This window comes from Camponotus floridanus, unplaced genomic scaffold (genome assembly GCF_003227725.1).
Source record: "Camponotus floridanus strain SB8 unplaced genomic scaffold, Cflo_v7.5 scaffold111, whole genome shotgun sequence".
NCBI lineage: Eukaryota > Metazoa > Arthropoda > Insecta > Hymenoptera > Formicidae > Camponotus > Camponotus floridanus.
Window position 1 is genome coordinate 105,640 of NW_020229228.1, and position 247,476 is coordinate 353,115.

At 31.4% G+C, this 247,476-nt stretch overlaps 13 protein-coding genes across 28 annotated transcripts; 6 read left to right on the forward strand and 7 right to left on the reverse strand.

Moving 5' to 3' along the window:
• Nucleotides 1-27,449: 27,449 nt before the first annotated feature.
• LOC105248626 (protein Gawky) lies at nt 27,450-57,693 on the reverse strand. Of its 8 annotated transcripts, none has more exons than XM_011253520.3 (16): nt 57,546-57,693; nt 42,877-42,926; nt 42,417-42,529; nt 41,594-41,774; nt 38,398-40,767; nt 37,721-38,079; nt 37,217-37,532; nt 35,207-35,734; nt 34,706-35,070; nt 34,103-34,300; nt 33,312-33,470; nt 31,947-32,396; nt 31,532-31,852; nt 31,121-31,338; nt 30,659-31,037; nt 27,450-30,537 (listed from the first exon to the last, which is right to left on the reverse strand). In XM_011253520.3, exons 3-16 carry the CDS (start codon nt 42,483-42,485, stop codon nt 30,196-30,198), a joined length of 6,255 nt encoding a protein of 2,084 aa, XP_011251822.1. In that variant the 5' UTR covers nt 42,486-42,529; nt 42,877-42,926; nt 57,546-57,693; the 3' UTR covers nt 27,450-30,195. The 8 variants fall into 8 exon arrangements, with proteins under 8 accessions (XP_011251822.1, XP_025270030.1, XP_011251823.1 ...); XM_025414245.1 differs by having other exon boundaries at nt 31,121-31,347; XM_011253517.3 differs by lacking the exon at nt 57,546-57,693 and adding an exon at nt 45,114-45,225 and having other exon boundaries at nt 30,196-30,537; nt 31,121-31,347.
• On the forward strand, nt 56,251-61,847 carry LOC105248625 (stomatin-like protein 2, mitochondrial). Its single transcript, XM_011253514.3, has 8 exons — nt 56,251-56,372; nt 59,443-59,639; nt 59,721-59,834; nt 60,231-60,378; nt 60,480-60,728; nt 60,847-61,002; nt 61,188-61,432; nt 61,520-61,847. Exons 2-8 carry the CDS (start codon nt 59,577-59,579, stop codon nt 61,691-61,693), a joined length of 1,149 nt encoding a protein of 382 aa, XP_011251816.2. The 5' UTR covers nt 56,251-56,372; nt 59,443-59,576; the 3' UTR covers nt 61,694-61,847.
• A 171-nt stretch (nt 61,848-62,018) lies between these two features.
• LOC105248629 (protein KRTCAP2 homolog) lies at nt 62,019-63,730 on the reverse strand. Of its 2 annotated transcripts, none has more exons than XM_011253523.3 (3): nt 63,271-63,730; nt 62,389-62,607; nt 62,019-62,252 (listed from the first exon to the last, which is right to left on the reverse strand). In XM_011253523.3, exons 1-3 carry the CDS (start codon nt 63,401-63,403, stop codon nt 62,080-62,082), a joined length of 525 nt encoding a protein of 174 aa, XP_011251825.1. In that variant the 5' UTR covers nt 63,404-63,730; the 3' UTR covers nt 62,019-62,079. The 2 variants fall into 2 exon arrangements, with proteins under 2 accessions (XP_011251825.1, XP_011251826.1); XM_011253524.3 differs by lacking the exon at nt 63,271-63,730 and adding an exon at nt 62,801-62,964.
• Nucleotides 63,219-69,713, forward strand: LOC105248627 (protein argonaute-2-like). The gene is made up of 15 exons (XM_020026687.2): nt 63,219-63,389; nt 63,914-64,611; nt 64,738-65,109; nt 65,295-65,516; nt 65,929-66,073; nt 66,205-66,530; nt 66,611-66,721; nt 66,786-67,068; nt 67,283-67,474; nt 67,546-67,717; nt 67,798-67,885; nt 67,960-68,123; nt 68,552-68,828; nt 69,089-69,273; nt 69,386-69,713. The coding sequence occupies exons 1-15, from the start codon at nt 63,377-63,379 to the stop codon at nt 69,468-69,470; spliced, it is 3,333 nt and encodes a 1,110-aa protein (XP_019882246.1). The 5' UTR covers nt 63,219-63,376; the 3' UTR covers nt 69,471-69,713.
• Nucleotides 69,714-70,407: 694 nt separating this feature from the next.
• LOC105248630 (ribonuclease H2 subunit B) lies at nt 70,408-72,769 on the forward strand. The gene is made up of 5 exons (XM_011253525.3): nt 70,408-70,917; nt 71,108-71,346; nt 71,460-71,745; nt 71,972-72,195; nt 72,503-72,769. Exons 1-5 carry the CDS (start codon nt 70,815-70,817, stop codon nt 72,593-72,595), a joined length of 945 nt encoding a protein of 314 aa, XP_011251827.1. The 5' UTR covers nt 70,408-70,814; the 3' UTR covers nt 72,596-72,769.
• A 1,350-nt stretch (nt 72,770-74,119) lies between these two features.
• On the forward strand, nt 74,120-77,883 carry LOC105248631 (regulator of MON1-CCZ1 complex). Of its 2 annotated transcripts, XM_025414483.1 has the most exons (12): nt 74,120-74,234; nt 74,799-74,983; nt 75,060-75,365; nt 75,443-75,617; nt 75,693-75,852; nt 75,921-76,026; nt 76,108-76,261; nt 76,393-76,456; nt 76,540-76,759; nt 76,841-77,010; nt 77,144-77,419; nt 77,486-77,747. In XM_025414483.1, exons 2-12 carry the CDS (start codon nt 74,855-74,857, stop codon nt 77,745-77,747), a joined length of 2,022 nt encoding a protein of 673 aa, XP_025270268.1. In that variant the 5' UTR covers nt 74,120-74,234; nt 74,799-74,854. The 2 variants fall into 2 exon arrangements, with proteins under 2 accessions (XP_025270268.1, XP_011251829.1); XM_011253527.3 differs by lacking the exon at nt 74,120-74,234 and having other exon boundaries at nt 74,855-74,983; nt 77,486-77,883.
• A 9,269-nt stretch (nt 77,884-87,152) lies between these two features.
• On the reverse strand, nt 87,153-157,812 carry LOC105248632 (GTP-binding protein Di-Ras2). 2 transcript variants are annotated; one of them, XM_011253529.3, is made up of 5 exons: nt 157,525-157,812; nt 91,902-92,522; nt 90,464-90,609; nt 90,007-90,272; nt 87,153-87,817 (listed from the first exon to the last, which is right to left on the reverse strand). In XM_011253529.3, the coding sequence occupies exons 2-5, from the start codon at nt 92,086-92,088 to the stop codon at nt 87,613-87,615; spliced, it is 804 nt and encodes a 267-aa protein (XP_011251831.1). In that variant the 5' UTR covers nt 92,089-92,522; nt 157,525-157,812; the 3' UTR covers nt 87,153-87,612. The 2 variants fall into 2 exon arrangements, with proteins under 2 accessions (XP_011251831.1, XP_011251830.1); XM_011253528.3 differs by having other exon boundaries at nt 91,902-92,525.
• A 1,473-nt stretch (nt 157,813-159,285) lies between these two features.
• LOC105248633 (protein N-terminal asparagine amidohydrolase) lies at nt 159,286-208,635 on the reverse strand. Of its 2 annotated transcripts, XM_011253530.3 has the most exons (8): nt 208,007-208,635; nt 183,853-183,982; nt 167,522-167,712; nt 165,933-165,998; nt 163,352-163,534; nt 162,679-162,887; nt 162,310-162,471; nt 159,286-162,180 (listed from the first exon to the last, which is right to left on the reverse strand). In XM_011253530.3, exons 3-8 carry the CDS (start codon nt 167,709-167,711, stop codon nt 162,055-162,057), a joined length of 936 nt encoding a protein of 311 aa, XP_011251832.1. In that variant the 5' UTR covers nt 167,712; nt 183,853-183,982; nt 208,007-208,635; the 3' UTR covers nt 159,286-162,054. The 2 variants fall into 2 exon arrangements, with proteins under 2 accessions (XP_011251832.1, XP_011251833.1); XM_011253531.3 differs by lacking the exons at nt 183,853-183,982; nt 208,007-208,635 and adding an exon at nt 171,565-172,256.
• A 2,729-nt stretch (nt 208,636-211,364) lies between these two features.
• LOC105248634 (zinc finger protein 184-like) lies at nt 211,365-219,181 on the forward strand. 2 transcript variants are annotated; one of them, XM_020026689.2, is made up of 2 exons: nt 211,365-211,715; nt 213,947-219,181. In XM_020026689.2, the coding sequence occupies exon 2, from the start codon at nt 216,606-216,608 to the stop codon at nt 218,937-218,939; it is 2,334 nt and encodes a 777-aa protein (XP_019882248.1). In that variant the 5' UTR covers nt 211,365-211,715; nt 213,947-216,605; the 3' UTR covers nt 218,940-219,181. The 2 variants fall into 2 exon arrangements, with proteins under 2 accessions (XP_019882248.1, XP_025270272.1); XM_025414487.1 differs by lacking the exon at nt 211,365-211,715 and adding an exon at nt 211,851-211,876.
• Nucleotides 219,182-222,146: 2,965 nt separating this feature from the next.
• LOC105248635 (lysosomal alpha-glucosidase) lies at nt 222,147-227,964 on the reverse strand. The gene is made up of 18 exons (XM_011253534.3): nt 227,744-227,964; nt 226,870-227,439; nt 226,397-226,711; nt 226,134-226,291; nt 225,800-225,974; nt 225,627-225,717; nt 225,353-225,521; nt 225,211-225,280; nt 224,998-225,102; nt 224,653-224,910; nt 224,365-224,567; nt 224,166-224,273; nt 223,907-224,084; nt 223,673-223,821; nt 223,527-223,611; nt 223,159-223,429; nt 222,878-223,077; nt 222,147-222,782 (listed from the first exon to the last, which is right to left on the reverse strand). The coding sequence occupies exons 2-18, from the start codon at nt 227,386-227,388 to the stop codon at nt 222,687-222,689; spliced, it is 3,150 nt and encodes a 1,049-aa protein (XP_011251836.1). The 5' UTR covers nt 227,389-227,439; nt 227,744-227,964; the 3' UTR covers nt 222,147-222,686.
• Nucleotides 227,965-228,133: 169 nt separating this feature from the next.
• Nucleotides 228,134-230,635, reverse strand: LOC105248639 (cytosolic Fe-S cluster assembly factor NUBP1 homolog). The gene is made up of 7 exons (XM_011253541.3): nt 230,446-230,635; nt 229,827-230,068; nt 229,164-229,265; nt 228,996-229,086; nt 228,647-228,912; nt 228,385-228,571; nt 228,134-228,307 (listed from the first exon to the last, which is right to left on the reverse strand). The coding sequence occupies exons 1-7, from the start codon at nt 230,474-230,476 to the stop codon at nt 228,243-228,245; spliced, it is 984 nt and encodes a 327-aa protein (XP_011251843.1). The 5' UTR covers nt 230,477-230,635; the 3' UTR covers nt 228,134-228,242.
• Nucleotides 229,408-233,392, forward strand: LOC105248638 (tektin-3). Of its 2 annotated transcripts, none has more exons than XM_011253538.3 (9): nt 229,408-229,583; nt 231,144-231,289; nt 231,551-231,793; nt 231,882-232,114; nt 232,204-232,313; nt 232,417-232,565; nt 232,642-232,864; nt 232,928-233,082; nt 233,159-233,392. In XM_011253538.3, the coding sequence occupies exons 1-9, from the start codon at nt 229,539-229,541 to the stop codon at nt 233,367-233,369; spliced, it is 1,515 nt and encodes a 504-aa protein (XP_011251840.1). In that variant the 5' UTR covers nt 229,408-229,538; the 3' UTR covers nt 233,370-233,392. The 2 variants fall into 2 exon arrangements, with proteins under 2 accessions (XP_011251840.1, XP_025269938.1); XM_025414153.1 differs by lacking the exon at nt 229,408-229,583 and adding an exon at nt 230,634-230,732.
• LOC105248637 (cytochrome c oxidase assembly protein COX11, mitochondrial) lies at nt 232,660-234,831 on the reverse strand. 3 transcript variants are annotated; one of them, XM_025414168.1, is made up of 5 exons: nt 234,715-234,831; nt 234,404-234,642; nt 233,904-234,224; nt 233,558-233,719; nt 232,660-232,843 (listed from the first exon to the last, which is right to left on the reverse strand). In XM_025414168.1, the coding sequence occupies exons 2-4, from the start codon at nt 234,605-234,607 to the stop codon at nt 233,561-233,563; spliced, it is 684 nt and encodes a 227-aa protein (XP_025269953.1). In that variant the 5' UTR covers nt 234,608-234,642; nt 234,715-234,831; the 3' UTR covers nt 232,660-232,843; nt 233,558-233,560. The 3 variants fall into 3 exon arrangements, with proteins under 3 accessions (XP_025269953.1, XP_011251839.1, XP_011251837.1); XM_011253537.2 differs by lacking the exon at nt 232,660-232,843 and having other exon boundaries at nt 233,514-233,719; nt 234,404-234,634; XM_011253535.2 differs by lacking the exon at nt 232,660-232,843 and having other exon boundaries at nt 233,514-233,719.
• Nucleotides 234,832-247,476: the final 12,645 nt, after the last annotated feature.

The window sequence follows — 247,476 nt, forward strand, 5'->3', positions numbered from 1 at the left end:
GCGAGTTCCAGAACAGCCTGTATCGATTAATATCAGTCCGACTTGTCCGTCGGTACGCATCGAATCTAACGGGGGAGGTCCATGGAAAATGATCGGCCCTCAATCTCTTCTCACTTTCGACCCTCAAATTAATAATTTTCCCACTTTTTCCCTCCTTTTTTACGACGGGCGTCCTCTCTCCCCGCAAGTGTCGTCATCCGTCCCGACACACGGATTAATATCTCGCTTATTTAGAATACCGTTATAAATCTACTTACGTTTAATATGTTACCCAATAGTGTAGCTGCTTAACGATAATAGTGTTCGCGCGTATTTTAACGGATTTTAAATCGCTTAATACGGTAAGCACATGACTATCACCGAACTTTTTCCGTAACGATTTCACATACGTGTCTATCACGCACGTGAAAACGCGTCGCGAACGATTAATCCTTAATTAATTACTTCGTCCCTCTCGCGACGATACTTTATTTCTTCTTCTTCTTTGTTTTTTTTTCCAGATTGGACACGCTGAGTCGAAGGAACACTTATTCGTATATATACCTATATACCCTAAGATTCTCACGTACGCGTATATTTTTCTTTGTGTCATTTCTTATTATTGGCACGTGCCGCGCGCGGTATTTCCATTTTTCCGCGTCACCCCCCCGCCGCGCACATCTTCTCTTCCTTTCCTTTTTTCTTCCCTCTTTTTAACCCTTAACCCGCGGCCGCTCCACCGAAAAACACAGTGACCGATATCTTTGTAAAAACTGGCCTTATTTATCTTCAAGTAAGGTAATGGATTGCCCGGTATCTGCGACTTTTTCGAGCGTGCCACCTTCCTCATGGCACTTCATCTTCCGAAAGCTCTCATTTATTTCCCGGCGTACGAGTATCTTCAAATGTGTGTGCCGCCATGTTGTGGTATCACACTGAAAATAGGGTCGGCGCGAAATAACACCCATCATCATTTTAATACGCAATTGAGTATGCATTCTTTCGTACGCAAATTTCCGAATGTTAAGAAAGATATATATGTAATATATGTGTATACTTATATATTTATACCTGCGTGTATTCTTTATGAAATTATTTTGTAAGTCTTTAATATTTTTTTTTTTTTGCGTTAGGTCACATCGGCCATTGAAAAAGTACTTTTAGAAGTGTACATTTCAGCCAATACATAATAGTCCTTTATAATTTATGTGTATCTTCATTACATATATTTCCCTATAGTTACATCGGGCATCGGATAAGATATAAGGAGAGGAAGGTATTTTTAAAAAATATAAAATGCGACGCAATACATATTTACATCAGAGAAGGAGACTAAATAAATCTCGAGTGTTTATGCCATATATTAAAAATGGGGAGTTCATGTGTTTTCCTATAGAGCAACCAAACTGGTATGTCGCAGTCTGCAATTTTTGATTACAAAATTTTTACCGTGCCATTGATAAACGGAAACGAGCTCTTTCGCATCTCTTCACGTTTCCGTGTGGACAAAGCACAGAGAGATCTTTAAAAAATACACATCTAGTATTTTCTTCGCTTCTTTTTTTTTTTAAATACAGCGGCGACGCACCATACCGGATCCATGTGATTTTATTTTTATTTTCTCGCTATACCAGTTAAATCCTCGTTTCTTCTCACTAGCTTTATTCTACGCGCGCGAAGAGCGTACACTTAAAATTAGATATTACATTACGTCCGAATCTTCCCTTATGCGCGTAATAAGCTCGCGCGAGAACATCATTGTTTCTTTGCGAAATGCATGTTTCATAATTGCTGCATGATAATGATTGATCACAAATCGTCGAGAAAACGATCCGACGCACCTCCTCCAAAAATTGTTCCCTAATACGAATAATCTCCCGAAGTGTCCGACAAAATGTCTCGGGGATATAATTCACTCTCTCGAAAACGCAAAAGTGTCGGCGCGACACGCGGAATCGGTTCATCACACATTCCAGATATAAATCCGCATTAATCCGCGACGATTTTACGCGCCGCACATTATCCGTCGAGCAACACTAACATTCTCACTGTCCCGTGAACACAAATCACCGACTCTCATCGATTTGTACGTAAATTGGCGCGTCTCGAACGTAAATTGGCGAAAGATTGTGTGCTTTCAGCTTCCTTACCATCATATAAATTTCACCCATATAAATATATGTAGCTAAGGATTAAATGGACAAAATCGATGCCGAAGACAAATCAGCGCTATTTTTTAACTAAGTTCAATTGGCAACTCGATGATTCTTATCTTAGTATCACGCTGTTGCAAATAAAAAAAGAGAAGAAAAAAAAATCGCGCAGCTTCCTCCGGTCCTATTGTGCAATTTCAAGAGACGAATTCGACGAACGACCGTAAAGCAAACGCAGGTGAAATTCAGTTTCGTACACGCGCGAGTCGACGCGAGCTCCTTTTGGTGATTTCGACCAAAGTGCTAGTAGCGAATAGCGAATGGCGAGTGACGCTATCGTCGTCTAGATCGGCAAGATCGTATGCAGCATCCGACACTCTTGTTTCTTGCGACATCACTTTCGCTACTTTCGATTCCAGAGGAGATAAACGGTCAACGTCGTTGCGTAACGTCGTTGCCTCATTACGTTACATTATCTTGCAAAAATTTTGCGCGCCCCTTCCTTTTTTGCTTCTTACGACGACAGCTGGCGTTATTGATTTATTGTAGATATTGTCGTTTTAGAAAATCGGAGACTTCACACACGAAATTACTCGTAACGGCTCGCCTTTTTATTCGTTCCTGACAACTCGACGGATTTATTCCATTTATGCTGATTCTTTTCTCTCTTTATAACTTAGGATTATTATTTTTTTGCAGAAAAAATTTCTATTTTCCCACCGTATCTCTACAACGCAAAAGCCTCCAATCTTATACTTAATATTTTAAGATTATTTAAAATTTTTCGTTACAATAATGTTGTATCATCAATTTCATCGATTGATAAATTTTCGAGCGATAAAATTTTCACTGAGATAACAATTGGATTGATTTGATGCTTATTAATCGACGAACTTTCTAAGACTGTTAAAAGTACAAGGCTGTGAGAAGAGATTTACCTAAATCCTAATTAAAATAAAGTCACTGAGCAGGGTTACGATTACATACAAGAACAAAAAAATATTAACAAATAATATTGAGTATTACTTATCGAACGAGTAGTAATTAATGTAATTCTCTCTTCCTTATGTACGTTAATTGATAAGGATTATGTCAATGCACGAAGGCTGCCAATAACTCCTGTCAGTGTATGCCGGAATACTTTAAAAAGCAAACTCTTTAATTCAAAAGACACTCGATTATTTTTCACAGGAGTTTCTTTTGCACCCTGACTATTCTCAACCATATCGTTTCTTTTTCTTTCTTTTTTGTTATTTTTTTTTTAATTCCGCTCTTTCGGCGTTTCTAATCTAATTTTGGAATTTTCACAAACGTCATTGCGACATCGGTATCTCGATAAAGGTCTCCCTTTACGGTACGAGTGGCACAAGTTAATCACATACATGCTACGAAGAACACGATTCATCCCCATACGCTTTCATCCTTTCCTCTCGATTTGCTTCACCAGAAGGCTGTACTCTTTTTTTAACTAAGGGTAAAAGGAACGATGCAACGATTTCTCTCAACGATAGAGTCGCCAGTTATTCCCTGGTGACGGTCAATTTATCCGATAGCCAGTGCATAATTATTTAATTATTACTTCTCGTGCTAACCTTATGATTACCATTGATCTTATCACTAGAAAATCGTTGCATCGTCCCATTTAATCAATTAGCCCTTTTTTTACAGGCTTTTATTTAACCGTTATGACGCATATTGGACGCGAAATAATGCGTTATCTCGCGTGCAACGCCCTTTCAGCATCTCGTACCACCTTTCAATATGTTATACGAGGTAGGAGATTACTGCTGTTTAATTTTATCGATTACTCTTAACTTTCTAAGGATTACACAGCGAAGACATTTAATATAGACACACTTAACACCATGCAATGCGTACATTTGTACATGTGTCGGTATATGTGCGTACGATATATGCACTTATTAGATAAGTCTCGAATCGCATACCGTCTCATCTTCCCGCTTCGGAATTTCGCTACGTACGTTGCACTTTCATATTTTCATTTTTATAGCTCCGTTATCGGGGATACTGTGACAACGCGTCAGCACGCCATGTGCTGCGTACGCAATGTTACGCATCCGTCATTCATTGACCGCGTATCAAAGAGTCACAGACGGAAGGGAGGAGAGGATCCGCTTGTGAAGCCACGTAATCGATTCCGGATCGTGCGACGCGAATCTCAGTATCCCAAGTCGAAGATGGAGCATTATATAGAGGTGTCGCGGAGAAAACAATCTGTCTCCCGAATTATAAATTTATTCAAAGTAAATATTAGACGAGAGATGTTGCTTGGCATCGACAATCGAGTTTGTCGAATTAAGCTTCAAGAGAGATCAGGTAAGATCTTTGTAAAAGTGTTTACAAACTCAACAACTGTCTCGAACTATTTCATATTGAAAAAAATTAAATGCTATAAATACTCAAGATATTTCATATTAAAGAAATATTAGAAATTTAAATATTGGAAACGTTCGCGAGAATTCGGATGTATCATTACGCGAGCAGATGTATGCATCGTACATGTGTTCCCGGCCTACATATAAAATCGTTCCTAAGATATCTTATTTTAATTGTTCCTAATCTTACCTTATCTAATATCCATATGTATTTGGGGATATAAATTTGACAACAATCGCATATAGACTCTTCTGATTCTTTGGTCGAAAATAAGTAATAAATACCACAAGAAACTTTCTTCTCTAATCCGACACAATAAAAATCTAATCAGATTTTTTATTATACTATTCTTGAATAAAATTGATTGCACTTATTTTGGACCAAGAAATCCGTATCGTCAAAGTCATAATCTAATCTCGGATGTGCATGTCATTTTACTTTTGATCTCGTAGTAGGCTCATTCTTTCAGAGATATTTTCCTTTGATGTATGAAATTTAAGCAGATTTTTATGTTTTCGCTTTATATCGATATCTTTAAATTACTGACCAATGTGTTGTTTGTTGTGTATGGTAATATGTTAGCCAAAAAAAAATATTTATTTTTCTCTCGAAATTTAAAACAGATAATACAAATTCATAAAATAAATTAATATAATTTAACACACAATATATAACAAATATAATGGTAATATAATATGTATGTGTATAAAAACAATATAAGTTACGAAAATACTTAAAGGTTTTTTTGAGAAACTTCTATAAAAACATAAATTTATATCAAAATTGTGCTTTATAAACAATACTTTATATAAACAATATTTATCATGTATTAAAATTCATATATATTTTGAAATTATGATTTTCTTTATCTCTTTATTTAATCGATAATAATCACGCTCCATCTTAAATAGTAAATTGCACATTCTAAAAAAAGCACACAATATCTTTAATAATTTAATATGTAAATCTCTAATATATACTTTTATATATTTCTCGATGGAAGAGAGAGATATATTGAATCGCGTATCCTAAACCTCGAAAGTTAATTAAACATAAAATTAATCATTATTTTAAGAAAGAATATTTACAATGTTAAAATCTTACCTGATGTTCTTATTCTGTATTTCATGAAAGGACGCCTGAGAAATTTTTTTCTTATTTAAATCCTATTTCAAAAAGTTTAATTTTTCACGATCAAAAAATACAAGATCTTATAATCGTTGTCTCATCGTTAATCGGAAGTTCATCAAATCTCTCAAAATAAATTAACTTTCTTTTAAGTAAACAAATATACACACAATACAAAAAAATATAAGACAAAATAAATATTCTATTCTCTTTTAATTCATTGCTATTTAGTTACTCCAAATCGTAAAATGTACAGTATTATATATGTTTTTGCATATGGATAAATCTATCGTGTTTATTTCAGAAGCATAATCCATTTTATTGCCGTTGATGCATAATTTCTTTGACTGGTCAAGGAAAATTAAATATTCACTATATTTTTTTCCTTGTTGTAATCGTTTTTTTTTATTTCCAATAATAATAATAATAATAATAATAATAATAATAATAATAATAATAATAATAATAATAATAATAGCAATAATAACAAAATAATTAATAATAATAATAAGACCAATGATAATGGTGAATAGCCGTATGGATAAAAGTATGGGTAGCCATTATATATTAGTATACGTTACGCTAGGTACGCTAATTATATTTAGGTACAGAGGCTTCGTGCCTTTTTTCTCTCAAACGAACAAAGAAAGAGAAACAGAAAAGGATAAACGTGGAATAGGCGATTACAGCGGAGACATTTTACGAAATTGAACGGATCGATTGATCGTCTCGATGCCGATCGTTTTGTCAAAAATTCCGTCCTCGAGCTTTTCGTAAATTACTCGCCGATTATATTGACCGATGTAATAATTTTCACACATCGCGTACATATATTGGCACACTGTCCATTAAACTCTGCACATTAACGTGCTTCTATGGCAATCTAAAAGGACGAAATGGAATAATAATCAACAGCGAAAAAATGTCGAAGAATGCCCTGTCATCGCGCAGACACATTACGTATATATATATAAATAAAATATTTAAATTAATTTGTTACAAAAAGTTTAATACACACCACATATATAAATTAGACAAGCCACAAAATCTCTCAAATGTTTACAGCCTATATATGTAATAAAAAGAAAACATATTGGTCATATACATAAAAAACTTGGTTAAAAACATATCGATAACATAAAATTATACAAAGAGGTTTTTCTTTTATATGTAGAGTCAATATATATGTCGATTAATAATAATTTATATAATGTATATATAATATATGATAAAATATATATATATATTAAAAGAAATTTATATAAATTATGATGCCGAAGAGACGAATAATACATTTACTTGCCGATAATGACTAATATGCTCGCGACCTCTCGTCAAATGTCATATATATATATATATCAATTTTCTTCCCGTAATCTCGTTACATGAATTAATTGTTGAATGATTAATTAAATGGCAATCAAAATATATTATTATTTTGATTAATTCAATAATTACTCAGTCCACTGACGTAAAAGCTTTTTTGGTGTAACTGACGTAAAACAAGCCTCTCTAAATTTTTAAAAGCGACGATGATCGCATCCGTTCTTTCGAAACATTTTGTTTTCCTTTTCCGTTTTCAATCAATTATCTTACACATGTCTATGACTTGTCACAACTCTGTCTCTCATTTCATTTTTTCATTCTCTCTCTCTCTCTCTTTCTCTCTCTCTCTCTTGCTTTCCTTCTCACACATATAGCACGCTACAAAAAACACGTTACAGAACACTTTTTTCTATTATTTTCTCATCTGTTTTTTTTTTCTGCACGAGTACCTGCATCGAACTAATTTAAAAACCATACAAAACTTAAAAATCTAATTAACTACAAACGGAGAAGTAATCTAATGCTCACAACACAGTATTACATATGCGTGTATCCATGTGTATGTTTCGTTACTTGTATGTATAGACCATCATTAATGCGTGTGTGTTATGTCTTAGAGTGCTTTTTTACTAGCTTTACTTAATACTCGCGTTCATATATAATTGGCATAATATACTCACAATAATGCTTCTTAATAGTAATAATAATAGTGATGACGATAATAATGATAAAGATGATGATGATGATGAAGATGATGTTAATAATAGTAATAATAATAATAATGATAATATAATAATATTAATATTAATATTAATATTAATAATAATAATAACGAAAATAATAAAGAAAAAGATGATAATGACACCCATAATGACGACGACGGTAACGACGACGACGATAATGACGACAATGATAATATATATCTATATATTCATATCTTTATTAATGTGTGTGTATATATATATATATATTTATATCATATAGTATATCGTCGATTAAATATACTTTTATATTATTGATATATCTGCGTGTATATATATATATAGATATATAATATATATAAACTTTTATTTAAATTCATTTACTTACATCTAATAAAACTATATATATTTATCATACGGTTACATTGTCACATTTGAAAAGTACTTGTCTAGAGCATAGGGATGTTGGCGTTTCACAGATTCGTTTCAGAGCGGAAAGAACACTAGTGCGCCTACGTCACTTCCTACTGACTCAGTTCGTCCATAAACGCCGACGCTCCTTTCATAGAGACTTCCATTCTTTTTCTCCTCTTGTTTTTTTTATTTCTTTTTCTTTTCTTTAACCTGGATATATATAGAGACTTTTTTTTTTCCTATTCTCGCGTCGCGCGCGCGACGAAAGGCGCTAATGCAAAGACGATGCATCGCCGCGCAAGCGTGCGATTAACGTTAATCACTTTATACCCCTACATCGATTACACGACAGCGAGAAACGTAATGCGAGAAACAAAGACCTGTCCCCTATTATACTTAGTCCCCTTAGTCTCTAAACGAGAAAGCTAGCCGTCAACGCGTATGTATACGTGACGTATACACCTCTCAAACTTACCGTCGTTTCGCAGTTATTTACGAGCCTATTTGCGCGAACCCGAACTATACGATTTTACTTGGGAAAGTAAAATTTCAGTCATAAGAGAGAGAAGATGATACACTGCCGAGCTATAGCATCCGAGGGTTCACTCGTCGAGATCGACTCGTTATTTCTCGTATAGCTGGCCAGTAATCATTACCATTCCGTCGATCACACCTTGCGTGTGACGAGAGAATATATTCGTTTATAGAGAGTGTCGGAATTAGTCGAAAAAAAGCGTATATCCCTTGAGCATTGATAATCTTTGTCCGTCATTTTGTATTTCGCATCTTGGCGGAAAAGCGCTCCATCACATTACATAATCTTCACGATTGTTACATAAGCCATGTAAGGAGTTTCAACGTCCGACTGACGTCTCTCGAGTGCAAAGGGTTGAAATAATAATACTTATTCGTAAAACGCAATCGTCGATCGTATATCAACATACCTCTACATCTATTACGAAAAATAATAAGTTAGTCTCTTATACACAATTTATGCGAGAGAGTTTACTTGACGAAAAGCGTTCGTAAAAGTACGTAAATTAGTGCGAAGCTCGACGACGATGCACAGCACATTGCACTTTTCGGGCGAAGTATGTGTAAGTAATAGTAATAAAAAAAAAAAGAAATAAGCGGGAGGCACGCTACTTCTAGAAAACGACGAAGAGGATCGGCATCTCTGAGATACTTTACGATATGCTCGACGATAGAGAGAACACTAAAAAAAAAAAACGGAATTTGTTTTCACGAAGAAGAAGAAGAATCGCACGTATTCGGGGCGTGTTCGGGGTCTTAAGGCCACTTCGTCGATCTAATATCCTATTTGAAAGATCGCGCGAGGGACGAGTTTGCCGCGCGAAATCTCACAATTGCATTATATGCGTGCATGCGTATGCGTGCATGCGTTCATCTCTTCCAATTGGAGACGGGAAAAAGTATACGAAACGAAAAACTTGGAAAAGAGGTACAATCAACGTTTACTATCTCCTAGGAATTTGTTTCCGTGAATGTGCAATCACGTGGTCAGCAAATGCAAATGTGGACTTTCTTTTCACAATATTTCGACTTTTTTTTATTTTTCTTTCTCTCCCTCTCTCACTCACTCTTTCTCTCACATTCTCTCTGTATTCTTCTCACACGGATAAAAATATTAAGGCAAAATATTCATAACTTACACATAAAGGACGTTTGATTATGTTCGTTAGATGTCTCTCTCGTTTTAAGAGTTACAGTTGTTATTAAAAATACTCGCCACTTTAGTTTACCATTATGAGATTAATAACTTAGCGCCTAAGTGTTAGCCTTATCGTTACTTAAATAACGTTTACGCCTTAAAAAAGTCATTGGATTGAATGCGTCAGCTTGTCAGCTTCTCAAGCTTCGCAAATTTCTTTTTGTTCCTTTCTTGGTTTTTTTTTTCCTCTTTTTCCTTTTTCCTCCTTGCTCTCGCACCTTCCTACGTACTATGTGCCCTCGTGCTCTTCGTCTATCATCGTTCACCGCGTAAAGCCCCCTCGAAACTCAATTAAACGCGATTAAATTAAAATCCGGATTAATTAAACCGCGTTACTCAATTGATATTCAATTCCGCGCCGTATGCCCTGGCATTTTCGTACTAGCGTAATATGAAACAAAAAATGCAAGTCTCCTCTTCATTATTTATGCAGCGAGCGAAATTCGACTTTTGTCTCTCTGAAAATTGCAAATCGGAACTCTGTTTGATCGTGCTGCTTTTGTGGCTCGTTTGACTGCGTCGCGTTATTTTCCGACTGTTCTACGGTTAGCCTTTGTTGACCCTGTACACTCGAGGTGGCTCAGTCGACCGGGGAAATTCAGGGCGAACGTGGTCGTCGAGAGCGAGAGAGCTTTCACCATCATCCACGCGAAGCACGCCGTGGACTCGAGTCAAAAGCAGCTCGAAAAATTCCTTCGAGCGAGAGAAATAATTTTTTGCTGTAATAACCCGTCCGTTCACGGTGTCACGTACAGACCCACGGAATCTACGCAAGGATGGGGTATCCATATTTTCGTTATGTACGTGTGTGCGAAGATCCATGCAAATTTCCGGTCGGCAAATAACATCGGGAAGAATTTTCGGCAATATAATTTGTACATGCATCCTGATGCAAAAATGTGCAGACGCGCTGCATTACATTTTAGAAAATGAGATGTCATCCGGCATATTTTCTTGCCCTTAAGCTTTAACGTGTCTTTTTATCCCGAGGAAAAATATTTGTGTTAATTGTAACGCTGCATATTTGTAAGTCTGCAATTTGTCCGTTTTTTTTTCACACTTGTTATTGGTATTTACGATTTTTATAAATTTTAGTTCGTACACTTTATATTTAAATAATGTTTTTATTAATGTAGAGACTAAAATTTTGCATATACAAAATAAAAAAGTACAAACAAATTATTGACCATTTTATTATTTGGATTCTGTACGAGTATTTAATAATTTAAAAAACTGACTAGTATATCATGATTTTTTAAAAACATTCTAGTTTTTAATCCTTCAATTCAATCGTCCTATCGATAATCGACGACCTAGGTACAACGATCGCCAAAAGAAGAGCAAAGTCTGGAGAAGAAAGATCCGTGAGATCTAACCATATTTCAAAATTATTATATCATTATTATACCATTTTTTAAATATATAATACCATTGTAATACCGTTATAATAATGTCAAATACGATTTTCGCCCGAGAATCCGCGAAGTGTCAATTTCGCACACGAGAGAAATGTTCATGGCAATCGTTTCCTAGATATCAGAGAATGGATCGTCAATATCGGGCGTCTTTTAAATTGTAACTTTGATAATTTGTGATCATTCACGTTGTAAAATGTCAATCTCGTTCCGAGGCAACGAGAACACTTGAAATTCACGATAATTCTTACATTTAATGAATCGAGTTTAAGTCAATCGCGTCGATAATGTTTATGAAAAAACGAATGAGATTATTACGAAAACTTAATCGGTAAGTAAAGTCAAGATCGACTGTTATATAACGTTATCACAAAGCACTTTCCAGTTTCTCAACGCTTTTCGCGATGTTCTAGGTACGCGAACACATCGCGTCTCTTATCTTTTAGAAGAATGTTTTTTTTTTCTCTTTTTCTTTTTTATTTTCCTTAGAAGAAGCACCGACTAGGTAGAGCGATATACGTTCTCGAACTTCACCGTCTAGAGATTAGAATACGATCGAAAAATATGTGCGAATTGATATCGAGATTTTTTTTTTTTTTACATTATTGATCCCTCGTAAGTGCGCTCGCGATCGATCTTACGAAGTCGTCGGCCATTTATAATTCGGTCGTCGCGATTTTTCTGTCTTGAAAAGAGGACGCTCGGTTTAATCCTTCGAAGTGCATAACGATTAATATCGAGCGATTTGGAGAGAGCCGACAAACTCTTTCAGGTCACAGTCGAAAAGAACGCGATACGGTTTTACAGTCCCTATCGATTGGCTATCGATTGGTATCGGACAGTGCTTAATATCGCGTACGTGTGATAAATACAGTGGTACATCCACATCTGCCAAGATAATACTTTAATATGAGATACAAAAATTTTCAATCAGATATTCCCATCCACTCGTTAATTAGATTCTTTCGTCTACTTCTGCCAGATTTCGTTTCTATTACTGCGCGAATTAATGTAGCAAAGCTTAAACCTAATCGCAGATAAATCCTAGGAGAGTACAGAATACAGAAATACACCGCTATATCTCCGTGCTTGTCACGTGTATATTGCACATTTATATCGTCGTTATATCGTTATAGATAATGCTGCTTATAATGGGTTTCATTACATTATCGTACGAATCACAAGGAAATGAGGACTAAAGGCCTAAAATAGTTTCGTGTAATCACTAGAAATCAAGACTGTCACGGATTCAACTTATCGTCACGCTCAATTAATCCTTAATCGGCATGAACTTATAAAACGCTCCACTTAGCTCGATTAGTTAAAAAAATTTATCACGCTGGTAAAATGTGGGAAAAATGCATTTTCCATTTTATTCTCCTTCGTGAGATCTCGAAAATTTCATGTCCAATACTCTTTACGTTATCATACTGGAGAAAAGTGCTTTCGCGCAGCGGATCGGATAAAGATTAATTAACAGCGAGGAACAACGAGAGAAGAGACGACTGGAAACAAGAGAGACCCCTGTCCCTCTCTCTACATAAAGGCGACAATATCGGAGCGATATCGGGGCGATATCGGGACGGCTCTCCTTCGCGATCGGACGCGCATAGAGATGCCCGATATCCCTCTCGAGGTCGCAAGAACACAGAGAGAATCGCCGAGCGAAATTTGTACAGATCAGCGACGAGAGAGTGGCTATTACTAGATGAAAGCCCTGCAAAAAGCTGCGAACGGTACTCGAAAATCGATGACTAGGTGCGTGGTATCCGCGACTTTGCTCGCGAACACGGTCAGTCTCGATTTCGAAGACACGTTCACGCGAATCCTCCTCCTTTTCATCCTCGTGATCCTCCTCCTTCCCTTCAGTCTTGCTAGATCGTTCGCTAATTTTTGGGAAAACGCGATGTCTCTTAGACAGATTGTGTGGCACTTTATCGAGACAGTCTACGACCTTTCTTTCTAAACGATAAACAGAGCTAACGCACGAGGAGAGAGGGTGGTTTTAAGATGGAGTGATCCAGAAGAGCCCGAGCGAAACCAAGCAAAACCTTTCAAAATATAGTCATTTCGCTGCGGATGTTGCCTTCCGAGAGATTCTCGATTGCAAAAGCGAAATTAACCGTCTATAACCCGGACAATTTCTAGAAGAGAGATAAACTCCTCCTACATCTTCATTGGCTATGGAAAATTCTACATACATGTATATCATAAGTTTAGAAATGTTATTAAGTTTCATTACGTCTTCTAGTTTAATTACAGCAATACACTATCGCATCGCTAATTCTCTTCCGTCACAAGCATCGTTTTCACCGATATTAGGGTTATAGAAGGTTAATCGTTGAACGTGCCTGCTGAATCCTGGCGGTTGCATTACCCTAAAAATAGTCTGTTCACTTTCTATAAAATTATTACAACGTCATATACGCGATTTGTGCTCTATCGATGAACTCACGATCGCTATCTCTTTTGAATCGAAAATACAAACTTCGATTGACATCGACAAAATAAGGATTGTAGTAACCATCGCGTGCATCTCGCATGCAAAAAAAAAACGCGTCGTTTTGAAAGGACCGATCCCGTTTCGTAAGAAAATAAGCAAAGTTGTGGCCTTTTGTGCAGCGCTTCGGAGGTAGGCAAAGCGTTGTTCCGACCTCGTGAGAAAGGATAATGAAGAAACTCTCGTTAATCTACAATTTATCCTAAACTAGAGCTGATTTTTTTGTACTTAACGATTACGAGAGCTTAAATAGCGCCATTTCGATTAAGCAGCAGAGTGAAAATAGTGCTTGCGTATACCGGAAACGCGCGAATCACGGCGACGTAAGTATAGCGACAACAATTAGTAACAGTAATAATGGCGTAGAAGAGCAGCAGAATAATTTAGTAATATCCGTAATAATAATAATAACATTAACGCGGTAGTAATAGAGTAATAGTACAGATAATGGTGATATATAATTTAGTAACACAGCAGCGACAGTGCAATAGTATCATAGCAATGATAGTAATATTATAACGCGCGTCGCATGTTAATAACAAATAATAACCGTAATAGCAACGTTTCAATTCCATGATGAATGCCGTTAACGGTAGATTTTCGAAATTGCGGGACATGAACACAGAAATTCACGGAAATATACAAAATAAATATTTATTCTGATATTTCATCCGATATGCTCGAAATTATTTCATAGAAATCTCGCTACATGTGCAAAATATATTTCTGCGCGTTTTTCTTGTTTCGAAAATGCATTATTTTACAAATGTATTGTGGCACAATTTAAAAAAAAAAATGGAAAACATGTATACTTTTAAACTATTATTAATTAAATTTGAAATAATCTCGATAATAAACGACTAAAACATCTATACGTGTAAAATATCACGGATATAACTCGAAAGAAAAAAATGAAAATGCATCGCAATTTTGACGATCAATTATTTCGCCGAGGAAAAAACAGGAAGAAATAAGTAAAATTGTGAATACCGAGCGTAGAAGGACTATTATAAATGGTGTTGACTTCGATCAGTGGTAATTCGTTAACGATCGTGGCGCATATCGATTTATGGGGCAGACAAAATTATTGCGCGATATTACGGACCGTCGTAATGAAAGTTACTACCTCGTCCAAGTGTATCTCGTAAGATGTAAATTGTGCGCGTGTGCAGCACGCGCGGACGTCACTTCCGGACCATTATTGTCGGTAACGGTATTAGATCGTAATTCACCTTCTTTTCTCGAGATCCAGGACGCGCAAATTGGCAAGACTTCGGTTTAATTAATTGGCGTCGATCGGCGTGTTTCGCGTTTAAATTCGATCAGTCGCGCGCGATATTGCCTCCGAAACGGATTGTGTTAATTTTCGGAAAGTAATCACCGTTAGAGGTTTTTACGTTAAATTACATATAGACAGCCATTAGATTACATAAAGTGCTAAATTAGACAGCCATTATTGCTAACATTATTTTTATTACTATAATAATTATTATTAGTATTAATATTAGTATTATTATTATTATTATATTTATTACTGAGGATCAATAGACGTTTTCGATCGACGAACTCTCGAGATTATCTCTTATCGATTTAATAGATACACAACGAGACCGCCTTGATAACGTTTACGGGCACTTACAGATTGCATCGAGATTGTTATTACGGAACACAAAATAGAATTATCAAATATTGTAAATAATTGTATTACTAAGCGATAAACTAACTAGAATTTATGCGATTAGTATTGTTATTGATATCGTAAAATATAGAATCGCGCGTATATTCGATCTTATCAACGCGATCGCGTAGTCGAATAAATAAGTAAATAGCAGAAATATATATATCAATAAATGTACTTCAATATGCACAGGAAATTCTCGTTTTTTAATACGAAGCGTGTCGTCGCTTTTATAAGCGTTCAATCTTATCGTTTCACATTTTATCCGACGTCATATTAGAACGTTATCAATTTTCCCTCCGCTACAAACTTAAAAATCTTATCTAAAAAATAAGGAAATCAATAGTAATAAAGTGAAATGTTATAACGCACGTTGTAGCAGTAGAATGATAATACATTGAATCCGTTCCACTATCGTTAAACATCTTATTGCATTGAAGATAAAGCTTCGCTTATACACGTGTACTGAGTTTGAAATAAAAATAAATTGGAATTTAATCATTTTTAGATCGGCAATAATTGAAGAATGTACAATTAAAATATGAAAGTCCATCAGGATTATAACACAGAAATTTTAAAAAGAAATATTCTTGAGGATCTTTAAACGTTATTTTTAGGTAGATGTTGTTTCTTAGGTCGATAGAGATATGAATGTTTTTTTTATCATATGATTATTTTAAAATGTACAATTTCTTTACATAATTTATAAAAACAAGACATCAAGCATTTTCTACATTATTTATAAAAATAAAAATTGAGTGAAAATCGTTAATAAAAACCTGGAATAAGATCACACATGAATTTACAACTTAATATCAAGAGATAGGAATCTTTTATCGTAATTTCAATCAATCCACTCGAAGGGTTCGCATTTTCGTATGAAAATTTTAAAAATAATATAAAGTCGTTGAGAATCATCGTACAAAAATAAAATTTTGTCTTTTTTGTATCTTAATATCGAAACAAGTATTTCAGGAGATTATTCACACTTTCAAGGAGAAATCTTAAAAATAATTAAAGAGATAAAGTAACGCGAGATACAAAAGTAACATTTTGTTGAAAAGAGTATTCTTACGACAAAAAAAAATAAGATGCCCCCAAATAAATACATAAGTATTTTCCGATTATTATCGTTAAAATTTATTAATCGCTATGTAGAACTTACCACGATCTTAATATATTTTCAGTTGATAGTTTTAATTTAATATCACGTCACATTTTAATACGTATCGCTTGAATTTTGGTTTCATTTTTTCGGTCCTATATTTCGTTCGAAACGAATATCGTTCGACAAGTTCTTCGATAAAGCGCGAAATGTCACGCGAAAAGAAAGATCAATCGGAGCCACGCTCTGCGCATTCTGTCGTCGCGTTTCCAATTTCGATTTTTTCGAAGGAACAGGAGTGAGAGATTAACTAGCACGCAACAAATATCACTCCTCTCGTCCCGAGAGGACACACCGACGGCATGTTTCCCGGTGCAAAGAACAAATTGCGAGAGGAAATCCTAGACGATCTAGGTCTATCAACGAGGAGATTAAAGTGCGGAGAAACGGAGATAATTATCGATAATCAAGGCAGACTCGGCAGACGCGCGATGGCGAAAAACTATGACGACTAACAAAGCACTATGAACTACGATAGAGCGATATTATACGATATTACACACAGTAGAAAAATAAGTATGAACGCTTACGGACTAAGATGGCATGTGATACACTTGTAATTTTGCAGACTATTCTCGTTTCCGGGAGCGACAGCCTCCTTTTTCAATTCTCTCCTCTTTTCCCTTCTTTTTTGGGGGGAATTAGGCTGAAGACACCACCCTCGGTTAATACGAACGAAACGAGATAAAGGCAGGAGAGTAAAGGGGACGGGCAAAGAGTACTTGTCTCAATCTACAGCGGAAAAATCGTCCCTCCCCCCCCGCCCCCCCGATGATCGATGACTATGACGTGTTTGGCGCGCATAATATTTCCAAGGGATGAGCGTCGATGCGCGAAACCCCGAATGGAGCGGGGTAAAATCCCCGTTGATTAAACTGGATGCTGGATATACACAGATTGCTGGAAATATGCGTTTGTGTTGTACGCAAAAATGACCGAGATATTTGATAAAACCCTTACCACCGGTTTCAGGTACGTCGAAACACAGCAGAATGCAAACTAACTCTAGTAAAAACAACGTAATAAAAACTGGATAGCGTAGAGTGTAAAAAGTGAAAATAAGAGCAGGGCCGCATCCGTAGAAGCGTGCAGCTGCAATTAAGAGTAAGGTCTAAAATTAACGTACTTATTCGCGAGGGAAAAGGGGGCGGGGAAGAGAAAGGGGGAAGTGTATGTGCGAATAGTACTATTTCACGTGAACGCGCACGTACCCAGGATTAATGCAGAAATACGCAACGGAACGACTTACATATTTCATCGGTCATCCCGAAGCGTTTAATCAAATCAAGTCTCGGGAACAGAAGGTGAATGAAAAATTGCAAGTAATCCTGACTTGCGGTCTCTCCACGTGTGTCCCAATAACCGTACTTTATCTTCGCATCGCGATCGTTGACAGGACGCGATTAGATTATCTCTCGAGGTATCGAGAGATGGTACTTGATTCAGCGGTATATTAAACATGAACACTATAGCATACGCACACGGACGAGCGAATCACGGATATGTATAACTAGAATAAGATTTGTATATAACTAAAGTGCGTTATCATTAATTATTATCTTACATCCTTACAGATTTGAGATTGAGTGGAACAGAAGCTCGCGAGCTCCCCTTTGCAACCTTCCACGCGAGAAGTAGTACTTTTGCCCGGTGAATGAAAAGAAGATGAGAATGGGGGAGGAGGAGAGAGGGGCAGGGCGAGGGGGAAGAACGAACGGAGATAGAGTCTATAGAAGACGCATCCCTTTGGATTTTTACGATGATTAGTTTCCCCGAAGAGTCTACTCTAAAACGCGAAATCTTATTGTACGCGCATCTTCGATTTCGCACATTTTTGGTCGTTTTCCCTATAATTCGCTTTTTTTTTTTTTCTTTTGCATTTTTCTCTTTTGTTGATTTATCCGCAAGACCCCCAAACACACGTACGCATTCCCGAATTATCCCTTACGTATGTAGAATTTCTCCTTAAATATCTCTATGTATTATAGATACCTTAAGAGCTACGCGAAAAAAAGGACAAACGCCAACTATACTCGTTAGAATGAACGTCTGTCTTATCGGACAAGACACGAGAATATCACATTGCAGATGTATATGTATATGTATGTGTATGTGTGTGGGTTATATATATATGTTAATTCTTCCTTTTTAAACCTTAATAACTTCGTGGCTTAAGAGCTAATGAGTCCTTACATCGAGTTTTACACGTTTTACGACGATAATGGGCGTGCGCGTGTGATGTGTGCGTATATACGTACATACATACGGAATACGAATTTTTTTTCTTTTTCCTCTTTTCAGTTTTTCAATTAAGATCGATCTCTTGGGATTTTGATTATTCGCCTCGATAATCGCAACGAGAATAAAACGCAGCACGGAGATTATGCAAGTCGACGAGGTGTACGAGGACGAGGAATGCAACGTCGGATTTTTCATCAATTTAAATCTCATGTATCTCGCGTTTTAGATATTATTATTATTATGCTGTGTGTGTGTGTGTGTGTGAGTCGTGACTGTTGAAGGAAAAATAAAATTGTTAGAAGGTTGTGGAGTTATATCGTGAACATTTCATTCGCATGCAAAGCACTTTTAAGCGTTCGCCTCTCGATGCAGAAAAATGAAAACTCGGAATAATTATCGGTCATAAGAGCAATGAAAGCGATTAAATTATATTTCTTACAAGGAGTTTTTAAAATCTATTTTTTGCCTTTTTATTGCCATTTTATTTTCCACTAGCATCTTATTAGAACACGTATTTTCCGAATATTCATTTTCGCATACGAAGCATCTGGAATAATATTTCACGCGCGTATTCTTCTTGCGAGAGTAATGATCGCAGTAACTCTCTCTCTCTCTCTTTTTCTATATCTACTTTTCTTTTCCATTACTTACAAATAATATATCGAAGCTAAAAGTCAATCCATCGGTAAACCGCAATTTATAATCCTGTAAATTTAGAATGGACGTTTTTGTGACTTTCTTCGTGACAGATTTATGTATTTATACATCAAACGATTTCTCGTAATATTTTCATCGAGGAAACAGGTTCCATGTTTTATGTCTTTTTCTTAATAGCCCTCGTTAAAGATAAGAATTATAAGCCAAATTATGCTCGTTTTGTGTACATGCATGAGAAGATAAAATAAAATTTAAAAAAAACAATAGACTTAGTCTAAAACGTTTATTTTTTTTTATAAACCAGAAAAATATGTAAAATAGTTTTCAAACTTGTAATGTCAATATCTAAATATTGATACAAAAGAACTGCTTATCATTTTTCATGAACGCTCACGCCATCCGCTATACAAAAAATTTTGTATCATTTTTTACTCTTTTAATATATCCGCAGGATATTCAGTCCATAAGAAGTAACTTCAATTACAATAATGTATACACGCTGCGCAATGAAAATTTGTTTTGTGCGAGAATTGTGATTCTTACATTCTTTTCTTTCGTATACGCCAATATATGTGTTGTTAAATATCGCATTACGTAAAATTGAATCATTTTAATAAATCGCAAATTAATTAGCTATCATTGATACTTGAAGGGTATAAGAGCTAATAATATTTTATACAGATGGTTTAATAAATATTTTACTATTAATTATTTCGATCATGTGTATAAACATAAAAGCCGATAAATATGTAATATTTGAAAAATATATAATATAGATAAAACTTATGAGCGTTTTTGAAGTAACTATAACAAACAAACATATTCTAAGTGAGAGCAAATTAATTTTTTTATACGACTAATTAAAGTTCATTGTTTTAAAATGCTTAATATCAAAGTCTTTGCAGTGATGATATACTTTATCCGATTGTTAAATATAATCATTTTATGTGGCCCCGTAATACAATCAATTTTTCCTTTCCAAACTATTCTAAATTTCCTCTATTCCATAAATCAACCTGTTTTTCTCTAAAATAAAATTCTCTTTCTATATTTTATTATTCACAATCAGATGATGACCATGTTAGTGGTAATAATCGCGTTAATGAACAAGAAACACGCAACATTTTTATTCTCATATATTCACACATAATAATAATTATATTGACGGACAATTTTCAATTGCAGAGGAAATAATTGATAAGTTTGGAACAGAAAAAATTGATTGTAAATTAAAATTGGTGTGTTACAACTATTAAAAATATGTAATATAATAAATATATAATTTTTACAAGTTTGCACTTGAAATCGCCATAAAACTCGATGCTATTATTTTTATATGCAATATATATTTCTGTTTATAATAATTGTTTAATAGATTCTCTTTAATAGACACTCTTGCTAAAGATTCTCTCACTAAATTGCTTCGAATGAGTACTGTAATCCCGATCTCGAATGCTCGATTCGAAAAATACTATTTCCATATATTCGCATACACAAAATAAATATCCAGATAATTTACCTGTTTAAAATAATATTTAAAAGAATGAATTCATTAATGCAACTTCTTTTCTTCGTACGTTTGTCCGAACGTCCTATTTAGTTTCTTTTTTTTTATACATTTTTTGAATAATAGTTTTTCTCTTTTTTTTCTAAAAAGCATCACATGTCTTTTATTCGCATAGAAAATAACATCGCAAAATTTATAACATCACGTATCGAGTCACACATAAGAATTGATATAATTGACAATATAATACTTAAAAATAAGAGTTGTGTAGTCAGAGATAGTATAAACCAATAAGACTAGATTTGATAAGGCAGATTTGTTTTTACATTGTATTGTAATACAATTATAAGTAAATTTGGATTTAATATCCCGAGTAGCTCTTACAATCCAATACGAGATCGTCGATACGAGATTAATATCATGCGTGGACCGTGTGTATTAGTGTGCGCGTATATTCCAGACATAATTCTATGGTCCAATAATCGAAGCGATCCGCAAAACGAGAATTTGAATAATATTAAATAATAAAGTACACAAAGTACTTTTTACTAAAGTACGTGTCTAAATTCGATGATTGATCTATCTTTTAAATTAACTATTTATCACATATTTATCCAATGACGTCCAATTTTTCCGGTCAACTAAATTTTCTTTTTTCTGTGTATTATGTTTTATGTTATGGATAGAACGAGAATGTACGAGAAAATAGCAAATTTACGTTAACGCGGATTTAACTAGCCAATTAATTAGCTATCGATACAATTCTACATAACACGTGAAACCGTTTGATATTTCTCTTCAGAAGGCAATGTTTTGATATCTCCTTTTCATTTTCGAGAGCATTTCTTTTCATCCTCAGATAAAACGGATTTCAATGTACAAATAGATAAAATGCATCGATATATATATTTATACATGTATATTGGAAATTAAATTAATAATTCGATTATAGAAAATACGCAACAATAATAATGTGACGCAACAACAATACATTCACTATATTTGAGTAGATTGACTGAAAGTAATAATCGATATCATTCTCTCTGTAAACATTTACGCGATGACATATGCAATTATGTAGAAGCACGAGTCGGTATGCATAAAATTAGTAGATAATCCCCGGAGGATAATTTTCCTGTGACCTGGAATCCAGCTTCGTGACTAATTGTAAGCATGGTTTCCTAAATAACGCATGATTATTGATATCATCGATGTGAATCTTTTTTATCGGATTCCTGTCCTTAATCCTCTTCCTCTATCTCTCGATCTTTTCTCGAAAAAAATAAAAATCGGTCTTGTTTTCATTACAATGATTGCAAAGCATCTTTCTGATCGTCTCCTCGAATTTGCACGTATAAAGATCCGATTAAAATCAATCAATTTCAAGCGACATTAGATAAAGAGAGAAAGCAAGAGAAAACAAAGAAAGAGAGAAAGAATAGATACAAATATATTGACAAATTTTATAAATACTAATTGAATAATTTAATTTCCAATGCGCTTCAAAATTTATGACCTCAGCTATTTGCTGTATAAGAAATATCAATGTAATTTTGACGTACGCAGAAGACAGTCGGTCACGATTGACCAACATAAGATTATCATCGGCTTGAATCGCAATTATGGCTCACAAGCAATGATATATAGATTTGCCTTACGTAAGCTAACGATATTTCAGAGCTATCGTACAATGACTAATATTGTACGAGAGTTAGAGTTCCTATTGCGCTATAATACTACGTACGTTAATAAGTGGATGATACCAGCTTGTAGATTGTAAATGGATTCTTTTTCTGTGCTGTACTTTAGGAATCACGTAGAGAATCGCGACTGTCAAACATCGCTCTGTCAAGAAGCGAATCGTCCTATAAATCGTCCCACGGAAAGAAATACTGACTCGTCTATAAGCGATTTCGTTACGATATTGCAGTTCCTTGTAGTAGCAATCCACTTAAAAAAATCACACGAGCAATAATGTTCATGGTTGTGGTAAATGTTCATGTGAGTAAAATTCTATAACAAAAAATAAAAAAAAGACAAATGGGAGCACACAGTGATCATTCTTACATAACGTTCGAGGGAAGAAGGTATGCACAAGCAAAAAATGTTATTCGCGTAAAAGTACATATGAATGATGCGGAATATGACGGTGTAAGGGCAGTGCTATTCGTTTAGAGTGTTTTGTATAAGCATCTTGACAAATTATTGCACATATACATAGCACGCACACACGCGCATACGCACACACACGCACACACATACACACGTTATACACGGATGCATAATTCGCGTGCAATGTGTATAATGAGGGAGTTAAATACTGTCGTGTAAGATTATTTGTACTATTGTGTCGTGAATTGATATGGAACTTATGTTAACTTATATAAGCGCAAACTTTTTTTTGTCTTCTGTGTTCGAAACGATTGAAATTATTATGGGGTAAAATATTATCAAGAGGATAAACTTCCGAGACATTTTTTTCTTTCGAAATAACGCGATCTTTGAAAAGTTTTCCTTCTGTCAACGATATCTTTGTATAATAAGCATCGACTAATGGTGTTTTAATTTTTAACATATTTTATCTTTCAGATATTTATCTTTCAGACTCGTATATTGATAGAATTCTTATATTAATAGAATATTAATATGGTGAGCAATATATATTTTTAATTAATTAAAAAGCATTACCATTCCACCATCATTGTCGCTATATTATAGTGAAGTGTCTCCGGCCAAGATCAAACATCCTATTCTAATACATCTATTTATTATTTACTTTATCGTTCTTCTTACAAAAAAGATTTAAAGATTTGTTGTTATTATACTTATTACAGTTTTTATGTGCACTTATTCATGAAATCGAAGTACAATTTTTAATTTATAATGTATTGAAGACTTTCATAATTACTACTGCTGTGATTTTAAAGCGTCTTATTGTTAATTTTCTAGAACATTTGGCAGGTACAGAGACACATCCTATATCCAACCAACCCTGTGTATTACCATAAATACTACCCGAAGAAGGTAAGCTTTTCTCTTTAAATATCTTTATACGTGAAATATCTAATCAGTTTAAAACTTAGCCTAAATATTGACTGCATAAATACTTTGTTTAATGTATTATTAATAAAATAAAATAATTGCATAAAATCGGTAGAATATGTTTATAAAAACTGTTTTTTTTTTAATTATTGATTTTTCGATTTAAATTCCGACAAAATTAATCAATATTGATCAATATTATAACAGTTAATTGATTATATCAATATTAAATAAATTTATAATTAACATAAACTTAATAATTATTAAATTATAAAGTAATTGTATTATTAATAATTATATCAATATTATAATATTCTCAATATAAGTAATAATTAATATCATCCTTAATATTGTTATAATTATAATTTAATAATCAATATTATAATAAAAGAAAGCAATTTCATGTGTGTATTGTAATGTAGAAAAGTGTCGGAATCTCTAAATATTTCGAAAAATGATAATTTTTCAAAAAAACATTATGTATATTCTAAAAAAATATTAAATATTAAAATACTATTAAAATTTAGAGTTTTAAATGCGGTCAAATGATAATATAAGTAAATAAGCGTAATTTTGGATAATGTTATGCAAAAATTATAAAAATTGAGTTTTTCAAGATGAGAACCTTTACTTTTTATTTTATTTTATATATTTTTCTGATTTCGTAAATCTTTTGAAACGGATTAATATCTTAAATTTTTATATGTGTCAGAATTTGGTCTAATCATCTTTCTTTTAATTATTAAGGCTCTTCAAAATTCTTCTACATTTTATATATGTACAAATTAAAAGATAGATTATAAAAATAAAAGTTGTATGCGAGTCTATATTATAAGAATCAAAATTTAAAAGCGCTTTTTCTCCGTCCCCGTCAACCTAGTTTTCTTTTCCTGCGTTTTTTTATTTTCTTTCTATTTTAAAACAATTGTCTTATATCAGACGTATAAGACGCGTGCGTGCGTGTGCGTGTGTGTATTGTGTATGTTTACATGTCAATGAATTTAGTTATTATCTTACATCCGCTAATCAGTCCATTTTCATCGAATTTATTTATTTATCATCTCGTGATTATGCATGTGTATATATGACTATGCACATGTATAATTATGTATGTATAGTTATCGTGTGAAATGTATCGAATAATGAAAGGCAACGAGTCGGAAGGACTAAAGTTAACTTGCACTAGATTACATTTAAGCGATAGGCTGCACGTCGGTTGTTAAAATGTTATCGTTTAAAAATTTTAAAGCTCCTTCTCTCACATTATCCCCTTATTATTTTATTACCTCATTAAAAGTGTACGTGAGTGTATAAGAATGTGCTCTTTGCACGCAATGTAACGCGTAATTACCGCGTGCGTTTTACAACTATCGCGATGATCGATCAATAGTATTTTAGTTTGACTGTTATATACCGTATATATGCACAAGTTTTACGTACGCACATTTATAAATACGCATTTTAAGCCTTTTTCGCGAGAACTTTTATATATTTCTACATATATCAAAGAGTCGATAGTATATTTCATTTAAATCCCACTGATTCTTGATCAACTATCCTAATCTGCCGATCTTTTACTAACCGTTATTATACTTGTTATTATTTTTATTATTATTATTATTACCATTATTATTATTACTATTATTATTATTTACCTGTTATATACGCGTTTATTAATTAAAATATATTCATTAAGCAATGGTATTAATATTGAAATCAAATGTACTCCATGCATTGGATTATTCACACCATATAGTGTGTGTATGCGTGTAACTTATAAAGATCCGTAAATATCTAAATACCATCTATATGTCGATCTATTATCACAACAAATTCTAAATGTTTTTTTCTGATCTTATCTGGGCTAATTCGGAGAAAAGTTCCCCTTTGATTCTCTCAAAAGCAACGATCTTTCGTACAGTAAATATTATTCAATATCTTTTCTTCTCTTTCCACCTTTCGCTATTAAATTAGCGCTGCATCAATTTATCTTGGACTTAAAGACGAGGCAAACAAGTAAATCGTTAGTAATCAACAGGCGTGCCTACATGGACCGTGCTTGAGAAATGCAAACGCGAATTCTTCGCGCATTCCACTTTCATACCTCGCTCGCATTTTGCGAAAGCGAGCAATTATACTCTGGTCGCATTCATACTATATTCGTTCATTCGTTCATTCCCTTGTTTTCTCTTATTTTGTATCCTCCTTTCCTGTCTTTCTCTCCCTCTGCTCCCTCATTGATATTATTTCTCACGTGTATTCTCTCATTTATTCTCATCCTTCCCTGTCTCTGCCTTTCTTTCTTCCAGTCTCTCCGTCTGACGCTCATGAATACATTTAAGTCTTGAGACATTTATATTCTATCTTAAGATCTATATTTCAGAAATATTAGAACGCCATTGTAGTTTTGTCAACTCTTTTAAATAGCTTATTTTTTAATCTATCCTTTAATCTATCTTTTAAAGTAATTATTTATCGAATTTAGTTCTAGCATATTACTTAGCAAATTTCGTCAGAGATTACCACCGACAAATTATTATATTGTTGTCTCATTATTAATATGATAATTCACATTCACATATATGTATGTATATATAAATCCATAGTATTTATAGTTATCATAAGTGCATCGTATATATAAGTTTATATTATAATTGTCCTTATATTTCTAGCACAGTTCTTTGTCGTACTCTCACTCTCTCTTTTACACTTTGCTACACTTTGTTAAGTAAAATGTCAGGATACCATACATATACATATTACATACATATATGTATGTACAGGTATGCTGTTTGTGTATGTGTACAATATAATAATGTATGAGATAATATTTATGCATACATATATATATATACTATCGTACTTCTGGAAACAGATCGCCGTGCAACTCAAGAAATGCAATTCACAGTTTGTGTTCTTTTTTTTCTTTTCTTAATTGCTTTTTTCTTTTCTTAATTGCTGTTTATATAAATTCTTGGCTTCAATTTCTCGTAATTCTGATCTTAAAGATAGAAATTTATTTTGAATTAAAAATATGTCATTTTAATTAAAAAGTTTATTTTCGTCAATTTAAATACACTAATTAAAAAAAGACATAAGGAGTAAAATTTGTCAAATACAATCGATAAATAGATATAAAAGATACAATATATATATACTGGTAAATTTAAACAACCACATCATATATAAGTTACTTTCATCACATATTCTTAAATGTTATCATTTTATTAAATATTGCCGTTTCTATTTTTTTCTATATTTATTTTGGTTTATTGTTGTTTAAAACATTAAGGAATTTATTTCCTCGATTTGCGTGGCAATCCTTTCTTTAGGAGTACGATATAATCATGTACAGAACGATTCTCATAATCAGCGCTTTCACTACTTCATCTTTTTTTTTTTTCTTTTCTTTTCTTTTTTTTCTTTCGCTTTGCAACTGAGGAGCTCGTATAGTCGTCATAATCGTACCGTCGCGTTCTTTTCCGCTTCCTCTTGAATTCTATCTACGTTAGATAGTAATTATGAATACTCCTTAAATTATGCATTCTTACGAAAATATTAAAATTAAGCATTACGTAACAACACTGGCCGACAGAGTCGAGGCGACATGAACGGCGGAACCGCGCGGATTCTCATCGCGGACACATCGCGGACCGATGCACCGGTATTTTCGTCATAGCACATGAGAAACGTGCCTCTTTTTGATGATGTCTCCTACAAAACAATCTCTCTCTTTCTCTCTCTCTCTCTCTCTCTCTCTCTCTTTCTCACACTCTCGCAATCTCTCTTTCTCTCTCTCTCTTGGAAGGCAACAGATATAAAAATGTTTTCTTTTTGATTTAACGGTATGCCAAAGTATAATAGTCCGATATCCGCGAGGATCGACCGATCGCATGGAAGCGGCGATAATCATTGTCGACCAATGCTACTGTGTACATTTCCTTAGCTTGGCGTGTTGATATTTGCAAGCATGCAAGTTCAGTCATGCGTGGCAAACGATGTGTAATCAGCATGTGTATATATGTAGTTGTTCACATTTGTATCGCGCGCGGCTCGCGTCTTGTGATTGTGTTTCTTTTCTTCCTTCAATTTTCATATATATATATATATATATATATATATATATATATATATATATATAGCATATATACATACACACACATATATATGTATATATGTATATAATTTGTTCTTATTCTTTGTCTTAATTGACGAAGGAAAAAAAGCCATCTCTTTTTCACATCTTTCACGATTTTACGCGCCTAATGATTGATCGCGAAACATTTCCAAATGCTCCGACACGCGGAGAAACGGAAAGAAAAAAGTAAGGAAACTTGTGCATGAGTAATTAACGGTTCGCTTGTTCGTCGTTTGGTTATCAGTCCATTCAGGTACCTTTGACGTTGAAGAGAAAAACTAATTTAAATTCATCCTAGAGACTGCGAGCTCCGCTCGACAGTATATGCGCCCATAATAAATGCCATCCATTCGTAACATCGCCATTTCTCACATTGCGATCTTACGCGGATTATTGTAATTACTGTGAGTTCGAAATATCATCACTAACAAGAGAAGCGTAATATACTACATACACGGTAATCGGTATGTAGCGTTCATTACTCGTCTTCATGTTTATTTTTCATGTATACCCGATATTTTCAGCCGCTTTATTAGCCATTTATATCAGCATTTTCCTCGATTTTTTTCAACGCTTCGTGCTCTAATCGCTTCATCTCGCTTTTTTCCATTTCTCCTTATCTTCCGTTTATCTTCTTTTTTTTTTCATTTAAACTCTACGTTAATAAATGGTAAAGAGACACACTGGACATTGGCACGACAGGTGGCATCTAGATTTAATATAGAATAAAATTTACGTTATTGCGATAACATTTGGTATCGTTGCGTCGTTGCCCAGTTGATCTGATATCCCTGCATTCCTCTTGTTTCTTCCATATTCGTGGGGGGTCCAGAGCGCGGTGGGGATTGGAAGTCGGGGCAGAACACCAGGCAGCGACGTCAATGCTTGTTTTTTAAGGTTTTTCTTTTCTTTTGATTAGATTGATACAGTCTACATTTGATACTCGCTGCAGTCTTCGGAACTGTCCAGCAAAAAATGGAACACTCTTTCACCTGATCAGAGACCCTCGACGATAAATCCTCATTGAGAAAAGCGCCCTTTCTTCCCAGTAAAACAGCACAAAGAGCGCCGAGTTTCTTTTTCTTTCTCTCTTTCTTCTCTTCTCTTGTTTATGTCTTATTTTCAGATTAGAAATACGTACTTACAAGATTAGAACGACGAAAACGCCATTTCGTCGTTACATATCGTGGCAGATCGCACGCAGTACACGCACCAAGAAATTGATGAAAAGACCGTTGCGATTGGTATGACTTGACTTAACTTGATCTTCCGCAATTTATAAATCTTTTAGAGATATTTATATCTCCTTCGAGAGTAATGACGCGACCGCATTCGTACTTGAAAGTACTTTTCTTTTTTTCTATTAAGTGTTCTTATGAATGTATATGTGTATATGTGTGTGGATGTGATTTGTCATGTAAAATTAGATATCTATCGCACAATTTGGTTGTATACCATTGCGATTATTTCGCTTACGCGTGTTTTCTACTCAAGGCGGATACGAGGGTAGTAATTTCTTTGTTAAGTAACTCGTTATAGTAATTGCATTTCCTAGCAATATAATTGACGTTTCGTGAAGACCTCGTCCGTCTCATTTCCTTTCGTTCTCTTTTGCGCACACGCACACACACACGCACACGTGTACGCGCGCGCATACGCACGTACATACATATTCTCTTCTTTTCTCTTTCTCTCTCTCTCTCTCTCTTTCTTTCTATCACTCTCTCACAATTCTCCCTTCCTTTCCCTCTTCCTCTCATATGTTCGCTCTTTCTTATCATCGACAGAGTATATATAAGCAGATACTGCTTGTATCTGCTCTAACCAAAAACACCGACCAGTAACGTGATAATACTTAGATATACAAAATGTGATTTAGAGGAATAAGGGATCGGAAGAGGAAGTAATACGCATTCGATCACGAAATTTGCGTCAGCCGAGCTGCATCTTTGGACTTGCGTCATAAGCAAGTGAATTTGTTTACTTATTTGACAAAATTTCGGGCGGATGGCCTCTCGTTCTCTACATCGACTCACCTCCCAGAAGATCTCCGGGTAAGTACGAGTTGAGAGAACTGGGAGTTGCTCGTTGCTGGTCACTGTTGTCTATCCCGGCATTGCTCCACAGGGAATTGCTAGTAGGCGGGGCGCCCCAGAGCTGACTAGAGCTGCCTCCCCAGGTGTCGGGTGGCGGGCCAGCTTTGTTAGTTGGTCTAAGGCCCCAACCGGCCCCGCCGGAACTACCGGCTTGCTGCTGTCCGCCGTGGCCGAGTTGCTGCAGAATCGTGTGCACCTCGCTCTCTCCGGGCGACTCGGCAAATATCGTTGTGTTACCCAGGACGCAATTGTTTAGGGCTCCTTGTGCCTGAAAAAAAAATTAATAATTCCGTAACATTTAAGCCATTAAAAAACAAAATAAGATTTATTGACACAAATACTACATATCGCAAGGATCTGAAAAAGAAAACAATTTTTTAAATATTCACCTTGATTGCCTCGTCGCGAGAAGAATATTTCGTCAAAGCAATTCCATGATTCTGATAGAGACGGAAATCTTGAACCGGTCCATGTTGCATGCATAATGTTTTCAAAGTGGAACCGTCGATTTGAGGAGTAAGATTCCTCAATAAAAGCCAAGTAGACATCCAACCTGTATTGCTAACCGATGACGACTGAAGGCCCCACGAACTAGATGATCTACTGACAGTTCCTAAGCCGGCTCCCCAGCCATTGCTTGCGTTTGTAGCTCCTTTACTACCCAAACCGGGAGGTGGGCCGCGCGCTTTGCTCATTGGCGCACCCCACAGCTCCGAAGTCACAGCAGTGGGCGGAGGAGCAGACTCACCCCATGTATTTTTGGAAGTGCTACAACAAATTGTATCTTTAAAATTATATTCAGAAATAGAAAAATTGTTATAATATATTATACATTTAGATAGAACAATTACCTAGTAAAAGCACTAGGTGTGGTGGCTGGTGGATTAAATGACCACGTGGAATTACTTAGACTCGGGATCGATGTGTCAGGATTGGCTGTTTGCGGTGGCGGTGATGTCTTGCTGCTCGACGAAAAAATCGTATCGGGATCCTTGATAGTTGCTAAGGATAATGGAGAGCGCACGACAGAACCGGGAGTGATACTAGGATCATCCTCGATGCTTTTTATCTGGGTACCCTAAAATGAAATGAAATATAGGTGGACCCGGATAAGCTTTAAGGACTAACACACTGTCTTTTTACGCTTCAATGTTTATACGCATCCTTAAGTATAATTTTATGTCATGAACAGTATATTCTTCGAAAACATTTAATAACGTTTAAAAAGCAAATAACAATTGACGGTATTGGAAATGGATTACCTTCCATGGTTTCCCTGGTTCGAATTCCGGTACAAGATCTGTATATGCGGCACCACCTGGTTGCCAGTCCTTTCCATCGGTCGAATCGCTGTTACCTGGATCAGGCCAGCCGCTATCGCCGAGTCTAGAAGACCACGTGCCGTCGCTTTGACCTAATAATGGATTCATGTTCGGACTGCTATGCGATTGAGTCAAAGCTCCAGGTGTTGTAGGCGGTTTACTTGTAGTTCCAGGAGCACGGGAAAATTCGTTTGATACTAAATCACCGTCCTTGTCGATCGATGGTAGTTTCCATTGATTTAATCTTGACTGTTGCTGACTCTATAAAAAAAGAAGAAAAAAAACATTTAAATGATTAGATTACATAATTGCACATCAAGATTTCGCACATTTATGTAAATCAAACACAACGTACCACTGGAGGTTCTTTGTTCATTGTTAAATCACTAAAACTGTTCTGCAAAGCTGACATAGGATCGTGCACAGAGGATTTATAGTACTCTGATGCTTGTGACGGAGGAGCTGGATGTTGTTGTTGTTGTTTCATATACGTTGCTTGCTGTACTGCGATCTGATTCTGCAGATTCGTTATTTGCTGCTTGGTTTTTGTAATTTGAACACTAATCTGCAGAGAAGACTGATTGCCTCCTTTCATTGAAGTATTCTGAAGAGAGTGTTGTTGATGCAATTGCTGCAAAACCTTGATTTGCTGCAGCAACTGATTTAATAACATCAAAGTTTGAGGCGCTAATGGTTGATTCAAAATCTGATGATTTAGATATCCTTCATGGACAGCTAATTGAATTTGTTGCACGAGCATACGCAGTTGCTGTGTACTTGGCTGATTCTGTGTTGTGCGAGATGCCTGAAAATTAATATTATATAAATGTATAAAAATATCATATATATTAAAGATAATTTGATTATTTTGATTATTTTGAAGTATTTAAATAAAAACAACATATATATATATATATAATATACAACATATATATATATAATATACAACATATATATATATATATATATATATATAACATATATATATATATATATAATAATAATTTGATTGTAGAGCTATAACCTGATTTATTTTTTATTAATATTAATATATTTATAATATCATGTATTAATGTGTATTTGCAAATTATTATTATTATTTTATAACAAATGTATATTATTGCTATTTTTTTATATAATATTAAAAGAAAATACATATCTAATAATAATCTAATTATCAAGATAAAGGTTTTTTAATTTAGAACAATAATTCTAAATGTCAATAGTTAGTAATGCATCAATATCATTAATAACATCATTAATAACAAATAACAATCCATATGCATAGCTAATATTAAACAAATACAAATTCATGCATTTAAAAATCAGATTAAATTATATGCATCTATTAATAAACATATCTAATATATATATAAAATCCTTTCACAAAATAAATTTTTTACAAACATTGGCTAATTTAAGAAATATTACTTAGTGATTGATTATATATATATATATATATATATATATATATATATATATATATATTCCTCCTATATAAATAAGTCATTATCATTCAACCGCTTTGAAAAATGAATCTATACAATCTTCTCAGCCATTATCATAAATTTGTCAAAACGTGTGACATGATTGAATCACATTTTGTCATTGGACATAAAATTGGCATTAATATATGCCATTGCTTTTATTGTAAAAAAATTAAGGAACTTAAATATGATTTGATAAATAATTTATCATTTTCAAGAGTGCATTTGTTCACCTGATTGAAAGGAGGTTGTGGTGCATTGGTACTTGGCTGCTGTTGCTGTAGCGGAACAGCTGTCTGTTGCTGTTGTTGTTGTTGAAGTTTGAGAAGACTAGCACTGGTTACAGAACCACCTACGCCTCCACTGGTTGCTCCACTGGGCACTCCTCCGCCCTGTGTTAAATATAAATTGTATCCTATGCCTACCTTCTTTTTTTCTTCCTTTTCTTCTTCTCCCGCACTTATTAATATTTTTATTATATACTATTGAAATCTTTTTCAAACATCAACAATAACAAAAAATCTATTATGATTTCTTTACGAAAGACTTTCATGTTTAAATGTTTTATACCTTTTATAAAAACATTTACTCATATATAAATATATACAAATAACACATGTATTTCAGTAATATAAAAGAAATATTTATGTGTGCACACATACAAAAAACAATTAGTAATTATTCATACCGCATCAGTACTACATAGCGGTTTCTATTTTTCAATTCATCATATTTAATTATAAACATTGTTAATTTATAATAAAACAAGTGTAAACTCACTCAATCTCATTACTTGTTAAGCAAATTTCACCGAAAACCAAAACCAACGTATTTGTTTGCTATCAAATATCTTTACTTTATCACGCTTTCAAAATCAATATTGTTAATAAAGGATTAAGACATGTTCGAAAATCCTATATACTCCTTAGAATATTGTTCAAGATCAAAAACTTGTTTTTCACAAAACAAAAGAATATATTTATATGCATATTGTTTATCTTATTGTTCAACTGATTATACTTACTGGAGGAAATGACATCTGCTGTCCCACATGATTGAATCGGGGATATGCAGGTGCGGTAGTCGCTTGATGCGCTGGATCATAACCAGAATGCGTGTCGTGACGTCTCCATTGATCGACAGGACGTATTTGATTGAGAAGTTCCAGTGCTTCATCTCGGTTCATCTCTCGATTTCTTAATGCTGCTTCAACGTCTTCTTTCTATATAAGACAATAAAATATTCATGTATGTATTGCATAATCTTATAATATCTGATAATTACATTATTTTTAATAATAGACTATGTTAAAAATTTGAAGATTTTATTATGTTTCAAAAATTCAATAAATATACCTAATTTACAAAAAGAATCATCAGCATATTTTACAAATTTATATTATCAAATGCAATCAATAGCATATAAAACAATTAATTTTCTTCAAGATATAATATAATATAAGAAAAAAGTTCACTTCTCATTTATAATTCCTTATAGTTGTAGTAAGAAATTAGAAGCTTCGAGTTCTATATTTACTATTATTTTAGCAATTTAATAAATTACAAATAAACGATGGAGAAATTAAGATTAAATAGAAAGAAATAAATAAAAATTAAAGATTTCATACCTTAAATCCTAATTCGCACAGATATCGAAATTCGCGACTATTCCATATAACTTCCTTCGTTAAAGTGGGCTTCGTAGGATGCGCCCAACTGGGAGTCGGATCCATATCAGAATCGCCCCAACCACCAGCAGGTACCATAGGCTTTGGCTTGTGTGCACTCCAAGCTGGATTCAATTGAGGCTCATTCCATGTAGCAGGTGTCTTAGGATCATCCCAGGATGCGGTATCATGCGGTCCATCTGTCCAAGTTCCGTTGCGTCCGCTGGGAGCGCCGGGGTGACCCCACATAGGATTACCAACGTCCGGTTTCATTCCAGGTTGTCCTGGCATTCTGTTCTGCGGCATTCCTGGTGGACATTGCATGCCTGTAAAATAAAAAATAAGATTAATATTGAGTAATCGCCACAAAGCTTTGAAATAAAAAACCAATATGTATTAATAATTTTTGTTTGAACAATACATAACGACAAATATATTTCAAAATCCTTCGCGAATATGTACCTCCACGAGCCAAGTTCGGTGCAGGCATATCTTTCCAGTGTGATACTTTACTACCCGGTATAGCGCGCTGATTAGCACCCGGATTTCCCCAGAGACTAGTACCATCGTCATAATTGGGCACGTTGCGGCGTTGTGTCGGCGGCGAGGGTTCTTCCCATCCAGTCGGTTTACCGGGCATGATATCCTTTGGCGGTGGCGCGGCCCACTGATTCATGTTCGATGGATTAAGCATTTTGGCCGGCGGTCCAGATGGGTGTTGATGACCCATTTGATGATGCCCAGGAGGCCCAGGCGGCTGGCTCCACATCGCATCCGCGTTTGCGCCATGCAAACGTCCTGATATTCCACGTGGATCACCGCGCATATCGGCCATTCGCGGATCACGAGCCATCGGTTCCATTACGCGCATGTGATCTCGTGGATCCAAGGACATACGATGATCTCGTGGGTCACGCATCTCTCTCGGATCTACAGATCGCAAGTCTCTTGGATCTCTGTGGTCTATTCTGGGATCGCTCCAATTGGATCCTATTGCAATAATTAACATTTTTTTGTAATTCTAATTATTTTCATCATTACCGTACGCGATAATCACATTGATTATAAATAATCTATATTTCATCAAAATTATTAAGCATGATATGATTTTGACAAATCTGCAGTTGCTTTCTCATATACAAAGAACGTACAATTTTATATATGAAAATAATCATAAATATACATAACAATTATACTTATAAATTGCTTTAATTTGATTTTTCATTGCAACTAGAAAGTATATAAAATTATTTAGATACATTAAAGTCATTTATCGATATAATTCAATACATAATGTAATAAATTATATATACAAGTCTATTATATAAGTAACAAATTAAAAATTAAATGTATTATATAGTAATTAAATATAATTAAATATATATGCTAAATGTACAAATTATAATTTAAATTACAAATTATAATTAATTTGTCATATTAATGTTCTATATCCAAATATTTATATAATAAAAAATATATAAAAAAATGACATTTATAATTTTAATCAATAGAACTATTAGAACAAACAGATGCAGAATTAATGAATTAATGTAAACAAAAAAATATATTGCAATTATATTGTATACTATTCTTTCTATATATATATATATATATATATATATATATATATATATATATATTTGAGCATGTTTCTTAATTTAAGAAAAAGCATCTAAACAGTGTAACGTTTTCACATAAAAAAGTGTAACGTTTTCACATAAAAAAATGTACATTTATATAAATTAGAACATTTTACAAAAACAAAATCCAAAATCAGATAAAAAGCACTTAAATTATATTCCTACTTATTAGATTTTATTTTAAAGCTCCATGAATGCTAGAGTTAATATTCCATTCTAATAGGCAAATATATAACATATATTGAGACGACTTTACAAACATAAACATAAGCTAAATATTTCAAAAGAATAATAATATAGTAAGTCTATATTATTATACATTTTAATTTATTATATGATAATATATCAATTTTTATTTAACTGTGCAAATATAAAGGTTTATATTGCACACATATACTAAATGTAATTTGATTAATTTTGGGGTATTCTGAACATAATTCTATATAGAATGATTCATTTGACTACAAATGTTTTATAAAAGTTTTGTATTTTACATTTTGTAGTCAATTAATCATTCTATATAGAACTATGTTCAGAATAGCCCAAAATTAGTCAAATTACATTTAGCATATGTGTGCAATATAAATTTCCTTTGTTACATTGTTCTCAAACAATATTAAACAATGTCTTTTTTAATACTGGATTAAAAATATTATTTCCAACGAATTTTTCTTTTATATAACTTTAATTACTTTATTTCCATTAAAAATATCTAATATATAATATTAAAATCAAGAATATTTTTTAATTAAAATTAAAAAATTAAAAAAAAAATACTTTGCCTATATAGATCTGGCATCTCTAGCCTTCACTAGCTCAACTCCCCACATACCAGCTTGATTGCCGGCAGTACCGGTCCACTGAGCAGCGCTCGGTTGTGACTGCGTCGGCGCACCGGTCCACATGTTAGACGAATCAGCTGTTTCATCATCTTCGCCCCAAGTACCGCCAATATTGGTAGCCGGAGTGTGGCCCCACGGTGTTTTCGTCTGTTGCTGAGGCGGCGGCTGTCCGCCGTTACGCAGATTCGCCTCCCATAAATCGGTACCGTTATTCACTGGTGGTTTCCAGATCGGTACACCGTCTTTGGTCATGCTTGGTTCGGGAGACGTTGGCACGTCCCAATTTGTATCTTGATTCACGTTTTGCTGTATAATTATTCATATACATGAATGTCACATATTAAATATTGGACACAATTGCTATATAATTAGAAAATTTGTCGCTGCATATACTTTTACTTTTTTGACATAACAAAAAAATTAAGATTTTTAACAAGAATCTTTTCAAAATTGCATTCTTCTAAAAATGTACCATATACTTGTATTTTACTTACGCAGCCCCAACCATCATGACTAAAGAGCGCTTCTCTCATCGTATTAAGTTGTTCGAGTTGTTGTTTCGTAGACGGATTATTAGTCGCCGAAGTAGTGCCGATACTGACAGCTCCTTGGGTAGGATTATTCGATTGATTGTTATTCGCATTCGAACCTGAAGATTGTTGTTGTTGAACACCACTACTGTTATTATTTTGCACTGATGGATTTTGTCCAAGACCACCTGGGTTGTTAGACTTTCCCTGAGGCCATTGGTTATTATTCTGATTCGCTTGAGTAGGATTATTTGATTGAGATGTTGGCGGACCAGATTGTTGATTCGATTGTTGATTAGGATTCGTAACTTTACTCACATTACCTAATCAAAAGAAAAAAAATACCGTTATTTTTATAAATTGTAGAAAAAGAAGTCTATTCAAATAAGTAGTATTTAATATTTTGTAAACATTGTTATAATAATTTTTCTATGAATGTTCAAAATATTTATGCATTTTATTATATATTTCAATATCATCAATATATTATCACATAGCATATTAATGTTTAAAAAAATTTTAAATATAAATTAGAATAGATAAAACAAGTTAAATATATATAAAATGTTTATATATTAAATAATTTTGGTAATATATACAGCAAAAATTTGTAAAAATTATTTAGCTATTGATGTTCTTACCCGAATTATTTTGACTTCCAGGCGGTCCTTGATTTTGATTTTGATTTGGATTTCCAGTAACAGATCGGTTGACGGTGTTTCCGCCCCAATTATTAGGTGCATTAGCACTACCGGGTGGATTTCCGGGTGTACCGCCCCATCCACTCTGATTCGTATTGTTGTTATTCGGCGTAGTGGCTTGCGTCGTTCCCCAATTGGTAGCTCCACCGCTATTCAAGGAACTCTCTCCACCCCCTGCTAATCGCAGAACCATTGGTATGCCCCAACGTTGTTTGTAACTTGTAATAGGCTCGTTGTATTTGTCATATAACTTCGAAACAGGATTACGAAACAGGATGTCCAAGATGGATTTTAGTTGACGCTGTTGAACTCCATATTCGCTCCCGTACTTCTCGTATGTTCTTCGACAAGCAGGAATTAACGCACGCACACACTTTATAAGGTATGACCATTGCAACGTAGACGATACAATGGAATCTTCGTTGCCGTTGCATATGATGGCATCATTATTATCATTATCATCATCATAATCATTGTCATCGTTCTTACGACTTTGGTCGCGTCTAAGATTATCTCGGTCATATTTGCAGATCAACTGAGCGTCATCTTTCGATGTTGTTGTAGTAGCCTTGAGCTTGTCAATAGCATAAATTTGCACGAGTTTAAATTTAGTTGCGTCATAATGACACAAATAGTCATTCTTATTAAGATCATCTGTATGACTTAGCAACATATATTGGATACATATTTGGTCATTTTGGAGTACATTGAAATATTCCAATCGCATTTCATTGTCGTTCGTGCGAATCTCCGCCCGAGACACAGGTACAGCAATTGTTTGGGATGCGACGGTGGCTGATTGGCATGTAAGCGTCATCGTAGGCTTGCAGGTAGTCATTATAGGAATGTTGACAGTCAACTTAACTTGCTTTCTGTTGTCAGATTCGTCAAGTCGAGCGGCATGAGATGTTTCAAACTTAACGTTACTATTACATTTATCGCTTAGCGTAGACCTACATACAGACTTAATGGTAGAGTTAGATTCACGATCGGTAGCGACCAATCCCCTATTATATCTACTAATCTTAAAACAAGTGTTTAGAGGCTTATTGTTATCCTGAAATAAAAGAGCACCAACAGTAAATATTGTTGCTTCGGTACAACTAATACCATCATTTTGAGACCCTAAGATCCTAACATTAGTAGTCATTACACTAGTCTTGTAGCACACAGCGATGTCAACAATGTTTCCGATAACATCTGGATTATTATTATTATTAATATTAATTTCCTCTTCAATACTACTAACGTTACTGTACTCGTTATTATAATATTCATTATAATTATTACCAACGTTGTAATCATTACTTTTACATATTACTAATAATGGAACACATATGTGTTGCATCAGCTCGGTCACAGTGACATTACATAATGGAGAAATAGAAGATTGTACATATAATTGTGTGAGATTTTTCAGGAAAGATCGCAAAGTGTGGTCAATTACTTCGTTTCTGAAAACGATAAGCGTAATGGAAGAACTGGCGGCGTACATCGCAAACTTCTGAGCGTAATAAATAGACACCGGTACTAGAGTGTTGCCGTTGAAATGCAATTTCAAGAGGTGTCGTACTATTCGGCGGCTCAGCGAGATTCGGATGTTAGAATCGTCCAGAATTCTATTGTTTGCAAGCAGTCTGGAGGTCTGAGCAAAACTGGTAACTAGGGCGTACTTATCACCTAGTAGTTTCATTCTATTCGATGTGGTGGTAGAATCGTCCCTCTTAATACAAAGTACCGGGATAACAGCAGCTATCTTGTCAAAGCCACCACTAAAGAGGAGGTAATGATTACTGTAACTGGTTGAGCTGAGCAATATCACAGACTTGGAGTTGTTATTACTTACATAACTAAAATTAGCCTTAAATTTATTGTTGTCGCCTAGGTCAAGGCAGGACCCTAGTAAGGAGTAATTGTCGTCAGAGTTAGGGAGGCGTAACAACCGTTGGGGACTATCAGACTTGGGTATCCTAACTAGGCTAGGTACCCCAACGGCGCGATACGCTTCGTCCCTTTCAAAATTTACACGTACCCTTATACATACTCTAATATATAGATTACTAAAGCTAGTCTTATTATCACTTAATGTCTTACAAATAGACTTAGAGTTATTGGCGGAGCTGCCCAGCTGCAAACCAAGCAAGCCCGGTGTGTTTTGCTTTCTGTACTTGTGATGATTATGTTCTGCATTGTTGTGATTATTTATTTTATTATTATTATCGCAGATTAGAAGGTGATTTGTTGGGTATTTTGTGGTTGCTGGCGCCACTGACTGGCAGGCCTTACCTATGCCGGTTGAGTTGAACTCACCTGTAATTAAAATGCTCGTGCTGTATGTTTTCATAGGAATTTCTAATGTGTATGTATATTCTCAATGTATATTCATTTATTTTATCAATAATCATATTTAAATGTACTTTGCATTTAATGTCACTAAATTTTTCTTGCTTTTTGTCGGAAATATTTTATGTATATGTTCTATGGAATCCAAAAGATATCGAAATTATTGATAATAAAATACCTGAATTAATGTAACAATAATAATATTTCTATTTGTATGTGACATTTTATAATTTAAATATTTATTATACTTGTATAAAAAAGGCCTATTAAAGGCCTATTAAATTGCCTACATTCCATATGCACATTCAATACAAATTTTTTTTATAAATGTTTATCAAAGCTGAGCTTATAATTTTATTCAGCTTTCAATTTTCAACAACTTTTAATTTTCAAACAATAAATATTAAAATAAATAAAATAGTAATAGTAAAATAATAGTATATAAAATAGTATATATAATAGTATAAGTATAATAGTATATAAAGTATAATATAATAGTATATAAGTATAATAGTATAAGTATAATAGTATATAAAATTAATAAAAAAAATAAACATTTTGTACAAAACATATTCATTTGTTATTAATATATAATATTCAGCAAACATAAGACAGACAAATCAAATAAGAATATATGTATGCATATATATGCATATACATGCATATATAAGGTAATTTTAATATTAACGCGATATTCTTTTAATGACAAATTGTATAATCAATTTAAAATCGGTTTGTTCTTAGTAAAAATTAAATATATTAGTAATAAATATCCCAATATCTATTTACTTACCAGCTTGGTTCAGCAGGACGGTTGAAAAGTCATTGGCGGCGGTAGCTTCGGGATGGCTAATAGGTGCTGCCATCATGCTGCTGTTTGCTATCGATTCGATATCACAGTACCTAGTGTGCTCTGATCCTTCCCCTTCCCCCACCCCATCCAGACTGCTTTCCCCTAATACTACTACATCCCCCTACGACATAAAAAAGGGACAATGAGTTGTAAATGTTTGTTTTAGGAAATATTAGTGCATAAACTATTAATTTAAAATGTAAATGAATAAATATTACAATAATGTGAAATGACGTGAAATTAAAATATTAGATATAAAATAAGATTTGACTTTTATAATTGACATAATATATATATATATATATATATATATATATATATAATTTTTTTTTTTTTCAAGAATGAAAAAATTTATACAGATATAGCTGCAGATATTGCAAGGAAAAAAATAATTTTAATATTTATAAATGTTAAAATATAAATTGGATGTTCATTACAAATGCAATTTATCATAAATTGCGGTATGTAATCTTTACAAATATTCAACATACATGTATTTACAAGAATATAAAATTATTTCATTAACAGTATCAATGCCATACTCATTAAATTTATCGAGACAATTTAATAATACATATATACGATAAATTTATAATACATATGGATCTTAAAAATCTGGCTAAATTTCAATAACATGGATAATTTATTTCGAATTTATGCAAGTTCTTAAAACTGATGTAGAATTTCAGCGCGACAAGTGATAAAATATATAATAAATAAAGCGACGATCCTAAATGCCTATAATTTACATGTAAATGCTTACCATGGAATTTTGTACGAAGGCATTTGTTTCTGTAGAAATCTCATGTGAACTAGAATTGTGTGGAAACATTGGGCTCAGTTCTTCTTTGGCAGGCAATGCATAGAAACCAAGATCTGCACGCGAAACATACGAGACATATATAAATATAATTAACAATAACATTTTTTAACAACTTAAATAATTAGATTCAATATCATTGAATAAAAAATTAATTAACAATACATTCATAAATATCAATATCAAACAAGTAAATTTTTACGTTTCATAATAATACATAAAAAATCAAATATATAATTAAAATCTGTATTAATATACAGTGAAACATAATAACGATTTATCATTTAATTAATATTTGTAATTACTTTAGATTACAAAGTTGAAAAATGAAAGCTGTTAAGTAAAATAAGTAAATTTAGGAAAAAATCTTTTCGCAAAACCAATTAAAATAATAAATTAATACCTCGTAAACTAACGCTATCAGTGCGCTCCTAGCTCCATGCCAGTGGAGATCTGAAAAATACAAAATATATAGATAAGATAATCGCGGAATATGCGGTAGAAAAATATTTTCTTCGTAAATGGTATCAAATTTTAATAATGTATTGCTAATGTGAATCATAAGATAAAATTGTTCCAATAAAAAGAGTTTATCATGTTTTTTATCAACTATCGTAATTCAAATATCTTGATAACAGAAGCAAATATAATTTAAAATGTAAAATAAATAAAATCTATCCAAAATTAATCAAAAGAATATATATCAAATTTTTTCATTTAATTACAATTTTACATTCACTAAAACATTTTATATTCTTTCAAAAATTTAAGAATCTATTTTAAATTTGTCAAAGATCTATCATTAAAATTTCATTAAATAGAGCACTTGTATAGCACTTGTGTAGGATTTATTTAAAATTTACACATCTTGAATAACTTACAAATTATATGTTTATGAAAAATTGTTACAAGTAAATGTTGCATAATTTTAGGATAACCATTATATAGTACATATTTTTACAAGTGAAAATATTTTGTAGATTTAAAGATTGATCTAATTTTTTTAACGAAATCATTAATTGTTTTATTTAAATCCTTGTAATTAATATATATTTGACATAAAAAGGCAGGACAGCCAAAAATTAAATTAAAAATTAAATAGTTTACAAGACATTTTATACTTTAATTTAATATAATTTTACATAAACTATAAGAAATATCTTTTAAAAACCTAAACTATTAAATTTTTGATCAATTATTCAACTTGAATAGACTTTCCGAAAAATTTCCGAAACATTTCCATTTATAAAAAAAATATATGTATATATCATGTAATGATTTACTTGGAATTACGCAACTTTTATATAAATAACTTTTCACGCAACAATTTGTTAGTTATTCAAAGTATGCGAGTTACGTGCTTTACCCTATTTATTGACAGTTGTAAAAGAGAATGACAGTTAATGTTTGAACAAGTCATCATGTATATATACACAATTAAAGTAATAATTTATTATAAAATAAGCAAAAAAAAGGAATAAAACACAGCAATATCCACTAAATAAAAATACTAATTTGCGAAAAAACCTCTTTAACCACGTTTTATCCGGTAATTTTAAAAACATCACAATTTACATTCACTTCACTCTCGTCTTTCTTCAACTGCGACTCACAGTTACTATCGATCGGAGCACCTTAAACGCAAAAGCAAAACGAAAAAGAAGAACGTAAAAGATCTCCGTTCAAGGTTAAATCCAAGTTCTCGACAACCGCTCCAAGATTGTCGCTGGATATCGCAACAGGATCCTAACCTAAACGACGTAATTACCGAACGATTCTGCTTATCCGACGCCCAACTCGAGATACCGCTCGCTCGACATTCCGTTCTCCCGTGGGGCACTCGCACGGAGATATATATCCGTTTAATACGATCCGACGACAGCGGGCGTGACGGAAAGGAACACTACACGACGACGACGTACGGACGTTTGATAAGACGACATTATTTACGTACGCGAGCCGTCCTCACGCTCTGAGGCGCTCCGAGCTTTGGCCGAACAATACGGAGCAGCCAAACGTCACACTATGCGAGCAGCGCGCGACGCACTTCTCGAAGAAGGAACGGAGCTCGCAAGGTACGCTGCGCGAGCGACAGACAGAGCGAAAGATATCGAGAGCGAGAGAGAGAGAGAGAGAGAGAGAGAGAGAGAGAGAGAGAGAGAAAGAGAGAAAGAGAGAGAGAGAAGGAGAAATGCCAGCGGAAAAGACGTCGAGAGAGAGAGAGAGAGAGAGAGAGAGAGAGAGAGAGAGAGAGAGAGAGAGAGAGAGAAATAGAGAGACTATATCCGCCGAAAAAAACGTACCTCGAACCGAGCGTCACACATCGGGTCACTCGGGACGATTAAGAAGAGACAGCCGATGTTGGATCCTGCGTACTCCCCCCTGCCCTCCCCCACTCCGCGAGACACATTCGCGAGCAAACGTCGGCAGCATCGGCGTAGCCGCTTATTTTTCACGAGAGAGGATTACACGGCAATGGTAGCGGCGACGACAGCAGCTGCGACGACGGCGACGGCAGCCGCGCAGGCAGAACGAACGACACGAACGGCGAAAAGGAAGAAAAGGGTCCGCGGGCGACGGGGAGTGCCGCGCGGGCGACCTAACGTCGTACCCGGGGCGCGCGGATTCGGTCGGACTTACACTCGTCTCCCGGGCAAACGAAGAACGGATCAGTCTGCACGAAGCTATTTCGCTAGAACGCACGGAATAGCGAAGCGTATTCCGCTCGCTCGGCTGGCGAACGGCCGTTCCCGCGAGCGATCATTCTCCCCCCGCAACGGCACGAAGGCCGCGCGCGCGATCGGTGGCGATCAGCGGCGACGCGGCGTGGCGCGGGCGGGGTGGGGAGGAGCGAGGGGAGGGGAGGCGCGTTTGCATCCCTCCCCTCCGCTGCCTCCCGCCGAGAGCGCGCTAAGCCTCCGCACGGAGCGGATGAATCCAACTTTTCGCAAAATCTTTTCTCTCATCGCGATTCCGGTTCTCTCCGATTTTCTCGCGTCCTGGATTTTGTCTCTGTCGCGCAAAGGGAGACGCGCGTCTCTGTCGGATAATTATCTCGAAATAAATACGCGTATATTTCTTGCAAAATACTCCGATAGTACTATCAAAAATATTATTATCGTTCGCTATATATCTGATGTCTGATACGAGGCGAATTATAAATGTCAATGATGAAAAAATAACACGAGTACTTTCCGACAATGCTATCGAGAAAATGTCGAGATGTTGTCTAATCAAAATTACGTGAATTACTATTTTTGCAGCCTCGGAATATTATCTTTCAAATGATTAAGTCCGCACAGTCTCCGCTTTATCTTTCGCAATACCGATCTTAATCTCTCTCCCCCCCTTCTCTTCTTCCTTTCTTCCTCTCCTACCACCTCTTCTCCCTCCTCGCGTGTACATTTTCCCCATCCTTTCTCTCTTATATTTTTTTCTCTCTCTTTCTCCTGTCGATAGAATTCTCACCGTATATCGCGCGCAACGAATAATCCGTTATGAAGACGAATGCCGCAAGAAATCTCGCGCGAGGTCGCGCGTTTCATTCAAATTTAGCATTAACTGTCAACTGTCACCTGTCACCTGTTATTCCGCGCGCGAACCGTATTATTTTCGTATACGAGTTGTTGATTTAAACGGGAAGCTATCCGAGAATAATTTCCGGAGCGCGTTACCGCTTACTACAATGTGCAACTAATCCGAACGGATCTTTCTAACATGAGCGAAACTAGAAAACGCGAGATAAAACAAGCGAGCTCGTATGTTGGAAGCGGAAACGTTCATCGCACAGAGCGAAATATCTACGTGATCCCTTAACGTAAAAGCGAGTCGTCGAGAGAATATTAAATTTCTTCCTTTCCCGGCATTTTATATAATAAATCCTTTCTTGGAAAAATTATTTTCAAGATGTCACGTGTAATATCTATACAGAGACGTCTAATATATTTTTCAAGCATATTTAATTAGAGACAAATTTTCTATCTAAAAATAATAAATATGCTTGAGTATTTCCGGATTATGTTAGGCATTTGATAATAATCATTATCCAAATACAGCACAGAAAATTACAGTTACTGTTACAACAATATTAATAATAAAGTTCGCTAAAGATTTCTTAATCACAGGCATTTGTATTTATACTGGAAAATTTGTTACTCGGAATCAAAATATTTGACTCTCAAAATTTCAGAGATAATAATCATTTGTAAAATTAGCGTTTTAATATCTTATAGAAAAAGAAATTATAACAGGAGATTCCATCGAAATCTTAAAGCGTGAAAAATAATAATAAAACGCAAGAAGTATATTTTCCACGTTACATTATATCATTTATGCATAACCAGTCCGTTAGTCTACTATCTAATCTAATCGTTTACCAAAAATGACACATGCTGTCATATATAATTTTATCAAAAGCATACATGAGCGGGGACGCATTTTTACACAAGCGTACGAGATCGTATCGTACGAATAATAAGCCGCATATATATTCTCGATTCTCTATTAGCTGCACTTGACTGCGAGGCTAGCTTATATATCGATTTAAAATGGCGGATCGTCCGCTTACGACTCTCGAGCGTGTCTCTAGCGCATCGGAACGCGAAACGCCGCTATTCGACGCGACTTGGCCGCGCGCGCGCGCGCGCGCTCGCGCTCGCGAGCGCATCATCTCGTTTCGCGCGTTTGACACCCGCGAGGTGAAACCTGCGTTTTCCACGCGCTTTTCCGCGCATTTCTCTCTCCCTCCGTCCGTCGCTCTGTCACCGCGACGTACTACGTTGCATGCGCCGTGAGCGCGTATTTTGAATGTCCCGTACGCGAGTATCAAAAATTATTGATCCACTCGATGCCACTGCGCGTGTGTGCTGCGTGTACGCGCGCGCAGGTGGTCATTGTGTGTGCTCGCAAGTCAGGGATTCTCAATCCCGTCCCTATAGATCTCTCCGCGGATCAGGTCTTTTTTTCGTCCTCGATAACGGCGGTTTTACCATCTCTCAACTTTGAAATTTTTATCGTCCCGTGCTTATTTCGAAAGCCCTCTTCCAACTAAATTTCTAATCTAATAGTAAGTCTAAGAGATTATATCGTAATTAGATACTTCGACTGTCGCTCCGAGGGTGACATCTGATATCTCAACTTGAATTTCATATGGTACTTAGGAGAATGTTTGCTAAGCAGTTTTTATTACAAAGTAATTTCATTGATATCGAAAGAAATTTGATAATTAGATTTCTCACGAAAAAAAAAATGGTACTTTTATTCCGAAATATCTCTCTTCAAAGAAAATTGAAATTTTCGCAGGAGAAGTGCTCCAGATGAAAATCAAGTAGCCAAGTTTGAAAACGAGCTTAAAATAATTTAGCTCCAAATATGATTCTTTACCCTCCCCTTTTCTCCTCGCGAATTTAATAGATGAAAAAAGTGTGTGCAACATTACAGTTGAGATTTTCGAGGCTAAAGAATCCCTCTCGAGATAAGCAAGTCGCGATTATTGCGTCGTAGTCGGCAGGAAAATCGTGAAACTGCAACTGAGAACCCCCGACGTATGCGCGAGTGCACATAACGTGCATGTATATGTAAATACATGTGACGACGAGTACGCGCGCTGTTCTCTCGGGCGCACGTCTGCCCTTCTACTACGAGTCTCGTCGCTATTTTGAATACATCCTAAAGATAGTGTTAATAATCAAGTAATGCATTTTACAACTGTCGCTGTTCTTTCGACTCGAGTTAATCGGCGAGACAAATTCGCGCGAACGTTCCATATTCCTGCGATAAAAATAAACGGTCGGAAAATACGGAGAGTATCCTTATCCCATTTGATATTAAACGATATTTTATAATTCTCGGGAATTATTTCCCCAACATATTTCACTGACCCGAGAAGATGCGCGATATAAATATTACCGCTCGAATTAATGCTAACGTAACGTAAAGTATACGTGATGCATTTTTCTACAGATACAATATCAGTAGGCGAGCATTTTTGCACGATATTGCATAAATGCGATTTCCACGAGAGGTCTCGAGTTCGCGAAGAAATTTGTTCGATCGCGAGAGGAATCTTCCAGCTAGTATGTGAAAAAGAACGATTATAAAATAATATCACTTTGCCGAATAAGGTCGCCGTAATAAAAGTTTGCACCCTCCGTGAACGAAGGACGTGTCGATAAAAGAGGAAGACGCGATCGAGGAAAATTGATACTGTCCTTCCTCGTGGAAAAAAAATGCTTCTAGTAGGGTAAACAGTATAGTAGGTTATCGAAGTATTTTTTTATTACACAAAGAAATATTATCGGCCTGGAAGAACTCATTAACCTTTGTTGTAAAACTTCTTTCATAATATATTCTTAGAAAAATATCTATGTCATCGTGAAATCGTGTATCATTTAATTTTTAGGAAAATGCATCTCTTTAGATCCTCTGGAGATTCATCTTTTTATTTAATAAATATCTTTTCATCTCTTTATTTAATAAATATTCTATTTCAGTCCCTAGTACATTGTTTTTTCTGTACAATTCTTTTATAAACGTTTAAACTTGAATCACTGATAAAATATTGTCAAATCTCGAGCCTTGAATTCGAAGAGCGTGCTAATATATATGACATAATTTATATTGTACATTTCGGGGGATTATCTGTCGAGAGTTATAAAATCGATGATTTGCATGGAAAGTGCGTACGATCCGCGATAAATTTTCGCGCAATAAAACACAATTCGCACATTGTAGTTAATTCGCACAATGATGCTAATTGTGACCGTACTGATTCGATTATATTAGCGTGTGGAAGGTCACCGGTGAGTGCGTTCGCGACAGATGCAATAATTTCATCGGATCAGTGAACAACATGATGCCTGTATCGAATCATCGCAAGCAAATAATGACACCTGATCGCGAACGAGATATCACACACTTGTCGAAAATAAAATTGCCGACTAACGGAATAAAAATACATCAACGCTTTTATATCGCAATTAGGATGTCGTGCGGAAATTAATAGCTTAAAACGAATCAATCAGTAATCATATTATTTGAACTGATTCATTGAAAGAAAATATAAAACGTGCGCTCTCTTTTTTCCTATATATTTATTTATCTCTTGATAGAATGTGATAAAAATGATTTAATTAAAGAAAAGTAATCTATATCTGTATTCTATATTTAGTATTAAATAATAATCATTTAATGCTGAATGTTATTTGTTTTTCACAGTAGAGATCGCGTGTGCAACTTTATCTCGAGTTTGGGATCAAATGACAACATTTCACGTTAAATGTGGAATGAAACATGAATGCGAGTATAGAAATTTTGAGTGTAGACCTTTATATAGGCATGATAGGTTTCCAGCATTTTTTCCGCTCAGGTCGCAATTGTAAAAAGTTTCACGTTGCACTTTTCATTCTCGTTTTAAAATGGAATGACAAAGTAACGCATAATTCATTTTTATTTTCAAATAAAAAGGCAATAAATTTTAATTAACGAGAAAAAATGCGAAAGAAATTTGTACATTTCTATCGAAATGTACAAGTTTATATTATACTGTATCTATTATGCTAAAATTTAATGATGCGCAACTACATTATTCTGCTACGCATTATTATCAAAACATAATCCAACACATCATAATATTGATGATCTTGTACAAATCAACGTTAATTGAGAGTAATCAAATTACTCGTAACATATTCTGTTTGTTATATCCGCAGCAACAATAATAATGACAGAGAACCATAATACTTGAATCGCGGGAATAATGGCTAGGACTAAAATTAATTAAAAGATTAAAAGCTGTAATAGATTAAAAGCTTTAATACACGATTTTAATCTAATTTAAACAATTCTGTCTCTAATCTAATCTGCACAACCGAAATAATCGCGAATAGAAAAATGTCACAATCGTGTTGTCGTCGCATCTGAAATGGATTTCGTTTGCGAAACAAAGTTTTCGAGCCAACTTCCGTGAGCACTGTGCACGATCAATAAGAGACGCTCGGTGTCGACGAGAGCCTCACCGTGTGTTTCTCAACCGATAACGAAAGGTAAAACTGACGCCCCGATATTTTTTCTCCATCAAAAACAATATTTCAAACATAGATTCATAACGATAGAATATCAGCTGTTATCGCTCAAAATTAATACAACAATATCCGATGAATACAATTAACTGCAAATTGTAATTTAACAGAAATTTAATTTAACATAAATACTGTGTTAAATGCAAAGAAAAGTGTAAAAATCTTATAACAAATAATAACAAATTGATTATTTTTAATTGTTAAAAAAAATGTAGTAGCTCTGAAATATCCTGTATATTAAAAGAAAAAAGAAAATATACGACATTGTGTTGACATAATACTTATTGTTAGTAAACTATCTATTAATATCTTGTATTTGAGATATTTAAAAAATGTATCTGTTATTTTCTATTTAATTCATTTTTATTTAAGAAAAATATAATGTATATTAAATAGAAAATATATATATATATAATATTGATGTATCGAATATTGATATTGTATATCAATATAAAAATATATTAAAGTAAAAAAGACGTCAAAAAGTCAACTCTTATGTCTTATTGTAACTGGTTATATATTGCTAATATTTTCCCTAAACGATTATTCTTAACATATTATAGCTAACGATTATTCTTAATGCACGTCTCTTACCAGTGACAGCACATAACAAACGATGAGTTTAACGGGTGTCTCTACGAGAATACGCGCGCGTTACGTAATAGATTTATTTTTATTTTCGAGCGCTCTCTAAAATAACACACCGAAACGTACCGTTGATATGCATGTATGTATATATGTATGTACCTAAATATGTACATTCAAATATATTAGGAAGTGTGCTTGATAATACCGTGACATACCATTTTATACGTAACAATACGCAGCAATATCAATGCTTGCAAATATGCAGTAATTTAAATATGATTCATTTAGGTACATATCGATACATCGAAATGAAGTAATATCTAAATCCAAAAAATTATGCTGCTCAGAAAAAATGCAACAAATGATGTTATTGTTTAGATTCTTAGGTTCTTCTTTTTGCAAGTTAATTAATAAAAAATTAGTTTCTAACAATTTTATAATTTTTATAATATTAATAATGCTATGTACATTTAAAATAGAAATTAACATTTTCAAACCAGTAAAAATATCGCGCTATCAATATCAATTAGTGCCTTCAACTCTGCAATTTTAAGAGTAATTAAGAGTGATTAAGAGGTAATTATTAAAATATCAAGGATATTTAAAAAGATAACAACTTAAATCCATCATCGACATTTTCAAAAGCGCAATAATATATCAATATTATATATATTTTGAAATATTTAAACAAAATTATTGAATATCTTTCATACATCTAACATTCAGCGGTGCTCGAATTTAACAAGATACATTTTGCAGAATCGACAGTTTCAGTACTTAAGAAAAAATAAAATTTCTGTCCTAATTAATTGAACAAAAAAAATGATACACGTGTACCTAATATATGCATATCACATCTGTCGAACAGTGTCATCTTTATTCAAGATTTCAACTATATTTTCCCAATTACTGAATACTATATTCCGAGTGTCAACGTCTAATTAATAAAGAAAGATCAAAGGTGTCGAGACAAAAAAAGAATACGGAAGAACGTATCCCTAGATGCGCAACACATACACGACTATCATCCATCGCATCCCTCGATATCACGCGCGCGCATCATATACATACACACACACGCAACGCACGCACACACACAGCACCGTACGCGTCCCGCACACACACACAGTCTTAGCTTGGCAACAAGCGGGCAGCCGGTTACGGGGCAAGGTCGGCCCTCCTTCCCAACTATTTTATCCCAGGCATATATTTATTACGAAACTCATATATACGTATATGTACATACGTGTGTGTGTGTGTGTGTGTGTGTGTGTGTGTGTGTGTGTGTGTGTGTGTGTGTGTGTGTATGCGTATATGTCACGGTGTACATACACAACGCGCGCGCGTGCGAAACCTGCTCGTGTAGAAAATTACGTTTCCGACACATTCGCAAGAACTCGTACCCCGTTGAAATCATGTACGATAAATTCCGACAAAAATATATACGAAGCAAATTCGTGACGTACTCATAAGCGAAATGTTAATCGAAAAAAAAAAACACTAAAGGAAAAAAGCTATGCGAGCAAATCGCAAGAATTTCACGATACTTTTTCTCTCTCGATGAATTTTTTAATATGTTTTAAAAATCAAAATTCTTCTTAATTGTAAAATAAATATGAAACTGCAATGCAATCCTTTACTCTTCTTTATATATGTATTTTATTTTTTTTTTATTTAAAAAATTCACACATCAAAATTAAGCTTGATTAATCACTTCAATCGAAAATGCATAATCATGGAAAAGGAATACATCGTCAATTTAATTAACCACACTTGCCGATGAATCATTAATACATCGGCAAGTAAACAAAGAAAAATAAATAAATATACGTAACGGGAAGTTTTAGTTTGCAGTTATTACATCCATATCGTAATATTTATCTTGATTTATATAATGTAATTCTATTTCTATGTCTTTTCGGTTTTACTAATAACGAAATTATTAATTGAAATCTTTATTAATTGTAAACTTATTGCGCGCCACTTGTTATTTATGTCTCACACTTGTAGACATCAATAATATCGTCTGATTTCCGTTGAGCATAAGAATAGCACATTGTAATAAAAAAAATTATCAACTTGTTGCACAAAACTTGTTGCACAAAAGAATTAATAAAAAAGTCAATCTAAGGCTATGTCTCATCGCGTATAAAAATAACAAGTTTTAATATTAATAGATCCGCCGGCAAATTAAAAATTGCAGAAGATATGCGTGTATTATTAAAAATAATCCGCATTGCGTTTTGCAAATTATAAAATGTCATTGACACAACGAGAAAATAAATAAAATAATATATATAACATATTATATATTCATAAGAGAAATTAATAATATGCTCAAAATAATATATTCATAAGAGAAATTAATAACATGCTCGATAGATTTATAATATTTATTCTCATCTTTCTAAATCTTTAAATTCTGGAAATATATAGAGCGTTGTATCTATGTCTTTTATGTATTAGCGTAAAAACACGAGAAATGCTGTCCTCTTTATCATCCCCATGACATTCTTTTTGCCTCGTGATTCCCAGGTTGAACATATAAGCCCTTAGAATCACCTGTCAGTGGCCTGTTAAGAGCTCAATAGCAACCCTGAATCTCAATCTGTTCATTGCCATAAGCTTATCTGCTCTACATGGCAAGGGATGTTTCATTAGCAATTTCTATAGCCCTTAGATCAGGTGCTCTCGCCTCAGATAGCTTTTGATAATTTTCTCGCCTACAGTAAAGAGGACACCGATGGAGTAACATAAGAATAGATAAATGTACGCTATATTTTTTTTGCATAAAGCAAGAATGTGTGCACAAGTTTTATAATCCGCGAAAGCGTGATTTGAGTGAAAGCATCGGGATACCGTAGTTTCTCTGCCCTATTCTTCCTCTTTTAAATCTATTTCTACTAGCACATGTGTGATTATCCACATACATAAATATTAAAAAATTTAATATGATAATTACTTTTATATTTTATAAATACTTCTACTTATTAAAAATTTTATTTATTTAAACGAGATTGAAGAATGAATATTTAAATGAGATGAATTTCTTGAATATAAAAGCGTTGAATTATATAGAAGGATCATCCGATTTATAATAATAACCAAAATTAATAATAATTAAAATAAAATATTATCATTATAAGATATATTTTGATGTATAAATTGAATGTATTTAAAAATTTATTTAACCTAAATATCTTTAACCTAAATAAATATATTGAATTTAAAAATAATAACGTTAAAGAAATTTATTTTAAAATATAGAGAAATTTTTACCTTATGTATGTGTATATCGGTATAAAAAATTTTTTATCAGATTTTTGAAATAAATAAGAATATAGTAAGAAGAAATAAAGCAATTTTCGAGGTATACGTTCTCTAAAATGCAATTCATAAAATAAATTAGTTAATTTATTAAAATAATTAAAAATATTTTAATAAATTTTATAGAATATTTATTTATTTATTTTTGTAGAATAAATACTTTAAGATAATAAAACAATAATATTTTTTTAAAACAAAATCTGCATTTATTAGAATATTATATTATACAACATATACGTCAAATGTTGCTTCATTGGAAAAAAGTAATAAAAAAGAGACTAACATCTGATTGCACGAATGTTATTTTGGCATTAAGCGAGACTTAAATATGTGACTGTCTTTATTTATTTAGAGGGAAAGATAAAGATAGATATGTATTTAAATCTCGCTTAAATTCAAAATAATGTTGGTGCAATCAAGTCTTGGCTTTAACGATTTACAAACCGCGCACACACACATCTTTCACGTTTTTCTATAAACAATTTGAAATATAATTTGTGCATGTCATGAATAACAAGTGTTTCTATATCTGTTCAACTATGGTTTAAAAAGAAAAGATAGAGATAAAAACAAATAAACATAATTTTGTCAAACAAAATTTTCTTGATGACATCATTAACAAAATATTAAAATGAAGATAATTAATATTTTAAGTAAATTAAATGGTAACATTATCAATTTTTCCCCTATACATTTCTATTTTCCCAATCTCAATTTTACGAATTTAATTAAAATCAATCAGAAGAGAATCTACACACACACACACACACACACACACACACACACACACACACACACACACACATCTAAAAAGAATATATACAAAAAAATTTTTATTAAATCTATTAAACTAGTCTATCTCCCTTGAGGTGTTTTAACTTAATATTTTTGTTTAATTTAATATTTAAATACACGGAGAGTATTTTGACGAATGAAAAAATTCTGAAATACTCGTATAGATCATAGAATTATGCGTATCTGTAGCTGCAAACATACATATGTATCCATGTATCTACGTGCACATCGAGATAAATTTAATATTTTTAGAGACATTTATCGCTCGGGCAATCAGCGATTCGCCCTTTACTATAGTACTCGGTCGCGTCACCCAGCCTGCCTCACGTGAACAACCTAACCTTTTCTATTCGTCGCACGAGCCGTACAGAAAGAGAGAGAGAAAGAAAAAGAGAGAGAAAAAGAGAGAGGCGAGAAAGTGGAGAGGCGAGGGGAAAAAAGACCGGATTATATTTTCGCGGCGCTGCTTTTGTCGCGCGTCACCAAGAGGCATTCGTATCGAATATTTTTTTCTTTTTTTTTTTTTTCACGATACTCGACTCGCGCGCCCAAAATTCTCGTCCGAGCTTATCCCGCGAACGTTTCCATCATTCGCGAACGAGAAAAAAATGCTCGCAATTCTCTTTCGGTTAACATCGATTAGCTTTGTCGCGCGCTCCCTAGTCATGCCACGTAGTGCATAAACATATAACTCGCGCACACATACACCCTAGATACCATCTCGCTGGATCCGTTAGGTACTCGAATACTAATGGAATGTATGTGTTAATCGAAAAGAATGGTGAAGAAAAAAGTTCTCGGGAGCGGAAAATCGAAGAACTACCAGCAAATTTAATTTTCGCCGCTGTAAATAAATGGAAGAATGACACTTGACGAAGGCCTGCGACGTTTCTTCATCGTCGCGAATTAATACGCGAGAATCTAAACTCTCTCTCTACTTATCGAATTATATCGATTTCAAGAATCGTAAGATAAAACGAAGAGACTTGAGACAACTGATGCAATTTCGTCAGTTCGAGTTTAGATTTCATCGGGAGAATGACTTTTTATATTCGTCGCTATGTGATAAGAGAAACGGAGCAAATGGCGTAGGATCCATTTTCGCCTACACGTAAGACGAAAAATTTATATTTATCGCTCTCATGCTCGCCGGGTCAAACGTAAACATGGGGTCGCATTTTCCCTCCCTTATTCCGCGCAAATCGAAATACGCGATTGTCTATTGTAAAAGGGACAGAAAAGTAATATCCCTGATAAAGTATACTATCAAAAAATATACGACACGTCACGGATATATATTTTCCATCCATGTATCTCTCGGTGTCTATTATTCTTATTCTCAGCCTCCTCGTCGCTATTAAAAGTTGTTATTTATTCGACGCTACGAGTTAGAGAACGTAAATCTCGAACAACATGGAATGCACCAAGAATGCAAGAGTGCACGCCTCTGGGACTTTCTCCTCGTTTGCGCACCCACAATGACTATACATCTGCAATGGAGAACGCCGTTCGTGTTGGCGCACAAGTGCAGTTTTACCTTGATTTGACAAACGTTAAATATTATTAAAATACTCATTCGTGATATCTACCACTATCTCTTCTCTCTCTCTCTCTCTCTCTCTCTCTCTGTTTCTATCTAATATATACATTTTTACGCGGTTAAAATCTGACAAAAAAACAAGCAAGTTACGCTCGATAATAGTCTTTCCGCGACAACAGGTAGTGCAGATTCTCAAGAGATATCTTTATTATTTATTATATTATTTATCTTTTATTATTTATCTTTTATTCCAATTATTTTCGAAATCGCTCTCCATCTCTCTTTCTTTCTCGTATTAATTAAATCAATTTAAAATGGAGAAATACATATTTTTCAAGCGAACCTGGCATCACCTCTCTGACAGAAATATTATTAATTGAACGTTTTGAGAGGGGAAACCAAGCAGAGATATAAAACCGTTACCGTGCAATATGGTAGGTTGCGCATCGTAACAGGAAATGCGACACGACAAAGCACACCAAGTCGTCTTACATAAGCTCGACTTCCTTTAAGGTCGTACATATCCGTTTCGCGCGACATAACGACTCTGCGATCGACGCTCGATACATATATGTATACATATGTATATATATGTATATACATAATACACACACAACACACACACACACACATACACATACATTTGTTAAACGCCGCGTATATAAACGATCACGACGCGTTCGGTTTTGGATGTGCGCTGGACGGACGACGGATAATTTGACGTAAATATCGGCCTGGACTCACCTGCGAGACGATCCGTTGTCGGCTTTCGTGTTCAACGACGGTCTCACTTTTCCCACGGAAAAATCACACGTTCTTCACACACGCAAGACCACATATCTCGTATAATCACAGCGTTCTTATTGAAAATGCGCCTCGGATTGAAGGACAGAGGCGGCTAAATCAGGCTAAATAGGGCATCCGGTGACAACAGCGGCCGCTTCCCGGATGGCTCCAAAGATGGCGCGCATCGACGTGACAGATGCCTTCAATGTATACACATACACTATATTTAACCACCGTCGACGTACAATATATCGCGCGCCTATATTTGTATGTTCTTTACCTTGCTAACGACACTATCCTTAACGTTGCATAGTCCGAACGACAGTGCAACGTCAATGTGATACTCCAACTCGGCGATTAGCGATAAGATATCGATAAAAAATTCGGTTCCGATACATCGTCGTAACGTATATATTCGGATCGATATAACTCCGCTCCTTTTCCTCCCGGCCAATCAGATCGCTTCTTTGAAAGTAGCTTCTCAGTGACTTTACGAACGCAAAGTTTGAATATGAAAAACCTGGAAAAAAGAAATAGAAACGAGAAAGGAATTATAAATATATAAAAAATATTGTATAATTTATAAGTCATAATTAAATATTACGATTACAATTTTAAATATAAAGATCTTGTTTGTGCTAATTATTTTATAAGAATTACGTATATATATTTATATAATTCCAAACGAAGAGAACCAAATCACGTAATTTCTAAATTTAAAAAAAGTTAGTAGATAAAGATCTATTATACGATGTAAGTTAATATATATTCACTTTAATATATACAAAAATATTGTGATTTATACTTTTTTTACAATATTTTTTACATAATTGATATAATAAAGACAAGCAAAAATGAGTGACGCATGGTTTTAATAGAATGGACAGAAACAAAAAGCGCCAAATTTAACTGTCAAAAATAATTATTATATAATTAATTAATAATTTAAATAATTAATTATTTAATTATTATAACATAAATAATTGATTAAATGAAAAAATATATGAATTTTTAATTAATATTTAAAATTTATTTATAAACATCTTGTTTGGAGATAATTGCAAAACTATTTGATTTGTTTTTAAATATAACATAGATTGTATATATTTTATTATATATATATATATATATATTTAATGAAATCTTTTGTATATGAATACACATTCAATGAACAAACATGTTCGTATACAAAAATAAATTCCGAGGAAATTTTCAAAAAAGTAATACTTCATATAATTTATCAGGTATGTTTATACACAAAATTATTCAAAAATTGCTGTTTCACTAGCATTTTCCTTCTCTCTGTCATTATAGATTATTAAAAAATTTTTTAAAAGTCAATATATCACAATTATTAATTCATTTTCATATATCAAATTCATATATATTCGATACTTTACCAACCTTTTTCCATTAATGGCACGACACAAGCTTTGACACATCAATTTAATTGGCTATCCGATAGAGATTCTCAAAATCTTGATGAAGTAAGCAACAGAAGTTCCCCATTCGATATCTAATCGGTATATCTTAAAAATTTTTATTATTATTTATATTTTTTAATTCATGTATATTTATAATCCTATGTATATTTATGTTTCACATATATTTTACACTTACAAAAATTAAATTGTAGCCCAGTTTGAGTCACGAATGTACGAATATCTAGATGTGATTCGCGATAGTCTCTTGGAAATAACGCGTAGATGAGTTATGTTCCAAAATTTGCCCCTTGGAATCTACTAATGATTAACCAATCAGAACAGAGGAAACAAAAAATTCTTTGTCCTGATTGGTCAATTATATTATTATGGGCATACATATATTTTAGAGTTATTTTTCTCTGTCATGTTAGATTTTCTATGGCGGCCAATGGCAGATTATCTTCCAAAGGCATTGTGCTACATGTTCTTATCATAACCGTCATAACCTATAAATATTCTGATATTTTAAAAATATACAAGACATAGTTTAATATAATTTTAAAAAATGTATAAGCGCGCAGCGACTGGTAGTGCAGTAGTATTGGCAAGAAATCTCGGATTTGTCAAGGTAAAGAGATTTTTTCATAGCTAGTTGTCATAGATGCAAAATTTGAAATTCTCGAAAATTTACAAAAAGTGCATTTTGTAGGACTCAACGTTTGTAAATGTAAGAAATAAAAAGTTTAGTTCGGTGACACAAAATTCCCGATATAAACCATTAACTCCAATAAACACTATCATAATGTTTGTTCCTCAACAACAGGTACGTAATTGTTTAATACAATATGTTTGTATAATTATCACGAATTATTTATATTTGCTTTAATGTAATTTTGAACTATTAGAATTTTTAAAAAATCATTTTTAGCCAAATTTATTTAATTTGTAAATATTTGTAATAAAACTATACGTGAAATTATAACAAATAGTATTTAAAACTAATTTGACTATACTCCAGTTAATTCAGTTGACAAATAATTCATTAAGTAATACTTGTATTTTATTAATATTATTTTATTAGTAATAAAATTATTAATTTGTTATATATGTATATAATAATCTAGATTAAATTGGATATGCCAATTAAATTGATTGTCAATCAAATTAATTAAAGTTTGAGTGAAATAACTTTTAATTGAAAATGGAATATTTTATTTAGGCATGGATTGTAGAAAGAATGGGAAAATTCCATAAAATTTTAGAACCAGGTTTAAATATTTTATTTCCCGTTGTCGATAAAGTTAAATATGTACAAATTTTGAAGGAAATGGCGATAGATGTACCACAACAAAGTGCAGTTACATCAGGTGAGAATATAATTTATCAATTATCAAATATATTGATTCTAAATATGATACTTGTATTAATTGTGTAATGACTTGTAATTTTACTTTTTTTTATTTTTTAGATAATGTGACTCTAAGTATTGATGCTGTATTATACTTAAAAGTAACTGATCCTTATTTAACATCTTATGGTGTTGAAGATGCTGAATTTGCTATAATTCAAGTAGCGCAAACCACCATGAGATCTGAATTAGGAAAAATACCTTTAGATAAAGTATTTAGGGAGAGAGAAGAATTAAATGTTTCTATTGTTGAAAGTATTAACAAGGCCAGTAATGCTTGGGGAATAACATGTTTACGATATGAGATACGTAAGTTAAAAAAATTTATATAATTACATCAAAATAATTTCACTTAATTAGAAAATATTAGAATAAATTTTTAAAATATTTTAAAAATTTTTAATTAACATTTCTAATTATATGTCAGGCGATATAAGATTACCACCACGGGTGCAGGAAGCAATGCAAATGCAAGTAGAAGCCGAACGGAAGAAACGTGCTGCTATATTAGAATCTGAAGGTGTTAGAGATGCTGAAGTAAATGTAGCAGAGGGCAAACGACTTGCACGAATTTTAGCTTCAGGTACTGTATTATTTAAGTTCTCAGTATGATTTTTAATTAATATGAGCGAATCTTATATTGTTTTTTTTGTAATCTATAATCTGAAAAATATATATTTATATTTCTGCACAAATATATATATATATATATATATATATATATATATATATATAATTTTTAAAACAGGGATTTGATTATCATTATAGAAGCAGCAAGGCAAGAACAGATAAATAGAGCTACTGGAGAAGCTGCTGCAGTAGTAGCGGTAGCAGAGGCACGAGCAAAGGGATTACAAGTAGTTGCAAATGCTCTTGGTGCGACGGACGCAAAAAATGCGGCAGCTCTAAGCATAGCAGAACAATATGTCAATGCATTCAACAAATTAGCAAAAGTTAATAACACATTGATATTACCGAGCAACGTAGGAGATGTTTCGACATTTGTAGCACAGGTTTGCCACTTGATAAACCATTATTTTGCCATCACTTATTATAGATTTAATAATAGCATAATTAAAATCTTGTATCATATATTGTAGGCAATGGCAATTTATAAACGAGTAATGCCCGAACATAATACTAACAATGAGCAAATAAAACAAGTAACGGATAACCATAAATCACATGCAGTTCAGATGGAAGATTCAGATGAAACTTTTGAGTATTTCAGTGATAAAGAAGAAGCTGAGAAGCATAGAAAAACAGGAAAATAAAATCTGCAATAAAAATGTATTTTCATTATTTCTGTTTTTCATATTATTTAAGATTCGCCATGTAAATATTATAATATATAATCATACATTATTCCTAACATGAACATTTCATCAATCAATATTTTTTTTTAAGGGCTACAAATTAATAAATTCTTATACGCATAGTTAATAGTGTATTAAAATTTATTTTTAGTAAAAATTGCACAAAAACCACATCATTGTATTATACCTTGACAAATATCAAGTAACTTTTATATATATATATATATATATATATATATATATATATATGTTTGATATTAAATTTATATTATAAATTGGAAGTTTTTATGTGAGATGCATTATATAATATATAAAAAAAAAAGAGTATATATACACAAATATATTCATTTGCGTTTCTTAGAATGTACTACTGGATTTTGTATAGATACACCATATGTTTCTTGAGAAATACGATTCATGTAATAGAGTGCAATCATAGAAAATATTAAACATGTTGTAGTAGATACACGATGAATCAGAGCAGAAGCAATCAGACTTAAAGTCAGTGAGAAAACCACTGCAACAAAATAATGAGTTATTCATATTATACATATAACATCTATATTAAAAAAGAGAAACTTATCTTTATATATACATGTATATTAATATAAATTAATTTTATATTGAAGAAATAATGTTGCTTTCATACATACCTTCTGGAAGTAATTTCTGTTGAAAGGACTTTCCAAATAAAGTGCTTTCAAGATTTCCAACAGCAGTTAATGTACACATGAACAATAATGATCCGACCCATCCTCCTAATACAGTTCCCAACTGTGATGAACCAAGCCAAACTTTGTACATTTGCATTCCAGAAAACAATAGTACTGTCAATATCGAAGATAATACAAATGACACTCCACTGCTAACAGCTGTAACATAATAGTATTAGTATTAATAATAAAATATGGAAAAATTAAGAAAAATTGTTGAATTGTAATATAGTTAAAATGTCCCTTAATAAATAATAATGTTATATTTTTCTCCTGATTTAAAATATGTTTTATCTCTAAATGATTTCATGTGACATTCAAGTAATTTTGCAAATTTAATGCCAGTACGTACCCATATTTGCTAAATAATTAGGAAATAAACACCTTTTTCTTTTCTTTCTACAGCGGAAATTACGCAGATTATATATAACTCCTTATTTAAATTGAAATTAATTATAATTTATGTAAATTTAGTCTAGAAAAAAATGTAAAAAAATAAATCTGGAAGAATTTAAAATTATAGAACACTATAAAAACAACTGATTCTGTGACTGTGATATCTGTGGTTAGTGGTTATGCCACTGACCACTGAATCCAACGGAAACTTCTGAAATGCCCTCTACAGCATTATTGGAAATTGGAATTACACTTCGCGCATGCGAAAATCATTTGAAATTCTATAATAATATCGATGAACAATTTTGAATTTCGTGCTCTCGTATCATGAGTCACGGTGACATTATAACTGTGTAAAGTAAGCATTCGAGGATAAGCTCTTATGTGAAATAGAGGTTGTCAAGGACGATAGAGAAATATACCTACTTACGACTACACAATTACAAAATCGCTGATAAATTAGCGTCACCGGCAATACATTTGAGGCAATTTTCCAGAAATATTGACGAATTAAACTAACAATAAGATTAAAATGCATAGACAAGGTATGTAAAGTCATTATATTATATGCGTTGCAGAGATCAGTTTATTTATAGATCATTCGCTTAAATTGCATCATCCAATATATTTGGTCAGTTTCTGAATAATTCATGTATTATACTATTGTACTCATGTATTATACTATTTGTTAGAATTAAAAAAGAACGTTAGTATATAAATTATGTGAAGTAAATAACGCGAATTTACTTAAAAGTTCCATATTTCAAAGTTACAATGACAATTTTTCAAGGTGATAACAACAAGTTAAAATCAATATAGAAGTTTTGATCTTATTTTTTTAAAGTGTAATGTATTCACGATATCCTTATCCTGTATACATACCTGAAATAAAATTTAAGAGATTCTTATTTGAAAAGAAAAATATATTTAAGCTTTTTGTGATTAATAGTTGAATTAAAGAAATATGTCACTGACATTAGTATAAATTTAAAAACTTGTTTAGTATAGGCTATTCAAGATGTGTACACAAAGAGTATATATAAAGGTGTATACAAATATATATTGCCAGGTTTACCTCTACAAGAGGAACAATCACCAGATTCATCTTTACAAGAGCAACAATTTTCACAACATCAACAAAGAAGATCAGAAAATCTACCTCAGCCATGGCAAGATGAAGCACGAAGTCTACAGGAACAATTTCCACAACAACAACAGACAAGATCACAAAATCAAATATCACAACAGCAAGAACAATTGAGATCTTTTCAACAGCATCAAGGAAAGAAGGATCAACAACAAAGAAGTTGGGATCAATCAGCAAGCAAGTACAAGTACAACCAATGGTCACATGTGAACCGACAACGCCGCCAGAACAAATCACAGCAAAGTGCAACACAGAGTCATCCACAACATCAAATATCACAAAGAAGATCAGAAAATCTACCTCAGCCATGGCAAGATAAAGCACGAAGCCTCAGTCTACATAAACAATCTTCACAACAACAATTGAAATCTTTTCAACAACATCAAGTAAAGAAGGACCAACAACAAAGAAGTTGGAATCAATCAGTACAAGCAAGCAACCAACAGCCATATATGAAACAACAACACCGCCAGGACAAATCACAGCAACAACAATTTAGTTCTTCTCAACCGCAAAGAAGGAAGGACCAACAACAAAGAATATGGAATCAACAACAACAACATATTAGAGACAATAATATGCAACAACAGCAGCAAATAACACCAGATACTTTAGCCGCTGTAAAATAACTAAACATTAATTACTTATATAGTTATAAAAAATATTTATTATAAATGGAGTTTGAAATCTAATACATTATTTCTGTTAATTCATTAAACATTTTGTAAATTATCATTTTTTTTCAGCTATCTCAACTTACATTAAAGGGAACTCGAGAATTAGATATGGCATCTTCCACAATAAAAGACTGTCAAGCTCGTATACCGAAGAGGCAAAAGAAACAATCATCCTCTGAAACAGCCTTTATAACAGTTAACACAAATATGTTTAAAATTATTTTTAAGAATAATTTTCTAAAAAAAGCTATTCATTATGATGTAGATATTACCTTACGAAAGAATGATCAAACAATATTAAACAGGTTTCCTAAAAAATTATGTAGAAACATTTTTGAAAAATGTAGACTTCAACATTTTGAAATGAGATATCCAGCATTTGATGGAAGGAAAAATGCATACAGTGCATATGATCTACCTTTTAAATCCAATCCCAATATTGTAAGTAGTAGGCAATACATGTATATATTTTTTCAATAGTCATGAAATTTATCTATAAAAATTTCTCATTAAAAAAAAATTTCTCATTATTTAATCAATATTTAATTATAGAATAAGTGCAAAGTATGAAACAAATTTTGCATTATTTCTCTTAAGTATAGTATTTTTTTTATTATTTTGCATAGTTTGAAACTATTGTTGAGATTTCGACATGTAATGAACGATGCCCTGCCGAGTGTAATAGACATTTAAGAAAATTTAAAGTTATCTTAAAAAAAGTAGCTGAAATCGATCTTAGTTGGACAAGAAATTTACCATCCAGTCTTGATGAAGTTGATGGATATCAAACTGGTATACAAGTTCTAGATATCATCATGCGTCATAAACCAGAGTCAGAACATATAAATGTAAGCAGTTAATAGTAATTTAATAATTATAAATATAATTCAAATATTAATTTTTATATGAATATAATAAGTAAACTCATGATTCATGACAGATTAATTATACATTTACGTTTTAAGGAATGGTGTAGGTACATATAATATTGAATATACTTTTTCTCATTCAAAAATTTATATTTTATATTGCATTATATATATATATATATATATATATATATATATAATGCAATATAAAATATAAATTTTTGAATGAGAAAAAAGTACATTCAATATTATATATACAATATATATGTATGTGTATGTATGTATATATACGTGTGTGTGTGTGTGTGTGTGTAAAAACACATTAAAAATATATATAATATAAAATACATTATAGTGATAGAATATAAAATGTTATGTATTATTATTATAGGTTGGAAGATCATTTTTCTGGCCAGATAAGCTAGATGATAAGTTATATAATAAGGAGGAGTTTCCTCAAACTGATGGATTAAAGGTGGAGCGCGGCGGATTTTTATCCGTTATACTTGGGCAGCAAATATATTTAAATGTAGACGGTAAAATATCGTTAATTGGCGAACTTAAATAATGTTAAAATTTTACAAGAATTTTAAGCTGCAAATTAGATATATTAAATATCTTTGTCAATTTGTGTTATATGTGTATATTTTTTATATTTCTCTTTTAGTTGTTCATAAAGCATTTATCCTACCTCAAAAAGTTGACACACTATTCTATTCACTACGCTATGATAATTATGCAATTAATAAATTATTGAAGGACTTAAAAGTGACTTATAAAATACCTAGATCTAATAAGGAACTGTCATATCGCTTAGATGGAATAGGTCAAAAACTTAACGAACAAACATTTATATATAAACAGCCAAAGGAACAATATGGAACGAAATTGACAGTAGCTAATTATTTTTTGAAACATTATAAGCACCCTTTAAAAAACCCCAATTGGCCATGTCTAGTTGTGAAAGGACAACAAACTTATTTGCCTCCCGAAGTGCGTAAGCTGCTTTTATATTTACTAGAAATGTAAAACTAATAAAATTAAATATAATATTCGCTCGAATTTTTATACAGTTATGTACTATTGTGAGTGGTCAATCTGTTAAAAAGTTGAACGACGAACAAACTAGTAAAATGATTAAGGAAACTGCACTTGACCGTAAAGAGGAGATAGAAAAGACAGTGGTAAAGATTTCATATTATTATATTAAAAATGTTGTATCATAATTTATTTTATGTATATTTGTAGTTTGACAAACTTGTGAATAATAATAATGAGATTATGGAACATGAATTTCAATTGTCTGTCGAAAAAAAAATGGAAACAGTGAAAGCTAGGATCTTAAACGCTCCAAACATAATATATGCCAATAGAAAAGTAAATGTAAGCAAAGGAACATGGCAAATGCAAGGATTTAAACAACCGATAAATTTAGAAAAAAATCAATGGGCTATTCTCTGTATAAGTGATAAGAATGAGCATAACATATTTAATAAAATGACACAATTTATGGAAAAATTAATATTTCATGGTAAAATACACGAAAATTAATAAAAATTAATACAGTATATGAAAAATCAAGTTAAAATGTCTTAAAGTTTGTATTAATGAAAAAAAACATTAATTCGAAAAAATTGATATTAATTTGTACAACTGTAAATTTAAATATTCGAAAAATCGGTTATATGTATATTACATTATATAAATTATTTTTACATTGTTATATTAAAATCAGATTTTTTTAGCGGAAAATGTTGGTATCCGTGTAGGTAATACTAATACTGATACTGATACTGGAAATACTAATACTAATACTGATATTGGAAAATTCAAATGTTTTGTGAAGAAATCAATAGATATTAAAAAATATTTTCAGGAAAATAAAAAATTTAAACTGATAATAGTAATCATACCAAATTCTCCAGGCACAATATACAGTAAGCATATAGTATTTTTTCTATTGTATTTTAATTTTAAATAAATCAATTTAAAATTATATTTATTTTAGACGAGATAAAACAAATTGCTGAGTTGGAACTAGGTATCTTGACACAGTGTATAAAATTCAGTAATTTCAATAACGTAGTAGTCGCTGGGAAATCCGAAAGATCAATAATAAGAAACATTCTTCTAAAAATAAATACAAAACTAAATGGCATTAATCATACACTAGATCCAAGGTAAGTAATATTGGTATTTTACTATTTTACAGGGATAATACTTTTTATAATAATCTCGAAAAATATATTTTTTCTTTCAGACCAAAATGTTTTGAAAAAATTTGCATGTTTGTTGGTGCTGATGTAACTCATCCATCTTATGATGAGGATAAACCCTCTATAGCTGCAGTAAGCATAATTATAACAGCATAATTTAAACAGCACTTCATATGAATATATCAATGAAAATATTATTAATTTAGGTTACTGCAAGTAATGATATTGATGGCCTCCAATATAATGTTATACATAAAGTTCTACCATCCAAACAAGAAATAATCATGGATCTTAAAAATATAATAGATGTTCAACTGTCAATTTATAAAGATAAAACATCGCGTTTACCAGAGAGAATCATTTATTATCGGTGTGTAATTTGGTTCAATCTTGTATGTAATATTTGTGTCAAGATTCAAAATATCTTATACCATAATATTATATTTATATCTAAACCGCTAATATCAAAGGACAACCGTTTACAATTTAACATAATATAAATTGGATTAATGTACACTTTATCTCACATTTCAATTTACGGGAATTATTAAGATATAAAATATATTTTTCACGTATAGACAAATTAATTAATCATCATAGATAAGTATTAAGTGATATTTTGGATTTATTCTACTCATTAATGTAGTAATTATATTTTATTTGTAAATATTTACCCTAGTTTTGTCTTTAGCAAGATCACTGTTTGCAGTCTAATATAATATATAAAAGTCTATTAGAATTAAAATATCGCGTTTTTTATCATACATTTATAATGCTTATTTATATTTTAATATATAGAGATGGAGTTAGCGAAGGACAATTGCCACAAGTTATGCATTACGAAATAGAAGCTATTAGAGATGCATATAAAAACAAATGTAAATGTGATATTGAAATTACCTGTTTAATTGTTCAAAAAAGACATCATGTGCGTCTTTTCCCAACTTGTGACAGTCGAGGTCAGATAATTTCGGATGACAAAAACATGAATGTGAAAGCAGGCACGATTGTTGATAGTGAAATTACTCATCCAAGTCATTTCGATTTTTATCTCGTCTCACATGCGAGTATTCAGGTAAAGTTATTGGTCACAAAGATTTGTTTATATAACTATAAATATAAATTTCAATATTAGAAAGATATTAAATATACTGATAGAGGAAATAATAATAATTAATAATTAGTTCTTAATGTGAATAGAGTTGTAATCTACTTTAATTATAGTAATCTTCTTTAAGAAATATGTCTTGAGTAATTAATTTTATGCAGTAAAGATATTTATTTATTCATTAAATAAAGTTTTATAATATTATCAATACTGTATCATAAATACAGGGTACTGCTAGGCCTACCAAATACAAGTGCATATGTAACGATTCTAATTTTACCGAAAATGAGATAGAAGAATTGACATATTATCTTTGCCACATGTATGCACGCTGTACGAGAACGGTAAGCTATCCAGTGCCAACTTATTACGCTCATTTGGCAGCATATCGTGGAAAAGTTTTATTACATGGGTAAGCAATTGATCACAATAATATAAATTGATTACTATTCAGTAATTATATTATATCAGTAATTTTTGGCAACATTTTTAGTTAGGTTACAGTAATAATTTACTTTTTTTAGTTACAGTGATAATGACGATAGATTAAGGGAGATACAGGAAAGATTTAATACAAAAATGGCAAATTTACCAATGTATTTTGTGTAACAGTTAATTGATTTTACAAAGGATTATTTTATATTCAAAACTCTTTCTCTTGATATATCTACTGTAATCAGTCTTCCCTTCAACAATATCTGTATTTTTATCTATATATTTTCAACTGTTTTACTTAAGAATCTGATGTAACAAAAGGAAAAAGAGAAGATTAACATGTAACATTGTGTATATGTAATTTTGTTTGTTATACTAAAAGATACGGTAAAAAAACCATATATATTATAATATTTTTTAAATTCTTTTTGGGCATGTGATTTTATATTTCTAAGATAACAATATGCAGTATTTTACATATACTTGCAATATTTTTATATATACTTTAAATACTACATGACAAAATTATATATATTATATAATGTATATTTGTCTATTATAAATTTGTAACAAAATATAAAAAAATAATTTTAATACATGCAATTGCATTTGTCAATAAATAAATTAGATAATAACATTTATATTGTTTGCATCATATTTATATGTCAAATGAAATGTGAATTTTCACAAGTAAAGTCTAGATTTTCTAAATTTAATTCTAAAATTCTTAATCACAGTTTAAAAATTTTTCTAAAAATTGTAATTACTTAGTTTTGTATGCAGTAATAGCAAAATCATTCTTGAGAATCCATGTGTAGTGTTACATACGTTTTATATAGGATCATGCAATTAAAAAGAAATTATTCTTAAAATGTGTTTAAAAAAAGTAAATTAAAAAGAAATATGAAAAAGATTTTATATATGTGTGTATATATATATATATGTATGTATGTATACGTGTATTTATGGGATATGTTTGTGATATAGTGTGCGTGTATGTATGTATGTGTGTGTGTGTCAATGAGTCTGTTCTTTTTAACTGCACTACTACACTAGTGCAATAAAGTTAGAAAGAGACAAACATACTTTCTTTCACTCTACTAATTGCACTAGTGCAGCTAAAAATGAACAGGCCCGATGTCAACCGATATAATTAGGGTTAGGTTAGGATTAGGGACTCTGGCATTTCGACTCACCGGTTAATCTAGGCAGCTAGTAAATTGATAGTCCCATTTTATGTTATCACAGTGCCAATAATTCTTCAAAATTCTTACGAATGAAGAATGCCATGATTTGTATAAATGATGGAATAGACAATAAACTCTAGGAATAGAAACATTTCTCAGCTTGGAATTTGTAATCGTCTAACCTATAACGACGATTTTATTTGCTCGATACACGTAATCGGATTCCGTCTTCAAGAATGTTCCTGATTTAATACGCATAAATTCTGTGATTTATACTCTTGACTCTTGTCACAAGCTCTGTTTTCTATGAGGACGTAAATCATAGAAAACAATGCAACGTACGCGCGGGAAAACTTCGCGTGCCAAAGGATCGCCGCAAAAGTGCCCCAAGATAAGTTGCTCGTCGACAAACACATGGGTGTTTCTTATGAAAGGTAAATCACAAAATTATGAATGCTTTATTTTCGGCTATTAATATTTATTATTCTTCATTAGAAACCAGCAGTTTTTATGCAATTAATTAATACTCTGTTTGACAAGTCATATTTGTCAATTAGTTTCTAATATATTTATTAAAATATGCTTATTATATATATTTGTTGAAATATGCTTATATTTTTTTAGGGGATAGCCTAGACAGTTCAAATGTAGCTCAATCAGAAGCAGTAAAACTTAGACATCCCGCTTCTAATAAACCAACCGTATTTGTATTCAGTCCTGGCAATACCACAGTGCAGGAAGTTTTAATCTTTGACGAAAATAAAAGATCTTGGTTTATTGATGATAATGTCAAATCTGATGGCAAATTGCATTTGTCAACACCAATCGATCCAATCTTTTTAGTTTTACCGTATCTAAGGAAGGTAATTATTAGGATTATTAGGATTTTAATTATTAAAATTATTTAAAATTAATATCTTTATGTAGACATTGTTAAAATCTAACAATTAAGTGTTAAATAATGGATATTTTATAGTCACAATTAGCGCAACCTTTAGAGCAATGTCTCTGGGATGAAGATTTTCCAGAAACATCTCGCCTTGCACAATGTGAAAATTTGAAACTGCTGTTAGTTGCTGATTGTAAAGGAGATCAATCATTACAAGCTTACAAGTATAATGAAGAAAAATCATTAAAGTGGCTGCAGAAAAAGGTAGAAAAAGTGGCAGATTTATTAAGACACAAAGGAGTTCATGTGTCCCAAGGTGCTATGAGTGCTACTTATGTCAAGAGTACTAAATATGAAATTGGTACAGAGACAGGTAAAAAAGGAAAAAAATTATAAATTATGATTACTATATTTATGTAATTATAATAAAAAATAGAATAAACTGAATAATATTAAATATTTGAGTATGTTTTAATATTTGCTTTTATTATAATTAAAATAACTAGATCTTTTTAAATCTCAATTTTTGCAATTATTTTCTTAACATTATTTATAAGTATAATTAAGTTAATTTATTGATAACATATGTTTTTTTATAGAATATCTGAAATATGCACATGGAATTATATCCGAATATCTTGCTGAAGATCTTTCACAAAAATTAGCACAACATTTGAATATATCTGATGAAATGGAAAGTAAAAAACGCAAACTAGATAGTCCTAAAAATATAACTAATGAAAAAAAACTTAAAAGAGATTCCTTTGAAGAAAGCCCAATACCAAAAGCAAAGACGAAGAACTTATTAATTAAACCTGATAAGGTCAGTTATTTTATAATTATAATAATTTTAATAAAATATTAAATTTTATTAAAATATTAAATAAAATAATAAAATATTAAATATCAATTTGTAAGTAAAAAATTTATCAATAATTTTTCTTTACTTTAAGATTATTTATATAAGCACATGTTATTAGCACATATTATTATATATAAGCACATATTATAAGCACATATTATTTATATAAGCACATTTGTTTTTATTAACATTTGTATAACATTGCAAAGTTTAGAGGCGATTTTTTATCTGTATATGTATTTAAGTACCTGCACATTTTCTCTTATAGATACAGAAAAACATCCTTGGTAAAAAGGAATTAGCCAAACAGAGAGCAGCTGCAGGATCTAAAAGCATTTCTAGCTTTTTTCAGAAAAAATAAATCTCACAATATAAGATATATAAATTGCAACAATTTGAAAATTATAATGCATTTTTGTCGGTATATTGATAAATTTTATTGTTTTGTATAAAAATGTGTTTAACATAACATCCAAATTGAAAATTGCATTATTATTTCATTGACTGAATTATATATAGAAGAGAATAGTTTTTTCCCACAGTTTGAACAAATTTTTAAATATTAAAATTTAAATGCAATTTAAGTAAACGTTTATTTATTAACGTTTACTTAAATTGCATTTAAATTTACGTAACGTAATTTTTAATTGTGTAAAATATATGAAATATTCTGTATATAAAACTCAATAAAGAATTCTTTATTTTCTCTCTTTTTCCTACTATCTCTACGTCTATTTCATTTTTTGCGGCTTTGTGTAGATATAGGAATGTAGAAAATCGGAGAGAAATAGAAAACGAAGAATTTGAGTGTAAAGCGGCCTTTTCATTGACGCTACTTTTTAGCGTCAATGAAATTGCACCTTAACAGTTGGCAGCCCTACGAGATAGGCTGTGCAGCACTGCGCGTATATAAAATAAATTTGAAATCGCTTCTAGCCTAACCATCTTCACGCGATCGACTTTATTTGAACTGCACGACATCGCATCGAATTATGATGCGGCGCCGATTTGTTCGAACGTAATTCGGGACATCGCGATGCTGTATAAGCGTCGAATGAGCACGAATTGTCACGCAAATATGATAAATCACATCTACTCACCGTTCACCGGCTGTTCCACAGGCCGCTCCACTCGCTCACCTCGGGACGTCCCATTCCGATCTTGATGCACACGATATCATCAACGCGAACGCGCGACACTTTATTCGGCACTCCCGATATTCGCTCGCATCCGATAATCATCATCAAGGGCGCAAATAACGCGACGCGACTTCGCTCCATCTTCGCGATCGCGCTATCACTGAACTGTGAAAAATAGCTGTCGCGCACTTTCACCGACATATTATGAAAGTCGCGCGATCATCCTTGGACACTTTCGACGCTCTTTCACTCGCGATATTCGTTTAAAAACGGTTAAAAGACGCGAAAAATGCGGACGTACGACGATCCGTGTAACTGCGTATGACTCCGATTCACGTATGACGCGTATGACGTAGCAGTGACGCGTATGACGTAGCGATCACGCGCCAACATGGCGGCCGAACCAGTGCGCACTGGTTCGGCCGCCATGTTGGCGCGTGACTGCTACGTCACTGCTACGTCATACGCGTCATACGTGACTCGGAGTCATACGCAGTTACACGGATCGTCGTACGTCCGCATTTTTCGTGTCTTTTAACGTTTTTAAACGAATATCGCGAGTGAACGAGCGTCGAAAGTGTCGAAGGATGATCGCGCGACTTTTATAGTGTGTCGATGGAAAGGCGCGACAGCGATTTTTGACGATATTCAGTGATGGCGTCATCGCGAAGATGGAGCGAAGTCGCGTCGCGTTATTTGCGCCCTTGATGATGATTATCGGATGCGAGTGAATATCGAGAGTGCCGAATAAAGTGTCGCGCGTTCGCGTTGATGATATCGTGTGAGTTTGTGCGCATAAAGATCGGAATTGGACGTCCCGAGGCGAGCGAGTGGAGCGGCCTGTGGAACAGCCGGTGAACGGTGAGTAGATGTGATTTATCATATTTGCGTGACAATTCGTGCTCATTCGATGCTTATACAGCATCGTGATGTCCCGAATTACGTTCGAACAAATCGGCGCCGCATCATAATTCGATGCAATGCCGTGTAATTCAAATAAAGTCGATCGCGTGAAGATGGTTAGGCTAGAAGCGATTTCAAATTTATTTTATATACGCGCAGTGCTGCACAGCCTATCTCATCGTAGGGCTGCCAACTGTTAAGGTGCAATTTGATTGACGCTAAAAAGTAGCGTCAATGAAAAGGCCGCTTTAAGGTGGAATTTCATTGACGCTAAAAAGTAGCGTCAATGAAATTGCACCTTTACACACTGAAAAAGTTGAAACTGTTTGAACTTTATTTTATTGACGCCATATCTAGAGAAAGTCTAGTGATTTTAATTTGCCGCTGGTTTCTAGCGTCTAGCGTCAATGAAATTGCACCTTAAAAAGTGCAAGCAATAAGAACAGATCTGAATTGAAGCGATTTTATAATTCTTATATTGGTAGAATTGTTAGAATTTTATTTCTATCCCTAAATCCCTAGTGTATCGCAGTTCACAGTCTCGAGAACTGTCAAGCGTTTGAATCAGATGATCAGACATGCCAGACATGGAAGCTGACGATCGGGGGCAGAACGACGATTATTATCTGGAGCTGTCTGCTGATCCTATCAGGTTCGAATCAGTCAGCTGCCTCACGAATGTGTTTTTCGATGATTCGAAACAACAAGTTAGTTGTTTTCAGTTGATCAAAAATTTTTTTATCATTATTTCTGATAAAATGATAAAAATTTATTTGTATACAGGTATTTGCTGTTCGCTCAGGCGGTGTTACAGGAGTGCTCGTTAAGGGCCCGGACCAGAACTTAAATTTTCGAATGGAGGACAGAGGCCCGGTAATATCTATCAAGTTCTCTCCTGATATGAATGTACTCGCGATCCAACGCACTAATTCATCAGTAGAATTTGTTAATTATTCCCCTGCATCCGGCTTGGATCATGTCGAATACTCTCAACCATGCAAAGGAAAAAATGCCACAATATTGGGTTTTGTTTGGACTCATGGCACTGAGATACTTGTAGTCACAGATCATGGTGTAGAATTGTTTCATGTAAGAAATTTTTGTATTTTTTTTTTTTTATTAATTAGAGAATTATATTAGTCAAAAGATAAATGCTGCTGTTTCAGGTTAATCCAGAGAAACGGACTATTAGAGCACTAAAGTGCTTAAGTTTAGGGGTAAATTGGTTTGTATTCTGTCCCAAGAGTTATCTGGTATTATTATCATCTGGCACAGTTGGTAATCAAATACAAGCATTGCACATTACTCCTGGGAATCTTCATAAATTAACTAAGTTTGAAAGTAAGTAAGAAGCAACAAATATGTTTAAGTATCAAGCTAGACAAATATTATTTTTGTATGTGTAATGTATTTCAGTTGAACATAGTATAACAAAACCAGGAAAATTAGCTGTTTCTGAAAGAGATGTAGCATTGGCTGTATTATATGGAACACCTTGTATAATTTTGTTAAGACATCAACCAGGAGCCAACCGCTCAATGGGAACAGCATTTGTATATATTTATACTGTACATAAGTAAGACTTTCTATTATACATTGAATGTAATTATATATTTAAACATTATAATTGGTCTTCTTGTACAGGATGATGACCATTAAAAAGAGTCATATGTTAAAACTAGATGTTAGTGGCAGATTTGCTATAAATGTTGTTGATAATCTTATCATTGTTCATCATCAAGCATCAAAGGTATTATTATTATTATATTATATTACCATTAAATATAAACAAGTTTAGAATAGTAGCATTTAACTGTGTATTTTTACGTAGACATCAATGATATTTGATATTATGTTATCCGGAGTGAGTGATGGGACAGTAATGCATCATACCAGCATAGCTATGGCAAAACCAATTAAACCATTTAATCTTAAAGTACCAGGTACAACCTTATCCGATCAGATGTATCAACCATGTCAGTTATGTATCCTTTTATTTAAAAATTAATCTTATATGTAAATATAAATCTTATGAATTTAAATATAATATTTAAAATATATAGAAAATTATTATAATTTTATTGATCTAAATGTATTGAGTCTTAACACTACATAGATTCCCCTAATTGGGTTGTTTTCCAACCAAATATAATAATTGATGTAAAGCTGGGTTGTTTATGGTATGTTTGTATTTAATTACAATGCTTTTTATTTTGAATCATTTATACATATTTGATCTACTTTTTTATTAATATCAATATAGGTACATTGAACTAAGATTGGAAGCTTTGGTGAAATTAATTACAGATAAAGTACTCCTTGTAGAATTTTTAATGCAGCGGTCAAATGCTAAGCAAATATTAATACAAGTCTTGCAGGACTTTATGACACAATTACCTGTAAGCTTAATGGAAATGCCAATCATATTTGATAAACTTAATTTTGTATACAGAAATTATTTAGAAAGCGAAATACAAAATCAGGTAATGTTATGTTGAATTCTTTTTGCATATGATATGCGATTAGAACACAATATACCATCTATATTATTTTATCAATTGCAGATGGGAACACCCTTACAAAATAATGTAAAAAATACAACAGCAGTGGCTGAAAATTTTAAACATAAATTATTACTTGATCAAAGTGATATGTACAGTCACATATTATCTAAATTTTCTGAAAACACAATAGAGCCAAAGATGATAATATGGGTTTTACTTGAATATATCAGGTATGTCAGGTTTATAAAAATTATATAATACCTGATATCATAACATAAAATAAATTCAATTTATTTATTAGAATAATATATAACTTACAATTAGAATAATTTCAGTTTAATTTTTTATAATTGTATCACATAGATCATTAGCTGAACATGGAATACCGGTGCAACATTACTTGCATGAATTGATCATCACAACGCTGGTGCATCGAAAGGCTTATTATCAGCTCCATCAGTTGTTACAATACCACGTCGTCGCTGATTCAAAGCCTTTAGCTTGCTTATTACTTTCTCTGGAAAACTTATATCCGGCAGCGCATCAGTTGGCATTGGATATGTTGAAGCGATTGGGTAACGCGCATGAAGAGATAATTGAAGTGCTCTTATCTAAAGGACATATTTTGGCTGCTTTGCGGTAATTTGGAAGGCTATATTTTGAATGTGCAATGACGTTTGGACATTATTTACATGTTTCTTTCAGATATGTTCGGTCAGTTGGGATGGTGGATCAGGTATCTGCGAGAAAATTCTTAGAGGCGGCGAAAGCTACTGATGACGCAACACTTTTTCATTCAGTCTTCAAGTTTTTTGAACAACGCAATTTGAGGCTACATAATACTACGGCTTTCACAAGGGGAGAGCATTGTCAGCCATATGTTCAATATTTCAAATACTTATTCCAAGGAACGGACAATGAATGCAATTCGGACACGAATTCGAATGTTACCACTATTTCTTCATAGGATTGCAATATTAGTATTTGTATAACACACAAAAGTGATAGATAGAAATTTATCTCTTTATTTTTATCTAACGAAGTTAATGAAGTAGCTGCTTCATTATTTGTAAATTCCTATGATATTATATAATTATATATATACATATATACATATATATATATATATATATATATATACATATATATATATATATATATATATATATATATACATACACACACACATAGACACACATGGATTATTTATTGAAGAGAAAAGAATGAAAGAGAAAGAAAGATAAAATCAAGGTTTGTGAGCGACATGTGTAGTATTTATCTGTCGAAGTATTGTTTCATTTTCTTTTTTTATCCTTATAAAATCTATGTTGTAAAGTTCTTTTTATTGTAAGAATTTTACATTTCAAGATTTACAAAGCATATAAAATTTCTTTCATAATCTTTAATAAACAAAATTTTTTTAATGTAACTTAAATACATTAAATATACTTAAATACATAAATACATAAAAAAATTAATTTATTTTTTATAAAGTAATTAACTTCGTAATAAAATTCGCTTTTTTTTTTTTTTTTTTTGATATTTTGGGACAATATTATACACACACACACACAGGGGTTTCTTTAATTAATAAAAAATCATAATCATATTTTTGCGACATTAAAATGTAAACGAATTGATCGCCAATCAATGTTAAAGTACAATATTCAGTAGAATTGTGACAACAGAAGAATATGTTAATTTGTGTATATATCAAATAAGAAATACAATAAAATTTGTGTATGCTAAATATGATTTATTATGATAAGTCAAAGATTATACGGTAACAGGCGCTGGCATTTTTAATTTTAATTAAATCTAGAGAGCGATAACAGAGTAGATAAGTGAAAGTAGAAGATAGTTATTTCAATTAAGTCATAAATGCAAGTGCTTTTTATTATGATGATTAAGCCACAACTGCAATAATATTAAATAATATGAAAACGCACAGCTCTATTAAATAATTAGATTTGCGCGATTACAAAAATGTTCAAGTTGTCAAAGTAACGCGAAAGAATTGCAAATGTAGTATTTTCACATGAAAAATACTACGATATATTTGGAGATTAGTCACAGAGAATTACTTTGTTTCATCTACAATATATCTATTAATTATTTCATCTATATATCTATTAATTACGATAAGTTAAATGATTTCGAAATTATTTGTAATTATTTGATTCAGAAAATAAATAGGAATCCAATAGAACCGTTTGCGATTTTCTTTAGATCAAATAGTTTTGAAACATTAAATTTGTTTTATTTAATATTCGGAAAATCTTCTATCGTAAAAGGACTGTATTTTTCGGTTTAATAATTTCTCATTTTTCATGTCAAAAAAATTTTAATTTATGGAATTATTGAATCAATGATCAAATATGAATATATGAGAATATTATCTTCGAAGATATCTTATTTCTTGCAACAATATATGTAATAATTTTTTTAAGAAAATTTTATTTTTATTGTTAAAAAATTTTAGAAATTTAGGAATTTTAATTTTGCTTTGAGTCTTAAAGTATGCGTATTTATAACTCTGTTAATAAATATCAATTGTCTTAAGATTAATATTATGGATATTCCGGTTTGCTTGATATCGTGCGATTCTTTATAAATATAATATTATAAATATAATGGAAATTATAAACGTCTTATCTAGCTTACATGACAAAATAAAAAATTAAAATATTAATGTAACATATATTAAATATATATAAAATATTAATATAATATATGATTAAAAGCAAAGCATTTATATAATACATGATATATTGCACTTCTTATTACTGCTTACGAAAACAATGAAGATATATCGATGAATAAAGTTATAAATAAATAAATAAATAAATATATATATATATATATATATATATATATATATATATATAATGAAACGTATCTAATATATGCTCTACTTTCAATTATATATTTTTTATTATCATATTTTTTCATCTTTTCAAAAAATGAATATACTTGTTTCATTTTAATTATATATAGCATTATAAAAAATCTTTCTTTGAAATGACAGTTTCAATAATATAGAACGTAGAAAGTATGCAGCAATTGCATTAATTGCATCATAATCCATTTTATATTGCACACGTGGACACAATATTATGTTTTAATTAATATTCTCGAATGTGAAATACTTATCAATAATTGATAAATGTAAATTTCTTTGTAATGATCATTTCATTAAAAAATATTTTAATCACATAAAGTAAATTAATATACTGGATATTCTATTTTGAAAGAAAAATAATTTTTAAAAATAAAATAACTTAAAATCTTCTATGATTTTAATGACAGTTTTAAAAAAAGCATACTTTAGCGCGTAAAATTAAAATACAAATTTATCAAATTTTAATTGGCCTTACTCATTGTGCCCAGCTTCATATTATATGATCGATGCTCTGCAACTTCATTCCCTCGCCGAATATTTGTCGTGTCGCGTCACGTCAGAGATTAGTTTGTAATTGTATAACATTAAAACAATTAACATAATTGTGTTAACAGTAAAAAGCAAGAAAATTAGTGCGAGCATAAGTATGTAAATTAAATATGTACATTAAATATATGTAAATTAAATTCGTTTGCGAGATAATCAATTGAAGAAAATTATGAATCGTTCTGTGCGTTCAAGAAGACCGTAATTGCGTCTGATTCGATCACATCGTTCCGTATATAGTAAAGTTCGCAGAATTATATAATTCTCAATGTTGTAGCCCATAATAAGCTCGACGACAGTGTATGATAAAAGGTAAATTAAATTAATTTTACAAGATACTATTTTTTTCGACAACAAGAGAGAGAGAGAGAGAGAGAGAGAGAGAGAGAGAGAGAGTAAAGATGTACAGATGTAGACATATCTATAGTTTGAATTCGGATTTTATTGGTTCTCTTCTTAACGTCTTTATTACCGATCAGCTTACAGATAATCGAAATTAATGCAATATTAAAACTGTTCCAAATGTTAATGTAGCGAACGATGTAGTTTATCTTGTTACTATCATTTTTATTATATAATTGTATATTATTTGGATAATGGTAAAAGTATTTTTGATTATTTCAATTTTTATTGGGAAAAATTCTTACATATTAAAAAAAAATATGAATTTAGAATGTTAACTTAATATTTGTTTTACTTTATTTTATTACATTTCTATATTTTTAATAAAATTTATTTCTGTTTTACTGAGTGTGTAATTTTATCGCAAATTATGGCGACATGTATGATATATATCTATGAAACTTTATAAGTGTAAATTTTGCGACTTGAATATAAATTAACTGATAAGCCGATAAGCAAGACGTTAAGATATAGCCTTAAATTTTAAGCATATACTTACACACAGATATTAGAGAGAGATTCTCGAAAGTTGATTTTTCGATTTTGATTCATTAGCTTAGCCTCTTTTTTCATTTCTCTTACATGCTATATATACAGTCTGTCAAAAATGTACGCGTCTTTTTTTAATATTTATAATATATTTTATGTAAGAACAGAAACAGATTAAGATTGAGTTCGAAATAAGTAGTATTGAAAATATCTACTTAATGCATTCCAAAGGAATATTGTTTAATCGCATTAACATTGTAATTTTAATAAATTAATTTTTTATACACTTTTTTGCAGCAATTGTCACATTCCGTTATTATGAATGAAAAATCATTTTGCTAAACATCCATATATTAGACTGAATTTCTAAAATTCTTATTTATTATTTTATTCTATTATTATTAACATCATCACTTAAAATTTGTATTAATGTGTTTCTGTTGGTCATTACATATTGTGCAGAGTGTTAATATTAAATATAAATAAATAGCGCATTAATATTTAATATAATATAAAATATAATGCATGTAAAATATATGAATTATTCTCGGATAAAAGTATTAGACAAACTTTTAAACTGTGCGTACAATTTTTAAAGGTTAATTATTTCAGAAGTAGTATAGAGAGAATTCTAATATAATCTATAATATATAGATATCGCGCCGATTACCGATAACGTATACAATATTATCTAAGAATACATATCTAACTACATTGAGGGGTTACGGCATTAATTATTTACAGGGAGATCATTACCCGGCCATTCCGCTTGTTTGCGCGCAAGATTAAGCTTAAAGAAATTAGGAAGAAGACGCTTATATATATGTATATACAACATCTCTCTCGGAGACTTTGAGAAGAGTGGACTTCTATGCGACGATATGCAGATTAAAAGTGAGTACTCGTATACATAAGAGATATATCGTTGCAAAAATCCCGATTATTAACAAATTGAACATAATAATTATAAATGTATATGCCTTTTTTTTTAATATGTATATTTTATCTATTCTAATTAGAAGATATTCGGGACAAATTCCAGAAAATAATTCATTATTATTTATATTAATTGCTAAACATCATTGTCTTATTTTCTTGCAAAAAATTATTTTGTTACGATTTTCTAAAATCAAATTTTGTTGATCAATCTCTTATGTAATCTCTTATGCAGAGTTCTAAAGACGATTTTTGGTCCATTATATATATTTTAGACACAGATTGAATTAATTTGATCGTCACTTAGAATATGTGTTTTGCATGTAAAGTTATGGAAAGGAGCTTAAATAAGAGATATAAGAATAAAAAGTTCAATGGGTCTACTTCAAGAAATCCGTTGAGATCGCGCAAAGTTTTATAGACATAGAAGAGAATTTGTTGCAATCGTAACAAAACCCGCGTTTGTATATCGTCGGCGATCGTGCAAAATCTCCTAGATGTAACTTTGTAACCAAAGCTGTCTTTAAACTCTAGAAATCTATTTAAATCTTATATTTAATTTCAATGTAGAAATATATTTATCTCTCCTGTATTTTTCCTGTTATATGTTATTTTATTTTATTTTATTTCTAAGAGAGAGAAAGAATAAATAGTTTCTTATATTTTTTTTCTAAATATAATAATATATATATATTTTTAAATTTACTGAATTTCCACGTGTATATATATATATATATATATATATATATATATAAATGTTTTTAATATTTAAGAACGTTAAGAATGTGTTATGTATATTCATAATGAAATTTTTAATAATATTTTGGGTATAATATTTAATAATATTTTGAGAAATTAATTATTAGTGGACTTTTCTTATTTAGATGTTGCACGTTTATCGACGATAAACATTACACGAATATTTATACAAAGAGGACAAAACTGATAGAAGTAGTATAATGCTTTCTTGCATTAAAATGTCAAAATACAAAATTTCACATATACATTCGCGCGGAACATTCGCAAGATACTCGCTAAGCATATTTTCATGACCTTTTTTCAACAATGAACTTACCGCAGAACATCTCGCGATTTCAGTTCACTTCGCTGAACGTACCTTTCACCTTTATAATTTCCTCTTGGTCGCGCGAAAAATATCTTAATAGGACGGTTATTAATATTCGTAATCTAGTCGCGTTACTTAACAGAGCGGCGATTGATCCTTATTTTAGCTTGTATCTTTATTAATCATTGTCTTAATTAATAATCTCTATTAAAATCCAAAAAATTTGCTTTTTGCTCATATCTTTTAAATAGTTAAACTTTCAAGCGTGAATTATTCCAATAATATTAAAAGTATTGTCGACAAAATTAAAATAATAAACAGCTGGATAATTGATACATGTAAAAATGAAAGACAATGAAAGACTATTACATATAAATTACTATTATAATCATTTTGCAAAAATCTTATTATAATAGCAATATTCATTGTTTTTATATTTATGCTAACAATGAGCAAAATTATACAAAATTATTGCTCATTCTTTTAATTATTTGACTTACAATTTTGTAAAAATTATGTTTATTCTTGATGGACTGTGAAATATTGCCTCAAGTATTTCATACTTGAAAGTTTAATCTCTGCAATTATTATTACAAAAGACAGTATAATATGATATTCGCATACATAAATTCTCTTTGCCAATATTAGCTTCTCTTTAATTTATTTTACAACATATATTAATTCATAAATCAATTCATATTTTATCGCAAAAAGCTTGATATTTTCATTCGAAATATTAGTTTTGCTTAAATACTGAGCTTTTTATCGAAATATTATAATCTTTATCTAAATACAATAATCTTTATATATTACATTCTCGCAACTTAATTCACGAAAAACTCAAGCATCTCTCTACTTTTATGATGCAAAAAATCAAATGCATTGAAACAATTTTGTAATTGTTAGATTATATTCCGAAAAATACATTTCTTGCGTACAATCGCGAATTAATGAAATTATAATGGCTATACATCATAATTCTCAAATATATGCAAATATTTCGTGCGAAATGTTAAATATCACGCAAAATATTTTCATATCTTACTATCTAAATTTTATGACTATTTGCTTAATTATGTAATATACATTTTTTTAAATGTCTATATGTCAATTATGACATATATTTAAGATATTTCGTGTACATTTGAGTACTTCGTAACTCTCTGTTTCAGATTGTAATATTTCTTTCAATCCCTTTTGTGCATCGGTTCAGTTACGATGGCATATGAGGCTCTTCCTTGTTCTATGTTATATAATTTAGATAGATCTTTTCTTATTTCATATAATTACATATACAAAATATTTTCTATAATATTTATTGCACTATCTATTTTGATTTATTTTGAGGTAAAATGGGTTCTTAATTTTACAAAAGATAAAATCTCGTATATTGCAAATAATTTTATGTTGATATACAATATCTTTTGGATTTTATCAATTAAGTAATTAGTTTGGGAATATTATTATAACAATATTTTTTATTTTACAAGCAAAATTTTGGATAATTAGTATATTGTTAATTTAATATTTTTCATAGTTATTGTCTTTTTTAGTAAATATGTCAAAATTACAGTTTTAATAGAAATCATAATATTAATGATAAAAATATATATATAGGTTATTGTAATATTATTTTAATTCTAAATAATAAGAGAAAATTTGATAAAAAATTAGAACGTATAAAATGTCTAATAATAAATAAAATAGTTTAATAATTTAGAGCGTAATAATACATAATGTTATAATAAAACAACAATATAACAGCAATTGTAATAAAATTAAATGTTATAAAATAATTCGAAGAAATCGAAGTATGAATGAGATTCGTTAAGAGAGAAAAAAAAAAAAGAAATATATATATATATATATATATATATATATATGTATGTATGTATAGAACAAGGAAGAGAATCGTTTCTATCGATTCTTCTCTAACTACATTATAGTCAGCACCCTATCTAGATCCGGATATCTAAAATAATGTGCTTCGATATATTTCCCGTAGGTACGTGTCATTGGAATTTCTAATGGTTCCTCTAAATATTTATGAATATAATTCTTTTATATATATATATATATATATATATATATATATGTATATATATGCACATATATATTCATATCGTGTATAGTATACTTTCGGGATATTAACACGATATTTCCAACAATTGCCATTTACGTTATTATGCACGCGATATAGAGAATAAAAATTAATCAGGATCTTTGAAATCGTTAGAACAATGTTTTCAATCTGTTTTAAAATAAAAATTCGATAAAAAAATTTACAGTATTAAATGTATTACATAGAGGGAGAATGTCTCAGAATTGTCACTTTTTATTTTTTGTCTAAATATAAAAATTTATTTAGATAAATTAATCATTTTTTAATTCTATCATACACATAAATGTTATTTTAATAAAACCTTAAAATTGAATATTTGTTATTAAGATATGTAATATTACAATTTATTGAAAAATTTAACAAAATATTTATCAAACATGATTAAAAAACTCTAACGAAGTTTTTGTTAAACAGACTTGATTATAACATTGTTACATATATGATAATTGAGAAATTAGATCGTTAAACTTCAAGAAATTCTTCTTATGACAAAAATATGTAATATAAATCATAAAGATTGCAGTAATTGGTTATTATCATAAATATTAGAAGAAAAAAAATCACATAATTGATAACTTATAAAATATAATTAAAGAGGTAGCAGAAAAAAAGATATTTTATGCTTTGACGATTATGTAATGATTTTGTAATTTATAATCGATTTTCTTTTTACACATCGGCGTTATTCATATATTTGAAATTTTATGATGATACAAAATTGATATTTAGACAACAATTACGAATGTGCATTGCGATGAGATAAAAGAGTTTAAAAGTGCATTTCTGAATTTTTTAAATGATCATATATGTTTAAACGTAGCGCGTGTTATAAAATTTTTGTATGCCTAATTGACATTTAAATTGATTTTAATTTTTTTTCAGATATTACTAAATATTTATGTTGATAATTATTTTAGATAACAATCAACATTTTGCAAATTATTTATTGTAACTTCAAACAAAATATCGAAAATATTAAAAATATTTCATTTTCTTATTCTGAACAATGGCTATATTTCCAAAAAGTTATATTTTTTAAATTATCTCTTTACTTTTGTCTCATTAGTATAAACTCGTCATATACTCAAAATTTTCAACAAATTTTTTTTATCTTTTCGTGTGATTTTGTGACTTTGCTACTTTCATAATATTTTTTAATATTATAATACTTTTGTTATATGTTTTTATTTCGTTTTTTTTATTTTTTTCTCTTATAATTTTACATCACTCTGGGTGTATGAGTCCTTTGAACGAATCTCGCATTTGAGCGCAATCTTGCATTTTCCAAAGATTACACAATGCTTTTAAATTTTTATGTAAATAATTAGTGCACATTCAGTAAAATCTTTTAAAATTTTTAGGAAATATTTAAATTGGAAAAAGAAAATGATATGTCTGTTTTTTACATGTTGTGTATATGTGAATATGAACATTAAACATGTATCTTATATTAAACAAATTTTCTCATGTGCAATAATTTTATATATATATTGGCCTTTTTTATATCATATATTTTGGAATGCTCTGAGAACACTGTAAAAATAATCGTGAGAAAATGTTGCTTAATTGTTAAAATTGCTCCTTTTATCACACAAAAATATGAATGTTTCAAATATATTATTTAATCTTTTATAATTTGAATAATCAAGAGTATTTACATATCAAGAAATATAAGAGTTTATTCGTTGAAAAAAATTATATATTCCATTAAACGTTAATTTCACGTTCATATTATTAATATATATACAAGATGTTCCAAAAAAAGTGTATATCGATTACAGATTTTTTTTTTTACATAATTACATTTTTCTTCAACGAGATTTAATGCTTTATATAATTATAATACATTTAAAATTAAAATTTATAATATTATCTAAGTAAAAAATTTATATTGTATATTTAATATTTGAGCATTTAATATTTTTTACTAAAGAATAAAGCCAATCTGAAGCTCAGGATTTAATAATAATACTTCCGTCATCGATATACACATTTTCTGATACATACTCTACGAAGTTGACGGTTATATCTTCTCGAGCTTCTCAAGCTACATTTTCTATAGCTATAATCACTTTATCAGCTTATCGCATTTACTTCTCTTTTGCTTTCGAAGTCTCGTGAATCAACGTGGAATAAGCAAGTGTAAGTAAATGTTGATCCGCGTCGTCTAGCAGCCGTGAAAAGATTTTGCTTGCCGTAAGTCGCTCTCTTATAAATATCGCAAGCGCAATCTCGAGTCTTACTTTAATGCACTTACGTTTACTTGACCAGCCGTGAAAACGCCGTGTTTCCCATCGTAATAATCGAGATCCGATCCGATTTTCTAGTCCACGAGACTCACTTCCTCATCGATTAGAAATGATCGGATTTTAAGAGATATTACAATCGTCAGCGTGAGCATCCCTGATTTGTTGTTTCGTTTTTCTCGAGGCACGCCTAATCAGGCTGCGACTACGCGGCTTGCTCTTCACTTCCTCGGTGACAGCGACGACGCTGGAACCCTGAGCTGCGACTACTTGCTGAGGATTTCCACCGGGACCCGCGCTGCCAGTCCTGCCGCCAGGACTGCCGGACCTACCATCGCGATAAAATAATAACAAGTATAAATTAGATACGAAATTACTGCTGTTGCTTTGATTAACGTTAAAGCAACTCTCCCGGCACTTTCTCCTAACTTCCAGTTATATCTTTGCCGCATTTAGGCTCTTAATTTATGGATGAAGGATCGATGAGACTCTGATAATAAGAATTTATATTATCCGGGAGAAGAGAGAAAATTGCCTCAAGAAGTAAACTTTTCTAAAAAGAAATTCTTAACATTTAGAATAAAATGAAAAAATAATAGATATTATTTAAAACTTATAAAAAACTAGGTTTTTAACATCCTTCATATTATATTGATATGATATAATTTACAAAATTTATATGTAAATTTTGTAAATTAAATTACAATATGGAACAAAAAGTAAAAATTTTAGCTCTCTATTAAAGTACTGAGAAATATAATATAAAATTTAAATCAAGGCACATTCTCTTTTCTAGGCACAAAAGAAAATATTGGACATTTAATAAAATTAATATTTTGTAGCAATTTTTTTGTTTTTCCATGAGAATCTTTTACGGAAATATAGATATTTCGCGCATGTATATGAACAGCTGTATAAGAAAGTAGCACAATATACAGCGATAAATATAAAAAGACTTAAACGATATACAAGTGCAAGCTATCGAATATCAATAATAATATATGAGAAATAACAAGAGATTGCGAATGTTTTCCAATCGTGCAACGTAATCTGTTGACAATCCGGAATAAATATCTAAATCACAAGCGATATTGAACGAATTATATCATTATGTTTACATTCGATACACTGCAATAATGACGATGTGCAACAGAGAAATGTGCATATTGAAAATCTTTTAGATTATTAATATCAGTTTTATTAATATGAATTCGTTCTTATCGATAAAATGATCGTAAATCCATGTAACGAATCGTGATTAAAATGGCAAGTTTGCGAATGAGACACATTAAAGATCGCGTTGATTGAAATTTCCAATCTCCTTATATATGCCATCATTTGAAAAGAAACTGCAATATTATTTAGTATTCATGTGCATAGTTTAATGAATTCTTTTCTGGATCTTAACGATATATCGGGCATCAAGTGTGTGACTTCTCGAAACTATTCACGAAACATATTTTACTTGTGTATCAATTGCACGTATGTATATTCATCTTATTAGTTTTAGCGATTAAACGTATTATGCAAATTACGCTATAAAATTATTTATATTATTTATGATTCTTTATGTATCATAGTTTCTTTTGACAGTAACTATAATTATCAAGAAAATAGCTGATAATTAAAATTAATAGCTCTGTTTTATACATAAAACACACACCTGATAATAGTTATCATAATAATTGTACTTTTTGTTCTTTATCACTTTTCTTATGTTATCATCTTCAATAATTTGAGAAAGAAAAAAATTTAATAATCCATATTTATTATGAAACGATATTGACAGGTTGCTAAATTTCTATCGTACTTATCGTATATTTAATTCAAAACGTGTTCCTTGCAATTCTCAATTCTCATTGAATTTTACGTTGGATGTAATTTTCATCTTAAGCCTGCTTGCATCAACAATCTGGGTTAAGTAAGCTCGACTTATTGTTAGAGATTCGCTGTCTTTCAAGATTACAGTTCTATCTGTGATGGGTACGACGCGGAAAATTTACTTAATCATCACAATTAATGCTAAGTGATGCGTAATCGACTTTTAAACGTTAGGAAACAAATATTCAATTTTATTTTAGTTTTTTTAAAATACATACACACAAAATATCGTGATAGACATGTAAGATTCATTTGAAGAATAAATTTAAACTATTTTAGTTTTTTTCTTAAGAGAAACAAAGTGGATTTCAAGAAATTTTCTTTTCTTAATCTTCAATATTAAGTATCTCGAGATAAGAACTAAGCCTTAAATTAGAAATTTGCTGGAATTAAGTCTAAGAGATTAAAGGCAGAATGAAAGATTTTGTTATCTATTCTTAAAATCTAATTTGCTAGTAATTATTTTTGTACAGTTGCTTTATATAACTGCTTTCTTTTTTTCGTTAGAAATAAAATTAGTTCTGAATTGTTCAACAAGTTTTTTTCTTGAAACAGAGCTCATGTATTCAACACATATTAATTATGTATATAAAAATAAAAATTAAACATTAAGAGACAATAATGTTAGTGCGATACCTGCGAGATCCATATGCTGAACATCTCCTCCTGAGTCCCGACTCGTCGGCCTCGCCGGTAGGATTTTTCGGTACAATTCTGGAAAGCGTGACGAAACACCTGAATATATCCTTAATGTTGTAATCATCCTTCGCCGAGCATTCCATCACTTTAGCGCGTAACTTAGGCAATTCGCAAAACAGCCACTCGCTTACATCCTCGATGGGTACTTCCCTTCGTGCCGGCGCCAAGTCGAGCTTATTTCCGGCGACGACTATCGGTACTTCCTGTCAAAAGACAGCTACGTCTTATAGTCTTATTTACGAGGAAGGTAATCTTTTTTCTCGTCGAGTGTAATTTAAAGAAAATTTGTAAAAGAGCAAAATGCAAAATCTTGCCTGGATCGCAAATATACCGTTGAATATGTGGTACGAGATTATGAATCGCGTGCAAATGAATTCGCTTAGTAATACCACACCTGGAAATCGGGTCGTTGTTCTCTCACTTCCTCAAAGCAACGTTTCACGCATTCGAAGCTCGGTAATGACGTTGTCGCGTACACCAGCAAGAATGCGTGGGCGGTGGCTATGCTCAATCGCCTCATCGCAGGAAACTGCAAGTCACCTGTAGTTATAAAAATAAGAGATTAAACGATCTATTGATGAGATCAAAAGATTTTTCCCATTTAACATACAGAATATAGGTTTCTAAAAAAATTGCCATATAAAATATCCCTTATTCATAACTTGATTTCTGATTTTTTGTCGAATGAACGTATTGAAATTGATAGTTATTTATGTCACATTTTCCCACGTCATCGGAAATCTGTCGTCATGTTGAATTTTCGCTATGTAATAACTCAGTCTATATTCGATGCATATGCATGACGCATTTATCTCTCAGCTTTTTCCGATACTCGTTGCTCTCTCGCTAAAAAGTCACCAGAGAAATACAACCCTGATTGGATCAGAAATATTTTCATATACATATACAAATATATATATACGTATGCTACGCGCTACTGACAATGAATTACACTTATTTTATACGTGATTCTAACGAGATTAAAGTCTTCGTTTTCAATCAAAACATGTGTGTTTATCATTGAGAATATGTTACATGTATCATATAGCCCGCAATCTTTTTTATCATATAATATCATACAATCAATTATAAGAAAAATATTTCAGGAAATTATAGCCTTTAGAAAAATATAGAAATAATTCATCTTCCTCTCTCTTTTCCTGTCTTTTGTAAACTTATTATATTTTTCTGTTGAAGCTTTCAAGTAAGTCCGCAAAAACTGGTTTAAGTAAAATCAATAATAAATTAATTAAAGTAATTAAAATTAATAAATCATATAAAAATATAACCATTTAAGTAAAAATCATATATATTTTAAAAATTATATTTTAATTATAATTTCTATATATAATATTTGAAATATAATAAAATATTATTTAAATATATTGAATCATTGCATGCGTAAAATATGTAAAAAGATAATATGTTTTGAAAATCTCAATTTTATTTTACTTTCATATAAGTAAATATCTTTTAATAATCAATTATATTATCATATATCAAATTAAAAGAGAGTACGTTCAAAACATCACATTAAAATGAGAAATATGTTTAACTTCTGCGAAATATCTCTATGAATTATAACTGAAAATATCTTTTTTAATTTAATTATTTTTGTTATTTTAAATTTTTTATAAGTTAAAAAAATTGCTTTTTTTCATTTTGAAATGTCGAAAAGTTAATATTTTTTTTAACAATATACTGTACAATATTTTTTTTCTCGGAAATTATTTGAAAATCGTTAAAACTAACATTTCAAGTGCAATAATTCATGTGTAACAATTCATTGAAATAAGGACAGATGAATAACGGCGGAAGATGACTTGTCTTACCCGCGGTATCCAAGAGATCGACTTTGAGGGTCAGGGTGCCGAGCACGCATTCCCGTGAATACAGATCCTCCACAGTGGCTCGGTATCGTTCGCTGAAACCCTGGCCGAGCAATCGACGTATAATGGCGCTCTTGCCGACCCCGGCGCCGCCGAGCACCACTAGCCTGATTCTCTCGAGATCGGCCATGTTCTCCGTTTGATCGAACCAGTGGTGATCTCGAGCACGATCGCGAGAATGCTGCAGCTTCAGGAAGGCATCACACTCAAAGGAAGATCGATCAAAGTATTCTCCTCCTTGCAATCCAATATAGTTATCTCACCCGTCCCGCCACCCGATATTCTTCCTTCGTCCGAAGGATATTAATTTGATTCCCCGCAGTAGGAGTTTCTGATCTAGACCCCGCGGTCAGGAACGAGTCGATGGCGATAGGGGCTCCTGATCGGGATCGATCAATCGCGATCAATCGCTCCGAAACAATCGCGTTTTTTTGCTCGACGACGTCGCCCGTCGTCGACTTCTCCATTCACTTACCCCGTTTACGCTGCGATCTCGAGGGATTTTGCATTCTTCCTCGGGGAAATTGTGACTGTCCGCCCAGTCCGCGACTCGAATTAAAATTTCTGCTGAAAAATAAAAAGAATCGTCCAGTTATTATTTATTTGTATGCGCCAAGATTTTATTGGCAAAATTGAATCACGAGGAAGGAAAACTCGGTATAACGCCATTTGGGACTACCAAACGGATCGGAAATTGGAGTAAACATTGTTACTATCGGGACACCTCGGGCTAATTGAAATATTCCGTCCGCAATAACAAGTTTTATTAAAGTTATAACTTTCATGTGTTTGAGACATGAGACATGAGATATATCAGTCATATATATATATATATATATATATATATATATATATATATATAATTACATATATTCAAAAATTGAAAATTTTCAAATATTCAAATATTCAATTGTTAATAAAATTGTAATCGATTTCTCTATAGAAATAGATATGAATAAAATGATATTTCGCATATTTTCGTGCAACATAAAACTTCCCACGGAAATTAACGTGGTTCAGGAATATCACGAAATTCTATTCATTTAGACGGAAATGTATAAACGTGTACAGCCATGGTACGCTATTTTTTACATTTCTTTTATGGCAAATGCACATGAAAAATGAATACGTGACGTTCTATGAAATACATTGTGGTAATGAAAAGAATCTCGCCTCCGGCATGTGTCATATATATATAAAATTCAATCTCAAGAATATTTTTCTACGCAGTTATCGATCAATTTTTGTCGCTTAATTTTAATCTTTTATTATCGCACTATCTTTGCTTATTATTTTAATAAGTCTTCTTTTATAAGCCCTCTTCTTAACTTTTTAATATAGGACATAATTGTTAATTGTTAATTATAATTAATTTTAATTATAATTGATCACAGCGACATGATATACATTTACTAAGAAAGATATTTCTCTATAGCATTCATGATTATTGATGAAATTCCTTTCTGTTAATGAAACCACTGTACCGTTAAATATTTGAACATATAACTGTGGAGATGAAAAGTATTGATAAATGATGTTGATTCTCATTTATGCGAAACACACATATTTATATAAATAAATAATATATACATTTTTTGCACATATATAATGATATTGTCTCAGTACTTATCATTATCAGTGAGCTTTCTAGAACTAAATACTTATTTAAAAGTTTTAGTTAATTAAATTATTTAAATATATAATTTTTATACTTGAATGTATTGGTGGACAAAATTAAATTGCCCCAATTATTATCAAAGATTTCCGTGACTAATGCAAATCATATATGCTTAATTCTCAAAAGAAAATTCCCCGAATACAGATTAATTATATTTGAAAATTCATTTCCATAACTAAATAAATAACGACATTGTTTTAACGATTATATTGTTATCGTGCAAATCCTTTCAATTAATTCGATCTACACGTACATCTTCTTTCAATGAAAATTTATGTGGATATGGGTTAATAGAGCTTTAATCCTATCATGCGCGATCCGGGGCGGATATTAGTGACGCGTAATGTAATGAAATTTGCCAGCCGATGCGATATATTTACAATCACGCGAGAAAAGAAAACGGCGCAATGCGATGTGACATAATTCATTTTGCATTCTGCATCGCGGAAGGATTAAAGGAAGAGAAAGGAAAAGGCAACACACATATCTCGCTCTTTTTTCTGCGTGATTTATCTTGGTTGATTATCCGTTTCTTTTCGCTATCTTTTTTCTCTCTCTGTCTTTCTCTTTCTCTCTTGCATAATTTTCCAGCAAAAGTCACAGGTGGCTGTGCGACCTTCTTTTTCTCCTCTTCGATCGTTCTCGCGGAAATCTCCATGGGATTAAAACGTCGCTAAACACGCCGGTGCCGACGACAGCTCCGGCTCTGTTTTATGAAATAAGGCCTTAATCATCAAGCTCGTTAAGCGCCGCGGAAATTCAGCGCGCAAATTGCGGCCTGAAAGCTTTTTACGCGAAAAAATTCGTAAAGAGCGTGTCAGACTTGTAAACGCGCGAATGACGCACGTCTAACTCTTCATCCCCATTTAAATGAATTTAATAGCTGTACGTATCTTTACATTATAGTTTCTCTCGCATTTCTCCCTTCTATCTATTCATTATAGTTTCTTCTCGCATTTCTCCCTTTCATCAAAACGTTTTCGGTTGTTCTGTTAGCGTCGTATATTGATGTTTCTGACGATTTCAACAAGTTAAAAGTAAAAAAAGAATCAAAATAATACACTGAGTTGTGTTCGCAAATATTCGAGCTAATTATGAAAAGATGATTGTAAAAAATGTGTAGAAGATTAAAAAGAACTTAGATTCTTTTAGATACAAAAAAGATGTTTAGTCGAGTTTATAATATAACTGAAACACAGCAAAGAATGGTGCACTTTAAAAATTAAAGAAAGACTCAGGTAAACGATACCATTATGTTGTAATATGCTTTGCGTAATCAGCAAATTTTGCGTCTTTCTCTCATGAATATTTTCCGTCTTGGTCGATCGTTTGAATTTTAATACTGTACAGAGAAGTAAAGAACAAGACTGAAATTAAAGCAATCGGAATTTTTATGTATTGCATAATTATATTACACGAATAAAATAACTTTGTTCCTTCTTTTTCAAATTGATTAAAATCAAGCAACAAGATGGATTAATATATATTGCGCGGAAATCTATCTTAATCGCTGAAATGAGAATCTACAACACTCCCCGAGCTATTAAGATAATTATTCCCATCATTAGTGTTTCTCGGTATTCTGCTGCATTCGTATATGCATTATTATCTATTAAATTCCATTTGCATGGCGCGTATTTCATGTATATTAATGACTTAACATGAATAACTTTTCCATAAATTTTTATAATTATCTCGACATTATGATCGACATAAAGTTATAGCATTGAATAATTGCGAATAAACATAAGTTTTGGAATTTTTCCCAAATTTATAATAAATACTCAAATTTAAAATTTAATTTAATTAAATAAAAAAATTATTTTGTATTATTTATCCATTTAGCTAAAAAATTGATCCTTGAGTTATTACTTTGTACGTTATAAGAAAGTTTTGTTTGTATTTTGGACGATTGCTGTGGAAATAGTGACATCTTTTATGTGATACTCAAGAAATGAATACTAGAGATAGAAATGGAAGAAAAGTCGACTAGAGGATTTCTCGATCACTCGTAACGCGGATTTGTTCAAATATTGAACTGAACACGAAAATGAAACGAGAGCAAATTCTTTCACAATTCGTTTCCGCAGATTTTTTAAAAATCTCGATTTTGTTTCACAGGACCGTTATAGAAAAGCTTTATTTTTGCAATTTCCTTCTAGATAGATAAAATTATGTATGTCATGTACTGATCCTTTTACTTGTGAATAGTCGTGTATTTATTCAAAAGAAAACACAATAATAAATTTCACTAATGATCTTATAATATTATACAACAACCTATATATGTTGAAAATCTCATTATTAGATCCTTTCCGACCTTTAACCGATTTCTGTTAGCATCAGCACAACGATTTACATAATAATGCCCGAAAATTCCTGCACGGCTTTCCCGGACACGATCGACAAAATTGAAGTCGTTAATTTGCCTCTTGCGCACAAACAGACAACGAACGATCCATTGCCTAATCGCGTCACGTTCTTCGATACTACTAATGCCTTTCCTCCTCTTCTCATGACAAATGATATTCCTTTAGTGCTAAAGTGTAATGTATTGCAATATCTGAAAATATGAAGAAAATTTGAGGGAACATAGGGACGTAAGTTAACATGAATAAACAATATAGAGAGCTTATGAGTTTCCTTATGTCTTGCTTACATTTTTTCTGATGTAGGACAAAAATAAAAAATAAAATGAAAATGTATCTTATATAAAAAATGTTATATTTAGATCTTCAAAGAACTTCAATATTAATTTAATGGTTACCAATCGCAAAAAATCAATAAAAATCAATAAATTAAAAATCCCCTCTCTCTCTCCTTTAAAAATATTATTTTAAAAATATTAATAAAGTTATAATTTTGTTAGTCTAATTATTTCTTGAATATTACGACAAATATAAACGTACAATTATTTTATGATATAAGTATATTTTTTTTAGATAGAAGCGTAAACTTTTTATATGTATACAGCTATTTGATTGTCTCTAAAAATAATATGTTTATTATTTATGTGTACAATTATTATTATTATTATTAGTGTTATTATAAATAGATATAATGCTATTATAATCATATATAATAACAATTATAATTAATAATAAATATTTATAATTAAAAAAATTTTAATATTAATAAAAATAGAAGAAGAAATTTATCAATGGACTTGATATAAAAATTCTAGCGACGTCACTACTCCAAATTTTGGATCAAATAAATCCCATTGTATTTCTTGTATTTCTCGAAGATATTAATCTCGTTATGAACTTTCTATAATTCTATCCGACTTTAGTAAGATGTACTTGGATCAGATTCAAGTATATCTAATAATTCAAATATTTGATTAGCTTTAATCTTTTTATTAGACACAGAAAAATATAATGTTCTTAATTTTATTTCCAAACAAAATTTAATAAATCAGGAAGAATCAAATTATTCGAAATATATGTATTATCTTTATATTAAATGTGTGTTTTTTTATTTAAAGTAAACTTTATTTTTAAAAATTAAATTTAATAAAAACTTTACTTTAATTTTATTTATTAGCTCTTCTGTTTTAATTAATTCGATATACATTTCATTTTCATTTGTCATTTCACAATATTTCAATTTTATATTTATTTATGATGATCCATTATGTGATATTTTGATGGATCTGAAACGAATGAAATGATAAATGATGTAGCAAATGTCGCTTTGAAGTGAAATTAATTAATCTTAATAGGTTCTCACCTTTCTCTCTCGAGAGGTCACATTACAGCGTCATTGTTAAACAGTAATTTGATTTATTTTAAAATAAAGTCGATTATAAGATACATTTGTTTCGACACAATAAAGCGCGTTATATGATAAAATATTATCAGCTCTCAATTTTATAAGTGTTCAATGCGTCTTTTGCGCACCTAACGATCCAAAAAATCAAAGTGAATTTTTTGCCGTTATCAAATGTACCGTGCTCTATCGACTGATGCGAGCAAAATATAATAAAGTTTATTCCATTTTTCTCTTCTTTCCTTACTTGAACTTCCTTGTGAGAAAAACAAGAAATTGATGCTGAGAAAGAAATAACAATGAAAATTGAGCGCACTTTGGAGTATTAAGAATGTTAAAAAAAATCACCACGACATTTCATGTACAAAAACATAATCTGTTTCATTTCAATGCATTTTCTGCTAGTAACAATATTCCGTTATTTTTATAGAAAGATAAATGTTATTTTGTTAAATCTGTAATATGAATCGAATCTTTTTCGCGAGACTTCCTTTAAAGCATATATGAAATTCTACACAAGTAAACAGCAATCGTACTACAAAAATCATCTTTCGAAAATGTTTTTAAAAGTACTTTAAAAAATAACTTTTAAAAATGTTTTTCTAAAAGTATTTTAAAAAAATATTTTTAAAAGGTGTCCTTTGCAGTACGATTGCTAAAGAGTTAAAAATTGCAATAAGTATCACACAAATTTTATGTACTCTCAATTATTTATTTCAAATAATTTATGTTTTTTTAGGAGAAATATTGTGATATGTTTTTATTGAGATAGAATGAATACATATTTTACTTTTCATATAAAATTTATTAAGAAAATATCAATTCATCAAAAACAGGAATTTGAATCACCTAAGTCAGAATTAATATTGCGAAAATTTTTCTCTATATCACTCATTATATCCTAATCGGCATCATCCCTTTATAATATCCCTTTATAATATTGGCAATTATATTAGACTTATTTTAGATAAAAAATTATTATTAAAATTATTATATTATCAGATGCCGTTAACTTATTTTATTCGTTTAAGCGAACACTTTGAATTCTCATTTTGTACGATGCCATTATATTTGCAATGAAATGCAAATATCTGCATATCGCGGATTTATTTTTGCTAACTCTTTCAAAAGTTTTCTTCCGGATGCAGGAGAGTTTGTTCGGCGTGTATTCATGTACTATTATTCTTTTAAAAACTTTATTCACGTACGCGGTTGTCAATGTTGTTCTTGAAATGTGGAACTTTATAAAAAGGAAAAGACTCAAGGAAAAAGACTGTCGTGTAATTACGAAGGCGGAATGAGAAAAGAGACGGAAAATACATAAATTGCTAGCGTTATAAATGGTTGCAAGTTTTCTAATATTTCTTACTCTGTATTTATTCTGGACAAACTTCCATAGCTAATAGTAATCTCTGGAATACTTTCGAGTAAATAAAGTAACTATAATGTTAAGAAGTATGTAGCTCTTGAAATTATTGAAAGTTATTTTATTTCCACCTTGATCTTGCTCTAATTATCTATGCACTGAAATAAAAATTTAAATTTAAATGAGTAATTTTTGTACGCACATGTGCTTCTTTTAATCTTTTAATATGAGAGGAAAATATATTAATATATTACATTTAGAGGATTTAGAGACGATGTAATTATACGCAGCAACATAATATAAAAATAGATATTTCAAAGTTTTTTAAATATTTTGAATCATAATTTTTTGAATTGTAAGATTATCAATCTCCATAATGCGCTGAGAAGTAAATTAAAATTCACTTAAATCTTTGAGAAGCATTTATCGTTTTTCTCTTTCTTCATAAACAATAAACAACTTATTTTACAGGTAATAGAATTTATATATACTTGAAAATATATACAATATATACATTTCCAAATATATATATATATATATATATATATATATATATATTCTCGATAGATCAATTAACTTCATCTCATACCGCAAGCGCGGTGTAAATTATTACGCCAAATAGGCAGATGCAAATCGAGGTAGTTAGGCGATGGCGGTTAACTAGAGACTGTGATCCCTTCGAGCGCGTTGACGGATGTCGGTCTATTAAATAATGTCGGCTTGGTATCTCTCGAGTTATCCATCGAGTTTGGGAAATTATGTTGAGCCGTAGGACGTAGGCAGGACGTAAGCTCATTATCGGCACTGACATATTTTCGCGGTTTGCGGCTTCTCTCTGCGGCTTATGCCATTTGGCGCGTTTCGTGTCCCGGAATTACGTACATATGTATGCAGGTGTGGTATGCAGCTCCGCGCCCCGATTACCCCCCTCCGACATGGGGCGTGCAATTACCGCGGTCTTCGGGATATACGAATACGTTACAAACGCATTGCCGGCAGGCCGTATACGCATAAAGCACGAACGAACTCTCAAAGCAGTTTCTTCCGCCTTTGAGTTGACTTTCGTCGATTTTCGTTCGAAGTATTTTATGAAAGAGATGCGATATTTTTCGAATATACATTCCTATACGATTGGAATAAAAAATTATGTGAAAAGAGAAAGAGAGAAAGAAAAATATCAGGGCAGAAAATTATACCTTCTTCGCATGCATATTTTATTTAATAACTAGTTATACTCAAATGTAGCCAACTCGAGAATAAATATAACCGTTCATTAAAATCGACCGTGTGCTGCTTAATTTGTATAAATTCTTGCTTGATAAGTATAATATGGTAAATGTAATTATATGTATATGTAAACTAATTAGCATTATATTTTGACATATATAATATCCGTATGGACTTCGCAAATTATCTTCCTCCCGTTGGAAAAAGATAAACTAATCTCTGTATGAGAGAGATCGTAAATATATTGAGTGTAAATATATTTGTTGGCTCTCTCTGGACTAGACTTGTGAGGTTTACGATGTCTGAAAGCGCAAACTAACTATTCGAGCTGAAAAACGACGATTTTAAGATCAATATGTAATATATTTCCAAGTCAAATGGACTTTGGTCGCAAGATTTTTGCATATTGCACAAGAGAGGAGAAGGTAACGTTCGCAGTCACGTTAAATAGTTATATCTTATGGCTTAGAGCGGGATTATCGAGCTGGCATTACATCGCGATTGTACGACGGGAATTTCATTAAATCGATGTTGGAAAGGAGTAGTTATAAATATGTAAGTGGTAAATCGTGAAGTATATATAGACTATATCATTAGCGGCGATCATGTAGTCTTAGATTAGCTCGAGATAGAAATATCCTTATTTATTTATTTCACGACAGACTTTAATTTATTTGAGAGATTTTGTTCTTACATACTTGCAATTTTTTTATCAATAAAGATACAATTCGATTTTTCGAATTATATTTATAATTTTATTTGATACAATATTTTTAAAAATTTACAAATAATGAATAATATCAATTATTAATTTTTTTATCATATCTCTACTGTAGCGTTTTTATTGATTAAAATAAATTCCGTTTTTTTCCAAAAATTTTTTAATATTTTCATTCCGAGTTTTTTCAATTCCATCGCTGTTTATCGCAGGCAATTTTACCGCATTTCCATTCGACATTTAGTCGATATTTTATCAGTTGGTGGAATAACATGTAACTATTCATAGCAAATCTAAATGTTACGCCTCTAAATTTGATGAAACGCATATGCAGACAGATTTTACCTTTTGTGTGTATACTTCTTGCACGCGCGATCAATAAAATGAATTTATTGGTCGATCAACTGAAGTACCGATTATACTTCTTTTCGTGAATTTTATTTTTGCAGCTTTTTCACTTTTCTCATTTGACTTCAATCTTTTTACTAAAATTTTGTAAAACTGTTATTTATATATCATTCGCGTTTCTGATAATAATAATTATTCACAATTTTTTCTTTAATATTTATTTTTCACATTTTTTGTTTATTTCTTTTATAAAAAAATTATATTAAAAAATTATATTAATATATTTTCTATGCGAAGATTTTTTGAAACCATTTAAGAGAATTGAAGTAAATAATATTTGAATGTAATCTTATGGAAAAATATCTTTTTCCTTTTATGTTTTGTGCAATTGATGAAAAAATTTTTTTTGTTTATTCAAACGTTGTAACTGCAGACGAACGTGCTGTGAGATTGTTCGTTTTTTCAAAGAGAAAATACAATTTCATATTCACACTAAACCGCACGGTGATCTATTTATCTCAAAGTACTCGCTCATATATATGTCCGATATGCATTATGCATCGTTTTCGCTGCAGTATTAGCCACGATTAGAACAACATAGAAAACACGGCCCTCTGTCATTTGTGTCCCTCACACGCCAATTTTCCAACGCGAAATCCTATGAATATTTTATAGAGACTCGCGAGCCTGTCATTCTTTCGCGCCCTTCATGAATTCTCGCTTCTCTCATATCGATGTTCCCCTACATTATATCGCAGTTAGCATACGCTATCAGCAGTCACTTAATGTTCAGAGCCATTATTTTGTTTTGTTAGGGTCTGTTCGTATATGGATGAATCCACTTTGCTTGTACTCAGGCATTATGATTGTCTGATTAATAACCACAGAAGTTGAACTACTTATATAAAAATAAAGATTTAAAATATAAATAAATAAATATATATAATTAAAACATTTAAAAATGTATAATAAAAATATATTAGTATTTTATTCCAATATATATACAATATGTGCATATATAATATAATTAAATAATCCATTCAAGATGCATTTATCGTTATATATATATCGTTATATATATTATGATAAATGCTCATTTTGAATGGATTTTAACTCACCACGAAAACGTTTGCTAATCTATACTTATTTTTTGTTTATTAATAGACAAAATTCATTTTTTGTCTACTTTTTCGTCTATAATCTATTATTTATACGTATTTTTTTTAGCGTACGTTCTTTAGAAAAGTTTGGCTAAACGCTTTAGGAACATTCTGTAGATAGATTTTTTGCGCTTGAATGAACTCGATCGAAACTCGAAACTGAGGCTTCGGAGTTCCCGTAAAAGTAATTGGTGGCTCGTTTAAAAGATACGTGACTCCATTGTTATTTCGTTCCCCGGATTTTCCACGTTCTACTTGTTTCATTGTACCACTCTTTAGTTTTCCGAGAATTTAACGATGAAATGCGTACGTACATCTACAGGTTACATCTACTACTTTTGACAATACATTATTAGTTAGTAGATATATTATCATCATCAATTTGATGAGGGAAATTAATATTTTATTAATTATCAAATTGTGTCACATTGTTCGTATATTGTAGTTAGAGTGTATCGATCAATATTAATTCCAGCCAAATTATATTGCAATTAACTAGGATGTGTGATAGGTGGAATAGTGTGAAATTAAATTAGGAAGAAATGGAGCATTTCGATATAACCGAAAATATAAATTAAACATATATACATATATATTTCTTAATTTATCTCTGCTTATATACAGATATTAATCAAAAGATACGAATTTTGTAACATTTATAATTTATAAATATATTATTCGAAAACAAAATCTTTCAATTTTATTAAATTCTTGTATGTCAAAAAGATTCAGCTTTTCTGTGATTTTTTAGGATAATAGGAATCGAGTTCTTACACTTGTAAGATTATGTAGAGTGATATGAATTATGCAAATCGCGAAGAGAGAGTTACCATTGTGTATACTTCGTGTCGCAATCGGAAAAATGTCGAACTCGACGCGCGGCGTTCGCCAATCGTGTTATCGATTATCGTGAGAGGCAATTGTGTACGCGAGAGTTTCGATAGGTCTCCGAAATTTGATTCCTACAACGTACGATTTCCTGCCATCATACCGGCGACCTAATGGAGCCATAAGCAAGAGTAGTGATAGAAACGTTTCGGAAATTCGATCAGTCTAGAAGGGGGATCACGCTTATCGTAGATACTGCTCGACGTTACGCGAACGAAATGATTTGGTATTTTATCCAGATGAAATGTATGTTTGACTCACCAATGCATGAATCTCTATGGGAAAGGAAAAAAGAAAAAAAAACCGAGAGGAAAATGCTGAATAAGTCGAGTTTACAACAGTAGCGTTTTACGTAAAACAAAGGAGAATTATTTTTTTGATATGGATCCGTATTAGAACTAAAAGAAAAAAAAGCTTTTTTATTACATAAAATATTTCTAAATTTATCGTGTATATTGTATATATAAATCGTGTATATAAATATATAGGTGTGTGACGGCTTTCATATTTTTTTTAGAAGGAAATAAGTTATGTTTTCTTAATCAATTCATTGAAACACAAATTATTTCTGAGTAACAAGTTACATATATTATTCAGGATATTCGTAATTAAGTCAATAAATGGATAATTACTTTTTAATCGCACTTGAATAAAGATGACAAATCGATCGACAAATAAAACCATGCAAATAATTACTTTGCAAATGAAGCACGCATGCCGATTTCAATTGAGAACTGCTATTAATCGTTTTTTTGTCAACAAAGCGATTACTAGACAGGTCTTAATTAGAAGTGATTGGCTACGTCAGAATTTCTACCGTTGCATTTTGGCGACTGTCAATATTTAATTTAGTCTATCAATCATGGAAGCGTGGAACAGAATACGACCATTTGCAGCAAAAAGAGAATTTTTCGGATCGCTCTATTCTGTGTATCGGTGTATCACAAACCCGCATTTTATTACATTTCTGTGACAATTGCATGATCGCACTAAATAACGTCAAATCGAGTATTATTGAAAATTTTATATATTTCTCTTATTTTACTTTTCTATTTGTAGTAAGTTGTACATATTTTTCGGAGCATTCTCAATTGCTTCAAATGAATAATTACTTTTTATTTATGAACATAAATTAAACGCTCTAATTATTTAAATTATTTGTAATAATCTAAATATATGAAAGTTTACACAATAATCTAAATATATGAAATTTTATACTTTATATATATATATATATATATATATATATATATATATATATAAGAAAATATTTTTCTTCTATTTTTTTCTGAGAGATAAATGAGTTCTAATTCTCGAAAAAAAATTTTATTATAATAATGATGCAAAAATTAAACGATAACAACGTTAAAGTCTTTTTTCGTGTTCACATACACAGATTGCGCAGTGCAATTTTGACGTTTTGTGCAACAAAACTCGTTGCTGAAAAACTCAATACGTGAAAAATCTCGCGCACGTGTCGCGAATTTCCGCCAACCGGAATTTCGACTGATGAGTGCTAATTAGAATCGACACGTTACATATCTGAAGAACAAAAGGCGTTATGGGAGTTGCCGGCTTTCGACGCAGCATTTAATTTGTGTGTGCATGTATGTATGTGTCGGCTTGATAAACGAGAGCATATGGTTAGTCTCTCTCTCTCTCTTTCTTTCTAGTATGTGAAATTATATATATATATATATTATATATATATATATATATATCAATACAACAACGAGGAATACGGAGAACCGCGGAGAAAAGGGATAGGTTACGGTCTCGTGGCTTTAGCAGACGAGGTACTAATTAGTTTTGGATGCAATTGTAGAACAGATATATGTCAATAGCAGCCTGTTAGCGCGAGTTTGATTTGCCCTGGATATCTAACAAAAGTAACGAAGACCACTCTCTCCACGAAAAACTCAGTGTTTAAAGATTAAAAGAAAAAGTATGTTAAAAATGAAAAAAAAAATTTTTTTTTACTGCGTATATTTCAGATATTGAATTTGTGCACTATAATATTCATGCTTTTTCATTTTAATATGTGTAACTTTTTTTAAGTTTATATTTTAAAAATGTTTCTGTAACCATATCTGACTTTAAAAACAATGTTATATGAATTTTTCAATTTTATAAATTTACTGTAGTTTCATAAAAAAATATTTCACATAAAATTTATTTTTTAGATATATGTAACATAATTTTTCAGAACGATTATATATATTTAGTAAATGCCAATAGTCAATAGAAATAAAAGGAAAGTTAAATTATATCATTTAAAAAAATATATTTTTAAAAATTTTTGTTCTACAAAGATTTGTAAAAAAGTAAACTTTGTTTGTTATTCTCAGAAATTTGGTGTTTTTTTGTAAGTTTTTCTTATTTTGTAATCAACACATGATTTACAAATGTGATTTGTGTCATTATTATGCCACTGCAAGTTATTAGATAATACTATCCTGCTTTTCGGACAATACTCGGTTCTCTCTCAAGCATCTTTTGAGAGGATTAAAGAATTAACTACGATAATAGAGAGAAAGAGAGAGTATGTTTTAAGTATGAAGAGCAGAGCTTTGTAGAGTTTCTATAAGATAGAAGAGATTCGTAATCCGTTAAGAAAGCAAAAGAGCTAGCAGTGAAAAGAAAAGGAGAAAATAAAATTAGCTTTGCTTATAGATATATTTTATTAAATTATGTTATTGAGATTACCACTGTAATTTTATTGGGGGATTATAGTTATTTTTATCATATCTAATATCGATAAACATATACGAGTATATGTGATAAAGGACAGAGCACATTTTATGCTCCTCACGTCTCGATAAAACCGTACATACCGAATTTTTTATACATATTTATAGTATTTTAAATTTGTCGGACAATCGTATACGAGATTTCTTATGGATAAGAAATTGAATCAAAATGATAAATGTTTCAATATATGAAATGCCAATAATTGTTTCTCAATTTTAATAATAAAATTTGCTAAATTAAATATTAAAATTTTAAATAATGAAACAAGAAAAGAAATAAATATGCTCTTCTAGATGTGTGTGTGTGTAAATCTCATTAATTTCATATTACTGAAATAAAGATATGTTAATAAGCTTGAATTGGTAATCATTGATGTGAAAAATCCACAGATGCCACGAACGATGGCATCGCATAAAGTTTCGTGAAATCGATAACAAATTCGTCAAAGCAACTATGGTTGAATGGACACTCGATATATACGGAGACACCCTATGTACACGTATGCCAAGCGACCCTACTCAATTTTCTCGTTTCGCATGGAAAATGTCGGCGATCCATTGAGCCGACGCGCGCGTTAAACGAAGCGGTGTTTATTCACGAATAAATTTTGACGATAGAAAAAAGCAATAAACAAATGACCGAGGAAGTGGCGATTTGGTCAGGCGTACGAATATTGGAAATGTTCTCACCCAAACAAACTGTTCGCTCGACCATAATTCATTTATTCCATACGAACAACCAGCTACTTCAATCATGATAGATAACTAGAAAACATATAACGATGAAAAATAAATAAGTAATAACGTGTACTCTTGCATGTTTCATATATATTATATGTCATATATAATAATAAAATGTTTTGCTAATTAAGTAAAAGTATTCCTTTGAGAGTGCTTAACCGAGAGACCGTTTCTCCCTGGTGCTTCCCTCGACTTAATTAAAAGTATTTGAGTTTAATTAAGCTTTAAAAAATATCAAGAAGAAATGAGTAGCATAGAGCAATATTGGAAATATAGAATTGCGAAATATCATGCTAATTAAAGGAAAAATATTCTTTGAAGAGACTTGATTGACAGTATATTTTTTCTGAGTTTTTTCTATTTTATTTTTGCCCGATTTTTAATTAAATTTAATTTAATTAACAATAAGCGGCTCTTCCTCGGGGGTAGCACGTTCAACTTTGACAACACTACAGACGAGTTAATAAATAATACATGCAAACTGACGACATACGATATTCCGACGGACATCAAACGAAGGGGTTGAATGATGGTAACGCACTTAGTTGCAGATAGTTACACGAGTTTCGAGCTCGTCGTTTGAGCGGCAGATAATAGCGCTGCCTTCCGGCAAATACTCGGTCATTGCCAAGCGTGAAATTATTTCTTGTCGCGAGAAATGCATGAAACGACTCGCCGTTAATTATTCACTCGATAAAGCTCATTGTGGATAAGCGCATTAGCACGACATACATCATCGAAGATTGCCTAATTTGTCTTGTATCATGAATACTCTGTGAGAAATAGCGATATGAGAGACGTATCACCATACATCCATTGCGTGAACGTTGTATTATATTTCTACTATGATCATATGGATAGCATTTCATTATTTATCCATCTCATCTCATCGATATAATGGAAACAACAACGAAAAATAATGCTGAGAAGAGATTACATAATACTGAAAAAAAACAACAATCCATCATTCAATTCCTTCTTTGCAAAACATTAAATGAGATTAATATAATTAATATAAATTATTAAATTTTATGTTTAATCCGCAAATTAAAGATAGAAAATTATAATAATAACGAAAATAATGTTTTTTTTTTCATTTTAAAATGTAATAAATTTTTAATTAGTTTCAAAAACATTTAGTTCATATAATTAAATATAATTGTAATTTAATTATATTTAATTATAATTGTAATATAATTAAATATAAAGTTAATATAATTGATTATTGAGAAAACAAAATCAATAATAGCACATTTTAAAGATGCAAACTATTGAACAATTATTTAAAAAAAATAATTTTATTTTAATGAACTATTATTATTTCGAAACTTATTTTTTGCTAGAATGATAAATACAATTACATAGAAAATAATTATTTATAAAATGCAATAATTAAAAATATTAATAATATATCAAGTACATGCATATATGTAACAATTACGTTATAATGTTATTAAAACACTGGATATAAAAAAAAATTAATAAAATAGGAATTCTAATTTTTACAAAGTTATATCTTTGAGAATAAAATCTATTATGTGTACACAGTTTTCATTTATAGTTTCTGTATCTATGTGTATCATTAGAAGATTCGAAGCATCATGTATCATTAGGAACAACTACGTTCTTTAGCGCGTCGTGTAACGCGTCTCAAGCTTCAGAGCATTTTCCATATATTAAACAGACACGTGGAGAGCTTCCGTATACAAAGCGACTACACAAAGGAATTCCGCGCGTCATCAGATCTCTAGCAGATCTTGCCAGCGTCAAACGAATATCCTTTACATCCTTATTATACGGGTACACTCTGTATCCGTCTTTTCTGTGAATAGAGAGACGCTCTTTCATTACATCGGCGAATTTATGAAGATCCTTTTGCGTACGAAAGAGAATATGCTCAGTCTCATCGAGGGGGTTGGACGGGAACGGGGATCGGCGGTTTGAGATGACGCGACGCGAAAGATTGCGTCCTTCTGCAAATCTGGAGAACAATACGAGGCAATCTTAGTTTCCGCTCCAGCTCCTGTCCGACGTAGCCGCGCGTCGCGTCGTCATAAAAATCCTCGAAAGCACGGATATTTTTCAGCAGCCCTCGCGTGAATCGCGCGAGGGTGGCGCAATATCCTCGTGTCATTCCGCTCTCTATTTCGCAGGTAATTTCATTTCTCTCGCAGACGTAAGTAAGTTGATACAGCGGAACGCCGTGTGCGCATAAAATTTCTCCCACGCGCAGAAATGCCCGACTTTTTCTCTTTTACATTGGACCTTGCACAGCTATCACATGGACTTTAAAGCCTCGGGAAATACATGTTCCGACTTTGTATAACAAAAGTATGATACACAAAATATAATTCATACCGTACAAAAACTGCGCGTGTTAATTACGGATTATTCGCGACGAATGCTGCGCTGATTCCTTTTAAAAATTTGAAAAATGGTCTATTTAGTAAGAGAGAAAGAGAAATGTTTAATAAAATATACCTGAGATTTAATAACTTCTCGAAAGTATAAAAGAATTTGATAGATTAAATATCTAGAGCGCAAATAAAGACAATATCTTAATTAATTAACGTCAAATAAATTTAACAGAATTAATCTAAAGAAATGAAATAAAATAGGAAAAAAATTGTTGTGACATGAATATATACTTTGCAATTAGTCTATCGCTTGTGACTAAATTACGACTACAAATAATTAAAAATTATACTTTTTTTACATTATATTAATCTGACATTAATCGTGATATTAGTGATACAAATCGATATGATTTATCTCTAATGGTTGCAAAAATTCACAAAAAGATTGAAATAAAAATGACGCAGAAGTTGCGATGAATAGATTTGTAACTTTTAATGATTTATCACATAATCGATCATTTCCATTCGTACATGAGAAGCTATGCTTGTCTAATTATCTCATCATATTATCTCATTGTATTTGCTATATAGTCTCTCTTTCTCGTGTGAATCGCTTCAAGGGTTTGATAATTCTGCGGTTGACAGCCGTTTTCCTGGACCATTTATTCATAAACGCGCTTTGTTCCCACAAATGCTTCTGCGAGTTACCATGCAAGCTACATGCGTGCATGCTCGTGAAAACGCCGCACGAGCACGCGTCTATTTCCGGGGGTTAACAGGAAACGTTGACGCTTGCACTTGCCTCTGCGAGACACGTAGGGTGTGAAAGTAGAATGCGGATGAAAAAGTACGATTTCAAATATGTCGACAATACAATCGCTTAAATGTACTCGTTATTGCTTATCCAATATTGAAACTGTCGAACGGAAAATTGTTCACCGTGTTCCATATCAATAGGCAATGTCCGAGGATAACAGATGCACGTGTGCTTTTGTTATCCTTCTAGAATATATTTTTAGACATTTAACATAATGAAATGGAAGTGCAGAGTAAACGTTAATTTACGGAAAGAGCAAAATATGAATGAATGTTTAAATAATAATATCGATGTTATCTCTATAAATCAAAAAGCCTTTTGATTTAATTGTAAGAGATAAAAACGGATAAATAAATGAATCCAATCAAGAAATAATTTTGTACTATTCAATTTTTTCTCACCGTAAATCTTGCAAATATGAAATATATTTATTTTAGTATTATTAAAAATTTTAACAATGTCTTATATCATCTTTTATTTTTTTCTCTTCTTGTCGCCAATTTATTACAATGTATTAACTTTTATGATATGCAAATTACTCTTCATCTCTCAGATATCATCTTGAGTGAAGTTAGATTTACGATGGATATATGTGCTCGAAGCACATAGAAACTTTGCTATTGACATTTGACTTGGAGATCGGATGTGTTACATGAAATTTCTCTCAATAATATAATTTCAATGTAGCGCAACCTAACGAGGGCGTGGGAATGTCCTTATTCAAGATCTAAGGATGAATCTAAAGATGAAATTTTGCCGTTGCATTCGCATCACTTTGACATCATTGTAGCGAGAAATTGCGATATAGAGCATCGTGTGATAAAGTTTCACATTCTAACTTCTCACATTCTATGAAGATCAACATACATATACACACACACGCGAGTGTGAATATGTGAATTCAAGGAAAGTCTACTTACATTAGAAAGCGCAGCAATGTACATATATTGACACTCTTAACTGCAATTGAAGATAATAGCACCCGCGTGTATATTGTTGGAAACTATCATCTCTTGAAAATGTGCAATTGTATATTTCTTTGTTTTACGTTTCTTGTTACATAGAAATTCTAATCAATAAAGTAAAAATTTCAAATCAATCAAGAACCATATAATAATTTATTACTTAATGTCTTTTCTTTCTTTTGAATAATTTTCTTTTCTCATTTTTGTTGAATCGTTATCGAAAAAATTTTTTATATAGCATCTATCAAGTGAGTTCTTTGAAAAATAGCTCGACTTTAATGGGTTAAGGGGTCCTATTCATGTCCAGGTGCCAAATCTCCTGGTCCTTTCTTCCTTTGTTTTCAAACGATTTCACTCCGAAGCCACGAGATAACCGTAGAAATACCGCAGGAATAGAATTGGAACTACCGTTGCTATCATTTTTTCTTCCCGTTACACGATTTATCACGAAGGGATCCTTTCATTAACATGGACGCTTCTGTGTTAACCGCGAAATTCCCCTCAGTCACGCAAACGTAGGGGGAATATTATCATTCTCAACGAAGAACTTGCTTTAAATAGAGCGCGCGTGCGAAAAGATGGAAGTGAAATTGCAACGAGAATAAGTTTAGTTAAGCAGCAAAACTTTCATAGTTTTTCTTTGCGTGTTCATAGCAAAATTTGTAATTATTCACCCTTGCTTTATTTCCAATATTAATAGAGTTAATAATAGAAATAATTCCAAAAAATATTTTTTGTAACAATTATTTCCGCTGTAATTACCCCTTTTCTAAATTTATTGAAATCTATTGAGCGCTTTAATATGAATATATTATGAAAGAAAAGAGAAGACACAATTATTAAATTGAGAAACTGCTTTTGAAATTGAGAAATAGCTTTATTTATATGCATTATTTATATATACGAATATATTGCGAGTTTTGTATGTTTTTTCTCTTTTATTTTTAGTATTACAATTTAGACCAATTTTTTTTCTCTTTATATCGATACATTTATTATCTACATCAGTTTCTGAAAGTGGTCTTATTGAGAAATACGCACGCATTCGCGCGTTTTCTTCATGAATAGTAACTCCGCTGAGTCTGTAATTTTTTTGTATTTCAATTTTATATTCTATCCGCTCGTCTGTTACACTCGTGTCGTAAGTAGAAAGCGAACGAGCGCTTCTTCGGTGGCGATGTCATCGCTTTTATGATTTGTTACGCGCAAATGTTACGAGCTTTTCTTTATCAAGCTTGGTAAAAGAAGCTCTTCCATTTCTTGCGTATTAATTGGTGGAAAGGGAAGTTTAATAAAGTGAAACATGGGGGCGGCAATCGTTTGCTGACATCGTTGCTAAAACATCACCTGTCCTCATTCTCTCATTATCTCTCCCTCGTTTTCTTGACTTTTAAAGATAAGTCTAATGAGAATCGAATGTACTTTATAATGTACTTTACAATGGATTATATATATATCAAATATATATAAATTCAAATGTATATATTATTGAAAATAATCATTTAGAAAATTTATGATTAAATAAAATACTATTCTATTATATTTTTATTTTAAATACATAAAATATTGTTACATATTTAAGTAAAGTTTATTTCGCGAGATTGATAAATACAAACGTACAGAAAAAAAACTTATATAAGATATAATAACTAAAATTATTAGTTGAAATATATATATATATATATCTAATTTTTTTTAAAAATAGAATTAAATTTTTGTTTAAAATTTATTTAAATATTAAATTCTTATTTAAATATTTGGTGAATTTTAAACGAGAGTCAATTTATAACCTTGTATAGCTCAATTAAATTCGTTGCGCCGTCTTTAGCTTGATTGCTCGATTTACAGTCACCACTTTAACATCCCTGAGGAGAAAGTGCTTCGGGGACTCTTGCAGCTATTCGCCTATCCTTCTATTCTTGTCGCGAAGCATCGAGCATTTTTCTTGAGTGTATCGTGATTCTCGAGAAGCGGGTTCTTTTTCCACGAGAAGTATCGTCTACGTTCAAAGCTATTTCAACTGATTCTATTTATTCCGCGTCGTTGACAATAGAAGTATTGAACAAACGAAACATCGTGAAAAACATTTGTCTGGATTCATCGTGATGATAATTAATGAGAAGTATCTCAAAAAAGAAGATATATTCTTTCATATTGTTACGAAAAGCTACACGAATAATGAGATATTTTGTTACAACGAGGTTCTTTTCTTCCTTTTATTTAAATATTGATTTCGTTCAAAAGAACAATTTCTTTCTTTCTAATTTCTTTAATTCGTTGGAAAAAGTAAATAACATATATCGATTAGATAGTTTCTCTTAACGGAAAGCCGATTGTTAATTGTCGAATATAAAATTGTCTATGCACATTCAAGGGATGACATTTGACATAGACGACATTACATTGCAGTGGGAAATAGAGGAAATTGGTTACAACTAGCGAAGGTGAGGTAGAGGAAGCGCGGCTCGACATGCAAGATTGTTATGCATAATAATCATTTTCGACTATAATTTTTAATGTTGTTTGAGACAAAAAATTAGTTGCTGAATTCAACTATAAATAAATTAGATGTTTTATTTTCATAAAAATTTAATGATTAAAAGTACATATATTGCTCCGAGTCTTATTTAGCCTCTTCTTAGTTTTAAACAATTTTTATTATATTGAAAGTGTCAATATCTTTAATGGCATTAGAAATGAACACGATATACATTTGTAAATAAACTTTGCTAAATCATAACCTTTTTTTATTTAAATTTTATGCGATATATATTCAATAAACTCTCTTTTTATTCATAATATTATCTATTTTTAGTTAACTTATTTAACTATGTTTATTTTATTACGAAGACGTCAGGTACGACATGTAAATGCATATACCAACGTAACTTAAGCCGTATTAAAGGTGTAAGCTGTGAATAGTGGAACAAGAGATTTGTTCACGAATCTTGCTTGTATCAGATAGACTCCTCGTTTCGCCAGTAGTGTAATCTCGTTTTGGGCAGACATAGTGGTTAGGAGAGCGTGACTAACGGCCAGTAGTCGAAACACAATTTAGGATGCCATCGAGATATATCACATCGCAGCTACACTCACGAATCTTTTCCGAAAATAATGAAAATTTTTAACAAATAGATATAGGTTCATGACGTCTATATTTAACTTCGTTCTATATTTAACTCAGAAATAACTATCCCATTAAAAGAATTTCATTTTATATGACATGTACAATATTTTTATTTAAAAGTTAAAAATCTCTTTACGAATTTATAGAGAAGAGAGAAAGAAGACATTAATTATCATTAAGTACTAAATACTAGCAAATAAAACTTTATGTTAATAATATTCAAATCTTGCATATAAATATTTTGTAAAATTTTTATCTTGGAATTATATTTTCTTATTTGCACACAATAACAAAAAATATATAAAAATGCAAATAATATATTAAAAGTACCAGCTAGATAAAGATCTATTAATTAATTCTTTATTGATATAGAATATGTTTTTCACATTGTTACAATCTTCTGCAGATCGTTAAGTTCATTAAAACACTTAATTTCTTTAACAAGATACAAAAAGCTTTACATTATGCGCTTCATTGCAGCATATGCTGCAATATTGATTCTCTTAAAATAATCAATTCAATTACAATAAAGTCATTATTCTACAAGGACTTGTTTTTATACGCGCAATAGTTTACGCTCGACCATCCTTTATCAAGATACTGTTTTTCTTCCTTTCTCCATCATATATGTTTTCCGTATCGGATTTTTTTGTGTCTCACAAAAATGATTTACTCTCTTATATTACCTAAGATACTTCAACTAAAAGAGCTCTCAGGAGAGAGGGCATAAGTTAGTTCGATATAACACGACTTGCGAGAGTCGAGTAAACTGATTTCGACTAACTGCGACCGATTACGATAACGAGTTCGCTAATTAACGCGCCGGTTGTTTAATTTTTCCGACTACGATTTTCCATAATGAAGATATTCCCGTAGAGAGACTCCCTCATATCTTGATGTTCATATTGCGTGCACAGTTGCAATATTCTTTAAAAAAAATTTTCGTTGCGTTATATATCTCTTGAGAATGTCTCGGAATGATTTTTCAACGATGTATTTTTCCAACGCAATATATTTTAAAGTTCATTTTGCTAAGATACTATATGAATTTTTAATATTATATATACTAATATTATATAGCTTATTGCAAACATTAAGCGAAAGCAGTGAATTGTGAAAAATAAAATTTTATGTTCTTACATATTTAACAAAAGTTGTTTTCTTCTTTATTTTATATATTTTTTATATTTTGTTGCATGGTTTGTCTTGTTTTTTGCTGCTGTAAACTTTTCTGAAAAGTCTACTCAATCGCATCTTTAAGACAACCGAATCAATCTTGTAACCGTAAAAAGTTTTGAGGCCGTCTCAATCAATCACTATACTCAATATCTTGATTTTCTTTGAGTTGTCGATCCGCTTTCTTATTCGCCATCTGTTTGAAGTTAATTAAATTTATCTTGAAGTTTGTCAGGAATTTACGTTCAACGAAGGGCGAAGTCACTCGGGGTAGAATTCGCAATCTTATTTGGGTGGATTAAATATAAAGGAATAAACCTTTTTCCAATCTGCACGATTAGATTGTATTCGTGAAGTTCTGAACTATAATGTGCCATTTGTAGAAATTAAAGAATGTCGTGTTTTAGCTCAGAATTACAATTTTATGGGACATACAGATGGTTAAACGTTTCATTTATCTTTTATTTAGATTATAAACAAATTTATCAAATTTATAAACTCAAATTACGCATTTAGAGATATTAACATATTTGGATAATTGATATGATAACTAATTTAAGATAGAAATTTACATGTCACATTCAATAATATAAAATATATAAATAACATTGCAATATATAAAACTAAATATAAGTATATATATGGTGTAGCACCATTTGTGTGCATGCCTATTTCTTGTCTATTGACAATTTTTATTTTATCCGTTTTGTAAATATATTGAACAGAATGATAATATTTTACACAATTTTATATTTGTAATATTAGACAATAAAATTAAAAATTGCATTATATTTTATTATAATATAATAGACCTGAAATTAATTTAACATCTAAAATTAAGTTAATACAAAAAAGCAATTCATTCTATACGTTGATCAAATTTTTAGAATTCTTTAGGAGGTAAAAAACAGCTTGTTTAGGATGTATGAAAAATTTACATACATAAGAAATCTGCACAATTTGAACTCCACAAAATGTCGTCCTATAGAAATTCTGCGAAATGAAATCAATTACGTTTATTATGTTAATACATAAAAAATGACGTAAATAGCGCAGTAATGATTTACATTTATTACTGACTATTTAATTTTTATTTATCATGTCTCAGTAAATTATATAAATATTCTCGGAAATGACATACATTAAAGATTGATGTCATTATATATTTTAAAGTGAAATTTAATATATAAACCAATATTAATATTGCAAGTGATATTTAAATTTTTATAATTATTCTAGCTGCGTGTGATAAGCAAGAGTTCTGTGTACATTTGCACGTTCGTCGCAAAATATGGAAGAAACGATAATTGCGCTATTGTGGAATATTGCAGGCATTCCGTCCTGTTCGTTTCACATCAACACGCGCGCCTGCTTTTTTCAGATCTCTTTTCAAGCAACACGAGATATGCATATAGCGCGTAGAATTTATATAAAAAGAGTAATTCCATTATTTCCTCGTTTAATGAGAATCTCCGAGATGCAGTTCTATTATGGCCGGTGAGTTTGCATTTTGCTCTATCCTGAAAGTCCTCATCACTCTGTCAAAGCACTTTGCATTCCTATTTCAAAAGTGTGACGTTATGTTAACGTAATTGGCCATCGTGTCAACATATCTTACATCAACAATTTAAGTCAATTTATCGATTAATAATTCTGTTTTATTCGTATTAGTAAATTTATAAAAAATGTTTTCTGATATAGTATAATAATGTGCTAATTCTGATAGAGAATGCAAAATGATAATTTGATAAAATGAAGCATATAAATCTTTATTTGTGTTAAAATTAATTTGTGTAAAAATTATACAAATTACGATAAATTAAAATACTCAGAAAGCCTCCCATAAATGGAAGGCCATTATGTATTTTTGTATTTTAATAAATACTGAACATGTAATTATTAATTATGATGCATACATCAAAAACTTATTCAATTTTAAAATACGACCTACAATTTATTCAAAAATAAGGTCTATTTGACAATATTATAAAAAATATTATAAAAACAATATTAATTATTACTATAATATTAAAAATACAAAATAATATTTTAAGTTTTGATTATATTATTTAATTTTTTTTGAATGAATAAAATATAAGATTAATGGCTGTACACATTAGTAAAAATAATATACTAGAAAACATGGAAAACAACTGTTACAGCCGTGAAAAATAATTGTTTATCGCATATAAAATTTATAAAGATGTGAATTATTCAAATGGCATAATGCAGTATATACATTTTTTACATTAACCTAAGAAAAATATTATTTAAAATATTTTTACATAGATTTTTATCGAAAGTTTAATAAAATTCCTTGATTAGTCATATGAATAATTATTTGTTAAATATTCATTTAATTTAACCGATATATTTGACAATAAAAATTGATAAAATACAAATACATGAAATGTTCTTTGCATTATTGGGCTCTTTCCAATGGAAATAATAGAATCACTTGGCAAGTCTCATGGAAGCACATTTTCGAGAAACATGCGATTTTATAAAAACGAAACTTATTTATCATGATGTTTCTCATCCATCCTGCCTATCATGTATTTCTTGTATTTCATGTGTCACGGAAATACACGAACATAGTCACTATTTTTGTTAGGAAAATTAGAATATGACAAATGAAATTGCGAATTTTACCTCAGATATACATATAATTAAATATAACATTTTAATCACATTTATTAAAATATTAATTTAAGAATAAATCACAAAAATATTACAACCTCATGTATCAAAAAATTTTTGTCAATTATATAAAACTTCTAACTATATAAAATTTCATAAAATTATATATCTGAAAAAAATATCATTTTTCTTATTTAATATATATATATATATATATTATTTAATATATATTATTTTAATATATATTATTTAATATATTTCATGCTGTATAATGTTAAAAATTTGATATAAAATTTTTTTATCAATTAAATTGATATATTGCGTCATATAAATAATTAACAAAAATTTGTCACAATAGAAGAAAATTAAATTTTGAGTTCGTTCCTTCAATATAACATATTTTTATATTGCCAAAGATGACTAAAGGAATGTCTTAAAAGTCATGAAGGGATGAAGTTAAGCTTTCATATATACGGTCTCATGTCGGAGGTGGCAAAGAGAAGCGATTACATGCCATCACTTTGATAATTCATCGAGCGAGCCAAAGGGCCGAGATACAGCAACTTTTCCAATAAATGAGCTTTGGGATCTTTCGGATACGACGACATAGAACATGGGATGACCGGTAAAAAGAGAGCTGCGCAACAGAAGGATATAGCACGATGACGAGCTCTGCTTACGAACGCTTGGCGAACTCACCGTTCGACGTAGAAATAGATCGGCGCGGCACCTCGGTTCGGTTGTCTCGACACGTGTTGTCGCGCCTTTGATCGTTTCACGCAAGATCGGTCCCTGATACCGACACACGTATCAAACATATTGGCTGCTTACATACGTGACGGACTGGCCGTAGAACCCGATCAGATACTACAAACGTGACATCATAAGCAGCTGCACTCTGTTCTCCAAAAATTCGTTAACAAAGAATTCTAGGAAAAAATATGTATGTTACAAATTTTTTTGATTTATTTATATCTAAGAGAAGATCTTGAAATTGATTTAAAACAAATATTATCGGTCTTGACATATAACATTAAGAAAAAGACAGATGCTACGATATAAAATGAGTCAGTTTCATCACATTCTTAAAAAATTTGATATCATCACTTTTTACATCTAAATATTATTGATAAAGTTACGAGTATTCATTAATTATTTTACACAAATTAAAATCTCAGTCAATTCTAATTAGCAATTATCTGTTTATTAATTACTAAAATTACTGTTAACAACCATTGCTATTTTTAGACAAGACTTCATTAAAAATTGAAGTGCACAAAAAATTCGTTATGTGTTTGCTGCATATGACATCATAGTTAAAATCGTAAATTTATACGCACAAATAAATACAGATTAATAATAATCAAAAATAATATTATAAAGCATTAAAACGTGATACTCAATTTTGTAAAATTTTTTTATTTTTCGCAATCTTTAGGTTGCTCGTGTTAATCTTCTCGAAAAATATATCTCTATACGGTGTTTATTATTTTCTCGAGTTTTCCCAACGATCGTTTAATTAGAAGCAGTTAATTATCAACAGCAGCAAATATTGTTCGCGATAAAGGAGACAATATTCCAAGCGCGCTACGCATAAATGACTGCTTCAAATTAATTGCGCCATAATTATTAAATAATATGTCACTTTGTAATCAAGCAATTTATATCACATATTACAAAGAATTTTATTATTATTATATCTCCTTTCTTTCTCGTCTTCTCTTTCTCTATTGTGCTTTTTTTTAAATATATGTATACTAAAATATAGTAAACTAATACTGACTTAAAGTTAAATTCCAAAATTTAATTTGTAAAAAAATAATATTGACAAAGTAATTTCTAATAATATTGCGATGAATTATATATTTCTCAATTATATTAATTTATTAATCAATTAACTAATGTATTTATCAATTGAGTCCTTGTCATTATATCCAATATGTTTAATTAAAGGGCATAATTAACATAATTTCCTCATTATGAAACAAATCGTGTAATGCGCGATACTCTCCAAAACTGAAGATATACAATTAATTTTTATTAATTATATTTGAAAAATTGAACATTGAACAATGAAATATTAATCATATATTATTTTCAGAATGTTGTAAAAATAAAATCTTTTTAGCTGCTTTAAATATACATAACTGCGTTACTAAATTTAAATGGCATTTCTCTTAAACAATTTAACAATGGAGCTCAAATACATCGAGCAGAAAGCAGCGGGCGACGTTACGATTGAACAAGATGAAAAATTAAAGATACTAAAGTAACGTTAATGTTACATCATTCGGAAAATTTGAAACTACGCCCAAGGGAGTTCGCAAAAACATTAAATCCCATTGCGACATTTTGTCGTAGAGAAAAAGTTATTGTCCCTCGTCGGGCCAAAAGATAGTTGCCAATTTTTTTTCTCGCCTGGGTAAAGAAGCGGGTAGAGTTACAAGGGAAAGGGTTGGACTTTCCCTGACAGTTTAGAAATTTACGAGTTTTACGGTATATTTCCTCAGTTCGCGTGCTCGTCCTTCGGGGGTGGTCCAGAAAGAATGCCATAGGTATTCTCTTGGAGCTTTTTTTGGATGATTTTTGCGACGATTTTTGCTCTCTCTCTCTCTATTTTTCTATCTATCTAGCTATCAATCTATCTATCTTTTGTTTGAGACTGTCCCTCGTCCGAAAAATCGTATAAAATCTGGATTTTTCAGCAATACAATTTTTATGGCCTATTTTCACTCCGCCCTTCGAATAGCGCTCATGCTTCGCTAAATTTTCTGTTACGAAGTTTGGAGGAAACATGTGGAACAATCTCTCTCTCTCTCTTTCTCTCTTTCTCTTTTTCTGTTTCTCTCTCTCCATCATAATACACTCTAGTTTAGCATGTTAGCTATCTATTAATAGCTGACAGTTATCGATCTTTAGTTTTGCTTGATATACATGTATACAGTTTTGTGATGTATTCGATTTGCTTACGAATTTTTGCAATTTAAAATCAACTTTAGTATCGTTTTGAAAGTAAAAAATCCGCTAATTAACAAATTGATTTAGATTTAATTAACAAGCTTTGATTATTTTTTTACACATGTTGTTAGCAATATTGGAAGAAAATTTCTTTTATTCGCAATTAATCCACTTCCTTAGACAATTACTCGAGAGATATCCTTCTTCTAATATGCCCGTTTTCTTGCCATCGACAAACGCATCTATTGTCTGACAGAGATGAGATATTAGGAACGCATCGGAGGGGGATTTCTTATTGTATCATGAAACAGATGTTGACTGATGATGTGATGAAAAGGGCGGCCACGTGTGCAGAATATGTTTCACATGGAAGCTTGTGTCAATCTTTCGTGAAAATGTGACATCCGAAAAACACAACGAGCGGGAATAAAAGCTGCACCGTCTCGCATCATCTTCCGCTTGACATAATGCGAAAAAATATTGATGCGAGACTGAGAGATATTGATCGCGACATTACTTTCGAGAGTTATTATCGACTAACATCCTGTCACTTCTGCTAATGATTTATCGAAACAAGGCAGCGAGTAATTGTTACGGGACTCTTTTTTTAACGCTATTAATGATATTCGCGTAATAAGAGAATCTTATTGCATTTTAATGTTTCTCCTCGCAGTATTTAATAAGGAATAATATCGAGAACATGATTAAAATGTATGTAACAAATTTTTGCACATGCTATAAAAATTACAATACAGGCATTATCAAGACGCTTACACTGAGAAAAAAGTTGTTAACTTGACTAAACCATTCAACTAAATTATTATTTTTTTAATTAAAATATTTAAATTAAATAATACTTATTAAATCTAACATGACATCTATTTAACTTAAATATTTAAATATTTTAATTAAAAAATAATAATTTAGTTAAACGGTTTAGTCAAGTTAACAACTTTTTTTCTCAGTGTATAAATTCTTATATTGCTCATTAAGTTCATTTGCATTCTTCTACACGAATAAAATATGATATTTTATTAATATGAAATTTATTTGTATTAAAGAGCCTTACACTTAAAAGTAAAAATCGACATAAATGTTAAAAGATTATTCTTCATTCAAGAGAAAACGAATAAATAACGATTAAATAGGAATAGTTTATATTTTCAGATTTATTTATGCTTGATTATTACAATTCGATCATTATTTGATTCTCATCTCCGTTAAATTCATTTATTAGTCAAATAAATTTAATTTATTGTGACGAGTGCAACGAAATCTCTGAAGGGAATAACAAATGCACCTGTAGCAGCGCTTTAATTCATCGTATCCAGTCAATCCGTAACTTTATGCATATTCATTGAGCAGATATCACGACTTGTCTGACATTAATGACATTACTAAATCAATGAAATATTAATAATTATCGATGACAGAGAGAAAGAGAGAGAGAGAAAGAGAGAGACATATATCAGTGATTAAAAAAGTAAACTGTATTAATTTTTCATCTCATTTCAAGATTGCTCCAAAACGTATTTACACGACTCTGTCCTGACATACTAGTATTTGGCGATTATCTCCAAGGCAGGAATGCGACAAGAGAGTAAAATCCGAACGATTTTGGCGTTTTAGCGGATTTTCGGCTAAACACGCGCACCTCGTTCGAGCACACGACTGGCTGACGCGATGCAATTCCGGATGCAATTTCGTTTCCTCCTTTGTTTAATGCGTCGCGTATACACACGGCGACGCTTTGTCGCGTCGTTAAGGGTAACCCGGATCGAGCGAGATTACACTATCGCCCTGCTTGCAGCGCGCCAAGCACATGCCATTTCGGCTTTTCGTCACGTGCGCGAATAGAAGCTTTCGGTACACTCTATAGTATATCTTGCCCTTCTCTCTCGCCCCTGATAATGAATATTGCGAGTACTGAAGAATAGAGCGCGACATAAAAAATTCGCAAGTATGTAGAAATGCAAGCGAAATGTATCCTTTACCATTTTTTTACAGAACAGTAAATAATCGACATTCTTTTTTTCTTCTTTCTCTCTTTCTTCTTTTGGATAATTTTCCCTTTTTGGATAATTTTCCCTTTGCTTCTTCGTCGCTGCGACGGAAATTACGACCGATAGCAAGTACCCACGAATGCTACACAGCCATTGTCACTGCTTTTTTTCTCCAGCTGCGCTTTCCGGAGCTTGCATCAGCCCGAGGCGCATTGATGCATGTTTCGCGACGAGTTAGAAGACTACGACTAGATAAAAGAAACTACCTGACGAGCGTTTTCACAAGAAATACTGCTGAGCGCATAATATTTTAGCGTTGAGTGTATCAAGTAATATATGTATCTTCAAGCTATAATTTTTTAAAACTATAAAACTATATAAAAAATTGGAATGCGTTTTAAAAATTAATATTCTGCGTATAAATGTGTTTTATCAAGAATTTATAATTTCTTCTATTATTTCTAAAGTATAGCCAACTTTCACATAGTATCATGCTCTCGGTATAAAGTCCAGCATATTCAGTTTATTTTAAACGTCCTTCTCGTCAGCTGAGTGCGATGATTAACGAGTGACGCGCTAAATGAGATCGCACGGAAGCTATTCATTTATATAAGATAACATTCGAAGCATCTCAATATGCTAACATAAGAATAATAATTATAAATTATAATGACATTAATTGAAAAAATTTTAATGTTTCGCAAACTAAATAGATAAAAATTAATAAAGTAAATACTTAAAGCAAAAATCAATAAAGCAATATTTAAAAACTCGATATTCATAAAAGTAAAGTGTTTTTTTTAATACATTAAAAAAGATCTAGATATTTATGGAAAAAATTTGGATAGTTTGCATAATGCTGAAATATTATATGACAACAATTACAAATAAAATTCTTGAAATAAGATAAAATATTAATCATATGACTAATAAATAAAATTAAATACTGTATAGTTTTAAAATCTTCTTTCTAACAAGCAGAATTTACAGGATTACTTTTAATGTTCTCCTTACATTCTAAAGTTCAATTTTGTCCATTTACAATATCATAATGAAAATCTGTCGATAGTTGCCAATATTTGGAAATTTTAATTTTGACGGTTTTTTAAATAATCGAAAATTATCTTATTGTTAGATATATATATCAAAATGTTTCTATCGTACATTGTTCGCGTATGCTTATGCGTGTAAAAGGTAGATCCACTTTAACAGCTTTCTTGCTTACTCCCGCTTTTCTCGGAAACGCCGCAATTCCGTCAGCAGTGGGTGCCTCGTTGCGAGTTTATTACGTTTCACGGATCTCCATGGGAGACGAAAGGCACCCGGAGGAGTTTCGCACCGTGTTGATCCATGCATTATCCATAATACAACATCGAGCGAGATTACAGCTATTCGAGTTAGTCATTACAGTTTAGCAAGATTTTCAAGCTATAAAGTTACAATAACGCGTTGTTCTTTTTATTTTTTTTTGTTTTGACAGCAAATTGACGGCAACTGACTCGCAAATTAATTTTTTAAACGAATTGTGTTGCGTTTAAGGCTATATATAGCTAGGCACGATGTTCTTTTACGCGTCGTTTTATTTGCAACATGCGTGGATTAATAATGCGAATTTTCTTAATATTGTTTATTCAATATTTTAAGTAGTTTTATTATAAAGTTTCAATTAAATAGCTTATTTTCAAATTACTTTCATATTGAAGAGAAATTGAGATTGCTTATAAAAATATTATGAACTTTTGTAACTTTATATAATATATGAATTCCAATATTTAAAGATATAGATTTAATGAGATTTTCGGAAACATATTTTTTCATTTTTTGCAAAGGAAGATTCTTTGTCTATTATATATTCTTAGAGAGAGAATATGATAAACAAATTTTCAATAAATATATATGATAAATACTTTCTTTTTATTATTTTATCTGAAGATGAGGCTTTTTTTAAATGCGCTTAGAAATTTTTCCGACAGAAAAAGATTCTGGTTCGTTCATATCTCTGGCGCACTTTCTACTTTCGTCCGTGCTAAGCACGTTCTTAAAATGACAAACGAGGGTTGTTAATCAATTTTCAGCGCTATTTTTTGAACTAAGTATTACACAATGATATTATTTTTCATCACCGTATAATTAAACCGAGAATGTTCTGAGTGAAATATCGGCTAGAATGCCTTAGTATCATCGACTTTAATGACAGATTTTCTAATTAATCCAGCTCTTTTTAACTGAAACGTTGCGGTCATTAATTTTCGAGTTATGTTAAGTAATTGTAAATGTAGAAGTTTGCATGAATTACGTAGCTGAGAGAACAGTCAAGTAATAAAATTCCATCGTTTATTTAAAGTCAAGGGCACACAATTTTTCCTTCCAGAGTTTTAACTCAAGCTTCAGTTTTAAACTAACTTTAGTTATCAATATTTAATATCGAATATTACGGAGTTACGCTCCCCTCAAAATTAAAGGGAAATCTAAATTCGTCAAGAAATCTGTTGAAGGAGAAACTTTACGTATATTAATAAAATAATAAATTTGCAGCTAATATATTTTAAAGTAGATACAATATTTCAGAAGAAGAGAATTATTATGCACGGCGCTATTACGATAAAAGATATAATAATTACATAACATATGAGAAAGTTACGATGAGAAAGTTAATTTAAATCGTTACATAGTTCGAAAGTTTTTATTGGTTCGAAAATTAAATCTTCGTGACTCAATATTTCATACGTGGCTCGGGAAATATAAATAGAGTTCCGGAATTTTTAGGGTGATACTCTTGTCAGAGTTTCCAATTATTGAGAAGGGCGAGCCCTGCTCTTGAGGTGTCTCGTCATCGGTCTTATTACATTGCTGAAATGTTTGTTTTTGGTCTCGAGAGAGACGGAAAACAACTCGGCGACTCGACAATTCTTAGCGACGAGAATTCGTAGCACGAAATCACGTCAGGGTGGATTTGCCAACAACGGTTGCGGACTTGTTTGCGAATTCGGGAAGCCTAACGTTTTCTCTTTTTTTCTTCTCTTCGCACGATGGTGAAATTCGGCGTCACCAAGGGAGACAAACCCTCCCACGAAGCCCTCTAGCACCGATTCAAAGATACGGACGTGGCAAAACCAGGTCAGGAGTCCTCGACGAGGCCTCCCCACAGACATAAATGAGCCTCTCCTCTCGATGCCCGAACTTCGGCGGCCCATCTTTTACGCCAGGGAACGTACGACCAGTGCCTTGTCAAAGCTTTAATCGAGAGGGTGAACTTGCGCGTTGTATAATGACGCTTTGAAAAATATGAGGTCAAACTTCAAAATAAAAACTTTAAAAGCACCTTGTCGAAAGATATTGATTATGCAATATATGTAACTTGATATACCCTGTGAAGTATTACATGTGATAGCAGTTCAAACGTTCGATAATAGAACGTACATATAGATAATAATTATATTAATAACTATTGTTAAAATATTTGAGTGATATTTATTAAATTAACATTTTACTTATTCTCAGATTTTATTTTTTTTTTCTAACTCTTTTTTATTTGTCGCTCAATTGTCTCTTAAATAATTGGAAATCAATATATCCAAATATTTAAAAATTTAGATTTACAGTTTAATATTTATGAATATATAATGTCAACATGTAATTGAAATTTAAAAGTTAAAATTTTATCGTTTACTTCTTGTTTCTTTTAAGAGCTTGCGACTCGGCGATGATCACGACGAAAGGCAAAATGCTTAATTATAACTTATGAGACAAGAGTAATTAAGCGAAAAAACGATCAAAGGATAAAAATAATTTACCGATCGGCCTTTGCGGCGCAGTTATGTTTCAATTTTATGACCGTCTCTTCAGAGGGTTTAGCAGCTGGCTGATCCTCGAGTTCTCAAAAAAAGAGCGTTAGGCAAAACCCCATATAAAGGGTCGAGTGGCTCTCCACCATACCTAAAGGTTTCTTAAACGCTCGATAACTATTTTCCGCGGTCTAGCGATTGTTTAAAGTGCGCTCGAAACGTATTTTTTAGAAACCGCAACTCGGGCATTTAACGATTTTATAGCTCTCGTTCGGCGCCAGTTGTGAACATGAGAAGATAAATGAATAAGAGTATTTTAAACAATGCGAAAAAAAAACAAGGGAGACCAAAGGGAAAAATAAATTAAAAAATAATAAAGCAGTGAGAGCTCACACGGACAAACATATATACACCTACACACGTAGAATCTCCATTATCCTCGCAGTTATGCATTTGCGAACGACAACGAGGGAATACAGCGGTGCTTTTTATTTACGGAGAGCAGCATATATCTCTCTGTAACTAAAAACACCGGCGCGCGTTTAGAGCAACGATGAAATAAACGGGACGTATAAAGAGAGGCGCGCGTACAGGAATATAATAACAGTTTTCATAAAATATCCTGCGAAGTTGTCACCTCGTCCATCGTCTATTTCCGTTTGCGGTGCATGGGACTTCCTCTCCTTCTGTCGCGCGCGATAGTTATTTTATTATTTATTGCATCATAAAAAGTCGTAAGTATATGCGACGACAAACGCGGTGCATTCCACCTCTGCTGAGAAATTTTACTTTCATATGCGAGAGCACATCCTCCGTCCATCTTCCCTGTGTCCGCGAGGAAAAAGCCCCTTTTTCAAATTTCTTAATTACTTCATATTGTCGCTTTATTTTTTTACTACCCTTTTTTCGTATTTTTTATAATTTACGGAAAGATAATTTTATATTTTTATATTTTAATAGAATATTAGAAAAAAGAAGATCTTTTTTCCCCTCTTTATTATATATTTATGCAGCTTCTGTTCTTGAGCCTTCCACTTGAAGTAAAAAGAGGAAGAATCATTATTATGGCTAGTAATCCAGCTTTATATTTTTTTTGCGTTTACCGATTTTGAAGATTTGCACCGTATAAGATTCGTTGTGCGAGAAACGCGATTATGTAAATTACGTTGAACACATAGACTGCCGCGCACATAACAGTAATGACGAATCGTTTTCCGATCACAATTGGCAAATAATCATGATGGCTCGCAGTTCGTCGCCTCCGGTGAATTTCAATTACTCATATGTTCAATCGCAAAAATTCTTCGCTGCACATATACGCTCAGTGCATTTAAAGCAAAATATTTATTCACGCAATATTTATTATCGCAATTAATTCACGCAATATTTATTATCGCAATTAATAAATAAATCGTATATTTTTTGAATAAGAAATAAATAGACAAGATTGTAGATGAAATAATATATTACATATTCGACCTGTGTTTAATCTTTATTTGTTAAAAATATTTCTTATTGAAAATAAAAATATTAATTTGTATTATTTATATTTAAATTATTTTAATTGGTTTACAAAAGCGCGTGTCAATTATATAAATATCATGTTCTTTCTTTTTCTCTTTTTATAAAAAATTTTTTATATAAAGAACTAAATTAATGGTCCCTTAACCCTGGTAACCTTGTAGTATCAAAGATAAAGCACAAATAAAAAAAAATTCAATATCGAGAGCGAAACGGCAATCGTAATCCACTTTAGTATAACCGGAATTTTCAGAGATGCCTGCAATATTTAATTGTGACATTTATCGAAATTTTGCAGGAAAATTCTCGACAACTAGACACGCATGTGAAAGTTTCATTAACTGGAATTTCTATTAGTTGTTTCGTTGACAGAAAATTATTGATGAGAGTTTTGAATGAAATTGTCAACTGGAGGAAAAATTTCAGCATAATTATATTACTATAAATCTTCAATAAATCATTAATAATCGCTGTGTCATCAATAATTTTTTAAATAAGTAATTAATAATTAATGAATAATTCGATATTATTATTGATTAATTTTGTATTTCATTTAAAACAATAAGAGGAAGTAATTCGTCAGACATCAAGTTATTTAATAAAAAATCGAAAATTCTTAATTGAAAATTTTTAATTGAAAAATCTTCTTTTAATTATTAAGTTTTATATCATGAATCATGTCTATGATAGATTAATCGATCGAAAATGTATGTTCAATAAACTGATTAACGCTCAAGACGAAGAAAATTGATTTCGTACTCGCTAATTCGAAGAACATGGCTCAAAGATCTTGTCGAAATGTAACTATTTCTGTTAAATCATTCACTTTCAACAAGTGGTTCGAACCATTAGTTTCTCTAAAAGCTCAAATATCGATATCACTAATTCGCATTTCACTTTCCGTAGAGAAGTGAACGCTGTTAAAGAGAGTTTCCATTACTGTTCCTCCTGAATTCCTCAATAATTTATGGATATTGATTGTGTTCTAATTTATGTTTATTTTGAAGTTTTAAAAGCAAATATATCTAATTGATAAGATTTATATTAAATTTCCATATGTTTGGAGGCAAGATTTTTACTTAATTAGATTTGATTAGAAGAAAAAGATTTTTTTATCTATTTAAACATATTTTTCAGATTTATTTTTGCCAACATTATTTAATTTTTTTAAAGTTAAATAATTCAAAAGTATGTATTCTCAACGTGGAAAAAACTTTTTCTTTTTCTTCTTTAAGTTTCCTTCTCACAACATTCGCATGATTAAAAAAATGCTCAACAATTCTCTCGGGCATTCTGTACAGCAACCTCGAAATATATTAAAGGATCCCTCTTTGAAAAATTGTGTGCGTGTTGTCAACGAAGGAAGAACTATGAAAGAAAAGAGAGGCATGCTAACACATGATGTATCGCTGATTAAAAAGAAAGAAGGGAGAGACAGCAAATGAAAGCCATTCTCTAAAGTCTCAGGGAAAAGTGCATGCTCGCGGGAGGGGGTCAACCTGATAATTCTAAAAAACGCAGAGGCTTTGACAGGAAAATATCGATCGACCGTACGCGAAACTCGTTCTCGAGTTTAATTATTTTCGCGCGCACGCGAGTCGCGCAACTTCCTTGTTCGTTTGCGGGCGCGCGATGTCAATAGCGGGCGCCGTCAACCTTCGTGGTTGAAAGCCATTAATTTTAAAGCCACATCGGAATGCTTATCGGCCAAGCGAGAGAGAGAGTTGGACAAGTATGAAACGAGTAGACCGGTAGCGGTATTCATGCTCGCGATACGAACGAACAGCCCTGTTTTAGAAAATAGACGGTTACACAACCGTCAGAGAAAATAAAATAGCGATTCTTTAATAATATTAACGACATATGACCTTTTTAAGCTTCTCACAATGCTCACTTTTTTAAATTATTATTCTACAAATCGAATAAAAAAATTCTCTCTTTCATGAGTTTGACGTTTGACGTTCATTTCTTTTATCTTTTAAAGAGGATAACAATTTTCAATTTTTTTTTTTTGCTTTAGATCCCCCGATGATTGAAAGTAAACAGTTGTAAGTCTTGATCTTTCGTAAGCGATGCCGATTCGAGTTGAATCCCATAAGTCTTGTTCAAGATGTAACACGCTGCCTCACACTCGATAAAATTATTACAATGAGTAAAATACAATAAGATAGTATCTATCCATTAAGCCTGATGAAAACGGTACAGTCAATTTTCTAAATTGAAATTTCGAAGCACGCTTGAAAGCTTCCGTCGCATATCCTAATGCATCGTCCTACGAGCATCCCGTTACGGTCCGTCGCACCTTGGTACCCGATCAACGATGCGTGGTTCTCGTGAGTATTGCACGTGGCATTTTCTCCGTAATCCAATTGAAATCAAAAATTCGAGCGAATCGACCGATGTCAATTTCCGTTAGACGCACACGTGGGATTCAATCTCGGAAACGCAAACATGCTGCTTTATGATTCGTGTGTTTCGCTATATGAAAGATCTCCGGGACAGTTCTTTACTATTTACCGAGTAAAATCGCAAAAGCGATCAACGAGCGATACACGATTACTCGTTTGCATACGAACAAAATATAACAAACTGCGCGATCGTGAATTCGATAACAATGCAGTCTCCTTGGGAAAAATAAATACTTCGACGTTGTATTATTTTTTACGATATGTAAAAAGAGTAACAATGTTAAAGGAAACAAATACGAGGATTTTTATAAAAAATTTTTATAAAAAATTATTTATCAATTGTTTTTGAAAATAAGAATTCTCTTAACAAAATATTAGTTTTACAACTTGTACATTGTGTTTTAAAGAAACATTCCGAGTTTTTAGTTCATAAATTCATAAACTTTGTAATTTACCCAGCGATTATATAAATTCTCTTGAATATAAAACTATTGATTTTTTCTGAATATAAATATATAAAAAAATATAAATATAAAAAAAACTCAACTAATTAAAATAAAATTTTAAATTCATAGATATTTGCATGCTATAATTCGAAATTTTTAGAATTTTTTTAAGATTCAAAAATAGTGCATTTTCTATATATTTAATCGTTCCGTCCAGGAAACTAATTCTGTAACAAAAGAAAATAAATTAACAAAATTAGATGTTATTAAAAATTATCATTATATGTGTTTCAGATATTTTTTTCTTTTTTAGCTTCATCATGTCATTAAAACGAAACTAACATTTTTCTTTTGTCACATTTATTTTAAAAAAAATTTTAGACTACTTTTTATTTTTATTTATTATGCGCGATTTATAATGTACGAAGAAAAAACACGAATAAAAAAAGGTAATTTTGTCATTTTTCTCATTTTCTATAATGATAATACAATAAAAAAATATATAAAAAGTATCGTAAAATAAGAATAAGAAAAGGAAGAATAAGAGATCTATATTACGTAATAGAATTATGTCCAGATGTTTTGTCGGATCTGACCGGCATAAAAACTGTTACCGGAAAGAGGCGATAGTGCTCCCCTCGAATGAGCTCGTGGATCAAGTGGAGAAAAAAGCTGTTCCGCGATTTGTTGGTAAAACAAAATGTTCTGTTTTATATCCCCGAGAACGCTCTGAGGAGCGATTGTGCAGGTTGATTTTCGTGAGTGGGTTCTTCGAGAAGGGATCTTGGACAAATCGAGCGTGAAATGTTACTTTTTTAGACGAACTACACGAGAAGAAGGTCGAATGCTGTCATTGTCAGGTACAATCATCGTGAAACGAATCCTCTACCGAGACTTATCTTTTTTTTATTCTGATCTTATACGTACTCTGAAAGTTTACTTCTCATATTATAATTTAATTTTAAATCGATTTTTCTAAAAAAATATTTAATTAGACGTTACCTATTTTATGATTTTTTTGATATTGGTAACAATATACATGATAATATTACATTTATTAATATAATTAAAATTTTAATTAATATTTAAATAAAATCTATATGAAATGAATTAAATATTTAGAATTTATTATAATTTACTATAATAGAATTTATTATAATTTTTTAGCGAGATTTGTAAAGATTTAAAAAGTTTCTTATTATTCGTGGTTTATAATGTTTTTCAAAAAGATTAAAACATTATTTTATTTCTTTATTTATCGTTTATAAAAAATTTAACCATGAAAGATGCGCATATATAGTTTAATATATAATTTATAAATAGCTTAACAAAGGTTCAATAAAAAGGTTCAATAAAGTACGTGAAAAAATGTATCAAAAGTATATGACGTAACTTGTAATTATACGAATAATCATAGCGTTAATGAAAATGTCTTGCACGAATAATCTGACATTTCACAACAGTCTTAGCGAAGGAGAAACTTATTCTGAATTGCTTGCCAGGCGAGATCTTGTAATTGCGTCTCGACAATTCAATCTAAATTAGCAGATGTCATAAACATTCTCTGAATCGTTACTCGCAGCTTACATTTACCGCGGAAAATGAGACAAAAACTTTGCCACTGATAAAAAATAGCGCTCGCAATTCAATGTAATTGCCATGATATTGTGTGCTTGACAACATAAATTCTGAGAAACTGCAAAATGTTAGTTAAATTAACTTGTAATATTTTTTCTTTATAAATCGCATAAATGTTTTTTAACTAAAAATATAAATATGTATTTCTAATTAAAATATTTTAATATGCTAATAGTTTATCTCTTGACAATCGCCGCTGATTGAGATACACATCACAATGTATGTTTACTGAATCTCTATTATTTTCCATGGCTGAATAAAAAAATATACGACGTTAATATTTATTGAAGTTATATTTTTATGCAAATATGTAATATATATAACTATTATTATAGAATAATTTCATGGAAATATAATATTATAGTAAATATTAAAAAAATTTTTTAATTTAATTATTATATTTTATAATTCTGTATAATTGGAGGAATTATTATACTTGTGATGCACACGCGCATAATAATGAAAATATGTATTTTACCTTATGTATTCCTGAATATCATCGATTAATCAGCGATAACGTTCAATTAATGCCACACCCTGCTTCCCTGTTATGGTTGATTTTCTGACATCGATTAGTACAGCAGCCTTGTCTATCAAGTTAGTGGATGCTCCGCTTAAATTACGCTTTTATTGGCACGTTCTCGCTTTCAAGGCGGAAACATATGACACACTTGATCGCCATTATCGATGAACGAACGCTTCTCTGAGTATCTCTCCGTGTTTGAATTAATTTAATATCTGATATTTAACACTACCTGCAGAGATGATCTTATCTTAAATTAGTTATATGTGTGTCAATATCACGTGTCTTCTAGATAAGATGTAACCACGTAAACGATTAGGAGATAAAATCATCTAATTGTAATAATTTTGAATATTATCGAAATATAAATCTCTCTAAATATTTTCGATTATATACTGCAATAAATAAATTTATTAAAATAATAATTATTACAAAAAATTTTTAATCAGATTTTGAAATTTATTTTGAAATTAAATTAAATGATGAATTGTTTTACTCCGAAATTATGCTGTTTTGAACATTGTGTCAAAATTTATTTATAGCCATTTCGATATCGGTATTGTCCAGATAAACCTTGTCACGTGGAGCATATCATTTCAATTAACCAATAGTGAAAACTTCATTATGTCAATATTCGTTATAGTCGGGTTCTATTATAGTATCATGTTTGACGCGAATATTGAAACAGTGAATATATAAATCAATAAGCTTCGTTTTATATACGCGACCACCAGTATCCCCATTCTCTCTTATACGCGAGCGTAACGCATATATCCCTTTGATTAAAAGAAATTCCAACAATTAACCAATAAACAATACAAAACTCGGTTCGGGCACTCGTTCGCAGCGTTTTTTCCATGAAAGCCTCTCACAGAGAAGAGGGTTAAAAGGACCTATTGATTTTCTCTCGTAGTCGCTGTGTTACAAAGCTCGTACTGTGTAAGTTGGCATCGCAATCGCAACGCGCGAGTTTTCCATCATTGTGTATTACATGACGGAGAGACGTGCATCGCGAAAGCATGATAGAGGAGAGGAGAAGGACGAGTAAAGGAGAGAAAGATGTATTCGCGGACGATCCTCTCGTGATGCGATCGTCGAAGAAGAGACGGAATTGCGCCAAAATGTCGACGAGAAGGGACGCTTAACGGATGGTAGTTATGGCATTCGATGCATTTCTCAGCTCGTGATTATGTAATTATGTAATCGACGGCGAGAAACACGCGTGCTCGATATAATACGAATATTTAATGCATCGGGGACTGCATCCCAACATTTCGTCGAACTTAACCATGGTTTCGAGGTGGGCGCGTTTCCGATCACCTTCAATCGGTTTCGGCCTTACTCGCTTCGATCGAGCTCCCGCTTAAATCATCGAAGCGCAGGCTTGCTTGCTCTGTCCGCTTGCTTGGTCTGTAATTCGAGACGGACCAATCCCACTGATTGCTCTGATGAACCTTCTACTGACGTCCGGCTGATTGAATTCCGCGATTCCCGATTTAAAATCGCATTAAGAAAATATCAACCCTGCGAAAGTTGCAATATGAGAATATCTTATTGCAAAAGAATCATGAAAATCGATCGTACTTGGAGTTTAAATATTCAAAGATCTCAACATGAAGAATGATTAAGAACGGATAGTCTCCAGATTTTTCATAGTATATTATTTTTTACATCTTTGATTAATATGGGTTTTAATTTAATTTTATTAAACACAAATTTTCGTTAATTAATTTTCGAACGCAAAATAACAAACTCTTATCGTTTTATATATATATATTTTAATAAAATTTTAATTTATAGAATTAATTTTAATTTATTAGAATTAAACAAGTGTTTAAATGAAAATGGAATACTAAAAAGAGCTATGAACGAATATGATGTGTCCATATTTTTATTTAAAATAAAACGCTTTTTTCAATTATAAATTTGCGGGTGATAAAAAAGTATAGAGAATTTTGTGTATCCTGAAAATATAAACATAACTTGACTGTAGAAAAAAGATAAAAAAATAATACATAAAAATCAGTTTTATTTGACTACCGATTTTTGAATAAACGTTCACCATAAACTCCAGAGTAATCCAATCTCTGTAAACTTTGTCGAATAAAATGTGGAGCAAGATGTGCTAAGTTTTCTCTTTTTCGCGAAAGGGGAAAGAACGTCCAACAATCGATAAATCAATCTCAATAAATATTTTTTCTTCTTTGTTTACGAAAAAGAAATTCCTTCGCATTTACGCGAATGTATCATGATAAAAGAGTACCGATACAAGCACAGTTCAGAGAAAGCGCAACATCGAAACCTATTAGAAATTTCAATATTCGTCCATTTACTCGACTATTGAAACTTTGCAATTACAGTTTGCTCGTCACAGGTTTCTGCATGAGAGCAAATTGAAAGGCTTTCTAGGAGTTAGGAGGATACATACGAGCAGTGGCCCGATGATTTTATGTACAAAAATCTTTGTTTAATTAATCTTTAATTGATTATCTGCGTTGGCTGTGTTTGCCAGTGTTTCCATCTGAAATTCTGATATTCAATTCGAATCTGAATGATCTGTTTCGTCGTGCAAATTGCATCGCAAATAATCCAAAGTATTTAAATGCAGAAACTCTACAGCTTTTCTCTTCCTAGCTTTTAATTTATTTTTATCATTTTGTTCCGTAACATATGTATATATGTATCCCCATATATGTGTTTGCATACTTGTATGTTTATTGTTTATTTATCTAAACAAATTTTTAAAATTGTTCTCTGTGTGAAATTACAAAATTATTTTTTAAAAATATTTATTTATTAATTCTTTGCATTCCATTCTTATGCACCCCTACGGCGACATATTTTATAATAAAATAATTTATAATATTTATTTTTCAGTCGATTGTAATAAAATTATTTATAATACTGAAAGCAGCAGTAACGATAATAAAGTAGAATTTTTTTTATTTGATATAATAAAATTTTTGTATATTCACCAAAGGTATCACAAAAATGCCTTGGAGTTATTAGTAAATCATACAATAAAATTAATTGGAGTGCAAAAGTTTAATAATAATAATAATATTATGCATGATATTTAATAATTATTTTAATTGTGTAATAGTTAATTTAATGTGTGTGCTAAGAAATCAAACTCATTCGCAATTGGTAATTGAATAAAAATATGATAACTCGCCTATGAAAACTAATAAATAATGAATATATATTGTTCGATAATTAAACTTCGACTTTTTTCACGTCAGATCATCGTTAAATATCAAGAAGAAGAGAATATTATTCTTTTTAAGGCCTCTCACTAAAAATGCTATGAATTGTCCTTTTCTTTCTTCCTCTCTCTCATAAAAGATTTATTAACTTATTTACTGTTTTCTCTTCTTTCTAGTGCGCTTTTTCGATGATCATCGATAGTAAATCTAATAAAACCGATTTTATACACATATACGCGCGCGTGTATATGTTAAAACATACATACATTTATACACGCAACCTACGCAACACACACAAGATATCCCAAAAAATTTTCTTTTAAAGGCGGATTTTCCAGCCAATTTGGAGACAATTTTTGTTCAACAAACATGTTACAATCGGAGGTCTTTAAATGCATTATCAAGATTATTTTCCTACATACGCATCTTTTTGCTAGAATCAGATTCGTTCTGCATGTTAGAATTCAAATGTATTTCGCATTGAATTTTGCATCGACTTAAATATAATTTACCTACACTTTTCGATTTGCGAAATAATATATGATTTATTAGATGGAGTGATTCATGTAGAAATAAAATTGTTTACATTTATTTCCCATTACGCATTTTCGTAATTACATAGTTATGTTTAAAAATAAAGATAATCGTATATAATCAAACTTACAAGTTTGCCTTGTGTGTGTGTTCAGTGGAATTAATTATTAAATTATGCAATGTTAACATGTTTAAATAGTGAAAAATGTATGAAATAACAATTCATTCATCGAAATTAATTTATCTTACAAAGAACAAAAAATATTTATTCTTTAGTATTTATTCTGCGGTAGATATTTTATAATAAATTGATTGGTACATGGTATCCATTTTTCATAATATATTATTTTTGTCATCATTTTTTGCTAGACGATAATATTCAGACAAACAGTTTCAGCTGAGCATAGTATATTATTGCATTATTATTTCCGGAAATATAATCATTCTTTGTAAACAAATGATTATTAACATACGCGTTAAATCAACTTCCTGATTAATGATGCGTAAGCGTATTACTGCGATGGCTATTTATCGAAGCAGATATTTCACGCGATTTACTCATTTGAGGTAGAAATCGAAGTAACAAGAGATTTGAGGGAATAGAAATTATAAATTATTTCATGATACATTTACCGATGATAATTATTTCCTCAGCTTGAATTCGCACGTATTTCCCATCGTGTTGAATTTATCATTGATTGATTTAAATGCAATTTACCTATAATGTTCAAATTGAGAACACGAAATGATTTTGTATTTACTTGGATAATGTAAAATAAATAAAGAAAACATTTGTAGCTGTTGAACGATTTTAAAATGTAGTGAAAAAGAGTTTGAAAGTTGATGTATAAAAAGGGAAAAGTGAGAATCATACATGAGACAGAAACAGCTTTTAACAGTATGTAGGAGTTAGCGATATGATGGCTGCAAAATAAATCATTCTGAAGGCAGCTTTATATATTGTGAGAAAGTAACTCGCCTAGTAATAACACGTACAGTCAAGATCACAGAGAAATAAGAGAAGAGTGACAGATCATCAAATCGTACATGAATCAAATATGATCGACGTTTGGCAAAAGTATCGAGGATGGAAAAATGCCTGAGGAAATTCTTTTATATCTCTTTCCACTTTGCTTTTCTATCTTTGATTTAGAATTTTAAAGTTTCTATATCTTTTGTATGAGATTGCGTGACCTGTTTACTAATCAACCTGCGTAAAATAATAAAATGCCTAAAAAAATATTGTCTACGTTATATAATCTTTTTTTTACGGATGAATTGTTTAAAAAAACTTGTCGACAAAATAAAATAAAATAAAAATAAAGTAAAATAAAATAAAACAAAATAAAATAAAAATAAAAATAAAATAAAATTCGATATGTGTATATATATAATAAATATATTTTTTAACTTCAAAAAGTATTTATTTTTTCAAATAAAAGCGATTTATTTATGTAATCCAGTATTTGCTGACGAATGGAACTCGGCAATCGGTAGAGTATTGACGACAACGCAATTTAAAATCCCGTTTGCTCGCTAATAAAATTATCGTGTCGCGACAAGAAAACTTTATTTATTATGCGGGATTTTCTCAAATCTGTTCAAATCTTTTCTTCTTTCAAGCACGGCGAATCATAATCCATCGAAATTTATCACGATTGACATCCTGCTGAGTCGATATTGCATTACTTATTGAAATCACGAAAAAAAATTTCTCTTTGTCAATATATATATTTATTACATATATATTTAATTAATGTAATGTATAATCTTATTTTTGAAGCAAGAGTTCAATAAAAATACGTCGTGAAAGACAAAATTCAATTCCATAATTCTTTAATTACATAAATGTAACATATAAATGTAACATATAAATCAAGGATGCCGAACAATTTTAATTCTTATTAAGAGAGTAATTTATTAAATGTGTTCAAACAGCATTACATTTGAAAATTATTTTTAATAAAAACAATTAGAGCAAACAATGATATCAGAAATTAATTAATTATGTTTAATTAATTTCTGATATCATTGTAATTAATTATTTATGATTATCAAATTGTTTTTAATCAATAATGCAAATAATGTTATATCTTTACATGTGTGTACTTTTTTTGTGTTGTTTTTTCGGAATTTGGAAAACATTAAGCAAAAAAATATTCTTTACTGGAAAAAATCGCGTTCAACTGAAAGATATACGACGCTGTATAGCGAAAATATGTTTAAAGTAGATGGAGAAGATTACGACATCATATATATCATCAATCTTCCTTCTACTACTTTTACTGATGTTACAAAGCAAAAGATGTAAAGTAGAAGACAGATATATACAGATGTACTTCAAGTTATGTCGCAAAATCGGTTTACTTTGACTGATGAATGGCCGTCAAAAAAGAATTTTATAAAAGATGTAACACTTAACTTCCGAGATCTGCTTTCTTCAGTTCTATACTCATTATTGCATGATGGTATATACTTATAGAAATATACATAAGAAACTTTCTGCAATATATCATCAAGAGATAAAAGTTAATAATCAAATAAATGTGTTTGTAGAGATGAATTTTAGAGATAAAGAATAAGATGAGTCTTGAGAAGCTTATTGTAATTATTTCTTTATTTATGTGAAAAACTAATCTTCAGTTAATAAATGAAAAAAGCATAGCAGTTAAAACTTTTATCTACACATTTTCTGAAAGCACAATTTTATAGGATTTAGAGAGAGAGAGAGAAATTTGCGAAATGTTTTATCTAATAATCATAGAGTCTTGAATTTTGCATGAATTCCAGATTTGATTCCTAAATTTGTGTAAAAAAATTAAAGCTCCTAATTTTATAATATTTTGATAATATTTTATAAAATTTTGATAATATCCATATGAATATCATGATAAACAAAACATGAAATAATCTTCTTTCGAAGATTATCGTATGTTCTGTTTATTCTTATATTTTCTACATATTAATTATATCATAATTAATTAGATTATAAACGCGCAGTTCGCAAGAGGATTTTTGTTATCTTAATAAGTTATAAGCCGAGCGTAGCAGTGTACATATTTATTGATAACATAATGAAATATGACAATTAAGAGATTTTAATTACATTTGCTTATGTAATCAATTACTTGGATGTTTCTTTAGAAGCTTTTATAAAAATGTTATTTTGGGCACAAGTATTGATTGACAATCGTATTTTAGCAATTTACAATGTAGCAAATTGTTATATTACAATAATGATAATTAATTCATTTTATAACCTAACAAGTTCAATCTGAAATATTTTTTCTATCTTCTTCTAAATATGAGAGATTTATTTACATGAGGATGTTATGTATTTTTTTTTAAATATTTTAATTGGTATAAAAAATATATAGATATTTTACTTGAAATGTATGAATTTTAAGTTATATTGTACAATCCTCATTATTGAGGTATTTGCGTCATTTATCGAAAAAGAATGTTGCTAGAAAAGAAATTCTTTTTCGAGAAAACTCTTTTTAACGATATTTGTCCGATTCTTCAAAACAAGCCTTTTAGTGAATACAATCCGCTATTTCCATACTCGGCAATCACGAAAGCATTAACCGTAGCACAATCTTTAATCGCGTTTGCTCGACAATAAAGTGAGATTGTCGCAAGCAAACCTCATTTGCCACGTGGGTTTCCCTCTAATCTGCTTCTTTCAAGCCCGACCATAATCCACCAAAAGTTATTGAAGCTAGCCATTCCAGTAGATTGTGTATTCCTTTCTTGAAAGTTAGATATTACGTTGCAATTTAGGGCAAAACTTGACTTCTTTCTTTATCTTCTTTATCTTCTTTACACATAAATCGCCGAGCCCTCCCTTTCGTCATATCAGAAATAGTACATTCTTTTTCTTTGTTATTTTTACTCATTCCATCCTTTAAAAAGAATAAGCTATTTTATAATTTCCTATTTTATAAAATAATTGAATTATTATTTATTAATACAATAATATATATCATCAAGATGCAAAGACGTCATTATGCAAACTTCCAAAAAAATATATATGTTTAATAAATTAATATTTGTGTTGTATATTTGTTATATGTGTACATTGTATTTTGTAAATATATTTATATATTATATTTACCCAAATATTTATCTTATATAAAATGTATCCGATTCAATCGTCAATTTCTATGCTACTTTTGATGTTTCTGTCGATTGTTGATTATCGATGTTTCCAATTTTAACAATAAAAGAGGTCTTAGCTTAAGGAAAATTCAAGGAAACCGATAGGCATTAATCATATCTATATTTCATGAATTCATTTTTGCGAGCATTAATAATAAGCCTGTAAGGCATTTAGAGTAAACCTTAAATTAAGAGATTCTCTCTTTCTCTTCCTCTTTTTCTTCATATAATTAAATAAAATATAATATAAAAATATATTCAATACGTGATTTCTATATTTATGTTGATCTTATTAGTATGTTTCATATTTATTAGTAAAGAATTAGTAAAGAATTAAAGAAATATTGTGCTTCTAGAATAAAAATAAATATAAATATTATATTTGTCAATATATTTAAAACATCATATGTGTGTCGTAATTTATTCATTTTATCGTATTTTATTTTCTACTTGTTCTTTCTTATTTCTCTCCTTCTTTTTCTTATATTTTATTTGTTACGACATGTTTTGAAAATTTTTCTTTCTTATATATGAGATAACGTGGGAATCGTCGAAAAAATAATTAATAATTTCTAATTTTCTTGAAACTTAGAATCACGTAATCTTCCTATATTTGCATAAACTGTTCTCTGGCGATTTCTTATAGTTCCGCTAAGTTTCATCTTATGCAGGCTGTCTTTTAATATTAGCCAAGAAAGTAACAAAAAATATTGTATAATATACAAAGTTAGTGAATGTAGGATTATCAGACAGTATTATACATGTACATTGTTCTTTGTCACCAATTCTATTGCGGGAGGCCTTGTGTATATTTTAACACAGATACACGTGTAAGTTTCGTATATTCTCGTTATCCAATTATGAAAAGTAATTTCGACGAGATTATCTATAGATCTACAGATGGTCGTTAAATTCAACATTCGACATGTTTACTCAAACTATCGCGATTTTATCGAGAGTTGAAATAAAACGTAATCAGCGACAATCTTTTATCGTTCAGTACGACACTAAACGTATCGAAATTGTGACTGCCATAGTCATTCAAATGACATTATGTAATAAAAATTCGTTGTATGAGAAGTTTTGTACAAGTACAACGTATTCGACACATATTAAGGTAAAAATAAACACACGGAAAAGTAAATATCATAGATATTTAGTTAATAGATATAATCGATATCAATAATATGTATAACATTAAAATTCAATACTCAATATGTATGTATACTGGGTGCCCAAAGATAAATGTTATTTAAAATAATATCCAAATTGTTGATTTTATGAAATAATGATAGAAGCGATTATTATTATTATTTATTCCTGTTATTGTTGACTTTGCATCCATCTATCGTCTATTTATCTCTTTCGTATACTAATCATTCGATTAATGGATTAACAACGTCATATGATATCAAAAGTTTTACTTATCGCGTAACCCATACGATATTTCAAATAGCGGAAGTATGCAAGTCGCATTTCATACAAATTCCAATAATCATTCGTGCGTACTTTTGCACAATGATATTGTTCGCATACGTAACGTTTTATGTTACTTTGCGCCAATCCATTTCAAGCATTCCAGAATGTTTAAATGTATAAAACAAAATCTTATTTCTTTATATTTATTATTGAGATATAAGCATTGCGTCGATAGAAATGTTTTGTCGATTTCACATAAAAAGATTTTTTCAAAATATTTGCAATCATATTTGCAGTACATATTATATCATAAATAACTACAATTTTTGGATTTAATAAAAATACGTAAATTGTAAAATGCAGAACTCAATAGCTTAATCTATAACTGTATAAATATACTACACAATAGAAATGTTTTATCGATTTCACATAAAAAAATTTTTTCGAAGTGTTTGCAATCAGTACATATTATATCATAAATAATACAATTTTTGAAGGATTTAATAAAAATATGTAAATTGTAAAACGCAGAACTCAATAGCTTAATCTATAAATATATTACACAATAGTACTGAATTAATTTAGAGTATTCATAAGAGTATTAAATCATTCAAATTATTATTAATGGAATAATTTGCAATCTAATGAAATAGCATTATATGGCATTGCAAATTGTATATATGTATACATAAAATATTTGATGATAATAGTTGGTTGCGATGTGAAATGGTACAGGAAAATTCAATTTCTTGCACTTATAAATTATTTGTGAAAATGTTTCGTCTCTCTTTACATCACAGTAAAATTCTTCTCTATTCGAGATATTAAGTATTATTTCAACAAGTTCGAATTTAACTATTAAATTGTAATATATTGAAAATAAAAGAGAGAAAAACGGAGAAAGAGAAAATTATTCTCATACTTCTGCATGCGGTCCGGGATGAATGCGATCGTTTCCCTCGCAGTAGTGCAGAAATGCGAAACAATTCGCGCATTTGGTGGTTGAATGCTTTGTCTCGTTCTTCACGTCCCTCGGTATACCATTCGAACACTTTAAAGTGGCTATACTCTGATGCAGAAAAATGCATCATGTGGAATCACGCGATAAGCTCCAGCAATACATCCCACTTTATGTTACATAGTTTCATGTACTACAATAAGCATTAAATATGACCATCTGGATTTTCAGATTTAGTGCGATATATATGTGACGTCTGTAGACTAATAGATAGTGCAAATCTTGTATCGATATTTCACCGATAAAAAATATATATGTGTCATTAAAAGTTTCTATTAAATTTTATAATATTTAAATGCTAAATTTAGTATTGAAAGAATGAGAGAAATATGAGAGAGAAATAGAAGAGATATAAAAAGGTATGAAAAAACAGAACGGAAAGTTCTAAACAAAAGTTGAATTATAACTTGAATTATTAAGTACACCTCATGATAAATAGCAATCAAAATAGGTACTGAAATTGGCATGAATATTGAAAGTGCTCACTTCTCTCTCTCTCTCTCTCTCTCTCTCTCTCTCTCTCTCTCTCTCTCTCTCTCTCTCTCTCTCTCTCTCTCTCTGGTGCTAATAAAAATTCATTTATTGAAAGTGCTCACTTCTCTCTCTCTCTCTCTCTCTCTCTCTCTCTCTCTCTCTCTCTCTCTCTCTCTCTCTCTCTGATGCTAATAAAAATTCTTATTTTATATGTATAAATATAACGCAAATTATCACATTATTTGCACTTGTACTATCTGTGTTTTTTTATCTTTAAGGACGTAACTTTTCGAAAATTTTATTAGACTGATAATCGAATGAGGTGAGTTGCTGTGAGAGTTTAAGTTCTTAATACAGGCTATCGTATTAACTCTCCGAGAATATCCAATAGAAGCGCACAGGTCAAACATTTCCTGCGAGATAGTATCTAAAACTTACAATTAGCTAATACAATTTCAAATAATTCTATACTTCTGAGATACGAGAAAAGCATTACAAATATAAACTTAATCTTACGTATTATGGTTTGTCAGCAAAAATACGTCGAGAAAAGTTGGTAATATGAGTTAAAGTAACTCTATTTATACTATTCTAACTTTAAAATGTTAGCAGTTACATTCAGGAAGTAAAACTGATTATAGAAATGTGATAGACAGAATGGAAATTGTTGCTTTTTCTTAGGACTGCTTTCCTGAATTTTACACTCTGAGAACAATTTTCATGTCATAATTTAATAATTACTTCAAATATTAAATATAGATAGTTGCTTTGCAATTTTTAGTACATATATATTATACATATACTATATTATACATGCAACTGAAACTGTTAAAAAAAAAGATGTTTAGATTACATCTTTTATTTCTACGTTGGGAAACGTGAAAAAGCAAAGAAAAAAAATTAATTTTTTCAAAGTGAAATAAAAAGACCCTGAAAATTTATATGTAGTGAAGAAAAATTTATATGTAGTGGAGAAAAAGTATCACAAAGCGGAAGCAATTTTCAATGCATCTCTAATGTAACCGGAGAAGCTGACGGAGATCGCGAAAATGTCATCACGAAGACAATTTCATGCATCGATTGTAAGAAAATAACTGAAACATAATAATCTCAAAAATAACAAAAATATTGAACGAAGAAAAGTAAAATGATAGGTTAAATCGCGTATGAATCAAATATTGCCAATATGTTTGGAAAAATATACCGTATGGAAAAAAAAATAAAAAATGTGCCCAAAGGAAATTGTTTACTCTCCTCTATCATTCTTCTGTCTTTAGCACAGAATTTTCAAGCTAAAAGAGATTGCACTTTAGTTCGAAATTTTCAGCGAAAAACGTAGTTAAATGAATAAGAAAATATCGTCTATATAAAAATTTTCGAGAGTTTGAGACAAATTTCAATGTTTAAATATCTGCAGAGAGTGTTAAAAATTTATTTAATAAATATTTGACAAATATTTTTTTTAAATATTCATTTATTTAAAAAAAATTTAACTTTTCTTCATTAATATGGAGCTTAAAAATTATCAAAATGAATATAGAATAATCATATTGTAAGAAACGATCTTTTGAAAAGTTTTTCGATAAAAATTCTATTTTACAATTTTGTGAAAATTTTCTCAAATAAAATCGATTTGTTTATTGGATTCGCTATTTTCCTACGGGCATATCTTGCAACATTGCGAGAGTGTTAGTGAGAACGTAATCTCTAATCGCATTTGCTCATCAATACGATAGGAACATCGCTGTGACTTGACAAGTGCAGAACATTATTTGCTATACAGGATTAACTCTAATCTGCTTCTTTCAAGTCCGACAAACCATAATCAATTGACGTTTATCAAAATCGATTGCAGCTTGCAAAGTCAAACGCTCTGCAGCGACATTCCTTTCTTAAAGGATTGTTGTAATTAAGAATTGTTGTAGTTAAGAATTCTTCTGCTTTTTTTCTACAAAGAAATTACACTTTTCAGATTTTTCTTCTGTTACATATATGTGGAGCAATATATTGGATTGATCAAAAAAATGTCCGATTTCTATAGTTGAGATGAGTTTTAATATAATTTAATATATCTATTCACTTATATATATATATATATATATATATATATATATATATATAATATAAAAGAACCGGTTATGAAATAAAACTTTATTTACGATTAATAGTAGCGAGATGGTAGTGTGAGATACAATAGTATATTGATCCACTTGATAGATGTATAGTATACTTTAATGCGGTGTTCACTAGAGTTGCAGAATATTGTCCGATTCAACCATCGGCTTCCTTCTTTCTCTGAGTGTTTTTGCTGACCGCACTATCGATGTTTTCCTTTTTATCGAGAAAAACCTTAATAATCATGAAGAAAATTCGAAGAAGCTGGTGGTAGTTATTACTTGTACTTTACGAAATTTTTTTGTGTAAATACCTATTCAATAAATGTTTAGTGTGCAATAAATCGTTTGAAGCAACTAGCTGCTGTTTTAATCAGATAATATAGACAAAAATGATCTCGGACTCATGTTATTTTTGTAATTAATAAAAAGTCATGAAAAAATAAACACTTAAAAATTAACAAAGAGTCATAGGAAAATTTGCTTTTAAAATAACTATCATATATATATGAAGATTATTAATCCATTTATCAACTGTTATTGATATAATGGTTTTCTTGCGTTTTATTTCGTATTTTATATTTTATGATGCGTTTTTGATATTTCCCAATATTTACTATATTAGATTACAATATATTTTGATTTAATATTTATCGTATCCTATGTAAGATACTGTCAAAGGAATTATAAAAGAAAATAACAAAAGATGCTATTTTCATTAAAACTTAAAATTATGTGATCAGTTTCTCATGTTCATATATATTTTCCTCTCGAGAATTTCTAGTTCCGTGAAATTTCTTCTCCGAACGGGGGTCCTGTTTTTTTAAATTAAAAACCGATAGTATTACAAAAGAAACTGTACAATACTGTACAATATGAAGTTTATGGGGAATTATCGAATGACGTATGTACAGCTCTTTGTTATCATTTCTATTGTAAACAAGTTTTGCTTTTTTTAACAATGTGCAGATCGACATTAATTGCCGGCATTCTCATAATCCGATTACAAGTGATAATCTTGAAAAGATTGCCTATAGACTAACCATTAAATAGGTATCTCGTTTTCACAACTATTCAAGCTCGTCGTGATTTGGTCAAGAGATGAAATAAAACGTAACCGCAATAATCTTTTATTGCGCACATAACGCTATTAAAGCAAACGTACAAAAATTGTGGCTTTATATTAAATTATATCGTTCATAAATCTAGCCAATCTGTACAATTAAAATTCATTGTACGAAATTAAATCTCATAAACGAATAACATATATATACATAAAAAAATAAGTTGAAATTACAGTGTTATAAGAAACGAGTAATAAAATACGTAAATAATAATACATTATAACGAGTATAAAATACGTAAATATTAAATTATATATAAAAGCTAAGTATATGCAAAATGTAAGATACTTTATAAAAAAATGATATAAAAAATTTTAATAGGCATGCAATATTAATTGTGTCGTATGAAGAATGCTATATTAATTGATCCAAGTGCTATGGTATAAATTTGCATAAAATAGTCACCTCGATTTGATTGCATTATTTTGAAATTGGATCTGTTGGTCTAAAAACATATCGTGTATGTTTTAGATACGTATTCGTCGATTAATCTTCTCTCCACATACTATGTGTATTAAATTTTTACTTAAAAGTCTTTTTTATTGAGTTTGTCTTAACATCGCGAGCGATCGAATAATCCAATGGAAGTCAATCAAGAATGAATCGATTGGATATGTCTCGTTGTTCTCGTTCGTCGTTGAATACTTTGACGGTAAACGAAGATGCATATCGGACGATTCACGCGTGAATTCGTTATTAAGTCAAAATGTATCAATGCGGCAGAACGTACATGTAGCGGCGTGTGTTTAATTAAAAGCGTTTGAGCGTGGACGGCGTTTTCGTTACGAAGAAACATTTTTGCATCAATAAGGCCTTTCACTGGGCCTAGTGAAGCGAATAAAAAACTTTTCTATCGATTTTCCTTGGCGACGCACAATGGTGCGAACGAGAAAAATCTCTGAATATTTACAAAAAAGAGATCTATATCTAAAAAATATAAAAATATATGTGTATATCCAAATACTTAAAAATATACAATTATTGACAAATAAAAAAATATGATAAAAAAATTGTGAAACATATGTATATTTTACAAGAGAAATAAATACATGTACAATTCAAGAAATCTATTAAATTTTGATATAGGTTTTAATATATATATAGAAAATTATATATAAAATAATAAGATATATTTAGTAAATATTTCTCTAAGTATTACAAATAAATTTCTTTCGTTAGTACACATACACATTGCGTATTTTTATCAATTCGTTAAAAAATAAATAAATAAATAATTAAGCAAATAATAATTAAATAATTATATATAACTAGACGTGTTATAAATAATTAAAATTAAAAAATTAAAGAGCAATCAAAATAAATAATATAATTTAAATTGACCAAGAAAATAAAAGAAAAAAAATTCGAGATTTCGCTTTCTAAATCTTTTTTAGACGTCACCACTATGCAATAGCGGTGATAGCAGTTTTCTATTTGCGAAGAGGTAGTTTGTCCACCCTCCCGAGAGAGTACGTTTTTTTCGCAGCCGGTGTTTTTTCTCACCCTCTTTTATTCGTCCACCAGGGCAACCGTTGAATAATTTTCGCATTTCAAGCTGCCACACGTGCTGTCGATCCATCTCGAAACAATTACAAAGAACCAACATCTCGTTCTTCAGAATAATATAAAAAAGGCTGTACTTCAGATTGCAAACATGCAATGAATTCTTTAAACATAGGGATGACTTGAATTAAAATAAAACGATTTCAAAAGAACATTGCATATTATTTTGCAATGTCCTTATTCTATGTTCTTATTCCGTTCTTATTCATATTGCATGTTACTTTTTGAACTTTATAGTAATATATAATGTGTAATATAGAAAAAAGATTATTTTCAACGAAATATAATAAAATAAGAAAATATTTAAAAACCTTTCATATATTTTATTATGTTTTTTATTATTTTATTGTTATATAAAAATGTTTAACTTTAAAAGTATAATTTTATATTAATTATGTATTAACGCGTATTACTATTTTTAAATGTACGGAGATTGAAAAATAAACATTATACATCAGTATTTATACGCTTTATTTTTTCAAAAAATTTTTTGAAGTCATTGAGATGCAGAATGCCAAATACTAAAACAAACCGAAATCAATCGGCAAAACAAATCGGTAAATTATGAATAAGAGGATTTGTTTCACACGTTATGCTCTTTTATGAGAATTCTCGAGCAATTTTATCGGTTAGTTCCTTTTATGTTAGCCTGAAAAATTCTGCGTACGCGACTGCGATCGCCTATGCTCAGAGGAATTTCAATATATCTCAATAGAGACGAATAACTGGCGAGAAAACGTTTTCATATTTGAATTGCACTTACATAGATTCTCGTACTGTCGCTCGCGGCGGATGAAAACTATTGTTTCTATCTCTGTGATATTTGCGCTTTCAGCAATGTGCGCTACTTTAATTAGCAATTTGCACGGTTAAGCATTTACTCGCGAATTGTTATTGCAAAACATTAATTGCATTAATTGTATTACTGTTAATTGTATCCTATATTACGGAAACATTATAAAGCAGTTGTATCAGTATCAGTAAAAAAATAAGTATCAAATTAAAAATATTAAATCTCCTAGAATTTTGCTTTTACTCGCAAATTCATAATTATTGTACAGAGATTTTGTGTTTCGTTATCTCTCTCTTTGTTTTGTATTATTTTAAGAGAGGAAATATTCTCTATTGCACATAAGAAATAGCAGCATAAAATGAAAATTTTTTAGATGTATATATAATGTGAAATGATGTCACAGACAGAAATTATAACACGTGCATGTGCTTTTTTAAAATTTACATTTTTCTAGAGCGCTGAATTATTTTCTAAAAATTAAATAATATAATTTTTTAATATAATTGACTTTTTTTAAAGATTTTAAATATATGTTAAACTACATATATATATTCTAAATATATATAAAACGATATGCTTAAGCAAGTTGAAGTTTGCCTTTATTAATAACTATGATCAAAATACGGTTATCCAAAATTTCACTTTTGTGAATAAATAAAAATTTGATAAAGTTTATTCTTATCAAAAATGTCATTAATTGTTAATAGTAAAAACATAAGATTATCGGAAAAGACCTCAAGTTAATCTATAGAATAAAAGTTCATTCTAAATTTTTTTTTGTGATGGATTAAAAATATTTAGTTATTTAAATGTAAAAAGCTTTATGACCAAAATATTTAATTCAATAAATGTTATATGCAATAAAGTTGTTCACATGATAAAATTACATACAATAGAAATATGGATGGATCATTTAGATCTTTGTTAATTGATAAATTTGAATTGAAAATACTCTTGATACTCTCGAGTTTTTATTTCTAATTGAGGTCTTCCATTCACAATCAGCTAACGCATTCATTATTTCAATTTTTCACATACATATTCACATGCTATTTATAAAATTTCGCGTTTTAACATATGTCGAGAAAACATGATAAAAATTTGAAAGATAGAAGGAAAGATATTCTGCTAATGAATAATTAAAGTTATATACTTTTTAGAATGTGCTCGATATTTGTAATGTGTGTGTTTAAAAATTATTTTGCATTATAGGCAAATCACGTGTGGTTCAACATTATGTCATATTATATTTATATAAAATAAATTTAAATTTTCTAATACGAAAACTATATTTTTTTTTAGTGAAAGGATTAACAAATATGTATATAACAATGTATATAAGATTGCAATGTGCTAAAATGACATTCTTGATGGCCTTGACCCTTAAAATTGATCATTTATTCTATAAATTTCTTTTCTTTGGCCATTCGCTTGTTACGACATGCTCGTTTGTCGTGAAGAGAAGAAAGTCCGTTCTCTCGTAATGAGCAGCGACAGTCTCAGATAATTTGTCGAATTTTTTTATTGGCCTACTTTTTTAAAAACTATATTACATACTAAAATGAAAATGTGTACGTAAACTATAAGAATATTAAAATATTAGTTTTCTCAAAGATATTTTAACAAATAATATATTTATAATTTTATTTAAAAAATGTATATATAGATATAATTCTTTGTCTCAATCATTTAAAAGCAATAAAATGAATCTTTAAAAAGTTGATTTTTAATAAAAGTTTGTTATATTTATTGTTTTTGCTTTTAGGATTATATTCTTAGATTATAAAAAGAATTGAAAAATTTATCTTTTATTTTATAACTGAAAATTATTTGATTATATTAAAAAAACAAATTTTTCTTTTATTTTCCAAATTAAAGAAATCTTGTTATGGTAAGAAATAAAAAAATAAATTTTAAGGTGTGTTAAAATGTAAAAGATAAGAATATATTGTAATGTACAAACTAATTTACAATATAAATACATATTATATAAATTAATATCAAAGCCAAAGAATTAGGTTCTCATATTCTTTTTTTTATTCTTTACTCGCAATTATGTCTATATAAAAACTTATGTATAATTTAAAAAATTAAAAATGAAAAATTTTCGCATTAAATTATTATTTCCATAATGTTCAATCAAGAGTGGAGAATTGACTGATTATTAAACTTTTTGTCAATTTTTTATTTTTATAATGTAAAATGCAATATATGTTGTAGTATGAACTTCAAGAAAATAGCGTATATTCAAATTTAAATTTTTTTACTTTAAAAATTATCTCAATAAAATGCGGTTTGTACTTATTAGACCGCGAAATGTCTGCCGGTTATAGGCCATCTTTTCATTTAAAGAGAGAAGTCGAGAGAAGTCTGAGGGAAAATTTCTGAATGAATCTCATAAAGAGGAACTTGCACCGATAAAGAGGATGGAAAAAACTTCTCGTTAAATTCAGTTTGTAACTTTAGAATACTATTGGTGAACCGTTTCACGATCTTTATGACATTTTTAGGGGGATATTATCTTGATGAATATTTTCATAACCACAAACAATTATATAAAATATTAATCTTCGCGCCACAATTGATTGATTAAAAATGATTAATAAAAGGTGAATGTAAAATATTCCGTATACCAGATAAATTTCTATTTCTTTTCATAATTCTTTTTTCAAAATATGAATAGTTTTAATCAATTTTTTATTTTTAATCAATTTTTTATTTTTAATCAATTTTTTATTTTTAATCAATTTTTTTATTTTTAATCAATTTTACTTATTGTTAATATCAGATTTACTTAATCGTTTGATGAATTTGAAAAATATTTTTTTAAATGTAATTTTACATATTTTTTTAAATGTGTAATCTTTATTTTATCAAAATATAAAATTTTTAATATCTTATAAAAATTAATAATAACACTTATTAATAAACTTAAAATAAACTTAATAATAAAACTCATTATTTTTTCGTTAAAGTATTTAAGTACTTTAATATTTTGTGTAGCATTTTCTATACTTTATTTAATTTAATTATTAAAGGTAAAACCTTTTATCTTTTTATATCTTTCTATACACATAAATTGTTAAGTTCTTGTCCTGAAATTTAAGCAGATTATTGAGTATATATTTCATTAAATCGTAGATATCTTTAATCGGAAATCGGATTCCAACTTAATTTACTTTGCGATGTATAGTAGTTCAAAGATGTCTTCATGATTGACTTTACGTTCTGAACTTTCGCATCTGGACGACGACGTTATGTCATGTCAGAACAATTTAATCCATTGTCGTTCTAGAATTGACAAGCACTATACGATAGATTTATGAATCGAAAATATATTATATCTTAAGAAATATCGTATTATTTATACTCGTGTTTTATGTATCTTGTTTATATTATTCTAAATTTATGTTGTCGTAATTTAATCATTACAGACGCGAGGGGGGGGGGTATTACTGAGTGTTGCTAAAACAGCATCGAGTTTCAAAGCTTTCATTCAATTTATCGCAAATTAAGAAGCATCCCGAGAAAGCTTTTGTTACGAAGATTACTGCATTCTCGCTTGTGCTCGAAAGAATGGAAATGAGAAACTGTAAAAGATTAAAGAGAAATGTCTATTATTTCATGAATGATTGCAAGTAATTCAATTCTTTGAAAAAATGATATGTAACAGTAAATTTATAGCGATATTTAAATACCATGAAACTTGTAACTTTTTATTAATGATGAAAGAATCTCAGTCGCGCGATATTTTGTTTTCGTTTTCGATAATCAATCTTTCAGAATAAGAGTGTCAAAACAACACAACACATGATAATTAATAATTTGTTTATAATACATATTCATATAGTTAAAAACATATAACATAAAACTGTTTTAAATGTAGCGGATAGTTTTTAAAATGCATGATAATATATCGAACAATAATCCATATGTTAAGATCATTTTCTCGAGATAAATCAATCAGCTTTACAAAGGTCACAGTTACATGTCCAGCAAACTTCCTTTCATTACGAGTCAAAACCTTTCTTACAGATAATTCCACAAAGTTAACTATCTATAGGTCAAAGTGTCTATAATTCTCCTCCACTGTTATAAGAGAAAATTATTATTTTATTTATTCTTACACAAAACGTGAAACCATTTATTATCATGAATATTAATCTTTAATTTAATTTATTCGGTTTCTTTATCGATAGAAAAGAATTTAAATTTCTCTCTCTCGACATAGTTATTCAATAAAACTTTTCTCTACAACTCAACTGAAGTGAATTTAAATAATTATTTCAATCATTTAATATCGTAGTAATTTAATTATTATTATATAATTATTTCAATCATTTAATATCGTAGTAATTTAATTATTATTATAATTAAATCACTACGATATTAAATTATTGATAAGAGATTTCTTATTATTTAATCTCCCAGAAACTTTATCATATTCACAATTATTGTCTATCGCTTATAAGCTTGAAATTATTAGTATAAGCACTTATTAGGTAAGAATAATTAGTATCTTGACATTTTAGTAGAAATCAGAGATTTAAGGCATTAGAGAATCAATGAAATTAGAATGTCTTAAAGAAAAAAGACGGTAGACGGAGAAAATATAAGCCATTAACTTTTTCTTTCCGTGGCAGTGCTTCTTTATCTATAAAGTAAAAGAAAATAATTGAAATCATCTGATTGGTCGGCTAAGAATAATATAAACAAAATTTATCTTTCCTTTATTCTTTTTTTTATTGACATTATCATCAGAATATCAATAAATGCGCTAATAAATCTCCGAGAAGTAGCAGTTAATACGTCAACGAAGTGGCGATTCTCGTCCTCAAGAGGACAAGAAGCGCACCGGGGCGAGCAGGTACAAGTTGCGCCGCAATAAAGCGAAAGGTGAAATCGCTCTTGAAAGTCGATTACTCGCTTCCTGCCTCGGAAAGAAGAAAGTGGGCGGCGTTCGCGGGGGGTTCGCCCCTTTAATCCGATTAAATACGTCATTCCTGCTCTACGCTCTTCTATATAACAAGTTAGCATGAGGAAAACGCGAAGCTAGCATTATCGATCTCGGATCAGCCTGCTTGTTCCACTTTGCAACGACTGAGTTACGTCTCTCTTTTGAACCACGATCGAAGAACCATCGCCGACAATAATCGCTCCCTCTACGATATATAACAATGTCGATGACCGAGATAAAAAAAAATAATATCGCGTGCATGCCCCCCCTCGCAAGCGCGAGAATAGGCGATCATCATTTGATGCGGCGCGTCGATAAACTGGCAGATAAAAAGATAGGCTCGAGAGACGTTTTAATAGATCGTCGCCCCCGCGCGACAGAAGTAAAGGGCAGGTTCGTAAATTGCGAATGGCGAAACTTGATCGCGACCAGAAGAATTTATCGCAATTGATCTGCGGAGTTTATGACACATCGCGGATAGTCCGCGGATAGTCTTTAATTGCTCATCTCCAGAATATTAGCGACGAGTATCGGAAAAACAATTATTTTGTTTCTCGCCACAAAAAATATGTAAAAAATATTTTGTTCTTTGACGTATATGAAGTTTTCAAATAGTTATTTTATTATTTATATTTATATCCATAAAAATAAAATATATTAACAATATAAATAAAATGAGTCACATAAATAATTAAATGAAAAGAGAAAAGAATTCTAATCTTGACAAGATAATAGAAGAAAATTTTTACATGAACTTTGTTGCATGTATTTTTGCATTATTTTTATGGTTCTTTTTTTAGCTTATTTTCTAATACATTGTTTTATATTAAATATATATGAATCGTTTCCTTCAGAAGTCTGACAAAAATATTATTTTAATACTTAAACAAGAAAGTAACGATATTTTTATCTATAATATTAATATAAAAGCTTATATTTAAATATTAAATCAATTAATACATGAAATAAAATTTATACATAAGTACGCAAAATAAACGAAATAGGAAAAATAATGTCGAAAAAAATCTATCATATCATATATATAAAATCATTTATCAATGTCTACGATCTTATGAAAAAGTATAGGAAAACCTCACAATTCTTGTTTCTACATTAATTTCTGTCTATTTATACTGAATAATAATTAAATGAATTATTTTATTTTATTTTTTTTAACACACTTTACTTTTATAATTATAGAAAAGTATCTTCTCAGTGATTTTTTAATTTGAGATCTTGATATTGCCTATAAGTATTAAAATTAGATGAAAACACATACAAAGTCCATTTGAAATTATATAAGAAACGAGCACGTATGTGTGTATGTATTGGTCTTATTTATTTCAGATATCTAAGATTTAATTCACGATGAATTTTATTTCAATTCAAAGTTTTAATTCAAACAGCTTTAACATTCCGGCGCGCGCCGAAATTTGTTTTAATTTAAATAAGAAATGTTCTGCTACTATATAAAAATATGCTTTATAATTATATATTTAGAGCGTATAATTATATATTTTAGCGTGGTTGTTGATGTTTTAGATTTCTCTTTCATCAACCTTCGCTTCTTTACAGATACATCGATCAAGAGCAAGAGTTAAATCAGGAGGAACACCCTGTTTGTCATTTCTAAGAAATAAGATGGTCGATTACAATCTTCAAATCAAAACGACACGAAGATTTGCAATTAGCTAAGATTAGCTCTAGGAAATAATGTGGTTTTCCAGCAACCGATATTTTACGATTTCCTCTTTGCTTCATGAGAAGTTTACGATCAAAGATATTGATCATTAGCGCCTTCTGAAATTAATACCGTCCTCAAGCGATAAAGGCAAATTGAAGAAAAAATCCTTTTTTTTTTAGGAAATCTGCATAAACATTAATTTTTCGAATACAAAGATATAATATAAAAATCATATAAATTATTCAATAAAATATATTATAAAATTTTAGAATATACTTGAAAATATAAATTCTTACAGCAAAGCTGTATATATATTGTATATTAAGAGTATTGTATTATTTTTCCCCCAATATAATTATTTCAATTAATATTGTTGAATTATTATCTCTATATTTACTATAACTTGTCGAGAATTTCTTTAATTTTTTGAGAAGGAAAAATACATATAATAGTTATAGAATTTTTCATTTTACGTCGAAAATTTGCTTTCAACATTATTTTAGCGCTACTCAATTAAGCGATGCGACTCACGATTTATGCGCAGCAAAAAGTCGCGTAGTTTAACTAACACGTTACGTAAATATCATTATTCTTCTTTCAATTCCATTTACGAAGAGCAGCTGCTTTCGACATAATGGAGTTACTACTGAGAACTGCGGGAATGCTCGTATATTTCGTAACGAAATCATTCGTTCATCATTTACTGACTGTAGAAGTGAGAATTTCTTTACATTAAAATCAATTAATGCTTGTTAAAATAAACTTCCACATGTATAACAGATCTGTTATTTCAATTTTATTAAAAACGAGTTTATATAAAATAAATATTCCAGCAATCATCTTTAATGCATTTATTAAAAACTCGAACTATTACTAGTTTATTAGTTTGACGCATTGAAAATTTGATTCATTGCAATAAATCAAAATATATTATATAATTAATTCAGATTGTGTGCTCGTCCTTAAAGAAAATGTTTTGAGATACATATTTCTCGAACATATATTTGAAAAATGATTGACGTAGAAAAATAGAATTTTGTATCTTTCTTATTTGATGTATCTCATATTGCTTTAGACTTATTGCATTAACAAACTATAAGAGAAAATTCTTTAATCAATTTCTTAGTTCAATCATGTTTTTTTTAATTATATATTATAAATTATTCTTGATTCTTTCTGCAATCCAATCTTAAATATTATACTATTTTTCCAATCACCAAACTAAATTTCAGATTTTATTAAAAGAGGAGAATGTTTGTAAAGATATATTAACTTAAACAAAATTATTATATTATATCAACACGCATCGTTTTGAAACTTTGTTTGGGACAAAATCTGATCCGTGAAAAATTTGATCAATCTCATAACTTATGAAACTTACGAATTCGTAAGTTTCATAAGTTATGAGATTGATCAAATTGATCGCAAACAAGAGTTTGAAAAATTTTTCGAAACAATTTTAATAAAAAGGCCGCATAATGTCTCGAGAGAATGTAATAAAAACTCACCAAGATGAGAAAAGGGCGCTCTCCCGGGATTTGCTCGAAATGTAATATGCCGAAAAACGTGGCGCGTCTACGACGAGCGGAAACGCGGAAGGGGTCGTCCTCGATTCGACGACGAAACGGCACTGACCGTGTCAGACGAAGCGCTTGATGTCGACTACTGCGAGTCGAGCCGAGTCACTTTTGAGGAGTCTGCGCAGCGTCGTCCATCACTACTCGCGGATTCTCCTACCTTCAGCCACATTTCTTCCATTTTTCCTCACGATTTTCTTTTCTTCCCTCAAATATTTGGGAGATTTAGAATATTCAGTAATAGAAATATATGTGAGTGTGATATTTTTTCCGTGAGAAATTGAAATTTGTGTCTCCAATCTTCTCGAATTAATCCTAGGAAATAATTTAATAATAAGTATTGTATCTTTTTTAAATATTATTAATATAATTAATGTAAAATGAGATATTCAATTTCTGTTATTTCAAAAATTTAATAGAAATTTTAAAGCTAGAAAATGATCAAATTGACTGCGACACTATGTCGACAGAAAGGAGAAAGCGAGAGATAAAGAACTCAGTATTAAGGCTTGTATATAAAAATGCACTTTTTTGAAATTATTTTTTGCAACTAATTTCAATATCACCGTAAAGTTGAGTAGCTTTACAAATCCAAAAGCATCCGAGAATGCTTCAAGATTCTTCTCTGCAACTTAATCCTTCCAGTAAAAGCTCGAAGTTAATCTTTAAAATTTCTAGGAATTATATATTTCTATGAATATTATTTCTGGATGATCACTTTTCAACGCAATTATCAACTTCTCACTGTGGATTCTGGATTCTATGCCGCAACCATGTCGAAAGACTTTGTAAGTCACTCATAACAAACTTTCCGGAAGTTCCCTTCCGCTGACAATCAAGCAACTCGTATAACTTTCAGGAAATAGGAAACAGATTGCACACACACATATAAGCTATTGATGTTGAATGAAATATATGCGTCAAGTTCTATTATTAGCGATGCGAACATATCTAATAAAAAATTTTTATGTTACATAAATTTTAAATTTTTAAAAAATTCAATATTCAAGAGAGAGAGAGAGATTTCAAGATTTTAGATTTAATTGAGAGATTAAAATACACAACTTTTAAACGATTTTCTCTGCTAAACTAAGACAATGAATCTAAAGTATTTAATCTTACTTATTATTTAGTTTGTCTTTACATGCTTCGTTAATTAAATTGCTTCTATAATCCAACTATAATATTAATTACAGTTCTCTCAAAGATAAAAAATATTGTATACTATGTCTTAATATAATTGTGCATTAAAACATAACGTTATTCATTACAATTTTTCATTTTCTGGAATAAAATTGAAAATTAATTATTATACAAACAGTTATCTCTATTGAAATCGATATTTGATACTCACTATTATGTAACCATAATACGCGAGTACTTTCTTCTTGCGGTATGATAGTGTTTCGCGAGTTTCACGGTACTTACGTAATAGTTTACAACATACTACGTAACAATCCGCAACTTTGTTAACAACTTTGTTTTTACCAGTTTCTGTTCGACAGTTTCTCAAGCTGAACGTATAGAATATGCGTTATTCACTTCGCAATTAAATCACTAAGGGGATTGTTTATCACGGAAATCACGCCAAATCAGGAGGATGCATTCTTTTTAACGATGGATTATAATCAGTTATGGTTGTCATTTTGAATATTTGATTTGATGCGATGTTGTGAAATAATATACACGACGTTGCTTTAATCTAGCATTTCGTTTATTGTATAAATATATCACCAAATAAAATATTATGTAGTAAGATTGCGTTTGCGTAACGCGAGAAAGAATGCGAAGGAGATCGAACGGGAACGCTATTGTAAGAACGAGGCCGAAGATAAGGAAAAAAAAGAGTGCGCTCGATAAAAGAACGTATATAAAAAAATATATATATGTAACTGTACCGGGAAGTTTCTATGAGCAAGCAAGAAAAGCCATATATTCTCCTGCCAGAAGCAACAAAGTAAGTGGCAAACCACCCGCTACACTTCCTCCACTCATGCAGATCGAATGGAAAGGAAAAAGAAGATCGTGTGTTCGATCCTGAGAGCTTCATCGTCGCGAGTGCATTCGCTATTTTACATAATATAGTAAAAATATATCTCTTTTCGATCTCTAGAAAATATCATTATCGTTATTAGCAGTATCATGATCATCGTGTCATCATTATATCATCATCATTATTATTATTAATATCAACTTTAATTAGCTTATGTATCACTAGACAATGAAATATTGTGAACGCATCTTTCTTTTATGTACTGAAACTTCGAGACCATAGCCGTAGAAGTAATTTCATATTTACTTTTCGCTATATTTACTTTTAAAATATCATTTAAAAAAATGATACATTCATTTTAAAAGACAAGGAACGATACATAGAATTTTTTGAATTTCTTCTGCTATGAAAATTGCGTTCATATAATGAAATACATGAAACCTTTTTTATATATGGCTGCGGAACTGTACTCTCGAGCACAATCCAGAGAGTAATTACCTTCCCGCTTAATCAATGAATTCACAGGTAAGGGAAGGCCTCGTTTTAATTCTTCGATCGCGATCGCATGTGCTCGCGCTTTCTAAATAACGATAAAACCTATGTGGGATGTTTACGTGATTTTTAAATTGATCGAAATTGCACCACATTATTATGCATTTATATATTATACTTATAATTAGTGAAATGACAACGATTTTTTCAATTTATCGTTTTATTTGGGATGTTTATTCTATGTAAATGAATTAAACGTGAACGTCCAAATATATGTCTCGCGAATATCGCACATACATTCAAATAATAATTAAAAAAAGATTGGCATTTTCAACATATATGTATGTACGAGAATAAATTAGTAAAAATTTTCGCGAAACATCAATGGCCTTTACTTGATTACTAATCTTTGCTATTTGAAAAGAGATTTTAAAATAACTGTATCGAGGCAGAGGAACTTTCCCTCACCCGACAAGAATTCGGGCACAACCCTGAAAATATTATGTACATTGTCCTCTACTTCATTTCTCTCTATCTTTCGTACAATTTTTTTTGCTTTATTATGGCAAGTACAAAATTATCCTTGTTTGAACTTTCGTAATTCAACTGAAAGAACGAAATAAAAGGAAAAAAAAGAACAATAAATGCTCTTATCTAATTCCATGCACGTGTGCGTAATTCGTGCTGCATCGCGCAGTTAGCATCAAATGTGATTTTCAGTTATTGAATTATGAAGATTGCACATATTGTAAAAGTGAAATAAGTATAGAACAATCGCATTCAATGACTAAATGCGCGATGAGGATACATATTGTTGTTTTATCTGGCGACGATGAAAGTTAATCCGGAGAGAACGTTCAACGATAGAACAATGACTAATAACATTTTGTAACAATGAATCGAATTCGATCGTCCATATACATAACATAAGCATCTATTAAAAAAGAAATTCAACAACATATTAATACGTACAGGCTTATTCATAATGCGCGCTGTATTTTATATCCGCGAATATTGTTTTATATAAATATATCCAAAAGTGCCAGAAGAGAGAGGTATATATTTCCATATGTGCATGCTTTACAAATTTTTTTTTGTTTCTTTTCTTCCTTATAAGATTTCATATATCGTTTTCCAATTTTGAGTCATAAAAGAATAGTCGCCTGGTAAGTGAAAGACGAGTACGATTTAAAAAATTTTTGATATCTAAAAAAGTCTTCATATCAATTTATCTAAAACCTATTTCGATTGTGACGTAATTTATATCGCGATTTGAAATATCTTGCTGTAATATGATAAAAAAATTAATATTAATAAAAATTATATCAATATAGAGGATGTATAAAGAAAAATATGTGTCATAAATATATACACATATAATCTCAGTATCGATAATGCGTATTAAAATTTTCGCATAATTGTTCGTATTTGCCAAAATCACTTCTAATTCATATTTATTTTCCTAGCTTGTACTCTATAATAACAGAGTTAAGCTCTACTCTTTGAATTTAATTTGTAAATATTACAAATCGTACTTGGGTAATATATTCAAAGGCTAATCTGCACTCCAACTTCAATGCGGTTCACGAGATATCTTTCATTGTGAGCAGACATTAAGGCATTAACCTGTGCGCTAATTATGACTGTTTCAATTTATATTCCCACAACTTCTCGGACGTGTTTTTTTATTGAACACAAATAATTGTCAGCCGATAAAAGCTGCAATTATATGTCGACTTCCGTACTTTTCATCAATTATAAATGCGGAATGAATTTTTTAAAACGAATTCATTAGGGCAACAATTCTACGACTGCGATTTTCGAGAAAATGCAGTTTCACATTTCAGTAACTGATTTAAATTCTTATAATTCCGCATGCTTCATTCATCCGCAATTTGATATCGTACTTTATATCATTCGAAAATTTTGCGAATAACTTTCACGCAAACCTTAACCAAATCTGTGATTTATTAAGGTTAATATCGCATCGGCTGCCAGACACCGGTGGTTTCATCCCGGCGATAGTAATGAGGTTTATTATCTCGGAAAACAGTGACGGCTGGAAATTGATTGTCCTGAATATACTTGAGCGTCGCCCGTACCTGAAACAGAAATTTTGTTATTGTCTAGTAATTCGCATGAAACGTGCGCAGTTGGTTTTGTTAATTTATCTTTTTCTTTCGAAATGATTTATAATATTATATATAAAAAAATATATCAATTGGCATTACTTGTGAGACGAAATGTGGTTGTTCTACTTCCGGTGACGTTGACAGATGTTGCAGGATGAATTGATCGGTTTGCGCCAACCAGAGATCCACACCTCGCAAAGGATCATAATTAAACGGACCGATTCTAAGTAATCCAAGACCGCAATCGTATATATCCAGAACCTGTGCATAAATAAGACAAACATATTTAATCTTCTGAAGGAATTGGATTACATAAAATTTGATAGAACTCTCATTTAATAATAAAATATATATTTTATTCATTTATATAAATAATTTGCGAACACGCGAACTATGAGCTCTCTCTTGTACATAGTTAGTGCTAAACTATAAAATACTATTACGAATACAAACGTTGCATACACGCACCTGCTGACCTCCGGTCAATTGTCTGGCGCACCGCAGCGCCTGATCCGGGCCTTTGTCGGGGAAAGTTGCGGGAAAGATCTCACCCGTTTTCACGTTCAACCCGATACCGTAGATCACCGGCCAATGAATCCCGCCTCTCACAGTGGTATTTAGCTCGCCCACACAACATAATGTCAGGTCGATTTCCACTGGTTGTTTATGAAATGCAGCTGAAAACCACATCGATCTCGTTAACATTATAGATGAAACGCGATATTGTAATTTTATTGAATTTTATTTATTCAACTGTCATATCAAAAAAAGTTTCATTTCTATATAATCTAATATTATTTGATCTATATAAAAAATAAAACTTAACACGCGGATATTAATATAGATCATATTAATTTTTATCAAATTAAATTTCGGAAAATGTAATATAAATTCTGTACATGTTCCGTTTAATTTATCCCTTTAATTTATCTCGAACAAAGGGAGAAAATGATTTAATTTTATTACATTTACGAATGAGATAAAGCAGATGTAACTCGGTTATATGTGCAAATGTAATAATTACAAGCTAAAAAAATTTATTTTCAATAGAACAAACTCCAGCATTATTCTATTCTTTCATTTATTTCAGCGTTACTGAGAAAAATTACATATTTAAAAAATTAAGCATGTTTCTACTTACAAAGTATAGTGTAGAATAATTCCTCGGAATAGTTTCGCGGATCGGAGTAACCGCCGACCAATTGCAATTCCAGCCGACCTTCGGGATATCCAAGGGTGAGTTCCGTTACCCTCTGGATCATCGCCACCGCAGCATCTTCTGTTCCAGAGCCGTCAAGATGCGCCAGTGCTGCGGCTCCTGAACCTGAAAACCAGATATTGAGGATCTCTTATGGTACCATGTGCGATTTAAATAATGCATTTAGTTATATAAAAATATGAAGAAAATATGCTTATTTAAAATTATGATTAAACATAAGTATTTAATTATGATTTAACATAAGTATTTATTAATAATAAATTTTTATCTACAAAATAATTCCGATACAAGAACGGATAAATTTTGCACTTATTTTTATCAATTATTATTATTGTTATTAACGTATATATTAACAGCTTGTTTACTGCTATTGAAAAATAAATTAAAAGAAACCCTCTTGAGATATCCAAATAAAAAAAAAATTATCGTTTGCGCTTTATGCGACCGTCACTACGTATCTCTTTTCGCAACAAATATATCGATTAAAAAGAAAATTAATTTCCGAGCGCTTAAACATTGCTACCGAGCTGGCTCGCTAATTATCGCAGCGTAGTAATTATCGCGAGCAAGCCGGCGTATTGGGTCTCTCTCGCTGTTTATTGCATCGAGCGAACGAAACAGCTAAGAGCATTCGCATTGTACTGTGATGTACTAAAACGATTCAGCATCACAAGATGTATCCGAGAGCGCCTTCTCGAGAGGATCGATCTCAACGCGTTCACTAGACGCGATTTATCGTCGTACATCTTGAACGAAGTGGAACGAAGTGAAACGAAAAGAGAGAATGGTAGTTGAAACGCGTGTATTCTGCGGCAATATGATCGAGATACTATAAACATTCAATTCGCGAATGTATTATGCGTATTCTCTTCATTAATTAATGTCTTTTATAAATGCGTTATAATAATTATTTGTTACAATAATTAATTTCTGAATATTCTTGCATGACAATAGTTGAGCAAGATGGAAAAAAACTCGCGATAAAAACTTTTATATTGCGAACTGTTACTTAATTACGTACTTTCGAAGTCGCTTTCTACCTCTGCCATTATTCACGCGCAACCTTAAGACGATCGGAGACACCCAGCCTGAGTCGCGATGCACTGTCGCCGCAACAGGAGAAAGTTAAGGAGAACGTACTCGATAGTTTTGTCGAGATGGACGGTACAATGTTGATGGATTTCTTCATACAAGAAGAAATGCGTTACAGTGCGGAAAAGCAACATTTATGGAGCTCCGTGTACATTTGTTGTTAGTTATTAATGTCAGGCTGAGAAAACGCATGTTGAAGAAAAATAATAATTTGAATAAATTTTTAATATTCAGCACGCAAGATTATATTAACCATCACTTGAGAATCTAATCTTTTTCTTATCGTTGTATAAAATTAGAATTTTTTCATAACTGTGATTTAATATTTTTCTTTCGCGGAATAAATTTTTTTTTGTTTTTCTCTAAGTGAGATATATTGAAATTACACGTTTCCAATTTTATATTACTATACTGCTTGCATAATTTTCCTCGTGGAAAATTGTGCAAATAGAGCTCATTATTTTACAAATCGCGCAATTATTTACTCAAAGCTTTCCGAACTTGACATCATAGAATTAGCAAGTCAATTAAATGACTTTGTGATATAGATGTGAATCGTAAATTAATCAGCATTTTTTTTCCTTCGAGTTCGACAAAACTGATTCTATTACTCAGCTCTTTTTCCAAATAAATGACATTTCGCATTTTATTTTTTCGCTTTACGATAATCATATTATGAGACAATCACTCGAACGAAAAATAAATAAATCCATTATAAGCCTATGGACAAAGGGAATAAAAATCGGCATAAAATCGGGGAACTCTAAGATGATTGTAAAAATCAAACTTCGACTTAATGTTATTTTTTTTTCAAAAGTTCTTGTTCATCGGTTCTGTAATTAATTCACATTAGGTGAATTATTGCGCTCGGATTTCTTTTTCTTTTTCTTTCTTTTGAATGCTTCTTTGCCTATTTCTTTTTTTTCAAAAGTTGTGCTAAGATCTTTTACATCTCTCTTATTCAGTTTTAATAAAAAAATCTAAATGCACATAATTTAATAATTTTACAGACATATCGCAAACCTTAATTTTTTTATCAAAATTGATAAAGTTTATCTCTTTAATGTCAGAGTGGCAATAATCTCAGAGTGATTGAAAATGAAGAATTTTTGCGCGAGAGGGAGAGAGAACTAAGTTTCTGAATTGCACTAATATATCTTGCTAATATTCGCATCTTGCTTAAAAAGAATTTCCATTTTATTAATTTTATTATGAATATTAAGATACGAGTTTTACACAAGATAATTATAAATAATTGACATTTTTCAATGACATCATACAAATCGAACAATCTCGCTTTGTCGTTGCGTTATTCCGACCTCTTTTTTTCCATTAACCGTGTAGCGAGCAGTAATTTATATGCAACTAACTAGTTTATAACGACCGCGATTGTACTTTCAAATATACTCACCGGAATGCCTGACGACGACGATTATGCACGTTGTCATATCGTCCGAACCGAGGATGTTCACGTTCTCTGTGAAAGCAAAAAAAAATAATGCGGTAGTGAGCATAAATACAACATTTCGAGAAGTTATAGATTGTTAAAATTGTTCGTTGATGCAGTAGAAATTTTTCATGTTTATGTAAAATAAAAATTTTTGTGATTTCCAAAGAGATTTATATTTCTATATCTCTACATACATCTACTCTCTATTTATTATTTTACTAAAGATATTTTACTAAAGATATTACGATATTAAGATTTTCTCAAGTTTGCACGAGAAACAATTTTAGATCATTTCAAAAATTGTATACATAATTAAAATAGGTCATTTCAAAAATTGTATATATAATTAAAATAGATAATTTAGAAAGAGGACGAGACAGAGGGCAATTCACTGATTTCCACGTTTGGTGTATCTTTATTATAAAATGCTAAAGACGCGTGAGAAGAACAGTCGCTTTTTATACGAGATTTTTTTTAATACGATAAATAATTTTTGCATTATGGAAAAATATATGTTTCAATATAAAATTTATGACAATTTTATTACTATAACAATCAGACGAATCGTTGTTTTAAAAATTATACTATCGAAAAAGAATTGGACTGTAATTTGCTCCGATAACACGCGAAATAACAGCATCCGTCTATTTATCATCTCGTGCGTTTGTTATTTTTTTATTCTTATAATTAAGTGTAATCATAACTGATAGATTGGCGAGTTGCGTCAATTTTGCAACGATATCACACAAGTTGCCGGTAACACAGTTCGATATAACACATCCAGAGATAACACGGATATCCCGTGACTATATTGCATCAGTGACATGTTCTTTTGATAGATATCGACGGATTTTTTGGAAAAAGATTTTCTCTCCAAATTTCATATTTATTAAATATTTCTGTGATTTGATATTTAACGTCGATTTGCTCTATTCATATATATATATATATATATATATATGTATCTTAATAATATTAAAGATAGAGAAAACAAACTATTATAAAAAAAAAGAATATTTGAATATGAAGAATTATTTTTCTATTATTTAAATTATCGTTTTTTCATGTCTAATAGGTTTTCAATTATTATATGAAAAAACGTTATATGAAAAAAAAGAATCGCTTTATATATACTGTGAAATTAAACATGAAGAATTATTCTCCATGACTTATACTATTTAAATTATCATTTTTTCCATATCTAATAATAGGTTTTCAAGATATACGACAGGGTTATTTTATCTGGAACGCAAGTCTTGTATAAAGACTAATGAGTTTTATCTAACACGCATTTTCTCGAACTTAATGACTATAAGATTGCTTAGCGACGATGTCAATAAATTGTACGATAACAAAAATCGTTTATAATATATTCCATATCTGCGGCGCGAGATTTATTATTCCTGTCGAATTCATTTCAGACAAGTTATTTCTTATCCGATCGTCGGCGCGTTTGTGTAACTCTCACGTGAAACCCTTTCGTCTCCTTGAGCGTTTTTACCCAACTACCACAAAAAACGGCTCGCTTAAACACGACATATCGCACTTACTGTCCTGCGGCAGAGTCGCAGCCATTTCCCGTTGCTGGACGTAGAGGAGACCCACCGGACCCACGAGTTTCGCCGGCATCGAGTGCAGCTGGGCCGCGCTCTCGCGATATACCGGGTGGGCCGCGTACAAGGATCTGCTATCCGCGGGTATTTCCTCCTGCAGGACCACTCCGCCCACCACTAGCACCATCCTGCAAAAGCGAAACGAAGACGATGTCGATTAGAGCAACATGGAAGGTATATCTTATCTAAAAGGCGATTACTTTGTGCGATTTGGCGCGCATGAAATTAATTAATTCCGGAGAACAATACGAGCTCACGAGCGATTGATAATTTATGCCAATGGCGGCCATTTTTCACCGATTGATTTCCATTTTATTTCTCCACTGACGCACGTAGTCTTAAAAATGGACGACACGATATATCTTTATTGGACGAAGTTCAAGTTTATGTTTAACGGACGAATAAAAAAAAAGGCATTAAAAAACTTTCCATTGTTCAGTAGTTTCCTATCCACGTTTTCATGTCTTCTATTGATGTAAAAATATATCAATATATAATTTATAGTAAATATAATTCTTATAATTCTAAATTAATTCTTCGCAAGGCGATAATTAAAAATATTTTATAAAAAAGAATTCATTCATGATAAAGTGATTAGTGTTATTATAATTACAATTAAGGTTGCAATAATCTTCTTCAAAATACCATCTTTTAAAAAGGATGTTTCAAATCTCTACAGATTGAATATTTTAAGGAGAGAAACACAAGATAATTATTATAATAATCCAAAAAGGGGAAAGAAAAATTTGTAAAAATTGAATTAAGAAAAATTTGAATTTTATAAAAATTTTATAAACATTTTTACAAACAATATTTATACACTCTCTCAAGTCACTTGTAAATCCAACGGTCCGGCGCACATGATCTCGTGTAATAAATCATAACGGGCGGATCATTAAAATTAATTTACAGCAACCGTAAAGCAAAATAATTGTCGCGCGCGACGCAACAGGCGGGTGTTAAACGTCACGCGCGGTTGGCTTATCGAATATAAATTCGTTCGTGCGAGAGAAAACGCCCTCGTTCTCTTTCGATCCTCACAATGAAGTCCTCGGATATATCTCGGCGCACGATCGAAGCTTAGCATTGTGTGACAAAGCCGGTTACGGGATCGAGAGATCCGCGATTATCGGGCATATTGTCGGCACCACGCCATCTCGTCGCTCGTGTTGATCGTGTTAACAATCACGAAACTAAGCTAGATCGACTTATTCCGAGGTGAAGACTAAACTCGATCCCACAAAAGTTATCCACTGTGTCATTACGAGCGACTTTATTACTCTAGGGTATTGAGTGACATTATATTGAAGAAGAGCAGATTATCTCCGATTATTAAACAAGAATATAAATTATTGGAAATATAAAGTTTCTTTCTCCGAGAAAAAGTGAAAATTTGTCTCCAAAGTGTACATCAATCCATTGTGTTCGGTTAAGTTCAATTAAATATAATTAATAATCAACATAGTAATTAAAAAAAATTTTCTTCTCCTTTCTTACTTCTAGTACAGGTGCGAAAAATATATATAAATTATTAATATATTTATATGTTACGATATTATAAAATCCAATATATATATATATATATATATATATATATATATATATATATATTGAATCTTATAATGTAGATATCTTCTTAATTACAAAAAAGTATAACATTCAGGAGATCAATTAGTGATTACTTAAAAATAAAATATATAAAATATTTTATACTGCAGACATTTCGTACAATAATAATTATTACTACGAGCATGGTAACATATAAATATTAATAATTTATATTTCTCGCATCTGTTCTAAAAGTAAGAAAAGAGAGGAAAATAAATATACATATATATATATTTCCAATCGTGAGAGAAGGCTATATAAGACACATTAATCATACGTCCATCTCTCTATATAAATCACACTATTGATCTAAATCTAATTGTAAGTAAATATCGAAGCTTCGCCGATCAATAAAACGTCAATGATTATCATCCTCTTTCGATCCTGGCTATTCGTTCCTGCGAGAGTCTGAAAAGATGACATATCAGATAGCGCCATTCTACTTTTATTAATTAATAAAAAACACAGGCAATAATTATGAATAATACATGTTCTGCGCGATTTTAAACGCGGAATAATCATTAATTATATCGATAGTGTTCGTAGAAAGGAACACCTCGAGAGATATAAAGTTTTCGCAAAAACTCGTCGTGAGCGACACAAATCGTGGCAAGGACTAAAATAGATCCCGATTCACATGTCGTGCCTGCAGCTGCTTCTACGAATACAGAAATATGCAACGACAAAACCGTGCCTCTCATATATTCCTTCTCTCTAATAAATTTTTTGTTCTTGTTTTGTTCTTGTTTCTTTCTCTATAATTATTGATATATGAATATTCTTGATAATTCTTATAATCTAACTACACTCCTATATTCTTTTTTCCTTATAAAATTTAATTGTATATAGAACTTATATAAATAAATCATTTTATCTCCTATATTATTTCCTTTCAATCTTATTATTTCTGTATTATTATTTCCTTTCAACCATTTCAAATATACTCAAGTAAGGTCTATTTATCATTGTTATAAGGACATAATAAATAGAAATCATATCTTTTAAAATTGTTGTGAAAAGGTATAGAAATATGATTGAAAATTAAGAGGACTATTAATTAAAGAATATGAATTTCATGGGCAAAGATAAATTGTACGCGTTACTTAGGATAGATCTCACTTTACTTCTGCGAGAGAGACGTTACCGGTTAGCTCTAATCAAATATCCCGCACAATCCGTAATTACATCCCATTCTCTTTCCATCGATCTAGAAACGAAGGAGCAGAAAATTATAGCGCGACCGGCCGCGGGCCGTATCTTAGTCGCAAGCCGCGTATACAATGTACGTAGGTTTCGGTATTAAGGAGTACGGTACTGTAATCCAGATGAGATAATTGCATGTTTTGTATTCGGTGGAAATATCGCGGCTTAATTATACGGCGCGCGACATGCAATGCATACCGCTCGGAGCTCTTGGAGAGCGAGCGGATACTCGCTCGCTATTCATAATTTCGCGTTGCGATTCGTTTCGTTCCGTAAATGATGCTCGCCGCGTGACGAAAATCTTACGCCGACGTAATTAGAATTTTTGAGGATGCAAGCCTCGCTTCTCTCGTTAAAATATCAGCTCGTTCGTCTATCGTTAAAATAAAATATTTTTTTTTTATTTTTAAAGATATGCGATTTAAAACGACGTGCTTCGTAAATTCTGCCTGTAGGATAGCTACGTTCATTTACGCGAAATAGATCATCATTAATCAGTCTTTAAAATGAGAAGAGTGAAATTAAGAGTGACACGAGTCAAAGGAAAAGATTCGCTGCGCGAAATCCTCATCCTTGTCATCGTAATTGTTACGCGCGAGAGACTTATGTATAATTATTTGCATCGCGAGCAGCTGCTTGTCTAATAATAAGATAAACGGATCTCTGAGCTGTGGTTCGGTTGTGATCGCGGATAGCGATCACGTGGAAGCCGCGGCTACGCTGACGTAGCATTGCGACAATTCGCGCAAAACCGATATTATCGCGTGACATCTGTGCGCATTCGAGATAGCTGGAATTTATATATGTATATTATGTATATTATTCGAGGAAAAACACTATTTGTCGCAATATTACTCTCTATATCTTATAATAAAATATGATATCACTAACAGATTTATTGCAACACGTTGTTTACACGTGCTGTTATCACATGATTATCACATGGATTGCATTCACAAAATTTCAGAGCTCTTCCATCCGAATAATATAATACAATGTGTGTACGTAAAAAAATAAATAAAGAAAGAGAGAGAGAGAGAGAACGTGCGGTAAATTATAAAATTTAACCCGCACAAAGCTAAATTAGAAATTAAATTAATATATTGCGATATATAATAAACATCCAGAAGATTTCATTCTCACATTTTATATATTGTACATCAAATTACCTTATTTTTAGTTGATTTTGTTTCTAAAAGAAACAATCCGTAAATAAGAATTCTTTCTCAATAATAATAGGGTATGATACGAAAAGCACGTAATATATGTTATGTGACTATATGCGTCTCTATATTTTTCAAATTTATGGTCTTTGTCACATGTAAGACAATAGAATTCGATAATAAATATTGAAATTCCGTAAGCACTTCACTGCGAGATTTTAAATTATTTTTCAAATTACTATTTGTATTTCAGTCGATTTGTCTTCATTCACGATATCCACTAAAAATATCTATTGTCACGGATTTATACACCTTTTATCACATGTTACACGAGCTCTTTTATGCTTTTAAAAAGAAATATCTCGACTCTACCGATTTATCTCGATTTCCTCGATTTATCGTTGTGATTTTAACACGCTAATGAACACTAGCGAAATTAAAAATCGAGAATAATTATTTATTACCGACTTGCGTTAATAAACGACTGTCACTTTCCGCGAATCAATTCGCGACGAGATCCAGGATTTCGAAATCACCGCAAAATATGTCGAAGCAAACGCATTAGAGTGATCACTTCATGGTTCACGTTGCAGGATGTGCCGATCTCGAAGGATCTCGCGAGGAATTCGAGCCGATCGAGGATCCAACTGAGCTGCGACTAAGTTCGTCCGCGACGTTTTCATTCAGTCGACGTCGACTGTCCCGGAGCTCATTAACAAATCGTGTTAATTATGATTTCCTTTATCAACCGGAGCGGCGATTGGACGGCAGCGTGGACGCGGTAGGACGGGTTAAAATCCAAGCGGGACCAATCGGGACGGGCTCATCGATCGGATGTCGGGGTACCGTGAACGAGAAAATAACATGTTTGGCTCTGTCGGCAGGGCTTAGGAATCGAAATCGCTTCGATCCCGCATATTTTTTTTTTTCTTATTCTTTCCGCTTGCACCGGCCGGTCGAGCGGCGCGATATTACATCGTGAGAGCGCTCGTTCAACAGAGTGGCTAAAAAATTCGACGATACGAATTTTAGCCACTGCGAGAATCAGATAACTTCTAATTATTAGTAATCAAAAATCGTATGTGACATATATTACGTATAATTACTAATAATATCCGTAAAAAAATAATAAATAAAATACTCCAAATATCAGTTATAATTGGTGCTGCAACATGTTATGTAACGATTATTATTAAAAATTTAGATCCACATACTCAAATTGGCGAATCAAAATTGATCCTACAGATTTAAATTATTAAATTATTTTTAAATTATTAAATTATTAAATTATTTTTATTAAATATATTATTTTATATTATAATATTATTTTATTAAATATATTATTAAATTATTAAATTATTTTTTTAAATTATTATGTATTAAGGTAAATGGCTATAACTTCGTCAATGGATATAATTTCGTCAAGCCTTCTTAAAATTAAATAAATTAAGCAATCTCGCGTATATCGACTATATTTCTCGATTTGAAACAATTTGAACATCAACGAAGTTATAGCCACTTACCATATGACATGTCTCATGTAATATATCAATCTACCATTTTATTTTGCACTCTCTCTGTTTCTCTCTTTATACAGAATTTATATATACAATTTAAAATAAAGAAAAATAAGATTTCCGCACTACATGAATGACATACGTCGAAAGCTTTCAAAATACAAATATAATACTACGGATCGAGACTCTTTTTTTAATGTAAAAAAACGGTGGAAACAGACAATATGATACCATCTGAATATATATGGAGAATATAGATGTATGGAGATATATGGAGAAAATTCAACCAATTTGTATTTTCACAATAGAGAGTGAAAAATATTTGGACGACCAAAATAAGCAGATTCAACCCAACCGATAAGCGTAAAATAAAAAATAATAAAAAACAAATACTAATTCTACAGATGAAGCATATCTTTAAAAAGAATCTTTAAAGAAGTTTTCGAGCAAAATTGTATAAATGAAAAGCAAAAATTAAAAAACATCTAGAATCTATTTTACTGGCTACATTTAATTATAATCTTAGATTATGATTTATTTCTAATTTCTTTGTATTAAATATCGCTTCGAATATTTTGCTTCGAAAAATCGAGATTCAAATAAATATAAAAAACATTACGTTCTTCTCCCCAGTTATCTGAATAACATCGCACTGCATGGTCATTAAGTCTACCTAAAGTTATGCTAATTTCCTTTCCTACTTATTCTGTGTTTGTCTGATTTGAAAGGCGATATGGGAGACTCGCTTTGGAATACTTATGATACTATTTTATACAGCATGACGTCAATGATGCGCAACGTTTGGAAACAGCTACGTGAATCCATAAACATACAGAATACAAGCAACGATTCATAAATGTAAGAATACATATAATATATGTAAGATATCGAGATAAAAGTTTACTTCACCAAACACATTTCGAATAATCACCTCGACTCCAAGGGGTTAAAAAGATTCATCCTTCTCGGAAGACCAGCTGCTACAAGACGTCTTTGTACAAACGAGTATCGTGACAGCGTGAACGACAGTCTAAGTATAATCGCGGCTGATCGAAGGGTCAGAAATCTACTCCGAGCCATCAACCACCCTTAAAGGAGCTCGAAAAAAAAAGAGGAGCAGGGGACTCGAGAACGCGATACGATCTGAACACAGGATTAGGCGCGTAGCAAACATTATCGACGAGATTTCACAGATGAAAGACTGGCGGGCAGGTATCGAAAAAAATGCCTTTACATCAGATTAAGGCGCGATCTCGAGCGCGAATCTTCCGCGATCCACCCCTGGAACGAATCGCGGCACTGATACGATACAGGGCCGATATGATACCGGTGGAAATCGGTGTCGGATGGACCGAGGAGAAGCGGAACACTCTTTCGCCGGCACGCCCCCTCGTTCCCGGATCGATCTCGGGCGATTTACGGCGGGGATCGATTTGATCGACGATTAAGAGGACCGCGCTCTCACCCTGCTGTCTCGCCTCGACGTCGGGCAATATTTCTTTGGCCGTGGGAGGACGCGAGAGGGAAGTATTAACCCTCTCGGACGACTTTTAAAACTCGGTACATCGTTGCCGCTTAATGCCGCGCGTTTTTCGTGTAAACGCGCAAATTGAATTTATCACGGATTCCAATCGAATATCGAATGTACGGGACGATTGGAAACGCGCAACAGGCAGGTATCTTCAATTCTTTTTATCACGAGTTTATTTTTGTATATCGAATTTGTTCTATTTCATGATGCTTTAATATAATATAGTGAATATATTGCTGCATTCTCTTTCAAATAATTAATTGAATGTTAATGAACATTAGATTAATATCCTAACAATTTAATGTACATATTGCTACAATGAAATCAAAAATATAAAAAATCATACATTTATATTAAAAAATTTTAATAATAATAATAATGTAATTTGAATGCGATAAGTTAAATAAACTACATAAAACTATTTACTTGATGTTGCAAAAATATATTGGAGACTATATTTTTATATTAAAATATTTTCTCTTTTTTAATAAAAAAAATCGATAATAACAATCGAAATCGTCTAATGTGATAATTATATCATCTCTCTATCACACGCAAATTATAATTATTATTTTGAGTGCTTCGAAAAAAATAATGCACACATAATATTCTGAGACTTCACTATTTCACGTATAATTAGATATATAAAATTAATGTCGTCATTTCGCTAAACACGACGGAATTACTAAGATACGAATCACTGAAGATAAGTAGAAAGTGTATAAAAAAAATGACGTAAAATAAAATAAAATACGATTTTAACGAACACGAGGCATCTCGTGCACATCGTCAAGTTGCGCGAGAATTCCCATGACGCGCGGAAAATTAGAACTGCGCGGACGATGAGATTATACGGCGCGGTAGGTAGGTAGGTAGATAGGTATGGCTATTGTTGTATGCCGACGAAAATTACACTCTTCAAAATCCATTGTACTAGATTGCCGGCCGTGCCGGTAGATTTTCTTCGTCGTCCCTGTCGTCGTTGTCATCTTCGTCTCCGTTCATCCTCGTCCCCTATATTATTGTTCATCCTCTGGACGTTTGCTTTCGATATACGAGACTAAATCTCAGTATCGTATTATTGGGATGCATCGCGATACGACAAAATGTTTGCTTTCACGAATTCTAAATTTTTTCTAAATTTTATTATAATATTTTACCCGTTAAATATTTTCCTCTCTCTCTCTCTCTCTCTGTCCCCCTAATAAATGCATCTTTTTTTTATTATATATGCTAAGTTTTATAGTCTTGTTTCGTAAAATTACATTACTTATATATTAATATACTTATTTATTAATAAATTATATATATATATATATATATATATATATATATATACATAAATTCTATATTATATATATTATATAAAAAATAACATTTTTACAAAGACATATTTTCCTCTCTTTTTCTTCCTCCAAAATTAAGAGATGTGAAATTCAACGTTTTTTTCTTAATCTTCCACATATTGCCTAATTTTCTATTAATTAATCTTTCCGAACATAAATAATAATCACGGAGAATGAAACAGTAAATTATTGCGTGAAGACAAATGCTTATTTTGAACGGTTCGACTGATTTAACGCCGCATTTTTATTTAGCGCCATGAAGAAGATAATACATACATGTGCATGTAAATAAGAGCGATATAAAAATCGAGAAAGCAAAGTCATTTAGATAGCGCCGAACATAAATATCTTCACACTGAGTATCTGGAACAGAGATAAGGCTAAGGAAACTGCGGTGTGTGTTGTGTAAAATCAGAATATATAGTTTCCATTAAAACAATTGGACGACTCTCCGGAAGCTTCGATTCGATATAAAACGATTTTGCAAAAAGTTGCATAAATATTGATTTCATGATGAAATTGCAATATGTCAGCTCTGTTATCACAAATTTCGTTTTTTTTTTCCAATTTCTCATTCAGCTAAAGAATTTTATCAGGTTTCACAAGAGTAATAATTATTTTTAGTCTGAAAGTGAAGATTAATCTCTCAGTTATTTTGCGAAAACAATTCGAAAACAATTTATAATTTTTCTTTATAATTCTTCCAATCTTTCACTTAAATTAATAAAAAATCGCAAAAAGTCATCGAAGAAATTCATATTAATAATAAATGCAAATATTAATATAATGTAGTTTTTTTCAAATACGCTAAACTTATAACGATTATAACTTACACTAGTCATATCATTTTTGATATCAAAAGATGGAATTTGCTTTCAGTAATTAATTAATATCAGTTGATATGCACAGGCAATAATTAGTATCGAAATTTTGTTCTCATATTGCTTGAATAGTATTTTTTAATTTCCTATTTTATGGATGAAAAAAAAAATATTAGCGATAAAAAATGGATTCGCTGATACTCGATCCGTCTACAAATGATTGTATATATATATATCTTCTCAAATTTCTTTAGCAATATTATTTCATCCGCGTCGAATTTAATCGCGAATTGTGATTTACAAGGAAGAGAAAGAGAGAGAATCGCCGACGCGACAGAAGGAAATTACGGCGATATCGATCGAAAATCAGCGATGAGTATATGCAATTATTGAAGGAGAGAGGGAGAGAGGGAGAGAGATCGACGAAGGGGTTGGAAGCGATCCCCGCCCGGGATACAAAAGAGGCAAGAGGAAGACAGAGGGGAGACCCAAGAGAGAGAGATAGGGGGAGAAGAGGGCAAAACGGCGAGGCCCTTCGTGACCGTAATCGGCCGGTCGGGAGGAGACCGCTCAGATCGAGCCACACGGAAATCCACTTGAAAAGTAGCCATTACCTTAATTATTGGTCTTTCTAAGAGAGGCCATGGGGGCGGCGGGACTCTGCGTATTCAGTATCAATCGTCGACGGAACCCCTCGGGATTTGCTCGCGATATTCTCGTCACGGCGTTGAAAAAGGGACATAATTTTAATTTGCATTATCTCTTTATCGAGTTTGTCTATTTTTACTAAATTGCGCGAATAAGAAAAATAATAATAATTAATAAAGAAAAAATAAATAAATAAGAAAAAGCAAATAAATATTGATTCCGATTATCAATTAACAGTACATCAATATCTGCAAAAATATATCAATCAAGCGGAAGAAACTGAGATCAATTAAATCGACGAAAATAAAGGCGAAAAATAAATTGTAGCAAGAGCTGAGTAATTTTCCTTTTGATCAGGAAAGCGGGAAAAAAGACGTGATTAAAGCCGGGAATTCGAATTAATTGGCAACGGACGGACACTTCGGAGAGAAAAGGGAACGAGGGGAGATCGGTGTAGAATCGAGAGTAGATCGACCTTTAATAACCGCGTATCGGCGTTCACGAGGCCGGTTCTTCAAGACTCTCCAAAAGGATCAACGAAAAAGCCTCGATCGAGCGAGGCATCGCTCACTTAAGGAATTAGCGATAATGGCGGTGCAACGCCGCGCAACTTCGTTGCACGCTATTTCATAATGCAACGCTAACGAAAGAAGGGAGAGTGAAATGGATCCACGGGGGTGAGTTAGCGTATCGCTGGTAATTCACGATGCTTTTGCGCGGATCGATCAGCATTCGATGGAGAACTAATGCATCTGAACTTGCGTGCTTTCACTAATGCACCTTTTCACTTCTCCTTAAGTTTGAATCAATAACTCTGTCCGATCAAAATTTAATTAACTCTAACAGATTTAGAAATTCTTGCACAAATAATCTCTCAGATTATTTTTATGAATTTACCTCAACTGCGCTAAAAATAAAAAAGAAAGAGTGAATCATAAACTATATTGCATGTTCATTTATTCGTGAATATCCACAAGTGCGTAAACACATCATATATATTCATATATATATTTATTAAGACTCCAAGACTATCGATACGTGTAAAAGGGATAAACGCGATCCTATGACAGATCATTATTATAACTGATGAAGAATCAAATGTCGATTTATCCGCATTCCTTTTAGATCATAATTTCACAGAACTGAGTATATCAAGATAAGTTCTTTTATTCGTTTCTTCCTCCCTTACGCGTCAATTACTCGCAGAATGCATGCCAAGCACGCACGCACATACGCGTGTATGTACGTACTTAGGCATAATTATGCTCGCACGATCATGAAGCTGTTATTTATTTAAGCAAACAAAAGAATCGTTAGCATATTCTTTTCATAATTATCTTTAACGAAATATCGATATTTTAATGGCTGGTGATTCTGGAAGCAAAAGTGGAGCAGAATTTATATCACGAGGATATTTTTGGATATTACATTCTATTAATCAATAATATGTGTGTAATTTAATATATATATAAATAAACAAGACTTATAAATCCCTATTTAACAATTAAAGTGTCAGATTATTGTTGGATTCATTTCAAAATTAAAATCCAGAGTTCTAATATTTCTCTCTCTCTCTCTCTTCTTCTCTTACATGTCTATTAATAAATCTGACTTGGAAAAGATTCTAAAAAGAATTTAAAAAGCGCTTTAATTTAAACCCGTGCCTTTTACAATCAGGTGCAGCGTGTTGATCGCGTGAAAATTTTACGTTTAACAAAATGTGAATAATGATCGCGAATAGGGTGCTGCGGAAATTCTAATGCGCGTTTAAAATGCCCTCTTTTGTGTCTTGAAACGAGAATGTAACTACACATGTAACTAAGAGGTTTCCTCATATCGGACTGCTATATAATACATACATGTCGCAGTTCTCGAGCTTGATTATCCCGATGGAGATCCGTATCTGGTGGTAATTAGGCGTCTAATTAAACCGGTTAATTAATCACTAAGCGCGTATGTAACACGGACTGTAGCACGGATATGATGATCTTATGCAAATATTCATTCGACAAAATGTCTATTAAATGTCATTGTTATATAAAATGTATATACATAAATTATAAAATATTGATAAAGATGGAAAGAATATTAAAAATTAAAAATATATTTTCAACTTTAAATTTCGGATATTAAATATATCCATTATTTTCGTGTATTAATTGTTTCTTCTTGTAATGAAATTTATATTATAGACTGCCTCCTCGTTTCGTTAATTTATATATGACCGAATATATAATGACAATTATAGATAATTATTAATATCATACAATCACATATTTTATGCGCGTTTAAAATAAAAAATTTAATGTTCGTCATGTCACGTTTAAAATTAATCAAATGATGATTCAGAAACTCACTCATGCTCGAAACTGCGAAAAACCTGGCGTCGTTCGCCAATGTTCGATTAGCGGAAGTCGCTCGTTGTGTTTTTATCTCTCAGTCTACTGAAAGAACAATCGACAATAATGCCTTTATCCGTTCGACCTGGCGTCGATCCGGCAAACTCTCTTTTTCGTTGGTAGGCACATGTCTCATCATCAATGGACCCCTGTCTTTCTTACGTTTATTGACCACTTGCATTCCTTCCCATAATAGAGGAAGAACAGTTTCTACTCAAGACCATTGCAGTTGATTTATTCAAACGTATGAATCAAAAGTATAAATAGAGAGAGAGAAGATATTAATATATAAATTATTAAATATGATATCGATTCATATGTGTGTTACCAATTAAAATATTTCGCAAGTTTTTCATTTTGCACAGCGCTTATTATATTGTCTATATATTTTTTTTTACATTATATCAATCGCGAGAAAAATATTTCAACATAAGCAATAAGTAAATAAAATTACTGATTGAAAAAATTGATAATTTTTATGAGAAAAGATTATTTACATGCATTTCCAAATTTAAAATCACTTATATATTTACTTGTATATTTTAAGTTCAATTTATGTAGGAAATCGTTTACGTCATGCAAACAATGAAAAAAGATGAGGAAGATACATTAAGTTCTAAGCGCAGGTTAATTAGAAAAACGTACGTGTTCATTATCGATGTGGGCGACAACTGCACTGGCTAATCGGTACGGCTGCTACGATTTTATTGGGCAATCAACATCGATTTATAAATACAATACGTAACTCGCAAAAAGACAGTTTCGTTATATTCTAATATTTTATCTGGCTGTATAGAATGTCCCAGGTAATATCATAATCTTTCATTCTTTATAAAAATGTTCATAAAGTTTCTATTTTTTTAATTTTCTACAATATTGAATTTTAATATTTTTATAAGTTTTTTAATTTTCTACAATATTGAATTTTAATATTTTTAGAAGTTTTAGATAATGTAATAATTAAAATATTAATTAAAATATTTTATGTTGAAATGTAAAACATACTTAAAAAATTGTACAAAGTATAACGTTTGCATGAACATTTAAAACCTAATTTTAATAAAATTCTTAAGTTTTTTCATTATCTATAATTAGAAAATTTGGTATTGTATTTATAATAAAGAAATTTTTTCCTGTTGGTTTATAAATCTTTGTAGAAAAATATATGCGGAAAATTTGTAAAACTGTATGATAAATAAATAAATAATAAAAATTATTTCTTAGCTAACCGGACTCTTTCTTATCTAAAATATAATTGCTGAGATATTTAATGCAAATTTAAAAAATTTTCATCATACAATATAATTTTCTAAAAATATTTTCGTAGAATTTTCTACAGAAAGATCAATCACTGACTTCAAGAATATTTTCTTTAGATCTGGGACATTCTGCAGAAATAGATTGGATCACCATACATATGTAATATTAATGTATGCATCTTTCATTAAAATGTTTATATATGTCTCGAGATTTGATTGCGAAGTAGAGCGGAACGCATCAAATAAAACGAACGCTAAAGGGTTGAGAAATCTCGATTATTGAGCCGGAAGTGCGTCAAGCAATGAAAAATTAGCCGCCATCGCACTCGCAATAATCCAGAATTCCGTCAACGATAAGACGATCTGACAGATGACGTCCTCTTTGTTGCTCGGCGTCGTCGTTATCGCGACGGATGATTTGATTTCTCGGTCGATTTCTTATTTTGCTTCCTCATATTCCGCGTAAATACAGCGCCCGCCACCGCTCGCAATAATTTATCTGTTTTTCATTCCACGATCGACGCGAAATTTTCCACTCTCTCTGATGGAGGCTGCAACTGCTCCTCCGATACAAATAATGGAACGTGATAATAGTTTTGTCGATGAACTCACGTCACACGAACTGCAGCTTGAAATATCTTCGTTTATCGTGAGAAATTATTTTTAATTGATAATTATTCTCAGCGAGCAACAATATTAATATTAAATTAAATTAATGTATCTAAACAAGGTATATATTACGAAAATATTGTTTGGAAAAATAATAAAACACGCCGTGGATACAATTTAAAAATATCTTATAGCAATTAAATTAAACGCATATACTCGAATTACGTTGTTAAAAACAACATGTACATTATAAATTTTGGCAGATATTTATGTCACATGTGTAAATTTGGAAATTATGAAATTCAAGAGAGAGAAAAGCGAGTGAAGCAGGAATCGAGTCCCAGAGGGTCGATCCGGATTTTCATACCGAAGGAACCTCTTCCACACACGAGGGACTATTAAATTTATGGTTCTCCCTTCGTCGAAGGGGGAGACGATAACATGCATAATAAGCGCGCCCAGATAACGGGTGACGCATAAGTTACGGTCTCGCGATAAACGAGGCCCATGCATACCGTGGAAGGTTACTCTCGATGGTCGATGGTCAAAGGGCTATGGAGGTGCACCCAGAAAACTCTTTCGAAACTTTTATATCGCGCTAAGATTAAATAGGTCTCAGATGCATTCACACAAATAGACGATGTTTCACGTTCAGTTAAAATATAAAACATTCGTGTTAGAATTAATTTAATATATAATAGTAATAAATTAATATATAATTATATATATTTAATTCTAATAAAGCGCAATTTTTCACTTGTACATGGAAGTATTTGAGAAAGTGTTTATTTTATTGTTTAGTTTATTTTATCTTTGTAAGTCAAAATTATGAATCAATTTTGGATAGAAAAAGATATAATTAATTATTATCAATAAATATATTATTTGAATCGATAATTCAATTTTGTATAAACACGTACAAAAAATAAAATATTTAATAAACTATACGTTTCATTTTAACTATCATCTATCTACATTTAATATCAGTTGCTTTCGAGAATGAGAACATTAATATTGCATTCGATTTGCAATTTATCTTATCGAAGCATATATATCTAAGAAAAATATTCTCTCGCTTAATTTACTATATGAATTATCAGTTTCATTCGTGTTTTTCGCGAACTCCGCAAAGGAATGTGTCAATATAATTTCTCATGCCGCATGCGAATGTCGAGATACACTGAGCAATTATTATTCATATGTAACGACAAAGCTGTATGATGCCGATTGATCCGGAAGCTTTGCGATATATTCAAGCCGCGAAAGATAATTTTTTTTTTATTTTTATGATTTTGACGCAATCTACTAGAGACTTTGTGCTCGCTAATCTCATCTTCGTTATAAAAATAATATTGAATATCATAATAAAAGTGTTAAATTTCCGTCGTAAAAGTTGCATACTTAAATTTTGAAAGATTTGCTCAGAAAGATTTGCTGTCAAAATATGACGATCTTATATCACAATATTTAAAAAATCGTTAATTGTTAAATATTCGACGTAGGATTATTTTAATCAAAGCAATTCTTCCTCTGTTAATTTTTTAAAATTAACATAAAATTAATTATTAAATCGATAGATACATTTGGGAGAGAAAATAGCTGTAATATCACATATCTTTTTTCATTGATTGTTAATGTCTTCATTCGATGCAGCTAATACGTGGTTTCCTCGCGAAAAAAAGAGCGAGCAGATTATCGACGACGACAATATCGAATTAGATATGTATCGGGGTGAAATTCATGGGTGTCTCGTCGCACATCTTAATCGCGGAAGCCAAGTATGCAACTCTCTCTTTGTCTCTCTCTCTCTCCCTCTTTCCTTAGACGAGGTCGGTGTCTTCACGAAGGCGCTTATCTTCATTCGCTATTGGAAACTATCGGGATAGAGGCGAGTCTGACTCGCCGAGCGATCCTGAAAAACGCGACCTGCTTTCCTCTCCCGCTGCCACCCCTATCCCTTCCTCCTTATCTCTCGTAGGTCTTCGTCTTCCGCCACGCGATTTATCTCGGAGCCCGTTTCACCGGTTTCCGCTCTCTTATCCGCTAATTTATTTCCCGTATCTCTTGAAATCTTAATATAATGACGCGAGTCCAATCTCGCGTGAGTGTGATTAAGACGGTGGCACAAGGTATGTATGCGTAGAGAAAATCGGAGAGCACTTACCTTACGGATTTCTGCGAATGTCTGTCACCTCAGGCGAATTGGCACGTTCCCGCCGCCATCGTCAACGGGCACTTCCGCCTCCTCTTCGGCCGCGCGTCCGCCGCGCTACCACGTGCTCCGCAGGATGCCGCTGAAACAATTGACACGTGATAATTAGAATGATTCAGGAAAATTGCATATGAGTCTGCAGACTTTTATAATGTAAGACAAATCATTAGAGTTGATTAGAGCGTAAAAAGCGAGTAATAAATGTGTCACTATATGAAATATGATATTTTTTCTATTACAAAATGTATATGTATATTTTTCTATCACACATATCCGTAAAAGATTGTAATATGTGATTTTTATATATATATATATATATATATATATATATATATATATAGAGAGAGAGAGAGAGAGAGAGAGAGAGAGAGAGAGAGAATTTGGTATTATAATATAGCTCACACACAGTAGTTGACAAATGTCGTAATTACGAGAACCGTGAGGAGAGCGATAAGCGAGATCATATATCATTTATCTCAAATCTAGTTATCATTCAGTGGTTACGAGAGATAAATGTCGGCAATGAATTTGCCTTTTCGATACTTTTATAGTTTGATATGTACGTATCGATAATATACTTATCACTGGTTATTTGCTTCAGAAAAACCAAGCGTGCCTTTTTTTATCTTGACATTTATATATTACTTTAATTACGAAAGTTTCGTTTTATTCGAGGACTTGAAAAATTAACAATTCCGAGAATCTCATAATGATATATTACATTTATAATAGAATTTTATACATTTCTCAAAGATGATGCAGCTACCTTAAAATGTCGGCAGATGCAAATTGCAATATGTTAATTTGCTTAACTTTGCTTAACTTTTTATTTAGATAATTTTCGTTGATAACTTTTCGATCGAAAAAATCAGCGTCAAACATCTTAATGATTTAATTTTATCAATATTAATGTATTGTGTTTCTTCCGATTAACTTTATATACGCGCATTTTGTTATATCAGTTATGTTATTGAATATTCAGTTGTAATAATCATATATCTTATAAATTCAGTTTTTTTATTATTAGAGTTAGGTATACATAAATAAATGCAATATTTTTTTCTATATATAGCAATTTTGTAATCAATATACAGGGTGTATCTGAAATGATGCACTAAACTTTAGGAGCATATTCTAGAGGTCAAAATAATTTTTTTTCCTTATGAACATGGGTCCGCAAATGAACCCCCCTCCGAGCTAAAGACCCCTAAAGTTTGGGGGAAAAATTAAAAATTGGCTGTATTTCAGAAAAAAAAGATTTTGACATTACCTATCACTCTTTCTTGAGAAATAAATTTGCGTTGTGGATGTTTGGTCAATTTCACACATTTTCGAATTTTAGTTGTATATTTAATTATTTTTAGCTTTTTTGAATTTTGTTTTGAATAATAAATAGACGCCTGACTTACGAAACGACTTTACGTGTCAATTTGAATAGCATTATTTCATCTCTATCAGCAGGATAATAAATTCAAACTATTGTTTACTTCGGGAAAGTGAATTTCGTTTTAAGGAATTAAGCGACTTCTTAACGCAAAGAAATTTGCCTAAAGTAGTTTGACTTAGTGAAAATGCGACTGGAATTACCGGTAGAATATTCAATACATGAAAATTGTAATATAGGTTTTGTTTTACCGTTAAATGACGATGGCTTACTAAAAGTTGTGGATAAGAATGCATTTCGCAATTTTTAAACGCTCGTGTTTTCTTATCCACAACTTATGGCTAAGAGATAAAGCATTACGATACGGCGAAAATCTAACCACGACAATTCGTAGCCTGCAAAAAAGCACGTTTTTACAAAACATCGATTCCAGAAAACGACTGCAAATGTATATTATTGTAAAAAGATACAAGTTCGTCAATGACATTCACTAACTTCAAAAAGATTACCTCAGATTATTTGAGATTACCTTAAGACTACCTAGAATTATCTACAGATTATTTGATATTATCCTTACTTAGATTACTTAGATTTCCTATTAGATTACTCAAGATTATCTGAGAATGCTAAAGATTATTTAGAGTTACCAAAAATTACCTTAGATTACCCAAAATTTCCTTTGGATTACCGCTGAATTATCTAGCCCTTGTACAGAAATTACCTCAGTGACCAACCCCTCGGAAAAAAGTTTTATTTTGACCTTTAAAATACGCTCCTAAAGTTTATGTATAATATATTTCTCTAAAGAAATCTATTTGTATATAATATTTTAGATAAATATAAATATCATTTTTACAATAGTAAATATGCTACGTATAAGTAACATATGTTAAAACAAAAAATTATGAAAAATTCAAATATTTAGGAATCAAAGCACTTATTAATTCGAACCTTCTTGCATGTGTAAATATCCTAATTAATATGTAAATAAGTATGCTAATTAAATTTCTTCTGAATTTTTACTGTTAAGGAAATCGTAAATTTCTCAAAATATTCTCGTGTCAAAAGTCGCAAGCTGCACTTGAGATTGTTTGGTTTCCTTTATTTTATCATGGGGAATCGTTGAAATCGCTTTAAATCTTTCGTTTTATATCGTATCTTGTTCGTCCACCTGGTGAAGCTTGTTGTTTTTCACACAAGAATCAATTTCACGTTAATTATTCTACGTAATTTTCATATAATGCTTCAATTGCTGATTCAATAAAAAACATTTTATTTATACTGCAGAATCTGTCGAAGAGGTCTTGGTCTATACAAGGATTGCTTATATCGGGTGTTCGAATAAAACTCGGCAGTAAAGGATAAGCAACAGAACGACGCGGCGATTGAATTTGCATACAGTGGCCGCAACCGACTGTCGAGATTTGCCGCTGTAATATTTATGAGAGACAACTTCCTTCAATTGTTTGTAAGCAGCTACGTATAAGTAACATCGTCATTGTACGCTCACTGTAATCGTAGTGATCGTTTCGTATAAAAATTGTCGCAGAGAAAATTAGTTTTAAAACGCGATCAAAATCTAATAATTTTAAAAATATGAAGACATCTCGTAAATTATTCTGGCCAAAAACATGATAGAATTAAAACTAGAAATCAGATTTTTCGGATTAAATTGAAAATGTAAATAAAATGTAAGGGAAACATATTACATATCATAAAAAATATTTACTAATGAAATTACATAATATTATTTTTTTTTCTTTTCTTAATTTAAATGATATAAAAGTTTTATTTTTTTTTCTTTTCTTAATTTAAATGATATAAAAGATTAAAAATTATAGGATTGCTAGTAGTTTTACGTTTTAAAAATGTAAAAATTTTCGCATAAAAAAAATCGACTGTATATTATATTATATTAAACTGTATTATAATCAACAATTCTGACATAATATTGCTGATAAGAAACGTGTGATGCCGAATGTAGTAATTAGAACAAGATTAATTAAAACCTGTAAGACACATTCGCGAAATATTTTATGCGCGAAATTGTACCTGTAAGACACATTCGCGAAATAATTTATTGATAATAGTGCCAGTCGGTACCTTTTACCCGAGTCTATGATTAGTTGAATAATCGTTCTTTATTTAGCGTCCGAGGACACGTTACCGGATAATTTATATATATTATATATTTATATATTTATAACTGGAACATAAGATTTAATTTCTGTCACCGATTATACCAGCATAGTTACATTTATCAAGAGAATATGAGTGCATAATCGAATAAAAAAATTCTAACCAAAATTGCGACATCATTGATTAATGCGCATCGGAAAATTCATCGCGAACGATATAATCGAAACATTGCTTAATATATCGGATTAATAATGCATGCAAAAAGATTGTAATCATATGAATTTCTATGAACAAATTACGATTCATGATGGCTCTATTTTTCAATCTTTTTAACGATTAATTAAATCTCCTATTTACATCTTTGCACACGAATATATTGCATATTTCTGCAACAATTTTTATTATTCTATCCTATTATTCTATCCTATTCTATATCTTAAAAAATCAAAGATTTAAACTGATTTTTACTGAATGCTTTAGATTTCTGAAAGCCTTATATATATGAAATATATACGTCATAATAGAAATTTTATTAAATTCTATTTTATTTCTGGACAAATGAAGCGATGTTTGAAATTATGCTATGGTTGAAATTATTATTATTGAAGTATGTAATTATTAATTATTTATTATTATTCAAGTATGTAAATAGAGAATATCTTTCTACTTTCTCCATACGCATCTAATTGAATTTTCGTTTAAATTTGCTTACTTGTCATTCTATCTTTCCGTTTGATAAATTTTTAAAAAATATTCTTATCCTTTATCGGAAAATTCGACATTCTCCTTTATGTATCATTGGTAAAGTACACTCTATTATTTAGAATTAAGGATCGTCGTACTGATTGGTACGGTGGCTGCGGTATTGCAATTACGCAAAGACGCATAGGCAATGAAATACAAACAATGCTTTCTTAACACAAGTACATCGGGCGTCGCGCGCGCAGAAATGCACCTTCACTCGTAAACAATAATAACAATATATTTGTGTCCGCGGCACACGTTAAAGATGCACACGTGCGTAGTCATCCCTTTCGCTCGTCTATATACTCGTGTATCTATACGAGTGCACATGCAGTTGATGGCATATTGGCGCTGACTCGTATTCCTACAATTGCAACATATGCGTGACTTGCTAAGTAGCTAGAAAATTATTATCGAAGGAAAATCGCTTTAGTCTCTCGTAAATTATTGTTCCAAAAATAGAATTGGACATGCCCCTCCTCCTCCCGCGTGAATTAAAGAAAATTCAAGCGCCGCTGGTGTCATTTACAGGACTCTGTGTGTGTGTGTGTGTGTGTGTGTGTGTGTACGCGCGACACACACACAACGCGACGAGCCGCATTCCACGAGTGGAACAACCGGTACACACCACGTTTCAGTGGCTCTCATCCGGAGAGTCGACAGGCGGTGTCGCCTCCCGACACGAGGAACGTTATGCAATGGACCAAGAAGTCAGTGGCCCGGCAAATTCGCGGAAGATGAGACGGCCCTTCCGGGTCTACTCCATTCTTATTTTTCTCTTCCCTTTTTCTCGCGTTCGTCCCACTCCGATGCGTTCGCGCGCGTAGTCGAAATCGAAAGTCGCCCGCGATCGCGAAAAAAAAAAAAAAAAACCAAGCGGACCTCTTCGATTTTGCCGATGGACCTCTTTCTCTCTCCGAGGATAATGCCGAGAGATACGGTGATCCATTCTTCATTATACTCGGTAATCACGCGATCATAAATTTAAATGATCGAGTTTTTGCTCAGATGTGTCATCAGAAGAATGATATGGATACGATATAATAATATAAAGTGCAATGGCTGCTTGGTGCAATGGTGCAACAATCGCAATGTTTAAAGAAGAGGATGACTGGCATATAAAATCCGGCAAACATGCATCTCGTGAGAATGATGAGTGAATAAATAAAGAGGTATATTGGAAGTTTACAAAGAGTACATGCCTTGACAATAAATAAATAGAATAGATTACACAATTTGTCTTATATTTTTTTATATGTTTACGTTTACTTGATTTTATCGAATATCTACGAATGTAATGGAGAGAAATAAAGAAATAAATAAATGAGACGATGATAAAATAAGAAAGTTCGACGAGAGAGAAATTTATATTGAATAAAGCTAAAACTACGAACGTTCGAACTGTCAAACTGACATTGAGTATCCTCGATAACTTTATTATTAAAAATGACAAAAATATCCGGTAAATCAATACTGTTTATCGAAGAATTGAGAGTCGCTTCTCGAAGATAGAGAAACTCTGGGATGAACACGCGGCCTTTTAGCGAATGAACTGCCGGCGAGAGCTTTAATCGATCCTGAAGCTCTTCATTGCAGGGCACCGATATGACAGTTATAAGAGAGGGTACGGATTTTTTCGATAGATACTCTGGGAATTAAGGTTCGCGACGGGACAATGAAATCACGAGACAATTAAATTTATAGGCAATACCTAACGTAATGGTATCCGCTGTCGAGAGGATAGACGGTGAGAATGCGGCAGCCGTGCATTGTGGCAAACGTAGAATGCGCCCGTCGTTTCTTTCGATACGTTGGATATATTCCCCGAGAGTGTACGTATATCTACGTTATCTTTCGAATGTTTTCCGCGCTCGCGGAACTCGTTTGTACATCTCGTTGCACGAGATATCTGTTGCGCAAAATTTTGCTGGGAAATAATCAATAATTCGCGATTTAGAGCAATGGATTTTTTTCCAACAATTTATCTCAATTTTATTAAAAGTTGATGACGAAGAACACTTACGATGACATTTTTTGTTTATCTTTTCTGTTTTAATAAAGAATTGTATGATAATGATATGAAATTATTATACGAAGGATCAATATCATATACAAGATGTCAAGGCAATCTCTTCCCGAAAAAAGTTCTTGTAGCTTATCTCGAGACCCTAATCCTCTCATTATTTTGTACATAAAAGTATTAAGATAAGATAATCGAAAAATGAATATTTTTAGATATTTTATGGTTTATGTAGAATTAAGAGATTATTTCAAGCCTCGTAACTCGAAAAGTACTCAATGAAAAAATATTTTATTATAGTGTTTTGAAAAGCTCTCGAAGTAAGCTACAAGAGCTTTTTTTGGGAAGAGATTGCCATGACTTCCTACTATATACGTGTGTGCGAAATAATACTCTTTTTATTACTATTATTTTTGTTGATTTATAATTATTAAAACTTATAAACTGTATTAAACTCATAAATGGATGATATTACGCGACTCGACTGAACATTATCGGCAAGAAATTATTTTCCGTCACGCTCAAAGAGTTTTTATTGCAGCGTAAATCCATAACGCTCTTTCTCTCGTTCGCCGATCAATGCCGTGTGAAATTGAAGTAGAGATCGCCGCGATATCGATATTGCGATTTGCGGTTAAAACCAAAACATAGGCATAAAACACGGATGAAAGTGAAATTACGCGGGAAAGCCAGACGGAAATGTGAGAACTGGTTGGATATGTTTAAGCAATCTCGTTTGCATTATGAGCAAAACAAAGATACACACAAAAGCCAGAGAGAAAAAGAGAGACTCATTGCATCTATAATATTAATATCTATAATATTTAATTAAGAGTTTGCATTTATTTATAAATAATATTAGAATAAATAGAGTTGTCTTTTTTAATTGTTTTGCTAAAAATTTTTAATTGCATTCTGAAAATTAACATCATTCAACTAAAACAATTATTGATATATAACATATATTAATTAATAAATATCAAATGCAATTATATCAAATATTTAATTAATTAATTAAATTATATAACTTAATAATTATTAATATCAGAGGATCGATATTTAATTTAGCATGCAACTAACGGTATTTATTTCTCGCGAGTAACGAGATGTGCAAAAAAATTTGCAGTATCCATCGCACGATACTCTATTGAATATATTTAACCCTTTTGGTTGATTTACAGTCGGCGACAAGCACGCGTTAAAATTATCGTCCGAAGCAGACATCGAGGTTCCACCCTAATTTCCAATTCCACGGGCCTCTCGCTCTCTTCGCGGGGAAATTACTTCGGGGACACCCGGTGCATCTAAATTTCTGGCTTGGCCGTGCTTCGGGCTAGGCCTGAACCTGAGTTTCTGATTTATGTGGGCCCCCGGGGGAAGTCCAGTTACCAGGTCTCCCAATACACATCCATGTACATACGTGCATCGCTCGCATATATACCGAACGCGAAGTACGACGAAGCGCACTCGTATGTATTGTATATACATTGTACATGTATGCATATACATTCAATGTGTGTGTATGTATATATATATATATGTGTGTGTGTGTGTGTGTACATAGTATGGAGCCTATCGAAGCATCAAGTACACGAGCGATGTTTGCGAGATCGCGCGTGGGTGCGGATTTTACCCGCGGGATGGATGCACTCGCGATGGCCACTCGTTTGTCCGTCATGAGAAATGAAAATCATTGCCGAGATGTTCGAAATTAACGATCTTCATTCAGCAATATTTAATACACAGTTAGATAAATACAATGGCGATGATGGTTAATCGCTGGAATTTTACGTTAAAAGATCTGTTCGTTATCGACACGATCACGAAAAAATGAGCTATATGAATTATAACGAAATGAAAACATTGAGATGGATACATCGTAGAAAAAATATATTAAAATGAAATAATGTATAAAATTAACTAAGTTTTTTTCATCTTTTGTTAGTATTTTTTATATCAAATTTAATCGATAAAATTTCATTTTTTTGTGTTTTAATATAATAAATCCCTTTAAAATAGCAAATAGTTTTACTGACGCAAGAAATATATCGCTATTAATATATCAATACAATTTTAAATTTAATATTACATATAATTAAAATATTAATAATATTATTAAATTTATTATTAATATTGTTAATATTAAATATTAATAAATTAAATATCAAATATTGAGTAAATACTAAACTCAAAAGCTTAGAATTAAATGTACTACGAGATAAACCAATATAAGATATCAAATACTACAGATATTAATATATATTGATCAAATTAAATTGATTGTCGCATAAGAATAAAAAGTTTTATATAGACGTATATAATCGAAAAAGAAATGATCTTATCCGTTAAAGATAACGTATACACATATAAACATAATGCACATCGCAAAGTGCAAGACATGATTATACTTGTGCATCTTCACGCGGCAAATTGCAACGTGAAATTATTAGGTACGCGAAGTTTATACAATAAAGATTAATGCATACGATACGAACTCTTGCGGTAACTCCCGAGCGAACCTTGCACACTTAAGATAGGATAGTGTAAACGCGGTTTACTATAATATATACAGGATGCACTTACAACTTGTGTCTCGCGCAAGTATATCATCAGCCCTCTCAAAAAGTAGTAGGCTTAAACGGCGAAATTCACAGGTCAGTGAATAATTAAAGCCGCAATTGCATTCCACGTCCCACTTTATGTACCTAGTTTACGTATGCTAGAAACAAGGCCATTCGAGATCATTCAAGTTTCCAGTCAAATGTGTGATCACACAAAGTACTATACGTTTCCAATAATAAATATTCAATTAAAAATACATCTATCATCATGCATGTATATATTTTTGGTGCAAATAATCTCTATATATAATATATAAATTGATTTTCCCATCAGATAATCAATAATAATAATAAATGATAATAAATCAATATATTATATGTATATAAATAAATTTATATAAATTCATGTTATTTATAATACTGATATAATAAATAAAAAATTATATGTATTATATTCAGAAATAATTATAAATGCTTATGAGAATAATATTAATAATTTTTAATGGCTCATAAAAAAATATTTCTCTCTTTTCCAAAGTCATATAATGTATAAGATGATGTAATTAAATTTATATTTCGGAATTTTATTTACATTGTTTGTTTCTACATAGCACGAATCACGTGATTTTCACCGATATACACCGACATGCAGCATCCAGGTGTCACGTATTTTTTAACCTTGATCTGCATTCCGCGTGGATTCTCTGTCTGCGCGCGCGCATCGCATCAATGTAATTTCCACGTGGCACGCACACACGTGCGTACTCTGGCAATTCACGGAGCCGTGTTAGAGAGCCTTGTATCTATGAGAGCAAATGAAACCGCCGCATTCTATCTCGTACCAAAGGCATTTAATTGGAATGATAGCTACATAACTTCGCATCACACAAGCTCGAATTATTTTATTTGTTTATAGTGTTTTATAGTACGCTCCAATAAGTTTATGAATCATACGTTAGAGAAAAATGAAATATCATAGTCATTTTTGTAATACAATGTGCAGTCAAATTAGAAAAATCTAATTTTATTAGAGACAAATATATAAATAGAAGTTTCAACAATTTGGCAGCGCAAGAATAATAAATCAACATGAAATTAAAATTAAATCAAACGAAAGATTGCAATCTAAAGACATAGAAAATTCCATTAAACGCAATTATTTACTAGGATGTTTCATTAAACAAACTTTTCAAACGAAAATCCTTTAATAAACATAATCGCAATTAAAATGAATCGAATTTCGTTTCCTCTACGAAAAAATTTTAATAGTCATCATCGAGATATATAGCGTGGTAATTTGTGGCTAATAAAATCTAATGCTGTACGATTATATGGTTTATATATATTCATTATACTAATTTCGCGAAGGGATACGTTTATGCGCGGATATATAATCATTTGTTTCGCATGCTCTACGTTACATACACGAGAAAGAGAGAAGCTCTCTTGTGCCTTCTAGATATATAAGTTTCTCTCTATCTCTCTCTGCGCCTCGATTCTCCGTAACCAATCGGATTAACCTAGTCTGAAGTAGAATCCCTTGATATGCCAAATGCGGGACGTGGAAACCGGTACACGAGATTCCATGCATTGCGCTTAAAATTTCGACTATTCAGTTGCAGATAACGTAAATTATTTGCGATACTCCAAAATTTCCGATTTTTTCGAAAATGTACAGATCTCGCGTGATTATGGAAGATGTATTAAAATTCCTAATACAAAGTTAAGAATTTTGAAAGAAAAGACAAAAAAAATTAAAAGATACAGTCTTATAAGATACCTTAATATTAATGAAAAATAATTTATGAGCGAAGATATCTTCCAAGATTCGAAAGAATTTTTTAACACAAGTTTTGTATAAAATTTTTAAATAAAATTTCAATTATTTAATTCTCACACAATCTGGCAAAATATTTCTTACACCAATTATATATCTTTTATCAGACACAAATATTAAAAGTTTAAAAACTCTTGAAGCTATTTAAATTTAACGATACATATTGTCGGAAAATTTTCAAAAGGCAAAAAGCTGAATTCTCTTGCATCAGTGAATCATGTTTACAAGCAGCAAAAAGACACGCGTGCACGCCGGACGTTACTTCGTCAAATTCATCGAAATATCAACGTTTTCATCTTCGATCGCGACACATTATCGATCTTCGTGAGCAAGCGGATAGAAAGAAACACGAGTCTGTAATGTTATCGAAAGTCTTTATCTAAGAACCTGTCAATTGCCGCAAAGTAGCATGCACGCGAGCATATTCGAATTGCAACATGAGCATAAAGAGCCAATCATTAAATACGATTAAAGGGTGGAGATTCGTTTCGTCTTGGATCGTTTCAGATGAACAATTGCGAAAAATGTACACAGAGTATTTAATTGCACTCTAAATAATAAAATGCTAGATAAAATCCATCCTCTTTTATGAAAAAAAGACGAACAGCTGATTCGATTTAAATATAGATGCAATAAAACAAGACAATAAATATAAAAGAGAATGAAGTTTATTTTTCAATAAATTATTAAAAAAATTTCTAATATCAGTAAGACGAGAAATTTGGAAACTTGTTAATTTTGACGTTAAAAAAATTCATAAATAAATGTATCAAAACGAGACTCTTTTGTTTCCTTCATGTTTATTTTTCATGTAATTCCGTGCAATTTATCGGATTTTATTTTAATTTAAAAATTAATTCCCCGTATCTTCTTCGTATCTCACGATACTTTGTTTCATGTCAGATTTGCAAATGCGAGGTAAGAGTCAGAGTTACTCGCAATTACTCGGTGCGGTAGCCTATTCCCCTGCTTCCGAGTACATCCAACCTCGAGAGAGAGACGTCCGCCGATCAAAGTAATCGGGGCCTGTAAAATATACGGCAATTCACGATGCCGGCGCAACAGACAACGAGGAAGTGACGGAACTTCTCATATCAAATTGAAACGTTACGGAAAACGATGGCGTACCGTTGAGAGAGATCGACGTCGAGGGTCACAGGAGAACCAACGGAAGAGGTTAACACCCTCTCTTTAACAGCATCTTAGCTCAGTTTAAGATTAACCGACCTAAGAAAATTTAAAACGCCGGGAGAGAGAGAGAGGGAAAGAGAGAGAGAGCTCGCCCTTTCGTTGATGCAGGAGACCCCCTGATCGAGGGCGTTCCACGTGGTTTAATCCTCTTTCGCTTTCGCTTGCAATTCGTCGGAATTCCGACTTGAAAAAATGCATATCGAGAGAAAAATGCGAAGGATTCGCTCGCTCGCGATTTTATAATTGTTTGCACTTTCCGCGTATAAAATATAAATATAATATAAATATAAATATAATACAAATATAAATATAATATAAATATAAATATAATATAATATAAATATAATATAATATAAATATAAATATAAAATATAAATATAATATTATAAAAAATCGAAAATCAGTGTGATTTCGATTTGATTTCGAGTTTGAATCGTCGACTCTTTGTTTGTATCATCTTTGAGATATAAACACAAAATTTGAATCTGTTTAAATTGAAGAGAATTTAATTCCAATTTCACTCATATAATAAATTATTATCACACATCTCTCTTTCTCTCTTTCTCTCTCTTCGAGATAGTTATTATTAACATAATTAACATGTTGACATAACTATTAATAATTATAATTAACAAATATTTAATTATTATTCGAATTATAAAATCTAAATATTGATCATTACGATGTAAATTCAGCCAAATTACAACACAACAAGGCAGAAATAGTATTTTCTGATAAAGCGCCAATATATTTGTAATAATGATTAATCGGTAGTAGGTTACTCAACTATAAACGAGTAATATAACTACGTTACTAGTACAAGTAATAATTATTTAGCAGAAGTATTACGACAATATACTGCCATTAGAAAGTATTCTCGAGATGCGCTTCAAGTCACGACGAAATGAAATAAAAGCGAAACATCGTTAAAAATGAATTGTCATTCATTCATAAAGCTTTATAACGAGTTTTATATAAGTACTGTACTTTAGCAAAATCATGTAGATAAAATAATATCGTTGTATTATATGGCTTTTTTATTTGATTTGCAAGATTTTTAATTTATGAGATTTCAATTTCGCGAATCATAAAGACTTTAATTTCTCGACCTTTGACTGTGACTTTCTTTCCTATTTCCTTCCGCTAACAAGTATTTCGACTTCTTCCAATATACTTGTTCCAATATGTACTTCTTATAATAATATCGTAAATTTAAATTAAAATGTGTGCATGCATGTAACAGACTATATCGTGTCGAAATGGCAAGAAAGTTGATAACTTTTTAGTGATGCTGATGAGAACATCGTGCGACAGTAAAAAAAATTCATTATTTCTCGGTGAAACTTATGCTTCCAGCACTTTATGTTGACCTGGTTTAGAAAATTAAAATTCGAAAATTCGTATCTCTTTCGCTCGCGAACGTCTGTCTTCCGTTAAGAAACGTCAGGCAAGAATAGTGCAAAGTCGTGGGAAACTCTCCAAGCGAGCAACCAAGTATGGGAATAGGAGGTATTGGTTATAATTCTATACTAGGTTCGGTTAAGTACCTTCCGATTAAAGTCGGCGGCCACGTGAAAGTATACAGTTATACCTGCAGAGGCGTCCATATGTATGCTAGTATAAATTTACGACGGTATAAGAAAAGACGTATAATTGAAAAAGCAGAATCACCTGATTCAATCAAAATTGAAACAATTTATTTTTATATCGAGTCGAAAAATCAATAAATATGTCAAAGAAAATAAATACGAAAATAATTATATATCGTAGAGATCTTATTAAAAGTCTCAAGAGAATTTTATGCATCAAAAAGAAATGATCAAAAAATTTATGAATAATATATATTTATTTTCACTTATTATTTATTTATTTATTTATTGTATTTATTTACTTATTTTTTATTCATAAGTTTTTTGAATATTCAAAACTTATAAATATCTATAGTGTATTATTTTTGTATATAATAATTATTATGGCGACTATTAAATTGTTTGAGCGACGATGAAGATAACTTTCTCCACATTAGGGCTATTTCCGTCACTTTTCACAGATATCGATGCACTTTAATCGCGATTGCCACGACACACCTGTAATTTTCGCGTTTCATCGAAACGTTTCGCAAGGAGGCGGCAGGATAATGACGTTCCCGGAACATCTCGAATCCTTGCGCCGTCCAGCAGCGGCGTGATTTAACACCGACAACAGCGTGAGTGTGTAACGGCGGTTCTCGGACGGATTTGAATTACAATTACCGGTCAGTTTCGGACGAGCTAAAGCGGCGTGTTTGCACGTAACACATCATCGAGAATGAACGCGTGAGACATGATAGACAATAATAGTTTACGCGCCACGCGGTCCTTTCGCGCTATTTTCGCGCATCGCGCAGCGTATGTTTACCGCTTATAGTGTGCACATTTGTAACGACCACCATGCTTTCACATCGCGAAGATACCTGTCCATTTAACTTTTTTCTAAATGCTACACAGGAGTTACAGGAAATTGATGCATAGCTCATGTAACTGCATCAGTCGTTTGTGCCACAGAGTGCATTTATGTATTTTGCATATTTCGGATTAGTTTCTTTAGCGTCCAAAACAGGAATAAAAAATATATAGATGAAAATTAAAATACATATAAAATATTCCGACGTTGCATTTCATTAAAATTTTTGAAAGTTTAAAAAGAAACAAAATAACAGTTAAAAAAAAAGATACATATACGAAATTGAATTATCTTTAACAAAATTATCTCAAAAATTAACAATTGGTCTCAAAATTAATTTTTTTTTCATTATTATATTAATATTAATATAATATTAACATTAATTAAACAAATTTAATTTTTTTTCTTAAAATTAAATTTTTTTAATTATTTTCTTTCAGATATACATTTAAATTGAAAACATACCTTCTCGAATCTGATAAAGAAAATTTTGAACGATGAAAAGTACTCATCGCTCTCTCTTCCACTTCGAGATACAAATGCAACGGAAGTTTCTTGAAAATCAGAGGAAGATAGTCACGAGTTCCTTCTCGAGTATCGGTGGGCAATGCTATTTGAGAGCCGCTGCTCGCATGAGTTTCATTAATCTGACCGCGCCTGGAGCCTCGTCTTGTATCGCATCTACGTGTGCACCGTCTCGCACGTTCTGCCGCGGATATGTGTGCGTGCGTGTACGTGCTCTTAAATATATATACGACGCGGACTCTAACTTTGCATACACGCGTGTGCGCGCGCGCGCGCGCGCGCAAGCTAGCAACCCGGTTCATTACCGTCCCCTATACACGGTGTATATGCGAGAGCCCGTGCACGTGGACCGGCTCTACGTGCGCACGAATAAAAACATGATCGCGCGCGCAGGGTAGAAGTGAATGCTCGAATAAAAACACGGATGTACAGGGTGATCAGAAAGTAATAGCCGTGATTTGACGGGAGTTGGGAGACTCTCGCGAGGAATCGTTTTATTATCCTCCAGAGATTCCGAGTTGCAATTTAATCCGATACTCGCGTCGTTGCTTCATAAAAACGATAAATGCAGGACACTCGAGAATTTTTTTCTCGTTGACAATTATAGGTTATTTACATATCACCGTAATCTCGTGAATTTCTATAGAAGAAGGCAGGACATGGATAAATCAGGAAATCGATAATTATCAACTTTCAGGCCGACTAAGTGTTCTAAAGATCCGAACCGGTTTGGCATACGTTTATGAGAACAATCATAAATCAATTTGAAAGATTGAACTTTTGACAAACGTCTATGGGTGGCCGGCGGGGTTAGGTCAACATTGAATCACGTGGAAAATAATGACAATTTGTAAATGAACGCCGATTAACAGCTGGGCGCGCGGCAAATATTTTATTTTTCATATTATTATATATACGCACTCCACACACTACCTCTCGACGTCTATTCATCACGTAATTATCATTGGAATGTAGCGCAAAGAACGATCAATCAATTTTTTTTATAATCACTGCTATAATCACTCCAATTTTCGTACAATTTTGTGAGAGCCTCTGTAGTTTCAAAATAATTCTAGTCGATATAAAAAATTTTTAATCAATCGACGCTTGTTAATCTATATAACTGAAAGTTCAACACAATGATTGTCTAATGTGCTTTTAAAATTATGTGCGCTTTAAAATTTAATAATTTAAAGTTTAAAAAATTAAATTGCTACAATTTTAATTTAATTTTTGAAAATAAAATAAAATTTTATTTCAAACTGATTATAAGATGAAGTAATTATACAAATATGATAATTAAATTAATTTAATTTAATTAATTTAATTAAATTATGAAATATAAAAAATAAATAGTATTGCATTATTTCAATTTTAACATAATTTCAGGTAAATTGACATTAAACATAAATAAGCTATCAATCCAAATTATGTCCGAAAACGAACGAAGCTTATAATCATCGAATCGCCGATGCTAATCTTCAGAGTGATGAGTATCATTTGTTAACGTCAATCACCATAATATCCACGTTTACCGGATCAATAAATAAAATAAAGATGTTTATCGTCATATAGATGTTGGAAGAAAATTAATTATTAGTCATGCATCAGATTAAATTATGCATCATCAGATATAAATAAATTGTAATTATTATAAAATAACAATACATAATAATAAAGTAATAAACATTTTTATTTCTGCGCTTTTAATATTCAAAGTATTTTAACACCACTATTTTATTTATTCATTAATCCCCATTTCCGACAGTCGCATCAGGATTTTAAATAAATCATGCATAATTAATACTTGAATATTTACAATATTTCCTAATTCATATTTAAAAATATATTACGGATTAAGATAAATAATGCATTTTGTAGGATGGATTTGTAATAGAATTAAATTTATACAACATTCGAAGAAGAGGTTTGCGAGGGTTAATAAGTGCATCTCGTATTCTAACGTTGTTTCACGTTGATCCATTCTCATAATCTAAGAATTTCTCCGATCAGAAATTCCGATGATCGTGACCGCAATCGTTGCTTTCCTCACGGAGCGCTTTCTCATGGAAGACGCGACGAGAAACGAGAGGAGAAATGGAGAATCGCGTAGAGAGATGCACACCCACCGGGGTTCAAGCACCGCGCGGTATACCTTGTGTGTCTTTTATTTATAGAACGGTAGAGCGCAAAAATGAAAGAAAAAAAGCAACGCGGGATTAATCAACGACATTCTTAATATTCGCCGCGGGCGATGACGGAAGTTTTCAGGATTGCTACAACGCGCGGTTTCATGCGGTGCGTGCCATATCGAAGAAATCTCGCAATCCCGTGTGCATCGTCGAGCGAATAAATTTGCCGACGAAATGCGAGATAAGGCGATTTAACTTTATTAATTAAAGAGCATTAGCGCTGAAAGTCCCGTTTATCATAATAAATTCTCGCTTCTTTCGTATTGTGTTTTGCAAGAGGAATAATTTTACTATTCATTAATATAAACACAAAGAGATTATTTCAAGTAAAATTATGTTGAAAAATAAACACACTCTACTAAATAATTTTTTTTAAGTTTTTAAGTTTTTGCCTTTGAAATAAAATATAAGACAACGACTTTTCATCATGATATCAAAAGGTTTTATCGAGATCTATTACAAATAAAAATAGAATACAAAACTTTAATAATATAATTAAAAATAAATATAAATTAATGATATAATTGAAATAATATAATTAAAAATAAATTTATAAGAATAAATATATAAATTAATGACACGAAAAACATAAGAACCTAAAAAAGAAGAGAAATTTATAATAAATTTTCAAGTTGCAAAAATTTATCTTCTAAATGCTTAATTTTGATTTTTAAAACAATGATGACTTTTCTTCAAATCCGCGCATGAGCTCGATGTAGACGTATGACATTAAGCATATGTCTTTACAATATACTCATTGCGGAGCGGAATTAATAGCGAGTCGCAAACAGCAAAGCAAACGCAGCGGGCAGTTCTGAGAAAAAAAATGCTAATCGCGGAAGTGCATCACGGGCCATACGATCGATCCAATCGGCGCTAATTAACTGTCAAATTAATACGAGTTATTGTCCTCTCGAGGGGGCCGTGAGGAAAAGGACCTAACCCCGACTATCGCGCATCCTCACTATCGAGATTTATTACGAGCGTGCGATGCCCCCCTGTATTTTTGCATTAAATTTCTTTAACTAAACCGTTCTTAGCTAAACAAAATTCAATTAAAAATATATACTACTGAATATATATGTATATGTATCTGTAAAAAATGCATGCATAAATATATTTTATATTATTATCTTCTCCTCTGTATGAAATATGACACATATTTTGCAAGAATATTTTACATTTTATATTGCCATAACTTATCTGCATTACCTGTGTAAATAATGCGCAAAAAAACGCGCGCATTAGCCTCTTAAAGATGCTTGAGGGAAAATTGCACAAGGACTTGCGGATATAACGTACGGAAAGGAGCGGTTACCTTGGTACTAATATCAATGATAGATGTTATAAAAAATGGCAGCTGCAATATTATTTTTTATGCAATATCCGACTACAGCGATTGTGTATAATTTGTGTCACTCAACTGTGTGCATTCGTTCATTATTATTAATGTGAATTTATGCGACATTCGCGATATACATTTAATTGACCAGTGCAAGAGAATAGTAAAATAAAATTATGTTTGATATTTAAATATATATAAATGATATTTAAATATATATAATACATATATAAATGATATTTAAATATATATATATATATATTAAATATATATAATACATTTTATATAATAAAATTTTTTTTATAATGAATGCGATTTTAATTTATAACTTAATAATCAAGATGCCCCTCAATATTAGAAATAATTGAAAACTATTTTTGTACAAATTGATGGCTAATGTAAGTAAAAGTTTTCTTTGAATAACTTTATTATTAAAAATAACTTTTAATAATTTTATTATTAAAAGTGTGCAAACAAAAATAAAAGAAGTGCATTCTAAATAATGCAATCGAATCATGAAAAAAAATTATTTCTAATATTGGGGCATCTAATTTACGCATCTTAATAATCAGGATATATAAAGATTTATCATTATCTTTATAAGAAGACGTAAAAAAAAATTCTTGCAATTTAAAAATCCATTACAAATTTCTCTCGATGCGCAATATAATTTATAATCTTATAAATTTGATTCACTCTATAAAAATTTGAAAATTGCTATTGAATACTAGTAATCAATTGCTTTTATAAACAAAAAAAAAGACACGTACACGTTGATGATGATGGAAGACATAAATTCGAAAGACGAAATAATACAGCGTATGTGTGTATCTATATAAAAGCAGAGAGAGATAAAAAATATTGATTACAGTGCTGATTGTCCCATCCCATTAAGCGGTCTTAAAACAAATGACTGCGCAATTGTAAAATTCCACAGCGCAACGTAACGAGATTAGCCCACGCCATCCATTGCCGATCCTAATGACGGACACTTTTTTCCTAATCATTCGTCCGAAGAGTGCTCATTATTTCGCAATTCCTCGCGGTCCTCAGGTACCAAGGCGTACACTTAAGTTGCGCGCAATTATTGGCACGATACCGTTCGCGTTGGATTTGCACGCGTGTCGGGTGCATTTTCTCGCGAGGCAAAAAGCACACGGCGCATACTCGGAAACGCACGGCCGGTCGTCAGCTATTCAAACTGCTGAAGAAGACGCTATTCAGACTTCGTGTTCCGACGTGGTCATAATCACAGAGATCGTAACGACTAATCCCGACTTTGCCGGATGAATCAGACTTGCGTGGCAAAACTCAAAATGGCAAGTACAAGTCTGTTCCCGGAGATTCTCGAAATTTTTGTAAATTACGCTTGCATTCCTCTCGAATGATTCGCACAATCATAATAATAACTCGGAAAAATTGCACACAGCAATGAAATCCACGACTCGCTACTAATTCTGATATGTCGTAAAGATAAATGCATAATGTCATACACGTACATCGAATCCATGTGCAGTTTAGAAAGAAAATTATCAAGATTAAATTTTTCAAATTTTTGTAATAAAAAAATATGCTATAATTATTCAAAATATCCCAAACATATTTCAATTTTTTTAAAACATTACATATATGTGTATGTATATACATTATTATTAAGATTTTTTTAATACATTTATTTTGTATAAAAGTGTCTTTGTTTAATTTATTATTATTATTATTATATTTAATTATAATAATATAATAAATTATTATATATAATAAAGTATAATAATAATAATAAATTAAACAAAAAGGCACTTTTATACAAAACAAATGTATTAAAAAAATCTTAATAAAAAAGAGATTTATGAAAATTACAAAGGGGAAATCCGTGCGATCTGCATATCAATTTTGTGGGGTAAATAATGCAGAGTTTACCTCAACTACTCCGAGTTGAGACGTGAGGTAAGATGCAACAGGTTCGCGGCAAAGAGTGCCGATTGATCGCGATTCCCACGAATGCACTCGCTCATCACATTGTCGGGAATCGCGGCGAATCTCGGCGCGAATATAATCGACCGGCGCGGAAATTGTCGGTTCCACAATATTGCGCGGGCAAATCGAGCCGCTAAAAATGCTTAATAAATACGACTCCGCGGGACCGACTGTCGATCGGTCGGGGCCGAGTCGCGCGTGCGTGTGTTACGTGCGTGCGTGTGCGTAAACGGACCCCGGCGTTTTGTCAGAGACGTGCACTTATCCCATCATGCACACGCCGCCCTTTCGTTTCTGTCTTTTTCCCTTCGGTTTTCTCGCGCTCTAGCGTTCTACCTCAATCGTCTCCCTTCTTCACCAACACACACGCAGGCAGACATGCACGCACATGCGTTTTAAGTACACGCAAAAGCTATGTTTATCATTCCACCGGCAGCCTTTCCAACCTACCCCTCTCTTTACCCATCATTCATTCGATGATTCTACTTTAATACTAGCGACGTAATGTGCATCTATGTAAGGGTAGTTTTTGATAAAAAATAAAGCGATAAGAAACTAAGGCAACGCGTGCAAATAATCATTTTTCAATTTTAAGAATTATTTAAGCAAAACTATCTCTAATTAAAATAAATCTAATTTAATATTTTTATTTAATATTTTTTAAAATATTTTATAAATAATTATCATCTAATTCATTTTTGTAAAAATCTTCATAAAAAGAGCACATAGTGAAAGAACGTAAAAGATTAATATAATTTTGCTCTCCTTTCCACGATATGATCTGTAACTGTCATGTAATTGCTATATCAAACAGCTAATTTTAATTATAAATTAAATTATAAATTATAAATATATAATATATAATTAAAAACTATATAATATATAATTATAAATTAATAAATTAAATTATAAATTAATAAATTAAAATATAATTTTACAGCGTTATGCGAATTTACTATAATCAATGCGTTTTCTTATAAGAGAAGCGTGATTGAGCGAGCATATGTGCCTCTTTATAAATTTCGCATTGCGATAAAGAATCACCTCGATAGGAAATCATCACGTTCGCGATATTCCAGTCGAATGATTATAATAAATTCGATCGCAGCGTGCGATACTGCCATGAACGTGGGTATATACACGTACACTATGAACCGCGAGCGACATGCAGTGGATCAATTCAATTCCGCCTTTAATGACTACTCGAGAGACGGCGAAGGAGAGAGAGCCTTTTAATAACCCTTCCCCTTGAACCCCGTTCGATCGGAGGTTCGAAAGTCGCGGCAAGGTTAAGTACTTGCACTTCGTCCGATGCTCTTCCTTCCGGTTTTCAACGGGGCAACAAATCGTCGACGGTTATTGCGATTAAGATATTTATCTTTTTTCTCGATGACAAAGTTACGAGACGCGTTTATCATATTTTGAAGAGACGATTTCGTGAGTAAGAACAAGTTTGTTTAATAATATTTAAATCGCGTTTCGAACTGAAATTAAAAATTTATTTATTATACATGATATTAAAATCTGTAGAGAGAAAGAAAGAAATCTTTATTTTACATTTTTTATAAATTTATACAGCGAGCGACCTTTTCAAGGATTCTCTTTGTTTGATTTTATCGTACAAATTTGATAAAAATATAAAATAAAATTCTCTCTTTTTCTCTTTAGATTTAACATATATAATAAATATATACATACAATTTCGAAATATCTATTTTCCCCCAAATAATAAAATTTGAAATAATAAAATAATAAAACATGAAAAGGGTCAGTCATATAAAGTTCGATTCAATTTTCGTGCCTCAATAATAAAAAATATCTAAAATTCTATAACACGAAGAAGATTTGTAAGAAGACCGGACGAGAATAATGAAGAGTTTTCCTTCTTAAAAGTTTCGGAGAAAAGGGGAAAAAAAGGGACACCGGAGACAGAACGAAAGGATGGCCACTGGATAATTTCATGCCGACGAACATACTGCATATGCAAGTGCCACTGTAGTCACGACATGGCGAGTGGCTATGTGCACTATTGTGTATGTCGACACGTACATTATCTTCGAAAAGTTCCCCACGCAATGTATAATAAAAGAGATGGCGGAAATTATATTTTTGTAAAATTGCCGCAAATATAAAAATCGCACATACTAGACAAGAGAAATAAAAAATTTAGCGATTTTATTCCTAAAATTTCCATTTGCTATTACTATAAAAAATACACACATACATTGTTAATATTTAATAATAAAATTTAATATGTGAATCGGCAATTATTATGCTTGTCGCTTCTGATTTTTTATTTCTTTGTTTGTACACGTCGCTTTTTTGTTCCACCTTGAGTCACGAGTATACGAGTATGCTCCTTTGATGTTTACGATTAGAGGAAAGTATTTTGCAAGTAAAGTATCGGATTTTTCCGCAATAAAATGTGATTAAAATGTAGCGACATAATTTTCTCAATTCAATTATCTTTGTACGATTGCATGTTTTATAACAAATAATTTTGAGTTTTTAATCACATCGATGAATTAATTTCATAGTGAGTTTCAAGCAATTGATTAGCACAAACTCAACATGGAATTCTTGAATTAAGACTAGATTCTGACGTATACTTTACTTTAAATTTGCTACGCTTTTTTTTTTAAATCTTTAAATACATATAATCATACATTTCAATTTAAAAAAATAGAAAATCAACAAGTTCTTGAATATTTTTCCTTGTCACCTTAAATGTAACGATCTTATATATAACGATCATATGAAATACAAATTTTATAATTTAATGAATTTAACTTTTATAAATTTGAAAACATTTAAAACAATACTTCTTCTAACTTTGATTGATAAAGAGTTTGTTTTTCTTTCAAAATGTAAATCTATTCTAATTATGTAATAAAGTATCAAATAAATCTATTCTAATTTTGTACATTTTTATTCTTTAAATTAAAAAAAATATATTTGCATTTTTAAAATAATAATTGATAAATATTATTGTGTTTAAAACTAACAACACATTTAATATTTAATTTTTTAATATAGATCGTTACAATTTATTAATTTTTTTATCACTACGGAATACATACATACATACTTTTATTTTTTTTTACAGGAAATTTTTACGTAAAATGAATATTCTAATACCTCAAATTATTTCAGAGATATTCGCTCATTGTTACTTTTCACGAAATCAAATCCATAAGTGACTCCTCTTTAATAAAACCGCGGTTTGTAATAATAGCATTCTTTCTTCTCATAAATCCGTCATTACGTTCCCAACATTAACTCAACTTTGATATTATTATTGTAATTTCGCTGCACATTTTTAAATGTGCCAACGAACAAGCTTGTATATTATTTACTCATATTTAATACTGTATTATTCATACACACATACTCTCTTAAATGCCTAAAAAAAATTCGTTATCACATTATTAAGAAAAGCAATCTCTGCAAAATTACAATAATTAATACGTCTGTATGTACTTAAAAATCCTTCTCAATAATTCGAATAACAAAATAAGAATATTCGTATTTCGTTTATTTTTTATGTAAGCTTTATAATACTGTATTATTCATACACACATACTTTCTTAAATGCCTAAAAAGACTCGTTATCACATTATCAAGAAAAGCAATCTCTGCAAAATTAATAATTAATACGTCTGTATGTACTTAAAAATCATTCTCAATAATTCGAATAACAAAATAAGAATATTCGTATTTCGTTAATTTTTTTATGTAAGCTTTAAGAGACTCACCAGTGAAGTCGCACTTCAAACGTCAGATTCCAAGGATCGTGGCACCAAACTCTTCGGCGGACGGCGATCGAGGGGAGGGGAGCAGGGCCGATGCACCCACGAGACGGGCTGTTGTAAAATGATTACGCAACACGCAACTGGTGGCGCACACGCGACGCGGGCGATTGAAAGCAAAAACGTCAGTGTCGCGACGAACGTCACCGTCGTTGTCTGCGAGAGTAGACGATTATCGAGCGTACCACGCTTCGGGAGAAAGAGACGTACCGAACGCGGTAGAGATAGACCGAGAATGTATGCGAGAGCGGAAGAGAGAGAAGGCCGAACGCGCGAAAGGGAGAGAGAGAGAAAGAGAGAGAGAGACAGACTCGCGTCTTGGGAGCAGAGCGAAACAAAGAGGTTATATCGTACTTTAGGGGCGTCCACTCACGAAACACCGCTTTCACAGTCGTGAGAGTAGGGCGCTTGACAGCTGAGCAAAAAATGGACGAGATCCGCAAACCCGGCGCGCGACAACGTTCACTCACTACACTGTCCGCGTACTGTCGAGCGCGTCTATGGTTCAAATGTTCACTTCGCTCAAGAGCTCGCGTTCGTGTGAGCTCGGCCGCGCTCGGCTCCGTCCGCCGTCTCGCCGGCTCGTCGTCGCGCTCTCGCGCCCCCTTGAGTCATCGCGGTGGTACTAGTCTATTTGTATGTGTATGTACTTGTACTTGTATGAGCGTCTTCAGTAAATGATATAAAGGATACGATGTGTTACTTCGTCCTTGCGTAGCTCGAAGAAATTTCTAATCTAAATGAAAAAATTCGACATCACATATTATTTGATATTAATAAAGATATTGGTCGTGTGATATATGTATATAAAGATATTGATAAAGATATTAATAAAGATATTGATTATGTATAATATTGATATATGTATAAAAGGATTATTTTCACAAGAATGTAATTTCACTTCGTAATGAAATAAATATTTAAAGGACAATAACATTGAAATATTCTTTGTCATAAAACATTTGTTTTCGATTTCAAGCACATTAGATGTATCAAATATACATGGATACTGTGTGGATTTTACTTTATCTTGAACGTTTTTTTTTTGTCATCGCTTATATTCTTATACACGTACTCACATTATTATAAACTTATAATTCATATCAAATTTATTCTCACGAATTGAGCTGTAATACTTTATTCGAAAACTTTTCTACGACGTGTTTTTGCGTGATAAATAATTCCGTATCGAAGAGTTTTTTCCATGAAAAAAACAGATGAACGTATTGTAAATATAAACATACGCGTCTCTTTTTCTCTCTTTCTCGTGTATATATTATTGTAAACATACGCGTGTCTCTCTCTCTCTCTCTCTCTTTCTCTCTCTATTTCTCTCTGATATATATTATCATTGGCGAGAAACGTAACAAGATACGAAAATTTAAAAAAACAGCGCTATACCATTGCCATCTTGAGAGATTCGAATTTGCGTCATCATTCATGATTGATACTGACAGCGAGAAATTTTTATCTTCACTCGATACCGCGATGGATTATCATGAATGTGAGAATCACATTGCTTGGGTCGACAAATGTTTATTAATCTGAAAGATTAAACGAATTATTTTCAATCACCGCTCCAATCGCATCATAATAAAAAAAAGATACAAGTATATTTGGAATGAGAAATATATTTCGTTAAATTGAACGTTTCTCTTTTCTCCTCTTCTACATCGTGAATTATATATTATCCAATTATTCTAGGAAAACATTTACAATGTAATTATGCGACAGAATTTTCGTGTCCATCACTGAATAAAAAATGTTCTCCCTTCTCGCGAATGTAATACTTACTTCAACCGTCTATTATCTCACGCTCGATAACGCGCGTAGGTGTATTCGGATAAATGTAACCTAGAAACAGATGACCGCAATTTGATGGGCTGAAAACCCTAAGCGTTGAAGTCACTAAACGCGCGCGACAAGTGACTCGACGATCTCTCCGAGCGGGCTTTCGAAGGCGAGGAAGGAGCGAGAACGCGGTTTTTTGGCGTTCAAATCTCTCCGACTGTAATCGCGAACGTTAAGCGGTCGCTTATCGCGATATGATGCGTTTGAAGTTGCCGATGATGCGATGCGAGATGCGCGAGACAGTATTCGCCGCATCAAACGCGCGATAATTTGATTACCGACAATTTAGAGCGATTCTCCCGAAGCCGAGATAAAATCTTCCATTTCGAGATTTGATACTTCAAAAGCGCTTAATACGAGGATCGCGTGCTGTATAGAATGTTTTACAAACAAGAAATCATGTCACAGTTATAATGTCACAGTTTATAATAATTGTAAATGTGTTTTATTATTATTATACTTATGTTTAAATTTCGTTTTCTTTCTTTATCCAGGACATAATTGTAGCTTAAATATGGAAAATAATAATATAAAATAATAAAGTAATAATAAAATATGATGAAAAAAATGATAAAAAAAGTAAAATATGATAAAAAATAATAATAATAAAAATAATAATAAAGTAATAATAAAATATGATGAAAAAATAGAATAAGGAGAACAAGGATTCGAGAACATCTGTTGTCGCAATTTATTGATTATTTCTATCTTTATTCATTAATACTGTCATCTGATGTAAACCAATAATCTCGCGTAGAGATTAAATGACGTCATCAAGATTGATCACGAGAGGGATATTATGGTCCCACGCGCAATAAAAACTGAGGCGACTATTTAAGCCCGACAAAGTGAGTCATCGGGACTCGCGCCGCTAATGTAAGCTTACTTAATGGCATCCCTTTTGTTTACTTTGCTCGTACGTACTTATTTTATCAAAGCGTGGGTCTTTCCTATTGGGAGCGACGTGATGTCATCCAAGATAAGAGAATTATAGATTTTTGCGCCTTCCCGTGCGATACGTCATGAAAACATGTGTTATTTTGCGCGTCAATTTATACGAGTGCAAGTGAAATCACCATATTGTTTGTCGCGGTTAACAGGAATCTACTATATCTACTAACGATATTGATCTCTGAGAGGAATCTGTTATATCGGGTGATGATATGTGTAGGTTTTTAAAATCGTGCATCACTTTATATCTTTCTGCTTGCGTCCGAACATATATTCTTCATAAAAACAATGCACAAATAATAATACTTTCCACAAGAATTAAATCGATGGAAAATAAAAATCATATTTCCAAAAATATGATAGAAATTTGTTACGCATTCTTTTTTTTTAATAATTCAGTGAAAAAATAAAATATTTATTTCCAAAATACCTAGAAAGAACGCGAATTTCTAACTTTTATTTTTCAAGTAACACAATTTATATCTTATTATATAACCTTGGAGAGACAAGCCGTTCCAATTATCCTGTAAAAGGACCGAGCAAAAAGCGAGGATTTTTACGGGGTGCGATCTGTCGTCGTCGGAAACCGCTCGCGCCATCGAACGTCCATCGCTCGTATCATCGTCGCGTCGTCGTCGTCGTCGTCGGCGGCTTCACCCCCCTGCTCGAGCCCCGCCGGGACGGCTCGGTCGAGCTCAGCTTCAGCTCGGCGGAGCTTGAAGCGCCATCGAAGATGGCGGCCAGAGGGTAGGGTCGGGTCGGAGACGCGCGACGCGAGGCAACCTCTTCCCCGGGTGGAGACGGCCGTGACGGATATCGGGGCGAGCCGCCCGCTCGAGTCCAAGTCGCTCCGGTGAGTAAAGACGGCCGCGGGCCGCGGCCACGTTCGCCTCCTCTCCTGTCAAATATATCACGTGTGCGCGTCGCACCTGTCGGCGGCGGCCGCGGGTAACTAACTACGTCGCGCGCTTCGCAGGCGCGCCGACGAAATCCCGCGATCCCTGTTGCCTTTCGGTAAGTTCAATGCGCACAGATCCGTGTCACGTACGTACAACGGCCGCGAGGAATAGGAGCAACGCGCGTGTGTATCCCGCGTGTGTATGCGTGCGTGTATCGTACGCGCCGCGAGCCTAATCTATATGTATACGCGGGAGAGAAAGATGTTATCGAATGCGAGCCGCCGAGATGCGCGAGAGATCGGGAAAAATGTTAAAAATCTCGCACGGGAAAGTTGACACGCGAAAGAATCTTGTGGTGAGACTGAAAAATGATTCGCAAAATATTCGCTTAATTTTTCGGAGTAATTTCTCGGAGCCTGGACTCGTCATTTTTGTATCGAAAATTATAGCATCATCGATCGAAGTATATCGAGAATAATGCCTTTTGAATTGCTGTTAAATTTTGCGAAACGACTATTTGATATTCAAATAAAAATATAAATATATAAATAAATATCTGAGTATATTATTACATTTTTGTATCGAAAATTATAGCATCATTGATCGAATAAGTATGTCGAGAATAATGCTTCTTGAATTGCTGTTAAATTGTGAAACGTGTTATTTTGTATTCAAATAAAAATATAAATGTGTAAATAAATATCTAAGTATATTATTACTAAAATTTAATAAAAGAAATACATTTTGAGTAAACTACTTATATGAAGTATAAATGTAAAATTTACTCAGACACGTTGGCGAAAGATCTCTTCTCGAGTTGCGTTCCGAGTGCGATGCAATTTTGTTAACGAAGCGTCACCCTAGCACAACGAGCGCTTTATATTTCTCGTTAGCCGTGTCGCACTCCTCAGGTTGCTCCACTTTTCTCGCAAGCGTCGTCGACGATGGTGACAAAAATTGATCGGCGCGGTTAGCGGATCGGGTCACGTAAAGGCGTGCGAGCTTTCAATCGCGCAATGTAAATGCCCTCCGCGATCAATGCCTCCGCGTATACAAGGTGTCCCGCCATCAACCGTGTAAAATATTAATGATCCTTTCAACGGTCTTTTGAACGTTTTATTTTCTTCACAATGAAAAAAATTTCGAAAATTTCTGCTTTAAAAATATTCGAAAGTACATCGCAGATTCTTCACGACTCTCTCAAGCTCCAAGAATGTAAGAATTTCCCAGGTAGCACGAAAAGAAAATCTTAAAAATGTTAAAAAAATAATAAAATGTCCTTTAGAAACATGTATTATCTATTTGGGTTGATTTAAAAGAATTTGAAATATTTTTTCCGGTATTTTATTCTACACTGAGCAAAATATTGTAAATTTGACTAAATAATGTTTAAGTATTTAAATTAAATACGACATATTAAATCTAATATGACATCTATTTAATTTAAATATTTTAATATTTTAATTAAAAAAATAATTCGTTAAAAATATTTAGTCAAATTTACAATTTTTTGTCTCAATGTACATAATATTAAATGTTGATTTTTATACCAAAATCGAGTTGGCATCGATAAAATTTCATAAAATAATCAATCAATTAATTGTAACTTTATTAATTGAACATCCTATATATATATATATGAGAGACAGATTCCGCATTTATTTTTTTTTTATTTTAGTTATGTATTGGAAAATATTTAAATGTTTTATTTTCGATTTGTTTTTTACTGATATATTTCACAAAATGCAGTTAAAAACTAATTATGTAATTTAATATGATATAGTATTATATTATATAAAGTTTAATTTGTTATTTGTATTTCTCTCGCCAATAAAATTAAAAAAAAAATATTGATATATTTATTAAAATTGAAATTAAAATGCTTTTGTTATTAGTAAGAAATAAAATTTAATTTAAATTATAAATAATTCGAATTATTGTAATTAAATAATGGAATAATATTAAAATTTGAATAATATTAATTATGTTATCTAACCAGAGTTATTTTTTAACTGCATTTTAATTGTCGTAATTTTTAAAGTGCTTATTTCGTCGTAATATTTTTCTGTGTTTATCTAACATCCAATAAACAAACAATACTATCGTATTATCAATGGGATGTATAATTTAATATCGCTAATTGCAACTAGCAAAGAATTGCCTCCGTGTCTCTAATTTCTTTCAGATGGTGACGGGTTTCTCCGATTTCCCGCTAATTCAGGATTCAGAGTCGGAATACTACGCAGTGGCTAAAACATATTAACATACGCACAAATTCATTCTCATTTTCTTTCGATATCGATAGCCGATTAACATGCTAATATCCATACTTCCTTTACTCGTCAACGTCTAGTCAGAGAGATAAAAAGAAGAAAGAAGATTATAATTCGGCGCGAAAAGAAACCTTCGATTGAGATAAGGGTCGACGCACACGAGTACAACCGAAACTAAACCAAAGCGTGTAAATATAGAACCAAGATAACCCAGCTGATTCACACAGAGGAATCTCAACGGTCATCCTCCTCACGAGGCGTTGCGCGGTGATATCATACCAAAGAAAAATCGATCCTATACTAAGTTCCTGTCTAGAGTCTACTCCAACTCTATTGACTATAATGGAGTAGCGAAGATACAAAAGCGAGCAATCAATCATTCGAGATCAAATCTGGAAAAAGTCGGTCGCGACGCTTTTTTATCAATATTGAATTAATTAGATAAGATAATTAAGAATCGAAGATTTAATCGCGATTAAAAGTACAATATCGTACAAGTGTCATCGAAATACTAGAGATTATACTTAAGTGCTGCAAATCAAAAAGAAGCGCAAAGAAACGGATTAGCTGAGAAAACATCTCGAAAAAGCGATCGACGTTACATTGCGAAATCATTATTGGGCGATATCGATCTGATGTGGGATAGCGACTCGAAAATTGCGACGGGTTGATCGAGTTCCCCGGTAACATCGATGCGGTGTTGGTCGGTCGCGTCAGCGTTTCCAATTCAGCGACCGCAGGAAGCGACACGCGTGAGAGGACTTCTTCGTTAAAGGGACGGTTTATCCAGTCTTCGTAGTCGACAGCGGGAGGACGAACGCGAAGCGCACGTTGCTGATTTTTATGAACTCTTCAATCATCGCTCTAGAGATTGAAAAATCACGTTAACACAATCTCAAAGATAAAATCTCGAAAAAACACAAATAACTTTCTGATATCTGTTAAACGAATCTCATACGGCGATGTAATTAATAGTTAAGATAATGCTTCATTATCGGAAAAATTAACAATCGATTGCTGAAGCGAGAATTGTCGAGAGTTGTCAATAATAATACACCGAAGGAACAACAGCTTCTAAATAAGCTCGCTCTCCAGAGAGACTCGAACGCCGTTTATACTTTAAAATCAATGAGAACGAAAGCCGGGATAAGTCACGGAGCACATTTCGAATGCGCGATCTTATTCGGAAATCTCCGAGAACGAATTAGCCTCGAAGTAAAGCAGGCGATGATAAATGCTGCGACGAGTAGGCGAATGACAGGGTGAAAAAGGTGAGAGGTCACAGACATAAGAAAGGAAGGGTTGCGGTGACAGTCGTGCGGAGGGAGGCCGAGGACCCGTCTGGAAGAACGCGGAAAGAGCGACGGGGTGGCGGGAGCGAGGAGCTTCAGCGGGCGAGGAAGAGAGAAGAAGAGAGGGAGAAAGAGAAAGAGAGAGACAGGGGAGGAGAGAAGTGCCCCGTCGAGAGGGGTGCGCATCGGGCTGATATCGACCGAGGATTGCGCTTGCGTGGAAAAAGGCGCGAGCGCAATCGCTCCAAGAGAGCAGCGGCGTCCTCCGCGTCGAAAGAGGAAGAGGAACCTCTCGTTCCCCGTCGTCAGTCGATCGTCGCGCCGACGAGGAACGGGCCGCCGCAGCCGCCGTCCGGGGAAGACTTCCGGTATCCTCCTGGCAGAGGCCGGGCTGGGCCCCGGTGTACGACACGGTGATTCCAACGCCCGCACTGGCCCGCACTTCCGGGAGCCCGAGCTGCCCTGTCCGGGTTCGATCTCGCGGTGAGCTCGACTTCGCTCGGCATCGCGTCGGAACTCGCCACCGTCGTCGGAGGACGGGGAAAAACCGGCGCGGGCGGTCGGAAAGGGGGGCAGGCGAGGTATATCGGGACGATAAGAGCGCGATAAGCGGACTCGCGCTTTATAAACGTCTTTGTGCGCGCGTGTACGTGCGTATCTTCTCCTCTCCTCTTCGCCTCTCTCGCTTTCTCGGCCTGACCTCGTCGCCGTTCGCGCCGATAAAAGACGAATCCCGAGTACTCCTTCGAGAATAACAGCGCCGCTGCCACCAGTTCGGGACTGACGATACCGCGGCGTGGTTATTAGGGCATTAAATGACGAACGAAGTTTGAGATCCGATCGAATTCGTCTTGCTTCGTCGCTGCGAACGCGATCGCGTCGCGTTCGCCGAATTTTTAATTGCACGACATGAAGCGACATCGATGCCTGGCGGTTTCATCCGGTTTCATTCGGAGGTGAATTATCATAATGCATAATAAATTGACAAGCCGAGCAGTCGCGACTCGATGCAAGATAATTTTCTGAACTATCGAGATTTATCTGTAGAAAATTTGATCTTGACTTGCATATCGTACGATGTCGAATTTCATATCTATCGATGTAATTCTTCGGGGTAGTAACGCGTGTTTATGAGTTTTATCAGGGGGAAAAACAATCGATGCGACTTATCTAAAGCCGAGCAGCTGACACGTCATACAATATGCTGAGATAATCAAAGTCGAGCGTCGAAGTCTCTCGAGGCGTTATATCGTGATCGCGTTGCCTGTGGCAAGACACAATGATCAGCATGCAGCAGCAGACAGTCTTTAACCAGGTAGCCGGGTCTGAGCAGCCGCAGGAGGAAGTTCAGCTGACCGAATTGCTACCGGTGAAACAGTCGCGTATCAGGGAAAATATTTTCAAGGACGGTGATGCAACTGACGCTCTCAGAGCACTGAGAAGTTTTTCAGGCGATTGCGGCGACGGGGAAAGCTTCGAGTTGCGGGATTACTTCTGCAAAAGCATCGATCAATCGGAACGTCAAAATAACGGTAAGCATCGACGAACGGAAGCTCGTCGAAGAAGAACGGGCGGACTCAGGAACAATGCTGAAGACGTAGGCTCCGATGAAGAGAAACACGATGGCGAGGCGATAGGAAAGAACACGAAGAAGACACGAACCGGCAAGAAAAACATTCGAAAAGCACCGAAGAGAAAATTGGCGAGATCAAAAAGGAAGGATGACGACAGGGATAGCGATTATGAAACGAACGAGAAATCTATCAGGAAGAACCCTGTCGGATGCGACGAAGAATTCACGCCCGATTACGATGAAGAGGACGTCGACGAACAGTTGTATTTGGATTTAGATAAAAGAGATTGTTTTAAAGATGAAGTATATGTATATAGGCGAGAACCGCTGGAGCCATGCTCGGGCTCGGAACCGGAGGAATTGGGAGCGATCCAAGATCGCGAGATCCAGCAGGACTTTTGCGAGAAGGATTACTCCACTACGGATGGCGATTTATTCGACGGGACTGTTAGGCGGAAAAAAAGTTTCGCTAAAAACATCAAGAACAGCGAAAAAGGAAAATGCGAGACATCAAATATCGATGAAGCTATCGAGAAGGAAAATTCTGAGAAAGAGCTTAGACTGAAGATCGATGCCATCATTCAAGCGAATTATCTGCTGGAGCGTGAGAACAACAACGTCGTTGGTTCCGAAAAACTGAAAATCGTGGAGAATATTAGCAACTCCTCCATTGCCGCATCGTTAAACACGGAGAGTAGCGATAGCTCCCTATGCAATTCTATCGAAACGAAGAAGACGACGAAGAGAAAAAAGAAGAAGAAGAAGATCGAGCAGAGAGATTCGCAGATGAAGGATCAGCAAAATCCTCAGAAGAAATACTGTTGCGTCGTATGCGACGCGCGCTTTAAGGGTAGCGGTGGTCTGCGAAATCACTACAAGGTAGTGCACGGCGCCGGACCGGTGTACAAATGCGACGAGTGCGGCAAGGAATTTCCGTTGAAGGAACGGCTGAAGCTGCACGTGCGCACGCACACCGGCTTCAAGCCTTACAAGTGTTCAGAGTGCGATAAAAGCTTTGCGCGGGGCGGTCAACTGGTGCAGCATCGTCGTACGCATAGCCAGGTCAGGCCGTTCCGTTGCGGCTTGTGTTCCAACAGCTTTACCTGCGCGGCAAATCTGTCTCTCCACGTGAAGCGTCACAACGGCCAGAAGGATCACAAGTGCGATCTATGCGGACGCGCCTTCGTGCGCCGCGACGCCCTGAAGAAGCATCTGGAGTGCTTACACCGCGACGTCAGGTCATTCCTCTGCGCAATCTGCAACAAGACTTTCAAGGGTCACCTGCCGCAGCACATGAGGACGCATGCACGCGATCGTCCGCACGGCTGTGCCACATGCGGCCAGCGATTCGCTCAAAAATCCCAGCTGACTGTGCACCAGAGGACCCATTCTGGTCAACGGCCTTTCCGCTGTCTCGTCTGTTGGCAGGCCTTCGCTCACTCGACCGCCCTAAAACTGCACACCCGCCGTCACACCGGCGAACGACCCTTCAAGTGCTCCGAGTGCAACGCCGGCTTTACTCAGCTGCCGCATTGGAAGAAGCACATGAAGTGCATACACGGTAGGAATGATCCGTACGGTTGTAAACTTTGTAAGAGTTTTTTTAGAATCAAGAGCGATCTGGAAAATCATGAGAAGACTTGCCATCCGGAGATGGAAGTGGAAGATGACGGTAACGGTGTTGCCAGCAAACCGAACGGCGGATTCGAGATTGTTGAGAAGAACTCGGTCACCGCAAAGTATAAATTGATGACAGTGGAAAAGATGCGATTGTTATTAGCGGTGCTGCTCAAGAGGATCAGCAAGCAGGAGCGATTGGACGAGCTCGGCTTCGGTAAACGTCTCATCGATGATGTTCTTCAAGACTCGCTGGTGTCCGCTGGTAAGGAACCGGTCACGGGGGGTGGCTCCGAGCTCGAGACTCTCACCCGAAACCTGGAGATCTTCTTGGAGTGGACGGTGCCGAAGGAACACTGGGAGAATTTCCGTAGGATGAAAAAATCGCCAGAAGATATTTTGGAAGCACTCACGGCTACGTAAATATACGTAATTCGTTTGCTAGCAATAATTTTATTATCTTCCTTCATTTTATTATCTTCGACGTGAGAGCAAAATCCAGACCAGTTTAAAATCATCTCGCACATTTTTATACAAACAATGGAATATTTCAATAAGTGCTTTTTTTCTCTGTGTATTCTCTCGGTTTTAGTCGTATCAAAATTCATATCAAAATTCAATCATTTATAGTTCGAATCATCTAACATTTTATAACTTTTCATAACTTTTTCCTGATACTTTGATATCTTTAACGTTATTAAACATTTGATTTTTTCATATATATATATATATATATATATATATATATATATATATATATATTTTATTTTTACATTTTTTCCAATTCATAATTTATTAGAAAAATTTTTTAGGAAGTGAAAATGAGCATTGCAACGATCAATTGGTATGATCTCTACATCTTCGTTATTCTTAACGAAACTAATAACGAATTCTTTTACACGCAAGGACTAGCGGGTCATTTTTAATCAATTAATGAAGAATGAAACAATCAAAGCTAGATTTAAATCTATTGACGTGCGTATATATAGTTTTTCTCACTATCTTTTTCCTTCTTACATAAGCTTTTTTTACTATTCGAAATTGGGAAATGCGTAACATTTCACAGTGTTTTTCCGTGTGATATATACATATAAAATAATTAACACAAATGTGTTAAATAATATCCTGTGGTGCCATGTGTTGTAACATTTGCCATACTGAACCAGTGAGTATACCGTATTGTTTAGAAGCTAAAGTAAAATATAAATCCGTCATTTTATTTATAGCGTAAAGTAAACTAACGAAGAGTAGCGCGTTGTTGAATTGAAAAAATCGATACAAAGAAAGCACACGTGTTTTTCTCAAACGACAAGTAAATCACGCACCGCGCTTCCTTACGCGATTTTACACGACTGAAGTAGAATTAGATGTTCTCTTGCCATATTTGTTAAAGCATACATATACATACAAATGCACATTAGTAAAAAAATACAACGGAGGCTTGCATTTTTGCACTTACATTTTATCGTAATCGTAAGCACACACGACTGTTCGTCAATCGCATACCAAAAAAAAAAACGAGGCTATTACGAGTCATTCATAATTATGCGTATGTTCTTTCACACATGCAATCGTTATTATCCTTACATATTTATAAAAATATACACACATATATATTGTATATCTATTATATACATACATATTTATAAATTGAATATTATATTATGAGATTTTTGTTATGTGTTCACGGGCACGTCTAGAAAACTGTGTCCTGCGACGTTCCCGTTTGTAGTTGACATTATTATTCGTTATTTATCTCATTCTTATGCGCTCGCGCGCAATTAACGATACGGCTTGATTGGCCGCGGATGAGCAAACATGTTGCGCCATTGCCATCACTTTAGATAGTTGTAAGTAAATGTGAACAGACAATAATGAACGAAGGTTGCAAGATTAGTATAATATTAGTCATTGAGGAAAAGATATATCCATATACATTCATATATACACACATAGAGTATATCGGAAATTATAATACAATTTAAATGGAAATGATTTCTTGTGTAAAAATAAATTGAACATGTAAACTAACTTCTTTCGTACAAAATTTTGTTGTCAAAAAAATCAACTCTCTTTAAAAGTTGAAAAATTTATAACATGCAATATTTCTTTTAAGTTTAAATGATTTTTAATAATCTTCTATTATATGTTATCTCAGTCTTCTCTCATGTACATATATAACATCTTTTTTATTATATATATGAATCTTGAAGGGTTATTAATCCCTAAATAAAAAATGTTTATCTTATGTTTAGTAAAAGTATTTAAAATAATTTAAATTATATATTGCGGAGAGAAGAGTTATATGTATATAATATATAAGATTATTTCTTTTTTCAATAGAATATTATATTTATCTTTAATAATATTAATTATCAAAATACATATCTCTCTCATCCAAAATATAAATAATTTCTTCACATCTTTTATTATTTTAAATTGCTTGTTTTGTGTTTAAATAAAATGTTGTATTTTTTATTTGTATTAAAATAGTTATTTAATGACATATAATATACAGTTATTAGAGATTATTCAAGCTTATAAAAACTGTATATATGTTTAGTTTAATTAATTCTCTTAAAAACAAAATACAAAAATATGATGTACGAACAAAGTATTCTACATCTTCGACTTATGTTTGCTTGAAAGAAATCACCTCCATTTTGATCGTATCATTTTTACTAATTTTTTTTATTAATTTCCGATACATTCTGTATATATATGTACATACATATATTAATAAACTGATGGTTGCGAGGGGAGAGGAACACGATTCATGTCTTATTTTAATTCAAAGATGCCAAAAATCGCAAAAAAGTAATCGCTTTGATGAAAAAATATAATTACATACAGTAATATGTAAACTATCAAAATATATAATTATTTGATATAAATTCTTTTTATAGACCATGATTGTTACTAATACATACAATCAAAAATAATTTTATATTCTTAGAATTGAGCAACATGACTTCTTATATACGCGAAGAGTTCCTTTCCTTGACGTACCATTAGAATATTTCTCGATCGTACGGCTAAAAATAGTCAAAAATACTGCAATCGACGTGCAGGTGCTATTTTATGCAATGTAGTCGTTCGAAATTTCAAAACTTATTATAGGAGAACGATTCGTTCTGTTTTTTCGTCTTTCGATACGCTAAACGATCGAGATATGATGTCGAATCCAAAGATAAAGACTTTGTTACTTTTTCATTGCCAAATATATTATGTATTTACCGTTATGTTTGATATAATTTCAATTTTATTATTAACAGCGATATATCAAGATGTATTTTACGTATTGTGCGTCTGTAAAACGAGGACCGTATGTACAAGCGGCGCTTTTATTTATGCGTGTGACGCACCTTAATGTATTAACATGAGCGCGAGCTATGGCGTATGCAGTGTGACTTGCGTTTTCAAATTTATTCGGAAGATCGAAATCTGTTCGCTTTAACTCGCGCGAATGCAAATGAGGGTCGGAGTGCATTTTGAATATAGATCGAGGTCAAAGAAGAGCCGTCTCGAATGGTCAATGGGAGACGCGTGGCTTCCCATACTTCTTAACTTGAAGCTTATACTCTTCGATGACTTTGTGGTGCCAAAGCAAATAAATAACGCTCGCGAAATTAATGTGGTCCATGTTCTATACATGTTTCTCTGCGAATTTTATTGTTCACATCATTTTCCTACGAAATTACCAAATTACATTATCATTACGATATTACTTTCTTCTCATATTTTTACAGTTAAAATTAGAATACCATTGTTTTTCGTTAGTGCCATAAATAATAGTCATATTTATATATGTATATTGTATATGAGAGAAGACAATTTGAATAAACATGTTTCTTTACTCACTTGTCTCCTTTAATCAATGTGGTTTTTATGTATTATTCCACAATTACACAAACAGTAACAAATGTTTTCACATTTTTTTATTCAAGAGAAAAAATGTATCTCAAAGTATGATACTTAATACGTATGATATTAAAATATACGTTTAAAATACATATCACTCATATATGTATAACAAACTTATATGTAAATATATTTTCATTTAACCATATATCACAAATGTTGCATTAATTAGTATTTATAAGAGTTATGAGATTTACGTGCATAATCGAGAAAATTTATATGAAATTAGTGAAATTATAGAGATTAAAATCAGAGAGATTCTATGTCACTGTATTCTTCTTCATAAAACCAATAAAATACAAATAATTGTCTCATGTCCACTTGCAGGTCAATGATACTCAGACTCTGAAATAATTTTTGGATATTTAAAAAAATATGTTTCTCTATTAACATATATCTCATTTTATTATTTTTCAAATACTTATAATTGTAAAACTTACTGCTGTATAAGGCTCGTATTTAAATCCTATCTCATTCTGATTTAGAAATACTTGGGACACTTGTTCCTCTATTCCCAAAATCTGAACTTTCCCAAGAATCACCTCTTTATTAAAAAAAGAGCCATCCATTTTAATGTTGAGTAAGCTGGATGTGTTTGCAGTGAAAGATAACCACAAATATTCCTCCTTTCTTATGGAATCTGTAAATTAGAAATGTAATTGAAAAAATTATCAGGATATACATCCATTTAATTGTGCAATATATAAAATATATTACACACCTATACTATCACCATCATCCCAATACAGTTCTCCTTTGGCATTCCCAGCTTCATTTAATGATACTATCAATTCAAAATTATTTTCTCTGCTTTCTGTGGTTGTTGCACCCGGCTTCTGTGCTGGAAGAATCGAGCCTCCACGAATCAATAATGGTATTTTATCGATTGGTGCATATAATGTATGATATGTTCCAAAGGAAAAGAAGGAATCGAGACTATAATAATCATACCATAGGCCATATGGTACATAAACATCTATATTAGTTTTATTCTGTAAAATATATAAGTAATATTAAAATTTAAAAAATATTAAAGCATCTTATTTGCGAATAATAAAGTAAATAATTAAATAAAAATGAAGAGCGTACTTCTTCAAGAACTGGATTAATCATAAGCGCACTTCCCCAAAGAAATTGCGTATCAATGTCGTAAGTTTTTAGATCATCGATAAACCTATATCACATATATATTAGTACAATGTCGAATATATATAAGACAAGATACTGATACATACTCAAAAAATAATGGACGTGCCACTGTTTCACCGAATCTATGTGCTCTGAAGAATAAAGTATATAAATATGGTAAAAGTCGATAACGTATTTTGAGAGCGCTCTTTGACGATTGTACAACCAAGTCTCCCATTGCAACTGGATCCTGTTCCTGTATATAAACATTTACATATATACATTATATAAAAAATATTTCAATAATTCTATTATTAATTCATATTTCGGCATTCTCTCACAATTGTATCGTCTGAATTATGATTTCGAGAGAATGGATAGAAAGCACCAAGTTGCATCCAGCGATTGCACAATGCTATAGTCGTGTTTCCATTAAAACCGCAAATGTCCTCGCCCACCATTGGAATTTGATAGAAATTGAGGGTCAAAATGGCTGGAATGCCCATTCTTAAATCATGCCTAATAAAACACTTTTTCAATTAGTAAATAAAGAGTACAATTATACAATGAAATATATTATAAAATGTATCTTGAAATTACCATGTTGAATAAATGTCACCCGTCCAATGGCCAGCATAATGACCGTGTCCTACCCACGTCGAACGCGAAATTATAAATGGTCTCTTCTGTCTGATTTTCCTGAGGGCACTGCACATAATTTAAGATAATGTATCTTTAAATAAAATAAGTTCTCTTGTAAAATTAGGAATAAGATTATGTGAATTATATTTCTATTTACTAATTTGTGGAAATCGCTTGACTTATTCCATAAGTATTGTGAAGATCATAATGAGATCCTAAATAATGTTTTGCATTCATGCACAAAGTCTTTGTAGCGAGCAAATCTCCGACAACATTGGGTAAATATTCGGGAAAATCCAGATGATTATACACACAACCGTTTTTATGACCATTATAGAAGTTGGATGGTTCATTCATATCCTGAGTAATTGAAATAGTTTTTGAATAATCATCGTGTAATTTTTAAAAATATGAAGAAAATTTTTTTAAATAAGTCGAGACTTACAATCCATGCACCATCATATGCAAAACTGTCGTGCATATTGCCCATCATATTTGCATAATATTCCATCGTTTCAGGATTTGTAAAATCGGGCCACACCGTGGAGACTGAATTCCAGACTTTGCCAACAAAAGGTTTAGACGTTATACCGTCTTTTATGAATATATCCTGTTTTATTCCCTCGTCGTATGGTGGATAAGAACCATTTTTTTCGGAAGCGGATATACCAGCATCTATTAAAGGAATGTAGTGCATTCCTACCTAAAATAAAAGAAATTGTTATGATGTATTTGCTGTAAGATTGTGTAATAATCTTTTGTAAATATTATATATATTAATATATCATACTGAATGAATTTCTTCTATAAATTTAGGCAAATCTTTAAATTTCTCTTTATTGTATGTAAAGTCATTGTTTTTGTCCATGTAATCCAAATCATTCCATTGAGTATCCTATAAATAAAATAAATACAATATTTATAATAATTTATAATTTGTTTTCATATCTTAAAATATGTTTTATAAACAATAGCATGTTATTTGTAAAACAGCAAATATTACAAATGGAATTCCAGCTGCTCTTGTTCTGTTCCAAACTGCTTTAGTTTCTTCTAAGGTTCTATATCCAAATCTGATCAACATAGAGAATATTGTTAACTATCATATCAAATGTATGTATCATGTTATTTTAATGATATAATACCTGCATAAGTGGAAGCCAAGAGACCAATAAGGTGGCATGAATGGTTTACCCACAATCTCAGAATATTGTTTTACAACATCAGCTGGAGTTGGTCCCAAGAAAAAATATATATCGAAAATACCACCAATTGTCCTAAATGTTATAGCCGGCGTAGGCTGCAATATCACATCTAAAAGATAATATTCATATATTCACATTATTTCAAAATAATTAGATTATTCACATTATTTCAAAATAATGAGAATATTATATACTTATTATAAAGATAACTTACCCATAGCGTTACTGTTTAAAAATAAAACTCCATGAGCCATTCCAGAATTTTCCACAACAATATAAAATGGATGAGATCCATATAAATTTGCCTAATTAAAGAAATAAAAAAAATATTATTTGTAATATGTAACATCAATTCATTTGTATGTAGGATAAAATTGAGGAATATACATTTTCTGTTGGTGGTTGATCTTTGTTGAATAAAGTAAATGATTGCCAATTAGTATTTAATTTTAAACTTGATCTGTGTTCACCAATACCATAAATATTATTTGTTGGTAATAATGTAGTTATTTGCAGAAATTGATCAGCAAATATGAAACCTCCAATCCCAATGGAATTAAATCTGAGTGTAGATTATAAATTATTAAATATCATACTATTAAATGATTCGTATTTTATTTAGCACTGAAGCTAAGTAACTTGATTAAATTGTGCAAACTTTATAGATATTAATATCTGAACAATATAAATATATAATACAATATAAATAATGTGTACTTACAATGTTGTTCCATCACTAACTCTGTCGACCTTAAACCCAGGTTTTACATTATCACTGTTAAATTGATATGTTGTGTTGGTAATTTTAGATAAAAATGGTTTTGGGTTTGATCTAATTGGCCATGGTGGTTCATATCGGTTTTTCAAGGGATCATACATCTAAAAATTAAAGATATTCCAGAATAATTTTTTTTTATATTATAGTGTTAGTTATATTATAGTGTGTGATATAAAGCAAATTATTCTATAAATATTTATTATTACTTTTACACGCAGGATTGAACTGTCTATACTTGTAGCCTCTATCTTTACAAGAGGGACATCATTCTTATAAGGAGATTTTTTCTCTTGCTTGAGAAAACCTAAGAAGTCACTACCATCTTTACTCTGATTAATATATTTATACAGATTCCAATCCTGAGGATAATAACAATAAGGAATAGCAAGTGGCACATGTCCTGTAATTTTATTTCTGTCAATAGAATTCCAACAACATCCTCTATTTGTACAGGAAAGTTGCGATGCTCCATCCTCTGGATGACAATCAAAGCGTAATATTTCAGGAATATTGGTGCATTGCTTCAACACATAAATGATATGATAAGTAAACAGAATATACATAACATATAATAAATCCTAAGAATTAATCTAGGATTAATCCAGGAATAATCTAGGTTTTTAACATATAATAATTAATATTAATTTTTTTTTATAACAAAAAGATTTTATTTACTTACTTGAGTATTATTAAACGTGTTTTGTTCAAATAAATTTTCTTTCCTTAAAGGTACTACTTTATAATCATACTTTTGTTGTTCAATGTGAGTATCAAAAGTATCCACTAATATATCCTGGTACTCTGTCTTTTTGTCAGTATTGTTAGGTATAAAAATTGTAAACTGTATTTTTACACTATAATCATTCATGGTGGTGAGCATTGAATTTGTAATCATAGACAAAATTGGAAAACTGAGATGACATAAAAATAAAATCATGACACACGCAAAGGATAATATTATCATTATTTGCTTCATTCTTATACTATTTGCATTATTATCATTCTCATTGTTATTATTTTCAAGAGAGTTTAATGCTTCTGTTTCATGATTTTTTCTCGTTAAGTTGTAAGATTCTTTGTTCGGCATCATAATCTTACAATTATCAATTTCTGTCACAATATTGTTCGAGTAATCTTTAACCACTGTATTATACTTTGGTTTTTTAGGGGCATTGTGCCCATTTTTTGCATGAGTCATTTCTAAATTAAATCATATATCAAAATTGTCACAATTTTTAAACTGTTGTGTCTGAAAATAATAAAGATATTAAAGACATTTTAAGAAATAAGAATGCATTCTACACAAATTAACAAAAATTTTACAAAAAAGTAATAAATATCTACAATAAACGCAATCTTACACAAGAATTATATTTTTAGATTTTTTTTCTTTGGTGAGAAATATATATATATATATACACACACAAATAAAAGTGTTAATAAAATATTAAATCATAACCTCTTTATATCTATAATGTCACATTATACGAATAATACGTATTATATTTTTATAAAAAAAATTTTACATTGTGTATATATTATATAGAACTTACATTAAAAAATTATTTTCGGACAGACAATCTTGTACTTCGAGCAGTCGACGATCTCTTATGACACATAGGATAGGCCGAATTCCGTAAAGCACATAGAATTCCTCGCGCATTTCCTTACAGTATGCGTGACGCATACTATAGATACATGCACGCATATGCGCTTTACGAACTCTGCCCAAGTCCGATATGTTATCAGCAGAATAGTTCGCTTGAGTTCTTTATAACTTATCAAATTCCCGTTTTATTACTCATCAGTATGATAAATAAAAGATATTACAAACAGTTTATTTATCCAACATGTAGTAAGGTAGGGAAATTGGATATTTATACTAGTATATACATATATTATTGAATTCATAAGAATCACGCTAATCGAAGCAATAAAACACAAAATTTTATACGAAAAGTTGCATTACAATAAATTCAAAGTTTTTGTTACAGATTTTAATTAGCAAGATATAGGTATATTTACATATAGAATTTGGTACAAAAAATGTATTTACACATTTTGCATGGAATTATTAGGACAGTTTTCCTTTTCTTCTTCACATTTTTGAACAATACCTGAAAATAAAATCACAATTTTTTTCATATCTTGTGTAAAAAAGTTAGATATTTTACAAATTATATTAAAGTCTTACGTTTGCAAATTTCGTTTAAAGCATTAACAGTTGGTGAATTCGACATTTCAGTCAAAAAATTTTTACCCTCATCACAACATCTGGCTAACAATGGATCCAAAGGTATTGAACCTAAGAATTCTATATTCAGTTCCTTTGACATTGCTTGTGCACCACCTGTCGAAGCTGGGAATATTTCTGCAGTATTCTGTATACAAGGATGTCCTTTCATCAATGTTTATATCCTTTTTTTTATACAGTCTCCAAATCTTATTATTCTTACCTTGCATTTAGGACACACAAAGGTACTCATGTTCTCAACCACACCTAAGATTGGAATGTTTACTTTTTGACAAAAATTTATTTCTTTCCTGACGTCTAAAAGAGCAACTTGCGGCGGTGTGGTAATGATTATGGCACCTGTAATGCCGGTATCTTTGAGGTAAGATGTGGCTGACAAGTGCTCATCCGATGTACCGGGTGGTGTATCCAGTATAAGATAATCTAAAGTACCCCAGTCAACTTCTGACAAAAACTGCCTGATCATACCTGAATATATACAAATTTGTATACAATAAAAAATTGAACTAACATAATTATAAAAGAGATGAAATTTTAAATATAAACAATACCATTCTTTTTTGGTCCTCTCCATATAACTGCATCACTAGGACTGCTGAGCAAAAATCCAATTGACATCAATGATAAATTATCCTCGATATACTAGAAACAAATAATAACGTGCAATATTATTGTTTTTTTTATAGATATAATATTCCAGTTTCAATAAATTTACTTACTACAGGTGACCATCCTGATCCACTCTGATGAACTTGTTCACCAAGTACTCCAAGTACTCTTGGTTGTGATGGTCCACAAATGTCGATGTCCAATACTCCAATCTATGCCCATAAAACACAAATGAAATATTTAAAATTTAAAATATAATATTTAAATATATTATAAATTAAATCATATTTTTTAGCACTTGTTTATTGATATATGTTTTATTTATTTTGATTTAAAGTATTAAAAAAGAATGAGGACAACTGAAACTTTGGTAATCAATAAAGGACTGGCACAAGTTGATACGACATACATATGTCAGCTGACTATAGATATTCTGTCTGAGGTTATCTCCTAGCAAACTAACTGGTGGCATTCAATATGTTAGAATGTACATTGAAAATCACATGGATATACTTGGAATAGGCAGAAGGGTGAGTTGTTGTATCAACTTGTTTTTCAATTTTGCTGAGATATGTTATTAAATAATAAAATATATGATATATTTATATTAGGACTTATCTTTATGATATAAAATAAATACATTAGTAGATACATTTAATAAATAAATAGATACAAGAAATAAATTCTTTATATCTTTGCTAAAAAAGCATGTTTTAAGCATATATTATTTTAGTTTCACTTATATATGATTAGTTATTACTGATTAAACTTACGTTTCTATCGGAATTATTTGCCGCAAGACATCTGGATATCAATGATGTCACAGTACTTTTGCCAACTCCTCCTTTGCCTGAAAGCACTAGTAGCTTATTCCGCACTGAGGACAACCTTTCTGTCACAAGCGCTATACCAGGATCTGGTTGTTTGGCTGCTCCAGATGAGCATAGTGATTGATTTGGACATCCTGCGCAAGCTGAAGCTTTGCCAGCATTTTCACTTTGAGTTCCGGGACAGTCTGAAAATATATTTCATGCATTTTTTTAACACTGTAAATAATAATACTGTAATTTAACACTGTAAAAATAATTTGGTCCAGATATAATATACATATGATAACATTATATTTTATTTAATCACATATCTCTTAAGTAATGTAGAAAGCTTTTAAAAAAATTATTAAAAATGATAATATAAAATTGCAAGAGACAAGTATATAAAACATGCTATTATAATCTAACCTTAAATCTTTTGATATTTGACATATCATAGGTATAATGTAAAGTAAATGATATATTACAATAATGATGTAATCTTAATGAATGTTAAGTTACTTTTAAAAAACTGTTTTAATATATTTTAGAAATTAATTAATATCAGAAAGCGTAAATTTACGTTCTGGAGCTTCGCTAGGTACGTCTGCCATGATGATTCTTCATCTACTAATATAACATATGTGTACGAAATAAAAACAAATTTTTTTTTATCAGTTTTATAGTCTATTATATTTAATTCCACTATTTTTTTAAGGAACTTTTTTATGAATGATTAATAAACTTTTTCATAAGCCCTGTTAATAAAAAATGCGACTTGTAGATATTCGGATAACCAAGATAGATCCAAAAATTGTATTATTATTAGCAATTGTTAATAGCAACCTCACAGATAGTTGACTATCTGGGGTAATGATTAATGACTTTTTTCATAAATAATAATCATAAATAATTAATTTCTTATTATAGAAATAATATATTCTTCTATTTCTTATATAGAAATAATTTTAATTACGGGATATATAATTATATTTTCTTACTTCTACAATTAGCTGAAAAATGTATAAAGTTATCTCAAAAACGAAAAACTTTTTAAATGTTAAATAAAAGAAAACAATTTTTTATATGTATATTAAAATTAAATGTATAATAAAATAAGATAAATAAAATAAAATAAATTTCTATTATTTTTGTATTATAAATGATCTTAATAATATGCTAATAAGACAATTATTCTCTAATTTTATAACGATGTAATATATAATATTTAAACTCTTTAAAAGTAATGTATTTTTTATACAATTACACTTTAATTTGTAGCAATTGCAACCATGGAGTACAGTAGGAAGTTCAATGCCTTACATGGAACCAGTATTCCCAATTCGTATAGGCGATTACACTCGCACACATAATTTACTGCCATGGAGACCAAATGCTGGATTTGAGAATACAGAAGTTATTCCCTTGTAAGTAAACTCAATATTTCTTCCAGCTGTAAATTCATTTACTTTTTCATTATTCCTATAATAATAATTGTAGATGCAATGTCTTCAAATTCTTCAGAGATACACACTGATATTGATCTAACAAACTATGATGCTATTATATCCATATTTCTGTCATTTTCTCTTATCTTCTTCTTGAATGAATAAACCAGTGAACAGATCGAAGTATACATATAATATGTATGTATAAACAATATAATTACTAATATTATTCTTTTACAGAGCTACAAAGTCAATATCAAGTTATACACTGGGTACAAGTAATAAAATGAGTACACAACCGTTAAAGTTCCCAAATTTGATAACGGGTTATCAACGTAATCCCATTCATGCATCGCAAGCTGCTCTTTATACGAGATATACACCACATGAATGGTTTCAGAAACAAATAAAATATTACAATGAATCAAGTTCACAGAGACATTACTCTGAGAGAATGCGAAATGATGCTCTGAGAGTTATCAGGTATAACAGGTTTTTTTGAGAATATTTCTCTATATTCTCTATATTACATAAAACTATAATGTTGCTTAAATCCAAATTTATCTTGCAGAAATGCTGAAGAAAAGATACAACATGGTCAATATGATACTAGCCGAAGACTTGGTGAAAGAATAAACGATATTACTTTTTGGCGCAATGAAGTGGTATCAGAATTAGAGAGAATGCTTCATGAAATTGAGAGACTTCAAGATTGCCGAAGTATCTTAGAAAAGGCAGTACGAGATATTGAAGGACCTTTACATATCGCAGAGGAGTGTCTTTATCACAGAGAAGCTAGAAAAGGTAACATAACAGAGTTATTCTTAATTATTTCATATATGGAATATTATGTAAGGAGAGTTTTGCTATAAAATCCTTCTTTTTATTTTTAGGCTCTGAATTGGTACATGATGATTCTGAAAAATGTTTATTACGAGAAGTAGAGTATTTACGTATAAAACAAAAGGAATTACAAGCTTGTTTGGACAAATGCAAGGATCAGGTAAAATTTAATCTGAATATCTTAATCTTAATCTCTGATTTTTTGTTTATATAATATCTAATTGACTAACATAATTAATAAATTAATATTATTTGGCTTGCAGTTACGAAATTGCAGAGCCTCGCAGAATCAATTAGAACTGGATTTAAAAAATAAGGAGAGTGCATTAGGTATAGATACTATTTGTCATCAGTTGAATAATCATACTCAAGGATTACAATATTATTCCGGAATTGAAAAATATAATCCATGGTAATTAATTATGACGAGATTTATAAATAATTCTTATAACATTATATGATAAAAGTACATACCATTATTTGATTAGCGTTTCGGAACAAGAAACCTGGGCAGATGCGGTGAATAGGATAGTGCAAAGATCCCAAACGGAGCGAAATAAGTCATGTCAATTACGTACCACTGCCGAAAGTCTTATTAATAAAGTTGCTCAAGAAATGTGGACTACATGGAGTAACACCAATAATGCTTTAGCACATAGATCTTCCGAATTATTGGAAGCTAAAAATAAGCTGCAACAACATTTACAAAAGGTATTTACTAAAGTTAACACGTTATTTTTCTCAAACTAAATTGTGATTTATGAAATATTACAGTTGCAACAAGAAATATTCGATGTTGAGAAAAATTTGGAATTAATGCGCAAAGCTATTGCCGACAAAAGTTATGCGACTAAAGTTGCTCATACAAGAATGGAAGCGAGAATGCATCGTCCTGATGTGGAATTATGTCGCGATTATGCCTATGCGAGGTGTGTATTGTGTTTTGATAACATGGGAGTATCTCCTAAAATGTGATACATTATTTTAAATTACTATTTTTTGCAGTCTTCAGAAAGAAATTGACGAAATAAATCATCAACTCGAGAAAATGCATAAGGCATTAAAAGAACTCGAGAATCAACATCAAAGATTGCTAAGAACTCGAACTAAGTTGGAACACGATCTCGCGCTTAAAATCGATGCGTTATACATCGATAAAGAGAAAGTCTGCGGTCTTAGACGCGCATATCCTGTTAATGCATTGTTTAGATTTTAATGGCTTATTCTCTGTTAGTGCCATGTCCTAAATACTGCCATTTACATTTATGAGAATATTTAATCCTATCTTTTGGAATACACTCCTAGAGGAATTTAGGCTATGTGATATTTCCATCCTTAACAAATTTAAAAAAAGAACATTAAATATTTATTACTTTGTACAATGATAGTAACTATTATAATTACGTTTTACTTTACTGAATGACTTTTGACATAGCTTGGTATAGGTAGTTTAAATCCTGGTTTAGCTTCAAAGAATGTATAAGACAAAATTACTTCATTAACAAATTCCATTTTTGGATCATCATCGAATTCTGGATCAATGTAGAAGAACACTGGCATATCAACCTTAAAACAAAAAAAATAACTTACAGTACACTGCCTTTAATTATATAGATTATATATTTGTGCAAATATTCAGAATTTTCATTGTTAGAAAAATTAATTAAAATTATTTAAAAGAAAATAAAAAAAATTTTTATTAGATGCATAAAAAATAGACTGTTATATTATGCAATATTAATAAACTTACTTGTTCATGTGGATTAAGCATCTGTTCTTCAAAACAGAAACATTGTATTTTATTAAAGTACTGTCCTACTTCAAAAGGTATAACGTTATATGTGGATATTCCAACGACTTGTTTATTGGTTGGATTTGTAGCTGTATAAAATGCTAAAGCTGTTTCTCCAGGGACGACTGTAATTTCTGTTTGTTGCGGCTTAAAGTTCCATTGCATCGATGCTGCTGTATCTGCACTAAATTTAACTTTGATTTTTCTGTTAATAGGTGACATTGTGCTTACTTTACTAGTATCATGACCAGCCGATATTGTACCACCATAGCTATACGACTGTAATAGAAAAAATAGCTAATAAAAGAAATATATGGTATATTATTACAAATATTGTTACATCCAAAACAACAGTTACGATACTTATTGAAATAATAGAGGACTAAATTTCGACAATATTATATTTACAATTTAAGATTTATAATTACATTTATTCTCAAAGAATAACAATCGTGTACCTGACAAAATATTCTATACAAAGGCACTGCGGAATAACTCAATCCAACTGCCAGAATTCCGATTCCTGCCCAGTAGAAAGTAGTTGAACGTATATTTTTTCGAAATGATCTGTCAGAGTGATCTTTCATCAAATTTCGCAAAACACTGGTATGTATTTGTCTAATGCAAGTTCGTGTCAATCGTTGAAAGATATTAAAATACATCTTTTCATCAACCAATTCAAGGCTAACCTATAAGACTGTTCAGCATAAAATTGTGTATGAAATTAAATTCTTCTCGAAAACATAGTAATATTAAACAACAAATAAACCTCTTTTTTCAGCGTGACACATGTATCAATATCAATATCGCAAAATTATAAGCATTCGATAAAATTATAGAAACACCGATGTATCGTCATGTGTCAGGCAGCATGCTGCTGCATCCAGCGCCATCTTCGCTAATATGGCGCGATAATTATTCATGTAATCTAACAATTCAAACACAATATTTTAAACTTTAATATATATATATTATTTTTAATTGCTTTTAACGTAATTTATGTAAATGTGAATTGACGTTATACATTATCATAATATTCATAACAATCTCACTTATGACAAGCTAATAAATAACAAAGATAATTTAAAATTGGCACAGTATAAAAAAAGCACTCTAACAAAATTCAAATTTATTATCACACAGCGCATTCTATCGGAAATGAAATAAAGTAGCGCAGAAGCAGATTGTTTTCGAACGTGTGTATCGCGAGTCTCTCGATGTGCTTTAAATAAATTAAATTTGAATAAATATTTGGATAATAATAGTATAAAACGTGACTCAAATAGTGTCAAGTGTGCTTCCGTTGTGTGTATACGATTTAATATTCATTATATCGTGACTAAACGAAAAATTCAACTTTGCGATATCGGAATGCAAGCTTCAGGCTATTCTATCTTTATTCTCATGAAATATAGAACAAAGATAGAATAATGTTTTAAAGCATTCGTAGTGCAGTCTTGATCGCAGTCTTAGTTTTTACTCTTCTAGGAATTCTTTTAAATTTATACTAGCTATACCTGTGTGTATAGGTTTCTTAAAATATTTTAATTATTTTATCTGATCATGAATATAAATTTATATAAGACAATATAGTATTTTCGAGACAATTCTTTTTATCATAAGTAAAAGTGAAGTTGGTAGCGATACGAAGTTAAAAGTTCTCGCGTGACGTTGTATCCAAATTCATGTATTTCGATCGTTGTATAAATTCAAATTGTGTCGTTCAAAGACGCGCGGAACATGTCGTGAGTGTTAACGTACTTCGATTTGACTTATAATTCGTATAATAATCGTATTTCCAATCAATTATGCCGTCGTGAAAGTGATTTTATATACAACGCGATTCGAATAATATCAAATACTTCTATTTCGTGCGTAGAAAGTATTATAATGTCCGCGATTTTAGGATGCAAACGTCAGTGTTCTCATAACGGAAATTGAATTCGTGTAATGTATTCGTATATTCGTGTATGTTTCGTGTAATTCTCGAAAATGTAATAGACAATCATTAAATGGGTAAGAATCTATTGTATTTTTCTTAGATACTTGTAATGCATGCGGTATTAAAATATTTTGCGATTAATTCTCTTAAACTTGTGTGTACAGGTACATAATTTTTGAAATATATATATATATATGTGTGTGTGTGTGTGTGTGTGTGTGTGTGTGTGTGTGTGTGTGTGTGTGTGGTGTGTGTGTAAAAGAAAAAAAAAGGAAAAAAAAATAGATTTTTATTATATACAAATTTGCAAAAGAGATAGAATAAAATTTACATATGTATATATTTAAAAAATTCTTATAGATAAATGCTTACCACTTGGTGACAAAGGTCCTGAAGAGATTCTATTGGAATCATCGTGGGAGTTCACGGACAGCGGATTAATAAAAGTATATAGATAATTGTTCATAAAAAAAAGTAAATTTATTTCATACATATTTTTGCTATGAAGTCAATTTTTAATTTTTTTTTTCATTTTACAGCGTACGAGTTTTCTCATTTACTATGGGGACTCATGACTTCTAGTGTCAATCGTCAGTTTTTCATCGATGTACAGGTAAGAACACACTGGTCGTAGTTGAGACAATTATTAATAAAAATTTTTAGAATTTTGAACTTTTTTATGCATATTTATAATTTTATGAAAAGATAAGTTCCTTTCTACACAACTACGTCCAAGTGTAAATTGTAATATTACGTGTGTAATATTACGTGTAACTTAACTGTTTATTATCTGGCTCAATACCATAATTTCTTTTTATTATAGTATTTTTATTGTAGAGTTTTATAAACGGTAATATTTGCAAATAATTTATAATAATAATATATAGTTTCTATATTTTTATATTCTAATAGTAACTATTCAATTGTAATATTGAATCATTTTTATGATATTTCATAAAATTACGCATTATTGCAACGACATTGCATAAATTTATCTAATGACAAAACTTTTTTTATATTATTTTTATAATCTACAATAATTTACAAATGATTATAATAAATGTATGAAATAATCTACGTAATAAATAACAAACAGAAATATGTTATAATCTTGAATTGCTGTGAATAAAAAAAATAGATAAATAAATAAATAAATATATATATATATATATATATATATATATTAATACTATATTAAATGCTAATATTATATTAACAATTAATTCTTGAGAATAAAATAAAATAAAAAATGTATAAAAAATAAAAATATGTAATTTTTTAAATTCTTAATATAGATTTATCTAAAAAATTATATCTTTAATTATCAGTCTAAATTAATCAAGTCTTTGTTTAGAAGATTAATGTGGAATATTTATTATTATTAAATTATTGAATAAAACGAGTGATTTAGAGTTTTACGTTTTAGTATATAAGTTACACGTAATATTTAACAATACAATACAAATTATTTATATGCAATATAATTATACATATATGCAATAACCTAACAATCGATTTTTTATACCGATTGGAGATCATAATCCTTAACTAGTATAATTATCTTATAAAAAACAAACTTTTAATAATATAATTAAATTGTACATTATTTAAACGCTTCAGTATATAAACTTTAATGAATCTTATAGTTTTTATTGTATCTTTATTTATGAAAAATACAATTCGTTTTTAATAATGCATTTATTAGCACACAAAAGATTGAGATTTACATAATTTATTGTAAAAAACCTGCATAAAAATATAAATAATTCAGAATATACTAATTAAGGAATAATGATGCATTTTTTCTACAAATTATAATAGCGCATCAATATGTATTGTAGGATTCTTTTTCTCTATCTCTTTCAGTCGATATATGATTTATGTATGCATATATGTATATATCTGCATATGTATGCGTATATGTATGTGTGTGTATATATATATATATATATACACATACATACTTATATACATACATACATACATATGATATATATACATTTATATATTATAGAATTTAATTTTATTATAAAGAGATAGATATTTTTATTGGAGTCTTTTATTTTTCTATAAAACTTAAAATCCCATTATGCTATGTGAAGCACAAATATTATTTCTGATAGGAAAAGAAATTCAAATATCTATGTAGAGATATTTTTTGTCTATTTAATTTTTCTTGTTCTAATTAAAATTTTTATATCAACTTTCTGGCAAGCTAAGAACGTTTTGCGAAATTTATTAGCTATTTTATGAATAATATAAAAAAAGTATAATTGTTTACATGATATAATCACTTGTTTGTTTAAATAATTAATTAAAAAATTTGATAGATTTTATATTTATCGTAAATAAATTGTTATAATAGATTTATAATTACTATATTATACACATATATATATATATATATATATCATATTTCATTTATATTCTATTGAAAAACTATAATATTCGAAATCTCAAAGTAAGAACTAGAGCATATGTTTGGCACGATAAAGAGGTATTTGCAATCGTTTTCTAATATCTATTTCCTTTGCATCACTTTAAATCATTGAAATACAAGATTCATAGAAATGCGCAATATGTGAAATGCGATTTTTATTTTTTTCATTTATTCTTAACAATAAAGTAAAATAAATAGAAATAAACCGTCCTTCATGATAAAATTGTTAAAATATAATAATATGCAATTAAGTGTTTAGTAGTAATAATAATAAGTGAGGGAGAACAATTACTGAAACTATCTTTATATATTTGTATTTCTGTAATCAAAATATTTTATCGTTATTTACATTTTTTTATAATATTATATGTATAAATAATTATTTTTTTAATAAAAAATTTATTAAATTTAATACAAAATTAATAGAACATCTTTTAAAATATATGCAAAGAATAGAAAAATTCGTTTCATTTATTTCAATTATCGCAATTATTTTCTATGAATTTTGTTTCTCAATTTTCCAACCAATATTTGCATATTGTTTACTTCATGAAGTCTTTGACTTCAAAAAGTTGAGACGGATTTAATTACTCTACTATTACTGACTATGTTTTTTATGTACAATATGATAAGTAATTATCTCTCTGTGCAGCCTCGTTGCATTAGATACTTATATACCTAAACATAATATTAATACGATGGACATTTGTAGTTAAGCATCTAGACACCGCGTATAAAACTGACTATAAATTACTACTGTCTCTCTTTGGCACAAATTCGACGATCACACGCATCACAAACATTGAAAATACAGTAACTTTGAAGCTATCCTTTATATCTTTACATATTAAATGTACTTTTATACTTTTCGCGTTTCTAAAAAGATAATTCCGATACAATAGAAAATACAATTAATTATGCATTAATCAATAATTAATTAATACATAATCAGTATTATCAAGTAAGTATTATCAAGTATTACGTATTATGAAGTACTTTTAATGGCGCTTCTTTCTTTGCACTATTAATATTTGTTATTTTTTTAATTTCTTAAATCAGCGTTTTTTATTTTAACAGTTATATTTGTATTAGATCAACATCTTTGGTGAATTCCACAATAAAGTTTAAGTTGTACTTGTCGACTTAATTCGAAATTAAATGCAGTTTTTCTATCAATAATTTATAACTTGATAATATTGCTTTCTTTATGAAGAATAATATTCAGAAGCGTCATAAAATTTTCTTGAAATTTTATTTTTTATTTCTGTTATTATGAAATATCGACATTTATCAGCAACTTAGTTATGTCCAGATCTTTTACAAGTAGTAAATATACGTAAATATATGTAAATAGTAAATATACGTAAATATACGTAAAGTAGTAAATATACGTTTACCAAAATTATACATTTAAAAGAACTTCCGTAAAATTTCACATAAATTTTCTAAAATTACACATTCTGTAAACTTATAACGCGGAAATATATGAAAAATAATTTTATTTTTCCGATATTTTGGTTTCCAGAAAATCACAGATCACATCACCATCAATTAATGACGAATAAATAATTTAATAAATATAATAAGTACACATAATGAGAGTAAATAAGAAACTATATAAAGAGATAGAGATGTGAGCGACTTTAATGGGACGAGAGTAACATTTCAATTGCGCGGCTCGTAATTACAGTTCGCATAGAGATGGATCCTCTGGTGGTCCCGTAGATGGTGGCGATGTTTGAACCGTTTCTTACAATTCGCACATTGAAATCTAGGCCCGACACCGCATTCGAGGCGTAAATGTCTCGTTAAGTTGCACTTGTGCGAGTAAGTGCGGCCGCATTTCGGACAGAGAAACGGCGGCCCGTCCTCCGCTTCCTTTAATCGCTTCCAAACTGAAACATTCATTGCAAAGAATACAGTAAGAGAACACAAACTCACACACAGAAGCATATATTCCTTTTATATTCTAGGCAGGCAAACGTACACAAACTAGAAAAGCATTATGACAAAATGAAAATACCGTGTATATACATACATATAGTGATGCAGCATACAGTTATGCCGCAAATCAGGACAATCATCACAAAGATTTTTTTTTTTTTCAATAATAAATAGATTTCTTTTTCTTTCTCTCTCTCTCTTTCTCTTTCTTGTTGTTCTTAAGTATGTTTGATCTTGCACACATTTCGTAGCTTCTAGTTTCTAAACTCATGCACTCGTGAAGCGGAAATTTTCTGCGTGAGACGAATTGCCTTCGACAATTTTGCATAATAAATTACTTTGCGCTACACAATTACAACAAAAACATGTCTGTATGACAAATAATTTTTAATATATGGTCTATTTCAAAGATGGATAAATGATAAATTAATTATCAATTTAAATATTTTTAATTAAGAATTAAAAAATTAAATCTCTTATATATATATATATATATATATATATATATATATCTCAACCATATTTTGTTTATTGCTATTTATTAATACGCTTATTTATCATATTTTATTATTATTGTTATTATTATTATTATTATTTATTATTTATTATTTTATTATTATTATTATCATTCTTCATCACAAAAATTAGTAAAAAAATTAATGTTTATTTCATATATTTAAAAAATTCATTAAATGCAAGTATAAAACTATTAAATCTTTATATAACTATATCTGAAAAAATGTTTCTTTAATATATTAATTAATATCGCGAGATTCATCCATCCCCGATTTGTGACATTACTTGTTAGACATTATTGTTGCATGCATTATTGTGCATATATGCTGCATAATTATCTACATCTAATTTTTATGTATACAATACATAATAATAGATTAGAACATTCAGATGAGAATAATAGTAATATCAGTTGAATGATAATATAATTTTGGAAATGTTTCACAAAGGAATTAGTAATTTAATGAAAAAATTTAAAGATTTACGATTGGATAATTATAGACTATTGGATTATATATACGTCAATATTATTGACTGACAATAAAATGCAGTAGGGAGCTAGTATTTTCGGGGGTACTATAAATATTAATAAAATTTTATAATTTATAAAATACACATATATGTAGATTTTTATTTTTGCTGTAGTTAATACAGTACGCATATGTAAAGACATATGTATACATATATCTGTGCATATATATCCGTATATAAACTGTATAAAAACTGTAAATCTTTATGCGCGTTTCACATAAGAGCTCATGATATGTGAAGCTGCAATGAGTCGCGTGTCATGAGCTCTTTTTATCTAAGAATTATTGAATATATATCTCTGTTCAATATATACATAGATATTATTCAGACTATTTGTTTCATTGGCACTATTTAATTCTTACGATCTATAAATACAATAGAGCTATATTAACATCGCACCTGCATTTAGTGCAGCGAAAATACGTAGCATAAGTTTTTATATATTTTCAGATAATTTTCTTCTCGCGTATATGTTACATATACTATTTCATAACTATTTTGCATCTTTGGCGATCACAGATGATTTTTGATAATAACAAAATGATTTTAAAGTCATTTCAAGTTATTCTCATTATCATATTAAAAAGATAAAAATATACGTAAAACAAATAGATATACAAGATGTCGAAAAAAGATGCGATTCACTTGCAAAATTTTCTTTTTTATTTTACAATTTTAATCTATTAATTATTTATTTTAATTACAGTCTTAGAAGATAAGTATGCATCTTTCATAGACGTCTCGTATATAATGTAGGATTAAATCGTCGCTTACAATTTTTTATTATCGTATATAACTAGCAATATAACTAGCAATATAATAATTATAGTAAACTTACTACTATGTTTAATAACAAAAATACAATTCAAACTCGTCATCATTTTGAGTTCCGCCGTTATGAAATACTTGTCAATAAAAATTACTTAAATAAAAAATAATAATAATGGCAGTGAATCAGTCTACAAATGTTAATATAAAATCTGCTTCGATAACAAATTCAGCAAATTAAAAAAAATGCAATCGGTTTGATTAACCATTATTTTACATAAATTCTCTCTTTTATTTAACATAAATATAATGTATGGAATATATAAAAACTAAAATTTAAAAACTAAACAGATAGTAAAAAGTTTTAACATTTAAATACAAAATTTATAAGAATTGATACTGCTTTGATACTGAAGATAATCTTACACAATCCTACACAATACGAATCGTTTATTTTATGGAATTATTTAAGTATGTCTAATTATATTAGACATTTTGATTATATGTCATACATGCATTTACAAACGCATATATGATATATAATTGCAAATTTAATTAAGATAAATAATAAAAAATATTTCTCTTGTTAATTTTCATGATAACTTCGTTATCAATCAAAAAAGATAAACGACTACATCTATGCGTATTTTAATAAAAATTTTTATATACTATACTATAACTTGTAACTATATATATTTTTAAACAGAAATTAAACTATCCAGAATGATGTATAAATGTTATCTTTTATGTCAAGTTTATCTCTTGATTATTACTGTATTATTTATATTATTCTTTGGAAGACTTTGTGACTATCACATCAAAGATGTGTATTTAACTAAACGCTTACAAAGCGATTTTGCTTTGCTATGCTTCTTTTCATTTTTTATTCGATCGTAAAACATATAATTTTTCATATATATGAAAAGAGAAAAGAAGAGAAAATTAAGTACTTAAAGTAAAATGATAAAATAAGATATTTAATATTGTAGCTAGGTTACATCTCTTCTCATATAATGAATGAAAAAATAAATGCATTTCAAATTAAGTTTTATATGAGTAAAGCTTAACTCTGTCCTTTTCTCTTTTAATCGATACAAATTAATTAAATCTAACTGTAAATATTTAGTTTTTACATTTTTGAAACTTTATTGTCTACAATTAACTATAAAAATAACACACAAGAAAAAAGAATAAACTGAAGTAACATTTTTTTCCTAAAAATTCAAAAAAATAGCAGTATTAGAGATATTATTAAGTTCAAAAAATTAATTTTTTCATTTAAGACACACGGTATTACACAACAAAATACATCTATCACATTTAACAAAAATCTCTTTTATTATTTTAAATTCTACTAAATTTTTATCGGTTGATTATCCTCTTTAAATTTTCAATATTAGGATTTTACGTAGATTTTGCGTATAATTTTTGTAATGCTTTTACTGTGTACTAGAAATTTTTGAAGTACTTTCGTCTCGCGCAATATTAAATGGCACTAAACGCTCTCAAGATTTCTGATGAGTTCTCATGTGTAATACGAGATTATGCTTATGCTTGGATTTTTTGTGGCAAATGGGACACTCGAACTGCGGTTCCACGCCACACTCAAATCTCATGTGTCTGTTGAGCGAGTGCGGCCTAGTGTAGGCATTGCCGCAACGCGGACAAGAGTAATCGCGATTTCCCGCAGTTACCTGATTACTGTTGACTTCCGTTAGTGGTTGACCATTTTGGATCTTCTCGGTAGTATCGTAATTGAGGGTACAAACGCTCACTGGATCCTCAGCCGTCGTTGTTTTCTTCGTTAACTGGTTTTCCGCCATCAGTCGAAGATACATTGTCTGATATTGATAATACCATTCGATGGCGGCACCTGACGAGTACTTCGGTTCTAGAAAACATACAATAAAGTCAGTAAAGCTCTCAAATATATAATGCCCCTTCGCCGTAGAAATTGGCGATCACACGATTAGTTCAGAAGGAATTATTATCGATCACGACAAAGACACAGACGTACACAGCACAAATTGAGTTATACGCAACCATTCACCATGAAAGCAATTGTAAACAAGGTGTCCTTGATATTTAAGATTTTTTTGTCATAGAATTATTTTTTGAAAGGGGAGGGAGAAATTATTTCTTCTTCTAATCGATGAACAAATATATTTAATTATATTTAGTTATATTTAATATGTATTAAAGAAATTTATTTAATATTTTTTACATTAAGAATAGTTTTTTAAATGGTAATCTGCATTCATATTAAACATAAAAATGTTAATGTTAATAAACTATAAACTTGAGGATACTATATAGTTAATTGCGTATACATCATGTATACATAATTTGATTATTTTCATTGAAAGGACAAGTAGACGAATCTTTTTATATAAAAGCAGTATTTTTCTTTGTACGTTCATAGCTTTATTACTCATTAGTCATTCAGACTAACTTTTAACATATAAAAATATATAATAGTAAATGTATATAATAATATTTTAACATATAACGCAAAGTACGAAATAACTCAATTTTTTGTAGCTTTTGGAAATGAAAAGAAAGTTTACAATAAATTTAGATGTTAATATATTGAGGAATATGTATTCTCTAATTTTTATTATGAAGAATAACAAAATTTCAATAGTAAAATATCTCAATATAAAAAAATATGACAAACTTAATATAGAAGTAGTTTCTATTTACTAAAATATATTTGAGCATATTTTATGAAACAAATAAAAAGATTATTGGCATATCTTGTAGTAACATTATTAAATAAATAATTTTTAATTTCTTTGTATTTATCACTATAATACTTGTAACAGAAAATGTGTGTAGAGAATTTCATTTTTCGAAAAATCAACCTCTATCGGCATCATGCCGATAATAATAACTTATCAATTCAATTGGTTCCAGTCTCAATCACAAATATTTTGAGCATCGCCTTAAGACGAGATATCAGGTCACCCTCTATTAATTCGCCAACTTGTTCGCACAAATCACGCTCGGTAAGGGAAAGAAAGTCATCCGCGATGATGCGCGCTGATATGATTTCGCAATTCGTATCGATATTTGAACTTTCGATCGCACACGTGACAGGAGAACTTCTTCTCCTTGTTGCCGCAATCCACCCGCTGATGTCTCTTCAGGCTGTCTAGCCACTTGTATTTCTTGCCACAATCGGTGCAGACGTAATTCGAAGCCCGTATCATCGACGCGTAAGAGTCTCCACTGAACACCTGAGCCTGCGTGACAGGATAGTTACTAGGCCCCAAAGTGTCGTGCACTTTTGACGATGGATATGTCTCGTTTGAAAACGACTGTAGAGAGTCTTGGCCTTCTTGGCCGATGCTACGCGCCTTCCTCTCTAGCATCCACAGAGCATCGTATTCCTCCTGTTGGTCTGCTCCTGAGACAAGAAAGCAAAGTGCCGGAGATTAGATGACATATCTGAATTATTTAAAACGTGGTCGAAGTTATGAGGAAAACGTATCGCGTCGCGGCCACTCGGTTTGAGATCAAGGTATATGAATGAACGGCATGCAGCCGATATCAGAAAGCTCGAGGTTGATAAGAAGATTCCCGGTGCAGAGCGACGAGACGCCCTTTATTTGCTCTGTAACGTGATATTTCAAGTTATTTCGTTGTTAATTTTCTATCATAAAAAAAGGATAAAAAATCTTTTTATTTAAATTAAATTTAGTGATCGAAATTAGACGAACAAACGATTGATATTATTCGATTTAATTAATAATGTTTCATTTTGTGATTGAACGAACTTCTATGTAGCACATACAATCATTTCGCATAAAATAAAAATGCACAGGAACTACAAATGACATAATTATGTTTTGAGATCTATAAGAGAAGCTATATTATTTATTTATTACACAGTTATTATTGTCGATTATTTCGAAGCAAACTAAATTCTATGATTTTTTTCACGTATACATATCTGTAATTTTTAAATGCTTTTATTTATAAAAGAAAAAACTTAATTATAATTATATTTATAAAGAAGAGTAAATTGAATATGTGTACATGAATTTATGTATCTGTTTAATTTACATATTATTTTAATCTCTTTTATATATATATATATATATATATATATATATATATATATATATATCACCTGTTGAGTAAACTTACAATTCCTTACAATTATTACAACATATTGTTTAGAAAAAAATTTTTATGATGTATGTATAACGCGAAATATATTTTATCTATATGAAATCAATAACTTTTTCTGATTTACACAAGCGATAATTGTCAAAATCGGACGAAATTTATATAGTATTTTCTACGTCATAAAATTTTAAATCGCGCAATAAACAATATAAAGACTTATTTACACTTATTACTCTTTTTTGAAAATACTCTCATTCATACTTATATCTTATAAATGTTATCTAATAAAATTCATGTAGCATAATGTGAAGTTAAATCTCTTATCGACAATATGTAATAAAAACACATATCTCTCGATTCGACGTGTTAACGTTTAATCTTATTGCTATTCTCAAGCAATATATCGCGCATTTAATTAATCAAATTTTAATTTGATTGTGATCAGTTTGTTGTGAGTATGTCAGTATATTTTGCTTCTTTAAAAGCGCATTTAAGCAAATGAGATACATAATCGACATTTTTAGTTTGAAACAATTTAATTCTGAATCTAATTTTGATTAAAGATCGCATTATTTAATCACTCACATATTCTCTCTTTTTCTTTTTCTCTTTTTCTCGTAACAGTTTGAAATCGATTTAAAATTTCTTCTTATAAGCTCGTTTTTTCCACTTTCAAAGAATGGTTACTCTCTTTGTCACACACTAATCGCTGATGCCGGCGCAAGGTATCCAGCCTTCTGTACGTCTTGCCGCACTGATTACAATAATATTCCTGTTGAAGTGTTTCTTGCCGATCTTGAAACGACGCCAAAAACTCGTCGCATTTCTGCTGATGACGTTTGAGACTATCTACTCTCGTGTAGGCTCTACCGCAACCATCGCAGCGGAATTGCTGGCAAGACTTAGCGTTCTTCTGGACTACACTAGCTTCTAAAATCGGCGAGTCGCAGAGCAGGTAGTTTAATTGACCATGGAAAGGCACCTCGCAGACTTCAGATTCCTCGTTGCTCTTTTCCGCAATGCACTGAACGTCCTCGCCTGCAAAGATATATCATCCGTTAAAAGATAAGAATACGAAACAAGACGTGTAAGACGACTGACAAGCGAGCAACACATAGTCAGCAACATGCATAATCTCTCATGGATTATGATTTCGGTTTTCGGAATCGTAAGATATGAGATTGTAAAAAAATTAAGTTCTTTCGTAAATTTCAGTTATTAATCATAAAAGTGTTTTTCTGTCGAAGATTTCTTTT

Coding starts and splice junctions, on each gene's coding strand:
- LOC105248626 (XM_025414245.1), bottom strand. CDS start 42,485: ATGTTTCCACACAATTCTAGTTCACATGAGATTTCTACAGAAACAAAT. Junction 33,471..34,102: donor AGCAGATGTCATTTCCTCCA/GTAAGTATAATC, acceptor TATTTAACACAG/GGCGGAGGAGTGCCCAGTGG. Junction 31,348..31,531: donor AACCAGGGAAACCATGGAAG/GTAATCCATTTC, acceptor ATTTCATTTTAG/GGTACCCAGATAAAAAGCAT.
- LOC105248625 (XM_011253514.3), top strand. CDS start 59,577: ATGTATAAGCGCGCAGCGACTGGTAGTGCAGTAGTATTGGCAAGAAAT. Junction 59,640..59,720: donor GAAATCTCGGATTTGTCAAG/GTAAAGAGATTT, acceptor TGCATTTTGTAG/GACTCAACGTTTGTAAATGT. Junction 60,379..60,479: donor ACAAAGTGCAGTTACATCAG/GTGAGAATATAA, acceptor TTTATTTTTTAG/ATAATGTGACTCTAAGTATT.
- LOC105248627 (XM_020026687.2), top strand. Junction 64,612..64,737: donor CACCAGATACTTTAGCCGCT/GTAAAATAACTA, acceptor ATTTTTTTTCAG/CTATCTCAACTTACATTAAA. Junction 66,074..66,204: donor AATATATTTAAATGTAGACG/GTAAAATATCGT, acceptor TTTCTCTTTTAG/TTGTTCATAAAGCATTTATC.
- LOC105248629 (XM_011253523.3), bottom strand. CDS start 63,403: ATGACTTTACATACCTTGTCTATGCATTTTAATCTTATTGTTAGTTTA. Junction 62,608..63,270: donor TTGTAATTGTGTAGTCGTAA/GTAGGTATATTT, acceptor ATTATGTTACAG/CTGTTAGCAGTGGAGTGTCA. Junction 62,253..62,388: donor ACAGAAATTACTTCCAGAAG/GTATGTATGAAA, acceptor ATTTTGTTGCAG/TGGTTTTCTCACTGACTTTA.
- LOC105248630 (XM_011253525.3), top strand. CDS start 70,815: ATGCAACGTACGCGCGGGAAAACTTCGCGTGCCAAAGGATCGCCGCAA. Junction 70,918..71,107: donor ATGGGTGTTTCTTATGAAAG/GTAAATCACAAA, acceptor ATATTTTTTTAG/GGGATAGCCTAGACAGTTCA. Junction 71,347..71,459: donor TTTTACCGTATCTAAGGAAG/GTAATTATTAGG, acceptor GATATTTTATAG/TCACAATTAGCGCAACCTTT.
- LOC105248631 (XM_025414483.1), top strand. CDS start 74,855: ATGCCAGACATGGAAGCTGACGATCGGGGGCAGAACGACGATTATTAT. Junction 75,618..75,692: donor TAAATTAACTAAGTTTGAAA/GTAAGTAAGAAG, acceptor AATGTATTTCAG/TTGAACATAGTATAACAAAA. Junction 77,011..77,143: donor GTTTTACTTGAATATATCAG/GTATGTCAGGTT, acceptor TGTATCACATAG/ATCATTAGCTGAACATGGAA.
- LOC105248632 (XM_011253529.3), bottom strand. CDS start 92,088: ATGGCCGATCTCGAGAGAATCAGGCTAGTGGTGCTCGGCGGCGCCGGG. Junction 90,610..91,901: donor CGATCTCTTGGATACCGCGG/GTAAGACAAGTC, acceptor TTATAACTACAG/GTGACTTGCAGTTTCCTGCG. Junction 90,273..90,463: donor AACAACGACCCGATTTCCAG/GTGTGGTATTAC, acceptor GTCTTTTGACAG/GAAGTACCGATAGTCGTCGC.
- LOC105248633 (XM_011253530.3), bottom strand. CDS start 167,711: ATGGTGCTAGTGGTGGGCGGAGTGGTCCTGCAGGAGGAAATACCCGCG. Junction 163,535..165,932: donor CGTCGTCGTCAGGCATTCCG/GTGAGTATATTT, acceptor TCTGGTTTTCAG/GTTCAGGAGCCGCAGCACTG. Junction 162,472..162,678: donor AATTGACCGGAGGTCAGCAG/GTGCGTGTATGC, acceptor ATTTATGCACAG/GTTCTGGATATATACGATTG.
- LOC105248634 (XM_020026689.2), top strand. CDS start 216,606: ATGATCAGCATGCAGCAGCAGACAGTCTTTAACCAGGTAGCCGGGTCT.
- LOC105248635 (XM_011253534.3), bottom strand. CDS start 227,388: ATGACTCATGCAAAAAATGGGCACAATGCCCCTAAAAAACCAAAGTAT. Junction 225,975..226,133: donor GTTAGTGATGGAACAACATT/GTAAGTACACAT, acceptor ATCTACACTCAG/ATTTAATTCCATTGGGATTG. Junction 225,103..225,210: donor GAGCAGCTGGAATTCCATTT/GTAATATTTGCT, acceptor TTTTATTTATAG/GATACTCAATGGAATGATTT.
- LOC105248638 (XM_011253538.3), top strand. CDS start 229,539: ATGTACATTGAAAATCACATGGATATACTTGGAATAGGCAGAAGG. Junction 232,865..232,927: donor TGCAACAACATTTACAAAAG/GTATTTACTAAA, acceptor GAAATATTACAG/TTGCAACAAGAAATATTCGA. Junction 233,083..233,158: donor CGCGATTATGCCTATGCGAG/GTGTGTATTGTG, acceptor TATTTTTTGCAG/TCTTCAGAAAGAAATTGACG.
- LOC105248639 (XM_011253541.3), bottom strand. CDS start 230,476: ATGGCAGACGTACCTAGCGAAGCTCCAGAAC. Junction 229,266..229,826: donor CAAATAATTCCGATAGAAAC/GTAAGTTTAATC, acceptor TTATGGGCATAG/ATTGGAGTATTGGACATCGA. Junction 228,913..228,995: donor GAGAGGACCAAAAAAGAATG/GTATTGTTTATA, acceptor GTATATATTCAG/GTATGATCAGGCAGTTTTTG.
- LOC105248637 (XM_025414168.1), bottom strand. CDS start 234,607: ATGTATTTTAATATCTTTCAACGATTGACACGAACTTGCATTAGACAA. Junction 234,225..234,403: donor TGTATAGAATATTTTGTCAG/GTACACGATTGT, acceptor TTTCTATTACAG/TCGTATAGCTATGGTGGTAC. Junction 233,720..233,903: donor TGCTTAATCCACATGAACAA/GTAAGTTTATTA, acceptor TTTTGTTTTAAG/GTTGATATGCCAGTGTTCTT.